Source organism: Bemisia tabaci, chromosome 8 (assembly GCF_918797505.1).
Source record: "Bemisia tabaci chromosome 8, PGI_BMITA_v3".
Taxonomy (NCBI): Eukaryota; Metazoa; Arthropoda; class Insecta; order Hemiptera; family Aleyrodidae; genus Bemisia; species Bemisia tabaci.
Window position 1 is genome coordinate 29,670,542 of NC_092800.1, and position 271,484 is coordinate 29,942,025.

General features: G+C 39.2%; 9 protein-coding genes, 2 long non-coding RNA genes and 2 other non-coding genes across 19 annotated transcripts; 8 read left to right on the forward strand and 5 right to left on the reverse strand.

Annotated features, from left to right (window-relative positions):
• Positions 1–1,605: 1,605 nt before the first annotated feature.
• LOC109033933 (facilitated trehalose transporter Tret1-2 homolog) lies at positions 1,606–96,874 on the forward strand. Of its 5 annotated transcripts, none has more exons than XM_019046791.2 (8): positions 1,606–1,662; positions 78,747–78,882; positions 80,761–81,017; positions 82,419–82,595; positions 87,232–87,432; positions 88,953–89,096; positions 93,633–93,948; positions 95,729–96,874. In XM_019046791.2, exons 1-8 carry the CDS (start codon positions 1,621–1,623, stop codon positions 96,001–96,003), a joined length of 1,548 nt encoding a protein of 515 aa, XP_018902336.2. In that variant the 5' UTR covers positions 1,606–1,620; the 3' UTR covers positions 96,004–96,874. The 5 variants fall into 5 exon arrangements, with proteins under 5 accessions (XP_018902336.2, XP_018902339.2, XP_018902340.2 ...); XM_019046794.2 differs by lacking the exon at positions 1,606–1,662 and adding an exon at positions 8,883–9,273; XM_019046795.2 differs by lacking the exon at positions 1,606–1,662 and adding an exon at positions 51,762–51,917.
• Positions 81,014–92,522, reverse strand: LOC109033934 (uncharacterized). 3 transcript variants are annotated; one of them, XR_011900427.1, is made up of 3 exons: positions 90,279–92,521; positions 88,752–89,167; positions 81,014–81,822 (listed from the first exon to the last, which is right to left on the reverse strand). It is a non-coding gene; the product is annotated as an uncharacterized lncRNA (long non-coding RNA). The 3 variants fall into 3 exon arrangements; XR_011900426.1 differs by lacking the exon at positions 81,014–81,822 and adding an exon at positions 86,218–86,709 and having other exon boundaries at positions 90,279–92,522; XR_011900425.1 differs by lacking the exon at positions 81,014–81,822 and adding an exon at positions 86,218–86,567 and having other exon boundaries at positions 90,279–92,519.
• A 9,686-nt stretch (positions 96,875–106,560) lies between the features above and the next one.
• On the forward strand, positions 106,561–124,695 carry Vps16A (vacuolar protein sorting 16). The gene is made up of 17 exons (XM_019046838.2): positions 106,561–106,816; positions 108,201–108,390; positions 109,150–109,278; positions 110,941–111,097; positions 112,048–112,178; positions 112,966–113,150; positions 114,132–114,384; positions 114,664–114,789; positions 115,140–115,267; positions 116,112–116,259; positions 117,433–117,567; positions 118,469–118,633; positions 119,593–119,742; positions 120,574–120,821; positions 121,584–121,680; positions 122,831–122,934; positions 123,752–124,695. The coding sequence occupies exons 1-17, from the start codon at positions 106,761–106,763 to the stop codon at positions 123,885–123,887; spliced, it is 2,538 nt and encodes an 845-aa protein (XP_018902383.2). The 5' UTR covers positions 106,561–106,760; the 3' UTR covers positions 123,888–124,695.
• A 13,297-nt stretch (positions 124,696–137,992) lies between these two features.
• On the forward strand, positions 137,993–141,921 carry LOC140225296 (uncharacterized). Its single transcript, XM_072303691.1, has 2 exons — positions 137,993–138,235; positions 140,594–141,921. Exons 1-2 carry the CDS (start codon positions 138,123–138,125, stop codon positions 141,510–141,512), a joined length of 1,032 nt encoding a protein of 343 aa, XP_072159792.1. The 5' UTR covers positions 137,993–138,122; the 3' UTR covers positions 141,513–141,921.
• Positions 141,922–166,820: 24,899 nt separating this feature from the next.
• Positions 166,821–183,597, reverse strand: LOC109033944 (protein sel-1 homolog 1). Its single transcript, XM_019046807.2, has 13 exons — positions 183,313–183,597; positions 181,249–182,498; positions 179,514–179,734; positions 178,302–178,497; positions 176,453–176,607; positions 175,115–175,240; positions 173,140–173,371; positions 171,795–171,943; positions 171,163–171,328; positions 170,209–170,459; positions 169,555–169,677; positions 168,029–168,166; positions 166,821–167,061 (listed from the first exon to the last, which is right to left on the reverse strand). The coding sequence occupies exons 2-12, from the start codon at positions 181,496–181,498 to the stop codon at positions 168,032–168,034; spliced, it is 2,004 nt and encodes a 667-aa protein (XP_018902352.2). The 5' UTR covers positions 181,499–182,498; positions 183,313–183,597; the 3' UTR covers positions 166,821–167,061; positions 168,029–168,031.
• Positions 182,056–192,852, reverse strand: LOC109033410 (uncharacterized). Its single transcript, XM_072303581.1, has 6 exons — positions 192,435–192,852; positions 191,677–191,799; positions 191,250–191,396; positions 190,383–190,658; positions 187,289–189,626; positions 182,056–182,498 (listed from the first exon to the last, which is right to left on the reverse strand). Exons 1-6 carry the CDS (start codon positions 192,585–192,587, stop codon positions 182,056–182,058), a joined length of 3,480 nt encoding a protein of 1,159 aa, XP_072159682.1. The 5' UTR covers positions 192,588–192,852.
• Positions 192,853–195,784: 2,932 nt separating this feature from the next.
• Positions 195,785–201,236, forward strand: boca (LDLR chaperone boca). Its single transcript, XM_019046809.2, has 5 exons — positions 195,785–196,059; positions 197,462–197,536; positions 199,009–199,169; positions 199,761–199,905; positions 200,884–201,236. The coding sequence occupies exons 1-5, from the start codon at positions 195,904–195,906 to the stop codon at positions 200,914–200,916; spliced, it is 570 nt and encodes a 189-aa protein (XP_018902354.2). The 5' UTR covers positions 195,785–195,903; the 3' UTR covers positions 200,917–201,236.
• Positions 201,237–201,327: 91 nt separating this feature from the next.
• Positions 201,328–202,586, forward strand: LOC109033945 (major facilitator superfamily domain-containing protein 9). Its single transcript, XM_019046808.2, is given in 4 exon segments — positions 201,328–201,790; positions 201,793–201,926; positions 201,928–202,383; positions 202,385–202,586. Coding segments are annotated over 4 exon segments (1,224 nt in total). The 3' UTR covers positions 202,556–202,586.
• Positions 202,587–207,070: 4,484 nt separating this feature from the next.
• On the forward strand, positions 207,071–227,412 carry LOC109033967 (plasma membrane calcium-transporting ATPase 2). Its single transcript, XM_019046854.2, has 9 exons — positions 207,071–207,347; positions 209,387–209,700; positions 214,254–214,552; positions 216,260–216,510; positions 217,675–218,042; positions 219,443–219,771; positions 220,296–220,695; positions 221,568–221,930; positions 225,322–227,412. The coding sequence occupies exons 2-9, from the start codon at positions 209,398–209,400 to the stop codon at positions 226,360–226,362; spliced, it is 3,354 nt and encodes a 1,117-aa protein (XP_018902399.2). The 5' UTR covers positions 207,071–207,347; positions 209,387–209,397; the 3' UTR covers positions 226,363–227,412.
• Positions 222,808–223,949, reverse strand: LOC140225258 (uncharacterized). The gene has a single exon (XM_072303516.1). It carries the CDS (start codon positions 223,882–223,884, stop codon positions 222,808–222,810), a length of 1,077 nt encoding a protein of 358 aa, XP_072159617.1. The 5' UTR covers positions 223,885–223,949.
• A 3,552-nt stretch (positions 227,413–230,964) lies between the features above and the next one.
• Positions 230,965–258,991, forward strand: LOC109033921 (uncharacterized). Its single transcript, XR_011900415.1, has 4 exons — positions 230,965–232,630; positions 233,680–233,876; positions 234,429–234,592; positions 258,194–258,991. It is a non-coding gene; the product is annotated as an uncharacterized lncRNA (long non-coding RNA).
• Positions 258,992–264,600: 5,609 nt separating this feature from the next.
• Positions 264,601–264,673, forward strand: TRNAK-UUU (transfer RNA lysine (anticodon UUU)). Its single transcript has one exon. It is a non-coding gene; the product is annotated as a tRNA-Lys (tRNA).
• Positions 264,674–265,027: 354 nt separating this feature from the next.
• On the reverse strand, positions 265,028–265,100 carry TRNAK-UUU (transfer RNA lysine (anticodon UUU)). The gene has a single exon. It is a non-coding gene; the product is annotated as a tRNA-Lys (tRNA).
• Positions 265,101–271,484: the final 6,384 nt, after the last annotated feature.

Genomic DNA, 271,484 nt, shown 5'->3' on the forward strand with positions numbered 1-271,484 from the left:
CTGATTGATAGCGATGAGTTGCTCTTGCCTCACGCCTCGCGCCGAGAAAAACGACGCGTTTCAGAGAATCGGACATCAATTATTCAAAGACCCGGCGCGTCGATTCCTAATAGCTCATTAGCTTTAGTTTTAAAGTTTAAACGGAGGTTTTGATTGATTTTATCCCGGGCTCCCTTCCGGCAGCAAACGGAGTGAGACAAGTTGAGAGAACGAGCGGGATCGTGGGTGAGGTAGACGTAATTGAACGGATTTAAATCAAAAGGAACTATGTGCGATCTGACGTGAGTCCTAAGACTCGTAGAAATATATGCATTGTAAGGCTCATGTCATGATGGATATAGTTTCTTCTGGTTGAAATGCGTGCGATTTGTGCTTGTGTCGGTCGCCTTGGCTGTGAGCTTTTCCGAGAAAAGACAATATTGATGGCCAAAGTGCAAAACCACGTAACTTTATTGCACTGTTTCAAAATTTCTGTTCCTGTTGTATTTTCTAGAAGAACAACAAGCTATCTTTAAAGCTTGACTTATACTTAAAATATTCTCCTTACAGAGGAGACAATTCAATGAAGTTTTTAACCAAGCCTCTTAATTTGAGCGGATTTCCTTTTGATTTAAGCTTAAATCTGATTGAATCAGTGGTCCTTTTTCTTGTCAATGTTTCCAAGAGTCTGGACTCTAGATCCAATGTTTTTTTTTTTTTTTTTTTTTTTTTTTTTTTTTTTTTTTTTAGTAAGCACATCAAAGGTGCCTTTGCGTGCAGCGGTCTCTTATCACCAATAGACTTCACGAACCCTGGCCATGAAAAAAAGACAAGAGAAAACCAGATGGCGCGCGGTGGTCCAGCGATCTCTGCCAGACGGGTAGTAATAACAAGAAGAAGGAAGGTCCACCGCGACTGCAGCCTAAGCGACTCACTTGCAGGGGGCAATAATCCGCCGGTCGGCTTTTACGACACAAGCTCTATCTAGCGGCCAAAAACCGCAACTGCATTTCGAGTTGGTCCTTGTCGTGTATATAACCCAAGGCTGATCGGGGCTCACGCAGGGATGCAGTTGCGCGATTCCGCAGCTAGACGCGGATTCGGGTCTATAAACCGAAGACGTCTAGCCGGCAAAACCGCGTATCCTTGGACGAGGTTTTATATCGAGCTTTCGCTGGTCCTCAACACCAAACAGACCTGAACGTCTCTAGGCGCCAGATCCTGCTCTTGCCGCGGCTCCATCCGCTTGCCTTTACGCGCGTGAATTTGCGAGCTTTTTTGCAACTTTTGCAAAACTTTTTTCAATGCAAGTGCGAAACCTCAGCGTGTCTTTTCTCCTCTCTGAATCCTCGAATATCTACGAGTTTTTTTTTGTTTTTAAGAATATATTTTCACAGACTCTATGTTTGTTCGGCCTTTCTGCGGCGTTTGCGACTTTATTTCTGGACCCATGCGATTCACGCGGAGTTGTTCGATCATTCTTTTCACCCACGTAATTCCTTGAATGTAATTATACAACGTTAATGACTCTCTCGATTCTTTGGTAAATCAGTTTTTCTTGATTTAGTTGTGTTTTCGATCGAATTTGTATCGGTTTTTCCGTGTGTGTCGTTTGGGAGTTTCCTGTTGTTTTGAGACTTCATGGAATTGGACCCGAAAGCCTCTAAATCCTCTAAACCTAAGGTAGGTGCTCTTGATTTCACTTTGCTACCATAGGATTTTTCTGCAGAAAGAAGGAATATGTCGGGCAATTGTAGATTTATTTTGTCTCTGAATTATATAATTCCATCAAAAGTTTTTAATTTGGACATTTATCAAGCGATAATCGTATCAGTTATCGTCTTAAAGACGGTATTTCCCAAAAGGGGGCTCATAAGCCACATAAAAAAACTCAAAATTGAATAATTGATACCAAAGCATAGAAAGTCGCTTTGCGTACATATTCACACAAATTCATCAATAAATCTCAAACCGCACCTTAGATATGACAGTTTAAAGTTTGAGTTTGCAGCATAAAATAAACGGGAAAGCTGTAATACGCTCGTAATAGAGAACCGATTAACTATTTTCTACGTAGACGTGTTTTTAAGTTCCTCGAAGAAGATGAGCACCCTTGAGAGGAAAGAACTCGCTTATGCAATTTCAAGTATCAACTTTGAGAAGACTACACAACCACTAAAAAAAACTTATGGAAAAACGGTCATCGTGTCATCCTTCTTACTATTACATCAGAAAGCATTAAATAAAAGTATCAAAGATGATCCATGCTAAATATGTGAGACTCTTCTTTACTATCTTGTTGAGGTGGTGCGTCATTCAAACATATTGCCACTAGTATACTAGAATTCTAGAGGCAGATTGAAATCAAAAAGCGTTCCCTATTGGCTGAGAACTTAGAAAATAGTTTCGGGAAGAAGCTACTCTGAATTCTCATCCTCCATATTCAAGGCACTTGATCGCAAGAGTAAGATTCAATTTTACACCTCTCGTTGGCAAAAAATTGAACTAGCTTAATCGCATCTTATATCGCAGTATAGTAAGAAATTTTTCCAGTTGAAATTTCAAAATCCGATTTCTCGACTCAACTCGACAAAAATCGCTGAAAATTTACCCTCCTCAAACTAAAATCTCTTTTTCAGTGGCCGGTCACGTGAGCCATTATGAAAAAGTAAATTTAAAAACATCGAACATTGAATGATTTTAGTGATGCAAAGGTAAATTTACAGATCCTTATATTAAAATTAACCATTAGCGTCTCTTCCAAACCATCAAAAATGTAGTTATGCCTTTTCCTCTGAAGAATGACGATCGTAACAACATCCTCTTGCTTTGAAAGGTACAGCCAAATACTAAGTTTTTGGATTTTTAAGTTAATTACTGTCCTTATCTGACTGGAGAAGGCTTAATTTTGCAGCTGACACATTATGTTGGTATTTATATGTAAATTAGCCTTGCCTCCAGCTGTTCAAATTGTTATCAATCCTCTATATGGCATATTGTTATGAATTCGTAAGAACATATTTTCGGGGGTTTTTAAAAATTGAATCGTACCTCAGTGCCATGATTTTGAAAAATTTCATTATAGTTTTTCCTTTCACTGAAAAATGTATTCCCTTGACTTTAAAATTTTGAAAATAATGTGGTACTCTATTTTTTTTAATGCAAGCTATAAAATAGATTAGTGTCACCTAGAATCTGAGATCCAAAATTAATTTATGCCATAGAGGGTTAATGTAGAATGACGAAGTCTCCCCCGCTGCATCTATCACTCTCCTTCGCAGCACCAAGCACTAAGCTCAACTTTCCTCCAGAAAGCAGCGATGTGCAGTAAGAATCATGTAAGATTTGCCGGGGAGATAAGGATGTCACGCGGTTAATACCCATTGATTTGTGGGAAAAAACGATAGGGGACCCCACTCGATGCAGCAGGGTATTTATGATCAAACGCTAACCTACGCGCGCAGCGCCATTAGCGCTGGATGTCGTTGGCGACGTTTTACAAAATACCGATACCCGGGTGGAATTCCTCCACCGTCGCGGCTTGCTTAATGTCGCCGAGATGCACCGCCTCACAGTGGAGCGAGTCGATAGGAGAGCTTGGACAAAATTCGGAAACTTCAAACGCTTATAACTCCGTTTATTCAAAACTTTGCACTGGTAAAAGAAAAACCTCTTGGTTCAAGAGTGCGGTTTCTTGTCGCCGGATTTAAAAGTCTGGACTCTTGTTTCAATGCAAAATCCGCTTGAATCAATGCAAAATCCGCTTGAAACAAGAGTTCAAGACTCTTAAATCCGGCGACAAGAAACTGCACTCTTAAGTCAATGCACCGCGGCTTTGGTCCAAGAGGTTTTTTTTACCAGTGTGAGGTTCTAAAAGTGGTTTTATTGGTTTCCTCGTGAAATTTTCCTCTACAATCACCCCTTGAAGTTTAAAATGTGACGAAATAAACATCATAATTTGCAGTTTTAGTCAAAAATTGCGTGTCCGCCCTCTCCCCTAGACTCGATCCACTGTGCGCCTCTTGATTTTTTATGCGCAAAAATCAGGATAGCTCAGAGATGAGGTGCAATTATGCGGCACAGCCTTACGAATACGTTTCATATTATGTTGTAACCAGTGCCGCTTCGTAAATGTTTATTTTCTTCATCGAAAAACTATGAAGTTTAATATTCCACTCCGGGTTTTCCCTAGGGGTTGTCGCCGTTATATTTTCCCTTTCGTGAAGCTTGTGCTAGTACAGTTTGCTTTGAGGGCTGCAGTTAATAACTTACTCAAATAAGTTCTTAAGAATTGTACTAAAAATTAACGTCTATCGTTTATATACATAATAGTTTCTTGTCTTTGTACCAGAAGGATCACTAACTGTATTCTCTAAGGTTCGACAATTTTTATTTTTCCTTTTCTGAATTCATTTTCAGATGTGTCCTGTGATTTTGAGGTCCTATTTTGAGGTTTAAGACGTTCATAGTCCCTTTATACTGAGAGTAAAAACAATGCGAGTCCATTTCTGATTGGTTCTCTATTTTAGGCCTTCACAGAGTCACAGACTGGAAAGAAGATTTTATTTTCAAAAATTTTTTAGATTATAAACTGGAATTGACCGGTGAATTGGGGGTACGGCGAGGAACAAATGCAATGAGAGAAGGGACGAGGACAGGAATTCGGTAATGGGTTGATCAAATATTACAAAATATATAATATATAATATATATAATCTTCATTCCCGTTTGTGATATTCATGAGCCGCGTTGTCTCAAATCTCTAAGGGACTCTAAGGCATTGTCTCCACGGGACGTTTCATGGGATTTGTCCCAGGGAAGAATCTCACTTACGAAATTGGGGAAAATAGTGTCAATACTAATCACAGTGCCAAGTAAGAGTCCTTGCAGAGTCCCCGGAACGACTTAAAAAGAAGAAGAATAAATTTTGGTGTGTAGTTTAACGGGGAAAAAGCCTGGAAGTTTCATTCCTGCAATTTGAACTTGGGAAAAATCCCATGAAACGTCCCGTGGAGACAAGCTGTCTCAACATTCAGGGTGAAACGGGTGCTCTATTTCCAGTTTATCATTTAGACTACATTTTGCAATTAGGAACTACAATTTCTGGCTCGTTCGCAAAAACACTTAGGTGCGTGGGGGAAGTAATAGTACATACATTGTTTGTAAACTGCGCCCAAAATTGCAGGTCCTTGTCGCAAAATACAGTCCATTAGCCCCAAACCAAACTCGAAGACAATCGACTGGATCATGCATACAAACGACATCCTCCGCGTGGATTTGTATGCGAATCAACTCTTATCCTTATTCGGGAATCTCAAATTAGCTCCGCAGAAATACTCGAAGCACGAATACTAGCCTCAAACTCAGAAGTACAACTTCATTATGAGCTAAGTGTTGAGTTTCCGCTAAGCCTTTCGGTGAGTAATTCACGATGTCAAATGCAATTGGTGAATCAACTAATCCGTTCGGTCAGACTTACTTGGCAAGTCATACGCATTGCGTTCCTGGTAAGGAAGAACGCCGTAAGAACATTCGAGAGTTGCCAAATTTCCTTTCTAGAACATTTATTTTGGACCAAATTTATACATATTTTTCCTTGAAACTTTCAGATATTTTCGATTCAATTGCGTGCAAAATTGTGTGAAAATTTTGGGAAGAAATATTCACAATTTTCCCAGTAAATTCTGTTTTTATCGAAAGAAATTTGGCAGCGTCTGAAGGCCCATACGGCGTTCTTCCTTAGCACGGCAGCACAGCAAGCACGCGGTCGGTAAGATGAATGTTAGGTTGTCACTCTTTAGCCGCTCATAACTCAATCTTTGCGGTGTGTTTATGCTGACTCTCCTTAGCGTGTTTATCACAGCAACGTGGAGTATGTTTGCATCGAAAACTCTGTTGAGGCCCAGGGTTTAATGCAAAAAAATCTCAGGGGCAATGAATCTTAGAAGCATCTGACACATGTAGTAAACTCCTCCTAAAAAGCTGTACTTTCAAACGGACTGGGATATCCTTATTGTCAACTTTTGCACATAATTATGACACCTTTCCGGTGAGAAATAATTTTATATTCCAATGTCATCCAATTGTGAACGTTGCATGTTTAAAAGACAAGAATTCCGAAAAAGTAAAGCGCGGAATTCAAAAATACCAATTTGGTATTATGCGTAACAACGATGTATAGAGGTCATTGAAATAATTGTTCATAAAGGCATAAAAATGCGAGTATTACATTTTGCAAGGAAATCATATGTGACAATTCTAATCAGCTTTTCTCCGACTTTAGTCAAAATTTCAAATATGACTGTACCACTGTGCCTAGGTCGGAATTTTTTAAAGGCTAACTTCAATGTGGTATTTTCGTCTTCTTTTTTGAGATAACTTCCAATTATTATCCTCCGTTTAAAAAAATGTTACCAGTTCTGAAAATATTCCAAATATACCTATCGATATGAGCACTCTTTAGCTCCATGTTACAATTATGAAAAAAAAAAAAAGATTATGAAGAATATAGCTTCCTTAGCGCTAATGATATTATGGGGCGCTGTGGATAAGCGGTTTTAATCATAGAGGAAAAAGTCAAGAAGTTTAGATATTTATGACGGAATTATCACAAAACAACCTAAACACCACTACATCGACCTTAATTTATAATAGCAAATGTGAAGGGTACTCTTGTATTTTAATTATCATTTAATTTGATGCAGGAAACTCCACAATCTTTGAACAAAGGCTCACAGAATATAGATCTTTACGGCATACCGTTATCACTAGACAACTTATGCTTCAAGCTGCCATGCTCACAGGAAATTATGTTATTTTTAACATGAAGATCAGTATGAAGTAAGCGGATTTCGCATTGAAAATGGCAACGATTATTCACCGTAAAATGACCGAAAAGTGAAGGGGATCTTTTACATTTTATTCGTCGTTAACTCGCGGAAGAAAACAGAGCTCTCATTTTAATATTTTCAGAGAGGAAAAAAAGAGGGAAAAATAGAAGAGCAGAGGTAAGTTTGAACCATTATACATCAATAAAAACAATGTAATTGCAACTTGAGAGGTTGCCGCTTCTCTCGTATTTACCTTTACGCGGCATGTTCATGAGATTCAAAAACATGTGGCCACCTCGCTTTCCGCGGGGAAAAAGGTAAGCTCCTCAAGCCTTGGTACTCAAACAGTAAACTCCGTAATTCGATCTCTGTGTGGACAAAACCTTCCATTTATAAGATATAAACGAAAAAAATTTGAAAGAATAAGCATGAATGTGGTTTAATAATTTTAATTTCCGCCACCGCGCAAACCGCACTGTGTTTGGCGCAATACGTGAAGTATCCCTACAGTCTTGTAGGCGCTATGCGTTTCACGCCGACCGCCGCTGACCGCACTGTTTTTGACGCAATGCCTGAAGTATTCATGCAGTCTTGTAGGCACTATGAGTTTCTTGCCAACCGCTGTGCTGCTGACCGCACTACGTTTGACGCAATGCGTGAAGTATTCATGCAGTCTTGTAGGCGCTAATATGTGTTACATGCCGAGCGCCGGCCGCCGAGGGTTTCTGCTTTTCATCTCAAGTCCTCGTCACCATTGCTCTCTGCGCCGCGCCGCTCCAGGTCAAATTGCGTGTTTGGTTTCTCTCTCAACCAGACTAATGAAAGGTGCTGTCTTTCGGTATCACCGAAAGACGAACAAATTAGAAATTACTATACTTTAACTCTCAGGAAATGAGAGATTTTTTTGCCTTTTTTCTCGTTTGTAATTTTATTTTTCTGAATCAGATTGTTTTCTTGATACCTACATTTGAAAAATTACAACATTTGCCATCCCCTAAATTTGCCGCCATGGGCCGCGGTCCATGTGGCCACCCCCTAAATCCGGCCCTGCGAAGATTAATGGTTACACCATTCGAACTCGCGGGTGCGCTAGCTGACACCGTGCATTCAAGAAGAAGGAAAAAACGTATTTTGGCATTCAAAGCATAATAATCGCTACTTTCCATTACTTTTTTTTCAATCTCGAATTTTTTAATTTGTTTATTTGGACGTGTTTCTGTCGAACGGAACTATGTGCATTATGACTTGAGCCCTATTAAGCGTATATTTTTACGGGTCTCAGGGCTCATGTCTTAATGCACATAGTTCCGTTTGACAGAAATATGTCCATTCAACACAAATGGATCACAACTTGTCGACGATTGCTAATTACCTGGGACATATGAAACGAAAGGAATTCTCGTTGCGTCAATCGGAAAAATACATCTGTTTGAAGTAAAGGGAATACTGCCTGAAACGAGATTTCCTGTTGTTTCACCGAAAAATCCATGTCGCGGTTAATTTAACAGGGATCTTGTGAATCCTGCAGGAATTTTTTCTGAGTGCAGCACCCACACCGAAAAGAAAAACTAAGGCCATGAAAGCCGTACTTACAGGCTATATAGACATGCCGTCCGCGTTCCGGGCTCATAGGCCGAAAGCTCTGGACGCAGCACCCAGAGCAATCGAAGCTACGGCTCCAGCACCCAGAACTTTTGGTCTCTGAACCCGGAACGGAAACTATGTCTACATAGCCCATATCCTTTTTTCAGTGCATGATTTACCCTCGCGTTGCAACGCTGCCATGGCGGAAACCGGCCAATAAGTGGTAAGCAGTAGGAAGAAAAGACCATTAATATTCAAGCCGTCACGGATGGCATTAAAAACCGACTCAATAATCGAGGAATGGATTAGACTCCGGGGCGCTCACCCTCCCCCAAGACTCCCCCCCCCCCCTCACCATTCACCGGTGCGTTCAACGTCCGCGATTTCGCGAGCCTCACGACGAGCGAATCGCGGACTAAATAATGACCCTGTAGAGAGTTTGGTAGTGGGAGATAAGGTGCCGGTGCCGGTGGAGCCAGGTGAGGTAGACCAAGAGCTGGCAATTGTTATTACTCGGCCGTCTTTGGCAGACTCAGGATTTTACGACTCCGTCTAGTTTTTCACGCGCGTGGAAATTTTGCGGTTTTCGGTAGGATTTTCCGAGTTTTTTTTCGCCAAGATTTTTCTCGATGGTTTCGGGGTCAGTTCGCGCCGCGAATCGTAGCCAAATGTCGAGATAGATCGGGGTCTTCGAGATTTTAGTTTCACATGAGATTGATTTTTCTCAGTATCGAGTCTTCGAGGTAGCACACGAGAAGCTGTCAGCCATGATGAAATAAAAAGTTGGTGTTTCGGTTTTTTGGTGTTCCTGAAGAAGTCGAGGAGAATATAATCTGCGGAAGGAGATTTTGAGAGGATCTGATCAGGTCGAAAATATCAGGTTAGTTCCATTTTTTGTATATACAGTCTGATCTTTTCATCAGGAACGGGTTGTATTCAATGCCCCGTTGTGTCGTCGTTTTTCAGACGAAAGGACGTAACTGCATTCCAATGATGCAAAATTTCCACTCACAAATTGTGAAATTATCAGGGAATTATCAGGCATTTTTACCTGAAATTTTCACATATTTTCCTCCTGCTTATACATAAAAATCAGCAAATGTTCAAACAGCAATCGAGTCGTCTATTCTTGTAAAAATCTAAGTTGTTTACGTCAATTTTACAACATTGGAATTGAGTTACGTTCTTTTGTCTTAATAGCGGCGAAAAGAGCCTCTACTAAACAAATTTGACCAAGTAACAGGTAGGAATGAAGTCGCATCAAGATCTAAATTAGAAGCCGGAGTTAATTCCTCTGCAAGAATCAATGTTAAAGATATTGGTGGTTTTTCCGAAATATGACTGGGTGTCTTTTTTTTAACCCTGGTTAAACTACAGGTGATATGTTAGATTCGTGGTGATTTCCCGTGATACAATTTGCAGAAAAAGTATTGTAAGATACCGAGTAAGAATCGAACTTTTAGTTTAGGTATTCGCCTAAAAGAGATTTTGGCAGTTGGCAGCAGCTTGCTTTTTTTAAAGACCTCGAGTTTACCGTGTTAAAAAGTTTCGAAAAAACCTGATGTTTATATAATAAAAATATCGAAATTTCAAGGTAAGCGCACTGAAAGTTTATAGTGAAGAGGGATAGAGAGGGATTTAAGGTTACTTTTTTTTTTGAGGAACATAGTGACTCCCCCGCTAAACTGCTAATTCCGCGCTCCATGCACTCAAAGGGTTGAGAAATCGGATCAAATCACTACACATAACATACATGGTTTGATCCATGTACCATTTTTGCCCCTAAGGTCTCATCTCGCAAAAATTATCACATATATTTGCCGGACGATGCAAATAAAATAAGTTCGGGTTACTATTCCGATTTAGAAATAGTTTGTTGGTTATTTGGACTGCATTTTGCAATTTGGAACTATACATTTTAGCTCTTCTGGAAAAACACTTATGTGCATGGGAAACTAATGGCACATACATTGTTTTTAAGCCGGGCTAGAATTTCTACTTCCAAATTGCAAAATGTAGTCCATTTGGCCATGATTGATCCCTGAATTAACCCTTTTATGAATGTGATTCAGGGACTGAGCATGGTCAGACCTCACCTTATTTCACTTGAGAAAACGTCAGTGTATTCTGAAAGTTTGAACTCTCCATCAGATGAATCAGGAAGATGCGCTTCGCATACAAATCAAGGAATGAGTCCATGCAGGAAACGAAATAATTGGAGGCCGTGAACCTATTGTCATACAAAAGGCTCTCACCTGAATCTTCAAACATTCAAGGGCAACTTATGCAAATCGTTGGGATTTTGGATCATTACAGCTGCTCAAACCAAAGGAAACCATGTCTGTCTAGCACTCACTTTTCCTCGGATATTTTGACTGGAAACAAATATTTAACCTGAACTTTATCCAGAATGCAACAGTGAAAAAAACTCCGGCTTTAGAAGCCGCACTTACGGGCCATATAGACATACCGTCAACGTTCTGGGCTCAGAGGACGAAAGTTCCGGACGTAGCACCTGGAGTAATGGAAGTTACGGCTCCAGCACCCGGAACTTTCGGCTGAGCCCGGAACGGACAGCATATCTATGTAGCCCGTAAGTTTCGTTTTTTAGCGAAGGAAATGACTTCATGATAGTATAACCGAAGCCATATTTTAAATTTAAATTTGGCAATGCATTTAAAGACATAAGCATCACTGTTCATGAGGATATTTCGAAAATCTTTGGTCAATACGGCTCTGTAATTACTTGGATCTAGTTTTTCTGGAGTCTTTGACGTTTATAAATGATAAATCAAACTACCCTCATCTACCCATGAGAATAGGATGTTCAAACACTTTTCAACTTGACATGAACAGATCGATAAATCGAAGAGGCATACGTCATTGCCAAAATGTATTAGAGTCACGGTTATCTCAGGTTAACAAACGTGCAAGCAGCAATACCTATCAACGCACACTTTCGAACATTTGTTAAAATAGTTTCGGTCAGTTTTCTGTCTTCATGTGTTAAACTTATGAGTCAACATGCTGTTCATCGCCCGTTTTTATGAGCAAAATCAAATATTGATCCCCGAAATTATTATACAAAGAGAGCTTTTATTCGCGAGGTCTCCAACACACTATGTCTTTCAATCCTAATTGAGATTCTTCAGCATGCGTTTATCAAGATTTGGTGCAGGAAATTGTATACGAATGTGTGCCAAAACCAAACATAGACAGGTAGGCATGGACATAGACATAGACATATACATAGACATAGGCATAGACATAGACATAAACATAGACATAGGGGGAATCCTCCTCTAGCCTTTTGTCAACAGTTTAATAACATCACCAACCCCCTAAAATTATCATTTCGTTGGCTATTATGTGGCATTTTGAGATTAGCTCAAAACACATGTTCATTTATGGTAAATTTATTATACGTATTGCACAATGTGTATATCATTGTCCAACAAGAGAGTACAATGTGCGATGCTCTTCAGAGGATAGAGAATGTTAAATCCTTGTAAGCAAAAATGACCAATTATTCTATGATAACAACTTGGAGGGTCTCTGTGTGTCCTTGGAAAAAATTCTAAAATTATACGATGACGTTAAATTGGGGAAATATAAAAGAGTGCAAATTCATTTTTCCGTGTTTCAATTGAAACAGGAGCGGGCAAAGAGAGGTATGAAACCAAGCAAGAAACAGAGATAAGATTTGTGACGACCAGTTTTGGAATACGAAGAAGAAGGGGTTACAGAGATGAAGAGGAACATTGGTCCTCAAATAACTGTTAACTCACAGACTCCATCATTTCGCCGTGACACACCTGCAAAGCAGCGCTAACAGTGTTGCTAATTACATACTCAAGTAATGCTCAGAATGAATAGAGCTATTAATAGCCCGATTTTCAAAAGCTCTGCGAATCGGTGCGAAAGTATTTTTGCCAGTCCCTCGGTTTCAAGCTAATCTCGTGTCTGCAGCAAATGCGCAAAGAAGAGATTATGCATAACCGAGACACAGGAGCAGGTTTTTCTTTTTTCCGATTTCCTTATATTGCCAATCGACTAAGAAATACGTTCCTCGATTAGTGCGACGGTTCTGAATTCCCCTAATAGTCTATTTATAAATGAAAAATCTTATTAAAAAGAGATCAGATTAACAGTGAAATTCACACTCTAATATTCCTCAGTAATGTTAGCACCTTGGAAACTAGCTCACTCCTTAAGTATCCAAGGAAATCGAGGAGAGCCCCGGAAATTTTTCGTCACATTACATTCACGCTAAAATCATGTCAAATTCTCAGGATTTTCTAAGAGTTATACGAGAAAACTAGCTCTGTCCCAGCTATGGCAGCTTTTTATATGAGGTATATGGGATCCAAAGAGCGCAAAACCCATGTTCAGGTTGCAAGTCACACCGTAGTCCGGACGTTTTGTATACTCATCATGGCAGATCGGAATTTTACGAAATTTTAATCTCGCAACTGTCACGGGAAGAAAGAGTTATTTTGAGATTAAGTCCCAATTTATGAATTTCCAATTAATTGTGCTAGTACCCCAATAAATTAGGTTACTAACCCAAATGTTGCGATACTACCCCAACCTGAATTGCGGTGCCACCAAAATTAAATGGAAATGTCCATATTATCCAACAAATTGGGGTAGTATCGTAATTTTAGGGGATAACCCCCAACACATTCTTTCCCCGTGACTTTTTTTTTACAATTGCCAACATTAAATCTTCTTCAATCCAGTGCAGTTCATTCTTTTTGGGCGATTTCCATCCCCAAGTTAGTGTCTTTCGAGCATTCCTCGATGGCTCGGTATAAGTAACTCGATTGGACGTACTTATGCTAAAAGGAACTATGTGCATAGACTTTGCGTGTAACATAGTTCCTTTTAGCATAAATACGTTCAATTATGAGTTTTCAATGTATTTACACCCCTTTTTCCGTGAACGGCAACAAATAGGATTTTTTTTTCTTCTTTGTTTTTAATCAGCGTATGCGCCAATAACAAAAATTATAATTATCTTGCGCATAAAACAATTCGAAAGTCGAAAGCTTTTATCAAATCGTCACGGTTCCTACCTCGAGCGTCAAGCATGACAACTTCGACCGTGAGCTTTTGTAACGAACCAAAACAAAAATCCATCAGTAACGCAAGCTGCTTGTTCGTCGCTCGACTCCAGTCGCGTACAATCAAAACCACGTATCTGCACGAGTCATCTACTTCAGTTACGCGATTTTAACGCAGTGGAGCAGGCCTCTCTATCGCTCGAGTCTCGCCTTTTGAGCTCAAATTTACTCGGCGATAAAAATTCGAGCGTCTGCCAAGCCGAGGCGTCTACCGTATTATCAGTATCTTCTTAAAACACGGGGCCTAGATAACGCGGATCAATAAAGAGCCCATACACGCGCGCCTTGTCATGCTTCAAACATATCCTCAATTTTAAAGATCAATTTTTTGAAGAGCTTGTGATGGAAGTTCGTAAAAATTGGCAAAGATGGAATCATCACTCGAGAAAATCATCTAGCACCCGATTCGGCGAATCGGCCGAATCTTCAGCACGGAAGGAGACAAAACTAGTATTTCGCGAGCGCTAATGGAAAAATTACCGTTGTCGTGAAGAGATAAAACAATGCTAAATAAAGATGTAACGCTATCCCTCGAGTCTAAGTCACAGCTAAAAATGGATCGGACTCAATCAAGCCAACCCAAATTTTAAAAATATCGATTGTGAGTCAATAAACGATTCGTGAAGTCCTAAATCCCGCACCTCTGACTGAACTCAAAACGACGCTAATAGACTCGCAGTACATACATATTACAAGATAAGGGTCGAAAAAACGAAAAATAATGTTCTAAGTAATGAAATATACTAGTTTAAAGCTTTTTGACAGAAATTCTCAAAATTTTGAATCTTCGAGAAAAAGTTATTTCGATTTTCACTTCTTTTAGTAGTTTCGTTTTTAGGGTTTTCTACCGGGAGCAAGTCCACTGATTCCATATACTCCAATTCCAAACTCATGTTGATCGTCTATACTTTTCAAGGCCTCCGATGTATGGAGTGTACTTTACGAATGTATATAACAACCGTCCGGGATAATAATGCTACAACATCTATAAAGCTCTCTCCTACCGTGCGAAGGAAAAACGCTGTGTGAGCCCTCAGCCGTTGCCAAATTTCTTTTAACAAAACACACATCACCGGGAAAATTCGTATACATTTTTCTTCAAATTTGTCATAGAATTATGTTCGCAATATGATCTAAATGATCTGAAAATTTGAAGGAAAAATAATTATAACTCTTTTCGAAAATAAACATTTTCCGAGAGGAAATTTTGCAACATTCGAATGCTCATACAGCGTTTTTCCATAGCACGGCAATATTCAAAAGTACCTTTTTGTTGCCATTAGTTCTTCCTCGCCTTACTCTTCTCTTTCTTTATTTACGTCGTATTTCCTTAAAATACGTAAAAGAAAAAACTGACACCGTTTCCTTTCGCTCAATGTGAATAGAAACCGAGATGATGAACTTTATTTTCATCAGTGAAGAACATTAGCGGAAAAACTACATCATCAATGAGGTCGAGGCTCATAATTTCGACTCTCATTTTGGAGTGCGGAAAAACGGCGTGGGACCTCCAGCTCCGACAGCCTACAAAGCAGCAACTTTGAAAACTGTTAAAAGCATGATGTAGATTCCAATTCTCTGTTGGATATCCTCCGGAAAAGATTTTCCTCGCAATAAAGTTGTAATATCATTGAAATGGAAGTTTCTTGGTTTTCGCTGTAGCCTCGCCAAGTTCCCATAGCCGAAACTTTCTGATGTTTTCTGCTTTATCCTGCACCCATTTTTCACTTATCCTCCACTCTTTATCTCCTCGTCGGGGAACAGCCGTTTTGATGAAAGTTTCAATTTAAACCAAAGGGTGAGCGAGAATCAAGACAGGTTGGGAAAAGAGATTCGCCCTCTGTCTCTGACATATAACTCAGCAACTCTGCAGAGTAAGTACTAACTTGTAAGCAGGCTGTATCCACCACTTTGGCGTTCATTCCCAAATACTATCATTAAATTTGTAATACATTTTACAGCCCCAAGATCTTGCTATTTTTATACAAAATTCAACGTTGTAATTCCTCATCTTTGATTGAAAATAGGTTGGAACTTTTTGAGACATTATATCTTTAGCTACGAACTTCTCAGAGCATTTTGACTTAATTTTGTAGCTTTTGCCATAAAAAGATCCCAACGATTTGAAAATTTGACCCCGTGGTAATAAATCAACTTTTAAGTTTTAAGGTAGTAAAACGATTTTACGTATTTCAAATTTTTGTGGCTTTTCTTATTTTTCCGCATTTTAAGTTAAAAGCAGAAAAAAGATTTAGATCAAAGAGCGGAAACTTGACATGTCCGATTTTGATAACATGTATCCGAAATTTATGGATCTATATGTAGTGGAACTCTGCAGATCACATATCGACGGTGAAAGTCGGCAATCGCATAACTCGTTTGCGGTGTCTGAAAATCTCCGCCTCTACGTCATTTTTTTAAAGGAGAGCAAATTGACATTATTTCTTTAAGTTTTTGCAGAATTTTCTTCGCATTGAGAAGAAAAATCATGACAGTTTTAAAGAATTGCCGTTGAGTAGTTTTCCATTTAAAAAATAAAGTATGACAGGAAGTCTGCGACGTCGCAAATCGAGTTATGTGATTGCCGACTTGCACCGTCGATATGTCATCCCATTAATAAAAATGACAATATTTACTTAAAAAAAAAAAATGAAAATTATACCCAACAGCATTAAGAATCATGAAATATCAGTGATATGGCAAGCATAATTTTTTTGCTGGTGAGATAGGAACTGCAGTATGGTCCAGGAAATCCGGGAGTCAATTTATGACATGGAACTCTGGTCTTGCTTCACTGACGCTCATAATAGATTAACATGCTTACCTACAAGTGCAAATTGTTGGGACATTAAACCGAAAATTCGGTGATTTTCCACGATGACATTGAAATCGTTGTACTAGTTGAAGAATAAACACCATTATGACATTTTATGATTAAATTAAGGAAAGGATAATGAATTTCCTTTCATTTTGAGCGCTTTTTTTCCAGGAAGTCTGCAACTTCGCGAAAAGAGATCCACTTAGTTTCGCATAGGCCCTTGAAGTTCATCGTATTAGGGTGAAAATAAGGAAACTTGAAATCAGAAGCGGACTCATAAGATGAATTAATGAAATTCATGGGACAGAAATTTGAGAGCCCTGGAGTTTCTTAGTTGTTGAATATTTGTTCTTGTCCATCCGAAGTCCGAACCCAACTTGAGCACGGGTTACTTCGTGGCGACTGGACATTGGATGAGGTCCCTTGAGAAGGGCCTCCGAAAATAGCATCGTCGTCGGTCTGTAGGAAAAACAGTATAACTCCGATTTTACATGAGCTTATGAGACATTCAGGCACTTACAATGGGGCTTATCTAAATATTTACGTCCGTTTACTCGCCGTAGGTGAAGCTCATCCCTGAACATGCAAACTCGATTCTTCGATGACGGACTTATGAGGCACCCCCAGACAAATTTTATGGATAGTTCAAAAGAGCTTACTCAGTAATTTTTAATTCTTGTTTCAACGAGCGATATGACAGCGTTGCCGCGGTCGGTAGGCCGCATAACCGAGACAAACAGCATCCAATCATCTCGAGTAATTTCGACAACGAATGCGTTCCTGTGAAGATGTCTCACGAGCAACCGCAAAAATTAGTCGGAAAAATTCGAGAAGGTGTCTGTTTCTGTCACTACACAGCAGTAGACTATACTACCGTGCTAAGAAAAACGCCGTATGAGCCTTTAGGCGTTGCTAAATTTCCTCTGGTAAAATACTGATTTTCAGGGTAATTTGTGAATATTTTCCTTCCGATTTCTCTGGGGATTTTATTCGCAATTTACTGTAAAGTGTCTGACCATGAGAATTTCAAGGGAAATTTACGACTTTCCTTACAAGTTCTAGTTTTATTGGGAAAGACTAGACAACATGTAAATGTTCATACGATGTTTTTCCTGAGAACGGTCGACTGGAAGGATGGCTAACGTGGGAGAAGCAGAATGGAGCCGCCTATCGGGTGTCACTTGTTAATGACTTAATTGCTTCGACATCGTGGAAAATAACCAAACTTGAGTGGAATGCTGCAGCTTAAAATGAAGATCCGAACTCTCGGATAGACTTACTCTTACATGACAGGAGCTTAACGAGATACATTGTATCCTACTGTGAAGAGTGGAAGAAAAATTTCGGAAATATCTCCGCTTTAAATGTCTGGCAAACCGGTATATCCTAGTGTTGAAATTATCAGGAAAAGCTCATTTACGCCAGAGTACTCAAGGCCAAAAATTGAATAGGTCACTCTTAAAATAAGGACCTCAGCGCCAGAAACGCGAGCACGAGAAAACAGTAGAAACTGTAGTAATCGACTTTTTTACTACATGATGTTAAATCGTAAATTATATGATAGTGTAATTAAATAATTAATCGCTTTAAAATTAAAGAGCTCTGAATTTTAGAACGGGTCGATTGAAATGTTTTTTAAACTGTTTTTCTCGTTTTATAATTTCTAGGGCTTAAGTTTTTTGTTTACAAAATGACCGATTTAAATCAGTTAAATATCTCCAACTACGAATACTACTTTGATTGTGAGTTAGTTGAGGCGCTTTGATGCAACTATTCGTGTCCCACGGATGTGTGTGTTGCGTGCTCAAAATTGAAGGCACTTCCGCTTTTCTCACCTCCTCAGGAATGCATGGAGTTGTTTTAGTTGTAGCATCCGAGGAACAGAATGCTTTTATAGAGAGATCTGGATATTGCACCTCAATCATTTTACTCCAAAAAAATTATTCTCTTGTAATTTCAAGACAGATTGCTGCTCAGTAATTTTTCAGGAAAATAAAACATAAGAAGACCCGATGCAGGTATATACGCTAAGCGTTAAGTGAGTTAAGCTCTTCGAAGTTAAGTTCATCCATATTTTCGTCCTCGTTAGAAATTAAACGATCACATTATGCCACTTAAAAAACCACTATATAGAGATATCTATTCTGCCGTGCCAAGAAAAAACGCAGTATGAAAATTCCAGAGTTGCCAAATTCCCTAGAATAAAACATGCATTTGTGAGGAGAGTTTTGCATATAGTTTTCTTTGAAATTTTCAGATTTTTAGATTAAATCACAAACATAATTTCCTAAAAAAAAAAAAAAAATATTCACAATTTTCCCGGTTAGTTTGACTTATATTGAGGGAAATATGGCAATATCTTAAGCCTCATACGGCGTTTTTCTCAGCACAGCAGTATTGAAATTACTAAACCGTACAACAGTATGTACATTTTTATTCTTCGAGTGGTGAATCAGCGTACATTTTTACCGTTGCAGCAGCCCAGATTGTATTGAATGCAAGCGCTGAAATCTCGAGACAGGGCTTTTAGTCATCCCTCTTCGCGGGGTTCCATGCAATTTCATTCAAAGCGGTGGACGAGCTCCATTTTTGCAACTTCATTTTGAATGACTGAATGGCGGAAAGCTTTGCATGCTTACCTGCTTACATCCATCTTATTGGTCAAAGGAGAGAAAAGATAAGCACGAGTTTTGCTTTTCTTTTTTTTTCGTGGCTCTATTTATCTTGCTCAAAGGTTGACATCTCCCGTCTGCGGTCGGAGGAAGAAAATTCTTTTCATTCAAGAAGGAGGAAGTTAAAACTTCGGAAAGAGAAAGAGTTCGCAACTTTCCGAGTCATCGATTATCTAGTCATGTCGTCGGGGAAGAGGCGGATTCAAATCGTACTTTCGTTGGCCCGGAGCTCTGTCACCAATAGTGATAACGACTTGTCCTCTGCAACTTAACCCGCTTTCGATGTTTGAATCAGGCTCAGAGGTGAAAATACTACGTTGAAATAATAACCCCCACAATTATTTAACTCATGAAGTTATCAGATCTCATCCAACCAATGGAAAAATGGACGTATTTCTGCCGAACGGAACTATGTGCATTAAGACATGAGCCCTGAGACCCATACGAATATATGCATGACAGGGTTCACGTCATGATGCACATGGCTCCGTATGGCAGAACTACCACTTGTTTATTTTTAATCCTCGTATATAAACCACCCATTTGCTAAATACAATTCTAGCTGGAGCGCATTTTAGCTATGCATTCACGACTACTAAAATGTCAAAGGAAATCGACAAGGCCAGCGTGTATGAAGGCTATTAATTGTAATCTTCCGTAGCATCTCTAAGGCGCAATGATACAACTATCTTGAACTCTCCGGAATGCGTGAGGTATCACGCCGCATTTGAAGGTTTTTTCAAAACAGCCAAGTTCCCATACCCGGATTATCGTTTTGCATAGTTCATATTCTTTTGTTTTCTTTTTTACCACTTGTTTATTCATAATCCTCCTATAAAAATTACCCATTTGCTATATACAATTCTAGCTGAAGCGCACTTCAGCTATGCATTCACCACTGCAAAAATGTCAAAGGAAATCGACAAGCCATACGTGCATGGAGGCTTTTTCCATTTTAATCTTCCGCGGCATTCTTACGGCGCAATGATACAACTATTTGAACTCTCCGGAATGCGTGAGGTATCACGCCGCATTTGAAGGCGTTTTCAAAACAGCCAAGTTCCGATATCCGCAGAAGTACGTCCAAATGATAGATCTAATCTCAATATTTGCGTATTTTGGAGAAATTCTGAGGCTGATGTTGCAAATTAGACCATCATTCTATTAATCACTTTATAATTTTATACGTTTAGAACATGAATAGTTAAAGTAAAAATTAAATACTTTTCCAATTGTGATATTGCAAATTGCCGCATTTTTTTTTTAAACAGATGCAATCAACAATTTTTCGAGACTTCTTTCATAGATATTCTTCCCTAATTTAACTATATTTCCAGAACATACCAGAGAGATATTTTGATTAGTTTTCTCAAAAAAGAAATAAATAAACCTGAAAAAAAAAACATGAAAAGAGGTTGTTAAGTTTGAGATGGGAATACTCATTCGGCACATGCGCAGAACGGTGTTACCTCGGTCATTTTACGCCCCAAAACTATATGCACCTCAGTTTACGTTTCAGCCCTTAACCGGTAGCTGTATAAGGAGCAGAAAAGGTTAGGTAACTTTTTTTTTTTAACTCTACAAGTATTGTGCCTCCGACGTGAAATTTTTCCCATGGATGGAGCAAACAGAGAACCCGAATAATTTATTCTTAAGCCCTGCTACTAAAGATTTCATCGCGAAAATAAAAATAAAATGCACCGAGATAACATTTCATCATGAAGCGATGGAAATATTGATAGTACTTTCTGCGAAATCCATCTCAGCCGGATGCCGGGGCTAAATCTGTTTTTTCAAAGATATTAAGTACTTAATCAAAAGAAGAAAAACATGAATAGCAGAAAATATTAATCGGAATGAAATGATGAAACCTCAACGGATTTTCGTGAAGAGTTGAAATTAAAACCGGCGGAAAACAGTCAGGAAGCAGGAAGCGCTCCAGACCGCAGAAAATGCGCGTTTTGAATTATTTTGTTATTCATGAGCATCGAAGAATTGATTTTAGCGTCGTCTCCAAGAATCGGCGCCGTTAGTTTGTTGTCATTCACACTTTATTACTCCTAGTTGTGTGCATTTCAAAGTGGGTCAGTCCTGCTTTGTGTGCAGGAGCACCCGTGGTTACGTTCAGCTAATCCGCGACCGAATAAAGTAATTCCGGTAACTCTAATTATGTTTTCCCTTTAATTGCGGTGCATTTCGTTGCTCCTCTAACGCAAAAACGCATCTCTGTTTGCGCGTGAGCTCTGGTGTCCATATAATTCATGAGTTCTAGGGCTCATGCAAAAATGGAGATACGCGCTTTACCTCATAGGAGTGACGATTTTTCCAACTCGAAACAAACACCGACTGATGACTTAATTACGTGTACTTCTTGTTGTCTGTGCTATTCATGCTTCTCGATTCTCTATTCCTATGTTTTGAACGTGGATTGGGTTCTGTAACGCTCGATGCTCACCACAAGTATGGGCTTTTTTTGTTTTTTTTTTGCGTCGCTAAGTCATTCAAAAGTATCACGTATTTACAAGTACCATGCGATGAAAAGGATCGTCTATACTTAGAAAAGGATCAGTCTCCAATTAGAAATTTCATCATGATGCATCCCGTAAAATAGGTATAGACCTTCAACGAGCAAAGCTTGCTCTGTGATCGGGACAGTCCGGGTTCGATTCCCGGCCAGGTGACCCGAGTTTAATGGTCTCAAACAACGGTTATGAAATTTAAGGACGGTAAAGCGCAAGATTAATCCCTCGTGATATATTTGAAGTAAAAAAAAAAAAAAAAAAAAAAAAAAAAAAAAAAATAAAAAAAAAAAAAGTCGAGTCGAGGAAACATAGTGTGGGCCCAAAGACGGCCCTTATAGACACCCCATTTCGCTCTTCATTCAATGAAAGTCGAATCGAGTGAGGCGCCCACTTTTCTGCACCCTCCCTAGTCTATATTTTTAGCGTATCCGATCCAGAAACCCTAGTATAGGCCCACTTTATTTACACCAGTATCACAGGGGCCTCCGTCGGAGATAGCGGCAGTACGATGATGGCGCTGCGCACAGTGGAACGAATCTTTGGAAGAAGTCGGGCACTAAAATTTTATCAAAAATTTTAAAATTTGACCTCTATCTCGTCACAATTTTAATTTTAATGGGTGCTTTTCGTAGACTATTTAACGAAAAAACCAATGAAACTACTTTCAAAACATCAACTTTTCTTATTAATAAAGATATACGCTCTTAAAGTTTTTAAACCATGTCCGACCTCTTCCATTGACTCGATCCAATGTGCGGCTCGGCGGAGCGCAAAATATTTACTTCGGATAAGTGATTTTCCCGGTCGGAGATTCCCGCGGATCGCGCTGCGTCAAAACAAACAAGCAAATTACACACGGGATCCCCTCTTTTTTCTTCCCCCCGCCCCGCAACCCCCCCCCCCCCCCCTGGCCGCGGCACGGAACCATAGAGCAATTTTAACGTCCGTAGAGGCGCCGCGTCGCGTATCCGGCATTTTCGCGCGCGGAATACAAATTGGCACCGCATCGTTGCCAAACTTAAGGGCCCTCACTCGAGTCCGGCAAAAACCATCGATTTACATAGAGTCCCTCTTTAAGATAAGCGGTTTTCGTTCGCAGGGTGGAGATGCGTACGACTTAACTACAAATCGACGCTTGTGTTCTCGCCGGTAAAGAGATAAGCTCGTTAAACTGAAGTTTAGGCGGGTCTTTAAACGGATGCCCATTTTTACAGTCGGTGCGGCGGCGTGGCGCACAGTAAAACAAGGTATTGCAACAAGTCGGCAGGAAATTTTGTACTTAAACTGCTAGTTTTGATGTTCAATTTGTCTTAGCATGAAATTCAAGGAAATCTTTTTGAAGGAAATTTTAAGAGGAATCCAATAAAACCACTATCAAACTTCACTGTCTCGTACTATCGAAAATTCAAGCTTTTGGAGTTTCCATATCAAATCCAACTTCTCGAATGGATTCAATTCACTGTGCGGTGGTTTGTTTCGGAGGTTTCTTTCCGGGCTCGGTTTCGACTCCTTTTCTTAAAAAAGACGGATATGCAATGTATTTTGAGTAGGCTGTTCGTCGTTTTTACACGTAAGCTTTCGAGCCATCATTTGCACTCCATTTCAAAGAGCGGCGTGAGGCGTGAATAAACAGCCCTAGGTTAGGGAGTGAATGTTTACGGTAGTGCATATCATTTTTACAACTTCGGAATTCGCCTGCAGTACATGATGCAGCCGTTATTTTATTTTTATCTGTTTGTGTGAAGTCGTGTATTAATTAAATTTCCTTCTTTTTCGTCCTATTTCACTCACTCCACGCGGATTTCGACTATTTTTGTTTCTCTTTCTATCTGAGAGTTGACTGTATTTATGAAGGTCACGTTTTTGGTCTCCAGCCCCTGCCTTTAAAGAGGTCGTTTCTATTTTTATCCTCTAGTTTATGCGTTTGATATACAAATCCACACAAAAAATAAATAAATAAATTATTCGCAACTCTTTTGGTGTTATTTACTGGCTGGTAAATAAATTGAAATTTAATTGTAACTGGCTTACCATTGACTTTCTTATTCACATATAAGGTAATGATTTTTTGGAGAAAGAATGTTACCTTGACATTTTAACTTCACGTGCTAAGGTGCGTTACAAAATTCATAAATGTCTGTAGCTACAAATAGATAAAATTCATGTTCGCTCGATAGCACAAAATTCTGAAATTCACCTTTATTCTACGAGCCTTAATCATAGTTGCTCGTCGCTCCATCGACAGCTAGTCTTTCTTTGGTGGCTCCACATGATTTACATCGTGATTAAGGAAGCTTTAATGAGGCCATTGAAATAGTATCATAAAAAGAACACGCTTAACAAATCTTGAGTAAAATGCTGCAGAATAATTTCGGAAATAGATCCACGCGCAATGAATAGGAATAATTTTCCTCTGGGGAAAAAAATGGGAGGAAAAATTATGCGATTTTGACAAACTTATGAAGGGCGCACCGAAAAATTTTCACAACGGCAATTTTTTTTTTTCTAAATTAGTGATTGTAAGTTGTAGCAGATCATTATAATACCTTGCAAGAATCTATTTCCGAAGTTTAATTGTTGAATTTTACCTGAGATCCCCCAACACGTTCCTTAAATGATGCTAGATTTGTTATGGACCTCCTTACACTTTCCTTAATCACAATGTAAATTATACAGGGTGTTCCAGGGTTACACGACCAGACTGCACCCCCAAACCCCCTCTTAAAATTGAGATTACGATTTTTTTTAGATTATATATGAATTCAAGGCGCAAAAGTACAGTGACACATGAGATTTGGTTCATAACCGTTGCCAAAATTCAGGGAAAACGAAATCATTTCCGAATTTTTTTTTTCAGGGGTGAGCCCCGACTGGGGGCACTTAAAAAACTTTATACAACAAAAAAGTCTTATCTTGACCCATGAACCCGCTCCTGCAGTCTGGCTGTTTAACCGTGGATCACTCTGTATATAGACTCTCCTGAGGAAAGGAGCTGTTTGAGGGACAGTCATGGATGCGGCCTTAAACCTTTGTTGCATGAGCTAATCGCTGATTTTGGAGAGGAAATCTACATTGTACAGTATTTTTCGACAATAGAGTCAGTTGGAATCGATTTTTGTAGTTTTGTTTTAAGTCAGGAGATCAGACTTATAATGCTCCCAAAAAATCATTTCTTGCTTTGATTTAATTTAATACTCCAGCATAGAAATAAAGCTGAAAACCATTTATTGCTTCATGCAATACTATGCAATAAAGGGTTAAAACATGTTGCGTCTCTAGATATCTAGTCAGAATAAGCCGTACGAACAAAGGGACAAAACGTAGAGCCCTGCCTGAATAAGATAACCCGCAGTCAAATCGTAAAAATGGCAACATTACGCTCGGGGAAAATTTATCCTACACTCTGGAGCCCTTACGGGAAGGTCCTGAAAATACATGCCCAATGTGTATCAAGAGCACTAAGATCATCAATTCCGTCTCCCGCGCATATGTTCTTACGTGCACCTCGGCCGCGTCGCGTCGCGCCCACGAGCTGAGGCTGAGGGCGCCTTGATACCGTAAATACTGGTATTAGTGGGCGCCCTGACCCTACCTGCAGACAGAGTCGTGTTAGCAGCCTTTAAAATACTGACAGTAAATTGCAGCACCACACAGACACTGCCGTGTTGCCAAAAGTCGTCGGTTTCCAATCGTCCGCTGTCTAGGTGAATTGAAAAAAAAAAAAAAAAAAAACGCGTTAATCTTGGCGATGCGAATATTAGCACGGAGAACAATCCGAGAGTGAAAATGACAAACGACACACAATGGATCGAGTCAATAGGAGAGGTCGGACAAAACTTGGAAACTTTAAAAGCTTATAACTCCGTTTACACAAACTTTGAGGTTCTAAAAGTGGTTTCATTGCTTTTCTTGTGAAAATTTCCTCTAAAAGCACCCTTTAAAATTTAAAATGTGACAAAATAACCATCAAAATTGGCGTCAAGATTTCATGTCCAACTTATCTGATTCATTCGATCCAATGTGCGACGTATCTCGGTTTGCGAAGTTGAAAACCTTTAGTTTCATGTAACATGCTCAAAGTGAGTCTGATGCGTCGTTTTTGCACGCAAGTCCGTTTAAATTTTTTGCTGTTCCAACAATATCTTCTGAAAACCCGGCAATAGCACCAGCAAACTTTATTCTTCTTTCTTGCTTTTTTTTCAAATTGGCAATGTATCGTCCTTTAAATTTGAAAGTATCTTGTGGGGTTATCTTGTGGAATTTCCGAACGTTCTTTAAGCCAAACAATTCAGAAATAGTTCTTCTAATCATGGATTCAGCTATCTCATGCATTTTTCCCACCCGACGAATCCTTTGACCTGGCTTCATCAACTGGGTCAAGTTCAACAGGAAGGAACCAAGTTTTTCTTAACAAACAAGAGATCTGCTCGTTGTAGAATTCCATCTCATTTCTCGTGAGAAAAAGCTTCCGTTTCAAAATTATAATCTCGATGAATTGTACAGCTTTTGTTTGTTCATTTTAGCCAAGATTGTAAAATCTACTGTCAAAGTAATTGTGCATTATGAGCCAAATTAATTCAATGAGAGTAACAAATTGCACAGCTGGTTCCCTTGCAGACGTCAATTCTAAAAATCAAATCAGAAAAATGCGCCAACTGCACTGTGCTGCAAATGGAGGTGCAAATGGAACAACTAACGACCAGACTTCATGGTTTGCCAAAAAAAAATTGGTTTCTCTCTGCTCATGTCGTTTCATACAGGGACGCCTCGTCTCGTAAATCCCATGTTGTTTCGCTAAACTTGTCGTTTACGAGTGCTGATTTGGCAATACTTGACGATGATGCAGCAGCTCCCACTGGAATAAATGAGTGTGATCATCACCTCTTGATGCCCAGGCCGAGGAGCTCAGCTTCATATTCCGTTTCGCGGAATTTTCATCATGCTCTGCTTCGCCCACGAACTAATGACTTTGCGTTAGCTACCCCATTACAAGTCCAACCAATTTGAAACACTTGGTTTGATCTTACGTGTACCTACCGAGCAAAAGCTCGATCCTAAATAGAGGTGCCAATTTATTTACATGGTATTTAGCGATGGGTCTGAATCATTGTGGGTGGACGGGACACAAACGAGATAGGTTTTGAAAAACATTACGGGCTTGCTTGATATTTTAACGAATTTCTGATGACAGGCACAGCAAAAGCTACTACTGTAAAAAAAAAGTTACGGACCGTCCGTTCCGGGCCCAGAGGCCGAAAGTTACAGGTGCAGGAGCCGTAGCTTCGATTGCTCCGGGTGCTACGTCCGGCACTTCTGGCCTATGAGCCCGGAACGCAGACAGTATGTCTATATAGCCCGTAAATACGGATTGCAGAGTTGGAGTTTTTTTTTCAGTGTATATCGACGGTGAAACTACCAAACCACGTATCTCGGTTTGCGACGTCGCAGACTTCCTGTCATACTTTATTTTTTAAATGGAAAGCTACGTAACGTCCAGTCTTGAAAATTTCCGTGATTTTTTCCTCTTCGTGCGGAGAAAATTCTGTGAAAATTTCAAGGAATGATATTGATTTGGTCTACTTCAAAAAGATAAAATGTGAGCGGAGATTTTTAAACACCGCAAACGAGATACGTGGTTTGGTAGTTTCACCGTCGATATCCATTTCCAGATGAGTTACCATGCGCTTTCGGCCTCAAATACTTCTGTGTTCATGTGAAAACGCCAATGTTCTGATGTTCACATCCACGATGAAACTCCAAAACCGCGTATCTTGTTTGCGTCGTTTTAAAATCTCCGCTCCTGCTTTATTTTTTTTTTCAGAGGCACAAACCAATACTATGCCTTGAAATCTTCTTAGAACTTTCCTCTGACAGTGGAGAAAAACATGGAAGTTGTTGAGCTTTGACTTTGAGCCATTTTCCATTTTAAAATCGAAGTATGGCAGGAAGTCTGCAAAGTCGCAAACCAAGTTACGTGATTCTGGAGTTTTACCGTCGATATGCACACACTGGTCCAAATAGCGTTCGGACTTTCGCTCTCAGACACTGTTGTGCTAGGTAAGAACGTGGAATAATCCTTAAAATATTGAAAATATGCCCTTCAATAAAATACAAATTTTTAGGGATACTCTTGTAAATGTTTTCTTTTTCCTTCTAATTTTTCTAAACATTTTCATTTAAAATTTATCCTAAATCAGTAAAAACTTTCTAGTAAAATTCTTTACATATTTTCTCGGTAATAGATATATTTAATCGAAGGTTTAGGGACATCCGAATGTTTATAGGGCATTTTCTCATAGCGCTTAGTACATAATGTATGTAAAATAAAAACAATGAGAAAAACATTATACAGTTTTTTGGTTAATCAGTTTATGCTAAATATGCCCTAACACATAAGAAACCACTAACGCCTTGATAATTTTGATAGATCGATACAATTACCAAGGTGGGGAAAACAGGAGAGGGGGTGAGAGAAAAAGAGAACGAGAGAACGAGAGATAGAAAGGGATAGGGAGAGTTGGGGAGAGACAGAGAGACAGCTGTGGAGCACTTACAAGCGATAAAATGAGGGGAAATTAACTATAGAGATTAGTTTGTTCAAAAAAAAAGAAGACATTTTGTAGGCTTGGATATGATGATACTGAGAACAGAAAGTGATAGGAAATATGTAGAACACAATCACTCTCACACGATCACTGGATTCACTTGTTTTGGTTCAAGATGTGCCTTCTAAGGCTTCGCGCTTTTCAGTGAGCCTCAGCTGCGCGTTTCGCAACATCGCGGGAAGGGTTCAGTGAACGGCATTTTCCCGGGCATCCGAGCGCCTTCGTACGTCGTTTCTTTTAATGTGCATGTGCAGATCACCTACCTGTGGCTGTGATTACACCCTTCGTTGCAAGAGCGCACCAGAGTTGAGAAACAAACCTGACCCAGTCGCACACTACCGAGTGCAAGCTGGCAAACAAGCCGTATCCTTAATCCTTGCGCATCTTGTAGGCTGCCAAGTCCGCCGCTCAAATCGCTAACTTGCACGGGAATCCGGGAACAGGTTTTCTGCAGCATTTCCACGGATTCCCTCAAAACGAAGCGCTGATAGGGCTCGTGATATTTCCATGCTCTACGCGTTCGTTTTTTCATTTGCAATTTGCGATCATCCTCTGAGGAAGATTCCTGCGTTTAAATTTTAAAAGCACACGCTGCGTCATTATTCATCTTTCATATTTTTTACATGAATTTTAACTCTTTACTTCTTTGTCATGCCAATAAAGTATGTAAAAAACGAAAAGCTAAAGGCACCTCTTGAGTAGCTATGTCGTCAAGTCCTGGTTAAATTCAGCCGTTATTGGCGCAAAAAAGAGGACGAAAGATAAAGCAGACCAATCACATAACTCGATTCTTTGTAATCTTGCCTTATCCGGGAGACAAACGAAACAGTTTCAACAATTTATCTTTTAGCTTAAAAGAAATTATTGAAGAGTATACTCGAGTATACTCCATTTTTTTCCTAGCAAGGCAGTCCGTCCAAAGTTGAGAGTCGTCTCTAAGCTACCTCGTAGTCAACTCCTTTCCTGGTAGGTAAATATACTTCGGTGCCTCAGTCGAATAGCGCCTTACAGCGCTACGTTAACTTTGGATGCAACTATTCGTGTTCATCGGATGCACGTGTTGCTTGCATCCAAAATTGAAGGCGCTCTAGCTTTTCCCCACGCAATGTGACTCTTCGCTCTCCGCTTGAACTCGCTGGAGGATGTGCAATACTTAATGAGCAAGTAGCGATGGTCATAGAATCATGGTAGGAAAAAATCAAATAAAATTCGCCTAATAATGACTATTGAATGTCGGAGTGAGCATTTTGCCTAGCGCATTGTCGCTAATTAGGGATATACATCAAATGCTCTTCTGTTTGATTATCAGTCACCATTAGGCGAATCTGGACGTTGACTGCCGAGAATGATTTTAACACTATGGGAAATATGTCAGTGCGTTGTCTCTGAAATGGACGCATTTCTGCCAAACGGAACTATGTGCAGTTAGTTAGTTAATTTATTTAGAGACATTCAGCATCTTAGGCTATTAACGTCTTTACAAAAAAATATGAAAGATGGATGCATGTACAAAAATTCAGATTTTTAAATCAAGGGAGCCAAAAAGTTTCAGTATTTTGGTTGTGACATGAACTCCAAGAACCATTGGAGAATGTATATGCACATCATAATGCACATATTTCCGTTTGGCAGAAATACGTCCAAATACGCTGTCTCGTCTGATTGAATACATTACCATCCCTATCTGTTGGGGAAGTTATGCTATGCCTGAGAATGGTTTCATTCTTTTGTTAACTATATCGGAACAGGAGTTGGACGACTACTATCAACACAGTTTTTCGCGGCGACACTAGATGTCACCTCTTCACTAAAATGACAAAATCCATAAACAGTCGGATTATACGCGAAGGCCAATGTCACGAAATTGTTGATTAGACGAATACTTTGACGAGCAATCGTGAGCATTTACGAGCTCGGTAATAGCTTGAGGTGAGAAATTCCAGGTGAAAACGAGCGGTCGTAAAGAGCGCGGTTAGTTAGACAAGTGCATTCGTGCGACAGCTGATTGTTTCACACGCGCGTGGAGTCTATTAATCAGATGCCGAATTATCAATATGGATGGCTTTTTTACGATCGATTCGACATGCAATGGGAAATTTAATCGCATCATACGTTTAGAATCTCCGACAACTGATAGGTAATCAATTCGCAGATCATTAAATTTGTTTTAAATACGCTTCTTTCTCACTTCCTCAATGAACCTCCTCTCTTCTCTCATTTCTCCCCCTCTCTCCTCCCCTAGTCCCCTGTATGCTGTATAGAGTAAAATCTATCGAATTCATCCGAATTCCCAAAAAAAAGGGTAAAGAGGGTACGAATTACCCTCGACAAAATTTTTATGAGTGAAAAAGTAAAAATATTTGAATTCAATTTTTTATTTTCAAGGCGTGTTGTTACAGTTTAAACAAAAGTGACTTTAATTCCAATTTGTTCTGCATCTAATACAATTATTTATTTTTGTCCTACTTATTCACTTACATTAATTATTTCATCTAATGAAAGCAGGGACAAAATGAGATTTCCAGTTAAAAATACCCAACAGAATCGATTTACCTGTTGAAAATGTTTCAGGAATGCTGTTGTGCTAATGGAAAACGCCGTATGAGCCATCAGGCGTCGCCAAATTTCCGTCGAAAAATGACACATTTTCAGGAGAATCTGTGAATATTTCTTTTCCGATTTTTCAGATAATTTTGTTCGTAATTGGATCTAAAATGTCTGAAAATTTTGAGAGAAAATTCATAACATTTTCAAAAAATTAATATTATCTGAGAGGAAATCTGGCAACTCTTGAATGTCTATGTTACGCACAGATCGTGTAATTGCCCAGTTCATGAATTGGGCAGATTTTTGCTCATTTCATGAAATGGGCAATGTTGTTGCCCAAATTGTGAAATGGCACCAAAATTGCCCATTTCATGAATTGGGGCGGGAAAAAATCGCCCAATTCACGCATTGGGCAAATAATGAAAAAAACACTCACACTCAATTTGTGTAATTGCCCAATTCGTGAACTGGAACATGAAAATATTGAAAGTAAGTATTGAAAAAAGTATGAAAGTAGGAAATGATATCAGCTATACTCTGTCTCACGAACGACGATCCCTGGAAAATATAAGGCAAGTAGTCAAAAACCCCGTAAATGACAACACTGGAGACCGTTCGAGGAGAGAGGCAGCCAGTACAATGCGCAGGTACCGCGCGGCCGGGCTTTGGGTTTACGAGACTAAGTCAGTCAAAATTTGTTTTTCTTCAATTTTATAAAAAAATCATGTTTTAAGTGCGTCAACTGTTGAAATGCCTCGTACAGGTCATTAGCGGTGTTGCCGTCGACTGCAAAAATGACCGTCGGGCCAGGGATCGTCGTTCGTGAGACAGAGTATAATGTAACTCACCTAATTGTTATTGGCGCAGGTCCTTTGCGGGTGGCAAGCGGAATTGCACTGCACTTTATTCTTGAAGCAACGGCACTGTAAGGTGCGACACATAGATTTTTTGCAGGAGCACCGCTGGTACCCCTGTCCACTTCCGACGGACATTTTCCGCACCAATTCCCGAACACTGAAACAATCTTGCGGCACATCCTCCACCTTCAGACCTTTATATTTCACAACTTCAAAAGCATTTCGCGCTAATCGTGTAAAAATAATTCCACATTTACTACCGATCTGGAACAAGCCATTCTCCTCCTTCATCACGATCCCAATAATATTGGCTGGATCGCCGCGACCTCGGTCAAATGTCGGCGTGCGACATTCAACCCAGTGACAGAACAACAGCAGAGTCTCAGCCTAACATTCCAACGACCTCAGAGGCATCAAAGGCTCATCCTGCAGTAACGCTTCGTCAAAAAGCGAGCGAAAGTTTAAAAACGCAGGCACAGAAAATGCTGACACGTGCGGAAAAGAAGTTAGCCAGAGTCAAAGTTGGGGATTGCGTTACCGTCCCCGTCTCCGAATTTGACCGAGGTCGCGGCGATCCAGCCAATATTATTGGGATCGTGATGAAGGAGGAGAATGGCTTGTTCCAGATCGGTAGTAAATGTGGAATTATTTCTACACGATTAGCGCGAAATGCTTTTGAAGTTGTGAAATATAAAGGTCTGAAGGTGGAGGATGTGCCGCAAGATTGTTTCAGTGTTCGGGAATTGGTGCGGAAAATGTCCGTCGGAAGTGGACAGGGGTACCAGCGGTGCTCCTGCAAAAAATCTATGTGTCGCACCTTACAGTGCCGTTGCTTCAAGAATAAAGTGCAGTGCAATTCCGCTTGCCACCCGCAAAGGACCTGCGCCAATAACAATTAGGTGAGTTACATTAGCATGATATCATTTCCTACTTTCTACTTTTTTCAATACTTACTTTCAATATTTTCATGTCCCAGTTCACGAATTGGGCAATTACACAAATTGAGTGTGAGCGTTTTTTTCATTATTTGCCCAATGCGTGAATTGGGCGATTTTTTCCCGCCCCAATTCATGAAATGGGCAATTTTGGTGCCATTTCACAATTTGGGCAACAACATTGCCCATTTCATGAAATGAGCAAAAATCTGCCCAATTCATGAACTGGGCAATTACACGATCTGTGCGAACTCTATACGGCGTTTTTCCTTAGCACGGCAGAATGTCATTCGGGTGCAGGTTAAGCCAAAGGTGTAAAACGCGCTCTTTTGAAGGTTGAGATCAGTGGCGTGGCGTGAATTGCGATATATCGATTGTTATGCCATTAAACCTATGGTAAAGAATCGATCATTAAGGTGTTCGCTGCGAACACCCTATTTATCGATCTTTTTCCATAGGTTTAAATGGCATAACAATCGATATATCGCAATTCACGCCACGCCACTGGTTGAGATGAAACCCGCGGGCAAAATCCTTGACGCGACTAGAATAGGAGAGCATCCTCCCTGCGGCCCTTCATTTTTGCAACCCCCAATTTTTGCATTCCTGATTCTCGTCTCATTTATCAAGCTTCTTTCTGCTCGGGTGCAGGGAACGTGTGCGGGGATGAAATATGCTCGGCGATAAAGTATTGACCGTCCGGAACTATTAATTTTCCGATGAGGGGGTGGAGGGTCGAAAACGGGACGTCAACCTTCGGGCGGAAAATAAATAAAAGCGTCCAGGTGTACCGACGCTGATAAAACTGCAACACGAATTCGCATTCATGCATTCCGGGTTGCACCGATTAATTCGCAATCTCAAATCTGCGGACTCATCCCTCGAACTTTATCGAGCTTGCTCGGTGAAACCCTTATTTTGCTATGTAATTTTTCGATCGGAGCCAATCAAATGGACTGCATTCTGCAAGTGGATGTATTTCCGCCAAACTGGACTAAGCGCCATAATGCCGTGCTAAGGAAAAACGCCTCCAGAACCTTCAGGCGTTGCCAAATTTTCTTTGATAAAACACGAATTTCCTGGTGAATTTATGAATATTTTCCTTCCAATTTTCCAGATGATTTTGTTTGAAATTTCAACCAGAGTCCCTGAAATTTTCAAGGAAAAATATTCATAACTTTCCGCCAAAATAAACATTTTATCGAAGGAAATGTGGCAGCTCTCGAATGTTCATACGGCGTTCTTTAGCACGGCGGCATAGAAGGGAAGAAGGGAGCGGGGGAACTGGATTGGCGGGTGCAGGTGACAGACGAGCTTCGATGCTTTTCCATGGCGCTTAGTTCCATTTGACAAAACGCGCTATCCGGCACTCTAAAATCATTAAAAGACACATATTGGCACTTAGTTCCGTTCAGCGGAAATACGGTATACGTCTACAATTTGTGACTCATGCGTAAAAAGACTTATGTGCAAAGAAAACTAATGATACGCACGTTGCTTCTAAACTGAGCCAGAAATAATGTAGATTCCAATTTCAAAATCTAACCTAAATATAGACAGATTTAACTCGAATCAGCCCTACCATATAAAATTCTACATAAAAACCTGGATGCAACCATTCAAGCCCAACGGATGTGCGTGTAGCATTTTTTGAAATTGAAGGCATTCTGACTATAACGAGACGGCTTCAACCGGAATCAGCCTAAATACATCAGATATTGCCTAATTTTCTCTGATGTTTGATTTTTTCGACGGAAGACCAGGCAACATTGAAACTTGAAATTCCGGAAAAAGGGCACATAGCAAAAAATGGCGTTTGAGAAAAATGCATTTGAAGTTTCCATAATTTTTCTATGACCACTGACTGTGACTTACGTTCAAAATCGGGAGTCCAAGCTGCGATATAAGTTATCATCAGTGACCGGCAAGTAATGATGGAAACTTAAGATGCATTTTTCTCTTACATTTTTTGCTATGTGCCCTTCTTCCGGAAAGCTCCTCAATTGTGTGAGTGCATTCTTCATAGTTTGATCTTGGAATGAAGTTACACTCTTCCGTCTGGGGAACAAAAAACCCTCTCGAGTACAGCAGTATGGAACTGAATTTTTGACTTAAATAAGAAACAACGTATCTTCTCCCAATTTCCTTACACTTGTAGGTGCTTTTACGAATGTTTCCCTACGCGCGGTTTCGAATTGATAAACTCCCTCGCCTGTCACTCGCACTTGTGGAAAAGTTGGCGATGAGGGCGCGGGGTGCAACAGTGAAGTCTCCTCAGCGACTGAGGTCAGGGGTCAATACCTCTGCGTCCGTCAACTTTCGCGAGGAACCGAAATGACAAACGAGCTGTGAAGATGTTCCGCTCGGGCGATGAGCAGCTTGTCGGGAAAGCTCGTCACACCGTCACAGTCAAGGATAAAACGTTGCCAGAATATGAGGAAAATTAGGCGGTTATATTATAGGGCCGAATGGAGATGTTGCATGTGTGAGGAATTTGCGATTTGACTGTTGATTTTTATGCAAAAGTTCGCGAGAAACACGATGGTGCCACTGGTATTCTCTGAAATCATCTCCCAAGCTCAAAAAAAGCTCTCAAAGTGAGGCCAAAATGGAGGGGATATCCCACCCTACCCTGAGAGTCCACCTCTACATCAAAACAAACTCTCCATGAAAAGATAGGGAGCAAATACATTCGCAAGGTTGTCGTGTTTTCAGTCTTGGAGTCTCTAAATAAAGTGGCAACCCTGCTAATGTATTTGCTCCCTATCTTTGCATGGAGAGTTTGTTTTGATGTAGAGGTGGACTCTCAGGGTAGGGTGGGATATCCCCTCCATTTTGGCCTCACTTTGAGAGCTTTTTTTGAGCTTAGGAGATGATTTCAGAGAAAACCAGTGGCACCATCGTGTTTCTCGCGAACTTTTGCATAAAAATCAACAGTCAAATCGCAAATTCCTCACACATGCAACATCTCCATTAGGGGTGGTGCATCAGGTGCGAACACGCGAGGTGTCATCTGATCAAGGGCGTTGGTCTGAGAAAAAAGAAAGGAGATGAAGAAGAAGAGGGGAGAGGAAATGAGGAGTAACGATAAGCCAGAGAGCAGATATAATGGATATCTATTGGAAAAACACACATCAATTTTGCGCCGTAAACTATGCTAAACCAATAGAACGTGTGTGAATTTATTGACAGATATCGTTCCCTTGAGTTTTGGCTTCGACTATACCACATGAGCAATTGAAGCATGGGCATAGGTAACCCAGAAAAGAGGATGTTACGTGGGTGACATAACAGAGAAAACGTATCAAATCAACCTGTTAAAAATATGTTTTGAAACAGTTTTGAGATACCAAGTCCAAAATTATTTACACCACAAAAAACTGAATTTAAAAATAAAGTGACAAAAGACACGGAATATACTTTTTACTTTCTCGCTCCCCTAGGGTACAGAAAGTATTGTCATCCTGCAAGGGGGGGGGGGGAGTTGAAATTTCATAATTTTATTTTAATACATGTATGGGTACTAATATTTGGAGATCGATTTTCAAAAATTCTCCGCCCCTCAGAGTGCCGCATCCTTAGAATATAACCGATGTAGTTCAGGGTCCGTCCCTAAATTACGTACCGCTCTTGGGGGGGGGGGGGGGGAGGGGCCCACGTCACAGAATCGTTATAAGGGGTGAGGGGGGTCAAAAATGCTGGAAAAAGTGCGTTACTTAACTTAAGGACGACCCCTTGATGGCAAGTCTGGCCCCGAGCACAACTTGGCTAATCCCCATCTCAAAGACTATGACAATAAGATAGTATAGAACAGAGTATCCAGCCAATCAAGTCGAGAGTCTCGAGACAGAGATCCTAGACGAGGTGCTACCTTCTATTTCACAAAGCACTGGACGCGCGACAACTGTGCGTATGACAGATAAAGGGAGGTTAGCTCGCGGTGACACCGAAGACGTGATTTGTCTCGCGATCATCAATCGTGAGACATCGCCACCGGCGTTAACGGCCACTATTAGGAACCGGACGCCCCCGCCCCTAACGGCTCCTTCAATTCAGACGTCCGCAACCCGCACGCCTCGATTCGCATTCTCCAAACCGCCAGCCATTCTGCCGTGCTAAGGAAAAACGCCGTGAGAACATTCTAATATTACCAAATTTTTCTTAGAAAATATTTATTTTTGAAGAAAGTTACGAATATTTTTCCTTCACATTTTCAGAAAATTTAGATAAAATCACAACCAAAATTCCTTGAAAAATGAGAATGGAACTGGTAACAAATTTCCCTAAAAATTCGTGTTTTGTCAGAGAAAATTTTGCAGCCTCTAGAGGCACATACGGCGTTTTTCCTTAGCACGGCAGCATAACTGCCATGTTACAGGGGAGAGCAGTAATTCTATGAGCCGCGATTAGCACATGTTCTTATGTGTCTCAAAGCTCATTCTAGAATACACTTAGGGCTCTTCTACCAAATGGAGCGGATTAGAAACGACCCGCGACGGTCCCTGCCCTCCGACAACCTTTGTCGAGCCGAAGTTGAGGTCAAGAACTTGCGTCGCGGATTTGGGGCATATTTCCAATCCGCCTTGAACACTCTTCCGTCTCTCTGGGCTCAGCTGGAGAAAATCAATTCTCACCCCTATTCTCCCTCGCCGCTTGCCCGAAAAACACCGTTTGAATTTTTGAACGTTGCCATATGGACTTATATAAAATACGATTTTTTTCCGGAAAATTTTAGCTTACTTTTTCCTCTAATTTTCTTGAAAATTTTATTCGCAATTTAATCTTCAGTATCTAAAAATGTTTTTGAAAAAAAAAAAATCTTCAACATTTTCATCAAACATAATTATTCTATTGGGGATTTTGGCAACATTTGGTCGTTTGCACGGCGTTTTTCTTTAACACGACAATGAATACGCTCAAGTGCGTCTAGTAGACCCAAACTCTCGATCGATTCGGCGTGCTAGGGATGGAACGTCGTATAAGCATTCGAATTTTGTTGATTAGCTTCGTAGTAAATGTTTATTTTTAAGAAAAATATGTAATATTTTTCGTAAACAAATTCAGATTATCTAGACCAAAATGGGAATGAATTTATTCTAAAATTTCCAAGATTAAATTATTCACAAATTTGAGAAAATTTGCACTTGATCAGAAAAAAATAAATTTGCAACGTCTAAATGCTTATGCGGTGTTTTTATAGTAAGGCAGTAACATTTGAGGCTTAAATTTGATTAAAACTCAACTAAGAGGAACTCTCTCTCTTTTCAAATTCGTGCAGAAATATTTGAGATAGAAGTTAGTATGTTCCGTATAAAAGATGCTTAATTGCATACAGCTCTTTACCGATCTTTTTGAAACCCCATTTAGACTCTTAGCAAAGTTAGACTCTTTTTTAAGCTTTCAGAGTATTATGTATAGATTTCAATTTATTTATGGGAATTTTATCCTTCAATTCCGTGCTGGAAATGCAAATTCATTTAATTGTTCATTGCGAAAACGTGTGATATTGATTTCTTTCCTTAATTCGGATGAATTTTTGTTTGCTTTCAGGTAATGATAACGTCTGCTTGAACATTCTCTTGAGCCACCCCACTTCGTCAGCATGGCTACAATACCAGTGGCTGATAGGCATCAAACTCTTAAAAGTATCTCATACAGTATCTTATTTTCTATCTATGTCTTTTTTAATTATCAAGTTCCATTTGAAAATACATTTTTATCGTGAGTGTAGAAAGAATCAATATAAGAGGAAATGTACTACATTTTGTAATAAGGATCTACTAATTCCGGTACATTTATACACGCGCCTACTGCATAGGAAAATTAATGGCACATACCTGGTCTTTGGAATGAGCCTATAATAGTAGTTGCTTATTGCAAAATGTATTCTAATTGATACAGGCACTGTTCGATGTCAAGTATGAACTTTCGTCAGTTTAAAGAGAAAGCAAATGTCAAGTTTCATGACCTTCAGCCGTCGAAAAGGTTGAGATCCACTTTTCTCTGAGAGAATATCTACGATGCATCTGTCATGCGTTTCACTCTCAGAGAATTTTACTTTTCCCCGTTAGATATTGTGGTATTTATGCATCCCGAGATCACAGGAAAAATGCACAGAAAAAAAAACTAAAAATGCCAAGGTAAAAGAACCGGAGGTATGTAGGCACTATAGAAAGATATATAGCTTTTTCTATCTTTCTTTTTTTAACTCGAGAAAAATCCAGTAACATGGGCAGCTTATTTACAAACAAGCGACGCTCATGTCATGTTATTCCTATGGTGATACCTCATCAAACCCATCCTAACTTTTATTAAATATGTCTACAGCCCGTGAATACCTCAATATTTATTAGACCAACCAGAAGTACTTTCCTAGTCTTTATTCAACCGATGAAACAGCTTGGTACGAAAACAAGTAAGAAAACAACTTTTGAGTGAATTAGTGCGTAGTGAATTGAATAGCAAATCCTAGCTTATCTAGTGGGTCTGTACCGTGAGTATTGCAAACAAATTTGAAATGATAAAACCTCTTGAGGGAAATGTTAAACCATATCATTAATCAAGTCCACTTGATCGTGACCAAAAATACATTGGCGCTGTAAAGACTACAAAAATACGCATCTCAATATTGTATGTTGCACAATTTTCATGCATATGAGATAAAGTGTATTGGTAGACCCTGGTCATATGATGGTTTTTGGGAAGAATCTGGCAACGATCGCCAAATAAACAACCGAACTCACGAAGCTCACTTTATAAATGACGTCATCCATTAAGCCGGTGCGCGCAATATTTATCTCCGGGCACTCGTAAATTGGCCACTGTTTACGTTTGGCTTGCAGGCGTTCTCTTTTGGGTTTTTTCACGCCGTGTTCTCGGTTTCCCGTTCATGCAAGCGTTTTTTTAAGCCTACAGCTTTGCGCTGCTAATTTACTAGACTAATTCATGCAGGAGGGTTGCAACATCGCATGAAAATTACCACACCGCGGAATGTATTTACTTGGAAGAGTTTCAGAGAGAGAGCTAACATATCAGATTTCAGGCTCTTCCTGAAAAATAATTTGTTTAGTATTTCGCGAGTAACAAGATAAAAAGGTATTTTGAAAAGAAAAATAAGTGTACATGCATGAAAACGGCGTCAGAGTAAACTCAAGTTAACAAAGCGCAAAAAAATAGAACGTTCTATTCAATAAGTCCTCCATTTCTCGCGGAATCTTAAAAAATGATTCAAAGAGTGATTTCCAACTGGTTCACAAACTGATTTGACTTCTAAAAAGTTAAATGATTACTCAATGTCAAAACAAACTTCCGGCCTCAATAGTAGACTGTTGTGGCTCCTGATCGCCGCTATCGCTCAAAAATCCTTCAATTCATTGGGTATGCAATTTGATCTCCGGAGAGTTAAAATAGTTGCTTGAGGTCAGCCACACCAAATCGTTTGTGATCTATGCTAATGGAAAGGCGCAACGTTGATAAGTATCAAACAATTCTCACTAGAGAAATTATTATCCAGTTGCGTTTAATAGTTTAATTTTGAGATTTCGACGGAAAATAGTTCTTATAATTAGATGAAGTTTTGTGTCGCTGAGAATAACTTGCAATTAATTGGTTCATCTGTAATAAAAATTGTACTATGATTTGGAAATTTTTCATTTTTGATACTGCAGATTTACAGCATTTTCTTAAAAACTGCATACTCGGAATTGGTAACTTCATACCACATCAAGCTCCATTGGCTTAAAATCGTTAAGCGATTTTCATCCCGAAATGTTCAAGAACAACACCCTTTATTCTGGTCTCAATAAATACATTTTTTCTTTTTGGTGACTAAAGTCCCTTCTCTCGAGGACGGAAATAAATTACATCCGGGAAAAAAACATGGGTTCTCATGGAACACTAAAACTTTCGGTGCAGATAACCACAGATTGAGGTCATAGATGCCGAACTTTAGTTCAGGTATAACCAACTTATTTTAGCCAAACAAAGACTTGTATCTATTACCAAAAACCTCGGTTGGCTGAACCGAGCTTTGGTTTCTGTGACCGAAAACATTAGTGTTCCACAATGAACTGAAGTTGAGTTCGAAGTACCGAACTTTCACGTTTCATGTACACACAAAGTGACCGATTCAAACCAGGGGTAGTGTACATCTCAGAGGCCTTGCACAGCTATATTCCCTTAAGGTTCAGTTACACGATCAAATTGAGCCATCAAACTGAAGCTCTGACTGGTGGAAAAAGACCTGAGGTGAGGATGCGACCAATGAGAGGCCCAATTTGATGGCTCAATTTGATCGTGTAACTGGACCTTAAATTGCAAACATTTCTTCGGAGGCCAACGCTCAAATTCGCCTCATGACCAAAGATTTGAGCGACCCTAACCTAATTTTCAATGAGAACTCGGCAAGAAAACTGCTTACACCGGCATTTTTCAGTCACAGTTAGGCGAATTATATTTGACTTTTTGCCGAAAAAGTTGCTCATGAATCATCAAAAAGCGAAAAATAGTGTTGACCTCCGACTTTAATTTTTGCCTCACCCGATTCCGTTGCTTGGACTGTAAGTGCGGGGTCTGTAATATAAATTTCCTAAGGTTGAAACCGTAAAACCGAGCGAAAAGAGCGCTGCGCCACCCCAGAAGTTCCATTAACGGTGAATCGGTGCAAAATCTGGCCACCCCGACCGTGCTATGTGCGGTCTCCCCCCCCCCCCCCCCCTCAGCGGCGTCGCGAAAATATCGCACATACCGTTGCACCTCTGATGTAAAGGCGTAATCGAACTTTGACATGAGCCCCGGCGACCATGTAATTCCACGCTCCCCGGAGCCCACGTCGAAATGGATTTACATCTTTTCGTGTGGGAGGAGCGGCGATACTTGTCCTGTGTCCACCGTTTACCGGGCGCTGATCATAATGAATGCTCGGCACGTTGTTTGTTGATCTAATGAAAGCGATCCCTCTTCGTTAACCCCGCTTCGCCTAATTCCCCGTGCGGTGTCCCCGAAGGGATCTGTTTCAATTTGATTTCAACCGCGACTCGTTTAAGTGGCTTTTAGTGGCCGATTAAAAATTGCGCCCAATTTGAGCGGGATGCAGAGGGTGCCCCGCTGTCCCTTCCCTGCAAACCTCTCGCCTTTTAGTTGACGGTTTTTATCGGGGGCGTTGCGAGGGTGGATCGTTGCCCACGCCAATGGAGATGTTGCATGTGTGAGGGATTTGCGATTTGACTGTTGATTCTTATGTAAGAGCTCACGAGAAACACGATGGTGCCACTGGTTTTCTCTGAAATCAACTCCCAAGCTCAAAAAAAGCTCTCAAGTTGAGGCCAAAATGGAGGGGATATCCCATCCTACCCTGAGAGTCCACCTCTACATCAAAACAAACTCTTCATGCAAAGATAGGGAGCAAATACATTGACAGGGCTGCCACTATATTTGGGGATTCCAAAACTGAAAACACGGCAACCCTGCTAATGTATTTGCTCTCAATCTTTGCATGGAGAGCTTGTCTTGATGTAGAAGTGGACTCTCAGGGTACGGTGGGATATCCCCTCCATTTTGGACTCAACTTGAGAGCTTTTTTTGAGCTTGGGAGTTGATTTCAGAGAAAACCAGTGGCACCATCGTGTTTCTCGCGAGCTCTTACATAAGAATCAACAGTCAAATCACAAATCCCTCACACATGCAACATCTTCATTACAAATTTGGCGCCTATTTTCCACGCACTAGGGGCATTGAAAGGAGGATAAGAAACAAGAGGAGGAATGAGAAGACAAGGTGGAGGGATTCGAATACGGGAGAGAATAAGATAAAGAAGAAGAAAAATGAGGGGAAGATAAGGAAGGCAAAGAGTGAGGGAAAGAATATGGAGGAAGAGAAAAATAAGAAAACAGGAAAAACAGGAGGGGAGAAGAAGGAATAGAAATAGTAGAAATAAAGGAAGAAGGGAAAGAAGGAGGAGGAAAGTTAAAGGGGGCACGGTGCGTTTTAAACAATTTTAATGCGGTCAACATACCACCCGCGATTTTTTTGCGGAAATGTCAACTAGAAGGCCTACTGATTGAGGAACAACAAACCGCGAAATCTGTGATGGGGCCGTTTTTGAGAAAATGCGATTTTTCGCTTTTTTGGCGGGAATTTCGGGTCAAGGCGCTGAAAAAGTCAAGTTAGGCTGTTTTTGTAGTTCGTAAATGCATATCCTATACATTTTGAGTCAATCAAGTGCCAGTAGATAGCTATTCGTGCATATTGCCCAAAATTCATATCCTTAAATCCACGACTTTTGGGTTTTTGGGGGGTTAGTCAAGGAGAAATCCGAAAAAAAGAGGGTTAACCCGGAACAAATTGCTTAACAAACTTTTCCTACGTAAACTTCTTCAGTAGGTCCTATTGAACAACATACCAAAAGTTTACCACGGTTCGCTCCCGGAACACCCCCCCAAATTGCCTAAATTTCAAAATGGCGGCCATAATAAGGCCTCTGGGAGTTCGATTTTTTTAAAAATACGCATACAGTGTCATGTGAGGTGTCAATTCCTATGTAATTTTGGTCGTAGATTTCAAATATGAAGTAAAAAAAGTCCCTTGATCAAAAGGGGGTACCCCAAATCCAAGATGGCAGCCAATTTTGAAAGTCAAGAGGGTGGATTTTTAAAAAGTTCGCGTGATAAGGCAAGTGAGGTATCATTTCTTATGTAATTTTGGTCGTAGATTTCATTTATGAAGTCATAAAAGCCCTCAAGTCAAAGGGATTGCTCCAAATGCAAAGATGGCGGCCAGCTTTGAAAGGCAGGAGGGTGAATTTTTGAAATGTTTACGTGACATCCCTAGTAAAATAGAATCAACCTGACGTCAGGGTATGTTTCATAAACTACCCTGAGTCAGATTGATATCAGCCTGAATTAGTCTGACTCAGGGTAGTTTATGAAACGTCAGGTTGATTCTATTTTACTAGGGATGTCACGTAAACATTTCAAAAATTCACCCTCCTGCCTTTCAAAGCTGGCCGCCATCTTTGCATTTGGAGCAATCCCTTTGACTTGAGGGCTTTTATGACTTCATAAATGAAATCTACGACCAAAATTACATAAGAAATGATACCTCACTTGCCTTATCACGCGAACTTTTTAAAAATCCACCCTCTTGACTTTCAAAATTGGCTGCCATCTTGGATTTGGGGTACCCCCTTTTGATCAAGGGACTTTTTTTACTTCATATTTGAAATCTACGACCAAAATTACATAGGAATTGACACCTCACATGACACTGTATGCGTATTTTTAAAAAAATCGAACTCCCAGAGGCCTTATTATGGCCGCCATTTTGAAATTTAGGCAATTTGGGGGGGTGTTCCGGGAGCGAACCGTGGTAAACTTTTGGTATGTTGTTCAATAGGACCTACTGAAGAAGTTTACGTAGGAAAAGTTTGTTAAGCAATTTGTTCCGGGTTAACCCTCTTTTTTTCGGATTTCTCCTTGACTAACCCCCCAAAAACCCAAAAGTCGTGGATTTAAGGATATGAATTTTGGGCAATATGCACGAATAGCTATCTACTGGCACTTGATTGACTCAAAATGTATAGGATATGCATTTACGAACTACAAAAACAGCCTAACTTGACTTTTTCAGCGCCTTGACCCGAAATTCCCGCCAAAAAAAGCGAAAAATCGCATTTTCTCAAAAACGGCCCCATCACAGATTTCGCGGTTTGTTGTTCCTCAATCAGTAGGCCTTCTAGTTGACATTTCCGCAAAAAAATCGCGGGTGGTATGTTGACCGCATTAAAATTGTTTAAAACGCACCGTGGGGGAAAAGAAGGTGAATCAAATAGGAGGAACCAGATTAAGAGGATGGAGGACTCATTGAAGAGGGATAAGAAGACAGAATAGAAGTTGTGAAAGTTGAAGTGGGTTATAGGAGACTCTGATTTTGAAAATCAGGGTTCCCGCCACAATTTTGAATATTTGTCGTAGAAATCAGAAAATATAGAGACTTTCAAACGAAATAGACATCGAAAAGCACAAAATGGTCCATCCCAGGACCAGATTTAGGGAGTGGCCCCATGGGCCGCGGCCCATGCCGGCAAATTTAGGGGGCGGCAAATGTTGTAACTTTTTCAAATGTAGGTATCAAGAAAAAGATCTGATTCAGAAAAAAAAACTACAAACGAGAAAAAGCGAAACAATCTCTCATTTCCTGAGAGTTAAAGTATAGTAATTTCTAATTTGTTCGTCTTTCGGTGATACAAGAGACAGCGCCTTTCATTAGTCTAGTTGAGAGAGAAACCAAACACACAATTTTGCCTGGAACGGCGCGGCGCAGAGAGCAATGATGACGAGGACTTGAGATGGAAATTAGAAGCCCTCGGCGCGCCGGTCAGCATGAAACACATATTAGCGCCTACAAGACTGCATAAATACTTCACGCATTGCGTTAAACGTTGTGCGGTCAGCAGCGATTCGCGTGAGACTCATAGTGCCTACAAGACTGCATGAATACTTCACGTATCGCATCAAACACAGTGCGGTCATCAGCGGTCGGCGTGAAGCGCATAGCGCCTACAAGATTGAATGAATACTTCACGCATTGCGCCAAACACAGCACGTTCAACGTGGTGCGGTGGCGGACGTTAAACTTATAGAACCACATTTATTTTTATTCTTTCATAATTTTTTCGTTCTTTTCTCATAAATGAAAGGCCTCGTCCACACAGAGATAGGTTTACGGAACTTAATTTTCGCGCAAAGTTCCGTGAACTTTTGCTGGTGTTGACAGGACTTTCACAAAAAATGTGCCCAACACGAGTAAACGTGTCTTATGGACCCCTCTCCCTCCGGCACGTTCACTTAATGGTTTGTATCGATGTTTCAAAACGAATAAGAAGGGGGCGGTAAAATACAGGCGGCCCATGGGCGGCGAGTAGGTAAATCCGGCCGTTGTCCATCTCAGTCCTAAATACTTACTTCTGAAGCTGGGGGACAAAACTCCCTTCAATAAAATGTCAGGCCACTTAATTATCGTATAGGCTTACAAGAAAGGTGTTTTTATAGGTAATCGACGCCGAAAAATCCGGATATGACGGTCTTAAAGTCCCCTGGGAACATGCATGTATGGCGAGGTGTGTTCTAAAATAGTATATTAAGTTGTGCGTCATGTTGTTTAAACGGGCAACAGCTACATGTCAAAATGTTTCGGCAGATTTTTTTTCTTATTTCAGACTTTAAAACACGATTTTATGACATGCCCAATTGACCCAGTCTAGTGCTGCGACAAATCCTAGAATCGGCCTCCAAGAGGATTAGGAGGTTTCTTCGGAAGAAGCAGGAAGTGCGGATGGAAAATAAAAGCACTTCGGCTCCGATCTGGACTAGGTTGAAATAGCGAGAGGTCTATCTTGCGTTGACATATTTTCAGTTGTCGTTTTATGATGAGCTTTGTTGATCGTTGCACATTGAAAATGATGACCTCCGTGTTATATCACAGCATTTATGAGCGGTCTCTTAAATCACTTTTTAATCCTCCATCATGTCGCATGCATGCCCGCATTTTAATCGAGCATTTTGTTGGATTAAGTTTTTATTGGCTCCGTATCCCCCTCGGAGTGTATCGACGTAAGGTAGTTCATCCTTGCTAGACCTCCTCGTCTGATGCGTGATCCTCCACTTTAAAATTGCATCTGATATAAGTGTAAAGCACCTGAGAAGTCTTAAGGCGTATTATCGTCGTTAAGACCAAGACAATTTAAAAGACGGATTTATAAATAAGTAGGAGCTGTTCTTGTTAAATAGAGACTTCAGCACACAGCAAATCCTCTACTTCATCTTCCACTTTAAAATTGCGATGGATCTAAGTTTATAGTGTGGAAATTAGAGTGCATTGCTGCTTTTAAAACCAAGAAATTGTAAAAGACGAAAGTATAAATATCTATGAGAGTTTTTTTATGGCTTTAGGCGAAAGAAAATGGACTAAATGCATCAGAACTTGATTAGATAAAATACAGGTAAAGATTTTAAAATGAATTCTCCTCCATAAAACTCATTGTGGACAATGAATTACATGGCCGTATGCTTGGGTTACTAAATGATGTTTGTACGCGTTTTGTTAGAAGTTTGAGATATGAGGGCAAAACTGCTCTTACCTTAATTTCCTGAGATAATTCATTTAAATTCGCTGGTTTCAGTCCAAATAATTCTACCATGGAATGTATGAAAGATTCCCTTTTTGCCTGCAATATCTGTGCAAAAAAGTTTGTCGTCAAAGAACCCTGGTAAAAATTGGCAGTAGAATCTGTGTTCCAAAATACTATAGACCTACAGCCGGCTGTAAGATTTCCAATAGCTTCTATAGCCGGCTACACATTTTCTTATAGCCTTTTATAGCCGATGGCGATTAAGCAACAGCCAGGCGATGAAGTGTATACTAAACGTTACTAATTACGGATGCTAGCACTCAGTGAGTTTTTGGAATACTGCTCTCTTTTTGGGCTGTAGTATCTTGATTTATTTTGCGAGAAAAGCTCCGTACTTTTGATGGATTCCTGCCATTACTAATACATTAGAGCGCCTTCAGTTTCGTATGATACTGTGCAATACCTCTGGTGTGAAATAGTTGCTTCAAGCGGCGCGGCGGGCGGGCGGCCTGCGCGAGGCGCGCATTGGCGCCTACAAACCTAACAGGGATACTTCACGCGTTGCGCAATGCGTGAAGTATCCCTATTAGGTTTGTAGGCGCCAGTGCGTCGCCGCTCCGCTTTGTGTTAGGCTCTAATATTTAATCTGGCGGAGTCAGCGTTATTCAACTCATGATTTTGAAATGTTTCCACATCCTGCATGGATTTTTCTCATTTTAATTTATGAAAAAAAATATGTATTAAAGGAAAATATAATGTGTGTTTTGTAAATATTAAGGTGGTTCCGTATCAAACTTAATGATTTCCAAAGCACACGAATTTCTACACAATTTCTTATAGCCTTTTATAATCGATGGCGAAAAAGCAACAGCCAGGCGATAAAATGTAAAGCCCGGCGATAGGAACTATAGCCCGGCTGCATAATTTTTTATCGCTTCGTATAGCCCGGCCGTATGATTTTCTCCGCATTCTACAGCCAGCTATATGATTTTCTGTAGCCTTCTTTAGCCGGCCATAAGAATTCCTATGGTATTTTGAAACGCAGCTCTCATCGCCAATTTTTACCAGGGAAAAATCCCTTTTATGGGGTAAAAAAACGACTTACTGAATTTGAGTACCCTTTTGAAAAGATATTTCTGTAAAAAGAATGCGATGACTGGAAGGTAATATCAAGAACTCATGTTGCAGCATTAGCTCGACTTTATTTCGACAGTTTGAAAGTTGGTAAAAAGAAATTTAACAACCATTTCACTTCGCTTGTAACAGTGGCGGTTTGGAATGTTACCAACACTGTAATCTCACCACTTAAATCAATTAAAAATATCGATTTTAGGTGAAACAAGCTGCCTCAACAATAATCAATTGTTTTACATAAGTTTAAATGGAAGAGGAACAGTGTTGCCGACTTGCAATAATCGTCACTCGCTCACATAACTCTCACTCTAATTCTCGCTAACGGGTTGCGGAGTCAAGCTCGACATAACTTTGCTCACAATTCAGTGTAGCGTTTATCTTTCCGTTGTCCATTCATTATTCGTAACGCAGCGTTTAGCAACACTCAACGTCAAGGAACTGAATTATTTCAATGTCCCGTACGATCAAGGCTACCGGCTTTCATTTAAATGAACCTTTTTACCGGGTATTGTTGTGGCAATGAGAGGCGTATACAGCTGAAATACTCAGAAATGTGAGGATGTACAGGAAGGATTGCAGTATTATCTCATAACTCATACTACGAAATCATTACATATTCTACGCGGCTGAAGCGTGCAGTGCAAAGCGTGCCGCACAGTGGAACGAGTCGATGGGAGAAGTCAGATAAAATTTGGAAACTTAAAAAGCTTTTAACTCTGATTATACAAAATTGTGAAGTTCTAAAAGTGGTTCCATCGGTTTCCTCGTGAGATTTTCTTCATATATAGCACCCCTTGAAGTTTAAAATGTGACGAAATAAACATCCAAATTTGCAATTTTAGTTAAATATTTCATGTCCAACTTCTCTAATTGACTCGATGTACTGTGTGGCGACGCACGCGGCGATTCACTGTATTGGCGATTTTGCGCTCACCCATTTCCCGATTCCAAATAGCTCGGACTCGCATCACACGTTTTTGCCATCTTGTTGTATCTCGTGGTTCTGTTCAACATTTCATTGTCTCCTCTTCCTCTTTTTCCCCCAATTTCCCCTTCATCCTATTTCCTCCACCTTCCTATTCTTTCTCTCCAGTGCTCCTGAATCCTGATTCCTCCCTCTTACTCTTACTCGTTCTCTTTAAACTCTTCTCTCTTCTCTCTAGTTTAGTCATCTCCTACCAGTCGTCATATTCCAGAAAAACAAAATAAATTAGAGTCCCCTTGTTGGCGGTTTCTCATTAACAATCATTCGATGCAATCGGTTGAATCCTTGAGCTTTCAACAAATTTTTCATTCGGTCAGCATTATATCAAGTTGAAAGTAGTCCTGGTCCAGTTACTGCTCATTCAAAGGCACGCGCATTCATGCCTCATCAGTAAATAGTTATTTTGGCTGCGAAAAAAACGAACTTGTAATAAAGGACATATGTGCTACCTCAGTGAATGAGTGTATGCCATTTGTCTGCTGAAACTTTTGCACCCAACAGGTTAATCTAAAGCCTTTTTTATTTTCCTCTTTCATACGATTCCTCTCTAGCAGTATCAGTTAAAAAGAAAATAAACAAGTGTCACTGATGAAACATTTGAAAAGGTCTGACCTACGATTCTATGAATGGTGCAATCAATCCACTGATATTCATTTTTCTGAACTATATGTGACGCAAAGCAAAAACCTTATTTTTCCTTTTTTTATCCAGACAGTAGTGACTAAATAAAGTCCTCTTCCTTTAATCATTACAATACGCTCTCTGACCCCATAAATTTTCATTTTTTGCCACATTTCATATTATCGTCTTACTGAGCCAATCTCCACAATTTTTTTGGCTATCAGACGGATCAACAGGTGATAGGTAGTCCTTAGATGAGGCCGCTTTATTAAGAGTTTGGAAATATGACCCAGACTTTTGTTGGCGAGATAAAGTTGTAAGTTTCCCCATTTAACATTTAAAGTCTATTTTTCGTCATAGTTCGTCTGAAAGATCTACCGGGCCAATTTTCATGACTTTTTGGCTATCGATGGGGAAGAATCCCTGAAAAATAATTTTGCTCCTTTAGATTAATTCATTTAGAGCCCTCGAAGCGCCCTCTGGGTATGGGCTGCGTAGAGGCTGAGGAGAATACCTCCCAGTGAACTATAATACTCTTAGCAAAAATGAAAAATTAGCAAATGAATAACATAATTAAATCTATTTTAGCCCTTTCAATCAGAGGGGAGAGCATGGGCCCCAAAAGCTCGTACACATTCTCGTCCCCAGCACCTCACCTCACCAGGCATGAAAGTCAAGTAACCGGTCATCAACCAACACCACGCCCACCCTCACAAAATCGTGATCCCTCTCCTGAGCATCACCATAAAAGCCACGGCGGAATCGGCATATTTCCGCACGATCTGTCAACCGCGCACTCGCGCGAGCAGCGTCTGCGTCTGCGAATGCGAATGCGAGCTGCATCGCAATTTTCGCAGTCTCGCGGGACCTTGACATTCGCTGCCGCGACGCGACGCGCGCGCTCAAAAACCAAATATTTACAGTCGTCCGGCCGCTCAGCAGCCCACGAGACATACCCCCCCTGTGGGGGGAAGGGGGGGCGCTCGGCCGGGTGGGGGGGGGTGTGCGCGGGCTCTCACGCGTGTCCGAACTTACAGACGTCAGAGTAAATTTTATTTAATCGGACAAGCAGCAACCGGCGAGGAGCCCATTAAAATTCTGCATTCCTAGCGAGCGTATTATCATTCCTCTCCGGGCACTACGTAGTATCTCCGTAGGCGGTGGCCAGTGGTCATCCGAAAGCCCGACGGTCGACCGGATGGAGGGGGGGGGGAGGGGGGGGCTCGGTCTGGGAAGAGTTGCCGCGAGGTTGGAAATAGTAGCAGCCTCTAGCACAGGGTGGTAAGAGGACACAAAGACAGATGGATGATACCACGAGGACGTATTATTAATGCCAAAAGGAACTTTGCGCAATTGTGATAAATCAAAAAGAATTATAAGGCGCAAAAATCCTATGTATGTAACTCCTTTTGATTTAATTCATTTGTTTATAGTTCATGTCAGCTTTGATGTGTAAATGGGTGGTAAGATTTCCAAGACTATGAAAAAAAGCACGTTTTGACGTTCGAGAGTTATGAGGAAACTTATAACCTTTATAATATGAGAGACTTGGAGGATGAAGCGCATAAGTGCTGTTTTTGCTGTATATATTTCGAGAAATACGTGCTTTAAGTTTCGAAATTACATGGATCTTATTGGCGGAGAGAAAGTTAAAACTAAACACCTGAGAGCTCATATGGCGTTCCTATGCGCAGCTCAATCGCATATGCAGTTTATGACTTTAACTTGGGAGTTCTCATGATCAAATCCCTATGACCGAATGAGGTTCAGCGCCAATCACGCAGTTTCGACTTTTATGAGTCACGGATGAAGGCACCCGCACTCCTCAAAGCAACAAACGACAAAAGAGTGCATCGGATCGGCCGAACACTCCTCACGTTACGAGCACATTTTTGTGCGGATTACACACCAAGGGCAGAATGCTGCCGTGCTAAGGAAGAACGCCGTATGAGCCTTCAGACGTTGCCAAGTTTCCTCCGATAAAAACCGAATTTACTGGGAAAATTATGAATATTAATTTCCAAAATTTTCAGACAATTTTGCACGCAATTTAATCTAAAATATCAGAAACTTTCAGGGAAAAATGTGCATGAATGTTGTCAAAAATACATGTTTTATCGAGGGCAATTTGACAACTCTCGAATGTTCATACGGCGTTCTTCCTCAGCATGGCAGCATGGCAGCATGGCACGTTCATCAGAGGATGCTGCATCCAAAACTGTACAGAGACAAAATAGTCGCAGTCTCATGATTGTTCTTCGTGTTTTGAAGTGCTCGTTGTTCTCTCTGTCACGGTATGTTAGTCCGCTTTTTATCGCGGATCAATGAATTAACGGAGTTTCCGGCAATTTTTATTGTGAAATTTGACGCAATATATTGAGGGCGATGGATCAAATATCAATGCTTCCTTTATCGCGGTATTGCAGGGGTGTACCGTTTCAGAAAAGCAAAAACAAATTAAATTCTCCAAAATTCAGTTCGCAATTTTAGTGTCTGTTTGCTTGAACGTAATGCAATTATAACTGTGGAGGGTTAGAAGGTGGGATACATACCAGAATATGCTGTGAGCTTGTTCATGTAAGTCATATTTTTCCCTAGCTTTACTTCCAGCATGCTGTTACTTACGTATTATTTTGATGATCATCAATAATTTTCTTTTTCCGCACATAAAATTGAGGAGTATAGGGTATTTTGTTTGTATTCTCTATTCCTTTTTTAAGATTCACACGTTGGAGACTAAATGTTGATAAAAGCAAGTGTAATACAGCATGCCGGTACATTTGTACAAACCTCATATCAATGCATAAGATAAAATTTTTTCCCAGGTATTTAGTCCCTTTTATCCCTAATTTTAACCCTAATTTCTTCTAAAATGAGTTGAGAATCAGAGTAATGTAGTTGAACACTTTGATGGCAAGACTCCATCAGAGATATCAAGAATTTGTAAAGAACTGGATCGAATTCAAATGAGAAGAACCTACCCACAGTTACTTACTTCTCGGAATTTTCCACGAATCTTTGAACAAGTTTGCAAATTATACGAAATCTTGTTGCACAAACATTTCCTCAACGAAAATGGCAGCTAAGATTCATCCTCAAAAACACATACAATTTAATTTTCAGAATAATCAAACTCCAATATTCGGGGGAAAAATCCCTGTCGCATATTTTGGGTAACCAAGATTTCCTCCGTCCCATCTCATCTTATCATTTCCTCTACTTTTCCTTATTTTTTGGAGGGATTCCAAGGAAAACGGCCCCTTCCAGACCCCCTTTCTTATCGCCACTTTAATCCAGACCGAGAATACCCATAGACCTCTACAACTATTCCTTCATCCCAAAATTGAATAACATAGTCGCTAAGCGAATCAGTAGGTAACCGCCAATCGACAACAAGACTATCGAGAGTCGAAAATAAATGTGCACCCTGCGAACTTTCTTACACACACTTGTCATGTGCGCGGACCAATATTAAAGTAGTCGACCTTTGGTTTTTTCGCCATAAATTCGTCGGGAAATAAACCACTGAGCGAGAGTTTTGACTTTTTTATTAATTTTTAAAATCAGCTATCTGAAAATGCCTAAAATACACAACTAAACGGTCAAACAATGAATTCAAACGAGGAGCTTGGAAGACAAGTGGGATAAGTACAGCGATTGAAAAATTGAGATATTAATGGTTTCGACTAAAACTAGCCTTAAAGTATATAAGAAAAAGTCACCGCGAGAAATACGTTTTTAAGCATCAGAATGTGCCTTTAAACTTTTTTCTTGCCGTAGGGCTCCATGTAATTTTGAAATTTGAAACACGGTTATCTTAAAATAGCAAAGACTGCACTTATACCACTTTTCCTTCAAGCTCCTCAGATAATATGGAACAATCTCTATCATACTATCCTAACATAGTGGACGATCCGCGGAAAATTCAAATGCCAATTTTAGGGGAAAACTCTCAATTCCTGAGCCTTATTTGTGTAGCTAAAGGTTTCTTCTTGTTTCCTCTTAACGTTTCTCCTATTTTTCCTTATTTTTTGGAGGGGTTCCGAAAAGGATCTCCCTTTCCCTTGATGTCATCTTCACTGTAATCCAGACCAGAAATATGGACCATAAACATTCACCACCATCCTCTCATTCCCAAAATTGAATCACATTGTTGCTAATCGAACGCTAATCGAGGATATTGCTGCCTAGCTAAGGGAGAACGCCGTGTGAACATTCGGGAGTTGCCTAATTCATCCGGATAAAACATGCATTTTTGAGGAAAGCTTTATGCACAATTTTCCTTGAAATTTTCAGATGTTTTAGATAAAATTGCGAAAAAACTTGTCTGAAAAATTTGGAGAGAAATATTCTCAATTTCTCTGGTAACTTCGCTTTTTATTGAGGTAAATATGGCAACGTATAAATGCTTTTACGTCGTTTTTCCTTAGCACGACAGATCGAGAGTCTGAATGTTATACCCTGCCGACTTTTTTACACCCACCTGAATGTTGTACTGCCGTGCGTTGCTAAGTCAGAACGCATTATTACCTTTTAGACGTTGCCAAATTTCCTTCAATAAAAATCGAATTACTGAGAAAATAGAGAATATTTTTTTCAAAAATTTTGAGACAGTTTCTTACGCAATTCAGTCTACAATATCTAAAGATTTAAATGAAAAACATGCATAAAGTTCGTAAAAAATGCGTGTTATATGAAGGGGGATGTGGAAACTTTCGGATGTTTATACGGCGTTTTTCCTTAGCACGGCATAGTACTACCGTGCTAAGAAGGAACGCCATATGAACATTCAAGAGTTGCCAAATTTTCCTAAATTTAACATGTATTTTTGAGGAAAGTCACGCTTAATTTTCCTTGAAATTTTCAGATATTTTAGATTAAATCGTGAACAAAATTGACTAAAACATTTGAAGAAAAATCTTCACAATTTATTCAGTAAATTCCATTTTTCTTGAAGGAAATATGGCAACGTCTGAAGGCTCATACGGCGTTCTTCCTTAGCATGACAGAAGTACTCTGCCGACTTTTTTATACCCACCTGTCGTCCGCCGGGATCAATATTAGGTCAGCCGGCCTTTGGTTCATCCTTACGAGTGTCATCTCCCGCACGGGCGAATGATTTACGCCTGAATATATTCTTTCTCTCGGAAAGGGTCCGACATTAAGTAGGCGTTGACCGATCTCGCGATCGGTTGTCGCCCTGTAAAAACTTAATCAAAGTTATAGAATGCGCTTTGTGCCGAGCTCATAAATTACTTAGCCGCCCCCTGCGGAGGCTCAAGATTTCGGGGGATGTACGTGGTGTTGATTCGCGGTTTCGTGAGGGAAACTGGGGTTTCGTCCCGAAAGACAACTCTGGCCTTGTGACCCGTTCTTTCTGCCCCGAGTTCTTCTACTCCTCTTACATAGGTGCCAACTCTATAAACCATAGGGGAAAGTACTAAAAATGAGCCCAAAAGGCTGCAGAGAAATGCTGGGTTCACAGTTTTTCTGATCTCTTCTCCTGAGGCTGGCTCTCTCCTCCTGAGGATGATTGAAGATTTTATATATGTTTTTATTGATTTATCGAGCCCTTTATTTTTAGTGATTTTCAGATTTTTAATATTCATGTAATATATTGTGTTCGATACTGGATGGCCTGAAAAACGGGACTGTGCCTTAGTCGTTCGTAGAAGAAGGTGAAGAGAAAGAAGGCACTTCTCTGAGCGGATGTATGGGGCTTACAGAACAAGGCGCATTAATGCAGTTTTTGAGAAAATTTAGATATTCATGGACTCAACTAGAGCTAGTTTGGAAGTATAGTCTCTGAAAAAGTCACAGTTATAAAATCCAACTTTAAAACATCAAAAATTTAGTTTACACTTCCTTTTCACCACGCGGCTCTATTTAATTTTAAAACTTTAAACGCGTATTTCTTGAAATAGCAGAAACTGCATTTGGACGGAGTTAAACAGAAAGGAACCAAGCCACATCGGGATCGAACCGAGAAAAAGAGGTTTAAAGTTTGGCTCCTACATAAGACTCAATGTAAAAGATAAACTTCAAGTTCAATTTCTACAAAATTTGCTCCAACAAAAACTTTGAATTTTTGGTGATAGATAGTAGAGCAGTGGTTGAGTTCAAAACCACTCATAACTCAATTTTTTCCAAAATGTGGGTTGGTTCCTTTCTGCTTAACTCAGTCCATTTATGCGCCTTGCCCACCAAGCCCCTCATATCAAATCGAGAAATATTGATTATTAGAATATTAGAGTTTTAATATGAACCCTGAAGAGTCAATGCAATGCTGGTGCAGTGGAAAATGCTCTTCTTGGGTTTTCTCAGGGTAGTATTAATAGTTATGCTTTTCGTGAGTCAACGTATATATAATTGAATGTATTTAAATCATACTTTTGGCTTAATAAGAGGAGCCAAAAAGGTTTAGACATTTCACATTTAACTAGAACTCTTATTAGGGCCGGATTTAGGGGGTGGCCACATGGGCCGCGGCCCATGGCGGCAAATTTAGGGGGCAGCAAATGTTGTAATTTTTTCAATTGTATGTATCAAGAAAAAAATTACAAACGAAAAAAGGCGAAATTATCTCTCATTTCCTGAGATTTAAAGTATAGTAATTTATAATCTGTTCGTCTATCAGTGATACAAGAGACAGTGCCTTTCATTAGTCTAGTTGAGAGAGAAACCAAACACGCGCAATTTTTGCCTAGAGCGGTGTAGCGCAGAGAGCAATGATGACGAGGGCTTGAGATGAAAAAGAGAATCCCTGGGCGTGTTGCGGCGCGCCAGTCAGCATGAGGCACATATTAGCGCCTACAAGACTCCATGGATACTTCACGCATTGCGTCAAACGTAGTGCGGTCAGTAGCGATTCGCGTGAAACTCATAGTGCCTACAAGACTGCATGAATACTTCACGCATTGCGTCAAACGTAGTGCGGTTATTAGCGGTTGGCGCCGTAAAACTCATGGTGCCTACAAGACTGCATGAATACTTCACGCATTGCGTCAAAAACAATGCGGTAAGGAGCGGTCGGCGTGAAACGCACAGCGCCTACAAGACTGTAGGGATACTTCACGCATTGCGCCAAACACAGTGCGGTTGGCGCGGTGGCGGATATTAAAATCATTCAACCAAATTCATGTTTATTCTTTCATAATTTTTTCGTTCTTTTCTCATAAATGAAAGGCCTCGTCCAAACAGAGATATGTTTACGGAACTTAATTTTCGCGTTAACTTCCTGTGAATTTTTGCAAGTGTTGACAGGGTTTTCATAAAAAATGTGCCCAATACGAGTAAACGCGTTTATGCACCCGTTCTCCTCCGGCACGTTCACCTGATGGTTTTCTATGGATGTTTCAGAACGAATGAGAGGGGGCGGCAAAATACAGGCGGCCCATGGGCGGCAAGTAGGTAAATCCGTCCCTGACTCTTATTCATTCTTTAAGTCTTTCGATGAACATTTTTCAATAGAAATATAAAAACCTTTAATTTTCAATTTTTGGACAAACTTCACGATGAGATCCCTACTTTTGCGGTTAAAAAGCGACCCCAAAGTTAAAATCCTTTAAGTCTCGCTTGTTGAAGAACACTTTGAACTTTGCACTAGAAGCTTTCAGTTTGAGATTTGACCAGGTTCAATATACCTCGATCTGTCTCAGTCGAACCGACGGCTAAAATACCTAACACATTTGACAACTGCGTAAGGATGATACGCTCCTCCTTTCGCGAGTACAGCCTAACTCAGCACCGCAGACCACCTCGCCCCTTTTTCACTCACCCCTCGGACCGTAATAATTTTTCGCGACTTTCCTCCCCACAAACTGGAGTCTTCGCGGTTCGGGCTCCGCTCCTTGGCATCAATAAGATAAAATAAAATTAGGACGACGCACAGTGGATCCAGTTATAGGGAGTAATTGGACATGGTGTCAAAGGCGGATCCAGCAATTTGGCAAACCCGGATTTTCTCCATTTAAACCTATGCCAAATAATTGATTCTTGTCAAAGCATGTAGCCTCTCCAAATATCGATACATTTTCATAGGTTTAAATGGAAGAAAGACAATGTTGCCAATTTGCTGGATCCGCCAATGCATGGTGTGGTAACATTAAAAGCTCATACCCTTATAAATACAAAAAGTAAAGGTTTGAAATCGGTTTCCGCGCGCGTGAAATTTATTTTGCAGAGCATCCTTTAAAATGTATAATATGACGAAATAAACATCAAATTTGAATGATATAGCCTAAACAGCCGTGCTATAAGAGAGAACGCCGTATGAGCTTTCAGACGTTGCTAAGTTTCCTCCGACAAAAACCGAATTTATTGGGAAAATTGCGAATATTATTTTCCAATATTTTCAGACCTTCAAGCGTTGCCAAGTCTCCTTCGATAAAAACCGGATTTACTGGGAAAATTGTAAATATTTTTCCTCACAATTTTCAGACAATTTTGTACGCAATTTAATCTAAAACACCTGAAAACTTCAAGGAAAAATATGCATGAATGTGGTCAAAAATATATGTTTTATCAAGGGAAATTTGGCAACTTTCGAATGTTCACACGGCGTACTTTCCCAGCACGACAGTAAAATATCACGTCCGAAATCTTCAAAAGCTCGTCCCACCGTGCGACACGGCGGACGAATTCATTTTACCTTTGAAGCGCCGACGGAACTCCCCTTTCAGTTTGCCAATACGGAAAAACTCGCCGCCGAGAGACTCTGACGACAAAACCGCCTAACTCAATTTTCGTTTGAGCTCTGGAAAGCATTGGGTTATTTGCGCATGATAGGCTTATTTCAAAGTATAGTTACGTCTTTTTGTGAGCTGAGCCAGATTCTGGGGTGTGCAACAAGCAAGAAGGAAGATTTACGAGCAGTGACGATTGCTACCGTTTCGGGCGCCAGAATCGATAGCCCGGGAAGGACACGAAATGAATAGGAACCACTCGGCTTTCAACGTGGATTAAAAACGCATTTTTTTGCACGATTTTTCAATAATGTCGCTCGATTCCTCGCCAACTTTTCGCATTTAATCTTGGCCTTTGCTTGGCCCCGCGTTTAACTTTCTATCCAAGTTTTAACTGAATTTCAATCTTCTTCCATTTACGAAGCCCGTTTTTGATTCCGCCGAAGGAAGTCTCGACAATGGATTTATGATATGATCTGTAATCAAAGTTCGGGAGCAGATAACTTGGAGATGAGCACGGGATAGATCGATGGGTCAATGAACTTTTCACCATGGTGGATAATAGAATGTCGAAACGGATTGGAGCTTCTCAAGCTCCAAGTTAGCTTCTACGTCTAATCTTAACGAGATGTCAATCTTTGAGAAAGGTTGAGGATGACGTCATCAACTATATTGATGTATATCAATGGCCAAAGTTGGAAAGTGCGTAACTTTTTTGCAACGCACAGTGGATCGAGTCGACAGGAGAGGTCGGACAAAATTTAGAAACTTAACATAACCTAACCTAACGTAGCCTAACCTAACAAAATAATAAACATTTACGAAGCGGCACTGGTTACAACATACATGCAAACGCATTCGTAAGGCTGCGCGATTGCAGTGTAACGACGCATAATTGCAACTCATTTCTGAGCTATCCTGATTTTTGCGCATAAAAAATCAAGAGGCGCAATGAGGGATCGAGTCATTAAGAGAGGTCGGACAAAATTAGGAGACTTTAAACGCTTACAACTCCGTTTCGTACAAAACTTAGAGGTTCTAAAAGTGGCTTCATTGGTTTCCTCGTGAAATTTTCTTCATTAAGGCACCCCTTAAAATTTAAAATGTGACAAAGTAAACATCAAAATTTGCAGTTTTAGTCAAAAATTTCATGTCCGACTTCCCTAATTGACTCGATCAACTGTGCGACGTTCCAAAATCTCCGATTACGTTCCATTATTAGAGGAACAAATAATTATACTATATATTTTTGAGAAATAACTTTTTAAAACAGGGGAATGGGGCAAAGTAGGGAAGATAGGTCTTCCGATAGTATACTGCCGTGCTACGGCAAAATGCCGTATGAGCCTTCAGACGTGGCCAAATCTACTTAGATAAACCACGGATTTTCTGGGTATCCTGTACATATTTTCCTGCCAATTTCTTGTATATTTTATTCGCAACTGTATCTAAAATGTCTGAAAATTTCAAGAGAATACAATCATAGCTACTCTCAAAATTAAACAATCAATTGTGAGAGACTTCCGAATGTTCGCACGGCATTTTTCCTTAGCACGGCAGTATACCGCACGGTGTTTGAGCATTTTGCATCCCTCATTAAAGCTATAGAGTCTCTTTATAGAGAAAGTTGAGACAACGAAGCTAATAGATGTCACAAACGGGAATACAGATTACAGAAATCGGACATTTTTCGTAATCTTTGATCAAACCATTCCCGAATTCCTATTTCCGTTCCGACTCTCATTCCATTTGTTCTTTGCCGTACCCCCTATTCCCAGGTTCATTCCACTTTATAATTTTTGCAGTTAGTGAAACTGTAATCTTTATTCCCGTTTGTGATATTGTGAAGGCCTAAAATACGGGAACCAATCAGAAATGGATTCGCTTTGTCTTCACTCTCAGGATGAAGGGACTCTAGTAAAATGGACGCAATACGTCGTGAATAAAAGGACTTTATCACCACTCAAACAAACCTACCATTAGAGTACCTATATTGAGAGAGTATGGCCACTGGTGTTACCACTTCTGATTGGCTCAGCCATCTTAGGCTGAATGGAGCCCTTAGGACCCAAAAATGGCGGACGCCATAAGTTAATGTAATTCAAAATGACTCAAAATGTAGTTTTCTTTGCTTATCGTAACGAGAAATTTACCCAAATGCACTATTGCGACTTCTTTACATATTTTTAATGCTAATCATGTGCAATTTTAGAGAAAAATTATCTTAGATGTAGTAAGGTTGGCAGCAAGTGCGGTTGGTGATAACCGTCAAAAGTTGGCAATGACCCCCCCTCCCATCCACAAAAACCAAAACAAAGCACCGCCATTTTTGGGTCCTGAGCCTCTCCATGGGGCCCAGTGGTCATATGCTCTCAATACAGGTACACTACCTACCATCATAAACTCATAAACGCGAGAATAAAATCACAAGTCCCGATAGACATCGACAATCCTGGATCCGTCGCCGAGCAAGCGAACTCCTCGACTGATTTCCCGACTCCTGTTCATTGAATTTCCGGTTCGGCGCCGGCGCAGGGTCCCGGTGCGTGATTTACCCCGAAACGCGCCAAATCCACGCGGAACGCCGTGTTAAAACGACACCGCGTCCATCCACTCGGCAACTCTTTCGCGGCGACTGCATAACTCGTGGAAAATCATGCCCGTGTCTGTGGGTGAGCAGCGGTGCCAGTCAACCAGAAATCGTTAGTGTGACAATCCGACCGTCGACGGGAACCAATGATCTATGCAATGTTGTTTGTTACAAAAAGCGTGGGAGGAGCTATACATTCGGACGTTTTTTTGCAGAAAGGAGCTATGTAAAATTGAATTGAATCAAAAGGAACTATTTGGAATAGAATTCAATCAGAAAGAACCATAGGTTTGTACCTACCCCGGCATACTGCCGTTCTAAGGAAGAACGCGCCTACAAGACTGCATGAATACTTCACGCATTGCGTGAAACACAGTGCGGTCAGTAGCGGCCGGCGTGAAGTGCATAGTGCCTACAAGATTGCATGAATACTTCACGCATTGCGCCAAACTTAGCACGGTCAACGTGGCGCAGTGGCGGAAAATAAAATCATTAAACCACATTCATGTCAATTCTTTCATAATTTTTTTGTTCTTTTCTTATGAATGAAAGGCCTCGTCCACACAGAGATAGGTTTACGGAACTTAATTTTCGCGCAAAGTTCCGTGAACTTTTGCTGGTGTTGACAGGGCTTTCACAAAAAATGTGCCCAACACGAGTAAACGTGTCTTATGGACCCCTCTCCCTCCGGCACGTTCACTTAATGGTTTGTATCCATGTTTCAAAACGAATGAGAAGGGGCGGCAAAATACAGGCGGCCCATGGGCGGCAAGTAGGTAAATCTGGTCCTGATTATGTCCCCCACATTTTACTGCTTTTTATTAAACACGAGATATTTGCAATTTTGAAGATTGAATGAGGAGCTCGTAAATATTAGTAAAATGAATTAAAGCTTGTGGGTGAATAGATTTTTACGCTTAAAATATAAAAAAATCTTTACTGATTTAATGTCAAATCCATAAAAAGCTGTAGTTATGCCCATGCAACACTCTTGATCCAGGTTTTGAGTTAGATTCGCTTTAAAGTTCTGTTTTTTCATGGTCTTTAAAAATTTACGTCGGTATCAATGGCATGGCTGATACCACACCTGTCTGAAGGAAACAATATTTGTTAGTCTGAGTATCCGTTCCGGGCAGACCTGATATGCAAAAACATAGCAGTCTCGTCAGACGTCACAGGTGTCAATGATAGTTCTCAGTTGCGAAGAAGCTGCATTGCTCATCGTTGTTTTCGTGTGACCCGTTTACCCAAGGTCGAAGTTATTTTCCCACCTGTAGATCTCTCTTCGCGCCGTGGCGTGCGGCATGGCTGGTTGTTGCAGTTCACAACCAGTGAGACCCGCTCGACATTCATGCAATTGGATGCGACAGTCATTGAACCGTGGAAAGGTCAGAAATGAAACGGGAAGTGAAATCATTTCGAGCTCACCCGAGATCTCTCGATTTTTGTAGATCAAAGGACACAACTCATTGATTTGTTTTGGGAGACCACTTTCTTGTCGCAAAAAAAATGAAAATAATAAATAAATCACGACTGTCGATTCGCCATTTTCAGACAAATGAACGTAACGCCATTTCAACAAACTTTTGCATTCGAAAACGTCAATTGTGAATAGGTAGATATTAAGTGCTCCTACCTAGAGAACTAACAATTTTTTTTGTTACTCTCAAAAGTCAGCAAAACTTTTGAAACAAATCCACAGATATCTTGAAAAAATATGAATTGTTTGAATGAATATTGCAACCTTGTAATGTAGTTAAGTTTCATCGTCTAGGAAGATGCGACTCTTTTATGTTTTGGAAAAAAAGGAAAAAAGAATCAAACTTACAACTTTGTAATTAGAACTTTCAAAAAATATTATAAAATATAACCAGAAAATGGTGATTTAAAGAAAAAAAATAAGAAAAAATACCTTTCAGTTTTATTCAAGTTATCCAAACCTTGAGTATCAAAGAAATGAATGGGCGTACGTAATTTTGAAATTTGATATCTTTACATAAAACCATACTTAGACAAAATTATGGTTTTCAGAAACTTTACTTATAGGGTGCAACCGCACTAACAGAATTTCTCAATGTCGTGATTCATGGTGGTTGATATGTAATATCACAACAAAATCGCCCTAATAATTTTTGCTAATATCTGGATCAGAGACCTAATTGACAATTGGACACTCTCCCACTGTCCGAACTGAAAACCTTGTAGTGAATTTTTTCCCATAATTACTGTTACTCTCAACGCTATCTGCGTTCATCCTTCCAATCTTTTCTTATCCTCTATTCACTGTTTTTGATTTTTGGGCACGACTGGTTTTGAAAGGCAGAATACAAAGCTCAGAGGTCGGGCTCATTTGGACGTATTTCTGCCAAAAGGAACTATGTGCATTGAGATGTGAGCCCTGAGACCCATAAGAAAATATGCATAACAGAGCTCACGTCATAATGCACGTGGTTCCGTTCGGCAGAAATACGTCCATTCAGCTCCTTACCAGAACAAAAATTTGAGCAAAATTTAAATAATTTCCATATCTCATAATCACGCAGCGAGGCAATTAGCATTTAAATGCGCGTTGGTTCATGACCAATTTACTCCCGAGCTATACTGCGTATGTATCCCGGTAGTTACCAGTAAATACGTATCATACGTGCGTCCTTACGTCAAGCGTCGACGTGAAAGGGTAACAAATTCATAGCCACATATTTTACCGAGAAGAATGAAATCTTTACGGGTCATTGCCCGTCCGCATCTGGAAAACATGCGTCGGTATTTTCAACAGGAATTCACTACTTTGAACAACGATAAGTTGGAATTTGGCTTAAATGCACTTGGAGACAAAGTCTAAAATTTAATTTTAGACACAGCCCACATTTCAGGAGGGAAAGAGCACAACAAAATATAATTTACACTAATACCTCTACCAGACTTCACAATGCTAGTTTTGCCATTGCACCTAGGAAATCAAATTATGTGTATCTAGTTTTGTGATGTGACAGCTTTTCTGTTGCATTTCATTTTGTCAAAAAACCAATGGTCATAATTTTTGTTCTAGTACGTGCGATCCATTAGGTTTGTTCCTGGAATATTTAGTATTCGAACATTAAAAATTTAAAAAAAAAAAAAAGAAACTACATAAAGGACAGCTCATTAAAGTAAGTTTAGGGCAACTCAACATTCCATGCTCAAATACCTAATTTATTACGTAACTTTGAGGGTAAGCAACAATGTTTTACTTTTTAATAAGGCCGATCTCGAATAATTGGCAATTTAGCGATGAATGTCAGAAGTAGGTTTACTTCATCGGCACGATAGGCAACGCTGCAATTGAGTTAAGTTGCAAGAAAAACATTCAAAGCTTCAGTTGGTGTCGCATGCAACGAATACCACGAGTGACAGAAAATCATCATAACGCCTGGATGCAACTATTCGAGCTCCATGGATGTCCGTGTTGCATACGCACGGGAGTGAAGGCGTTTTGATATCGGACACTAATCGCCTCACCTGTAGCGCTCCGTGGAGCGAGTAAGTGAGAGGAGTCTTACAAAATAGGGAAACATTTGAAGGTCATATCGATGTTAATACGGAACGCAGAGGTTTCAGAAGTTGTGTCGTGGAATTTTTTTTCTTGTAATGTCCTTCAAAAAGCGCCTCATGCAATTTATGATAAGGAGAAATGAACATGAGAATTTGCGGTTTTGGTCGAACATTTTTCAACCTTTTGAAAAACGGCTCGGGTCATTATGCAGCGGGCTTTACTGTGAGAATTTTAAATAACAGAGTGCTTTCAATTCTGCATTTTTACTTTGTAGACATTTCTCAAGTATGAATAGTTGCTCTCTAAATCAAGCTAAGCGCATAGCGATGTGAAAACTAAAGCACAAAAGATACTCACATCCTACGCCTGCGACTGTATGCACCTATTGGTGCGTAAGACTCCTTGGATACACGTTTGTAGTAAAAACGAAGAATTAAAAGTGCTGTGTTATTTTGGAGCTCTGCAGTAAAGGCCACTGTTGGCTTCGCACTGTGGATCGAGTCAATAGGAGAGGTCGGGACAAAATCTGGAAACTTTAAACGCGTGAGACTCCGTTTATACAAAACTTAGAGGCTCTAAAAGTAATTCTATTGGTTTCCTCGTGAAATTCTTCTCTTGAAACATCCTTTGAAGTTTAAATGTGACGAAATAAACATCAAAATTTGCAAATTCAGTCAAAAATTTCATGTCCGACCTCTCTAATTGACTCGATCCACTGTGCGCCGCGGCGAAGAATAAGTGGTGAGTGCCTGGACAGTCAAAACGCCTTCAATTGAGTTCGTATGCAACACGGACATCCATAGAGCTCGAATAGTTGCATCCAGGAGTTAAAATGAAATTTCTACCGTGTTCGTCATATTCGCACTAACTAAGGGCGCATTCCTTGTTTCTCTCACACGTAACTTAAGTCCAGCGTTGCTTAATGTACCGACGAAGTAAAATTAATACTGATTTTTATCGCTACATTCTTTGAATAACGCTTTGATTGTTTCAATACATAACAACGTTGCCATCAAAAATGTGGGCTGCTTGCTGCTTCCCTGCCTTCTCTAATCTAGGAATGACGGACTGCAGCAAAGTCATTGCATTTCATGGTCACTGTAGGAAAAATTTGAACGCACATCTCAATATATTTGTATTTATTTTCTTTTCCCCGCTGAAGGAATTAGAAAAAAGTCCAGAGATTTAAATCAACCTACGGTTCATTTAAAGCCCAGTGCGGCAAGACGCGAAGTTTTGTAGAAAATATGTCTATCATGACAGATTGCTTCAGGATCATCGAATAGGAGCACCAGTGGACTGGGCTCATAAAAAAAACGAATCAATAATGAAGTATTGAAAGGAAGCCGGCCTAAAGTTCTTTCATATCATTTAAGGTCTCACATTTTTCTTGCAAATTAAAGGAAACTGTATACAGCATTGAGAGACATTGCAATGTTAGCAGATCCGTATTCCAAAAATAAATCCAATTTCAGAACATTATTTGAGTATTTAGACGTTTTGGGAAGAAGAGTTTTCAAATTCAAACCCTTTTAATAACTGGATCGTCTATTAGATCGTCGTCATTTGCATCAGATCTGATTTATTACTTGTCAAAATAGAAGGCATTTTCATTTACTTTGTTACTGCTGAGAAAACAATGTCATCCGGTGTTTTCCAGAAGCAATCCCGAACAATGTAACTTGAAATCTTGAGAAGGCATAGGGCATTATTATGCGCCCCTCCCACCCCCACTCCCCCCTCTCTCTCTCTCTGCCTAAAATTGCTTCGGAAAAACTGCGCAAAATGATTCACTGGACAGTTTTCAGCGGAGGAGAAGATAGGTGTTAGAGTTCCGGCGCGCACGGTTGGTCTGAGGTATGATGACAGCAACGAGTGTTGTCATTCTGGGCTAAAACCGCGTAAATCCAATGATATTCGGTTGAGTAACGAGGTTTCTCACAGGCACGACAGAATAGAAATGTTCAGTGTTGCAACATGTCAACTGAGATTCACATTTTACCACACAACTTAATGCAAGAACGGTAGACTTCGCGCGAAACCCGGCAATGTTGGAAATTCTGGCGGGTAATTTGAGTCATTTTCATGTGTAGTCCTGGCGGCAAGCAATGGGACCCGACTCCCATAATTACACTGGAGCGAATTACGCTGACCAGAGTGACGTTTTACGACTATTATTCAGGGCATTTCCTCTCGTGTGAAGGTCATTGCCAATGACGCCGACTGCCTCCTGCGCCCTGGCCACGCGAGGCAAGTTCCATTATTGCCGCGAAATCCGCGCCGCCGTTCAGGAAAAGATGCCGAAATATGATAAATCAAAATTTAATAGATGAAGCCTCGTTTGGATTGAGTTCTGTGGCGCCGAGTCAAGAAGAAACGTCATATAAACATCAAGACGTTGCCAAGTTTCCTTTAATGAAATGCGAGTCCTCGGTGAATATTTTGAAACATTTTACTTCCGATTTTTCAAAATGGACGTATTTATGCTGAAAGGAACTATGTGCATAGGGTTTGCGTGGAACATAGTTCCTTGTAGCATAAAGTCGTCCGAATAATTTATTCGCATCTTTATTTAATGTGTAAAAGTCATATTCATTTTTAAGAAAAACATGATTTTTTCTTGATTAGATCTTTAATCGATTGGGGTTTGGCTCAAAGATACCAAAATATGATACATCATTTCATTGATGAAGTCATGTCCAGATTGACTGCTACACCACCACGCTAAAGAAGAGCGCCGCATGGTGAAACGAGCTAATAGAGGAGGTCGGACATGAAATTTTCGGTTACAATTTCAAATTTGATGTTTGTTACATCACAAATTCAATTGAAAGGGGTGTTTCTGCAAGGAAATATCATGAGAAAAGCAATGGAGCCACTTCTTTCTTAACTTAACTTTCTTGCTTCATATTTCCGATAATATAAGCTTTCAAAGTTGCCAGATTTTATGCAACTTGTATTGACTCAATCCACTGTGCGCTGTATGAACCTTCAAATATCGCCAAAGTCTCTCCCTACTAACTGAAAATCTTCAGGAACGTGTGAATATTTTTTCTTCTAATTTTTCACAATTTCATCTAGAAAATCCGATAATTTTAAAGACAAATATTCATAACTTTCCTTAAAAATAAATATTTTATCCAGGGCAAATTGGCAAAGTTCCAATGTTTTCATGGTGTTTTTCCTTTAGACGGCATCGGAATGTCCAAACCTAGGGGAAACGTTATATTTATTGCGAGCGCATTCCAAAATCGGACGTTTGTATGCCAAATGGAACTATGTGCAAATTCATTAAATCTAAAGGAACTATGTGCACAGGATTTGCAGGCTCCATACTTCCTTTTAATTTACTTCATTTGCACCCAGTTCTTTCTAGCACGAATAGTCCAATTAATATTCATTCATGCACGTATCAAATGATACTTTTTATTCATAGCGTAATAAAGTCGGCGAGTAACTCGGAGCTATTAATCTAGAGTCATTATTCAAATCATCATTTGGCATGTCAAAGCCACACAAACATATTTTTTGCGATCGTAGCGAAGCTAGGTGGACGTTCAGTTTAATTAATAACGGGTGTATACATGCACTGAACAGTGCGGGTTATTTTTTGAGCATGTCATGTGAAAAGGATGGACGTCAATTTTTTTTTTCAGAGCAGATTTTTGCTCTATCCGACCATGACGCTAAATACAAATCGCTGCGGAGATTCGAGATAAACTGAATCCGCATACGTATTCCAACTAAAATAACCCGAAATGCTGAAATTCACTGGAAAAAAAAACACATTGGATCTAGAGTCCAGACTCTTAAAAACATCGTCAAGAAAAAAATGATCTCGATTCAATCAGATTTAAGCTTAAATCAAGAATAAAGCCTCTTAATTTGAGGGGATTTCCTTTTGATTTAAGCTTAAATCTGATTGAATCAAGAGTCCTTTTTCTTGTCAATGTTTTCAAGAGTCTGGACTCTAAATCCAAGTTTTTTTCCAGTGTTTTATTCGCTTAGATGTGCGTTTTGCAGAAAATATTACTTGTAGTGTAAAAGCTCATTGACGGCCGTTGCAGGTGTGCTTTGAATCCTTGAACTCTCCTCACGTTGATAGATGTACTATCTTCACCGGGCAAGTCAATATTGCAAATAATTTGTTTTCTTTAAAATATTTTTAGATACAGTCAAGTAATCGATTTGAATATTGTGAAGTCCGATAGAGAAGCCCTAGACGATGAAAACTCAAAACGCCAATCAAAGAGAATAATCCTCTTTAGGATCAAAAATTTCAATTTTTCAAGTTTCTACGCGCTTTCTAAAACCCATAATCATGTATAAAGTTTAACACGAATCGTTTCTAAAGCTGAAAACAGCGCTGGCAAACTTCATTTTTTCTCAGAGTAGCGTTTCATCTTTCCCTACCTTTGAAGTCATCTTAAAGTGTGATTTTCAAAATTTTGGGACGTATTTTGTGCCACACGATAAAGAATTATCCCCAATTTAGCTGTCGCACAGAGCACAGTTACCTTATTTTCAATTTTTTTTCACCTTTAGGGCGGTTTTTTAGCCATATCTTATTTTAAAAAAAAACCGATGACACGTATTTTTAAAGGAGTTTGAATATTTTTAAATAAAAAAAAAAATAGAGAAGAATATCAGATAATAAGGAAGGCGAGGCGTGAATGATCGATTATCGATATTTCCCCATTTGAGGCTGCGGTAAAGAATCGATTATTAGGTGTTCGCTGCGAACATCCTGTTTATCGATCCATTTGCATAGGTTTAAATGGGAGATCAGTCCATTTATCGCAAAGCTCGCCACGCTGCTGGGTATTAAGCACTGGAAAAAAAAACACATTGGATCTAGAGTCCAGACTCTTAAGAACATCGACAAGAAAAAATACTATTGATTCAATCAGAATCCAGCTTAAATCAAGAACCAAGCTTCTCAATTTAAGCGGATTTCGTTTTGATTCAAGCAAAAATCCGATCGAATCAAGAGTATTTTTTCTTGTCAATGTTTTCAAGAATCTGGACTCTAGATCCAATGTGTTTGTTTTTTTTTTTTCCAGTGAGACGCATCAGAGCTTACGGACTCGTGCTGAAACGATCAGAAATGCCTGCAAACTTTGAAGATACCCCATCGCTGAAAGTTAAAAATGAAAGAAAAACAACAGAGACTTGAAATGTCAAAAAGACAAAGGAGATATAAGGGGACGCCATTAAGAGATGACTAATTCCGGACGGGATGCACTCGGAAAACGACAACAGGCCATTAGCGAAAGATTTTGTCAAATGAGGAGATCTATTATTGTGTTCCGGCCAAAGACATAAACTGGCAAAGTTTCAGGAGTAATGATCATCAGCGACAGTCCTGCGTCGAGTGGTCCCCGCCCCCGCCCCAGTAGCGCGAGTGGCCTTTCTCTTGAAAAGTTACGGGTTCGTAAAAGGCGATTATTCAGTATTGTCTTTCGCGCAGTACGCTTGATTTCAATTAATCTCACAGACGGTGGCGAGGCGAGAATGATCGATTATCGATATTTTCCCATTCGAAGCTATGGTGAAGAATCGACTATTAAGGTGTTCGCTGCGAACGCCCTATTAATCGATCCTTCCCATAGGTTTAAATGGGAGATCAATCGATATATCGCAGAGCCGCTGCTCACAGAGCTCGGAGGCGAAGCCAAATCGCACGCAGTTCCCCGAACATCGGTGGTTGAAGTTCCAAAGCGCGTATCATGATTGCGGTGTTTCAAAATGCGCGATTTAATCTAAAATTAATTTTTTTCCAAGAAAAAGGTTTTACAAAAAAGGATGCTGATGTATTTAACATTCTGGATGTAAAAAAGTGCGCGACAACTCACAAAACGCTGAAATTAACCGCCACAGCAGTTTGTTTTACATCTTGGCATTGCTGAAGTAACTGCTGTGTCGGTTAATGCGGTTAAAGTAGCGTTTTGTGAGTTTTCGCACACTTTTCTACATCCAGAATGTTGAATCAGCATCCTTTTTTTCGATGTAGAGAGAAGACAAAGTGATATTTTAAAGTGTGTCAGTTTAAAATCCATTTTTCCATTTAAAAATGGGGTTAAGCTCCATGCATCCTCGAAAAAATTAAGCGCGTCATATTAAAAGTAGGATACGTAAATCTAAGACAGTTATTTTTTAAGTTTCCACTGCTAAATAGAAATAAATAATCCAGATAGAATTCGAAAAGAGTTCGTTCCTGCTTATCAGCATATTCGATGAGAGAAAATGGTTTTTTCTGAAACGCGTCGATCAGAAATAGAGAAGATGCGCAAAATTAAGGCACGTTTTTGGCACAAAGTTGTGTTTGCATAATTAAAGTTTGCTACTTCGTTGAGAAAAAATGTGACCAAATAATCGACGGAATTTAAATAGGGATGAAAAACAGATTTTCGGGGAAAGCTTCGTTTATTTACTCTCGTCTGAAAGTTTCGATACTATCGCGTTGGATCCAAACAAAACCCGGCTTAATTTAGCTTGTTATACTTTTAGCTTTTCTCCACAAAAAAAAGCGGCAAAAACAAATGAGCCAATTGGGTGCTTTATTTTAATCCAAATTGATGCGTTGGACCGTGACGTGATGGAGGCCTGAAACTGTCTTTAAACTTTTTAGGAAGTTGTATAGGAAGTTCGTGCAACGTGACAACGCCTATTTTCTTTTGCTTCGGAACTTTTAGACTTTAAGAGCCAAGATGATTCGACTTGATGCCTAACTTATTTCTCTAAGGAGGAGAGGGTCAGGACAGTGAAAAATGTCCTTCTTTGACGCGATCGCGCCTAAATTTTCTCAATGCAGCAAACTCTGAAGTTGGGTATAAAATACGTCCGGGACGATTTCCCTTGAGCTGAGTCGTAAATGACCGAAGCTGTCGCCTTCAACTCGCCGCGCGGCCACAACGTATACGCACAAGTCAAAAGATCTTCTTTGGAATTCCATTCTGGAAAATCCCCCTCCCCTCCCACCATCTACAGTGGTACACGTGTTCACACGCCGAGAAGAAAAGACCCTTGGCGTGTATGGTCATGAATATCGTCCTCTTAGCCCTCTTTGAATGAATTTAAGGAATTATATTTTAAGATACACACGTCCACATGTACTTATTGGATCTAAATTTTAAGAAAAAACCTATTTTTTGGATCACCATGCAGACCGACTTAAATTTTTCAAGTTTGTTTTTCCCACTACAGGCGCTTTAAAACGCTTTTTTCCTTTTTTTTAAGGATGGCCAATGGCAATATTATCTGTACCCACAAGAATTGTGAGAGAGATAAATTAAAAAACCCTTTAAAAACGCGCGGTTAAGACTTTTGTAGCGTTATTTTATCAAACTAAATTATTTTTACATTTTTGGCTCAAGGTCAAACTCATAATATTAGCCCAGGAACAACGAGGAAAATCCAGGGAAATGAACATTATCGAACGAAAAGGCTACTTCAACTGCAAATCTAGAAACATTATGAAATTAAAGAAAAAAAAAAAAAAAAAAAAAAAAAAAAAAAAAAAAAAAAAAAAAAAAAAATCTGTACAGAAAAATGAATTGCAGCGCATATATCACGACAATATACCACCACCCTGTATTAATTTTGCGATAATTTTGAACAACATGTCAGGCTTGTTATAACACTATCACAACCATGAATGTATAGGGTTAAATAGATGTACAAGTACATGCACTAAGGAAAATTAACCTCAAATCGAGGAGTTAATATTGAGTAAATCGGTCTTCTTGTGGGAGTGGTGGGATGTAGAGTGCAGGGTACCGATAATTTTAAAAGGTTTCTTTGATGTACGTGATCCAACTTTTGGTCGATTAGCATTCTCATTGGCACTGAGGGAATATGCGTAAAGGCTTTAAACGGAGTTTCTCTGTAATTAGCGCTCACATCAGAGAGAGGACTCAGCACGATTATTGGTAAGAATCTCTAATAATAAAGTGCCTTTACCTTACGACTTTGCTCGATCCAGATAGTTAAATACCGCGTGATCCTTTAAACCGCAATTGCTAAATTGGCCATAACACATGACATTTAAATCACCAGCATATGATTACTTTTGATTTCTGAGGTGAAAATAAGATTCTGCACGTCACCTCCATATTATCCGATAGTTAGCCAAATGATTCAGTTACAGCTATCAAAAGTACCAGCTTTTGGAACTAGAGCTCGTTTTAGTTGCATTACACCAATCAGGTATTTAGATATTTAGCCAGAAATCACGGGGCTACGTCCATATTCAAACATTTCTCACGTCAACAAAGAGGAAAAATCTAACTAAAAATAATATTAGAACTGCCAGGAAATAGATTTTTTGGGGAGTGGGTGAGAGCTTTTTTTCGTCTCAGGTCTTAGAGCCAGAGATTGTAGATCTTGGAGCCTACCTCAGCTGAAACTGTACTCATAGATCAACCAGGAGAAACATTTCACCAAGTATAGGAGCTTATAGCAATGCAGCTCATTTGAGTGAATTTTCTTTTCTCATGATTCGTAAACCAATGCAGCTATTTATCGACTCTTTCAAATAGCTCCGATGAAATAATAGGGGGAATACTACACGCTGGCATTAATACAATCCTTATTTCACGTAAACAAACTGCAGGGTCATAAACCGATCGTAATCCTCAAGTGAAGTGCTGTGATTGGAAGAATCATCAGATTGAAACATGAATTCAGGAAAGAGGTCGTCAAAATATTTAGTAACTAAACCATGAGACCTTAGCAGATTTCAAATGGCCTCGTTTAACTAACCCACATTTGCGGAAATTTTCTCGAGTGTTTAGATCGACTTGAGTCTTGGCCTCCGATAACCCTGGCAAATTTCGGATTCATTTCAGGACAGGAGCGACAAAAGTTTCCTGGGCAGTTTCTCGTTTCTCTTGCACGGGCTCAAGGAAGCTACTACAAAATGAAATGAAGTACAAATTGGTATTTCTGGCTCATTTTAGAAACAACATATATGCCATTGGTTTCCCTATGCAGAAAGGTGCTTTTACAGAAGAGCTAGAAATAGTGGTCCCTTATTGCAAAATGTAATCCATTTCGCCTTCTATATGCCCTGTTCATACTATTTACATGCAAAAGTGCATAATTATATAATTTGAATGTTATTCGATAAATCTATACTGAGAAACATCATGGTGATGAACCATATCAAACACTGAGCTGTCCTACGTCAAGCACCTCTGTTTCAATGGTGCTTGACGGCTTGCATTTCCTTGCAAGCAAACATAAGCTGTTTGTAAACATTAATATACTGAGTGGGCGATATAATATAACTACGTCATGTTATGCCTAGTCGCGAATTGATAAGTGTTGTGTAATATTCATACAAATATCTTGGAGATTTTTTCGAAGAAATAGACGTTTATTCAAAGTCCATAACAGCTACTCACACATATCAACCGTCAAAAGACGTAATTCGCACAAGGGCACGGTATAAAGACAGTCCTTTGGGGTCCAGTACCCCCTTGATCCAATTTCTCCTCAGAGCGAAAACTTTCTGAAAATTAAGGGACGATTCCGATCTTTGATGGGATTCGTCATTCAGAATGTTGTTCTGATTCAATATTTCGCAATAAAACATGGTAATGTAAATTATTTTGTGTACGATAAAATCCTTCCTCACAAAAGGTTGTGCAATTCGAGGGCGTGGTGGTGAAACATTGCGTTAATATTGGAGAGCGCCCCCCCCCCCTCCTCTGAATTTAGTTTGATTCCTCGTGCAAAATCGGGCTGAAGACTCAATGTAAGAGAAGACTTAGAGCGTCAAAGAGGTGACTCCTAATTCACAGTTATTTACAGTCACAGTCACAGTTAGATTTTGAAGTTGGGCCCAAAGGCGACAGTTGATCATATTCAGGTATGTTACGTGTCTAGGTGTCCCAGGCACCATATTCGAAGAACATCACCCGTCGCCTTTGGGCCCAGGTCGAAGTCTGAAGTAGAACCGCGAGAAATATGGATTTTCAGCTATTTCGAGCTAAAAAGTTGAAAAGTTCGATTTTGAAGTTGGGCCTAAAGGCGACGGTTGATCACATGCGAGTATGTTACGTGTCTAGCTGTCCCAGACACCATTTTTGAAGCTCATCACCCGTCGCCTTTGGGCCCAGGTCGAAATCTGAGGTAGAACCACGAAAAACGCGAAATTTCAGCTATTTTCGGCTCCGAAGCCATGTTTAGGCCCCAGTTTCGCAGCCAAAAAACGTGAGTATAGGCGAAACTCGATTATTTCCGTTAAATATGCACCGTCAACTTCCAAATATCCAAAAATTTCTCAATTCCGTGGAGGGGCCGATTTCGGCCCAAATCGCAACCCCTCCTTTCCTCTGCCATAATATTTTTTGGGGAAAAAGTAGGATGTATCTTTTTCTCGGAGAATTTTCGACATTATGAATAAAACTCTGTTACAAATCAGGGAAACGTTTCGAAAAATGTTCGAAAAAATTACGTTTAGTCGGTAAAAATTTGGCAAAGCCCGAATGAACATGCGGCGTTTTTCCTTCGCACGGCAGAGTAGGCAACCCCACATGACAGGCCTGACTCACTCTCATTCATTTCTGCGATCAGTCTCGGCGCTCGAGAAATTGTGGGAATCGCGAATAATCCTGCTCCTGTTAATAATAATTAATCACAAATTATAACTTGAAATTCACTCGTGTACCGCGACATCGCCGGAAGTGAACATGGTATTTGCCGAGCGCGACGTTGCCATCGGCCAGTACACGACCCGTTCACGAGCGTTTCGCATTCTGGTGTTTACACGGAAAATCGCCGGAATTCCTGACGGTCTAGCGACCTGCAGCCGACGGACGCATATAATTAAAGCTTCTGGAAAACCCGCACGTCAACCGCAATGCAGCGGAGCGTCTAGTTTACCATCATACTTCAGTGCGCAATGTTACTTGATTTTTTTTCCTATCCGCTTTGTGTTTACCGATGACGATTCACGTGGTGCTCTCCTTCCGGGCTTTGTGTTAAGGTGTGCGGATCTTGCACAACAAACTAATTATTAAATAAAAGCGTAAATACAGATGTTGAAATTTTTCAAAAGCCCTAGCGACAAAAATTTGAATGTCAAACATATGCTTATCCAATTATTTTGTGTTGACATGAAGAACAGCACATGTGCGGATGTAATGGTGTAGTGGTTAAGCGATATAGATGTGCGGATTTTGCATTGAAAAACTGATAATTCAGTAAAAGCGTAAATTAATGTTGTGAAATCGGCACGCGTCACTCGCGCGAAAATTTGAATATCAAACACTCTTGTCCGATTATTTTGTATTGACACAAAGAACAGCGCAGGATGTAGTGAGTGATGTAGTGGAGAGTAATATAGATATGCGGATCTTGCAATAAAAAAACTGATTATTTAGTAAAAGCGGAAATTAATGTTGTGAAGTCGTCGCTCATTCAAAAGCTCATACCACCTACCCCTCTAAAAATCTAAATTTGAAGCAAACTCGTTAGACTATTTTGCGACTAGGCATCGATAAACACTTGAGATGATTTTCAACGTCAGAAAAGTTTTGGTGCATGTTCTGGTCAATGAGTACCTTGTATTTTTTAAGAGTAAATTTCAGTAGTTCACAATACTTAAGTGTTCAATACGTAAGTTCAAATACTTAAGTGTGATTAAGAAAAAAGACGAACCCACCGGAGGATCAGGTCGGACCCTACCATGGATCTAAAATACGTAGGACGAGCCCTTGATAAATTTGAACGGTTATTCTTTTTCCCATGAATGACTCTATTTTCAAAAAAGGTGATTTAGTTTTTAGTTTTTAAAACAATTCTGAGCTACTAATTTTGGATGCTTTAAGAACGAGGAAAATCGTGTGTAATCTTTACAATGCTTACAGAGCTATAACCCGAATTTCTTTGCGAAAGTTACAACATGCTTGTTTTTGACTGATCATTCATTTATCTACAAAGTACACTTTTACTGAATGGAATTTTCGGAATTATACTGTTGGAGTCCCAATTTTTTTATCAAGAACCGCAATAAAGCGAAAACTATGCATGTAGATTTTCTGTGGGCAGTTGTTCCGATTCTTCATTTAAAATGACTTTTTAAAATGGAATTCATACGGGGAAATTCTTGGTTACTCTTATTGAAAAGGGAATGATACATCTACCTGAAACATGAGCTCACAATGAAATTCATAATTATGGACAATCATGGATATGCAGTCCAAGGATTATCGAGGAGAGCGCGTTTATAAGAATTAAAAAATGTCCAAATGACTAAAAATATAGTTTACAAGAGGGAAATTGTGTGCACAGTAATAGACTGCACAGTCATTAATCAGCCAGACATATCATTTTCATAGCAGGATTTTTGATGCTCGGCATTTTACAATAAAACCTATCAGGTTTAATTTCATGTTAAGTTTAAAAGAGTTGCAAAAACGGTTGAGTCTCGAAAATTGATTTTTACGCCTGGACATTCTTTTAATCTCCAGCAACAATTCATCAAAATTCAAATTTTTGCGGCTAACTCTAACCCTTTTTTTGGATAAATTTTAAACTTGATATCATAATATGTTGTACCTTGTAGCTGGATTGATAATTTACAGATGAGGAGTAGAGCTCACCCATCTGAATTCTAAGGGCCTCTCGCCTCTCAGCAGCTCTTAAATTTCAAAAAAATAACAATTGTCAATGCTCTGTTTATCTCTTTCAATTTTTCACGAGCAAAGCTGCAAACACGAAACCGTTGTTTCGTGAAGTGTTTTGGCTCAAGTTACCTGCATCTGACAAGTGTACTGAGCTAAGCCAACTGAATTTTATTATGCTCCTCTGGGACACAGCCTATATCTACGGATTAGAACTATCAATGTTGGTGATAAATAATACGCCATGCAATCATGCAATCTCAAGTCGTGTGATAAAACTGAACTTTACTTCCTGGTTTCTTACCTACCACAATAATGTTACGAAAATATTCGCACAAAACCTGGAGCAATACTCTTAAAGTTAATGATATGATTAAAGTTTACCAAAATTAGTAATATTTTATTGCTACCCTCTCAAGTAGTATAGATAAATATCATGAGTAATAACTCAAAATATGGAAGTGATTTGAGGATACGTCAGGATCTATGTTCATCTTTGGTCGCTGAATATTACCAATAACTTAGAACGACAGAAGTCAAGGCAAAGTCGTCAGCCTTTTGGATCATGTATCAGGATAATAAATAAAGCACTTAAGATATCGCTATATTCGTTCGTTGAATGGGTTGTTTATTCCAGAGAGTCACTTGACTCAGTAAAGTGCAAAAATCGTACTTGACGGACCCGTGAAGTTTCTCCTCTCCTCCTTTATTTTTTTTCCATTCCTATTCTGCAGAACAATTCACTTTATGTTTGTTTTCTCTTATCTTCCGCTCAGCTTATCTTTTCAAATATTAAATCTCAATTTGTGCGATTTCCTCTCAAATGTTCATTCGAAATGTGAACACCGCGGTCTTGCGATATACGATCTGATTACTTTTCTAGATTCCTCTTTCAGTTTTTATTATAATTAGTTAGAGTTTTTATGTTTTCTTTATCTGGTTTCTTCTTAGTTCAAAATTTGCGTGAATTCGTTGATATGTAGTGTTAAAACAACCTAAGTGGTTCCTGAAAAGTTTTTTCAGTGTTTACTTTCATGTGTGAAAAGCCTTGTTTAAGTTATAACTCGTAGATCATTTCGTTCCTTAAAAATGTCGAAATAAGAAGGAGACAAAGTTTTTTCCCCCCGAATTCAATTTAGCAAATTTCATTAGTTTATTGAAGGAAAAGGAAATTATCTCAACTTGTGAGTATCCAAAAAATAATTATTACATTCCTATCTACGTGCGGCCTTTCCTAAATTAAGGTGTACGAATTTAAAAACACGTGCAATTTTCCAATTCTGATACAGCATAAATTAAATGGCCCATTTTAAGCACGAGTTACCCACGCACATACATTTTCCTTTTAATCAAAAATATCACTTTTATTAATAAAAGTGATCATTTCAAAATTTCGCGTTAGGCATCAAATTGGAAGAAAAAAGATAAAATCGGGTGTCAACACAGTCGAAAATGGGGGAGACATAATTGAGCCTCGATATTTGACTTTTTTTCCGGGATCTGAATGACACATCATTGGCAGCGTAGAGCGGAGCATTGCGAAATGCGCCACGCCTCGCGCCAAAGCGCCTTCCATTCTCCAGATACTTCACGAACATCCATCGAGTACGAATAGTTGTATGTCTGCGCCGTTATCAAAGCGTGTCCTTTCCCTTGCTCTGTTTTCAGTTGTGTTGCTTCCGTTCGTTTTGAGACTTGCGGGTCGATTTTCTTCATTTACTTTTGTGGATATTCTTAAGTGTTTGTACCTAAATGAACCTATTTTCCTCTGATTTCCGACATCTTTCTCCCTACCAATTTTGTTTTATCTTGGGGAAAATTGTCAATATTCTCAATTTGAACTATTTGTCTATCGTTTTTTTTTAAAAAAATTGATTTCAAGATGTAAGTTTAGAAGGTTTAACAATTTTATGCTTGAAAATATCTGATTCTCTAGACTGATATAGTATCATTTATGTTTGATTTCAGGCACGTCGCGAAAATTTAGAGCCATTGTTGGACCACAAAGACATGGATAAAAAGACAGCGTTCAGCATCGAAGTTTTGGAGCCTGTTGTGCGCAAGGAATCCAAAAAGACCACGCAATATGTTGCTGCTCTTACCGGTAAGTGTTTTTTACACTGAAAAGTATCATGTATATACTTGTAAATAAAATGTTAAAAGGCATACACATACATGAATAATAGAATATACAACAGGGATGCTGAATTCCAATTTGATTACCCAATGCCAATGCGTCTTTGTACCTGCAGGTAGTCATTGTGTCAACTCAAATGCCTGGGTTTATACGTGAAATGATGATGAGCTTTAGAATGCTGTTATACTTATGATTCTGAAAAGCAGGGCCCACAAGTCATACCTAGACCTTACTTACTTTCTAGCTGCAGGAAAAGATACAACTCTGATGAATAAGCCATAACGCAACGAGAAGTTTGGAAATCAACTCTCAGGCGAGTTATTGATATACGTTTGTGCACTTGAGACTGATCAAGTAGAACACAACGTATATAAATGACATCATTTGTATTTTAGACATTTAACTGGTGTAAATTATTATTACTTATGCCCTCTCTTGTAGTGGATTTTCAAACTTCTCGTTGTGTGAATCTCATTTAAAGGGATTGGCGGACAAAAGTGATGAGAGCAGTTTTCCTATTAAAAGAAATACCTACGTGTTTAAAGTTTTGATATATTACATATGGAGCCTTATAAATGACAGAGAGAAAGTTCAAACTCACTTTTTAATGCTTAAAAATTGAATTTTAGTGGTGCGTTTTTCTCAGAGCATATTTTGGGATTCGTTCAGGTTGAAATTATTAATACCTTATTTTTTTTTGCAGAAACTGAACTTATTCCTCTTGTCTTCCAAGTCCCTCATTTGACGTAAGATTTTCAAGAGAAAATATGTAACAGAAGGCTTTAGCTCGTACCGTGACTGGTGCCTCAGTTTAGTCTCTTTCAGTGGCGAGGCGTAAATGATCGATTATCGATATTTCCCCATTTGAAGCTATGATAAAGAATCGATTATTAAGGAGTTTGTTGCAAACACCCTAACTATCGATATTTTTCCATACGTAAAAGATCAATCGATATATCACAAAGCATGCCGCGCCACCGCACAGTGGATCAAGTCAATTAGGGAAGTCGGACATGGAATTTTTTACTAAAATTGCAATTTTGATGTTTATTTCGTTACATTTAAAACTTTAAGAGGTGCTTTCAGAAGAAAATTTCATGAGGAAATCAATGGAATCACTTTTTGAAACTCAAATTTTTGTATTAATGGAGTTTTAAGTGTTTAAAATTTCCTCATTTTGTCCAAGTTTCCCCATTGACTCAATCCACCGTGCACCGGTCTCTTTGGCTCTTCATCCCCTCATAAATGGACGTATTTCTTTTAAACGGAACTAAGCGCCAAATTGAGTTCCTTCTGAGAATTTTAGAATCTCGGATAGCGCGTTCTGTCGAACGGAACTATAAGCGCCATGGAAAAACATTGCGGGTATACTGCCGTGCTAAGGATAAACGCCGTATGGACCTTCAGGAGTTGCCAAATTTCCTTTGATAAAACTTTAATTTTCTGGTATAATGAATGAATATTTTCGCTCCAATTTTTCAGATAATTTAGTTCTAAATTGTATCCAAATAGTCTGAAATTTTTGAGGGTAAATATTCATAACTTTCTTCTAAAATAAACATTTTATTGAGGGAAATTCGGCAACTCTCGAATGTTCATACGGCGTTCTTCCTTAGCACGGCAGTATAGGACGAAACGAGCATCGCGTTCCGCAACACCCGCCAATCCAAGCCCCCCTCTCCCTTCCTCTCCCGATGGCCCTCAGTTCCGTTTGATAGAAATACGTCCAAATAATCGATTAAAAATAAGTAAAAAAATATGTTAATCATTTTAAAGATTTTAACATTAATTCTATTTTTTTTTTTTTTTTTTTTTTTTTTTTTTTTTTCATTTTTCATTTTTCAGCGACAATCGGTGGTTTCATCGCCGGGAACATCCTTGCATGGTCCTCGCCGGCCGGGCCGAAGCTGATGGACGGTGAATACGGATTCCCGGTGACGGAAGATGACATGTCTTGGGTGGGCGGCATCATGGCCATCGGTGCCATCATCGGGTGCATCATCACTGGTCTCACTGTCGACGTCTTCGGCCGAAAGAATCTCATGTTGTTTTTGGTCGCGCCTACCACTATTGGATGGTGCGCCATAATCTGGGCTGAGTCCGTGAGTATCAATTCCATACCACTTTTACTATATTCTGCGACAATCGGCTTGGCATCAAGATGCTATTCCTTTTCTTCTCTGACCTTTTTCTTTCTCTGACCTTCTCTCTTTATCTATCTGCCCTTTCCCCCCCTCCCCCATATAACTAGATATCAGACCTCTCTACTTTTGGGGGAGGCGTTGCTCTTTAGTCTTACTTCTCTTTTCTCTTTTTCACTCTCAGACCTTTTATTTTTATTTCTGCCCTATTTTCTTTATCTGCCCTTTTTATCTATCAGTTTTATACTATTCAGACCTTCATTTCTAACTTTCAGACCTTTACTTTAATATTCTATGAAATGAATTACCTAAACTCTGCCCTTTCTTTTTATCTGTCAGCTCATCTTTTATCTTTTTATACTATTCAGACCTTTTTCACCTATCAGCCCTTTCTTTAATTTAATATGTAAATTTCAATTCTGCCCTTTTCTCAATGTATGCCCAGTTTTACCCCCGTTTATTACGTCTCTTACAGACAAAAGGTGTATATGTCTCAAGACGACCACCTTCTTTATTAGAATGTATTATAGGCCTTCGGGCCGGGGCTCTGTCTTCTCCGGTTCTCCAAGTTGTCCTTTTCTAATAAACTTCCCTCTTTTTTCTTTAAGGATTAAAAAAAAAAAAAAAAAATCAAGATGCTATGAAAAAGAGCAAGGCTAAACTCATAGAAAGTACCCTCCGCCCAATCAAGCTAAGATTATGCTCAGCCTACAGAACTGTTTCAAATAGTTGTCTTGATGTAATCTCTGGCTTCTCGCCAGTGCACCTGCAAATCGAAGAAAGAATGAGGAGATTTGGAAGATTGGAAAACTTTACATATAGGTCCGACATTATTCACCAATGGAGTGAATCATGGGTAGCAGCCCCTACCAGAGATGAGGGGTTCAAACACTTGATTTCAGACATATAAGAATGGCTCTTTCGCAATCGGAAATTAGAGACTGATTTCTTCATGACTCAGCTACTTACCGGCCATGGAAACTTTAAATTCTATCTCCACAGGTTCAAGCTCGCACCAAGTCCAAATTGTATATTCTGTAGTAGAGAAACCATAGATGATGCGCAACATACTTTCTTCGAATACGATCGCTTTATAAGACATAGACTCGAGATGTATTAATTAAAGGAGTAATTCATTAATTTAAATTAAAGGAGAATTACCTAACATACCACGATTTCTAGCGGGTGCTTTCAGCTTGAGAAGTTTGATTATAACGAATCGTTCTACACAATAATTTTGCACTTGTTGCTGATTTGGATAATGCCGAGAAACCCTTCATCTCTCAGAAAGTCAAGTAATTTTTAACGTTCCCTGAAGTTTGCGCAGTCAAAAATTCTGATTTGGTTCTGATCTGTTCTCAGGTGTTCATACTCTGCTGCGGTAGGTTTTTGCTCGGAGCAGCCTGCGGAAGTTTCTCGATTGTCTGTCCTATGTACACTGGTGAAATCGGAGAAAATTCGATTCGAGGTACATTAGGTACTTACTTCCAACTCCAAATTGTCATCGGAATCCTCTTCGTCTACCTTATTGGAAGTATTGTAAGTTGATATAATCATTTATCATTTTTATTGTGCCACTCTGATTACAGCTGACTCATTTTCTACTGGTGAATGCTCTGCAATTCCCAGCTAAATAAAGAAGGAGAGAATTAAATCATTGGTAAACAAGGCTAAAACATTAAAAACACTAAAAGGCAGGACGTTTCGAGCTGTTACCAGCTCATTTTCAGCTGCAAAAAATCACACACACCAAAAAAAACGAATCAAAAATGGAGTGGCGACCTGACCCCAGCCGTTATCACGTAACCACCAGCATTCAGTGTTAGTGTTCAGTGTCTTTTAGTGTTTTTAATGTTTTAACCTTGTTCTCCCATGTTTTAATTCCCTCCTTCTTTACTCGTATATTCGGGCTGTGTTTTTGTCCTTTATCGTTCTTAGCTAAAGTGAAGTAACATTTTATACCTTAATTTTCAAGCCATTTTAAAGGAAAGCTGCTTATAATGGGCGGAAACTATGCATGAGAAAAGAACCTGACTGTTAATCAAAGAGCCGTATGCAAAAACGACATTTTTCGCCCCCCCACTAAAACTTATTCAAACTTCGTCTATCAGTTACTAATACTGGAGCGCTTCTTTCCCCAAATTTTCAGACCCCCAAAAAATTTTGGGGGGGCGCTAGGGGGGGTGGAAGTCAAAACCTGGGACCCTCGATATCTTTCGAACGAAACAAGATATTGAGGCCCGGTTTGGACGAAAAATCGTCTAAAATTGCATACTTTAAGATTCTAAAGGTCAAAATCCCAAAATTAAATTTTTAACTTAACTTATGTGCTTTTTTTCAGTTTTTGAGGAAAAACAATTTCTTTTAAACGGATTAAACTGAAATTTCACATTTTTTGATTTGAACCAAAACCAGTTTTTTAAATTGTTCGTCTTTTTCCGCATCCAACGAGTGGTCGTATAAGCTGGGGAACCGAACGGTTCCGGAGTTACGATCGATTGAAGTTTCCGCTCAACGCGCGCCGACCGATTTTTGCGCGCAAAAAAGTCGGATTTGACTGTTATTAAATCAGATTTAATGTTCAAACTGAGCAAAATGCATTATTAGGGACTCTTGAGGGTCGCTGAGTCCAGAAATTACAGATACTTCCAAAAAATTCACGTTTTTAAAATTACAGCTCCGTACAGGACCACTGAGCGGCCGGTCGGCGCTCAGTGGGCCTCTAAAATAGCGCTACGGAGCTGTAATTTTAAAAACGTGAATTTTTTGGAAGTATCTGTAATTTCTGGACTCAGCGACCCTCAAGAGTCCCTAATAATGCATTTTGCTCAGTTTGAACATTAAATCTGATTTAATAACAGTCAAATCCGACTTTTTTGCGCGCAAAAATCGGTCGGCGCGCGTTGAGCGGAAACTTCAATCGATCATAACTCCGGAACCGTTCGGTTCCCCAGCTTATACGACCACTCGTTGGATGCGGAAAAAGACGAACAATTTAAAAAACTGGTTTTGGTTCAAATCAAAAAATGTGAAATTTCAGTTTAATCCGTTTAAAAGAAATTGTTTTTCCTCAAAAACTGAAAAAAAGCACATAAGTTAAGTTAAAAATTTAATTTTGGGATTTTGACCTTTAGAATCTTAAAGTATGCAATTTTAGACGATTTTTCGTCCAAACCGGGCCTCAATATCTTGTTTCGTTCGAAAGATATCGAGGGTCCCAGGTTTTGACTTCCACCCCCCCTAGCGCCCCCCCAAAATTTTTTGGGGGTCTGAAAATTTGGGGAAAGAAGCGCTCCAGTATTAGTAACTGATAGACGAAGTTTGAATAAGTTTTAGTGGGGGGGCGAAAAATGTCGTTTTTGCATACGGCTCTTTTGGAAAACAAATAATAATGATTGATTCCGAAATTGTTCGGAATATACGCTACTAAAATAAGTTCTGCTGTTATTATATTTACTACATTGGTACAAAAAGCAAGAAGCCAAGAAAACGCCTGGAGCGAACACTCTCTTGGGACAAAAGTGCACTCAACAAAGGCACCTACGTCAAAAGGTGTTTGAGAGAGAAAACAGTGCACTGACTTTACGCCCTAGTGATCTTCGAAACAAAATCGCACTTCAAGTGGCGCTCATACTGTGACGCAGCTATTTGCTCCAGGAGTTTTTTTGGAACGTTTCAATATCAAATGCTAAAGTGAGTGCTTCGAACGATGTACGCCTCCGATGAAGAGGTGCTCTTTGAACTGCGTCAATCTTGTTTGATAATCAACATGTTTTCGTTTATGCTTCCGCTCCTGGTCCGCTCGTATTCGAGAGAGAAAAAAACAATATCAATAGTCCATTTTTAAGAGAACCAAGTAACAAGTTAGAACATTAAACTATTTATGATTTCATAATGACTACCAAATGTTTGACCGAATTCCAGCGGATAGGAGAAATCAAAAATTTTTATTTCATAAATTATCATGAGTTACATTGGGTCATATTTGAATTCGTACATGTCAGAATTGAGTGGATCTTTTAGATCCTAAATCCGTAACTCGGACGAAAATCACATAAAGCGGATTTTGCGAGACTCCGGAAAACTAGGTAACTTCTGCCATTGCGAAATTATAATTACCTGTTCAATACCTCTCGCGTAATAAATACTATGAGAGTTTCTAAAGATAAAGTTAAGGCATGAGCAATTTTGTGAAATAATGATTTTTATGAATCATGTTCAAGCGACTGAAACTCAATTGTGTGTTTTCGAACTTAACCAGCAACATCCTTTCATTTTCTACTTTTGTTCAAAGGTTAAAGATAAATGTTCAATAAAATTTGATACTCCTTTTGCTGAAAAAATCGAAAAGAGCCCATGTTGACACCAGCATTTTACAACATATTAACCGTGTTTCAGAGCTCATCATCGCAAGGACATTATTATAACTTGTGTAGACTGATCATTTTGTTGACATACTAAAATTACCTTGAAACGTAATCAATATATTGTTAAAACATGTTTATAAATATTTTGGTGTCAGAAATCAACATGATCAGCTTGGAACTTTAAACTTAGAGTGCTGATTTTATCTCAAGTAATTTACACCTATAAAATAAAATTAACACAATGCAGATAATGAGAGATCCTTGCGGCATTATTTTTGTCATTCGTATATACTTTAACTATAGTGATCGCGGCGGTTCAACACTTACTTTCAACAAGTGCTTTTCGCATTTTAGTCACAGAGACACCTTGAACTTTAATCTCGTGCGATTGAGCACATTTTCCTGAAAGCTCTGCTCTCCTTGACCCAAATCATCGCTGAAATTTTGCGAATTTCCTCGATGAGTGAAGCATGTTTTACTTTCCGGGTTAATTCACTCTGTTCGACTTGCTCTAATTTTAGTGATTGGCCTCTTTTAAAAAGTTACAAAACAATGCGTCTCGTAGATAACATGAATACTCCAAACTTATGGCGTCTGAGCCGCTCCTTACTCAACACCGAAGAGTATAATTATAGGATAGTATTTTTTAGCTAATTTACTTAATTTTTTTAAACAAGCTCATCTGAAATAAACTCGCGCGCCTCAAAATCATACACCTATAGGGAGTCAAAAGTATATGCCTACTAATATGAGCGGAAAAGGTATAATAAGGGAAGGAAAACCAAGTTATGAAATAGGATATCAAACTTCGTGTTATATCTTTCTACGCGTGTATTTTTGTTTCACATGCTCATAAAATTCACCGAGTTCGTTATTTTTTCTTCTAGGAGCAAACCACTCCGATATCTGATTTTGAAATCCAGCCGCGTTTTACAAGAGTTACGAACTTACGACTGCGTTTCCGTTTCAAATCTGTCTATATAACATTTTGGACATCACAGCATAATAAAAACATAGTTCGTAGTTTTACAAAATATATTTTAGGCAATTCAATCTTTATACTCAGTCCTAGCTACACACATCCAAACGAGACTTCTTTTTGTCGTCCGTATCCGTATCCGAGCCAACGTACTTACAAACAATCCTGGAGCAACATAAAAGTGCCTTCAATTGTTAAAGATGCAATTTACTGTACGCAATACAGTGTGTTGCATTCGTGCGTAATCACTTTCAAGTTGAAGAAGCATTTCCCCAATGCGAACACTTTAGAGCAAAGTGACAATGCCCTAACAACAAATTGAACGCTGATTGTGAGATTCACCCATTGACTCTTACTAAGCTTTTATCCAGAATGTGAAGGAAACTGAAAACTTAGTCACTCCTACATAAAGGAAGTACTGACTGTCGATAGGACTGTGCTCAAGAAAAAGTCCATCCAGTGTTCTGCCTTTCCCATAACATTTTGGGAGCCAACTTGACCGAAAAACCCAATTTTTAGGAGTCATATACTAATTTTTAGGAGCCAAATTAAATTTTTGCATACGGGCCATGGCGATGCCGCGAACGGTGCGTATAGAGAGCGCTTCATCGCAACCGCTGCTTCCCGATTGCGAGTTCAATCTTTTAAAATTTTTAGGCGCCACAATGGCCCGGCCCCTCCCCCAATTTTTAGGCGCCAAGGCCCGGTTTTTAGGCGCATTTGGCGCATGGCGCCCGAAGAGGGCAGAACAATGACTTCGTCCAGAAATTAAATTAATATTTTAGGCGATGGAAGTAAAAACCTATACAATTAACAATTGTGATTTCAGCTGAATACTTTCTGGATGTCCATCACCTGCGCCGTTATTCCTCTAGTGTACGCCGGTCTCATGGGACTCATGCCAGAATCTCCCACTTTCCACTTTAAAAAAGGTGAGGTGGAAAACGCTAAAATGTCCCTACAGTGGTTCCGTGGTCCAGAGTACGATATTAACGGTGAAATCAAGGAGATGTTGGACATCATCGACAGGGTAAGAAAAACTCTTTTAACGGTTGTAGTAACTTTGACCAAGTTAAGACTTTGCAGGTTTATGAACTTTGATTAATTTATTTCATAAATGGGAGCTGCTAAGTTAACTGCGCACGATAAAATCGCGAGTTCCTAAATTGAACAATCATTAAGGAATTACGACAGAACTTATTAACATGCTGTCACAGTTTGTGCGTTAAATACATAGCGACGGTGTAAGTCGGCAATCACATAACTCGGTTTGCGACGTCGCAGACCTCCTGTCATACTTCATTTTTTTAACAGAAAACCACTCAACGGCAATTCTTTAAAACTACCGTGATTTTTCTTGTGTAACCGAGAAAAATTCTGCAAAACTTCAAGGAATGATATCAGTTTGTTCTCCTTTAAAAAAATCATAGAGGCGGAGATTTTCAGACACCACAAACGAGTTATGTGATTGCCGACTTACATCGTCGATATATTAAGGTGGGAAACACCATGTTACACTGGCACAGCTTAATAAAAGAGTCTAATAAAAAAAGAAAAATGGTCACAAGTGGTTGGCGCTAAGGCTTTATCTCGTGAGCGGTCACGAAGTGGACACAATTAAACGTCAAGGATATCTTTTTGCTTAGCTCGCGCCAAAATTTCAGTTTTGAATGAAATCTTACAACATAGGGACAACTGCAAGCTGTTCAAAGCCTTGAATTCTGATCGTTTTTACATCCGTGGACACATAAGTTCCCTCATCTGTATATAAGAAATATGACCTTTGGCCAAAGTATCACAAGTGCCATGCGACGTTTCAAAATTTCGGCCGCCATTCTATTTTCTACCGAGAAATTTTTGGTTGCATCGTTGTGAAAATTTCACTGAATTTTATCGGCAGAGCAGTGACAATTCAGTGAAATTTTCGGTCAGATTCGTTGAAAAAATTTTCTGTAAAAAAATAAAATGCCGGTGGAAATTTTGAAACGTCGCATGGCGCTTGTGATACTTTGGCCGGAAGTTGACGATATTACGTTACATTTAATTGGATTGCATTTTGCAAAAAGGAACCACTAGCATTGCAATGTTGCTAAGATTGTGCAACTTCTTTTGTCTTGGAGGAAAAACCCGATTATCCATTAATAGTTTCTATTTTACTCGCTAAAAACTGTAAATTTAAGACAAAAATTACCATCCAAATTTCATAGTTTTTCACGATTTCCGCAATTTTATTGCAAAAGATGAAGTTGCACAATCTTAGCATCATTGCAATGCTAGTGGTTCCTTTTTGCAAAATGCAATCCAATTAGACGCAATGTTGTGAGAAAAAAATAGACAGAGAAGACTAACCATCATCCTTTCTCCATCGCGCAATGTGCGCTGAATCTCAGAGTGTATGCGATCTTTCTCACGTCGTATACATTGACTGAGGACCTCTCCTCCTTGTAACCCTTGAAAAACGCTCTAATATCAAGGAGATCCAATCCGAAAACCACTCATTTTTTCGCGGCTAGACATCAGCAATTCATCGCTTTTGACTTTTCTGCGCAGGATGAAAGAGAAAAGGTCCCACTCGCAATCGCCATCAGATCAAAAGCTGCCAAGAAAGGGTTCGTGATTGGACTGGGTATCATGTTCTTCCAACAGTTCTCCGGAATCAACGCTGTCATCTTCTACACGACACAAATATTCCAAGTAAGTCCTTTTTTGATCAAACGGGACGCAGGAAGTGCAAGGATTCGGATTGTCAACTCGAGCGGAAATTCCTGAAAAGACATAGACGTGGTCGTCCTTAGTAACATTTTAGTCGCAGAGGTTGGCAACTGAGGTTGAAGGCTACGTATCCGTCACGATTCTGAGCCGGAAACAATGGAAATCGCTACCGTTTCGTGTCAACCCCGTCATAAATTCCACTTCCCTCTCGTGCCAATGATGACGTCTTGGTTTGATGATTGTCCCTCATGTTGCCAGTGCTTTTTATGTCCCTTTGATTCATCTATTCGGAACTTTTAAAGTCAGTCAAGATTTACCCCGGGCCGAGATGAACCAATGTATTCATAAGAGGAGTATATCTATCGTCTGATGAGCTCAGAGATATATGGACTACATTTTGCAATTTGGAACTATACATTCTAGCCCGGTTTAAAAACGACGTATGTGCCATTAGTTTCCCTATGCACATAAGTGTTTTTTCAGATGAGTTAGAATTTATAGCTCCAAATTGCAAAATGCAGTCCATATAAATTACATTTGAGGGGCTGGGAGGACAAGGCTGCCGTGCTACAGAAGAACGCCGTAGGAGCCTTCAGACGGTGTCAAGTTTCCTCCAATAAAAATCAAAATTACTGGGGAAATAGTGAATATTATTTTCTCAAATTTTCAGAGATTTTTATAAACAATTTAATCTAAAATATCTAAAAATTTCGAGGAAAAATATGCATACATTTTCTGAAAAATATTGGTTCAATCAAGAGAAATTTGGCAACTCTCGAGTGTTCGTACGGCGTTTTTCCTTAGCACGGCAGAAGGCGCGTAAGTGCAGTTTTTGCTATTCCGAGAAAACCATGTTTGAAATTTCGAAATTAGATGGATCCCAACGGCAGAACGAAAGTTCAAACTGCCGTCTGATGCTTAAAAATTAGAATTTCACACTTCTTTTTGGCGCATTATGCAGTTAACACTCGATATTCACATTTAAAATTGTAGATTTTTTGCCAAGACTTGGAATCTGGGCCATGAAAAGGGGATGAAAATGAGAGTTTTGAACTATTTTCATTTTCTGTCTCTGGATCACTCTGCTGCAAACACATCCTTTTCCATTCCAATAAGATTCAATTATCATTGTACTCAATTCTTTAAACTACAAACTTGACTCACCCTTTTCTCCTGTAGACGCTCATGATTTACTCTTTATTTCCTTTCTCAATTAAGTAAATTATACCACACCACAATAAAATAATACCGCACCACTCGTATACATATGATATAAAATATGGATAGAGATCTCTCAAGGGTGAGACACTTGACTCGGAAACTGGGGGTTGCAGATGGGAGATGACCAAGAGACGGATAAGATCCAACCTTTTATCCAAAATATGACGTCACTAAGGAGTGTGGTGGGTGAACACGCATGAAAGGAAATATCAGGCGGTAATGATTTATCTTTACTGATATGTGATGAAGAAGCGAGATAACTTCCGAAAATGAACAAGAAACTGAATTTTGTCTAGGTTTTGAATGAAACGAGAGATGTAAATAGGATGTGAATCAGTGAATGAATGCATTTTGTATTTAATCAAAGATTTTCTGGTAACCAAGACTGAGATTTGGAGCAATTAACTTTGCCAATGATTTTTGGCGCACCGCCAACTACAATACACAGTAAAACTAAAAATATTAATAAGATAATATCAAAATAGCGTCTACAATTCGACGACAATATTTTGAGGTTGATCTGATGCTAAATTCCAGATTATTAACAACAATTTTTAAGATCCCTCAAAAATTCATTTAAACGTTGTCGACAATATTTTAATTATAGTTCTGTTCCGGGTCCATCAGTTTCTTTACCGGACTAACAGGCTCAAATATTGTTGACCTCTTGTTTACTTTCCCCCCATATTTGTACATCCCGCCCATTAATTCGCTAAGAACGCCTCAACACATAAAACAATAAAAGAGCCATGGCAACTGAGCATCTGGCGAAAGCATACCTTTGCGTAGCAATAGGGACAAAAAATAAAATGGAGAAGGTAATAAGGTACTAATATCCATCGGAAAGAGGAAAAACTGGGCTCAGTTGAACTTATTTAAATCAAAAGAACCTAACTCCGTCGTAATAAGGGCCCTGTCTTGCATACATTCTCATGGACCTTAGGGCCTAATTTGCGATGAAGACAGTTCCTTCTTATTTTAAATAGGTCCAATTAAAGGCGAAGGAGCTGGAGATGATTCTTGATTCTTGAAGTTAATCGCACGGCGTTTTAATTACCTCACAATGATTTTAAACACTGGAGGAGACGAGATAAAAGAGGTAAACAGGGGCTGAGGGTGAAAAACAGGAGCGAGGGGGAATGGAGTCCCTCTTTTTCAACGAGGGTCGGTGACAAAATTAGTATTCACGCCCCCCGGCTTTAAATTCATCTCGAGCACGCCCTCGATTTTGTCTCCTTTTCCTGTAAACTTACACTAACCTCGAAACTTCACGAAGTCACCGACCTCTGCTCTAATTACCGGCGGGGCGTGTGAAACGTATATATTAATTCATCGACAACCTCTCATTGCGCGAAAACCGATTCAGATTCCAAAGATTACCGATGCGGCTCTATTTAAAATTTTTGACGTCTATTTTCAACATTGAGTGACGAAAAATTTTGGCTGTTCAATCTTCCAAGCCGAGCTATGCTTGCGGCTCAGCCCATTTTTAGTCAGATTTATTGACACATTCAGAAATAAGACTATGACTCTAAACGTTTGGTTCTCCTCCTCTCTGTTTTGTAATTTTCCGACAACACTAATCAGGGAAAAACTTTTTAATACTTTCGGCCCTAAATGGTAATTTATGAGACCTCATGTGGATGTCGAACACCCTCACTTTTTTTCTCAGCCCCTGATCTGCCGCTCTGATCATCACGTGTGTTCAATGAGTCCTTCTTTGTCTCGTGTAAGGAACTCGGCAGTTGATTCGCCTGCATTTGACAGTATAGGCAAAATGATTACCCAGGAGTCAAAATAGTGGTATCTGTAAGAGTTCTTGTAACTTGGGTATTTGCAAATTATGCTTTATAATTTAATCAACTGCGGGCTGATTATTGAAATTGATAGACAAAACTATAGACAAAGAAGATACAGAGGGTATAGAGCGATCCTTTTGGCTGATATGGGTGGTTGTTATAGACCAAGGGGGAAACTGATGGACTAATTATAAGGTCTCTTGTGGGTTGCCGTTAGTTATTCTATTCGCTGCCTCCTTTGTCCATTGGATCCACCCGCTTCCACCGATAGGATCGTTCCATACTTCTTATGTCTTCTTTGTCTATAGCTTTGTCTATCAATTTCAATGATCAGCCCGAAGAGGTCCATCTATTTTTGCTAAACGCTGTCCATAAATCTAAACTCGTTTCATACATACACACATATGAGTCGCTTTTATAGCGCTCTCTGGCGCTCTGCGATGTCTAATCGCCACAAAACTCGGTCCTCCCACAATCCATTAGGGAGTTGACACTCCCTCATCTCATTCAAAACCCCGTGTCGCCACACTCTCACTGAGCGCCACCTTCGTCTCCTCCCAGGAGGAACCAAATCAAGCATCTTTTTCGACAGCCTCTCTTCCGTCATCCTATTAACATGACCGTACCAGAGTACCTATACAGGGAGAGTATGGACATGTCGAAAATTCTGAGGTTGTAGGTGATGGAGCTCTTAGACCGCAAAAGGGTAGGCAATCTATGAATTCAAATTATCCAGAGTGATTTATAATCACAATTGTTGGGAACTGTCGTTGGTAAAGCACGCATTTAACTTGGTTTTTGCATGAACTTACTCATTTTTGCGGAAGAATGCTTACTTATGAATTTTCTTGTCAATTTTCGTTTGATATTGGAGTCTAAAGATTGACAGAGACATTTTTCGTTTTCAAAGGTTACCTACCCTTTTGGGCCCTAAGAGCTACATATTTCGAGCTGTCCATACTCTCCCTATGTAGGTATTCTATACCAGACTAGCTGTTTGGTCATGACGTCGAACACGTAGAGTACCTATATTGAGAGAGTATGGCCACTGGTGTTACCACCTCTGATTAGCTCAGCCATCTTAGGCTGAATGGAGCCCTTAGGACCCAAAAATGGCGGACGCTATAAATTAATGTAATGCAAAATGACTCAAAATGTAGTTTTCTTTGCTTATCGTAACGAGAAATTTACCCAAATGCACTATTGCGACTTATTTACACATTTTTAAGGCTAATGGTGTGCAATTTTTGAGAAAAATTATCTTGGATGTAGTAAAGTTGGCAGCAAGTGCGGTTGGTGATAACCGTCAATAGTTGGCAATGACCCCCCTCCCATCCACAAAAACCAAAACAAAGCACCGCCATTTTTGGGTCCTAAGCCTCTCCATGGGGCCCAGTGGCCACACTCTCTCAATATAGGTACTCTACGAACACGATGTCATCTTCGACTTCCCAACACGTTTCAACAAAGTCTTAATGTGTACTTTTTTGGTTTGCAGAGTGCCGGCAGCACGATCCCGCCAGACCTATGCACGATCATGACTGGTGTGGTCTCGGTGATCTCCTGCTACATCGCGACGGTGATCGTGGACAAGCTCGGGCGGCGCCTGCTCCTCCTCACGTCGGGCACGGTGATGGCCCTCTGCTGCGGCGTTCTCGGCGGCTACTTCTACATGCTCAAGCACAACATGGACGTCTCCAACATCGGCTGGCTCCCCATCGCCTGCGTCTGCGGCTTCAACATCGCCTTCTCGCTCGGCTTCGGGCCCATCCCGTGGATGTTGGTCGGCGAGATCTTCTCGTCTCAAATCAAGGGTGAGTGTCGCGTACCGGGGTTGTGGAATATATACGGACCGCGTTAAACAGAAAGGAACCAAGGCACATCAGCCATTGCCGAATTTAATTGGGCAATTTAATTTTTTACATGAAAACGGTTGCGCAGATTTTCGTGCAAATTTCAGTGAAAATTCTCCATGGTACGAAGCAAATTTCTTAAAATTTTCAAAGAAATCCGAACAAACGTTCTCTCGTAAAAAATTTAATTGCCCGGTTAAACTTGGCAATAGCTGATGTAGCTTGGTTCCTTTCTGTTAAACTCGGTCCAAATAAGGGTAACGCGGATGACTGTGACTCTATCGAACTACTAAAAACACGGTTGACGGGGGAACAATATTTTATTCCGAAAAAGACACGCAAGTACGCAAGTCCTGACTAACAGGTGCCATATAAATAGAGGAAGAATCCAACGTGGCGTTTGTACAGGATAGACAACAGAATTGACAAATTACTCTAAACATCATATACTACAGTAAGTAGCTTATGGACGTGAGAATTTTACGATTTTAGGTATCTTTGAGAACAGTGATCATGCGAGAACGAAAAATATCTTCAATCTTTGATAGGGACAGGATATATAAAATATTTTAAAAACTCTCAAACTCTGAGCCCTCGTAATTACGAGACATTCTTGCTGCCCGGTCCTGGTTCAAAGGTTAGCGAGGGCAAAAGAGCAAAGGCTCCTAGATACTCAGAACTGGCCTCTGATCCCGAAATGAAAGAAGCTCCCATAAAGCTTGTATTTAGACTTTCAGAGCTGTAGCGTTTTAGTAATTTTTTGCGTCCTTCCATGATGTCAGACCTGAGCCATGTTTTTCAGTGGAAAAATAATTTTACAGAACACAGTTGGTGCCCGAAATGGGCCTTTAAAATGACGCTGAATTCCGATAATGCGTGCGTACCTCCAATCGTGAAGTTGCCACAATGACCAATCATTACATGCTAATATCTCAATTTTGTGTATTCACCCCCCTATGGCATGAATTAATTTTGGATCTCACATTCTGAGGGACACTATTCTATTTTTTAGTTTGCTCAGGTAGCATAAGGTACCGATTTTTTTTTTCAAAATTTAAAATTTTTTGGAGTCTGTCATTCAGGAGAAGGAAAAAAAATAATGACAATTTGCAAAATCATGCAACAGAGAAAAGATTCAATTTTAAAAACCATAAAAACATTGTTACGAATTCGTAACGCTTTGTCATAGAGATAGGGATAGGTACTCTGCCGTGCTAAGGAAGAACGCTGTATGAACCTTCAGGCGTTGTCAAATTTGTTTTGGTAAATCACGAATTTTTTAGAAAATCGGTGCATATTTTTCTTCCAATTATTCAGAGAATTTAGTTCTTTTGATCTAAATATTCTGAAGTTCTCGAGGCTAAATATTCATAACTTCCTTCAAAAATAAACATTTTATCGATGGAAATTTGGCAACTCTCGAATGTTCATACGGCGTTCTTCCTTAGCACGGCAGAGTACTAAAGGTCATTTTCCCCCAAGAAAGTCATTTTACGACTTTTGATGGTCAAAAGAATCGCGGCTCCGAGACAGTGGCGTGGCGTGCTTTGCGATATATCGAATGATCTGCCGTTTAAACCAATGAAAAAGGATCGATAAACAGGGTGTTCGCAGCGAACACCTTAATAATCGATTCTTTACCATAAGTTTAAATTACATATCAATCGATATATCGCAATTCACGCCACGCCACTGCTCGGAGAATTTCCAAAAGTTAACTATTTCCTTTATCTTTTTCCAGGCACTGCCTCATCGATCGCATGTCTGTTCAACTGGGCGTGCGTGTTCATGGTGACGAAGTTCTTCTCGGTGATAGCCGAGATGTTCGGCTCCTACTCCACCTTCTGGTTCTTCACGGCCATGCTGGTGACGGCCATCGCCTTCACCTTCTTCGTCGTGCCGGAGACGAAGGGCAAGTCCTTCGAGCAGATCCAAAGCGAGCTGTCCGGCGAGAACGAGAGCCAGAGCGAGGCCTCCACCGTCAGCGCCTACCCCTCCAAGGACCTCAAATACTAGCGCCGCTCTCTCCTCGTTCTTTGAATTTTTTATGGAAAATAATAATGATAATTTTGTTGCCATCGCCTGTGAAGAACAAGTTCCCGGTCGCCTTTGAATGCTCCAGTTGCCTTAGTCGTAGAATCGTGTTTTAATGGCAGAATCCACTGAAAAAAAAAACTCGGTGTATTTACCAAGAAAAGGGTCAAATTACCAAGAATTCAGGGTTCCATTGGATCCCAGTTTTTTCTTGGTAAAATTACCGTTTATGGAATTGGTAATTTTACCGAGAAATCTTGGTAAAATTATCGACTTTCTCGGTAATTTTACTGGACCCCGGTAAAAACACCAATATTTTCTATCGACTGTGGTAGAATTACCGAGATAAAATGGCAAAGTTATCGGGAATTGATTACCAATAAAAGTGATATTCTTACCTGAAAAAAAAACCAGTAAAAATACCGGTTTTTAGGTAAGCTTACCGGTCTGTCATGGTAAAATTACCAATAATTGGTAAAAAAAAGTGAGATGGTAAAGGTACCAACGGACCTTGGTAAAAACGCCGAGAATTTTTTTTCAGTGTACTAATGGAAAAAAGTGTTGGAGGTTATCTCCGAAAATTGTGTTGCTACCCCAGTTCGTTGGGTGATATGGACATTTCTGATTAATGCTGGTAGTATCACAACTGAAGTTGGGGTGGTATCGAAACATTTGGGTTCGTAACCTAATTGATTGGGGTATGCTACCACGATTCTGCCGTGCTAAGGAAGAACGTCGTATGAGCCGCCAGACGTTGCTAAGTTTCCTCCTATAAAAACCGAATTTCCTGGAAAAATTGCGAATGTTATTTTCCGAAATTTTCAGACAATTTTCTACGTGATTTAATCCAAAATATCTGAAAATTTCAAAGAAAAATACTTCTGAATGTTGTCAAAATCCAAATTACATGTTTTATCAAGGGAAATTTGGCAACTGTCGGAAGTTCTTACGGCGTTCTTCCTTAGCACGGCAGAATTGATTAGGGCACTACAACAATTGATTAGGGTACTGTCACAATTGATTAGGGTACTACCACAATTGATTGGAAATGTCCAGTTGGGACCTAACCCCTGTCTTTCTTTTTCCGTACTATACGCACACTGAAGCCTACTTGACAGCGTGCTCTGTTATTACGACTAACCATCACCGTCCCTTATACTTCCAATGCCCCTCAGGGAGTTGGCACCCCCTTATTTCTTGCAAAACCACCAGTCGTGTCGTCCCTTCATGTGTGCGAGGTGAAACTTCAGATGAGCTTCCTTTGTGCTGTCTTTGTGCTTGATGATTTTCCTCTCCAATTTCGAGATTGCTGCTACCCGCTGGACTATCCTGGGAGAGATTTTCTTTGACAGCGCGAAAACAGAAACTTGGTGTTCGGGACAGATCATGCCTCGAATTCAAGTTTCAGTATTCAAAATGCAATTCGATGACTAGCGCAACTGACTTATCGGAGACATTTATAGTTTCAAAAGTGGACGCATCTCCCACGGAGAATAGATAAATAAATAAATAATATAAAAAAGGGTCACACCCGAGATTTTATATCTTCTTGCAAATGTCATACGGAATTTGCTTAATTAAATCGGTAAACCCACTTTTGAAACTATTTACCTGTCAGTTAATGGTTTGATATCAAGCACACTATGTTATGCATAAGGTCCATACGTTGAGACAACGTTCTGGTGATAAAATAACAGAAAATTCTAATTTCAATCGTGCATTCTGGTAGTATTAAGTTGTATTTTTGTATCAAATTATTCCTTGGGTGAACCCATTTTTGCCAAAATCCTGACCTTATGAAACCTCAAAATTCAAGTCCTGAGCTAAATCCGTCAATGAGTTTTTATTAACGAAATTTATTATTTTCATTGATTAATGCTTTAAATAATCACATTTTTATGCGGACGGTTTAGTAGGAAAATATGATTTTTTTACGGATTTTTGATTAAAAAAAGTTGAGGTTCTGTAATGTACCTAAAAATAAGAAATTTTATTAAAACTTAAAATATGGTGAATTTATATTTGCCTACTGGCGTTCGACTGTGATTATTCAAACCGATTATTACGCATATACCCTCTGTGGCAAGTAATCCCGTGCTATGGCATTGTTTATTTCAAAATGATTTTTTACTTATTAATGTTAATTTAATTTATATTTAAATTAAATTTTTTAACCCCGTGTGATAACTGGTTCCGATCATCGAATCGTTAAATTATTGATTTTAAGATAATCAACATTAAAATTTGACTGTATGATATGACGAAAAAGTAATTGAGACCTCATTGTTCAACATTTCGTCATTTGTTACGGACAAAATTTTATAGCCAAGGCGTCATTAAGATGTCAGCATAATCTTCATACTTTCATCATTCCATATTTTTCTTACTTAGTAAAAAAAAAAAAAAATCAATAAATAAACGAAAGAAAGGCTCATTGCGTACCTAAGCAATTGTCATCCAAAAAACATGAATGTGTTATATTTGATAGTATGGGTTAAAAATGTTAGATGATAAAGCGTGGAAGAAAACAAAGAAGTTTAGCTATCTGAATTTTCCCCGAAAAACCCCTCGATAATATTCTACGTTCTGCGCTTAACCAATTTTATCCGCAGGTAAGTTATCTCCATTTTTACCCTTTTCTCTCTCGATACTCTGTCACACTGAGTGAGCAACTATTGGAACAGTGATAAACTTCGCAGATAGCTGTCAATTTATCGAGCCTATGCTCCTATAACTGCTTGTTCTCGTTCAAGTTGACACTTGAGAAACATTTCAATGCCTGGGCACCAATAAGAAAATAAGAGAGAATCTGCCTCAAAATGGAAGAATACGAACAGAACGACTTATTCGAGCACCACTTCAAAGATAATCAACAACGATTATAGGTGCCATTCAAACCCGTATTCAAATACGTGTTTTCCTAATCCATTTATTAATATTGACGTAGAGATAGACACACAGATCGCAATTTTCCACACAGATCAGCTAAGCATGCACGAGTTCAGACCTCTCAAAAGATGAGATAATAGCGATGCACTAAATAAAATGCATCTAGGTTCTCGACATTTTTTTAAAATAAAGATAATGATTGTGGGAAGAATCGTATGAAACAGAGATCCGCATTTGGAATCATGTCTGAGGGTAAAAATCTCGAGGAAAGAATTGGGTGACATTGCAGAATTGACTACTTTCCCTTCAATCATACTTCACTTTCTACACAACCCCCCCCCCCCCCTCCATACCCCCTCCCTCCCCAGTTCTCGAGTACGAGTCGTATATTATTTCTCAAAGACAATGATAGAAACGTCTTTCGTTTAGACGCTGATTGCATTTTTTTCTCGGTGTTCCAAAGTTTTTTTTTTTTTTTTTTTTTTTTTTTTTTTTTTTTTTTTTTTTTTTTTTTTTTTTACCACGAGCGTTGTCAGTTTCTGTCGTTTCATCGTTCATCGTTTGATGAAAAAAATATATTTTTGTGCTCCTCTGAGCTAGAGCGATGTTGTATTTGTATGTGAATAAAGTGCATTTATTTTCTTAAATTTTCCCATTTGAGGCAGTAATCAAGAAAATATATTTTTCCGGCCTTCCAATGAAAATAGACCAGCGATTAAAAGCCATCCAACTCTTACTGTTATTTTCAATTTTGTATTTTTTACCATTTATATTGCCTGCAGTTGAATTACACAAAAGTCCGTGTGTTTTTAACCAAGCACCTTCCAGAGTCTAATTTTTACCTCGCATCCATTATTGGATTCGTACTCTCAAATGGGTTAGTTTCTAAGTATAGTTTTGTAAATGATTCTTTAAAAAAGAATGTAAATAGATAATTATTTTTTACTTAATTAAATTTATTTATTTATTCTGTGACATTAAGTTTAATATACAAATAAAGGAGCTATTTTCAGATTTTGTCTTGCGATGATCTGAAGTGGTTTTTATTTTTTATTTGAAGTGCTTACCAATTTGGTGCTAAATTCATTTACTTTATAAGGTTTCTCTTCTGTTCACGTACGTGGAATGTCAACAACTAATGGGAAAAAATAAAGCATTTCTATTTCTCATTTTTACTGAGCCTTTAAATTTTGAGTTTTTTAGTATCATTTCATTCATAACCAGCGTATGGTAAAACAGCCAAAAACTTGTGGCGATTTTTGGAAATTGTTAAGAATTTACAGCTCATAGTGACGTTTCGTTAAAATATTTCATAGAGAATGAAATATTTTTACTCTTTGACAGCCACTCAAAAGTTCAATTGTTTTCCGAGATTTTTGGTGAGGGTTCCTTTTAAAGACAGATACCTACCAATTTTCGATAGTTTCGAAGGTGCCAAGATAGCACGAACTGATAATAATCAGTTCAATAGCGGCACATATTCAAATAATGTATTTTGTCTTATCTCGGAAAAACCACGACAGATTTTAAAGTGTTCATATTTGTTTACTCATTCAAAATAGGCAGTGAAAAAGTTTGCAACGTCGCAAATTGAGGTATGGACGTTTTTTATCTCACTTTTGGTGATGAGAAAATGTGTAACTGCGCACGCGTTAGGGTGTAATCTCAACGGCAATCGTGATCTTCCGCCATCAAGTCGAGGCAATACTCTTGAAGGCACTCTGAGCAACTATACCACCTCGGAAGTATTGCACAGTATCAGACGGAATTGAAGGCGCACTAACGTAAGTAAATTCACTGGCATCCGTAGAGTCCTATAGATCGTGCGATATGCGACTCCTGTTGGAAATGGAATAAAAAATAAATACATGAATAATTTGAAAAAAAAACAAACAAACAAACAAAACAAACAGATTTTTTTCATAACCGTTGAAGAGCGAGGCGACATCGAGGTTTAAGTTAGCTGAGAGTTCATCGATTTGAAACTGAACTTTAAAAAGATAGATACCTCGTTTGCAAAGTCGAATAATTTCGAAGGCACGAAGATAGCATTCTCAGCCACATCCGCCATCTCCGACTTTTGAATTTTAAAATTTTGAATGGAAATTCGACCTCATGTGAAAAACATCCATTGCCACCAAGTCTCACAAAAATGAACCAAACAGGTGCGAGGTAGCATTTTAGATCACATCCACCATCTTGAATTTTTGTATAATGAAAATTTGAGTTGAAAGTCAGGTTTTCCGTCAAAAAATGCCACCTGGCACCGAGTTTTAAAGAAATCGAACGAACAGGAGTCGCAGATCGTACGATAAACGCTACCGATCAATTTGCCTACGTTAGTGCGCCTTCAATTTCGTCTGATACTGTGCAATACTTCCGAGGTGGAATAGTTGCTCAGAGCGCCTTCAAGCGTATCGCCTCGACTTGATGGCAGAAGATCACGACTGCCGCCGTCAATACACTCCAGGACCTTTCTTGAAACTCGGTACCAGGTGGCATCTTTTGACGGAAAACTTGAACTCCAACTCAAATTTTCATCATTCGAAAATCCAGGATAGTGGATGCGGCCTAAAATGCTGTCTCGGAGCCTGCTTGATTCATTTTTGTGAGACTTGGTGGCTGTGGATGTCTTTCACGTAGAGGTCGAATTTTCAGTCAAAGTTTTGAATTTCAAAACTCCAAGATGGCGGAAGTGGCTCATAGTGCTATCTTGGCACCTTCGAAACTATCGAAAATTGGTAGGTATCTGTCTTTAAAAGGAACCCTCACCAAAAATCTCGGAAAACAATTGAACTTTTGAGTGGCTGTCAAAGAGTAAAAATATTTCATTCTCTGTGGAATATTTTAACGAAACGTCACTATGAGCTGTAAATTCTTAACAATTTCCAAAAATCGCCACAAGTTTTTGGCTTAAAGTCATCAATTTTAGTCTGAAGTAATCATCGCAATTTTGAAATTGTCGCTTACATTCTTACTCCCGGCGTTTAAGTCTCCAGAGATGTACATAATGACACTAATTCTGCTACTCGCATAGGTGGACATACTTGAACCTATGCGAGTAACAAAGCTACCTGGACAAGTTTAATTGGTAATATAGATGAGTAACTTCGCAGGTCAGCGGGCTGATTATTGAAATCGATAGACAAAGCGATAGACAAAGAATACATAGAGAAAATTGAGCGATCCAATTGGTTGAAATGGGTGATTGTTGTAGACCAAGGGAGAAAATGATGAACTGACTATACGATCCCTCGTGAATTGCCGTTGATTAGTCTATTACTCACTTCATTTCTCCATTATAACCACCCGCTTCCACTCATATAAACGACTCATTTTCCTGTTGTCTTCTTTGTTTATAGCTTTGTTTATCAATTTCAATAATCAGCCCGCTTCAGTTTGTCTTTATTACCAAAAACTCGGAATTTGCGGCTTTCATACCTGAAACGTAAGAATAAATCGGATAGCTCTACCTACAGACTGATTATTGAAATTTGTAGACAAAGCGATAGACAACGAGACATAGGAAAAATGAAGCAATCCCATTGAATGAAACGGATGATTGTTATAGACTAAGAAGGAAAATGATGGACTAACTATAAGTTTCCACGTAGGTTCCCGTTCGTTACTTGTCTCTTTTGTCCATCGCAACCACCTGCGCGCTTCCACCAACAGGATTGCTTCATTTTCCCATTGTCCTCTAAATCTATCTACGTCGCAAATGGAGAGACGTCGTCTCTCATTTTGCCCGAAAATATGTATGTATACAATTGAAGGCATTATGACTGGCCGCTCCCAACTTGTATTCGTCTGTAACGATAAACAATGGGACGCGCTTGCCACGGCGCCTTGATACAACTATACAACCTCGACGGATGTCCGTATTGCGTTCAAAAAATTGAAGGCGTTTTGACTTCCTACGCATAATACCTGTATTTGATTCGATCGACAAACGCGTTGGTCGGCGGTGACGGGGACTTGATGCGACTATTTAAGCTTGTTGGATGGTTAAATTTTGAAAATTCAGAAATCCAAGATGGCGGACATGGCCTAAAATGCTATCTCGGCTCCTGTCCAGCCGATCTTGGTGAAACTTGGCATCAGGGGGTATTTTCGGACGGGAAACTCGAATTTTGGGTCAAATTTTAAAAATTCATAAATTCAAGATGGCGGATGTGGCCTAAAATGTTATCTCCTATTTAAACGCGCATCGCCGAAAAATCCCAGATGTCGTCTGGTAGATCCCCTGAGTGACGGTCACATATCGACCGTGCGTTCCCTCTGGCTCGATCGATGTCAGTGTGCACTGACATGGATAACGGGCTTTTAACGAGCGAACAAATTAACAAACCCATCGGAATCACTTAATTTTCATTGAAATCACTGTTAGGTACTTTATTGGAATCGGAACAGTATTTAGAAATTCATGAGTATTAAGAGCGCGCTGGAAGGATTACGTGGTCAAAAGCGTGACCGTCACCTAGGGGTTCGTCAGGCTCCATTTTGACTTCCTCGGAGACGCGAGTTTAAATGGGAGCTCAGAATCGCAACTTCTAACTTGTTTTCCGTGGGTTTATAATGTTTCAAAAAATCGGAGAAAATTCCAGCGAACTGTGCGTACTGAATCCTCCAAAAAAATGCAAAAGTTAAAAATTACTGAATAACCTCATTGTTAAAATTTTAAAATCCAATATGGCGGATGTGGCCTTCAACAATAGCTCAATGCCTGAATCGTTTGTGTGAAGTTCGGTATTAGGGGCTAAAAATGACAACAGAAACTGTTTTTATTTAGATACGAAAATTTTAACATAGGTAATCAGCACATGAAGGGAATTCACGATCCGACGCTGCTAGGTAAACCACGCACCTCGACGAGGCGGTGTATTGTGAACGTAGAGTGCCATATATTTAAAGTTTACAAACGTGGAAATTTTCACATCTAATCCACATTCGCAAGATGCAGCGGGAATGCAGATTGAGGTTAGGTAGGTATATTTGGGCTCCCACCCCCTCCGGCCTACACAACCCGGTCCGTGCGCGTTACGCAGGTTTATTGGCGGCCATTCTAGACGTGCAGTGCGTTTGTTTAAAAAGGATATAGCATTTTCAGCCACATCCGCCATCTTGGATTTCTGAATTTTAAAAATTTGACCCGGAATTCGAGTTTCCCGTCCAAAAATACCCCCCGATACCAAGTTTCACCAAGTTTACACCAAGCTCTGCCGCGCGCGCGTCGATCGAGTGGAGATAGCTCCTTTTGATTTAATTCGGAATCCGGGTTAGCGCATTAAATCAAATGGACTTACGTGCAAAATCCCCTATATCTCGCTTAATATGCATTTTTTCGTAATTTTGGCAACGTGTGTAAATGAAGGAACTCTTCAGCTTTCAAACAAGCTAAAGTAAACCAAAATCGGTCCATTAGTACGGAAACGCCAATGGTTTTAGTCAAACTTGCTTTACTGAAAAGTTTGGAAATGGCGTTTTAGCGCCTTTTCGCATAAATACGTCCTGCTGAAGTGCGCTCTAGCTAGAATTGTATTTAGCAAATGGGTGGTTATTATACGAGGATTAAAAAGAAACAAGTGGTACGGAATAAAACAAAAGAATATGAACTATTCAAAACGATTATCCGGGAATCGGAACTTGGCTGATTTGAAAACGCCTTCAAATGCGGCGTGATACCGCACGCATTCCGGAGAGTTCAAATAGTTGTATCATTGCGCCTTAGGAATCTGACGGAAGATTACAATTGAAATAGCCTTCATGCACGCTGGGCTTGTCGATTTCCTGTGACATTTTTGCAGTCATGAATGCATAGCTTAAGTGTGCTCCAGCTAGAATTGTATTTAGCAAATGGGTGGTTTTTACACGAGGATTAAAAATAAACAAGTGGTACGGAATAAGACAATAGAATATGAACTATTCAAAACGATAATCCGGGTATCGGAACTTGGCTGATTTGAAAACGCCTTCAAATGCGGCGTGATACCTCACGCATTCCGGAGAGTTCAAATAGTTGTATCATTGCGCCTTAGAAATGTGACGGAAGATTACAATTGAGGACACCGCACCAAGAACAGCCTATAGGCGTATAGGTCGTTATTACGCCCATCCGCTTTTCGGATTCTACGTACCCTGGACTATGCTGGGGTAGCGATAGAATATAGATAGGTAACGGCTCGAGGTCGAAAAACCTTTTTTTTTTTCGAGTTAAGTCAGGCCTCTGGATCGATGGGTGCAAGAACGACCTATACGCGCGGCCTTATCATTCTCGGTTCGAGGGCGTCGGGCGCGGCGTGGCGCGGCGATAGTGATTGCTCGATTTTTTTATCTCATTTTTATAGATTTGTTTTTATTTCAGAAAAACGAGCTATTGAAATAATTTATTCTCCTCTCAAACTATCCATTCCTCCAAAAATGTATACTTCGCATATTGCCACCAAAATGACTGTTGGGCGTAATCAAGGCCTTTACACTTAAGGGCCTATAAGGTGCTAGTTACCCCGTTCTTTACTCACTATCGATATTCTTTCATTTTGCGTTAATCATGCGTGATTAAGATTATTTATACTTCATATCGCCACCAAAATGACTGTTGGGCGTAATAATGGCCTATAAACCGCTTTTTAAAATTAAATGTATTAGAGTGTATACCCGAAATGTATCGCAAAATCTACCCGGCATCCTTCAATAGAAGGATTCGGTCATCCAAAAACACCAAAACAGTGTACCTGCATAGAAAAGTCTGGGCAGTATATAAAAAACAAAACTTTAAATGCGTTTTTCTCAAAACGCGGTTCCCAGTTATATAGGCATTCCGGAGAGTTCAAATAGTTGTATCATGGCGCCTAAGAAATGTGACGGAATATTACTATTGAACTAGCCTGCATGCACGCTGGCCTTTTCGATTTCCTTTAACACCTTTGCAGTCATGAATGCATAGCTTAAGTGCGCTTCAGCTAGAATTGTATTTAGCAAATGGGTAATTTTTATAGGAGGAATAAAAAGAAACAAGTGGTACGGAATAAAACAAAAGAATATGAACTATGCAAAACGATAATCCGGGTATCGGAACTTGGCAGATTTGAAAACGCCTTCAAATGCGGCGTGATACCTCACGCATTCCGGAGAGTTCAAATAGTTGTATCATTGCGCCTTAGGAATCTGACGGAAGATTACAATATTACTGGGTGAGTGGGTCAGCTGATTACGGAGAATGAGAATGTTTCTCAGAATTCAACCCGTCCTATGCCGCCGTCTTCTCGGAATTCGCTCAGCGCCGGCGTCTAGAGTGGCGCCTACTATAGAATCGGCGAGCTTATGTTTTTTAGCCCCTCTCTTACATACTCTGCTAACGTAAGAAACATGAAACAGCAGCGATTTTTAACGAGGAATCTGAATCTGATCTCAGATTTTGGATATCATGCGTTTCAAGTATTTATATATACGATTGTTGAATTCCAAGGCTTTTTTGAACTATGTTTTTCTTACGCTCTGTTAAAACTGACATTTGCCAAAGCAAATCGGTAGGAACAAAAGTTTCGCGTCGAAAAGTCCCGCCGTTCATTTTAAAAATATTCAAAAAATCTGATAGACCCGCGCGCGCGTAATAGGCTGGTTTCCGTTTCCGGTGTTGGGAAACTAACCTAACCTCCTTTTGTTACCTCCCCAATTCCCACCCAAATGATTCAGATCATCAATCAATCGTACTTTCTACTATCTTATCAACTTTTTATCTAATTATTAATCGTTTCTTTCAATTATGCACGTTGATCGTGGATCATTCGGCTGCCCTCACAATTAATATTCTTTAATTTTGTGCGTGAATGTTGTGGTAATTCTCTACAATGACCGCCCTCCTGACTGCTGACTGGTGTCAGTACGGGAAGGATTCCTACATGAGGTACAGTATTAGTTCAAGTAAAAGACTGTTTTTCACGGATATTTTTAAGCTCTTGAGTCTCAAGAACTCTTGGTTGATAAGCATCGTTGGGCTACTTATCCTGCTACAGCAGAATCTAAGGGAGTCTCAATGCCGCTGGAAGGTGGTTGGCCTGCACTCGCCCTTTTACTCATGATGAATGCCCATTTTTTCAAATTGTAGATGGCACTGTTATTAATATTTAATTTGCTAACACCTGCCCTTTATTTTAGTGAGTTTGTATTGAATAGGGTTCCTGCTTCTACAGTCTATTCTACAGTGGCCTATGCGTGCACACACAAGACAGGCTGCATTGAGCAGAAGAGACCTAAGTTAGGTCCATTAATGCGAATATATCAACAAGATCAGATTCAAGGTTCTATGTAACTAGAAACAGCTATCACATATACCTTGAAAAGTATTGCTTACATACTGAAGCATAGATTGGAGTCTTTATCATCATGTCGACGGTGTAAGTCGGCAATCACATAACTCGGTTTATGATGTCGCAGATCTCCTGTCATACTTTATTTTTTCAAAGGAAAACTACTCAACGGCATTTCTTTGAAACTGCCGTGATTTTTCTTCTCTGTGCAAAGAAAATTCTGCAAAAACTTCAAGGAATGATGTCACTTTGTTCTTCTGAAAAAAGTAACATAGAGGCGGAGATTTTCAGACACCGCTAACAAAGTATGTGATTGCCGACTCACTCCGTCGATGTGTTCGCCTTTAATTAAGGTCCAAAAACATGGAGATGGAGCACTTGTATCCGAATGCTTAGGCGAGAAGTGATGCAGCGCCGATGCTCTGCGCTTGTGTAGGTGTGTAAATGATCGCAAGAATTTATGCAAGGCTTGAGAAAGTATCAAATATTGTTTTTTGAGTCGCATTAATCCACCATGACCCAAAAAAAGCCTGCTCTCAAGAAGTCTTGACTTGCACTGCTTTAAAGAAGTCTTGTACTAGTATGAAATCTTACTTCGACTTAAATTCAATCGTAAAATCACTGAAGGTATATTTGAAGTTCATTAAGTCAGTGAACGAGTGGGTTGTATAAAAAGTTGTTACTCTATGAAATATTTGTTTCAGCCAACAAAACGTTGCCAGTTAATTGTCATAATTGTACAGTTTCGGATAGGACAATGAAATTTAGAAAGTCGGTGATTCCAAGAATTTAGATCTAAAACGGGCGGAAACTTTACAATATTCTAGCATCATTTTAGCTTCAAAGTGGCCCTGTTCTTTTGACTTTCACCAATTTTTAGCATGACTTTATTTTCAGCTGTTTGCGCTCTTTCCTATTTCTTTGTGAGGTTCTAAAATTTTGCACCCAAAAGGTAATAAATAAACCAATTTCTTTTCCCAGAAAAACGGAAGTATACTCCATGGACTGGTTGAATGAAGTGGATTTAGATACTTCCATTCTCACCCCTGCACCATTTGGTGGTCCTATCGCAGTCAGGCGTGATAGATCGAAATTGGCAGAGGTTAAGTTTAGTGGCAAGCCAATTGTGACAGTCTACACTGCGTCTGGAAGGAAACTTGAAACGTTTCTAGTAAGTACCTAAGCATTTCTTTTTAGAATGAACCTTTCTAAACTTCCCTGCCACAAATGAAAACTGCTAATTTTAATATTTTCAAAGCTTCTGCCCTTACTGGCTAACACTTTCGACCTCCGAAAAAATTGAAACTGTCGCTGTCTTTAGTGTGCAAACATGGAATTAGATGAATGTTTCAATTTTTTTCATTTCCCAGATTCCGAAGGAGGCTTACATCTGGTCAAAAAAATAAAAACCAAATTTTTTAAGTATAGAAATCAGTAAGCTCACATCGTACTGTAAAACCTGTACTCCTAAAAGAATCAACTAAATATAAAACTGTAATAACAGGTATCTCATTTTTTTAAATCCAATCTCCGCCTCAAGTTTTTTTTTTTCCAAACAAAGGAGTACCAACTATCAATACCTAGATACTTGTTGCTTAAAATGTTTTCAAAATGTTCTTCACACAGTGTGGAAAATCAAGGAAATTTTCAAGAAATGACGAGGGTTTTTTGATGGAAAAAATAAACTGAGACAGAAAGTTTGCAGTGTTGCAAACTGAGATTTGCGTTTTTGCAGTTTTACTGCTGGATTATTCTCTCTCTCATTCAAGTTTTCATCTTTTTTTGCAGGCACTTCACGATCTAAACTTTGCACCAGTGTTTGAGAAGTTACATTATTCTAATTTTTTTTTGTACTTAAATATCACAACTGTGGATTTGAAGCTAGATTACCCTAATTTGACCATTAATCTCTGCCGTTTCGTTTTTTCAGTGGAACAATGGTAATATCGTTGAGACGGGCTGGTCATGCTCTGATGAACTTCTCTTCATCCAAGAAGACGGCTGTGTTTTGACTTATGATATGTTTGGAAATTATCAGCATACGTTTAGCATGGGGCAGGTGAGTTTTCATCATGGGTACAAATAGTTAGTGAGGGACCGCGCAACCAGCTGTTGGAGACCAAATTGTAGGCTTGTCCTCAAAATTTTGGACCCTGTCAGATTGGGTTTTTTTTTTGCGGGGGGGGGGCGACTTTTGTCTACTCCTGCAAACAACCTGATTTGACAATTTGTACAAATCAGGGATTTAGAGCTGAGGTTTGAGGGAGCATCATAAACGGAGCCGCATCGGCGCGCTAGGCGGCGGCCCGGCGCGGACTTTCATGCCGCTTCGATCAGTGCGCCGGGGGAGCGCATATGCCGTTGAGGCGGCTTCACCTGGTGAAGCCGACTCCCGGCTCCTTTTCTGATGCTGCATCAGTTTTGATGCTGAGTCCAGCATCAAAATTAGCGGCTTCAATTAGCAGACGCATCGGACGCCAGCGCCCCGGCGTGGGCCACCGCGCCAATGGGAAACGTAAACAAAGGGGTGTTCCGCGAATTCATCGCCGAGTCCGAGGGTCGCGGTCTTCTGGGACAGCCCCGTCGGTAATTAATCTGGGTGGCGGGTCCGAAAATTGAGGCCGTATCGGGCCGCAAGCCAACGGTCCAGCCTCAGAGGCTGAGGCCCATGTTGGTCCCTGAGCCAGCATCAAACCTCAGCATCAGCGCTTGAGGCTGGCTCGGTCGGCTCTCCAGCATCGGGCTTCAATGCCCGAAGCCGGCGGCCGGCAGGTTGAGCGCATCAGGCTCGGAGCCGTATGCCCGAACGGCCGCTACCTGGGCATACGGCATTGATGCTGAAGCTACGAGTCGATGCTGTACAGCATAACCTCATGAGGCGCCTCAAATGCCTGGTACAAATATCTAAATTAAAATTGCCAATCAACTGAAAATTTTGACACTTGATCGTTCGTGAAAAACCTAACACATTCCAGAAAATTGTGGAGGAATTTTCAAAAATTCTGTATGCCAGGAACTATTTCCATCCCAGGGTTTCATCGATACTAAATATTTTATTTTACAGCTTCCTTTATACTTTTAAACCGAATATTTTCAATTAGAGTGTCTATTTAACCTGGAAAAGTATGTACTCATTTATCAAGGTGATCCCAGAAGTATCTTTAAAGTAAGTAGAAGCAATTGGTGAAACTTCGCTCAAAGTCTGGAATTGACTAGAAATGGTAGCTCAAAGGCACTTGCTGAAGAAAAAACTTTTTTTTGGAGAACAAGTACTTAATTTGTGTCATTAGCAAAAGAAAGCACTGGAGAAGCACCACTTATATTTGGACCGCATTTTGAAATTCGGAACTATAGATTCCGGCTCATCTGAAAAAACATTTATGTGCATAGGGAAACTAATGGCACATACATTGTTTTTAAACCAGGCCGGAATTTATAGTCCCTAATTGCAAAATGCAGTCCATTTATAATTGACTTTTTTGAATTTAATATCAGTAGAAATTCTGGGCAAGGAACAAATGCTTGAGTATTAAATAGAAACGACAACTTGAAACATGTGAAAATATTTTAAAGCAGCTTGCTTTCACACTAAAACTATAGGATTTAACTGCAAATGCAAATTTGCAAGTTGTCGCTGATGATGATACCTATTTTATGTGTACTTCCTTCAATTTCCATCCCATGCCATAGTACAACTTTTCTCTTTTTCCATTTGCACTAGGAGGCTCAAGAACTCAGTGTCATCGAAGGTAAAATTTTCTCAACATTTTACGGAAGTGACTCAATTACTGGCGTGGCCGTACTCACCAAAGCGTATCGAATCTTCATAGTCAGTAACGTAAAGGAACCAAAAGTTAGGCGGCTACCTGTGATACCTGGTAAGTTTCTATATCAAGGCAATTTGTCAGAGCCTCTATTTTAACATCTCTTGTACATACTTTTTTTTATGTCCTTGCAATTTAGATTTCATCAAGCCAGTGAATTAGTTGCACTATTTTTGGAAAGCCCTAGTTGTGCCACTTCGAGTTAATTTTTAAGTTGAATCTACCTTAGAACCAATCAAACATCGAAGCATTGAACAAATTTTGCCAAATTACTGATTTTACTTTGAATTTTTGACCAAAAAATAAATGAGAAAGATTAGTTACGCCTTTAAACACAATTCAGCTGTTTCTCTCCAAAAAAATCTAGCTTGTAAACCCTAAAACAAAAATAAAAGTACGATAGGTAAAGCAGAATATTGTAGAGAGGTCAGTTATAGCGATTACATACTTTCAACTTTATTTTAGGGTTTACGTCATAGAATCTTTGAAACAAAACAGCTAGATTATGCCACTTGGCGCAATCAATCTGTTTTAGGTCAAGCAAAACCAGTATTTTCGCAAAATGTTTTCAGTATCTTAATGTTTGCTTACTTCAGCAATAGATTTACTTTGATGGTTGTTCCTGTCTAAGAGGAACATGTTAAAAATTAATTTTAGTAACCAATATCAAAATAAGTTCAAATTTTTTACGTGAATTTAAAAAAAAAATATAACTCCTGTCCTCTTACTCTCCCCTTTTTTTTAAATTGTTGCTATACATTTATTCAAAATCAACCCTCAATTTTCGTTGTCCAAAAGAAGGAGAAGTCAAGAGAGGAACGGATAGAAGGAAAAATTATTTTGCTCTTTCGTTTTGTTTCCTTTTTTTCTTCTGATGCATTTACTTTCAAAAGAAATATGGAGTTGCTTTTTTTTATCTTCCTCCTTTTCTTTTTTTAAACGAAGGAATGTGAAAGAATTTACTCTATAGTCATGCTTCTTCTTAATATTATGTTTTTCTTTAGGGCCTAATGTTAGACCTAATGCGTGGGCTGTCATTTGTAAGGACCGGCAAATTCTTGTTTTAGTCGCAAGAGGTCAAGAATTATATTTACTCAATCCTTCAGAGCCACAAGCAATTCAGCAGAAATATTTGGTAATTTTTCTATTGATTCGACTTTTCATAAGCTCATAACCTCTTTGATCATCAAGGTCCTCTTTGTAAGTTCTGTTTTCTAATTTTTCAGTCCATAAAAAGATAACTGAAAATTCAAGCAGAATGGAGTCAGACGCTTTTTAAATGAAGGGAATGATTATGTTCTGGGTACTGTTTCTGGTGAGTTGAGCTTTGTGCAAAAAAGCTTCACTCTAATAAACTGAATGAGATATGAAGGGAACCAAATAATGGCTCATCGTAGGACAGCAGTGAGCTTGAATCAGCAAGATTAATGTAATTCTCACTGCTTTTCAGTAGTTGGTGGTCAAAATCTTGACTGAATTTTATGACTAAAGAAAGAATCTTGTTCTAATTTATAATTCATAAAACATACAACCTTACAATAGGAGTCTTGTTTTAATTTTAAATCTTCTGAGGAAGAAGAATAGCTGTGCCTTTAATGAAAATTATATCAATCGAATCAAACAAACTATTTGAAGGAAAGTGTAAAACCTAATTCACACTATCAAACTTTCCATTTAACTCTTGAATGCAACTTGTAATGAAAAGTTGGATAGTATGATACTGACGCGAGAAAACGATAATATGACGAAAAATTGAACGGGAACTTTCGGATGAAAAATTTGATAGTGTGAATGGAGCTTAAAAACTACAAGATACATTTGAAAATCGTACAGGTATTTGAAGAAGCCCTTCAATCAATATATTCCTGGCCATGAATTGGATTCAAAATTTATTCAATTTGTATGATTTTAAAATTTTTCAGAATATTGATTCAATGAATATTGGAACAATGAGAATTAGCGTTTTAAACATAGCTGTCTCGCAAGATTATTCCTGTGTTGCCATGCAAACGGATATGGGTCAGATATGGATAGGATCATCCGATCTCGACAAGAATTACAGGATATATGACACCAGAGCAAGCCATCCTTCGAAACAGCTTGTTTGGTAAGCAGTTAACCCTGTGCAGCTATTTGTCAATCTCTGGAAAGATTTCGTAGATCAGAAAGGTCTAATAGTTTCACAGCTATGCAAAACTGCTTTTTTGACTGTTGCATTACATGTAAAATAAACAGGGTTGCTAGTCCGAGAATTTCAAAAATTCAGAGAAAATGATAAAAATGTCAGGGAAAAATCATTAGGTCACCTTTATTTTTCATCTAGAATGAGTTCTACGTTTCCAACAACAAATTTTGCCTAATAACTATTTCTAATTATGTCTTTTTAACTATCTGGCATTTCTTCAATTGTCAGAGAATTTGATCAAAATATGTCAAAGAAATCGGAGAAATGTCAGCAAAATTAATTTTCTAACTTCTGTGGCAACCTTGGATAAAATGTGATGATGCAAAGCTTGTTGCAATAATCGAAAACTTGGATGTAAAATTTGCTTTTCTTTGTTAGCGTTTCAAAATAACCACCATTAAGTAATCTCAGTTTGTTTTAGGAAACTACCTACTCATTAAGCTTGAAATTTGTGCTCAAGTTATCCTAAAATCATGAAGAGTATTCAGTTTTTGGCAAGCTCTGATGATGTAGCCTGGTTCGAGTGAGGCTGTTTGCTGATTGATTGATCTCAGCATTAAGCAATGTCTCGCGACATCAACTCGATTGTTGGTTTTGATTGGCTGGATTTTGATTTGCTTTCTCTCCAGTTAGAAATATTTTGTTGAACTTATTTATAAACTTCTTGACTTTTTCATGAAATTGTATGCTAGAGAAGCTAGACTACAACCGGACTACAACCCTGCAAAAACCCCTTGCCACTGCCCCCTCAGAGGTAGTACTCATCAAAAAATTCAAAATTTATTACATAATATATCAGTTTTTTTAGTCTATCTATTTACTCATCGTATTTTAAATTTGCTCTCTACCAAGATTGTTACTACTTAATTCAATATAGAATATGTATTCCACATTTTTCAACAGGTGTGGAACATTTGCTGTTTTGGGCGTATGGGATTCGAAAGTAACTGTGATTGGTAAATTGGATCATTCTTTAAATCTGAATTTCCCGTACGATTGGCCGGTGCACCTAGTCCAAGAAGTTGACTGCGTGCGTGTCGTTTCAACCTTTAGCACCGATATCATCCAACAAGTTCCTCTCGTAGTACAAGAAATTTTCAGAGTCGATTCTACCTCACCCGGCTCAAACTTGTTTGAAGCTTCAAAACAGTTTCAGGTATTTATTTCTCTCTTAATCTTGATTGTTCTCTTTTGAAGCTCAAGGTAGTCATAATTAGACCAGTAACCCAAGACTTAACTAACATACCTCTTTTTTTTTAAAATTAGAGTAAGCTTTCAGACATTTCTTTTTTTAAGGCTTGTATAGCCACTTATAGAACAAATTATAAGCTAAAACTTTTTCAATCAAAAGCAAGCCTAGAAAGCTACAGTCTTCATGAAATTTTAAAAATTTAATGAAACTAATCGCTATTATTTTTTTTTTTTTTTTTTTCAGAAACAAAGTCATCGAGCGGATGACTACATCCAGCAAGTCAAACCAGATTTACAATTAGCAATAACTCAGTGTATTCAAGCAGCTGGACATGAGTTCAACCCTGTGCATCAGAAGATGCTTATCACAGTGAGTTCCGTTTGTCTACAAAGCACCTTAAATAGAGGTCCGCCGTAATTTCAGGATTTGTGTTGATGAAATACCTCTTTTCAGTAACTCAATTAGTACTTGGCCATTAAAATCTTAAATACAAAAAACAAAAATTTAAATTAACATCTTTGTCTTTGCAAAATAACAATTTAAAATTGAAGAATTAAATGCTGGAACAAACCATGTCGAGTTACGATGACTAGATAATGGCAGAAGGTTTGAAAATTAACCTCAGTGGTAGGCATTTTTTTTTTTCAATTGCATCTGGCGGAAACTATGGAAGAAAATAGCTCTTTAAAAATGATTTGTTTTTTTTTCTCGTTTCACAGGCTGCCTCCTTTGGGAAAGTTTTCTCAGCTGATTACAATCCAGAAAAGTATGTTGAAATGTGTCGAATATTGCGGGTGCTCAATGCTGTCAGAGATCCTAAAATCGGAATCCCCCTGACATACACGCAGTATCCTTTTTTGCAATTTTATCATTTTTTTTCTTGTCACTTTTGATGCTGTATTATTGTATAGTTTCTCTGTCAGAATCCGGGAAAAGCCTGAAACATTCAGAAATGCAGGAATTTTTTGTATTGGCAGAAGTCATCACTTTTTCAGAGAATTGGGGAAGGGAGGGGGACAAGTAAAATTTAGCGACCCATTTTAATTCGTTTTTAATTTTGTGATCAGAGAATAGTTTCCCTCCCAATAGTTTGTTAAATAGAATGTAGAATGTAAAATATCTCTCCTATGTGAAATTAGAGAATATTAAAAGATGGCAGGAGAAAATCTTGGGAAATTCTTGTTCTCTTGCAAACCACATGAGACGTCATTTAACCCCAAAGACAGTTTGGATTTTCGTACTCTCCAGTAGGTATTTCTTTCGTTGTAGGTTTGTCCGACAATACCCTCCTAGATAGGACTGAGAGAAACACTTAGCGTGTCTTGATAAAATTCTATGATTATATGAGAGCAATATTGTCTCATGTACAAATTTTTTTCATCTATATTTTTTACTTGAAGAAATTTATGTAATTTAATTCTCTTTTACGTTTTTTTGTAATAAGTCTTGCACTATTAAAGATTGACTCATTAAATAATACCATCAGTCTCCTCTTCAACAGCCATTATTGGGTCTATGATTTTTGCAGATCGAATTGGAGTTTGCTGTTTTCGTTTTTTATGAATTTCTGTATATCGCCCGATATATAGTGTGTGTGGTGGTTTAATTCTGTCTGCACAATAAGTTCACAGACTTTTCTTCAGTTAACTTATTTTCCAATTTTTGCAAATTTTTCCTTAATAGTTTATCAGATTAAAAGAATACCTAACGGTGCCTACTCTCCTGGACAAATTAATTGCAAGAAGACAGTATTATTTAGCAATTCAAGCAGCCAAGTATCTACGGCTGTCTGGAAAAGAAGATGGTAGCCACATCCTTGCTCATTGGGCGTTTTACAAGGTGAAAAGTTTACTTGTCTCGGCTTTCTCTCAAATTGCACGGAAGTTCCATCAAATGAATTTCCTTCATAATGGAACTAGGGGAACCATTTGACTTAAATGCCAGTGAAACAAGATTCATGTAAAGCATTGATTTTTTCCGGATTACATCACTCAATGCACAGCAAGAGTTTAGAAAATGCTTAATTTTGTGGTGTGGACATTGCTGTAAGCAAGTAAAAAACCAATTAAAAAAAAAAAAAAAATAGACGTGGATTTCCTGCATTGCAACTTGTCAAAATTTTCAAAGATGTCTTTCGTGTAGATAGGAAACTCAGCAAATGTCTCGGAAATAATAAAACTGGAGAATTCCTCACAGAAAAGTTGGAATTTCTGGGTCCCCCCAGGTAGGCGACGGAGAGGGCGTCCAGCCAAACGGTGGGTAGAGGGCATCCTTGAAGAGATGGAGAGATGCCAGCTTCCGGAGGATCTCTACCATGACAGATTCCTGTGGAGAATAGGCGTCGCAGAGCGCCCTAGTGCGCCGTAAAAGCGGCTCATACATACATAAAAGTTGGAATTTCTAGGCACATCATAATATGTAGCTCAACATATGAAGCCTATTCTGGCAGACAGTGAGGACAAAATGCCAAACTGCTTGAAACAGTTTTGTGTTGGGAATTTCTGCTCCCATGATTTTCATCCAAGCCTGAGAAGTTAAAGAAAGTCTAAAATTTCTGATGAATTTTTTTTTTATTAATATTCTTAAATTAATTCATGATTACCTACTTAATATTTTTTTCATCCAATCGAGAAATAGTGCGAAAGCTGACTATTAAACCTCTGAACAAGGTATTAATTGAGGCACGGGTATCTCAGTTTGCGATATCCAGACATCTTGTCATAATTTATTTTCTAAATGGAAAAATACTCAACGTTACTCCCTGAAAACTTCCCCCATTTCTTCTCTCTGTGTGAGAAATCTCTGGAAATTACAAGCCATTTTGTAGCTTTGTTTTTCTTCAAAAAATATCAAGGGGAAGTGAAAATTTTGAGGCTTTGTAAATAAGATACAAATCACCGCAGATTCACCATTAAAAGGAATTTGCATTTTTTGTCAAATGTTGGTGGGTGGCCTCATATATGATCCTTCCGAGACAAAATCATTAAATGAATTCGTGTTTTTAACTATCAGGTGAAGCAGACGTCAGTCGATAGAGATACTATAGCTGAGGAAATAGCTAGTAAGCTGGGAAACAATCCAGGTGTCTCGTATACTGAAATCGCAAAGAAAGCTGCGGATTATGGCCGAACACAACTAGCAATCAAGGTAAAAATGAAAGATTCTGAATAAATGAAAAGTCGAGCAGCTTTAATCGAAATGTGTCATCAAATAAAAAATTTGACAGCTCATTTCAAAGCTTTCCCAACCAATCAGTTTGATGCTTCATAAAAATTGGGATTTTCAGGTGACGCAATGTAGTGCCCATTTTGTCATAAATAAAAAGCAGAAATGCATGAGCTGATAAGAGATTCTATTTTAAATCTCAGTTCAAAGAAACAACTTCAGTTTGATGAAAAGTTTCTGTGTTTTCTTTGGCTCCCATTAAATTTATAATTCAGAAGAGCCTAGTTCAACTTTGCCATATTGTTCTATAGTTAGTGGTCTTGCCAGTATCTTAGTTTTTGTCTCAGTTAAGGTTTTCGGCCAAAGTGATAAGAATTTTAAATTCCCTGGTCTATGACCAGAGGAAATATCTATTTGAAAGTACATTAAGGTATTCATCAAAATTGGACTTCATTTTGCAATTAGGAACTACAATTTAACTCATTTACAAAAGCTTTTGTCTGCATATGGAAACTTATAGCACATACGTTGTTTCTAAAGTGAGTTAAAAATTGTTGTTCCTTGTTGCAAAGTTTAGTCCAATCGTACTGATTGTATTGCAAAGGTAGGTAGTAGGTTTAAACTCTGTAGATTTTTCAATACATGTCACTTGGTCTCCAGTGTGATATTTGTGTTCCCCGACTGCTGAACTTGTGTCAATTGAAGCATTCTTCTATGAATCGAAACATTTTTAACAAGAAAATTTCCTGTTACATTGCCTGTTGCATCCTCCTCCCCATTTGATTGATTCCCACCAAAGTATTGTATTTTGGATTTCAACCTGTCATATATTTTTGTGTTCTATTCGCTGAAACCAAAATTTACCTGAATATCTTGTTACTAGCTTTTAGATTATGAGCCGAGAGCATCGCTTCAGGTTCCTCTCCTCTTACGCCTAGGACAAGACCGAACTGCCCTTCAAAAAGCTATCTCCAGTGGAAATACAGATCTAGTCTACACTGTTTTGCTGCATCTTCGTGATAATATGAGTTCTCTTAGAGAATTGCAGGTATGTTTACAAGCCCAAGCATGTTGTCTATCTCATTAGAGCCTAAAAATATTATTGTGTATGGCATACCTTGTATGAAGTACAAGTTTTGGGATGTTTATGTTAACTTGTGATTCCGGCTCCAAAAGGATTTGTGGCAAGCCTAGGCTCAGAATCTTTAGTTTTTCCATGTATAAATTCACAAATTTGATTTTAAGTAGATCCAGAGATTAAGGATCTTTTATAGGCAAAACCTGGGCGAGGAGGGGGGGGGGATTAACGAGACAGAGCATCTGAGTTCCTTGTCAGAGTAAAAAATATTGAATTTCGGCTCACCTTGAAGACCACCAAACTTTTTTGTGTGTAATTTTCCCTCATAGATGGCAGTATAAGCCCCTATAGTCAAGTATCTCAGTCTACAATATAATTTTATTGTTTTTCTTTTTTTTTCTTTTTCAAACTCGTTTTGCGTTTTTTTTTATCGCTGGTTTTTGTTCCAGAGTTTGAAAAACACCAGAAATCAAAATTTCAATCAGAAATTCAATTCTTGAGTTCTTCCAATTTTATTGATGTCAAATAGTCGGTTCTGGTCTATAGCTTAAAATCTCCTGAATTATCCTCTGCAGTCTTTATTACTATATATCAGCTTAATATGAAGCTTTTGCAGTCTTGAAAATTCTTGCCACGGACCATCTCTAAGAATAATCAGAAGAATATAAATTTCAAAATAAAGGATCACATTTTCTCCATTACAATAACCATTTGCAGTGGAAGGATCTACCGCATATTCCTTTTCTTTCTAACAGTTCATTTACCTAATCAATAAAATCTTAGGGTCCTCGTAATGACCGAGTTCTGTACGAATTGATTTTGTCTAGTCAAAAGCAAAGGGTTTGATTTTTCAGAAGTTGACCAGCATTGAGTGACATGTGATGTATGAATTGTGTTTTATTCAAATAGCCGGCTTTTTTTGTTTGCAGATGGAGATTCGAAAATTTCCTCTCGCGCAAGCACTGTATCTGAAGTATTGTAAGGAGCACAACAAGGATGCCTTGAGAGATATTTATTTACAAGAGGACGATCATCTGGAACAAGCTGCATGTTACATACGAGATGTTTATAATCCAAAGGTTAGCTATTTTTCTCCTTTTTAAGCTGACTTCAACCCATCCATGTAATTGTATTTTCCAAATTACTCGACTTCAATTAGTCCATGTATTTTCTAAATTACGCGACTTCAATCAGTCCATGTATTTTTTGAATTACTCGACTTCAAGTAGTCCATGTAGGTATTTTCTAAGCAGTGTTCGAAACTCACCTTTGAGTTTCAGGAGCCATGTGGCCCATCAAGGTCAATTTTTAGGGGCCATTAAAGATTTTTTAGGGACCAAATTGACTTCTTGCCTATATATCATGGCGCATTGAGTGGAAAGTTAGAATCCGGTGCTGTGCATTTCAAAAAAATAACCAAACAGAAAAATTAGGATTTTTTTTGAGAGAAGGGGGAAGGCAATTTTTAGGGGCCATGTTAGTGCAGAGCCCTCAGTTTCTAGGCGCCATGACCGGTTTCTTAGGCGCATTTTGTACAATGGCGCCTGTGAGTTTCTGACACTGTTTCTAAGTCACTCAAGGAATATTAATTTCATACCAATATGTTGATTTTTTTCTTTATTGGCATCTTCTGAAATAATGGACTAAATCATCTAATCCTATCAGTTTTTCACTAATCCATGCTTGCTATCCATCCATGCATAAATCCCTCCTTTCTTGTTTTTCGCATTGTATTATTCTTCATTCTTCTTCTATTGCATTATTTCTCATAACATGGCCAAAGCATTTGCAAAGTATGGTTGCTAAAAAATAATATTTCAAGTTATCAAATAGAATTCAAGGGAATTACTTTAAAGCAAAGTAACATTACAACATTTCTAATCTTTTTTTCCTCCCTCTTCTTTCTATAGAATGATCTTGCAAAGCAGGTTGTGCTAGTATCTGCTCAAGAAGCGTATAAGCGCGGTAAAAATGATCTGAACGCAGCTCTTTGTGATGAGCAGCTGCGACTTCTGAACCACCAGAAAAGTCTCGAAGAGAATTTTAAGAGAGGTTTTGTCAATTTATCATTACACGATACGATCAAGACTCTTCTAGAAATAGGAGAAGTCAAGCTGGCTGATAAACTTAGGAGTGAATATAAAGTTCCTGACAAAAGGTTAGTGGCCATTATTTCTTTTTCTTCTCTGCAAAATACATTAATTATTTCTCGGTCATGAAGCAAATCAGTTAATTAACTACAGGCAAACCTTACTAAGTCAGAACCCGCTTAAGTCGGAAACCCCGCTAACTCGGTGTCAACGGCTGTGTCTTGTTTTTTCGTCTTGCCAATATGAAGTCCATTTAACTTGGAAACCTTGTCAAGTCGGAATGAACCCTTGGTCCTGATGTCCTCCGTTTTAGTAAGGCTTGACTGTAAACTAGAATCATTGTTTCAACTGAAGCGCTGGGCGCAGGAAGGGCATTTCTTGGTTGCAGTGTCTCAGAATCTCCTCTAATGTTTCATCAATGATAACTAAAGCAAATAAATAGAATTCGTTGAAACTTTTACTATATTTCTTTCATGATTTTACAATGCTGGAAAGGAAAAGTTTCCGAAAATTTACTGAATATTTTCCTCTCAAATATAATATCTGTGCATAAAATGAATGTGCTTGACTTGATTTTTTATTCTGGAGGTTGCTTGAACCAAAGTATCACTAATACTCATCTTTAATGAAGAAGAGAATGTATTTCTGTTTAATAGTAGCCTATTCTTGTGGACACATCTGTCTAGGAAAGAAAAAAGTATAAGGAGTAATCTTCGACGAAGGAGCATCAGTGGAGGTTTATAAGCTCTTTATGAACCTAGATCCCCTGAATTAATTTTTTTCCCCTAGAATGAATAAGATTAATTTTGACTTTGAAATAATTATTACAGGTATTGGTGGCTGCGAATAATGACCCTGGCAGCCAATGATCAGTGGAGAGACTTAGAAAATTTTTCGAAGTCCAAAAAACCACCCATTGGTTTTGAGGTTTGTAATCCCTTCTTCCTCCTCTACCACCTTTCTTTGCTTGTCTTTTCTTTAGACATTTCCGTCTAAAGAATTGATCCCTTAAGTTTTCACCAATTGATTTGGGAAACCTTGTAGATTAATTTCAGTTTATGGAATGTCTTGAAAAAAGATGTAAAAGTTTTATATGTTTTCATAGTCAGTTTACAAGTTTGTTCATTATTTTTATGATTCAAGATGCTATGTGTGCAGAAATTTGTATTCCCTGTTTTTCTGTTATCCTTTACATCAACAAAAAGATATTGGCTGTACCAGACTATTTTCTTGTAGATTTTTTTTTTTAAAGCGCTGAGGTAGCTATCATTTTACAACTGCCAACATCATACTAAGGAAGACTAATATGTATGTGAGCATCCTATTCTTGTCCAAGTTGAAAAAAATCGCTATTTTTAAATGTGTAGTAAGCATTCGTTTCCTGAAATTGTCCCCTACACTGCACACTACATGCAATTTTAAGGGAATATTCCTTAGTTTTCCAGAAATTGGGTGTCTACTTCGCAGAAAAAGTCCAGACACATTGAATAAGCACAGTTTTTGAGAAGTTTGAACAGGAGTATAGAAAATGTAAGGATGTGCTGTGTAAGTGCCCGTAGTTCAATGCTTTGTGTTTTGGGTCATTTTTGCTCAAATTTCTATCACCTCCATTTTCCATTCTCTGAATCCGAATTTCTCAGAATTTTGTGTTTGCTGCTTAAAGCTATAGCTAACCATGCTTTTCTTAATTTTTAAAGAAAACCTCAGATCTGTATGTTTCCCCCATCGCTAAATATTGAAGATTAACAGTAGTATTTGTTGAATGTTGAAGAAAATCTGCTATTTGAGTGTCTCTGAAAATAATTCTATCCTTTATACAGTTAAAGAAGCGTTTCATTTGAAGAAAAATCAAGAATAAAGTATAGGAGAAGCAAAGATTTTCAGAAATTCCCTTAATAGAAATTTTTGCAAAAGTAAGGAGAAGCAAAGAATTTTAATGATCTGATATCTGTAGACACCCTGAACAAACTCATACTTTTTTTTAAAAAAATAGGCACTGTATAAAAATTCATTTAGCAGTATTCCTTATTGCCCAAGTACCTTCCCTCTCAACTGATCACTGATTTTCTTCTTTCAGCCTTTTGTCGATGTCTGTCTGGAACGTGGAAAACCTGAAGAAGCCCAAAAGTATTTTAGTCGAATTAAAGAGGAGAATAAAGTGAAATATTATATCAAGCTAGGGTAAGAATCATCAAAACGTTTTTGCTCAACTTACTCTCACAAAAGCCTTTTGGGTTTACATCACTCATTCATAGTTTGATGTAAGACCTCCAAGTGGAAGGAACTTGGTTCAGTAGAAAATAGCAATGCCTATCTTTCTTAAACTGTATTAGCCAATATAAATTACACAAATTTGGCAAGCCAGCCAATTCCAGGAAAGATTGGCTTACAAAAATTTGTTTTTGATAGTTTTTGACAAAAAGAAAACAATGAGTTTGTTTAATTCTTTAAAAAAATTTCCACTGCGGAGAAGTAACACTTACTTTTGTGGTGCATGTCAAAAATTTGTTCAAACGAAGCTGGAACACCTCCAGCCAAATATTTCACCATGTAGTGCACAATCGGCTGCAAAACACCATATCACTTTGTCTAGATAAAAATTTCTCTCCCCCCCCCCCCCCCCCCACTCCCCTGAAAATCCATTTCCTCAGCTCCAAAATCCGTTTCCACCTTGAGAGAAATTCCACATCAATGACCAAAATGCAAAACCACGTATCTCTCTTTTGATGTCTCAAAATTTTTGCTCTTATTTTTTTTTTTTCAAAGAGAAACAAGCCAACTGTTAGCCTGATATTCACGCAGTATATTCTGCTGACAAAAGAAAAATCAAGGAAATATTCAAGGAGTTCCATCGATCAGCTTCCCAAAGAAGAAAATAAAGTATGACAGGAAGTCTGCATTGTCACAGGAGATTGGCTATTGACATACTCTTTGGTGTCATTTTCTATTGTTATGAACTGTCTTTAAAACATGCTTAATTAAATTTTTTCTTGTTCAGGATGCATGAGGAAGCAGCAAAACTGGCTTTTGCTCAGCGTGATCGAGAATCATTGCGGTTCATTCAAGCCAAAGCAGATAAATCTGTTGCAGTGAAAATCGCACCATTACTAGCTGCTCTTGAAGAAAAAAAATGATTAATTGTAAGACGTACCATACTCAGGTAATGTTACCCACATTAGAAGACGGGACAAGATTATTTTTTTAGGTTTGGGAAGGTATTTCCTCAATGTGGAGGTTCAAATACTGGACATTTTGGTAACACACCAAAACTTTCTGAATTTAGTATTTCTAATCAAATGGTCACATTTAACAAATTATTTTTATACTGAGGTGTAAGAAGTTCCAAAACAACAACTTTTTCGTGTGATCTGGCGTTTTTGCCTCACAGCTCTTTTTCGAATTTTCATTATTAGAGAAAGAAGAAAAATGTCAATGTCTGTAGGTAGTTCATGGCACTTATGAAGGCGATCAGAGGCATCCCTCATTTTGATAGAGACGTTTCCAATATCTTTCCATAGGTGTTTTTTGATGAACTTAACTGTGGTAGCAGGGATCAATGGATCGTTCACCTTGACTAGTATTGTTTCATGGGTTGTGGTCGCCACTTCTGGGCAAAGTCAAAACACAGCATCAATGGGGGAAAAAAAATCGGAATAATCATTATAAATGACCTTATCCTTAGGTACCTCCTGTATTGCAGCAATGCCGAAAGTGGAAAAAGCCTCTGCCATCATGGGCTCATTATTGACTGTCCAAAGTAGCAGAAGTTGACAATGCCTTTGGCTTCCGAGAGGGGAGCGGTTTACTCCCTTCATGATGGATTGTACCGTCTTTAGAAGTATAATCTGACTTCTTACCTTTGATATCTTCACCCTCTCTAATAGCCTTTAGCACCAAGGTAGATTCGATCTTCTCCCCCAAGAAAACTCGTTTAGTCGCATCAGCACTCTTCAAAGCAAGAAAGCAGGCAACAAAACTCAACATGCACGCCAAACACATGATTGGAGTATGATTCCAAATGAACAGTCGAGTTGTCAGATAGTTAGCCGTCTCCAACCATGCAGCGTTAATGGAGGCATACCCACCTTCCGGTACACATCTGGTTGTGCCAAGAATTGTCCTGTCTTGACTAGTTTCGTTGAATATGTGGGTTTTAAAGACATAGAACTTCCCTAGAGCATTATCCCATTTCATTGAACCATGTACACGAATGGTCGCCTTATGACCAATGACGTCGCAGAGATGGTGACCAGCCATCCAATTAGCCATCTGGTCAGTGTCGGAGAAAACAGCAATAACTAGCCAGGCGAAGACAAACCAGAGGAGATGTTTTCTCAACTCTGACCACATCTTCACCTGGCGATTGGCTCCATTCAAACGTCTTTCAGCGTTATCAAGCTTCATTTCATATTTAATTTTTAATCTATAACTATTACCTTTGATCGTCTTTGCGCTTACGGAAACGTCATTACTCGAAGTCGCTAGCGCGGAGACAGTTGTCGGTTTATGGTTAGGATTGTTCAAAGGATGGTAAGGATTAGAGGAGTGTTGCACCAAAGGCATGTCATTATTCAGATTTGGCACGTCTGGGTAAAAGCGAGCCATTTTTCGGAACGACTTGCATTCTTCTTGACAAGAGGAATGATACACCTAGCGAGTGCTGGTTAGTCTAGAGAGACTAATTAGACTAGTTATTATTATTAATTGGCAAAGTATGCGCCCGAAGGTTCAGTAACACTCTTAGCAGTTGCGTATGATCTCTCGTAGCTCCGTAGTTTCTTCGTTCAGCGCAAGATCAGCTTTGTGTAGCTCTTTGCACTTGTGAAACACAATAAACAGAATTACCACAAGTATAAGCACACCAATCAACGTGTAGCATGTAATATCGTGCGCATTCATTTCGTTTGTCACGGTGACCTCCTTGTCGCTGAACCAGTCAAATATGTCCATCTCGAACTTTTTTTTTTGTTTTTTTTTGCTTGTGTAAAAAAATTGTTTAATTATTCGAAAAATGCGCACTTCAAAATGCTGTCCTATAATCTGTTAAAACTACTTGATTTTTGGTAAAATCAACCAAGACGGAATTGGAAATGTATTTCTTGATTTATTATTCATCACAAGTTGATCACTATGAGAGAATGCGTACATGACTAAACTCCGACGGAAAGTGAGAAAATAGGCGACGCCATAAGTGTGGCATCAGCATTTCTTGGGTTGGCGCACTAGACACATTGATGCCAAGTGTTGGTCTAAAGTGACCTATTTTTAACAATCTGCGCCACGCTCATTGCTTCGGCCTCCCAACACGGGCTAGAAAAAAACTTAAAATAAATAAAAACAATCCTAACACTAATCAACCAAGTTTTAAGAGATTTTTTGCATACTACCGCCTTTTTCGTTCGAATCGTTTTAGAATTTTTATCATATCGTTTTGATGTAATCGGACTTGGTTTGTTCCTATTTTAAGCAGGAACCTTGATTTTTTTTGTTTTGTGTTCTGGAGGTATCTTATCTCTGGTAGCCTCTGCTATTCGTCTGTCCACGCGCGAGTTTTGGTTTGTATTTATACGGATTGCTTTTTAAAAAAATTCATTTGTTGCACGTATAGAAATAGAAAGTATAAATACTAAACTCGAAGCTAAAATATGTGAATATATGATTAACACCGGGGACAATTTATCTGTCGATCTGCAATAGAAAACGAGTTAATTTACTTTAGATTCCTCTGATTAATCTAGTATTTTGAATATGATTTTCATCGTTGGTGATATAAAAATCTTTGACGAGTTTTTCACAAATTTTTACAAAATGGGGCAGAAGTTGAGGATCTCGATTTAAAACAGAAATGGCTTTAATATCGCTTCCTGCTAAATGATAGCATAGGTCTGATTTTTTTCTTTTTTCAACATCATCTTGTTGCGAGACAAGAATTTGCTGAAAGTGCTCAAGATTAATTACGGGGGCCTCTTTTTTTTAGTCTTTCAATTTCCACTTGTTGAGCGAGGAGGATTTGTTGCATGCTAGAAATTTCTACTTTGAGTTGTTCACTCATATTGTCAGAGGTATTGGGGAATTTTGGGAAATTTACTTGGTTTAATAAATGACATGCGATTCTTCAATCGATTCGTTATCATTATAAAATGCTAACACTTTGAAGAGGAAAGTTTTGATCAAATTCCTTGTCAATTGTGGATCTCCTATAGATAAGAAGTAATCACGGAGAAGGGTTGTGTTAGTATCTTCCGGGTATCGTTCAAGAATACTGATCAGGTGGATGTTTGAAAAATAAGGTATACTTACATTTTCGTTAGAATCCTGACCTAGGTCCAGAAAGGCCCCAGCTGTACCACGGATAAGGAAGAACACAACACACTGGTTCATTGGGTTGCGTTGCCAGATAGCTGAATGAAATGACTGGGAGTCTTGGTCAAATCGACTGGTGATATTCTGCATCTACATATGAAATACCCTTCGTCATCGTCGTGCTATTTTTATCAGGCAGCTGCGGAGTTCAAAGGGTTCCAGACATAGAACGCTAGCCTCTACAGTCAAAAAATACTCCTCGGGGCTTATACAATTGTAAATCAATTTGTTTAAGGGAATATTACTTACATTTTCGTTAGAATCCTGACCTAGGTCCAGAAAGGCCCCAGCTATCACGGATAAGGAAGAACACAACACACTGGTTCATTGCGTTGCGTTGCCAGATAGCTGAATGAAATGACTGGCAATCTTGGTCAAATCGACTGGTGATATTCTGCATCTACATACAGGGTTATTCAAAAGTTACGCACCACTGGCTATAATTTTAGTTCGATATCGATTTGCGGTTTGTGGCGTCCTTCGCGTGAACTAAAGTTATGGCCAGTGGTGCGTAACTTTTGAATAACCCTGTATATCGATACAACTCTTTACTCGATTGACACTATATTATATGTAATAAAAATTTAAGAAAAAGAAATCGAAATACTGGAAAAAAAGAAAATTTATATACTATTTCCTATTAGCATAGTGAATAGGGAGGTTTCCTTGTAAAATTGTGAATATCACACTTCACTCTGACATCATCTTCACCCTTCTATTTTTTATTGGTTGAAGGAGTATATGTATTGCTTCAACTTTCCGGTCGTCGGGGAGAATACCGACATTAACAAGCATTTCTTCGATCGATACCTTATCGGATTTCATGGTATATTTTACGTTATGCGCGGCGGCATCGCTAAAATCTCCGTACAGTTCGTGGATAACATGGATAAGTAAATCTTTGTCTGTGATAGAGTCCCGGAAATCCTGCAACTCCGGCTGCCTCTTTAGCCTGTCATCATTAATGTTCTCTGTTAAAATCGTTGTCCATTTGGATACTCGCGACAAACCCCGGGGTTTTTTTACCAGGAACTTGTGTTCAAGCTCTTCGATTCTGCTTCGTATTCTCAAGATAAGCACGTATTTTTCGGCGTCCACCTGAAATCCAACAGAAAACACTATTACAATCATCAGATAGACAGGCTGTGTAAACATCACTCATCGAAAACGGAAAGATGAAACATCCCCGGGCGGAGAAAGGTCCAAGTACGTAGAAGGAGCTTGAAAAGCTGCGGAAAAGCGCTCAAGGAGCGGCGGTAAAGCAGGCTAAGCCTGGCGGAGCCACGGGTAGTCTACAAGATCTACAAGATCTCGTAGACCGCGTCAGGGGTCACGATTGCGCTGAACTTGTCCCAGTCGGTGAACAGTCGCTGACGGCGGTATAGGAGACGTGCTTGGAACACTGGAACTGTAACGTCGGCTTCCAAGCCGTCCATGACGGAGGCGATGGGCTCGGCGAAGCGCACGGACTTAGGCCGGCGCCTTTCGGGAGCGGATGGACCCGGGCTCGACTGTCTGGTCAACAGGGCCGTGGCCGGCGAGCGAGAGTCTGCCGTGGGGAAGGCATGGTGGAGGATCGAGAGATGCCGTTCTCCGCAAAAGCGGCACTTCTTGGAACACTGGCAGCGGCTTGCCCGATGAGTCCCCAGGCAGTTGGGGCACCTGTCATGCGACTCCACAAGCTGAAGTCGATCCGCCGGGGCCAAGGCCAGGAGCTCTGGGCACGACAAGGAAATATGCTCGCGGTAGCACCAAACGCCCCGCAGGGTGCGTGACCTGACGAGGTGGGGTTGCCTCGAGCGGGAGGTGTCTTGCCGGCGTTCTTCGACGAGATTAGAGCGGTGGCGACGCCGTTCGCTTTCGCGTTCTTCTCGTTGGTGATGTCGTCGGTGAGCGGCGGTGGTGGCGGCGCGGTCTTGTCGACGCCGTTCTTCCAAGGCGAGGGCGGCCGCACGTTCGAGATGACATCGTCGGCGATCTTGCCAAGCGTCGAACTGCTCCCGGAACAGTTCAGGGTCGTTGGTGTCTAGCAAGGGTTCGCAAAACTTGTAATAATCGGCGGCCCTGACGATTTATTTTTTTTTTTTTTAGCATTTAGACCTTTATTAAAAAGAATACAGAAGTACAAGGTAGAGACATATAAAAGACCAGTTCATAACACGATATAAAAGTATAAAAAAGGGAGCAAGAGAATTTTAACAAAGAGAGTAGATAATTAATAGGAGAGAATCATGTGGCTCCAGAAGCCAATGTCGCGCCGGAATTACCCTGTGGTATACCATCGGCAAACATTCGGGTTTGTCGAGATGGTGTCTCTCGACGTACCCTATTTTCCGTTTATTAATAAAACAAATATACAAATGTTCAAAACAGATATAAAGGGGTTAGTTACAATCAGTTATAATACATTAGGCTCTAACATTATAAATTGATCTAAGTGAAGGGATTCCAAAGATGTCATCTCCAGTGTATTTCATTCCAATGTCGATTCCCTCTTCGATACCGGTGTTCTGCCTTTGAGCAAGAGCACAATATACAGCATCAGCGGGTGTGAACTCTTTTAAACAAGATAGGATTTTCACGTCCTCTTCATCTCCATCAGCAACTGTGGAGGGGTCGTCAATCTTCCCGGCGGATAGCATCCACCAAGCAGTTCCTAACGTTACAGAGCTTAATAATCCACTCTGAATCAAGTTCCTGTAAGTGCAGGCCTCTATTAACAGGGAGAAATTCTCCAAGTTTTCGTAGGTCACTAGGGTTCCAAGTCTTTGAGCAGCTTCTTGTGGGTTGGGCTCCGGTTTTGGGCACAGCTTTAAGCAGCCTCCTTGTGCGGTGATGAATCCTACACCATTGATTAAGTCGGACAGCGCCTTTGGCATGTAAACTTCTTTTGGCATAACGATTCTTCCATCTACTCTTCGTCCTGAAACGTTCGAATATACATGGTCGATACGTGATTTCAACAAATAACGACACACAAGCACAAATTGGGCTTCTGTTATCATGGCGTTCGGAAGGCGTCTGGTATTAGGGTAGAGGATATTCACCAGGGAGAGGTACAGGGATGTAAAGAAGGAGAAAGATCAGCGGTCAATACAGTAATGTACTTATTTCTGAACCAAACTGTTGGTCCAAGCGAATTCTGACTCAAAATGTTTATAAATCCTGAGCTTGTTTCTAACCTTTTAGGTGGTTCTTCCTTTGCAACCGTCTGTTTAGGAGGTGATCCGCTGTGGCGGGAACACGCACCATTCATTTGAATGTGTGTTCAAGTTTCTCGATTTTACGTCTGTTGCTGCTGCTTCCTTTTTGGCTCAGCCACTTTCATAAACATCACATCCTTTTTGGGGCAAAAACTGAGATTCTCCCTGGTGTTGACGATTTTCCTCATTTTCCTTAGGTAATTCGACACCACTCGCAGTATCCATGTTACCCTCGGAAATTACACCTGGTGGAGCCCGACTACGCGAACTCACGTGCTGACTACGTAGCATTGCTAACTTTTCTTTTGATGATTTTGTTTTGTGGCGACTCAAGGTGAATTTCTTAAAACCAGATGATTTTTATTTGCTGATAATTTCCTATCGCTTGACTGCTCAGATGAGAAACTGACAGCCATGTTATCGTCATGAGGTGTGGATCCGCATACGAAAGAACGAAGGTAGTTCGGTAATTACACCTCCTTAATTACACCACCTTCGCCGGCACGACACGCACTCTCCAAATATTGCCCGAATTGCTGCAATCGACTCCGACGGTAAAAAAGATTCAACTCCCTGCCGTGATAATGAAAACTATAGCATTCCGGGATCACACCCACAAGCGATTGACGAAGAAGATCTTTTACGTCAAGATTCTACTCACACTGGGATTATCAAAATGTGTTCCTTTCCGTTCGATTTTTTGGACTCTCTGCGCGTCTTTCATATTTGCACTTTTGAGAGTATTCCTTGACATGCTGGAACCGTGCTCCTTCCCACTACTTGAGACCTCAAAAGAGGAGCTACTCTGATGGCTGGAATGCTCCTCTGACTTGGGTACCAGGTCCCTGGGCCACTCTCACACTGGGATTATCAAAATGTGTTCCTTTCCGTTCGATGATTTGGACTTTCTGCGCGTATTTCATATTTGTACTTTTGAGAGTATTCCTTGACATGCTAGAACCGTGCTCCTTCCTACTGATTGAGACATCAAAGGAGGAGTTACTCTGATGGCTGGAATGCTCCCATGACGGGGCGGCTTTGACACGAGTCTTTCGATTCATTTCAGGAGCTGTTTCCTTTTCACAATCATTCTGAGCCCGTTTTATGGAAAGCGAGAAGTCAGATCTTTTGTTGGAGTCCTTATTCTGGTTTATGATTGGGAGAATCTTGAATCGTTCTCATCCGTGTTTAGACAGAGAATTTATTTTTTCACCATTACCAGTCAAATTTTTTTTTCCTTACACTGGGTCTCGGTTTTTCCCTTTTTTGCCTGTTTCGCGGGCCTTCCCAATCCTGCGGATATGGCATCCCTACGTTCACAACTTCCTACCATTTTATTATTATCCTCTGAATCAATTCTGTTTTCGCGTTCAGTCAGATAGATTGCGGAAATCGCGAAATCAAATTTCTTCTCCGTAGCTTACGCATTCGATGACCTGTCTTCCTTTGAAAAGAAGTCATTTTAATTAAGACATCGATAGACTATGAAATCCTCATTTTTGGATATGACGTGTGTGAGGAACGATCCTGCTTATTAGTTTTAATGCTTATAATTCTCTTATTAGTTTATCTTCTCCTTTTTCCCCTCGTATTTTCCAATAAGAGAAATTAATAGTTGACAGAATTATTGATTAGGGAAACTTCCTGTTGTTATTAATTTATTTTTTGAATGAGGGTTCGGGAAATAAAGTAAACACAACAGAAATGAATACTATAAAGTTTATTAATACAAAACAACGATAAAAAGCTAGTAAAATTTTTTTAAAAAGATGTTTCATTTGGTGAATATAAAATATAATAATTAATGGTATATAATATATCAGATTCCAATAACCATGTTAATAATCTCTGTATAATGTAATTTTTCACATATCCAGCACATTTTTGAAAAGTTCTTTGCTATTTAAATACCAAACGGTTTTTTGAAAACTTAAATATAAATTAATATCTGGAAAAAATCTTTGATTTTTACTTACTAAAACTTACTGAATTAGTATACCTCTAATTCCTAGCATATAACAGTTTAAAAAATTAAGGGAATATTTTTTTTGAATAAACAACTTAAGCATAAATAAATAAAATCAAAAATCAAAAAAACCTATTTTGTTCTCTAACGGAGACAAGAAAATTTGAAACTTTTGAAAACAATCCTCATTACAACGATGATTTTCAAGATTATGGAGCAAACAATAAAGAGAAGTAGGTTGACTAAACATGAGGGAAGTATGATGTTCACTATGTAGGAAAAATTGAAACGCTTTTTCTGCATGGAATCTAAGAAGAACTAACTTTACGCTTGGTGAAAAATTACATGTTAAAAGTAAATAATTAATGTTTTCATAATCTAAAATGGAAATTGCAATTGAACATAGAGATCTCGGTGTTCGAACCATCACTCTGAAAAAATAAAGTATAGTAATAATTATAATAGTAAAGTATAGTATAAAAAAATTGATGGATAAAAATTAATCAGATTCGCTCTCGTCGGATTCTATCAGTTTTGGAAGTAACTTTTTCTGTTTTTTATTTTCTTTTTTAGGGATCTCTTCTTCCTCATCCTCCTCTTCCTCATCATCATCATCATCATCCTCACACTCAGAATCTTTAACTTTTTTCACAGATTTTGGTTTTTTTTCTGAACAGGTTTCTTAGTATTTTTTTTCCTTTTCTTTTCCTTTTCATCATCTTCATCCAACTCCTCTTTCTTACTAACCTTCTTTTTCTTTTTCGGTTTTTCTTCCTCTTCATCCGATTCTACTTTCTTCTGAGATGTTTTCTTTGTCTTTGGTTTGGTAGTCAGTACATATTTGTGAGATTTTCCCTCCGGCCCCAAATATTTGAGGTTGTAAGCCTCATCGTTGATCTTTTCTATAGCCTCATCTGATAAGTCGGACGTGTAAACTTTTGGAAGAAATACTTTTCTAACCACATTTTTAATTAATATTGATGCTATAGTAGCATCTCCATATTTTGAGTCCGTTCTTTCTAATTTCAAAAGAGGATACGTCTTGTTTTTATTGTGTTCCGTCGGTGAGATAGTGTCATTGTTGACAAGCTTATGGATTGAATTGAATTCTTCCATATTTCTGGCGGCGTGAGTCGCTATGCGCCCTTGCCCTGAAGGGTGCCATCTGCTCGTGTACCCTCCATCTGGTGGCTAGAGTGAGGCCTTCAGCCGCGGCGGCTGCAATAGCCCTCTCATCATCTAGGAAGGCCTGCATATTTTGCCCTCTGGCCGTTCCATATAATACTCCGGAGCTCTGCGTTCCGGTGAGGTAGCTACCGCTACCGTTGTTAGCCGCCACCATAGTCGAGTTGGCGAAATTTGGACAACCACCTATCCCTGTAATGAAATTCGCCGAGTTCAATGATGCGGTGTCACTCCCGGCGTTCACACTATGATACATCGTCGCATTATTACCGTTGGCTGCTCCGGAGTCGCAGCTTCTGTATGTTGTCTCGTCTGCAGGGGGAGGAGGGGGTGGGTGGGCATGCGGGGGTTGGGGGGGTTGAGGGTTGCCCCCCCTGCTTCCTCTCATGGCTTAGACCCGCACTCTACACTCACTTTCTGCCACGCTTTTCGCTTCGGAGAATTCTAAGTCCAAATTCGCGGGTGAAATTTGAATTTCGGAAATTCGAATTTCCCGCCGAAAAAGTTCGAAAAATTAAAAAACCTATTCTTATCACTTTTTGTCTGATTGATCGGAAATTTGGCACAGGTGTGCCCCTGTGTAAGATCAGGAAGAATCAGTCCCCTCCGGTGGGCTCCTGACAGAATTGCACCCTGTAGGGGCCTTTAAAGTTTTGGCGGGAAATTTGAAAATTTCAAATTTTACCGCTTAACAGCTCGCACCGTTGACCCGGTCCCGCCTTGCATACACGCACTATGCACTTTATCTACCGTGTGCGTCACTCGGGTACAGTCACACGGAAGAGCCTACGCGGCTACGTGGAGATGTCACCATATGGTGCTTCACCGTTAATTAATGTCACAAACTTTTTTCATTAAAAAATAAGCGAATATGAGAAAAGAAAGTGATGTAAAATACTTAAAATGAAAACACTATAAATCTACTACACGAAATTAGACACAAATAAAGCAGTTCCTCACCAATTCGTCCAACGCGAAATATTGTGAGACGGCCAAAGACACACACCGTGATAAAATGAAATAAAACGTCGCACGAAAACGAAAATAGCAATCCGTACCTATTAAAGGCCAGTATTTTGCTTTGGGAATCGATTGAGTCCTAGGAACAATTTCTTCAAGCAGCTTTTTTCACCACACTCCAGTGACTATCCAAACGGCTCTCGAAAAATAACCGAAACATAACCGAACATAAGGTCATTCGATAATTAGACATATCTCGAGGGGTATATTGATGATTGTGATCCCTGACTTTTTTTGCTATCTTAAAATCTATTCGAGTTGGATTATGATAAAATTTGAAACATTTTTTACACAAATAAATTTTTCTTTTACAACTAGTTAGCTGACTCCTAATAAGAGATGAGAGACTAGTAATCCAACAATAATGAGATAATCCCTCCCCATTTGTAAAATAAAGTAGATCACGATGATCTATCCTGTTCAGGATCAGTAACTTTTAGAGGAGAGAATATCACGTTACCAAAATTTTGCTTTTGACTAATATTTTTTTATATTTATCACCCTCTTGAACTGAACGAAACGTAAAAACAGAAATAGAAATGTTATTTGCCTTTTCAAATTTTGAAATTTGATCTAATCCAACGGGAAAATCTAACATGGAGAAATCATAAACTTTTGGTAAAGATTTATAAACGGATGGTGAATTTTTGTTTTTAATGTCTTTACGGAGAAATTTACCCATAACCGCATAATAGAAACACCTTTCGTCTTCAATTTTTACATTTATCACAAAGTTAGAGTTAAATGGTAAAGGAAAATAATTAGATCCCCTCGAAAGATTATAAAGTCTATTTACACGTAATTCAGAACCTAATATTTTTTCCAAAACCCAACCAGATCCTGTCATATAAAAATCTTCATTCTCTTGCAAAATTTCATTAAATAGACCCTTAAAAATTTGTTTTAAATCAATTGTCATGTACACAGTTTTATTTTTTGTTTTAAAAGTAATTCTTTGGTTTATTCCATCTTCCTCCGGTTTGACAAATTGTAAGTGTGTGAGAAGATTAATTTTTATCGGGTGAAATTCTTCAAGTATCTCACGAGTAGGTTTGTAAAAAAGGTTCATTACTTCTTAAGTATTTTGTTAAATCTAACTGTTTTAAATCAAAATTTTTCAAGAAGTATGTACGTAAGCGATTTTTCAGAGCAGATTCAATTAGAGTAATGGATTCGTTTAATAAGAAACATTTGTCAATATGATTTGAGGATTGGTAATGGTTAGAACCCTCTTCAAACCATTCTTTACACGTTGCACAAAAAATGATTTTCACAATCGGTATTTGTGCTTGTGTCTTTTAGTTTGAAGAAGGTAAACCTTTACCTTTGTAATTTTGAAAATTTTTATGTCTAAGTTTTTCCGTATGTCCATCCCCATTTACATACCATCGACGACATGATTGACATCGGAATACCTCAAATGGAGGAAATGAAGATGAAACAGACTTAATTTTATGTTTTTGAAAAGAAATATGTTTTTGACTATGAAGATGATCACGATCATCAATAATACCACTGATCGCATAATGAACAATGTAATAAATCGATAAAAATATCATCTTGAATGTCTAAAAGATTTGGACTCAGTAGGTTCTTTTATGTCTAAGACTTTGGAGATGAGAACCATTTTTTAAAAACCAAAATTTGCAGATAAAACAAAATACAAAGAAATCCCCATTTTTGGATATCTTTGACGCATCCGGATGTGAGAAGGTATGGGGCAAGGTTGTGTCATGTAAACTTCAGATCAGATAAACTTCTTGAAAAAAAAAATATCCTTTGTAAAAGGGAAAAAAGGAACTAAAAAATATCACAGCTGTGTCTTAAATCTAGCTTAACTTAAAACTGAACTACAGATGATCTGGCCGCGACGCGGGATTGGAGCTCCGCAGTTCGCTCACTCGCTCTAGACAGGGAGCGTTCAATGTCCCGAATTATCCTTCGTTGTACCCACGGGGCTGACGGGGCAACGTTGGTCCCTGAAACAAAGCGCGGTGGCATCTTTAAAGTTGATACCGAATAAACCAAGATCGGCTTCCTCGTTTTGATAGGGAAATCCAAGGAGTAATCATGTCGATTGTTAGTCAGTCTTGTGCTATACCTGTTAGCAAACTTGGGATTGTTGATTGCGCCAGCAACAAGGGAGAGAACAGGATCTGAGAGATACCCTATCAGAGTACCCAATGCTGGTATACTCTTCTCCAGTCAAACCAGCCTTTTAGATAGCCACTTGCAGCAAGGCTACGTAAGTGCGCTTCGTTATCAGGCCTCTGTTTCAAAGAGGACGCACACATGGATACTCGCCAATCATCCCTGTGCTTGGCACAATCTGTAATCTTGCCGTCATAAGGGGGAACTGGGGCATGGGGTTTGGGCATTTCTTTGTCATCATCGTCCTTTGCTCCATAAACGCTTTCTTCCTCCTCATCATCTTCATCCAAAGGTGTGAGTAACGGTTTCGGCTTGTCTTTGCATGTGGTGTCATCCTCGTTTTTCAAACAAAAATTTACAACATCCTTGATGATCTCGCCTACCACTGTTCCTGTTAGGACACACAAAGCAATAAAAAATTGCATTTTGTGGTTCATTTCCTATATTTTAGCACTTGGCCCGGCCCGTCGCACGGGCTGGGCTGGTAGGTGACGGGACGGTCAATCCGCGCACACAGAAGTCAGCCCTGTCACCAGTGACGGGCCGTCTTTAAATCAAGTCACGCCACACAGTTACGTATAGGAGTCATTCAAGTATTATTAAACATTAGTACATTAAAAAATTGAAAAGAAGCGTTTATTACCTGAACAGCTTAGAATGTCTCCTACTTCTTCCCATGCATTCTTGGTCAAGCGCTGGTCATGATGGCGTTTGTCCGTGGGATCATAAATAAAACTGTACTTTCGTACTTCTTCGATCAGCGCTCCGTCGTTCATAATAATTATAATATTATTATTAGTAATAATAAAAAACAGTTCGCACTGACCAAAACACACCTTAATTCCAGGGAAAACGCATTAACACTGGCGGGTGACGGGTCCGTCTCCGTCAAATTTTGCTCAAGAAGCAACCTGGCCGTCACGAGATGGCCGTCGAGCCGACCCGCAGCCTGTCTGCGCGGCCCCGTTTGATCTCATAGACAGTAAACCTCCCCTCCCGTCGCGACGGACCCTCAAGACCGACCGTTGCGGGCCGGATTCTGTCTGCTCACTGCTTAAAGCAGTGAGCAGACAGAATCCGGCCCGCACCGGTCCGGCCCGTCGTACGGGCTCGGCTGGTAGGTGACGGGACGGTCAATTCGCGCACACAGAAGTCAGCCCTGTCACCAGTGACGGGCCGTCTTTAAAAAGTGATGAATTCTCGCGGCATTTGTATTATCACATGAACTTTTCGCGCTTTTCTTATTAGGGGAGCGATCAGCAGGTTGCAGTGGGCATGCACTAGTGTCTGATGGAGATTTCATCGAGTGACGAGGACATCGTGCTCGCTTTGTTACTGGCTGATGAAGAAGAAGAGCTGCAGCAAAATCGGCGACAAATTTGGACACATCCAATAAATTGAGGAGACCTGAACTTGGCGAGTTCAATACTTTGTTCCCAGATTTACTTAATGACGAACAGCGATTCTTTAAATTCTTTAGAATGAGTGCTAATAAATTCTTTGAGTTAGTGAACACGCTTCCGGGACTACAAAAACAGGAAACCAATTACAGGAAATCAATTTCGCCGATGGAGAGACTCGCAGTGACATTAAAGTGAGTATCCGTTCCAGCCAATTTTTTATTAAACTATTATTTTCACTTTTTTCACTTTTTTAACTTTCTTGCCCTCGTAGAGGTTTTTGAATTTTTTTCAAGTAAAAATATTGAGAGAAAATGATAAATTTTCGGACATACGCAATCAGACGTGAATATTTGAAGAGAAAAAATCTGTTGAGCTACTTATTGAAATAAACGAGTTTTTTTTCGTAAAATAGAACAGGTTATTCTTTGTTTTCATTTGCAAATAGGAGGTATTACGCATCAAAAATTAGAAAAAAGTTTTCAAACAAAATCAAGTTCATCGACAGCTGTAAAATACTTTCTCACGTAAAATATAATTCGCATTCAGTCTTAAGAGACAACAAGCAAATTTTACAAGGTAGGAGGAATAATAGGGGTTTTCCACACTCTCGCAAAATTTACCAGGTCTAATATTTTTGACATTCGCCTGAAATGTTATGTTATAGGTTTTTTTTCTTTTTTTTTTAAAAAAAATCGCAATGCCACAATGGAGTCAGGCCCCTTGACTTCAAAGCGCCTCAAATGAACGAGTATAATTTAAAAATCGTTGACATTATTATTGGCAAATGAAGAAAGCTTTCTAAAGAAAATGAGGAGGAATGACGACAGTTGCCGCAGAAAATAAAGTGATTTAGTGATGACTTAAATTCTTCCAATATCGATGTATCGATTCGGATTTTGGAAGAAAACAAAATAATTACTTCAAAACATGAACCGCTGAAAATGATTCCATGGTTGTTTACCCAATGTTTTTGATTCAAAAATAAAATGATAAATGCCAGTCTCTCTGTGTTTTCATATTAAACAAATAAGTAAACACTATTAATGTGGTCTTAGTATGTGATTTTGAGTTGGTTTTAATTTTGAGGTTATTGTTTTGCTTTCCTTCAAAATCCTAATCGATATATGCGACATCGGGTCGATGACGTAGTCACTAAATCAGTCTATAGTGACTTATGAGGAGAAATTTTGGAGCGGTTCAATGGAGATAAAAGTCTTAGCACCGTAAACATCCATGAGTCGTAGAGATGCGTCGAGGTCAGGCAAAATTATGAAGAAAGTATTATGCTCATGAAAAATTTTATTGCCTGAAAATTTGACAGTTATAAGATAATGGAAACAAATAAACGTACAGAAAATTTTACATTAAATTCTGAAAATCAATTAGGTGAGAATTATCTGGACTTAGGAGTTTTCTCATTTCAAATTAATGGAAGAGAGCAATTAATATTATGAATTCAAAACAAAGAATTATGAAAAGTAGGCAAGGTCTTAGAGACGTAAAAAAGAATGCCCCGTTTCCTGGCTCTCCGATAAAAAGTCACCCTCCAGGGTGCTTTGGGACCGTTCCCTTGAAGAGAATTGAAATACCTGCCCTGAGTCTGGGGTTATTATTTGACCCTGAGTAATAGAGAAATCCACAGGTCTAACGGGAGAGATGTTACGGGCGATATCAGATAATGAGTTCACCGAGGAGCAAGAATTAACTGAAATGACAGAGGAAGAGGGAGTGATGGAGGGTGACGGAGGGACAGGAGGATATTGTGCGAAAAAATTGGAACGGGTGGTTGTGTGGGTAGAAGGAACAGCATGATTTGAAGCCTCCTCACTTAAAAGTGATTGCATCTCAAAATCTGCAATTATTGAACTCACCTGTGCCTTTACTTTAATCTGAAAAATGGGCTTCATTTTCCTTACTGTCGCTTCCATAGCCGCAAAAAACTTGGACAAATGATCATCCTCGGGCTTCTTCTTCGAAGCTAAGTACGCTTGCAGGACTTGACTGCTTGCCGTTTGTTTGATAGGCGGGTTTTAGTTTTTTCCTTCTTCTGCGAGGTAGGGGCGAGAGAGTCGTTTTTTCCAGCTGCAGAGGCGGATGTTGAAGGGGTAGTTGAGACAGTTGCTACAGGAGGAGGTGCTGACGAAGTCGTAGGTACTATTGGTGGCACTGGACCATCATTTGACTCAAAATTTTCAGGAAACTCAGTTTCTTCAGAGTCGGAAAATTGTGTTTCGTCATTTTCGATGCCGATGACGTCTGAAGTATCCTCTTCCGCCAAATTGGACTTCTGGCCTCTTTCTCGCATGGACCCCTTCAAAAATGACATTACATCCTCATACCTCCATTTTGCCTTTTTCTTAGCCGGGTCGCCACTTCTACTTCTATTGACAACATGTCTACGGTACTGGTCTCTGAGACTGCTCCATCGTTTCTTACAATCTGAAACTGATTAAAAAGCAAGAAATGGCTCAGATTTTCTCCTAGCTGCTAAAAATTTAAAATTTTGGGGAGTTTAAATATTACAACGTGCTTGAATTTCTTTTTTTCAGAGTTCTCGGGCATGGAGACTCAATCTACACCACCGCATGCAGCTACAGAATGGGAGAGTCCACCGTTCGAGGCATAGTTTTCGAAACGAGCAAGCTAATTTGGGAAACGCTGAAAGACACCTGGATGCCGAAACCAACTGAAGAAACTTGGCTGCGAAATGCAGAAAGATTTTGGACTCTGTGGAATTACCCTAATTGCATTGGGGCGATTGATGGAAAGCATGTAGTTTTTGAAAAGCCAAGAAAATCGGGTTCACTATTCTTCAATTACAAAAAAGAATTCAGCATTGTTCTACTAGCCCTTGTAGATGCAGATTACAGATTCATCACCGTCGATGTCGGCTCATACGGCCGAAATAGCGATGGTGGCATTTTCAGATCCTCAAGTCTGGGAAAATCCCTGGCTAATGGCACTCTCAATATTCCTCCGCCAAAAGCGTTGCCTTACTCAGAGGTTACTGTGCCGATGGTGATCGTTGGAGATGAGGCGTTCCCGCTCTTGACTAATTCTATGAGACCCTTTCCTGGTGCTTATCTCGGAGATGACGTTCCAAAAAAGATATACAATTACCGTCATTCCAGAGCGCGAAGAGTCAGCGAAAATGCATTTGGCATTCTCGCTAAAAAATTCAGAATTTATGGCAAAAAATTCAGCTTTCAGCCCGAGACCATGGATTATATTATACTCGCGACTACGATCCTACACAATTTCCTGAGAGACGATAAATGTTGCTGGCAACCAGGCGAATTTGAAATGGATGCTGTCACTGAAGGCCTGGGAGAAATCCCAGGGATAGGAGGTAACAACCCACGAGATGCTTTCGAAATCCGTGATATTTACATGGCTTACTTTATGTCAGAAGCTGGATCGGTCCCATGGCAATGGCAAGCAACATTATCAGCTCAAAGAGACACCTAATTATTAAGAATAGAAAAAGTCCTTCCTCTGAAGAAACTTAAAACTCAATATAGTTTTTTCACTCTCGCTCGGTTTTAGATTTTAATAGAAATACTTATTCGTGTTTTCCAAAGTATCGGACTGATCCTTCAATGTCATCCACTCTTTTTCCGGCGTGTGCCATACCAGAAATGTCATTTTGAACTCGAATAAATCATTGTTTAATGGTAAAAAAAAAACAAAAAACAACAGAACCTACTTTTCATTCTTTACCTACCTACCTTTTCTTTCAAGTGAGAAAACTAGCTCTGGACACCTCCCCCCGGTGCCAAGCGCAGGAAAAAAATTGAAAATTCGACGCGAAGCGCTGACTTTACAATAACATGGGGCCGAAAATCGGCGCGATGGGCCTAAATGTTGTGGTAAAGAGGGGGGGGGGGGGGGGGGTTCCAAAAGCCCGAATTTCGGCGTGGCGTAATTTATGAACGGCCCCTTGTGTAACGGCAGATTCTGCAAAAAGAAACTTTCCTATTAAAAAGAGGGACCGTCCTTAAATTAAGTCACGCCACATTGCCACATAGTTACTTATAGGAGTCATTCAAGTATTATTAAACACTAGTACCTACATTAAAAAATTAAAAAATCTTTTATTACCTGAACAGCTTAGAGTGTTTGCAATTTCCTCCCACGCATTTTTAGTCAAGCGTTGGTCGTGGTGGCGCTTGTCCTTCGGATCATAAAGAAAATTGTACTTGCGTACCTCCTCAATAAGCGCCTCGTCGTTCATAATGATAATTATACTATTATGATTTTAATAATAATAAAAATAGTTCGCACTGGCCACAACAACACAACTGGAATCGAAGGAAAACACAACAATACTGGCGGGTTGACGAGTCCGTCTCCGTCAAATTTTGCTCAAAAAGCAACCTGGCCGTCACGAGACGGCCGTCGATCCGCGCCGAGCCGAGCCGAGCCTAGCCGAGCCGGAGCCTGTCTGCGCGGCCCCATTTGATCCCATAAAAAGCAAACCTTCCGTCGCGACGGACCGTCAAGACGGGCCGGTGCGGGCCGGTGCGGGCCGGATTCTGTCTGCTCACTGCTTCCGTGGTTTGTTGAGGACGAAACGATGAACGCCTTTTCTAAATCCTCCGGGTAGAACGACACATTGTGGTAAAAAACAACAACAACCGGTGCATGATCGAAAGTTATTATACACCGGGCACCGAAAGTGGACCGCACGGTACGGGAGATTTGTTCTAACGTAAATGTTGACAACGCGAGGCGAACCAAGGATCGATCAAATGCAAAAGTGTTCTCCATGGTCGAGATTAGGTTAGAACGGGAAAAAATATGAGAAGAGGTGAGGCTAGCCCAATAGTCCATTACCTCGGTTGCTGAAGAATATCAGTCTGATGTCTCGTATCATGCAAATACAACTTACAGAACATATAAATTAATCACTATTGAAGGTAAGTGTTTAGATTTCTCATGCAAATCTTACTAAGGCTAGGGCGATGGAGATTATTGCGAATTGCATCCTGGACTGCTGCGGGATGGTCCTGGAGATTTCCTTTTGATTCTGCGAGTGGCGTTGCAGGATGGCCGAGGGGATGCCTTATTGAAGCTCTCCAAGTTCAGTGTCGGTCTGGCTCCAAAATTCTTGGGGTGCTGTTTGACTGTGCACATTCTATTGGGAGTATTCTTTTTGGATTGTACATTCAGATGTCGCAGATTTTTGGAGCAACTGCTGCAAGCACTTAGATCGAGGTGAGGCAGATGAAGCTTGAGAATGGCATATTAACAACCCAGATCTTAGCAAGCAATCTTCCTTCTTTGTTTCGACCGCGAATGACACATTTTTCCAATGAATTTGATAGAAACTGTCTGATGTCTCGTATTTTACCCGATGATCTCCTTTTAGCCAGCCCATGTTTATAAGATCTTGGAGTCACGATGAGAAAGTATAGTGCTTTGTTCTTTTCGTTAACGTGAGTAAGAAATGCGGTTGATGCGCTGTAGAACAATCCGTGGTCTTCTCGGTAGATAGAATCAGATAGAGATGATTGATTGAGCAGGCTCGAGTTAAAAAGCTCTCTGTTTGAAGTGCTTATGTAGCATGGAGCTTCTAATCAAAATGTAAATGTAGGCTGGTAACCTACAAAAATAATAGAATTTATGGATAAATATATCTCCAAAAGAATGAAAACAATATATAGGAATACAAAATAATATTTTTGGAATAATAAACGTATTTGCCAAAAGTAACTTTTCAAAATCACATAATGAAAAAGAAATGCTGCACCTACATTCAGTCATATAATGAAAATTTTAGTGAAAAACATAACATTTATCTAGGAAAAATGGAGACGCAGGTGATTGAAGCCTGCTTTCATGAGAGATAGCTTATTTGGTCTACTAAAATTTCATTATAAGCTTCTACGGTCCTGAATATTTAGCGTCGATGTGCGCGTTTGCACCAAGGTTTTCCTTTAAGGGAATTTAGTTCGTTCCTTACTCAATCCTTCAAATTGCGCCATGTGCGCTGGAGTTCAGGGTGTTTTTCCAAGCATTTTTCACATGGCTCATTCCGGGTAATTTTCCTTCAGTCAAGAATTTCTCAAACGTAGTTTCCATGATCGAAATTTCTTGAGATGACCAGGCTTTTCGGGTGTGTTTCACTCTCTTGCTGCTACCTGACTTCTGTTGTAAGTCAAAGGAAGAGCTGGACACAAAGCTGCAGCTAGGTTTATTACCTACTCAAAATGTTTGAAGTGTCGAAATTTTGTGCTGCGGAGTTTCTCTGGCTCGGATGCCCCGCAAACGTGAGATATTTTTCGGATACATTCTGCCCCACAAACTGGGGTTAAACATTTTGGATTAGCAAAAATATATTTATTTTCAGGAGGCACCCCTGCTGCTTCTCGGAGTCCAATTAGTTTATTAAGCAATAAAACCATATCAGGTAACAGAATGATATCTACATTTCTTCTCCTCTTTCCAAGAATCTCTCCAAGTCCAAGGCTATAATGCTTTGCTGGCCGAAAAATCCGCGGACAACTCGCGATATTCTGTCGACGGCTATGTTAGCCGTCGACAGGGTCATGCGCACTAGCGATCGCTCGAACTCCATTGCGAATAAAGGAAAATTTTGGGTGCGAAGGGATATGAACCCAACGAGAGCACAGCAAGAACTAAGTCGGAGGAGGGTGTGGAAGTTACGAGAGCTGTAGAGTCTGTCCTGCAAAATTTAGACTGTGCCCAAGAACAAGCGCGCGCACTTGCAAAATTAAAATTCAAGCACACGTAACAGCTCGCGGGTGGACATCTGCGAATGTTTGTTCATAACGGTCGCGCAGTAAACAAACGGATCAGTAAGTGTTTGACCCCCGCAGAAGCCGCACGTCGTTTCGTTCCAGAATTTGAGGTTAGGAACCGAATCCTCCCCAAGTTAGTTTGGGGATCCTGACTCATGTGGGACTCACGAGATTCTGATTCAGGGATTCTAAGTCATGTGGGATTGTGAGTCAAGGGATACTGGGGATGTCAAAATTAAAATTCAAGCGCACGTTCGCATGAACGCGTGTAACGGTTGTGAACGGGTGTAACGGCCTCGCAGTGAACAAACGGGTCAGTAAGTGTTTGAGCTCGGAGGATGCGGGACGTCGTTCCAGAATTTGAGGTTAGGATCCTCACATCGGTAACACAGGCATGTAACAATTGTACTAGGGGTTCTAACTCTGGGGATTCTGACTCTGGGGATTCTGACTCAGGGGATTTTGACTCTGTGGGATTCTAACTCTGGGGATTCTGACTTCTGGGGATTCTGATTCAGGGGATTCTGATTCCGGGGATTTTGACTCAAGGGGATTCTGACTCGGGGGATTCTGACTCTGTAGGCTCTGCCTGACCGATCCCGGTTGGGTGGGGCCGCTCGGGCGGGGCCGAGTCCCCCAGAGTCAGAATCCCCTGAATCAGAATCCCCTGAATCAGAATCCCCTGAATCAGAATCCCACTGATCAGAATCCCCTGAATCAGAATCCCACATGAGTCAGAATCCCACATGAGTCAAAATCCCACATGAGCCAAAATCCCCTGGATGCTATATCCCCCTGATGCGGTATCCCCGCAACCCCTCATTTTACACCCTTCTACTCTTCTTCTCTCTCGCAATGTGCTGCTTGCAATTCGAGAAGATATCTTTTCTTGATTCAGGAAGAACAGAATCCAACTTGATTACTATGGTTGTATGGAAGACATCATCATGGTGCAAGATTATTCCTTCAGGCTCTATAAGTATACCTGGTTCTTGGAGATAGACGGACTTAGTATCTAGAGGAGAGCAAGAGGACAGTGACAGGATTGTCATGTAGCTCAGTAGATAGATCAAAGTCATTATTCAATCACTTCTAAAACAGGAAAACAAAAGAATTAATTATCTTCTTTGGTTCCATAGGACACTTCTGTCTATATTTGCAAGCTTGCAGAGAGAACGAAAGATGCCGTCTGGAAATTCTTCTATTTCCAGTTCGTTGATTTCTCCGTACCTCACAGGGCTAAGCCATGAAATGTCTGCCAGCAAATCTTGTTCGATACGAATCTCTCATTTAAACTCACTATGAGAAAACCTTTCCTAAAACATATATTTTACAGGATCTCGAAGGTAACAAAATCAAAGGCTCTTTTTATTCTTTTGAGTTGCAACCTACGAAACATCCCAATGAATACCTTGTTGCCAAAATTTTAAAACGACAAGGAGACCGAGTCCGTGTTCTTTGGTTAGGTTTCAAAGATCCGACTTGGATAAAAAAAAACCGACCTGTGTTTGGGCCGCTATAAAATCGAAAGGTATAATCGATAGTTGGGGGCCTGAATTCCGATAAATTGAGTGGACTGTATCTTTGGGGCCTAAGAGATTGAACTTAGATAAACCTGAAAGGGGGCGGGGGTGTGAGAACACATAGTACAAGCGGGATCGTTATTCCTCGCGAAAATTAGTTTTCCGTAACCCGCCGTACACGACTCAGTTGACCACAGGAGATTACCCGGGCCCGAAGTCATGTTAGCAGAGCCGGATTTAGGTTTTTGCCGCCCGGTGCCCAAAAAATTTTGCCGCCCCCCCCCCTCCCGGACTGGGTAATATCGTATAGAAACACGCGATGCGCACGAAATGTAAGTTTCGAAAACACGGCAAAAGCGGAATCCGATTGTCCGATTGTCAGAAGAATGCGCATCTATGCAGGAAAGTGTTGTAAACAAATATTTTAGGTGGAGGTAATGCTTTTTCAAGGTTTGAGGCTAGTTTGAGGATTTGAGACACGAAAATGAAACATAGTAAAAAATTAAATTAAATGTTGATGCTAAAGTGCGAAACCTCGTATTTCCGTCGCGATGTTTCAGATTTTCCGCTTCTATTTTATTTTTTCAAAGAGAAAGAAGCAAATTTCATAACCTGAGATTCGTAATCAATCAAATATCTAGAATATTCTGCTTAAGAAATTATGGGCATTAGAAATTACGTTGACCACTTTTTCATAGAATGAATAAAGTATAACAGGAAATCTGAAGCGTCGCAAACGGAGATTCGAGGTTTCGCACATCGGTCTTCAATGTACCTACTCAAGTTTTCGAAAAACTTACGGATTAATATAGTTGAGAAGAAGAGAGAGAAAATTTGAAGGGCAGAGATTTTCACCGAGGCATTGAAAGCTCTAGAAATTTTTCTTCCTCGCCTTAGCACGCGCGAACTTCTCTATTATGTCCTCGAAATCCAATTGCATGGTGATGTCGGATTCCATTGACATGATTGCGACATTTACGAGTCTCTCCTGCTGCTGAGATGTCCGTAGATAATTGTGGACTCGCCCCATAGCGGAGAAAGATCGTTCCGCCGAGCAATTAGTCACTGGTACAGTGAGGTATATATGTAATGCAATTGAAACATTTGGGTATACGTCCTGCAAATTTTTTTCGATCAAAAATTGATAAAGTTTTGACAAGGACAGGTCTGTAAGGCCGAGAGCTTCAGAATTTGAAGTAGTTGAGGCAGCTAACTGATTTAAGTAACTCTTCAAATGAAGGCACTCTTCGAAAAGAGAGCTTTCAAGGTCTTCTTTATAAGCCTGTATTAACTGGGCTGTTGCTTCTGAAATCTGTGCACTCTCAAGGGAAGGAAGTTCGGTGAGAAAACTAAATTTAAGAGCAAACTCCCTATAGGCTGCAGCCCTTTCCCTTACGTCATCAATCAAAGTCTGCAAAATGATATTGAAGCTCTGATTAGCTAGTTCTCCGTTGATTTCTTCGTCCGCCTGGACTTCCTGCTCTTCCTCATCTTCAGAGTCGTCAAAAAATCTCTTTCTTCTCCTGTGCCGTTTTGGCCGTTCATCGGCCTCCCCGCTTTCATCTCCGGTGTCATCATTTTTGAAAGAACGAAGCTCGCGGTGTTTTTCTTTGGCCGTTTCGAAATAAGTCGGAAATGATGTCTTTAATTCTTCCAAAAAACCGACTAGGGAGTCGTACAGAGAGAGAGCTCTTGATACATGCATCTGTTTACTTTGAATATCATGTAAAATTTTTCCAAATCGAAGGAAAATCGCCTTCCAAACGATGGACATAAAAATGATATCGAAACTTCTCAGCTGCCGCAAAAAAGCTCTTGCTTTGATGCGATCGACCTCTTTTAAAGATTCATCATCGGCCAAACATTGAAGAGTTTTGGCCAGAGATTTAGCACTCGAATTCAGAGCTTCACAAGCTTTTTCGCGAGCATTAAATCTTGTGCTGCTCAAAGTTTTCAGTGTGCGACTGTCTTTCTCCTCTTCGCAAAAAGATAAAAAAATAGCCCACCGGTGAGTGGAGCTAGAGATAAAATTGTATACACTTTGCAAAAAATCAAAATAAACTACCGTCATTTTACAACTTTCGGCTGCTGAAGAGCCGCTTAGATTCATAGAATGGAGAGCACACGGAACGTACGTTATTACAGAGTTGGCAGCTTTCAAGCGCGCTTGTAACCCTTTAAATTTCCCACTCATGTTAGCAGCGTTGTCGTAAGATTGACCCCGACAATCTTCAATCGATAAATCAACAAAAGCTAAGTATTTAAGCACACTCTCTGCCATTTCTTCTCCCGTGTGACCGCAATTTTCTATGAAAGTTAAAAATCGTTCTTCGGGTATGCCAGTAGTGTTAACGTAGCGAACAAGTAGGGTGAGCTGATCTTTTTTATTTAAATCACGAGTGGAGTCAACAATGACCGCGTAATATTTTGCAATTTTCACTAATTTAACCACGTGTTCTAGGACAGATTTTCCCATAAGTTCAATCAGTTCCTCGTAAATAGTCGAAGAGAGGTAAGAAACGTTGCCTCTACCGGTTGAACCGTGCCGAGCTATATGATCGGCTAGAAATGGATCATATTCACTGATCAGTTCTAAACACATCATGAAATTTCCATTTGATACCGAGCCGAATGTCTCATCAGTGCCGCGGAATGCAAGCCCTCGAGAGGCTAACTTTTTAATCACTGACACTACTCTTCTGAGAACATTTTTCCAATATTCTTGTTCTTTAGTAATTTGGACACGGAGCTCATGGTCTATGCGTCCAATTTCATTTTTGCAATCCCTGAATTTAATGAGGCAATCTCTGTGAGAAGAAGAATTTTCATGATCCGCGATTCTATCTCTAGCGTGAGCCCAATCACTAAACCCTGTTTCGGATGAAAATTTCGTTGCACCTCTATTGAAAAGCATACATGGAGCACAGTAAATGGATCCCTGGCTAGGCGAATACACAAGATTTGCACGGGAAATGGATATGCCGTTTTGTAACTTTCTCTTGAAAAATTCCAAATTACAATATCTTTTCCTGACCCGGTCACCGTCCGTGTAAGTACGTGCTGATTTTAAAAAATCTCCATCAATATTCTGATTAAAGTCATTTTTCAAAAAAAAATTCACAGTTTCTTCATTAACTTTCCAAAAAAAGGGGTCATCACTGGGCCTTTCGCACTGCGTAAATGAAGCAGAACTGCTGTCAGCAATTCTGTATGGAGCGGGAGCCGACATGACTGCAGCAACGTCGCCGCCCTCTGAAATCGATAAGCTTGGCACCACCTCTGGACACTGGGCCTCTTGGGGTCTATCAGCTGCTGAATCTGTGCAGACGAAGCTATCACCTATGCCATCATTGCCATCACCTATGCCATCATTGCCATCACCTATGCCACCACCACAACAACCACCACCACTACCATTATCATCAGCTTCATCATCACAGTCACCCGAAATGACATAATTTTCATTGTGACGGCTACTAATGGCTTCACTATCATCAGCTTTAGCACGCTTGTTGGAAGAAAAAAATAAGTCTAGCTTACGCGTTTTCTGGAGCACATCTTGTTCTCTTCGTTCCTTTTCAACCGCCTTTCTTTTACTTTCGGCTCCACTGGGTCTTTTTCTGAATCCACTAGCTTTACCAGTCATTTCAAAACAAAACTGATGACGTCGGAACAAACATCAATCACGACTTAAGATATTCTGATTGAGATATAATGTCAATGCCGAACACTCTCGCACACACAAAACGCCGAAAATTCAATTATTACGCCGAGGATCGAGGATGCAATAAGTAATTAACACCCGGTTGATCGCGCACGTGCCACGAACAGCATCAGACTACTGGACGAGGAGTAGAAGGATGGGGGGGGGGGGGAGGGAAGTTGAGCTGTCTGCCTGGGGACTGTCTGGTGCCGGCCGCTGGCGCCGCTGGCGGCGATCGCGATCTCCGATGAAGGCGCGATTCCGCTGGGCGTTCGCTAGCCGAATTTCGGCGTCGAATTGGACGCAACACCGCTCTCGGAGCAATGCTGCATCACGGAGTCATTTTTTCGATTTTCGTGAAGGAAAGTTTTCGCGGTGGCAAATTCGTACCACGAAAAAAAAAATAAAAGAAACGAAAGAAAAGATCGAGTCTTACGAGCACGAGGCAATAAAGTCGCTGCAAAAGGTGGCTCTCCCCTCATAGTTCATAGAGCATAAATACAAATAAAATTCTGTGTAATTTTGCAGAGAGAGTCAAAAAATGGTTTCTTACTTACTAGGCGGCAAAATTTCCGCCTTGAAGTGGCGCATGATTTTCAGAGTGAGTGGATTGAGATGACTATCACCCGAAGATGGAACCAATTCGAAATGGAAGTCCGTGCCCCACTGCCCCGCCGCTTCCCAGTAGTTTTTCCCTAATTTTTTTCTCTCTCCTTTCTTTTTCTATGAAAAAAAAAAAAAATCCGAAATTTGCCGCCCCCAAAAATTTGCCGCCCGGTGCCATGGCACCTTGGGCCCCCCCCCTTAATCCGGCCCTGCATGTTAGTGAAGAAAGCCTTTCCTCTCATTGATATCGCACCTTCTCCGACCGTATCTCTCACATCTTCGTTTCCCCTCATTGCAGCATGCATCAAATTGCGATTATCCGGAATATACGATCACGTGCCTTATCTGATCGAATCCGTCGCCCACTTTTACTGATACGGAAGACAAGACTTGTCTCACTGGGTCAACAGTCGGTTAGTTTAATTTCATTTCGAAGAGGACAGAAGACCCATTGCTCTAGGCGCCCTGGCCCTGCTGATATCTAGGCGCCAGTGTAAGGCGCCATGCAAGCAAGGGGGGGGGGGGGGGAGGACAGTCGTTTGTGGATGAAATATTTTGCTCTTAAAGAAGCTTTCGTGAATAGTACTAAATTATGCTAATGAAGATTTTTATTAAATTTAAAATAATCGTATTTACTGTCTCAAGCAATGAGTTTCTTCCAATAATGTGGCCAATTCAAAGAATAAATCAATCAGGAGAAAACTCCTAAAGAGGGATGTAAGTTTTGTATCTTTGAAATTAAAATAATTTATATCATCAGTAGAGGAGTAGAAATGAAACAGAATTTAGTAAAAAACCCATAAGTCAACAGAAATGTAAAAACAAAGTATAACAAAAATACATCAATATATATACCAACAAAATAAAAAAGTTGAATCCAAAAGCCTTTCGAAGATACAACCTAGCTCCATATGAGATTTCTATATTTCATTTGACCTAATTGTAGAAAAATTGAATAAAAATTAATAAAATCTTCTACGCTATATTTTACACGCCTGTCCTTGAAGATTTATTGAAGAAATCTAAATCCTCAATATTAGTTAAATTTGGTCGAAAGTATCTCGCCCATTGTTAGGAACCAGGAGGAAATAATGAGAAAAATAGAAAAAATTATTTTTTTCAGGGTGGACGGTGGGCCAAACGTTATTCATAGCATATCTCGGGCAAACTTAACGTTAATTTATTTCGAAATTCAAAAGAAAGAGACATCTAAAGTGTAAACGCGATACAACTATTCTCGCAAGATGGATTGCATATGAAAAATGTGAGACGCGATGGCGTGAGTCGTGAACTCGCAATGCCCCGCTCTAGTTTAAAGCAACATTACGAATAAGACAAACGGAAACAAACTTAACATGGAAATAGAGGGAGGGAAAGGATTCGCGTTAACGACGGCGGAGAGATACAACTATTCGTACTTGATGGACGTCCGTGCTGCATCTGAAAAATTGAAGGCGCGATGACGCGAAGCGTGAGTTCTCAATGCTCTGCTATATGCTGTCAATGAGGTGTCGCTCAGATTCGGGAGAAAAGTTAAAAAAGAGGCCCGAATACGTATTTCCTGTTTTCGGCTGTGTTGATACTCGTTCTTTCTTCTTTTTTTCAGCTTCTTGCCTGATTCTTTTTCAGGATGGATTTTTAGACCCACGTCTTAAGCTCGTGTAAACCGCAGCACTGACGCGGTTCTCATGGAAATAATGGTGCTTGGATATGTCTAGTGGCTTTAATTTTTTATGTTTTCTTAAATTTTAGAAGTCTGTCGGTCACTTCAATACTTTCAATTTTACAATTTTTACTCAGTACGATTAATAAACTTTGAACCTGAAAATAGCGTAAACTTGTGCTGCTTTGCCAAAATTTTCTGAACCCCTCTCCACGGAGGGGATGCCCCATCAGAAAATATCACATTACGCCCCTTTAACCAGCCAAGGGCCTACGCCCTCAGATGCGAGCCAGTCCGACCCTGCACGATTGTGAATTGAAGTTGAGCATTGGGAGCTCTTCTCGCAGCAAATCGGTGGCTTCTTTTGCTGGTAACGAGGAGTTCTTTTCCGTAAGGGTGGTCTCCTTAAGCAAAACTTAGTCTGTAATTTTAATGCATCTCTTTCGTAGGAAACTCAAATCGTGATAATTGTTAACAAGTTTTGTCAGTCAAGCAGGAGTGAATTTCAGGCTTTGGCAGTAAGCCCAGTGTTAGTTTTGATCAAAATATGTAACGAATCCATGTAGTAGAAGACCCCAGCCAAATTTTTCAGGTTTTTTCAATAAAAGTTCAGCATAGAATACTAGGGTATGAAGTTAGTCATATTGAAATTATGAGCATAAAGGCATGGGCTATTATTATTTCTACTTAGGAGGTCTAATTTCACCATTCCAATTTTTCTCTAAAGTTTTCGGTAATTTAAGAAGAATAATACAATTTCTCTTTCTTTGCTTGTTTTCAGAAATACTCATCAAAAAACACTTAAATGATAATGATCTGCTTGAGAATTTCACCAAAAGTTTGAATAGAAAAGGAAACCACAGTATTATCCAGAATAAATTTTGGTGGCCTTCTCTTGCCCCAAGGGTGCCTTCTGGATGATGCAAAGCAGGGACAATAGTTAACATTATCATTGTTAATAGTCCCTATTTATCGATTTAAATTAAGCTAGAGTTTAACAACTCGCCCATTCAAATTTTTAGTTGTGTAAATAGTTAATATAAAAAACACATATTAATTTGTAGTTATGTTCATCATACAAAGTTAAAAAAAGTACTTTAGGGTGATCTGGTCAAGAAAAGGTATCGCTGGTGATACTACGGAATCATATACCTCAGATTGCTTTGTTGGAAATTTTCAGGAACATGTCTTTTAATTTTTTCAAGGATGACTGAATATCGGTATTCCACGTAAGGATTAATCATTAATGGAGATGTTGCATGTGTAAGAAATTTGCGATTTGACTATTGATTCTTACGTAAAAGTTTGCGAAAAACACGATAGTGCCACAGCTTTCCCTGAAATCAACTCTAAAGCTCAAAAAAAGTTCTCAAAGTTGAGGGCGTAATGAAGGGGATATCCCACGCCATCCTGAGAGTCCACCTCTACGTAAAGACAAACTCTCCATGCAAAGATAGAGAGCAAATACATTGACAGGGTTGTCACTTTACTTAGGGACTCTAAAACTGTAAGCACGACAACCCTGAGGGTTGCCGTGCTTTCAGTTACCCTGCTAATGTATTTGCTCCCTATCTTTGCATGGAGAGTTTGTCTTTACGTAGACGTGGACTCTCAGGATCATTACAGCCTCAACTTTGAGAGCGTTTTTGGAGCTTGGAAGTTGATTTCAGAGAAAATCAGTGGGACTATCGTGTTTCTCGCGAACTTTTACATAGGAATCAATAGTCAAATCGCAAATTCCTCACACATGCAACATCTCCATTAATCCATCTCCATGTTAGGCGTTAACATTTAGCGTCAAATCTTTGTCACTAACTAAACCATCAAAAAAAGACGGTCAAAATGCCAAAAATGGTCTCCAAAAATAAAAAAAAAATCTGAACACGGCGGACTTTATGGTACTAGACTAGATAGTTGACTAGCTTCTATGTAATTTGTATTGCTGAGTTCAAAATTGACCTTGGTTTTTTTGCGATGACCCATTATCTTCCCACAAAATTAGGTTTCTCAAAAAAAAAGTGGAATTTTTCGTGGGGATATTCAATTTTGATTCAATTTTTTTGGGAAAACGGTGCATAATATTTCTGCCGCCAACCCTTTACGGGACGTCCCCGTCGCCTCTTCCCAGGTGGTATCCAATCCAAAACTTGTTTGGGCAACCTCTCCTCCGACATTCTTTGCACATGTCCATACCAGCATAACTGCCTGGACACGAAATATTTATTTAAAAAATAAAATAATAGCGAAAATTTTGAGTTACAGCTAAAAAAAAATCTAGTTATATGCTATTAATATTTGATAGCTTGCCCTTGGCTGTAGATGACCTACTGCAGGCGCTTAAGCATGAACCTAACTTTTATTTTCAAGATCCATTTCTCATTCAATCTGTCCACGTTGTGGCTCACACCTCTCAACACTATTACGGTCAGTGGCGTGGCATGCTTTGTGATATATCGATTGATCTCCCATATAAACCTATGGAAAAGGATCGATAGACAGGGTATTTACACCTTAATAATCGATTCTTTACCATGGCTTCAAATGGAGAAATATCGATAATCGATTAATCACGCCTCGCCACCGATTGCGGTGTGGTGAAGAATTGGAAACAGATATGGAACCGGAGGGAAGCCTCAAAGACAGCTATCACCGACTGGCCCGACCGAGGAGACAACGATGAAAGTAGGGGAAAGAGGAAAAAAGCAAGAAAATAAACGTGGGATTCCCAATCGCTGATAACTGATAAGTCGTGAATGTAGAGTCGCTACGAGAGATATTATTCTGTGGCCACTATAGCGGTGCACTAAAGTGTATGGCGGGTTACGGAAAACTATTTTTCGCAGGAATAACGATCCCGCTTGTACAAGTGGTGGGTTCTACGACCGCTTCTGGTCCCGCAACCACCCCCGAATTGCTGACACACCAGCGCATTAACCTGTACGAAGAGGACAGTTTTTTTTTTTTCAATACACCTCTCGATTGTTATTTCTGACGCGTCTTCTCTTCCGTTTAATTCCTATTCCTTCCGTAATTTTCAACTTAATTTGGAACTGAAGGAAGCACGTTGTGTGGTATCAGTTTTTTTTTTTTTTTTTTTTTTTTTTTTTTTTTTTTTTTTTTTTTTTTTTTTTTTTTATTAATTGCAACAAATTTTTCGATTTACTTCCATTTGATCCATGGAGGGCTAAGGTCTCATCTATGACTTCATGAGCGAATCTTGTCACCCAGGAATAATGGTTCGATGGTCTCTGCACACTAATACTCAGTGGTAAGCTGATTCATGTTTCACTCAGACACACCTCTTATGACTTTTATGATGATCTATGTACAAGCGGGATCGTTATTCCTGCGAAAAATAGTTTTCCGTAACCCGCCATACACTTTAGTGCACCGCTATAGTGGCCACAGAATAATATCTCTCGTAGCGACTCTACATTCACGACTTATCAGTTATCAGCGATTGGGAATCCCACGTTTATTTTCTTGCTTTTTTCCTCTTTCCCCTACTTTCATCGTTGTCTCCTCGGTCGGGCCAGTCGGTGATAGCTGTCTTTGAGGCTTCCCTCCGGTTCCATATCTGTTTCCAATTCTTCACCACACCGCAATCGGTGGCGAGGCGTGATTAATCGATTATCGATATTTCTCCATTTGAAGCCATGGTAAAGAATCGATTATTAAGGTGTAAATACCCTGTCTATCGATCCTTTTCCATAGGTTTATATGGGAGATCAATCGATATATCACAAAGCATGCCACGCCACTGACCGTAATAGTGTTGAGAGGTGTGAGCCACAACGTGGACAGATTGAATGAGAAATGGATCTTGAAAATAAAAGTTAGGTTCATGCTTAAGCGCCTGCAGTAGGTCATCTACAGCCAAGGGCAAGCTATCAAATATTAATAGCATATAACTAGATTTTTTTTTTAGCTGTAACTCAAAATTTTCGCTATTATTTTATTTTTTAAATAAATATTTCGTGTCCAGGCAGTTATGCTGGTATGGACATGTGCAAAGAATGTCGGAGGAGAGGTTGCCCAAACAAGTTTTGGATTGGATACCACCTGGGAAGAGGCGACGGGGACGTCCCGTAAAGGGTTGGCGGCAGAAATATTATGCACCGTTTTCCCAAAAAAATTGAATCAAAATTGAATATCCCCACGAAAAATTCCACTTTTTTTTTGAGAAACCTAATTTTGTGGGAAGATAATGGGTCATCGCAAAAAAACCAAGGTCAATTTTGAACTCAGCAATACAAATTACATAGAAGCTAGTCAACTATCTAGTCTATCCATAAAGTCCGCCGTGTTCAGATTTTTTTTTTATTTTTGGAGACCATTTTTGGCATTTTGACCGTCTTTTTTTGATGGTTTAGTTAGTGACAAAGATTTGACGCTAAATGTTAACGCCTAACATGGAGATGGATTAATGGAGATGTTGCATGTGTGAGGAATTTGCGATTTGACTATTGATTCCTATGTAAAAGTTCGCGAGAAACACGATAGTCCCACTGATTTTCTCTGAAATCAACTTCCAAGCTCCAAAAACGCTCTCAAAGTTGAGGCTGTAATGATCCTGAGAGTCCACGTCTACGTAAAGACAAACTCTCCATGCAAAGATAGGGAGCAAATACATTAGCAGGGTAACTGAAAGCACGGCAACCCTCAGGGTTGTCGTGCTTACAGTTTTAGAGTCCCTAAGTAAAGTGACAACCCTGTCAATGTATTTGCTCTCTATCTTTGCATGGAGAGTTTGTCTTTACGTAGAGGTGGACTCTCAGGATGGCGTGGGATATCCCCTTCATTACGCCCTCAACTTTGAGAACTTTTTTTGAGCTTTAGAGTTGATTTCAGGGAAAGCTGTGGCACTATCGTGTTTTTCGCAAACTTTTACGTAAGAATCAATAGTCAAATCGCAAATTTCTTACACATGCAACATCTCCATTAATGATTAATCCTTACGTGGAATACCGATATTCAGTCATCCTTGAAAAAATTAAAGACATGTTCCTGAAAATTTCCAACAAAGCAATCTGAGGTATATGATTCCGTAGTATCACCAGCGATACCTTTTCTTGACCAGATCACCCTAAAGTACTTTTTTTAACTTTGTATGATGAACATAACTACAAATTAATATGTGTTTTTATATTAACTATTTACACAACTAAAAATTTGAATGGGCGAGTTGTTAAACTCTAGCTTAATTTAAATCGATAAATAGGGACTATTAACAATGATAATGTTAACTATTGTCCCTGCTTTGCATCATCCAGAAGGCACCCTTGGGGCAAGAGAAGGCCACCAAAATTTATTCTGGATAATACTGTGGTTTCCTTTTCTATTCAAACTTTTGGTGAAATTCTCAAGCAGATCATTATCATTTAAGTGTTTTTTGATGAGTATTTCTGAAAACAAGCAAAGAAAGAGAAATTGTATTATTCTTCTTAAATTACCGAAAACTTTAGAGAAAAATTGGAATGGTGAAATTAGACCTCTAAGTAGAAATAATAATAGCCCATGCCTTTATGCTCATAATTTCAATATGACTAACTTCATACCCTAGTATTCTATGCTGAACTTTTATTGAAAAAACCTGAAAAATTTGGCTGGGGTCTTCTACTACATGAATTCGTTACATATTTTGATCAAAACTAACACTGGGCTTACTGCCAAAGCCTGAAATTCACTCCTGCTTGACTGACAAAACTTGTTAACAATTATCACGATTTGAGTTTCCTACGAAAGAGATGCATTAAAATTACAGACTAAGTTTTGCTTAAGGAGACCACCCTTACGGAAAAGAACTCCTCGTTACCAGCAAAAGAAGCCACCGATTTGCTGCGAGAAGAGCTCCCAATGCTCAACTTCAATTCACAATCGTGCAGGGTCGGACTGGCTCGCATCTGAGGGCGTAGGCCCTTGGCTGGTTAAAGGGGCGTAATTGTGATATTTTCTGATGGGGCATCCCCTCCGTGGAGAGGGGTTCAGAAAATTTTGGCAAAGCAGCACAAGTTTACGCTATTTTCAGGTTCAAAGTTTATTAATCGTACTGAGTAAAAATTGTAAAATTGAAAGTATTGAAGTGACCGACAGACTTCTAAAATTTAAGAAAACATAAAAAATTAAAGCCACTAGACATATCCAAGCACCATTATTTCCATGAGAACCGCGTCAGTGCTGCGGTTTACACGAGCTTAAGACGTGGGTTCTAAAAATCCATCCTGAAAAAGAATCAGGCAAGAAGCTGAAAAAAAGAAGAAAGAACGAGTATCAACACAGCCGAAAACAGGAAATACGTATTCGGGCCTCTTTTTTAACTTTTCTCCCGAATCTGAGCGACACCTCATTGACAGCAATATAGCCGAGCATTGAGAACTCACGCTTCGCGTCATCGCGCCTTCAATTTTTCAGATGCAGCACGGACGTCCATCAAGTACGAATAGTTGTATCTCTCCGCCGTCGTTAACGCGAATCCTTTCCCTCCCTCTATTTCCATGTTAAGTTTGTTTCCGTTGTCTTATTCGTAATGTTGCTTTAAACTAGAGCGGGCATTGCGAGTTCACGACCTCACGCCATCGCGTCTCACATTTTTCATATGCAATCCATCTTGCGAGAATAGTTGTATCGCGTTTACACTTTAGATGTCTCTTTCTATTTGAATTTCGAAATAAATTAACGTAATTTGCCCGAGATATGCTATGAATAACGTTTGGCCCACCGTCCACCCTGAAAAAAATAAATTTTTCTATTTTTCTCATTATTTCCTCCTGGTTCCTAACAATGGCGAGATACTTTCGACCAAATTTAACTAATATTGAGGATTTAGATTGCTTCAATACAGCTTCAAGGACAGGCGTGTTTAAGGGCGTGATTAGCGTAGAAGATTTCTTTTAATTTTTATTCAATTTTTCTACAATTTAGGTCAAATGAAATATAGCGAAATCTCATATGGAGCTAGGTTGTATCTTCGAAAGCTTTTGGATTCAACTTTTTTATTTTTGTCGGTATATATATTGAATGTATTATTTTTGTTATACTTTGTTTTTACAATTTCTGTTGACTTATGGGTTTTTTACTAAAAAACTAGGGGCTTATGGGGCTGCTTCGCAGCCCCTTATTTTTCCTGTACACTTTTCACTTTCACATTTTTTTTTTTATTATTTATTTATTTTCATTTAATGTTATGTTTTGTCTTTGAATCGGGTCTAATTATTTCTTTGAGAGAATAAATATAACAAATGTTTTCAAAATTTGTAATTTTATTTAGTAAATTTTAAACTAAAATTTTGTTTTAATCTTCATACAAAATTATTTTTTAGGTTTTACATTTGTTTTCAAACTAATTTTAAAGAAGATCTTTTTTTATTTTTTAAATACTTTGCTTTTTTTCGATTAAATTGTTGATTCTTCTTTTGCCATTTCTGTCCTGCTTTTCTTCCTATATTTCCTACAACTTTGCTCTTCTTCTTTCCTCCTTTTGTCTTTTCTTTTTTTGCTTCTTCTTTTTCTTCTTCAGTAGCTGTTCCTTCTGGTTCTTCTTCTTTTTCTGCTGGTGTTTTAACTTCATCTAATTTTTCCGCTTTTTCTTCTTCGTTTTTTCCATGTTCAATCTGCTTTCTGGTTTCCGTATTTGCTGGTATGTTATCTTTTTCTTGTTTCGTTATCTTACTATTCCACATATAAGTCAGTTGTTTATTACCCATGTATGTTCCTAGCTTAACTTGTTTGATAAAAATGGTTTTTCCCAAGTCTTAATGTTCAATTTCATTGGTAGCTTCGTTCCACAGGATTATGTCAATCTGGAAAATGTTAAAATATGATTTAATAATGTTTTTTTTTTTGTCATGTAACATTTTTATCAGTATTCCAAGCTTTCATATCCAATCGTTTAAACTTATTTAGTTTCATTTAATTTTTTCTTTTAATAGAAAATCCTCTCTCTGCTGCTTTTGAAATGTAATTTTCCGGAATGCAGCTGCATTCCGGATGCGTTAAGGGGTGGGAAGGAGGGAGGGACGGACTGAGAAACTGAAAAAAGTACGTTACGTAACGGTAAATATTAAATAAACTTACCTATATATGGATCCTTGAACTTTAAAGCAATAAGGTCCATCACCCGGAATATCAATTCGATTTGCAGAGAAAGAGGCAAAAGCAACAGCACTATTATAATTTCTGATATGCTTTATGAAATTTGGAGAATATAAAAATAATGATTTCAAATCGGTATTTGTCCGAATACTCGGTAAAGAAATTAAGCCATTTTGGCAGCAGTTATTAAAATGACCATTGGACATTTCACCCTGAAAATGGCGAGCATCACAATGATGACAAATTATATTCATTGAACCGACTGAAAATTTGGTAACAAAATTTTCATCATAGTTCTGATCATCAATTTTATACTTCCGAAATGAAGAAATGAAACTTTGATTTTCTATACTAATAACAGAGTTAAGTTCTTGCTTCACTAAACGAACATGCGAAGAATTCAGGAAAACGCGACCACGTTTTGGAGGACGACCGCCTCGGTCATTGAAAATTTCACTCATAACAACTGTTAAATTTAAAATTAAAATTAGTAAAAATTATTATTATTTTAACAAAATCATAACTGAAAAGTTCAATTTTTAAATTAAAAAAAATAAATCAGAAGAAAAAGGATGAAATGAAAATGGAAATTAATAATAAACATATTTATACACATTGAAAAGAAACAGCGTGAAAAGTTCTGATCGGAAATGAGAAAAAAAACTTGGAGGTTATTGACTTAATGAGGAAAAATTGGCAATAGGAAAAAGATGGAACCAATCATGAAAAACCGTAAAAAAAAAAAAAACGCGGGAAAAGAAAAATGTAAGTTGATGGCAGTTGAGTGTTGGAAGTAACCTCACTTAATGATGATTGTTGAATGAAAACAGCTGATAAAAAGACAGCAAACAGTAAAGTAAGATGCGTAGCAACAAAACTTTTCCGAAAAACAAAAAACAAAAAACCCCCACTTCCCCTCATCCAATTTATGAGTTTTTAGGGATTTAAAAATCGGGGACGAACCCCAGAAAATAATTTATAGTTTTCCCGAAGCATTGAGAACTACACCTTTTCAAATGAAACCAACGCCCCTCGCAATTAGTTACAGTGGGTTGGATTCACTATTTCCATTCTATTTTTCAAAATTAAATATTAAGATTCTGTTTCATTTTCTAACTCCCTCTACTGATGATTATATATTAGTTTAATTTCATATGGAGGGTGACAAAACTTATCATATCCCTCTTTAGGGAGTTTTCTCCTGATCTGATTTATTCTTTGAATTGGCCACATTATTGGAAGAAACTCATTGCTTGAGACAGTAAATACGATTATTTTAAATTTAATAAAAATCTTCATTAGCATAATTTAGTACTATTCACGAAAGCTTCTTTAAGAGCAAAATATTTCATCCACAAACGACTGTCCTCCCCCCCCCCCCCTTGCTTGCATGGCGCCTTACACTGGCGCCTAGATATCAGCAGGGCCAGGCGCCTAGAGCAATGGGTCTTCTGTCCTCTTCGAAATGAAATTAAACTAACCGACTGTTGACCCAGTGAGAACAAGTCTTGTCTTCCGTATCAGTAAAAGTGGGCGACGGATTCGATCAGATAAGGCACGTGATCGTATATTCCGGATAATCGCAATTTGATGCATGCTGCAATGAGGGGAAACGAAGATGTGAGAGATACGGTCGGAGAAAGGTGCGATATCAATGAGAGGAAAGGCTTTCTTCACTAACATGACTTCGGGCCCGGGTAATCTCCTGTGGTCAACTGAGTCGTTACGGCGGGGTTACGGAAAACTAATTTTCGCAGGAATAACGATCCCGCTTGTACCTATCACTTGTTCAGGTAACGGGGGAAACTGTGGATACAGGTGGGACTTCGTCACAGTCTCAATATTACCGAGGAGAACGGCAGTGCAGGAACAATGGTTCTGGTAGGTTAAAACTAACGAACTGGCACTGTCTGGATTAAGGTCATGCTCAGCGGGCGTTATTTGTTGACCATTCTTGAGCTTTAGGTGTATTACTCGTAACCATAGCATGCTCGTAGAATAATAATCATAGTACTCGGGTAAGAGCACCTTTCCAAGTTGTGCATTATCTGTCAAGATTTCTGCATACGAGTCGCGGGCTATTTCAATGGCCGGGGCTAAAGAAGGTGTGAAAGTCGTGTGACTTGAGACTTCCCTGACGGATAGGCCGTTGTTGAATAGAGTCTCATCGGCAGGATTCGACGTCTTCATCGGTGATGGCTTTTCTGATAAAGCAGATGGTCCGGGTAGTGTCTTAGGCAAGTCTGGCTTTGGTTTGGGTGCCTTCTTATTCTTTGCGGGGGGTTGTACCGCTATTGCCTTTGGGTCTTTCTGATTGGAGGGTTTGCCGTAGTAAGGCTTTTTGTTCTGTACTACTGGGTTGGCTTCCATTTCTAAAAGACGGTGTGTGTTATTGAATAGATATTCAATGATGTTTGGGATCAAAACACTTTAGACGGATTTCTCCGGGGGTTTCTAATATGTGTTTTCAAAATTGTTGGTGGCGAGAACCTCTCTCCAGCAATTAAAAATTGGGAAAAAAGATAAAAGATCTGAACAAAATAATTTTCAGTACGGTAAAAGGACTTTCCTTAGCGAGTCTCCATCAGCATTTGATGTTGATTGCGGGTTGATAGCAGCATCCCCAACAGTGAGCGGCCTTGTAGGTCCTGACGTGGAGGGCTTGTGCAGGCGAAAAACACAATCAAATTATGATATGTTGGCGGGCTCTCGCGGTTCGGCGCGGTACCGATTTCGATGTGAAACCGACTTTGCGCCCAGGGCGGAAACAAGCTAGGTTGCCAGCGCATATCCTCGTCAGTGGTAATGTACAAATAATTGGCTGGAAACGCCGCACTGAATGAATGTGCCAAATCTCCATAGCCAAAGGCAATATCGTGATAAAACACAACAACTAAGGGTGCCAAGTCCAAGGCTATAATGCATTGCTGGCCGAAAAATCCGCGGACAACTCGCGATATTCTGTCTAACATAGCCGTCGACAGGGTGAGAATCAGTTGAGTTACGTTTAATTTAATTAGGACCCACACGATGATAAATGTTGTAGTACAACCGTGGTTACGAACTCGTGGAAGGGGGACACAATGGAACACAACAATGAAAAACTTAATCCTCGAGGTTTTGATACCTAATTCATGCACCCGCTGATAGCAAAGGCTTTCGAGGGAAGGCTCCCTCGAAAAGGAGTCGCACCGGATCCGAAAGCAGAGCTGATACGTCCGAATCGGTCAGTTTGTATCGGGAAGGGATGAGTAAGTCCCACAGTTCTCCGTCCCAGCACATCAGTGTGAACACTAGTTTTGGCCCGAACCGGTTGGTGGTGATGTTTTTTATGTCCACGACTGGTGACCACCTCTTCAGTGACTTTCACACACGTGGGGTGTCCGGTCAGGAGGGACGAAATATTAAGGAAAATAACAATAAAATCTTACCTTCTCGCATTCTCTTCTCTGCCAACTTGGGAGTTCTACTTTCAGTTGAATCACGTTTAATTTGATGAGGACCCACACAATGAAAAATGTTAAAGCACAACCGTGGTTACAACTCGTGGAAGGGGCGACCGGCAAAATAAGCGGAAAAATGGCGGAATATCAATCCAGCAAACTCGGCACCAGGCCTCAGAAGCCAGAAAGCTCGCTGAGCTGTTCAGCAGTTTGCTGAGCGGCCATCTTGGAAAACGGGTAATTCCACCAGAATTTTCCAACGCTTTCGTTGAGCTCATAGCTCAGCGGGTATTTTTCGTTGGGCAGTTGTTGGCTTTAATACGCAGGTACAACGCTTTCTTTCGACGGTATTGTTCATGATTGAAGCTTGCTTTTAGATTTTTGGTGTAAATGCAGATTGTGAGGTTGGCTTCACGTGAGAAAATGAAAGTGCAGGGGCCAATCAAAGTGAAATCTAGAAGTGGGACAAAGTTATACCCATTGGTACTTTAGCTGATTTGACAGTATTTGCATCTGGTTAGAGATTGTACATTCCACCAGATCTGGAAGTTGTAATCATTTCGAACTTCAGAACGATCATTTACCTACACGTCAGCAAATAGTTTGTCGAGTATACTTCACTAGCCACCTAAAATAAATTTAGTAATCCTGTCCTTGTTTTCCATGTGAGCCATATTTGATCCATCCATGTATTGAACTTGCCTGAGTACCACCCGACTTTTTTTCTTCTTTTTTTCTTCTTCTTTTAAAATGAAAAATCAAGTGTAGCCCCAAACCATGTGATCCCAAATTGTGATATTTAGTTATTAAGCAGATTCCAAGATATAAAATACGATCAGTTGTGTACGTGTCATAGCCAGCCTTGATGGTGTAGTGCTCAAGGCAATTCGCTGCCAAACACTGAGGTCTTGGGTTCAATCACCGGTGGTAACGAACTTTTAAGGACTTAAGGACTTTCAAGGATTCTTAAAAATCAGCCATCGAGGCTGCTTGTTGCTTCTCTGTGGAAGGAAAATAATGCTTAAAGAGTCACTGCATTTTTTCAAGTAAAATATGTTTTTAAAATTTATCTGTTACAATGATGTGTGTAGTATTGCAGAAAATGACTTTGTTAAGAAGAGGCATCTTTTCAGTCTTAAGGTACGAAGGATCTTTTCTTGAACCCCCTCCCTACACGAAGTTTACTATTGCTAAGAACTGAAATGTTCTAAATTGTCATATAGGCATTTATTGCAAAAATGTATTTATTTGTCTTCTTACCCAAATCCTTTATGCCGAGTTTCTTATCTCTTTCCTTACAAAACTAATGGTCTCAATTATTTTCGTTTGGAATTCAACTGAAGGATGTAGAACTATTTTTTTTTTTTTTTTCATACCAAGCTGTAAAAGCATTTCGTTTCCTCTCTCTCATGTATCAATCACTTAAAAAAATGCATCTCTTAAAGTCTCCTGAATTATGTCTGCATGCTATTTTAATTTTATTCGATTGGACTACATTTTGCAATTTGGAACTATAAATTCCGGCCCAGTTCATAAACAACGTATGTGCCATTAGTTTCCCTATATGCACATAAGTGTTTTTTCAGATGAGCCAGAATTTATAGGTCCAAATTGCAAAAATGCAGTCTGTTTAAAAGACCCTTGGTTTTTTATTTTTTAATTTGTTTTCTTTGAAAACTTGAAGCTGTATCTTTTCCACCCATATCTTGAATGTGTATGAAATGTTAGGGAAGATTACCAAAGAGCAATGCCCTCGCATACATTTTTTGATCTGTAAATCAAGTGTATTCATTTTTAATCTGTTGTCTTTAAGAACCTGAAGCTGTATTTTTTCCACCTATATATTGAATTTGTATGAAATGTTAGGTAAGATTACCAAAGAGCAACGCCTTTGTATAAATTTTTTGATCTGTACATCAAGTGTATTCCACATTCTTGTATGAAACAATTCATTATTCAATTAGTATGTATTACCTGCCATTGTTAGGAAATAAATAAACTGTTATATTTTTATATTACCAAAAACCAATTTATTCTTATTGAACAAACCTCTAGAAATGGGTTCCTTAATCTCTGAAAGTATGAGCCGAATATAATTTTAGTTTCCACTGAAAGGTAATTTTCACGTAAAGCAATGTTTTAAACATAACGGTTAGAAAAAAAATTGTCGTCAAGAAAACGCTGGAATGCAAAATTGCAAGGCAAAACAGGACAGTCAAGAAGAGGATTTTCAGTCAATTTCAAAGTTTCATTTTATACTTTTTTAAAGTCCTAAACATCATTTTTGCACAAATTTACAAGAGAGAGGTCAACTCATCTGGTCGTTTCTTTTATGTGCTGGGGATTCTCATTGAAGCAGAGCAACATTCTCTCACCCCTCTGATACTAATCGATCCATTTATTGCCTTTTCATCCTCTCATTCAATAACATAAATAGATAACATAACATAGATACTGAAGAAAATGACATTGAATAGCTTAATGCATTTTCAGCGCAGAGTAGCTCATGACATTTAAGCAAATTAATGAGTAACCTAAGAACACATGAATTGAGTCTAGCAGAAACGCACCAAGTTTAAACTGAGAATAAAAGGTTTGAAGTTTTATCCCTTCATAAAACTCGATGTTAAGGACAGAATGTAGTGCCTATTTTCATGTTCAAAATAGTTTTTTTTTCCTTCAATTTTTGACAGGGAAAAATTAGCGACTTAGTGAATTCAAAACTAATCCCAATTCCTCCTCTCTGAAATCCGACTTGCATGTTGCGTTACCGTTCAAATTGTCAACATGTATGTGCGTTTACAAGATTACAATGCATTAAAGTGTTAATATGTATAAGGTCACACTGTTCAGCTCTTTGGGTTCAATTTTTATTTTTATCTATCGACCTTGAAAATCTATGCTTGGGACAAAATTTTGATAAAAAGTCAATAAATTCTTATACCAACATCCAAATGGCAGGTAGAAAAAATAAAACAAACCATTAAAAAAGAACAATTTTTTATTTACAAAACTAGACAGGATTTTTACAATATGAGACAATAAAATTTTAAAAATTAAAGAGAACAAATTTACGTCATTAGTATTTACAAAAACATAAACATGAAAGTGATCACAGAAAACAAGAGAGAAATCGCTGAGACAAAAATGAAAAACGTTATTTTAGCTGTTTGCAAGATGACTCATTTTTCTTCGAGCAAATTAGCAGAAGCAGTGCGCTTTAACTGAAAAAGACAAGAAAGAAAAAAAACATAAGACGTTCACCTCTTTCACTTCTAAATCTGGTAGGTATATATTTAGGTTGAAAAAGGCATAATTTCTTCCAATGGGTAAAAATCCAAGGTTTGGAGAAAAATTAAGTATTAGATTTGACTTCACATTTAGTTTTCCAGACAGTAATGAGGATATGCATTTTGAAAATAAAAAAGAAGAAAAATGGTGGATGGCATAATCCAAGACTTGCAAGTTCTATGGTTCCTTCCACTTAGGTCTCAGCAATGGTACAATTTAGCAAGGAGTCAAAATTTTATTCACCATTGATTGGCGGCAGCAAAGTGACTAAGACTAAAGTAGGCATTGCGGAGATTGGTTCACAAAGGCTTTGAAGGAAAATAAGTTTTTTCAGTAAAAACACCATCCTGATTGTTAAAATTATTTGTTTGTGGACTGGACAAGACAAGACTATAAAGAGGAATGGAGTTTGTGATTGGTCGCCTTCATCAATCATCCTCTGTGTCCTGCTCATGTCCGGTATGATCTTCGAGAAACTAAAATTATCTCCAAGTTGCCTTTACTTAGCTGTTAAATACACCCAACAAACGAACGAAGGAACGACGAAGTGTCTGACAAAACTGATCAGTCACATAACTCCATTCTTCTTTAGTCTTGTTTTATTCGGTCACAAAACACAAGATTTCTGTTATTAAACTGCTGTTGTGAAAAGTTAGTATTCGTTTTAATCTTGATACTTATTGCTCATCTTCTGAACCTCTTCATACTGTCAGTGAATCCCAGTTTGTAAAGAATTCAACTCATAAAATTTTAAGTAGAGTTGTTTTGTTTTCTATTTAAAACGTAAAACAGTAGAAAAAAGTACGCAACATTTGATGTGGTTACACTAATTCTGTTTAGACCGTCCATTTTATACATCATTGCCTTTTTAGGGAACATTTAGAGTCAAGAGAAACTTACCACTCAGTGAGGTAGAAAACGCCTGTAATAAAATATGATTCCTAACAGTCCTATTAAAAATGTGCCAACGTAGAGATCCCAATATGGTCCTAGAATATGATGTAAGTCAAAGAAAAACAGCCAATTGAACCATTTGACCTGCAATCAGAAGGATAATAAGGAAGTTTCAGAACAAATTTTGAAAGAGAGGAGGAATCTGGAATCTGGCCCATAAAAAAAGCCACATTCTTTGACAGCCTACATACGGTTGTGTAGTTCACAAAATGATCCAGCTGGAGATGGTTCAAAAGGGTTTCAATGTCAGCTATATTTGAGGTCCTGGCCCGAGATGAAAGAAGAAAAACACTCTAGAAACAAGTTTTTTCTGTATTGATGGTTGTTGCATTAATTCAGGGGGTTAAGGAGAGATTAATTTTGTGATCAGCAGTGCTGAATGGCAAGTAGTGACATCTATATTACTGTACTTCGAAATCTCACCTTGGACTTTTATTTATACAAGGTAACCAATCAACATCCCTTCTTGCAAATTGATGGAATTTATCTTGTCTGCCTGAGGGTTATTTCCACAAAACGAGCGAACGTGTTGGTTAGTTTCCTTTAAATAAATTAAAATAGCTCAATTTTTCCAAAAAAATTTCAATAGGTATTCTTTAAACATATAAATTTTTTGAGCTCAAAAGATTGACAGCAGGCCAAATTCAAAAGTTCTTCTGAAAAGTATCTAGCGCTTGGGCTCTCATGAAAAATATCATGTGAATTTCAAAACTGCACATTACAAGTGAAGTGAAATAGTAAAGAGCCGAAGACAGTGAATTTCAAGTGAGACAAGTCAACAACGAAACCCAAGTGGACGATTGAAATATGGACAAAATTTTAATCGGAGGGCATGTTGCTCTTATGGAAGTCACTCAGATGAACAATAAATGGACAAATTTAACAAAAATCAGCTCGACTGTATTTCATGTATTCTTTTCATAATTTCATTTTTTAATGAATAACTAAATGAAGTCACAATTGAGGCACTGGATGCGAAAAGGGCACTTCTCGGTTGCAGTGTTTCAGTCTCCTCTAATATTTAATTCATTGTAAGGAAAGCGAATGAATCCATTTTACTAAAAATTTTACTGAATATTCCTTCCGATTCTACAATTGTCTATGGAAGGAATTCTGGAAAAATCGTCCATTAAATTCTTCTCCATGGTATTAATTAGCAACAGAGATTCTGAGACACCGTAATCAATGAGTGCCCTTTTCGCATCCAGTGCCTCAATTGGAGATGAATAAAATCTTATAGAAATGTTTAGTAATGCAATACTTCACTATCAATATTTCCTTCAAATTGCACACAAATCTTGAAATTTTTAAAAATGAAAATCCCTCTTCAATATTGTTGGTGCATGATAAGTATTGATCACCTCCCATTCCATTTAATTCATATTTTGACCACCGGTCCAGGTGCAGAGACTCATCAATAAAAGATAGATGGAGAGAGATTCTCATTAATGAAACATTAAATATGTACTTACCTCTTCAAAATATTTAAGACTAAATAGAATTGATAACTTTGCTAAGGCAAGAGCCACAGGAATTTTGGCATCAGCGCTTGTTTCTGCCGCCATATCATAGCAGCGTTTTGCTAAGTAGATATCCTGCAAGAAAAAACAAAATAATGAGGTAAAAATCCACAAAGGATGAATAATTGTTCGTCTTGAAGCACTTGAATGGAATTTTTAATGGGCAGTAAGTATTCAATACCTTACCTTTTACTTCAATGAGAGTATTCTGCTGATGCTACGACAGATTACATTTACCAAATACATGAGTAGTATTATTGCTTTTGAGCGATTGTCAGATGCTATCCATTCAATTGTTAGTATGTTAGTTAATTTAATCAGACGATCAGCAACTATGGCTAGTTATGTCTGAGTCCGGGGGAATACATTAAATTCTGAGATAGGACACGTATCATTGAAAGCATGATATTTATCATACAAAATAAGTTTTAGGTTAGTCCGTGTTACTGATATAAACTTTGGCTGGAACGAGATCTATGTTAAAATCATTCAAATATTGGGAACATCAATGCCAGGTTAATTGACAGCTCAGAGCTGTCTTTTAAGGTTGATGGGTGAAAAGATGACAAACGACAATATTATTGATACATTTGAGCGTAAACTCACCTTTGTCATTCCTAATCCCTGCTCGTGCATGTACCCTAAATTGAACATAGCTTGCGCATTGTGCTGCTGATCCGATGCCAGCCTGTAGTGCATTGCTGCTACTTCATAGTCGACAGGTGTGCCGAGACCGTAGTAATGATAGTCACCTAATTTGACAATGGCTGCAGAATAACCTTGACCAGCAGCTCGTCCCCAATACATAAGGGCTCGCACGTAGATGTTCTTCTCATCTTCCCACAGGGTCACTTCCTCTGGAAATGTTTAAACAAATTCCACTTCCAATAAAAAATTTGATCAGACGGCCAAGGTCAATAGTTGGAGTGATTATCCTTCGGCTCTGAAGGGTAGCTTAGGATTCAACATGAGTATCTTTAACATTAATTGTTACGGGTTAAAATAAGAAACAAATATTATCTTCAAAGTTTACATACGTTACATAGTTTGACAATTTTAGTGAGTAATTAAGAATTGCTACATCATTGATAGGGCAGATGAAACGAAATACGATATTTTCCCTCATTTTCAAACGCTATGCTTATTTTTAACCTCTAAAGAGGACAATTCTACTTTTCACCTCCTTCAGGAATATCTTAGGACTGAACAAACCTTGAATTTTTGATCTACGCCAATTGCAAAACAAACCTTGAACCTCAAACCTAACCTATTGGTCACCAGTGATTTAAACTTTTCTTCCATTCTAATTTGGTGTTGCAACTTCACTGAGCGTAATGTATCAAAGTATCTCTAAAAATGAGGCTCTGGCGCCTAAAAACTCCGAGTATTAGTCAAAATTTGAGATAATCATGAATACACATAGAGAGGTGATGATATCTCACGACATATAAGCCATTCATTTCCCTAGACAGATAGGTGATTTTGTGAATGAGCCACAAAGAGTGGCCTTTTTGTATTTGCAAATCAAGAGGATTGAAGGTATGAAATAAGAATACTTACGTTTATCTAATAAAAATGCTGCATTACTTTGCGCAACTTCATAGCCTAACTCTGCCATGTAGGCATACATTACATATGCTTCATTAATGTAGCCTTTACGATACAGATTGTGCGCTATCATAAGTTTCTCACCCCACTTTCCTCTTTCTGCAACATTCTTGTACAGCTGGGGAAAAAATAGAAAACAAAAATAAATTAGAGAAAGTATGATCAAATTTTTTCATAATAATAAAAATTGAAAGTTACGTATTATTGAACGACATTAAGACTCTCTCTGGTCTTATTAAAAATGAAAGTGGATCACTGGAAGGTACCAAACAAACAGTATTAATTGAAAGGGTTAATTTTCTTTCAAAAGAATAAAACGTGGACAGAGACAGAGACAAAATTAGAATCTGAGATACATATTTTTCAACTTTGGCCATCAATCGCCTTGCCGTGACAAACAGAGAGTGCTGCATGAATTTTCAGAGGATGGTACGATTTCATCAATTGCCCACTTCGAATAGAAATTAAATACTCAAAGCTTTATCAATTTTTCTAATCTCTTCTAAAGGCATTTTGAGGAAAGCAGTTTTTCCTGTGGCTGGACAGGAATCTCTGTTTAAAGAGGAAACAATAAAAAGACTAACCTCAACAGCTGTGGAACAAGATCGCATGACACCAGTCCCAGTTGCGTGCATTTGAGCCAAGTTGTAGAACGCCAGAACATGGCCTGACTGAGATGCATGACTAAAATATTTATTTGCTAATTTGTAATCTCGCCGTGTTCCTAGACCATCTGAAAATCAAAAGAAAATTTCCATTCTTTAATAAACGACTTCAAGCGAAGAAAAGATTAAAATATTCAATAATTTTGACAAAAATTTACGGACTGCTCGCAAATCTTTTGGGCCAAAATGACGAAAAATTTCTCATTCTGTTGATTGAAAGTGAGCTAAGATGAGTAAAAAGTACAAAAAAGGGGCAATCTTGTTATTCACTTTAGGTTTGACTCAGAAAATCTAATTTTTTCAAAAAGCGAACCAAACATCTCCAATAATTTAAAATTAATTAAAATGTCATTTCACAGAATAGGACAACATGTTGTCAGCACCATCTTTGTTTAACACAGGTTGACAGTTAAGCGCAACTTGTAAAGGGATTTTTTTTTTACCAGGAATGGAGAACTGAGCGCACGAGGTTGAAATCTAATTTAAACTGGAAAGGACCCCACACACCTCTCATGGAAGCTGCACCATGACGGATTGCCTTCTGACTTAAGTCATTCGATTCTCCTCAAGATGCTGATCAAAAGTTATATGTGCGCCTTATAACTTTCTACGATGCACCGTTTTTGCAAAAATCGCAAGAGAAGATTCAATTATTCGGCGACTATGAATAAAAAAGAACAAAGCATTTGAGGACAGGCTCGATGTAAATAAGGAAAAAGCGTAGCGCCTGTCCGTCTTCTTATCTGTACCGGCCGACTCAGGTGCTATCTCCCTCCCGCACTCGCCCGGTAGACGTTCAGACTTTCCTGTTCTTATGCTCCTCAAGAATCTGATTTGGATGGTCGAGCAAAACGGCGAGCGGAATCCGAGATAAGACTGCCGCTCAGTGCGGGAGTTCCCCTGATTTGTTCACTCGAGTACTGAAATGAGGAATCTTTCTGGCTTTTCATCGCCGAATAATTGAATCTTCTCTTAGGTTTTTTGCGAAATCGGTGCATCGTAGAAAGTTGGCGCACATATGACTTTTGATCAGCATCTTGAGGAGAATCGAATGACATAAGTCAGAAGGCAATCCGTCATGGTGCAGCTTTCCATAAGAGGTGTGCGGGGTCCTTTGTATTGTATTACCTGAATTTTTCGGTTTCATTGCTTTTCACCCACTCAAACAAAAACGAAAACCAAAATTTGAATGAAATAATTTTTTGTCAAAATTAAGAGTATGCCAAAAGAAAACGAATGAAAAATAATTCATGAGAGTACTTACTAAAGTACATAACACCCAACTGAAGTTGCCCATCAACCCAGCCTTGATCAGCAGCTTGAGAAAAATAACGATGAGCTATTTTGTAGTCTTTCTCAACTCCGCGACCCTCCAGATACATCAGTCCTAGCCCCGCTTGTCCAACTGGATTGTTCAAATCTGCTGCCTTTTTAAAATATTTAAAGGCAGTTTGATTATCCTGCTTGATTGCATTCCCATGGCCTTCTAAATAGATCTGGAAAAAAAAATTATCAACATGAAAAATTTATCAACAAGCTTTTCAAAACATTATTTTCGGAAAAAGAAAGACAATCCCTCTGTGCCTCTTTTTCTTTCCAAAAATTCCGCACTTTGATGAGAATGGTCTAATGGGAATTCAACCCATCAATTTCATTTCAATGAAAGTTCATGGAAATATCAACGTCCACCTATTAACTTAAGAAGATCACAAAATAAAATTTTCCTGAAGAAAAAAGACACCTTCCCCAAAATGCCAACAGCCATGGACAAGATAATTAAACTGTTACAGCAAGAAAATATTCCATGACTGTACAGTGAGATTGATACTAAAGTGATACTCGCAAGTGATACTCTCTTAAGTTTTATGCAGGTTTCTTAGAATTTTATGGGGTGACCTGAAGATTACAGTTTATTCTTCAGAAGGATCGACAATAGGTGGTATGTTAATGAAATTCAAACAAAATTAAATCGACAATTCAAACCAGGATTTGACAAATTTTATCCTTTGTCAGATCACCTCAAATGGGAATAATCAAATTGATGACCATGACCAGCCACAGTGACATTATGTTGTCACATTGTGCAGAGTACTCTCAGATTAGAGGAAAGAAACTTTCTGAGTTAAGTTTTCTGTTGACAAGATTTTGTTTCCTGTTCAGTGCAAGATTAGTTACATCAAATTACAAAGACAACTGAGGACATGATCACGTCTTGTCATCATTGTTTGGACCCATAAATAGATTAAAGTAGCTTCTCAGGGTGTCTGATATTTTCCTGATATTTTATAAAAAATTCCTGATCTTTTAATTTTGAAAATTCCTAATATTTTCCTGGTTTTTGATGAAGCCTATACTATACGACACAAGCACTACGGGTGAGGAATTATCGGAAACAAAGACAGCACGACGACTCCTGGCATGGTAGATAAAAAGCAGTAAGATTTCTTCGCTGAGGAGATTCGCGTAAGAAAAATTCCTGATAAAACGTCCGATTTTTCCGATTTTCCTGATTTTTTCCTGATTGACCAAAATTCCTGATACTTTCCAGTTTTTCTCGGTTTTTCCTGGTGCTAGACACCCGGTTCATGTCTTTCTGCTTCCAGCCTTGAAGAGGTCATGAAAAACTTGCCTAGCAAAACAATCATGAGGCGTAACTAGACCTAAAATATGACCACAGTTGCCTCCCTGATTAATTGTTCGTATTGTGACTCCAAATAGTGAACTATATCTCTCCGAGGGCAAATCAGTGTCTCTACATATAATGTCTTCATTTTTCAATTCCTTAACTTTCCCTGACCACTTCTGCTTTTTCCTGGCTCCAAAATTTCCAAATCCTCTGACTTTCCCTGTTCTTTGATCAAAATCTCCACTACATTCTAGATTCGAATTGAGGAGAAAGGCACTTAGAAAAATTGCTCTTATATGTACAATCACAAATGGCATCGGCTGAAGTTGCCGAGCCAACGCTCTACTTGCTAATTCTCTGACTTTTCTAGATTTTTTAGTTGACAGCAAACCCTCCACGTAGTGCAAATTCAACTTTAGAAAATACTCCTTCTAATATGAAAGTCCTCCATAACTAAAACACCTGACGTCATCATGCCTGGTCTCTGGTCATCAAAATGCCATGAAAAATGGTCAAAAAAAAAGAGAAAAACTTCTTACGAATACACCGAAATGTGCTATGTAAATTGAATGACACGCAGAAATAAACTGATCAAGAGGGAACTGAAACATACTTTGCCTAGAAAAGCCATGGCAATTGGATTTCCTGCTTCTGCTGCTGGAATGAAATACTGTAATGCTTTTTGAACATCTAATGGAACGCCTCGTCCACCTTGATAGTGTAACTGACCCAATCCAACCTGTAAAAAAAAAAAAAAAAAGTTTTAAAAAATATGGAAGTTTTAACAAAAAAAGAGGTTTTTCTACTAAAATTCAAGAGATACTTAAAACAATCTATCTGTTATGTTTGCAAAAGCTTGAAAGTATTCTCATTTACTCTTTGAAACTTCAAGAATTGAGTTGAGACGGCAGAAGAGGCTTGCATACCCTACAATAAAATCTCTGACTTTCTTGTCAAACATGCCTTATTACAGGTGATTCAGGATGCCACCCTTAATATGAATGGGCCAGGCTTGCATACCCTACAATAAAATCTCTGACTTTCTTGTCAAACATGCCTTATTACAGGTGATTCAGGATGCCACCCTTAATATGAATGGGCCTGTTGCGCTGGTCACAAAATCGAGTTTTGATGCTTCATTCAAGTAGATCAACTAAAAATAATAAGATCTGTCGAAACAGCAACTTTCTAAGATCAATATGAGCCGAGATATCATCCTTGGAAAAGTCAGGTTTTTGACATCATCAAACGCGGTAGTGCCTAACATGGTATGTACTACCGCGGTAGATGACGTCATAAATTGAATTTTTCAAGGCGCAATATCTCAGTTAATATTCAACCTGGAAAGTTGCTGGGTGGACAGACCTTATCATTTTTAGTTGATCTGAAAGAATAAAGCATCAAACATGATTTTGTGACCAGCGTAACTTACCCATTAAACATTAGCATGTCAACTTGTTCATTTCTCATCTTTAAAAACTCCAAATAAACAGGACTAAAATTTAATGACTCATGGATGTATGAAGAGAAATTCATACTTCAATAACTGGACAGAATTTAACAGAAACCCACTACGTCACATCAAGTTTAAACCTAGAAAAATGAGTTTATGAAATTATATTCCTCCTTAGGACTCGATGTTAAAAACAAACTTCCATCATTGTTTTCACATTTGAAATATTTTTTCTCAAATTAGAATTTTTGACAAGAAAAAATTTACGATTTCTCAAATTCAAAATTAGTCTTGACGTCACTTTCTTCAAAATGCGAGTTGATGCCTTTCTGTTAAACTCGGCCCAATTGTGGTAAAATGAATTTTTGCTTCGGCCTTTCCTCCTGAGCCAAATTGCTCTACTCTGTATAGGGGACACAGATTAAAATGTTATGTAGGACTGAAGAGAATGTAGAATTATTAGAAACTTAGGTACAGAACGAAGATGGAAAAGCTTACTTGAGCCTTGACATCCCCTTTTTCGGCTAGCAGCTGGTAGTACTCCACCAGGTCATTTTCTAGAATTCCCGTGTTGTATCCACTATTTTCAGCTTCTTCCAGGAGTCGTATTCTTTGTACCATGGGACCGCCAGACAGAGAAACATCCTTGGCGACTAAAGTAAATAAGTACAAATGTATGAATAAAAGGAAGGGACTTCACTAATTTATTTGGCTGGACATGCAATCCATCCTAATGAGCTGCATAATTGCTAACCCTTTTCAGCAAGAATCAAGTCAAGTAGATCTGGGACGCTGAAGGTTTCGATATTTAAATTAATTTTCAGATAGTTCTTTGAAAACTTGATCAGGTAATGAACTTTTACCCTCTCATTTTCCCTCTTTTGAGACCAAGGGAGACCAAAAGGAAAATTTACAACGTCATCGTGAAGGGTATCGTAACTTACGAGAGTTAGGTCTGGCAACTCAAGAAAAGAACTGAAGACATGCTTAGGGCAACTGAGATGGACTTTTGGCGAAGGTCTGCTGGGATATCAAGAAGAGAACGTGTCCGCAATGAAAGGGTACGCGAGATAATGGGTGTGGAGAAGGACATCGTGCACGATATCAGGTCCAAGCAGTTGGTCTGGTATGGACATGTGCGAAGGATGGCAGATGATCGGTTGCCCAAGCAGGTCTTCGATTGGGTTCCTCCCGGAAGGCGACGGCGTGGACGTCCTGTGAAAGGTTGGCGACAAGGGGTGGAGGAGGAGATCAGGAGGTGCCAATTGCCTGATGATCTCTGGGAGGATAGGGGGCAATGGCGATTGGGCGTCGCAGAGCGCAAGGCGGCGCTATAAAAGCGACTTTATGTATGTATTTTCCCTCTTTGCTGACAGAAAACGCTTTGGGGACGCATTTAAAATACCTTACTTATTCTTATTTTTTTTTCATTCATTAATGCAAATAAATCTAGGTGCTACATATCTCGAAAATTAATATTAAACCAAGTTTTCTAAAGTGTGAGACCTGGAGCAGAGCTACTGTTTGTCGATCAATTTACCAGACTGGAAAAATGGTGACCCCATAAAGTTAAGTAGCAGCTGTTCACTTTAGCATTTAGTGGGAGTGCAGAAAGTTCCAAGCCTTTCCTTATTTTCATCGGGTATTTTGATAAATTTTCCCTGAAGACTTTTAAAAAAAAAACCTCTCCCTGAGTAAGTGACATTCCTGCCTCAAAAGAGGTCAAACATTACGTAAAAACTAAAATGTCCAAAAAATACAATAAAAACCACAACATAACAGAACGACTTGAACAAATTTTAGGTGTCTTGAATGAAAGATGCTAGATTTTCTGAATAAACTGCACAACAGTAAAAAAAATAACTAAAAAATGTATCTTGCCTAATTGGACTACATTTTGCAAAAAGGAACTAAGAGCATTCAATGTTGCTCAGATTGTACAACTTAAATCCTTTCAAAAAAATTACAGAAATCACGAAGAAAATTGCATTTACGGAGGTAATTTTCGTCGTAAATTTCTAGTTTACAGGGAGTAAAGATAAAACTTGTTTAACTGATCAGCTTCTAGTTGCAAGGTGAAAAAAGTTACACAATCTTAGCGAAATTGGAATGCTTGTGGTCCCTTTTTGCAAAATGCAATCCAACTCTCAGTCTATAAAAAATTCAGCCTACCCCGTTTTTGTTTGGTTCTTCTAGGGTTCTACTGTTTACCACAACTGGCACACAAAAGTGCTGCTTGCTCCTTTGGGAAATTGTTGAACTCCTGGTTTTTTCCTCGCTGCTTTGGGGTCAACGAGAAATGCGGCTTAAGGATTTTACTCAAGGGTTTTGTTCTGACTATACATACCATCATTTGCGACGAGACGATAAAAGTCAAGGGCTCTCTCACAGCTATTTTGGACAGTGGCACCGGCAAAGTATCGGTAACCAAGGGCCATCCGGGCTCCAGTGCTTCCGCTGATTGCTGCAAATGTGTAGTAAACCAATGCTTTGGCTTGATCCGCTTTCACACCGATCCCCGATGCATGCAAGAATCCTAGCGCCTGAAATGAAATAGAGAAAAATTTAAAGAAATGTAAGTATTTAAATCTGATAAACTGAGAATTCATTCATTACATGTTAGCCTTCTATAATGAAATGAATACTCTGCATTTGTTAATTTTATAAAGCTTTTTTTGTTAGGATACTGAATGAGGAGCAATATGTCTATCACGAATAATTCAGTGGAAAATTAGAGCAGTGCAAATCATGTTTTCCAGTGCAAAAATCAAGCAAGCACAATAATAAACAAAATGAAGATAAGCATGAATTTTTGCACTTCAGGACTTTCTTGGTTGAGATTGATTATTGCCCAGTCAAAAATAATACGTTTTACAATTTCAAAACACACTGATTTCTAGATAAGTTGTTTCAAGTTGAATGGAAAAAATGACGTTCATCAAAATATTACCATGGTGTTCTAAGGTATCGCAAGTGCCAAATTTTACATTAACAAGATGTTTTGTCTTTGATTAGAGATAAAATAGACGCATCTAAACGTAAATTCTGATTGTTATTAAAATTTTGAATTGAATTACAATGGCAAAGGCAAAGTCCGGAGAAAGGGAAGATCTCCAAGCTGTTCAGGATTTTTCCTCTGGAGGGGACTGGAAAATTTTCTCCAAAAAAAGTCATTTTTCAAGAGTATCTGGAATTTTTTACGTTTAGCTCCGTGCCTCTTCATGAGATTCTGGCTACGCTACTTATTGTACAATGGTAATGATTCACTTTGTCTTTTTTGTAATGTGCTCTCGCCAAAATCTATTTTTACTCAACACCTGATTGATGAATGATAAGAGTAAATTAACGTGAATCTTAGAACAGTACTTTACGACGCATTGTGCACAATATGAAACTTTGAATGAAGCATAAAAAAGAAGAGCGGTGTTTTACTTATGATAGTAATACTAATTGTGTTACAAATTCTTCTCTTATTTTTGGATGGATGAGAAATGCTGTTATTGCAGGAAAAATTTTGGCATCAAAAGAAAACGTTAGGAGTAAACGGTCAGCAACTTACTAATTGAGCTTCTGGATTATTTTGAGCCGCCAATTCTGAGAATATCTGGACCGCCTTTGGTATGTTTTGTTCTAGTGTGCCAAAGAGTTTTGACCAAGCTATGTGTAGCTTAGCATTCACATTTCCCAGAGCACTCGAGACTTCCAATAAAGAATATGCTGCGACGTAGTCAGGTTTTCGCTCAGCCAGAATAGCTTCTGCTTTCTCAAAGTTTTCTTTCCCTGCAAGTAAATAAAATTGTTAAAACTTTTTGTCAAAAGAAATGATATTTTGAACCGCAGCAAAGATTCAATCTAAGTAAAAAAAATTCTTACCACGTCACAAAATCTGAAGAATTTAGTCGACTATTAGATGATAACCATTTTCATAAAAATATTGGTTCTTATGCATTGGAAAATAGGTGACAGGATGTGAACAGTTAAAATGAGTGCCAGTCCAGTTTCGGATCTCAGCTAAAAATATAGTGGAATCTAGTACCATTAAAATGAAATCAAATCAGAAAATTGTTTGAAGGAGGGAGGGGGACTCTCTTTCAGGAGTAAAGAAAGTGCTCAGTCGAACCTAATCAATCGCAGTAGAAATGTAAAGACACCTGAGAAGGAGAAAAAAATAAGGATGCAGAGGGCATTCAGAATTTTTTTCCCATTAAAAATCAGTAATATTTTCTCCTATGGATGTGCTACTTTGTATGATAGAAACTATTAAATGGGTTATTTTTTGAGAGGGAAACTACGGTGCCCGATATTTTTCGCGAAGAAAACTGTGTAACGTGTTCTTTCATACAAAGAAAATAGCAAAGCGCTCAGTTCTGCGTAAGCAGCAATGTGAAAGCAAAGACCTTGTGGAAGAGAACTTAATCTGGCCTCTCGTACTTTCTTATAAAATACTCTTTGAACATTTTTGGCAGGATTTACTCCAATAGACACCTCTTCTCATCCAACTCCCCAGGTGTAATATGCTTTACTTCTTCGGTCCATCGAATTTCCTCAAATTAGATAGATATACATTAAATACCTTACTGATAATTAGTGATCATTTTTACTACATTTGAAATGACCATCCATGCGAAATTTTCCACAAAAACAGCTAACCAATCGACATCCAAACAATTGAATCTGTCATTTCCAAAAGACTTAAGCATAAGTACCAGAAATGATATTACAAGAATAACAATAGAAACTGTATTGTTTGACCAATTTCAGGTTAGATTATTGAGTAAAATGCTTTGATATTTTAGAGCTTCGAGATTTAGACCCAATACACCTATATAAATAGTTTTTTACTGTTATTCTCATATTTTTTATTCTGGTCTTTTAATCTTTTTGAGAATGACCGATTTAATAGCATTCTTTATGACTAAGAGGAAACAAGTCTTATAGGTAACACCTACTGTAAAAATAAAAGATAGAGATTTGGATTGCAAATTGCAAAGAATCTTTCAAAGTCTCTTCTGATTTTTTTTTTTTTTTTTTTTTTTTTTTTTTTTTTTTTTTTACTACTTCAAATAGCCCACAAGGGCTAGTCCTGCACTTTGATCCCGTCCTTCCTCCAGTCCCAGGCAACCATTGTCTGAGACCATCAAACTTGGGTCGCCTGGCCGGGAATCAAACCCAGGGCCTCCCGATCATAGAGCTAGCGCTACAACCACTACAACATAGGAGGCCGCCAAAATGCGAGATGAGAAATTCTTTTTGTTCCTGGGAATATTATGGAACATAAGCGAATGTAACCTTACCCAATTTTTCTTCTTCACTTAACACATGTGTAGTCACAGGCTCTTCAGCAGCATCATCATTGACTGCTTTGAAATTGTCCATTTTCGTATCAATTCCAAGGGCTTCGAGGGCTTCATTGACCTCCTCGTCTGGTTTCGGAATCCTGTCTTCTCGAGACGCAACATGCTCATTCCAGTACTTTCGATCCAGTCGCTCCAACAATTTCTTCCTTGGCTCCTCGTCTTTTTTGAAGCATATTGCCGTAGACATCCGGATTGGAAAATCCACTAGAAAGAGCCTCGGTCATGCTTTCTTTCTTGAGAATTCTCCCCTCTATCTCTTTCAATTCTTTCATCGTTAGGATCATTTTCTTCAACTGCTCGATGACAGGACGAACATGATTGTTACTGCCTGAGCCGAGTGGTCCTTTTTCAAGTTCCTCCAGGAGGTTAAGCTTTTTTTGAATAAGTTCAATTTGCTGAAACGTATCCTCTTTCTCTGACTGTTTCTGTTCACCAAGCTTCCCATAAAAGTCCACCTGTTTATTTGAAACATCTCGGAGCCATTCGTTTACACTTATTGGCTGATTTTGAATGGAGATGATTTCTCCTTCTCTTCCTTTTCGAAAAATTCTCTCTCTTCTGCAGGCAATTCCTTTAAAATTCGGTCATACAGAGCCCGAGCAGCGACCACCCAGGACTTCTCACCAAACTTGTCGGCATCTTCCATTTCATTTTTATTACTGACATCGGCAAATTTCTGAAATGAGCTCTCTAGGATTTTATCATTCCTTTCTTTTAATTTTTTGGCGGCTAGGATGATTTCTTTCAGCTGGTTGATAACATTGCTTGTACTGGGCCCTCTTCTCTAGGAGCATTATCAAAATTTTTGAGCAGATCAAGTTTCTTTTTCAAAATCTCGACTTGGCTGCCAATATCATGAGCTTCTTTATGTTTCCTTTTAACTTCTTCGTAAAGATCCTTTACTGACTGAGAGCTCACATCTTCAGAAACCTTTTCTTCCTCATTTTCATCCGACACCTCGGAGAAAACTTCGACTCTTGGTTCTGTTCTAAGTGAGTTTTGGTCTTCATTTCTGTTAGCTTCAGCTGCCTGTGCTTCAATGAAGTCCAGGGACTCCTGTCTCTTGCTTTTGCTATTATCATTGCTGTTTCCAATATTACTGCTATCTTCAGACGCTGATAAAATGATTGAGCAGGAACTTAAAAGAAAGAGGAAGATCAGTCTGTGCATTCTCTTCATTTTGTGCTCTGAAACAAATAGTACAAAAAGACAGAAATTAAACTCTGAGGAAATAAAAAACTCAGAAAAATACGTATCAACTTCTAACATGTCCAATAGATGAGCTTGTTGTAGACAAGTCAGTTTTCAAAGTTCTGTTTCTAAATACATATACTATTCCACAAAAGTCACTGCCTTTAACAAGGATGTATGGAACCCTCGGCAAGGAGACTCCGGGATATGTTCACCAAAATCGTGAAAAAAAACTTCTGGGGGCGAGTAGAAATATTTTCTTGTGGCAAAATTACAATATTCTGAACTAATACCAAAATACCACATTTACATATAATTTTTGGTACAAAACGGTTCTATTGGAGTCTCTTTCGAGAGGTGCACTCCTTGCACCCAGCGCCACAATAGTTGTGAGACAATCTTCCGTCTGCGCACACTACATGCGATAGCAACTCTCACACAGCCTACTGCTCCATAAACTGCTAGTGCTGCTACAGAGTTACTTCTCAAATAGTTCTCTGCGCTATAAGATGAAGAGGTTACTTGGAGTCCCTCGCCTGATGCTACATAGCTGAAAATTTGATGGTCTTCAGATGAGTTAACGCAATTCAAATTTTTGCCTCTACCTTTAGAAGTGAAGAAGTTCTTCCAATTCTGTTGGTGATTGGTCTAGTCATAAAATTATGAGGTGATAAAACCCTTCATTGTGTTGAACATACGAGGGCATTTCCACTGGTTGTTGGAGAGTATGCAGGAAAAAATTATTGCTGAGGCTTGGAATTTAAAGACTAGTAAATTTAAAGAATTGAAGCATTAGAAGACTTTACTTACTAGAACATTACAATCAGTAGAACAGCAACAATAGTTTCAAAAAAAGAGAAAAGGCAGCACCAGAGTCTTGATACACATCATTACGTACCGAAGAAAGTACTACATGGAATGTGCTAATGAAATTAATGGTACAAAAACATTGTGCTGAACTTCACTTAATAAATGCTAGGTTCTCAGTATCCACTATATAATAAAATAAAAGGCAAATAAATGAGACATTTGGGATTGGATTTCAGGGTATTCGCGTTCTATTACTTCTATTATTTTGTTGTGACATCACTACCAAAACATCAGCGGGTTCTATGGAGATAAAAGCATCTAGTGGTAACACTCCTGACGCCGATCATCGATTTTGCAGGTATTATAGTAGGGTAACCTCGAGCTCTAGTGCTTATTGCCTCGCTGATCGCTCCTAGAGCGGGTACTCCAGACGAGAATTTTGGGTTACCTCGGCGCGGCGGGACGTTTGAATTGCCGTGTATTTTAATGGGCGGTTACCACTTTTTCCATCAAGTATCTTAATATCTTATGACACAAAGTTTTGAACGCCGTCTAGTTTGCTCTAATAAAGACAGGTTAAATTCCGATTTTGTGGAGCGGTTTTGAGCTCACGCAAGTGTTTCTAAACGAAATTGTCCCTTAAAGTCACCTCTGCCGAAGCGCTGTTTTTAGCGCGAATTTTGAATATCACGCTCTCGTATGAAGCTAGCCTCATGGAGGATGCTCCTATTTAAATGAGATGAAATCGAACTGCTTTAAATATTTTAATTTTGTAATTCTTTTTACTTTCACCAATATGTTGTATTAAAGTGATTTTTATTACATAATCTTCATAATTTTAAAGGGGATTTAAGAAAAAATTATTATCTCACCGAAACGTTCGTAAGTTTCTTGATTATTTTAATGTTGCGAGTGAATTTCTTGGGAGTTGGGCTTCATGCCTTACATTAATATTAATGAATATGATTTTGCTGTTTTTGTGAGGTTTATTGAAAGACACCATAACTGCAATGCTATGTAGGCAGAATAGTCTGTGTGTTGGTACACGTCTCAACATTTGGAAACTTGAGAAATATGAGTTTTCTTTTAACCTTTTCTGAGTAACTTTGTCCAAGGGAACATACTTACTTATTGGGAAGCAATTTACCCTCCTCCCATCCTCTATGGTAAAACCTGGTTAATGAAGCTTAACATGTGAATCTTTTCTTCATTACGAACTGTCACAACTGCCAACACTTACCCACGACTGGCTATTTTACTGGACTGATAGAAAATTAATTTGAAATCATGAATTGATAGTTGGTTCGATTTTTCCTTTTTTATTTTTTTTAAAGAACCCTGCATGCAAAATTTTTCAGCCACTTCTTGCACAATCACCCTAACAGGCTAATGCCATCAAGGTAAATGTTTCGAAAGAATCAATCAAAATTCGAAAAAGAAATGAATGATGATAACTGAAAAAAATCCAAATCGTTGCCATTCATACATTTGATTTATTTTTCACTTAACATACAGATAAGGCAATGTTGGTTTAAGAGAAGTACTTGACATGAGACAGATTAGAAAATATGAGTATTCAAGATTTGAAACATAGATACATTTAATTTCGACAAATTGCCATTAGGTACAACACAAAGCAAAACAAATATTCCCAATTCACTGGGTCGCCTTTGCACAAGTTTCATTGCTAAGAAAAGTATATGGCAAGGATTATAGGGACAGAGGACTGACAAACAACTCAACTACGTACCAAGGTTCTCATTTATATTAACTTAATTTACTGTAAAACATTGCGTTGGTTCCAAAAAACTGAATAGTTTTGGATTTGAGGTAAGTAACATGAGCCTCACAATAAAGCAGAGGAACTTTCGCAACTGAAATGAAGGTACTTAAACACTATTTCCAACAAACTGAATAGTTTTGGATGTGAGGTAAGTAGCATGAGACTCACAATGAAGCAGAGGAACTTTCGCAACTGAAATGTGGGAACTTTAACACCATTTTACCAACCTCAGCCTTAATAACAATAAAACAGAACTTTTAAACGACTCAAGACTAACAATCGAGCAGAGGTACTTTGACATATGAAACATATCTACTTAAAAACTATTTCAACGTATTTACATAACGGCGAAAAAACCCATCAGTCTTAATAACAGTGAAAGAGGACTTTCAAACATCTCAAGACTAACAATAGAGCGGAGGTGTTTTGAAAAAAAAAATAATTATTTAAAAACTATTTTAACGTATTTACATGACAGCGCACCAATAAAAGGTAGGAATCACTCTTGATTACAGTGAAAGAGGACTTTTAAACGTCTCAAGACTAATAAAACAACAGAGGTACTTCGACATATGAAACAAACTTAGAAGCTATTTTAACGTATTTACATGACAGCGCACCAATGAAAGGAAGGAATCACTCTTGATCACAGTAAAAGAGGACTTTTAAACGATTCAAGACTAATAAAACAACAGAGGTACTTTGACAAATGAAACAAACTTAGAAATTATTTTAACGTATTTACATGACAGCGCACCAATGAAAGGAAGGAATCACTCTTGATCACAGTAAAAGAGGACTTTTAAACGATTCAAGACTAATAAAACAACAGAGGTACTTTGACAAATGAAACAAACTTAGAAACTATTTTAACGTATTTACATGACAGCGCACCAATGGAAGGAAGGAATCACTCTTGATCACAGTAAAAGAGGACTTTTAAACGATTCAAGACTAATGAAACAACAGAGGTACTTTGACAAATTAAACATACTTAAAAACTATTTCAACGTAATTACATGACAGCGCACCGAAAGGAAAAAAAAAATCAGTCTTACTAACAGTAAAAGAGAACTTTTAAACGACTCAAGACTAACAATTGAGCGGAGGTACTTTGACAAATGAAATTTAGGTAAATAATTAAAAATTATTTCAACGTATTTACATGACAGCGCACCAAAAAAAAAGGCAGTCTTATTAACAGTAAAAGAGGACTTTTAAATGACTAAAGACTAACAATTGGGCGGAGGTACTTTGACAAATGAAACGTAGGTAATTATTTCAACGTATTTACATGACAGCGCACCAAAAAAAGAAAGAATCAGTCTTAATAACAGTAAAAGGGGACTTTTAAATGACTTAAGATTAATAGTGGCGCAGAGGTACTTTGACATATGAAACATACTGAAGAACTATTTCAACGTATTTACATGACAATAAAAACAAAGGAGAAGTCATCAGTCTTAATAATCAGTAATGCAGGAATTTTAAACAACTCAAGACTAGTAATAGATCAGACTTTGACAAATAATTAGTATATAAAAAATATTTCAACTTATTTACAAAGCAGTGCACCCAAAAAAGGAGGAATAAGTCTTAATCAAAGTAAAATAGGACTTTTACACGATTTAAGACTAATAATACTGGAGTGCTTGAAAACTATTTTACTACATTTACATGGCAAAGCACCGAAAAAACAGAAAAAAAAACGATCCGTCTTCATTTGCCGAGAACTTTGATTGTGGTTGTAAAAAAATTTATATAGGAAGAATGAGAGTTTTGACTCAAGTTTATAAGATCTAGGTTTAACTCTGAGAGAGAACTTTCAAACAATCAAGGTAGATTAAATTCCTTGTGTCAAGAATAATTGTGAAATATTATTGAACAATGCACCAAAAATACCTATCTCGATTCGATGAAGAATTTTTATGAACATGTGCAAGACTGGTAATTTATGAACTGGGACAAGGTTAGCAATAGCTGTGGTAACAAATGAACTTAGATTGTAGCATCAAGAAAATGCTAGTGGCAAAAAGTCATGAGATTCAAAGTGCCTGATATGAGGACAGCAACATTAGTCTTTCGGGAGAATATAGTTATTATTCAGTATTTTACACATTTTCAGGGTTTGAGAGGCAGTAGCACGACTGCGTCCCCCTTTACGTTTCTTCCTTACTTCTGTATTTATTTTACGGTTGGTTATTCGTAGCAGGAAGTTAAACCTAGATCTTATAAACTTGTGACAAAACTCTCTGAAGAAACGACAATCGCACAACGGCTCTCCGCAACTGCTTATGCACTCCTGAATAATGTGGTCCATGATGTTCAATGAAAATTTTGTTAGGGTTTTCATTTCCCTGCGGCAAATTATTTCTAGTTTTTGGCCGACGACAAAAAGAGGCATTGGAGTATAATGAAGGCCACCCTTGTCACGACAAGCTGTGTAAATGCTCTCATGCAGAGGCAGGTCTCCCCTGAAGTATGGACAGTTGCTGCAGGCAAACTTCTTCAAGCGTGAAATCATGTGTCCAACAGCATCAGATAGAGCCTGTTCCTCCAAGGGCTCCAAAGTTTCTGATGGTGGGTGAACAGGAAAATTCAACTCTTTTGACAGCTCCTTGTAAATTACTTCTTCTTCATTTGTGGTTTCCTTGTTACTGTCACTGGCAATATTCACTGTTCCTTGAAACTGCAGTTGTTTCTTGCTCTTCTTTTCTTCATCTCCAGATTTTACTTCTCCCGGAACTTTAGCTCGCTTAGCTTTCAAATCATCATCTAATAATGATCGTCTCTTCAGGGCCTGTTTATTTCGTTTAATAGGTGACTTTAAAATGTCCAGATGGTGTTTGTCTCCATCATTTGCATAATTTGACTTTTTAACATCTTTTGTGAATTGCGAAAAGCACAAAAGTCTAACTGCCCTGAGAGCTTGTAAGGCAGATGGACATATAGAACCTTTACACCGAATAACAGAGAAAATATTCTCAACTCCATCTTGCAAGGTCCTTGAGCCTAAGAAGCAATCTATTTGTCTTGTAAAGAGTAATTTCTCGCTTAAAGAGAGGAAACTGAAGTTGGTTAAAATTATGCCAGCTTGAAACGGTTTCCATTTATTATCGGAAGTTCTCAGGCCTCGAAAAATGTCACTGACATGGCTGATTATTCGCTTCTTATGGGGAAAGTTCTTCCTGTTGATGGAATCTTGGAACCTCCTTGATGACATGATGCCATACCATTCACTGATTTTTTTAATGAACCAGATGGTTGTCCTTGCCTCTTCAGAGATGAGGTTGCGGATGACAGCGGTTTCTAGGGCAGCAGCTACTTCAAGCGAGAAAATTGAGGTGGCTAAGCCTACCCTCATTTTTTCATAATGTGAAGGCGATAATAAGTCGGTTGTCAGGTAAGGGGCTAATTGAAACACTGACTCTTCCTCACTCCGGACATCAATAAATTCATAAAGCCACTTGTGGGAGACAGGGGCATTTGGTAAATTGAATTTCCTCAGTAACTCAGGAGGTAGGTTAAAATCATGTTTCAAGAAGCCTGTTTTTAAATTCTTCAACAAGTGTGCAGCATCCGCAAAAAAATAGAACTCATCATTAGGCCTTGTTGGGTGCGGGATAGAAAATTTCTCTGAGACATACTTTCCATTTTTTTGGTTTTCCGGTTTTCTGGTTTGGTTTTCTTGGTTATTTGACTGCTGTTGTTGTTCAGATCCTTTGCTGCTTGTCTCCTGGTTAGCTTTGTCTCTTTTCTTTTTTTTCCCGATTTTCTTCTCCTTCCTCCTGCCTGCAGTTATTATTCCCGCCTCTTTCCAAACAGCACGATTTGAAGAGCCCATATCATTAACTTGACCATGCGCATAGTAGTCTGCTCCCTCGATGGATTTAATTCCTTCCAAGACAAAATTCCAAACCTCAGAGGGGGGCGGAGCAGCTGCAGTTGTAAGATGCCAGCCAATAACTTGCTTCCACTTCGTTGTGATCCCACGCGCTACAAGAAGCAACAATTTGCAGGCAACTTTACTTTTGTCTCCAAGGGTTGCGTAGCCTATATTTTCCTTCTGCCCTTGGTCGTAATCTATCCTCTCTGTTATTTCCATTTCATCTATGGAAAGAAAGCATTGCCTTTCAGATTTCTTCATTGTAGCTGCTTTTTGCTTCAGCAAAAAAATTATTTTGCTTGAGATTCCACATTTTAAAGGGAGCTTTTGAACCCGCTCACACAGAGTTGAGTAGGCCATTAATGGATAACCTTGGCTCCTTAAAAATTCATAGCCAGTCTTACCACATGCAAAACGGACCTGCAAGCATTTTTTCACCGTCTCCTTTGACCACTTTGAGACCTTTTTCCCTGCTAACCGTTGAATTTCATCCTGATTAAAGTTGCTGGTTGTCGCCTTTAATCTAGTTATTTCTGTCTTCAGCCGGTAATTTTCTCTGGTGACCGTACTTTTTTCCCTCTCAAGTTGCTCAATTCTTTCACTCAGTTGGTCTACGGTAAGCCCATTTAAATGATCCGCCGATGCCTGTCAAGAAACCAAAAACACACTAAGTATTATTCTGGAGCAACAACATAATGTTAAAATTTACTGACTTAAGATGACTTGAAATTTTCGCCATATTACATCACTTACGATAAGCTTCTCGGACGTTCCAATACACTTGGTCACTATAGAACAAAAGAGAGACATGACATTCAAAGATGCAAGGTCCTAATTTTCTCATCAATCGAGCTTGTCAGATTAAATTTTTCCTAGTTTCGCTAAGTTCTTCGACCCAAATGACAGGGATTTACTCTGAAACACACCCCCCCCCCCCCCCCCACAGGTGAAATCTTGTTAAAGTAAGTGGAACTTTCAGCTCCATGTAGGGGTAACTTGAATGGCAAATTTGAAAGAGAACACATATCCATCTGGCATTGCTCAAATTGTGCACTTTTCTGTCTGTTTCTCTACCTTATTCTTTTTTACCCTCTTTTTCTGCCTAGAGTTTACTTCTTTTGTTTATGGTAATGTCGGTGAAATTTGTGAAAAATTAAAAGAATTTTCAGTGGTGTAAAGGATTCGACAAATTGCACAATCTTTGTGGTAAGAGACATGGACAAGACCGTGGTCAAGTTTTCGGTCAAGATGGACATGTGTGTTTTTTCAAATTAGCCATTCAATTTTCATAAAGTTTCAAAAATGAGCTTTGCATTTTGGTACATCAGACGTTCATTAATTTTACTGCAATAAAGAAACTATTAGGTATTGTAGGATTTTACCAAATAAGGAAATACTTACACAGACATTCATGTGTTCAGGACCAACAGAAACACGAATTGCCCCGTCAGGACTGGAGGTTTCTTCAGTAGCATTATCAACAATTATCTGTTCAGTTCCATTATCAACAATTATCTCTTCAGCACCATCATCAACAATTATCTCTTCAGCACCATTATCAACAATCATCTCTTCAGTTTCATCATCAAAAATCGTATCTTCAGTACCATAATTAAAAATCACCTCTTCATTTACATCATCCAAAACCATACCTGCTTCGGCTTCAAAACATTCTTCCTGCAACAAAGAGGGAAAAATGATTGACAGATATAGTTTCGTCACACATACGGCTCTATGTACCCACAATATATATTTACTAGGGGGCTCTGCTCCTCGCTGCTATGCGGCCCAACCTCCGAGGGTGCTTCGCGCTGGACACTCATGGGTGAAAAGCATAAACTGAAGAACAGCGGGCTCAGCTACAGTCAATATCTGTTGATAGCAACAAGAATCATGAAAATAGACAAACTAAAGGCCCAGTAGATACAAGAACGAACTGGGACAAGAAATAAAGATTTGAGGGGTCAGACAGCTAATAGTAATGATAATTGATGCAACAACTCCTCTTTGAGTCTGCACGGCTACTCATGTTACGTAGCATAAATTTCGACAACCACAAGAATACTGATGAGGCAGATAAATTTAACTTGTACATACACTGGTAGTGCAGTTCTATCAATATTCAATCATTGTTTGGCACAGGCTTACTTAATCAGTTACGGGGCATCGTCATGTGAAGAAATTTTTTCTCACACGGACCACCACAATTTCTTGACTTGGGCTCATTTGACTCGATTTACTTTAAAATTATTATGATGGTAGACTTACGATGGAATTAATATCAAGAACTAGCGCTTGTTGTTCGCCACCACTCACTTGTACTTCTTCATTGATTGCCGTCAATATAGAACATAGCTCTGCTTCACCGATTTCCTCATGCTGCACTTCCCTTGTCTCTTTGACTAGATACTTATCCTGCAAAGCAATAGAAGAAACATAACAATTTTCATTTTTCATGAATTTCTGATACAGAACCCCTGACGTTGTCTACTAGAGAGGTATGAGGTTCTTTTCTTTACAGCTAGTAGCAACAGCTCACTCAATCACTTTAACTTATCGCAAATTTACCTATTCCTTCAACATAAAATTGGACCTGGATCATTAATAAGTAATAAGTTAGACGGGGGGAAAATCATGGAAAAATGCTTATCTGTGAAGAAATGGTCAATTAAACCATGAGATTAAAAATACTCACCAAGGTTGGCTCATCCAAAGATTCACATTGATTTATCGTGTGAGTGGGGAACACAAGAGGAACAGCATCTGGCCGCAACCGACTTTCATTGATATCATCATACTGGCTTTTAGGGAAGTGGCACTGTGAAAGAGTAAGAAAGGAAAAATGTCACTCATAGAAATAAACAAAGCAAACATTTACCCCAAATGCAGGGACAGTCTAAGAACATCTTGCGACAGCTAAATGCCCCCAGGAGAGATATACAATGTATAGCGAACAGGGAGAGCGTCAATAGACAGCCAAATTTTTTATACATGGAGAGGAGCAAATTAGATATTCTAATCTTAACTTCTTTCAGACAAATTGAATTCAAAAATGGAAGGACTTTACTAGACATTCATTGAAATGAAGAGTTCCTGACTGGAAATGAGAAGTAACCATGTAAGAAATCTTTTCTTTATAATGTAGCAAAGGATTGGCCAAAAGCTGGCAACACTAGAGATTCTTGCTCGCATTGCGTAAATATAACATTACATGAAGTGATCGGCTGTGCATGAAGTACAGCAACAAATTCATAGACTCTCCTCAATGGAAAGCACATTTGATAAACTTACAATAGTATGCATCAGACGCAAAATTACAATCATGTACTGATAATCTGATTCCGAATCAAGTTCACGAATGCTTGTGATGGCTCAGAGATAAAACCAGTTGCAGTTCGATTATCTGGATTAAACAGAGGCAGAGTATGAAAAGGAAATATTAAGCATACTTACGGCACAAATGCGATGGAAACTTTTCCGCGTGAAATTTTTCCTCCGAAGCATTTGTTCCCACACTTTCGCTCTCACCTCATTTACAGGAAATCTTTTTAATTTGCAATTCTTGGCATTGTGCGAGCATTGCACTGCGCAGCACGTAGCAGGCATGGTACTTATAGATTAAAAAAATAATTCAGAAACAGTTATTACATGACTAGATTTAACAATAAAATTTAAACGAACACTTCAACAAAACTTCAACACATGGCACATGAATATGATAACAAGGAAACATAACCTCAAACCTTCAGTCGTATGACAAGATGGCGTCGCATTGGGTTACCTGCCATAAGAAGTGAGGATCTGGAGTACCCACTCTAGGAGCGAGAAGCAAAGCAATAAGCACTGGAGTTCGAGGTTACCCTAGTATTTTGCACAGCCATCTTTTTTTCACTTATTTTTAGAAGAAGACAAAGATAAAGCTCATTTGGGCTCATTCTTGATTTTTACGAAGAAATAATTTTTTTATTTATAAATTCATTTAACCCAATAGAATAAATCTCAAAATGGACGGAGTAAAAGAAAGATACGAAATCAACAACAAGAGCTAGACGAGAACATGATATTAGTCTTTGACCATCGGGCCCGTCCTTGATGACTCCACTACAGATTTTTACATTCTATGGTTGTAACCTCTAAATTAAGATTGAGCGTTTTTGCAGGCAAAGACCCCCTACGATGTGCAGGCGATCACAGAGCGGGAGTAGCTGTGGAGCGTGCGTGCAGCTCGCTCGGACTCCTGATTTCTGCTCTGTTGCTCTCTCCTCTCCCCTACTCTTTTGTTTGCTCCTAATGGCGCCAAGCACAAATTTCACTCGCGGAGAAAAATTAAACTGCTCAGCTCAGGAATAGGCATTTTTGATTGAGATTAAATTTCTAAACGAGTCCAATCCAAGTCAACCAGGGTAATTCTCAAAATACTTGGCAAGATACCTATTTTTCTGATATAATTTAAGGATATAATATAATTATTGACATAATTATTATGATATAATTTATTTAAGGATTGAGGATGGAGAATCTTTAGAATTTATTGAGAAATCACAAGCTTGTGTGGGGGCCCCAGCGTTCTGAGGCATTGAAATTAATCTTAAACGTACCTATTTACATTTTGAATTTTTGTGAAAATACTGGGGGGAGGGGGGCTTTAATTTATATCTGAGCCATGTATGTTTGATTAGAGGTTTTACTTATTGCTAAATAGCAGAGGATGCCAGATGATAAGGGATGAGTTTGAGGATTGTATGCGCACAAGGTATAAATGTTTTCAGGATAAAGCTATGGCAGCTAAAAACTAAGATAGCATCCTTCCTTCCTTATTGGAATCAGGCGTAGATCTCAGGAAAAAATTTAAAAAAATAAAAGGAGGCTATCTACGTGTGGGAGAAACACACAAGTTACTTAGAGTACTTAGAGTTAAATTTTAGGTAAAAAAGATGTGTAGTTGGTCGGTAAAGACGCAGAGTTGTACTTACGTATTTGCCAGGCTGTGTTGGCTGTGTACATGCATGCAGCACCCACTGCAGCCTCCTCCGGAGAATACTATCGGTGCTTAATATTATCTCAAACATGCTTCAGATGTCAAATTTTGAAATCATCCATGTTGTGAATACCTATCTATTAATTATACCTGTATCTTTCCCTCTGCTTTATGCTGCTTATTAGTACCTACATTCTGTGCGCATTGGGGGAACTAGTTGAGAGGAGGAGGGGGGGGGGGATAAATCTTACCCTCACATCTGACTTAATTCCTAAGAAATATCGACGGTGAAACTACCAAACCACGTATCTCGTTTGCGGTGTTTAAAAATCTACGCTCACATTTTATTTTTTTGAAGTAGACCAAATCAATGACATTCCTTGAAATTTTCACGAAATTTTCTTCGCACAAAGAGGAAAAATCACAGAAATTTTCAAGACTGGATGTTAAGTAGTTTTTCATTTAAAAAATAAAGTATGACAGGAAGTCTGCGACGTCGCAAACCGAGATACGTGGTTTGGTAGTTTCACCGTCGATATGAGGGATTTTGCTAAGTTAGCTGTGTTGCCAGACTTTCATTGTGGAAATTATAATTGTACCAAAAATATTTCCATGTAAAGATGAACCATCAAGCTAAAACTTTAACTAAACATTCGCACAAATTTATCAATTTCTTTTTGTGGCACAATGGTACAACTTCTGGAAACTTCCTGTTAATAGGTAAATACGAGGCACTTACAATTAGCACATTTCTTGAAAAATTTGCTAAAACAATGTCTGTGCACATTTCTACTTTTGATACCTTCAAAAGTACATAACAATCCAAAAAGTGGTAAAATTTACCAATCAGGCATCAAGAGGTGAAATGTGGGAGTGTAAATAAATAACATCACCTACAAAGATAACACTTACATTGGAAATATGATAGTATCAATAAATTAATATGTATATTTTCAATTTTTAATTCTAAGAAATGGATGGGAGAGCTGGGCTGGGTGGGGTAGGGAGGCGGCGGACGATAGGATGGGTTAGAGTAGGTATTGGGAAGAGAGTGCTCGAAGCTCGAACTGCCTAGAGTACCTGTAATAGAGATGTAGCGACAGATCTGAAGGCCTTTATAGACGATCAATTCCGAACCAATTCCGATCAAAGTAGACATGCTGATGACTGGTGGTCACCATCTACCATCAAATTTTGACGGGCCGCACTTTTTTGATCAAAGTGAGATCAGACAGGAGTGCCATCATTCATCATTTCCTGCCACAGGAAACGTTTCTGTCAAGTTTTCATTTTAAAATTAAGCAAATTTATGAATTTCAGACTGATGACTCCCGACACTTTGATGCTACTTTGATCGGAATTGGTTCGGGAATTTGATCGTCTATAGAGGCCTTAAAACTCCGAAAGTCCATCAGGCCCTCACCGATGCCTCCGCGAATAAAGTTAGGGCCCAAAAGGGCAGCCAACCTATGAATTTCGAATGTCCAGAGCGATTTACAAATACAATTGTTACGAACCGTCGTTTAGAAAGCATGTATTTGGTTTACTTTTTGCATAAATTTACTTATTTTTGCGAAAGAACGCTCTTTTATGTACATTTTTAGCCATCTTGGTTAGAATTGAAATCTGTAGGCTGGCAGTGAAATTTTGTGTGTTAGAAGTTGCTCAGAAGGGTGGCTGCACTTTTGGGCCCTAAGCCCTCCATGAACCGATCTGTCGCTACTCTCCCTATACAGGTACTCTAGAACTGCCCTGAGTTCCCGTCGCGCGACGCAGCCATCTTGCCTGCACATCGTAGGGGGTCTTTGCCTGCAAAAAGTAAACATCCTAAATTAATGCCGAGGAAAGAAAATACCGTAAACAAAAGTGAAGTGCCCTTATCAGTAATGAATTGTATGTAAATTCTTAAAACACTGGCGACTCAAAACTCTTTCAGTAAGTAAAATGTTGCTCAGGATGAAGCTTGTCCTAGTTTTATCGATTTTGCTCATTGCGTGTCAGTGTAAAAAAGCCAATGATGGACAAAAACCCGACTGGGCAAAGAAGGATATCAGGGACTTTTCAGACGCTGACATGGAAAGATTGTTAGATCAATGGGAGGTAAATAATTCCTACTTGTCATATCCAATGATTTAAAATTATCTTATCTTTTTCATAAGAATTGTCAAGGTGGGATCTTTTACTTGTTCGTCTCGTTTCTTGCATGCCACTTATGTCTTGCCGCATGACTTCTCTGTCTTCCTTCTCTGCCCTCCTCAAATGTTTTTCAAGTATCACTAATTTTAGATATTGACTCCTCACTTTCCATTTGTGTCATTCTCTGTGACCTATCTTGTATATACAGTACTTCTGTCCAAATGATCTTATGCAACTTGCATTTTAACAATTCAGAAAAGTAGCAACAATTGACGATTTAATGTTGATTGCTCTCCATTCTTCACATCTCAATTTTACTGGGTATGAACTTTTATATCCATCATGAGTTTAAGCGTAGCTCATAATTGTATTGACTGTAAGTGTCTATACTCTTTTTTGTTATCTATTAGTTGAAGAAATATTTAAGAGAACTGCAAGAAGCAAGAGGTAAGTAAGTAGCTAGACAAGTAAATTTTAAGAGAAGAAACTAAGAGTATCTATCAGCTATGTCAAATTTGACAACTAGTAGAAAATAAAGTAAATAAATGAAATTTTTACATAAATTATCAAAGATCAAAACAATTTTATTAAAATTAATCAGTATAGGTAATACATTGATTTTTGATGAATAAAAAAAAAAAAAAAAAAAAAAATCTGACTGGAAAAGAGTTGCCATCAAATTTACCTTTTTACGTGTCACAAACAACCTTTAGGTATTCATTCTTAATTCAGGCTTTACCTTGTCAATCGTGAGATTTAATTATTTTTTTTATTTTTATTTTTTTTGGGTGTACAGCCGCATATGCCTCCAAGCAGGTACCGTAAAAGCACACTGAAGCACTAAGTAGTTTTTTCAGATTAGGTACATGTTTTTTTTTTCTTTTTTTTTTTTTTTCTTAATGTCAGTTCACACTTCAATTTATTTACCCATGCTTATTTATTTTCTCCCCCTCTCTGGTCTGTTGACTAATTCCCTGTGTAATTCACTTAATTTACGCTGATGTACATAACTTACTTGAAAGACTACAGTCCTTCATTACCATCACCATGTAATGTTGTGCTGGTTTCTTTTTATTTAAATTTCTTTTTTATTTTTGTCCTTTTTTAGCGGTTGATAATGGTGTCGTGAGACAACGAAACAATCTGTATACTTACCTTTTGTTCCTCCCTTCCTCTGCCCCAGCTTACAGTACTTCAAAAGTCATTCTAACACTGCTATCAATCTAGACAGTTTTGTTAAGTTTTACATCGTTAACATTTTGAAATATTGCATTGTTTCTGTCTTTGTAACTTCAAAAGGGAATATCCATAAGCAGCATGTCTCCTTATGATCTAATTGCTTTCATTTTCATTTTTTCTTGTGAAGGAAGACGAGGAGCCACTGGAACCGGACGAACTTCCTGAATACCTCAGACCGCAGCCTGCCCTAGATTTTAGTAAAGTAAGTAAAGTGCTTTTACTTATTTACAAAAAATTTCAAAGTAAGTAAAGAAGTAATCACCCTGCCTATTAAAGAGGAATGTATTTGTGTAAGGAGACCCACAAGGCGAGAGACCACCAAGCTCACCTCAAATGCAGGGTGGCAACCCTCTGCCCGCCCTGCCTTCATTTGAGATTGAATATTTTTTTGGGGTACCTATCTTTTCTAACTAGAGGCCATTTTTCGAAAGTATTTTGAAGTTTTGCCTTCTCCCTCTTCTAAGCAAATTTCATCTATTCACGAAGCCACCGCCCCCCCCCCCCCCCCCCCCCCTCCCCCGGGCTCATGTTTTGAATGGGAAGGAGATGCCAGTAGTTAGGTAACAGGCGAATCCAGCCCCTAACCCATGCTAATTTTTTCCGTGTTTATCATCAAAATACTTCGTTTTGTCTTACTTACTTGGTTTTTTTTTTTTTTACTTTAAATGGGCTGCATTTTCCTTGAATTGTTATGTATCCCACACCTGATAAGACAACAACTTGAACCATTTTCACTCCTAGATAAAGTTGCTCATCTTTATGCATTTTCCGTAAGGTCTCAAATAAATCTTAAACGCGTTAATTGTAGAAAACTGTCACCTAACTCTATTTAAGGAACCTTTTTTTCTTCTAACTTTGCCCCCAAACTGACTTAAGTAAGCCAAGTAGGCACTTATGATTTTCTAAGCAAGAAGAAATTTTTTTTTTAAAACAAAACATGAAAAGAAATAACTTCCCTCCTTCCACTGCCCTCACTTCAATTTTTGGTAGTTTATTTAAAGTCATAAAATATTTGTGTTCACGCAACATTCATCATTTTTTGATATTTCCCAGCCAGCTAGAAATGAAAATGGGTAAAACACCCAACGATGAATATTTCTCACCTCCCTTGGCTTGTCAAAGAGAAAAATATGTGAGGTATCCATATATGCTCAGTAATCTTTTTACCTAAGTAAAAATTATTTTCGGCCCTAATTTAATCCAAAAGTCTTTTGTTTTAATTCATCTCCATCATGAATCATGTGACCATCCAAAGAACATAGACATTGATTAAAGTTCATCCAAAACATTGATTTTTTTAGTAAAAAAATCATGGAAACCAACTAACCAGGACAGCTGTGCAGCTTGTGTTTGCGATTTTGTCTGATTTTTTTTAATTAGGTAGTAAAAAAAAAAATCACCAAAAATTTCTATAGAAAGAGTGTCCTAATTTCTCTTAAGAGATTAACACATGAGTGTAAATTTACAGCGTTGCAATCTGAGATATGCAATTCTTTACTTTAGCCATGGACATACGTTGTCCCCTGATTTGTACATATGATTTTTAGGAAACGCCTAACAATTCTTCATGTGTGTCAATGTTGCTCGATTTTTTTGTTTGAGTCGCCATGAATTATTTTATTTTGAAAATATGCGAATACCATTCTTATTGTTGCTTTCTTTTTTTTCCTTCAGATCAAAGGTAATGACCCAGAAAGCATACTAAAGCTGTCTAAAAAAGGGAGGACTTTGATGGTTTTCGTTACCGTCACTGGAAACCCTACTCCAGAAGAGACAGAAAAAATAACGAAGCTCTGGCAGACTAGTCTGTGGAACAACCACATTCAGACAGAAAGGTAATTTATAGTATTCATCCGGCTACATAGTGTTTTTAAATTAGGGTTGGAGCCTCAGTATGGCTGTGCAACTAAGCTTGGCATTTTTTGTCTCCATGACTGGATTGTCAGCCTTTACAATATGCAAGGGGAGGGAAGTGAACACACAGATTTTTTAAGTTAATAAAAATGTCTTGAAAAATATAGTCACTTACACGCGTTGAAAGTTTGTTAATGCACCTGTTCGTGCACCTTTTCACCACTTCAACTTTTAGTACTCACTAGTAATTTTTGAAAAAAATTCTTGTAATTTTTTTTTTAAAAAAGGTATTCTAGTAACTAGGAGTATCAACCCTCCTTTGTGATGAAAATGAAAATGTATATTTTCTTTTTGTTTCATTGTCTATTTTTTTTTTACTTGATTTAACTTGAGGGAAGAATTTTTCAAAATTTAATGTGAATCTTTCCTCAGTACCTTTATGTTCCCTCACAGGTAGGTATAGTTAAGTCACTACCTACTTTCCCCGTTTCAGTTTTCTTCAAAGACCATATTTTCCTGAATTATTCTTCGTCTAACGTCCAATCGTCTTACATTATATTTCTGCCTAACAGGTATCCAGTCGCAGACAATAGGGTTATTCTCATGTTCAAAGATGGCTCCTTGGCATGGGATGCTAAAGACTTTCTAATAGAACAAGAAAGATGTCTAGAAGTAACTATAGAAAATAAGAGTTACCCAGGAAAATATTCCGCTGTTGTAAGTACAATTCACTCTTAATTTTTTTGTACACAGTCTACGCATTTTAAACTTTATTTCTTTGAGCTGAGGTAAAACGTAAGTCTCACATGAAGTTTACTTGACCGTCAATATTTTGAATCAATTTTAACAGTTGAATATAAAGTGGACTACTCTCCTCCTGTTTTATTAAAATTTAACTGCAGAAAGAATTGGACTGCATTTTGCAATTTGGAACTATAAATTCTGGCTCTTCTGGAAAAACACTTTTGTGCATAGGGAAACTAATGGCACATACGTAGTTTTTAAACCGGGCTAGAATTTTATAGTTCCAAATCGCAAGATGTAGTCCAATTTACCTACATCTTCAAAATCTGTCTGCGCTTGTGTATGGTTCACACAACAGCTACTGACAGAGTTGGAAGTCACTGTCACATCATTTTTCAAAGGATAAAACCTAAACTAGGAAAATGTATGCAGGGGTGCAAAAACTCCTGAACCTCACAACCGGGTTGCGATTAGTGACATGCAACCTTGGAAAAGTCCTGATTGCAGGTTTAAAAAAATAGGAAGGTCAAGAACTATCTGCATCCCTAGGTATATTTTTTTTGCCACTTGAAGGGCACTCTAATCAAACTGTATATGTTACCACAGTAAAAGCAACTATATCCTAAACCAAAAACTTTTTGGCAAGACATGTAAATACAGACAACTTGTGTAAATATAATTTCATTTTATTCTTGTTAATTATTAAAGAGGGCTAACAGTTTGTAAGACTGCCTTCAATAATTTATCCATTGATGAGGAAAATTATTATCTGCTGGTATTCGAACTGATCCTCTGTGCTCCTTAGAACAGTTCCTTTTTTTAAAAATTTTTCGTTGGCACTTTTATTTTGTTTCTCTTTCTTCTCAGTTTTTGCACATGTAATCTGCTGGTGGGAAGATACTTATAAAAATCTTCAAATATTAATCATCAGGTTTTCTCATCTTTTTTCAGGAACCAGAAGATTCCGTAAAATCGGAACTGTAAGCTGTGAGATGGCAACAATGCTCTAGAACTTTAATTTAAGAAGTGGTTCTCTCTCTTAGAGACATCCCGGCTAATTTTCAAATTCTACTTGGATGTTAATTCTTGTACCAAGTTTTTTTATTGTGTTTTTTTTTTGTGTGAACTGTGTCAACGTGTTGTCACTTCCCAATTATGATCTGAAAGTCTTATCATGTGTGTGACTTTTTCGACTGCGGTAAAATTAACCTTAATTGTAAAAATTAAAGTAGGTTAAGTATCTAGTCTGTGATCTACAAAAACTTTTGTTTTTTCAATAACCATTGATTATGAGTGCCACTGTTTTGAATTTTTCAGATCATTTTTTTATTTGATCCATCTGGATTTTAGAATTTATCTTCTTACCGCACATAATTTTTCTGCACACTCTTCAAAATGAGTGAGAGTTCAGAGAGTAGGAAAAGACAGCTGTATCTAGTTTATTTGATTTCACTTATAGATTTGTTCAGTGTAAGTTTAGTGATACCTATTCTGTCTACACATTTGCTATCTTTAGGCATCTCACACGTACAAATAGGACTTCTAGGGTCTGTGTATTCTTTTATGCAGTTGCTTTCAGGTCCATTTGTTTTGCGTGGATGTATCGGGAGTTGGAGTGATGTGAGTGGTCGCAAAAATGTTTTGGTTCTCTCTCTATTCGTTTGTTCAGCATGTTACCTACTTCTAGGCTACTCTACGGCATTTATCTTTATTCTGCTCTCCAGGTTTATTCTTGGTATTATCAAAAGCACACAGATTTTATGCAAAACAATCATAGCTGACATTACCCCGCCAAGTCAGCAGCTTGAAGCGTATGGACTTTTCACATCTATTACATCTCTAGGATTTGTCATTGGTCCCTCGTTTGGGGACACATTGCTGAGTTAGAAAATGGATTCATGTATGTTTGCTCAATTACCAGTTTTTTATTCATTGTCAATTCCCTTATAGTTATTTTTTTTGTGAAAGAATTCCAAGGAAAACTTGAAAGTGCAAAATTCTAATGCCTCTGTCATTGAGCAAATCAAGTTGACGTGTATGAAATTAATTTCCATTAAATGGGAGAAACATTATCCGGTCTTTCTAGTCAGGTTCCTCATTGGAGTATCAGTATTCATGTTTTTCTCCAACTACACATCATACATGAAAGAGACCTTCGAAATGTCACCGTCAACAATTGGTTACACTGTCTCATTCCAAGGATTCATAAGCGCAGCTGCTGGTTTCGCTTTTAAGTACGTTCATATCGCAGAGTCAAGCATAGTGCGGTGTTATTATTTATTAATTTTACTGAGCATCAGTTTTTTCTTTTTGACGTTTGTTCACTCATTTTCCTTGTTTATGTTTTTCTTAGTTCCATTGTTTGTTAGCCATTCTTTATTGAGAGTTGTTACAATCGAGATGGTGTTTGAGAACAGTGATTCCTCTGAGAGAGGATCACTCAACGGTGCATATCAATGGTGTCATGTCAGTTGCCAAACTAATAACACCTCTCATCTCGGGTTTTGTCATTGATAGCTATGGTTACAAGGCAGTATTGTTCATTTCTTTCCTCTTGTGTGGATTAGCAGCCATTTTTTGTAAATCCGTTTGTAAGAACAAAATACAGAGTAAGATTGAATAATACTTTTCAATAAAAAGTTTATTTTGCATAATTTAGTCCGTAATTTCCTCCCAACCCAATAGCCAACATCTTAAGAGATACTATATCAAGTGGATGAAGAATTTGCATGCAAATTTTTTATTGCTTCATCTGAAAGTGCTGAAAGAGCTGATTTTACAGTATTTTTTATAATTTTTTTCTGATATGGGATATAGTGTAAAAGTAGATTTAAAAGTGATAAAATGCACTGCCTAGTGACGTCAACTGGCGACATTTCCCATTTAAACACACGTATTTTAGCAGATTAGATCATTTTGTCATGTCTTCTCCAATAATTGTTCAATTCATGAACCAAGGGTATCCTCGTGTTCAGTTCACTCAGTAGTTTCCACTTCAACACAAAATTCATCAAATTTCAGACATCTGCAAATTCTCTGTTGTGTTAGGTTTGTACGTATCTTAAAAAAAAATAACTAAAAAAAAAAAACCCCGAGATACTTTATTTAATGTTGTAGGTAATAAGCATTCACATATCTTTTGGTTTTATTTTCGGACTGGCTCAGCAGCCTTTTAAAATTCAACCTTAGTCACCAGTGGTGTGGTGTGCTTTGCGCTGTATCAATTGATATGCTATCCAAACCTATTGAAAGGATTGATAAACAGGGTGTTCGCAAAACACCTTCCTAATCTATTCTTTCCCATCACAGCTTCAGACAGGAAAACATCAATACTCGATACTTCTTGCCTTGCCACTGTTAGTCACCTTCCCACCCTGAAAGCAATATTTTTTAAATATTGTCTCAATACCCTAAAATCCAAGAAAATATTGAAGCAGCCATTGCATCAATATAGAAACATTACTCATGAAATGGAAAAGTAACATTGCGATATAACATTGCATCAATTCTTCGTGAAGGTCGAGAAACTTGCAAAAACAGGCTGATGCTACTTTTTTGCCAAGATGTGTTGTTTTCACTGTTCTTCAGCAATCTCTACGGCCGTCTTTTCCTTGTCAATATTGCAGATCAGATTTTTGTGGAAATACTGCATGAAAATGTTCGCAACTATTCAGGTGACTGCAGGTGATTTAATGATGTACTAAAAGAAATTTTGCAACAACATAACGTCCACTTCGGGACGCGCCTTCAATTCGCCGCATAGACAACAAACAAACCGCAGAGGGCGAATATCTATGGCATCATTTCCGTAACCCTGAGAAATAAAATTATATTTACGGAAAGAAAAGAAAATAGGTGTTAAGAAATTATTTTTCACCTATAAAAATGCTGAATTTCTTTTTCTCTGGAGAAATATTTTCCTTCTCAGAAAAAAAAAAAAAAAAAAAAAAAAAAAAAAAAAAAAACACATTTCGCCGTAGAAATTCGTAGAAATATTTTCACCGCTCCTGGAAACAGGATCGGATTTAGGGGGTGGCCATATGGGCCGCGGCCCATGGCGGCAAAGTTTGCAATTTTCTTAAATGTAGCTGTGAAGAAAAATCGGATTCAGAAAGTAAATTACAAACGAGAAAAGGTGACAACATATCTCATTTCCTGAGCGTATACCTCTAGTTTTATCGTATTTCTGTGATACAATAGACAAGCAACTTTAATTAGTCAAGTTAAGACGAAGAGAGAAACCGAACACGGAATTTGGCAGAGAGCAACTTGAGATGAAAAGGAGAAACCCGCGGCGCGGCGGTCGGCATGTAACACATATTAGCGCCTACACGACTGCATGAATACTTCACGCATTGCGTCAAAGACTCTGGCGGTCGCTGCGGTCAGCAGCGAGCGGCGTGAAACGCATAGCGCCTACAAGACTGCATGAATGCTTCATGCATTGTGTAAAACACAGTGCGGGCAGGGCGGCGCCGGCGGCGCGGCGGTGAGATTTAAAATTTATTAAACCACATTTATGTTTGTTCTTTCATAATTTGTTCGTTCATTTCATATGAAAAAGGCCTCGTCCCCACAGAGATAGGTTTACGGAACTTAGGTACATTTCGCGCCAAGTTCCGTGAACTTTTGCCAGTAGTGCTGACAGGGCTTTCGCAAGAAATGTGTCCAACACGAGTAAACGCGTCTTATGCACCCCTCCCCCTCCGGCACGTTCACTTGATGGTTTTTATTGATGTTTCAAAGCGAATGAGAAGGGGCGGCAAAATACAGGCGGCCCATGAGCGGCAAGTAAGTAAATCCGGCCCTGCCTGGAAACTTACTTTTTTAACTGATCAAAAAAAATTAAGAAATAATCTATTAAGAAAAAAATAAATGGTATCTCGCTCCGTAACCTTTGATAGAAACCAATGGACTAAACAATGCATAAACTTAAAATTAAAGGACGTCTTCTTGTGATTCGCCTTCAATTTCACCGCACAGCGATGGCCAAAGTGCGAAACCACGTATTTCCGTTTGCGACGTTGCAGACTTCCTGTCATACTCCAGTATTTCTTCGAAAACGCGTCCATGCAATTTCTTAAAAACTCAATCCTTAATTTTTCTTTTCACCCGACAGAATATCCTGCAGGAATTTCAAGCCACCAAGCTGGCTTGTTTCTCTTTGAAGAAACAGTAATAGGAGCGGAAATTTTGAAACATTGCAAGATGGATGCGTAGCTATGTACTTTGACCATCGATGGGTGTGATTGCGAGTTGTTTGCAGCCCCTTGATGCAACTATTCGTGTTCCACGGGTGTGCGTGTTGCATGTTCAAAATTGAAGGCACTTTCGCGCTTTTCTCATTTTATTGAAGATGCACGGGACTCCTCAGTTGCAGACACGATAATAACAGAGTGCCTATTCCCTATATATAGGGAGAGTAATACCATGACGTGTTTGTATGAATTTTCTTCACGCAGTCAAAGATTTTGAAAATTTCAAAGTTTATTTTTTTTTGTTTTTTCCCCGTGTAATTAAAGCTTTTTGAACATTGCAACGCAATTTTTTGACTTAAGCCATCATCGAGTGCTTCGGCCTTCAACTTGTAGTGCCTTCGGTGAGGTAGGGATTTTTTTTTTATAAAATGATAAGACGAGAAACTGAGGATTTGCATGACATACCAGGAAAAATAGCGCTGGTACATCATCAAAATGGGCACTTCTGAGATGTGCTGAATTTCCAAAATTTTTCGATGGAGGACACCGCCCCCCCCCCACCGTGTCATCATTGGGAAGAGAGGGGGATAATACCAGTACCCTGAGTAACAGGCACTGTTGATTGGAGTACACGAGTGCCAAAAAATATAGTTCAAGAGCGGGCCCGCTTTTGTAAGGACAACGCCTGATGAAGGACTACAACATTATCAAAACTTTGATCGGTTTTTTAACACGCTTAATTTTGGCTCGTGAGCTGCACTTTTTCGCAGTAGCGATTGGCATCTTAATTGATTTTTTGGAAAAGAGGAAGTGTTGATTAGAATGCGTTCTATGACTTCATTCATATAATTAAGTATATTATGGTTACGAATCAATTCATTTAAACTCATTGACGGGACCCGTCATTTTGTTATTTCTCAGTATTAAAAACCAACATAACTATATTTCAGCGTTGCGAACTTTCTACTAGCAATAATGAACTTTTGGATCAAGTAGTGGCATCTGACGAGACGTGCCAAAAATTCTCTTAGGAATCCAATGAGATGCTTGGCATGTGATGCCGCCGCCCCTCCCTTCGAACTACAATTTCTGGCTCAATTTTGAAACAACGTACGTACCACTAGTTTCCCAATGCACGTAAGTGGTTATACAGATGAGCAAGACATTAGATTTCCTGGTTGTAAAATGTAGTTCAATTTATCAGAAATTTATTTTTGTGATTAAAAGAAAGCTATTGACACCTGCGAAAAGAGAATCCGGAAAGAGGATTTGTTAAGGTCATTTGGACGTATTTCTGCCATAACGGAACTATGTGCATTACGACGCGAGCCAGGGCTCATTGAGCCCTGTTATCAGTGGCGTGGCGCGCTTCAATATATATCGATATTTTCCCATTTAAAACTATGGTAAAGAATCGATTATTAGGCGTTCGTTGCGAACACCCTGATAATCGATCCTTTTCTATAGCTTTAAATGATAGATCAATCGATACATCCGAGCTCATGCGTCTTAATGCACATAGTTCCGTTTGGCAGAAATACTTCCATTTCTAGTAATGGCCTATAAGGGATTTTTATTGCTGAGAATCACTGAAACAGCTCGAAAAATTTTGATCAAAATTTCGGTTTTGAGCTACAATGAAAATTCTCGACTTTTTAAAAAGAATTGGACGGGGGCTGATTGCGGTTAAGTTTGTATTATCAGTAGGGTGTAAAATCTAAAGTAACCTTTACGTTTAGTGGGGGGAGGGGAGACGAGAATTTTGAGACATTTTTCTCCCCAAAAAATGAAAATTTCGAATTTTCAAAAATGACGTGGAATTCTCTAATGTTTTTTCTTCGCCCGGTGCTTATAAAAATTATAAGAATAGAAAATAAAAACAATTTTTTACAGGATTCCCGTCCCAGGATGGTACCTCTGATACATCCTATGCCGCCTTATATTTTTTACGCAAAAATTATACGGACCGAACAGCTGATAATCCTCATTTTTGAGCATCGAGCGGCGCGCGACAGACGTGAATCGGGAACGTCTTGAGGCGGGATGTTTCCACTAATGTCTTTAAATAATCTATCCGCTATCAGATTTGAGGTTAACACGCCCAAAATTTACGACCGAGATAGCGAAAACCAGGAACTCAAGCGGAATAGTTTAAGTTCATGTTCAAATTTAGTGACACTTGTATTTTGTAATGTGCGCGATCCCGACGCTACACCAGTAAGTACACTGAATTCGTTTACACTTTCGCAATCACCTACCTCATAAAATCTAATATTAAGCTCCAGCATGCTATTTACGTGCAATTCAGACTCCTTAAATTGTCATTGGCGCAATTGGGCATGAACAGTGATTTTTTTATCTAACGCGAAATTGATAAAGGCGGGGCGGGGGGGGGGGGTCTGGAGGACATCCAAAGGCCCCAGAGGGATCCATCAGGCGAGAGACCACGTAAAAATGTTCAAACTTGAGAGGCTCTAATTCGTGGACTATACATCTAAACTCTAAAAATAAAGGGCAAAATAAAGTAAAGAGATTTCACAAGTTTTCTCTTTTTTGCCGGAAGCTATTCTTTTTGCACTTCAAAGAAATCATTGGAGTGTCTACAGATTAAATATCACACTATTATCCTAATATAATATCCATTGTAGTACTTGCTACCCGTTTAAAACGATTGAACCAACTAGTTCATTCGATAGATTGACCCTAGAAAAAATAAAACATGCGAGCATTTTAATTAGCCATTTTAGCAACGCGCTATAGTCCCCATTATCATATATCAAATTAGAAGCATATGAACCGTTACCTTTTTGAGCTCAGCACAAAATGTATAGTGGAAAACTGTAAAAACATGTACCTATTTTCGCCAATTTTTGCCATCAGACCCATAGTACCTCCATTTGAAGGCTAAGAAATGCAAGCATTGTTAGAACCCAATTATTTTTTTACGTCCATTTCGTCAACAGCAAAATATTGAGACAAATCGGAATTCTGTGCGGTTGGGCCGATTTTGGATCTCATTGATATTCCTGGCATTTTTTTCACTTCCGGAGAATCTCCGGAGAAAACAGTAGAACAAGGCATTGGGAGAGGTCAGACGTGAAATTTTTAACTAAAATTGGAAATTTTGATGTTTATTTCGTCACATATTAAGATTGGAGGGGTGTTTCTTGCAGTAAATTATAATTTTACGAGAAAATGAATAAAACCTCTTTCAAGATTTCTGAACTTGATTTTAAGAATATATAAGCTTTAAGTATTTTCACCTGATGTGAAACTTTTTAAAGACCCATTCTACTGTGCGGCCCCCTCTAGTAACCGATCGAATTATGAGGCAACTGAGGAGCGCATAGAGGACAGGAGGACGCACAATTGCAGTTTTCGCTTCTCCAAGAAATACCTACGTATTAAAAGCCTCAAAATTATGTGGAGCTTTTGGAAATGGAAATTATGTAAAGGAAATTCAAACTCTTTTTCCCATGCTTTATAATTGGGTTTTAAAAGTAAAATTTTCACAGAATATATTTTGAGACTAGTTTTAGTTGCAATACTTAATATCTCATTTTTATAAAAAAAAAAAAAAAAAAAAAAAAGTATCCTTCCGCCTTGCAGTGTCCTTCAAGCCCTCAAAATCGTAAAGTCATATGTTTGAGGGGCTTGGAGGACAAGGCGTATGAGTGCAGTTTTTGATATTCCAGGAAATACGTGTTTAAAGTTTCAAAATTACATGCGATCCCTTGCAGCGGACAGGAAGTTTAAACTCACTTTTTGATGCTTTAAAGTTGGATTCTGATTCTGAATTTTCATAGAATATGCTTTCAAACTAGTTTTAGTTGAGCTCATGAATATCTCAATTTTTTTAAAAACTGCACTTATGCGCCTCCCTCTAACCCGCTCATTTGAGATTAAAATTTTAATCAAGTTTCTGTACTTTTGCATCTTCTTAAATTAAAATTTATTAATTTCGTTAAGTTATAATTTTTTAGTTTAATTTCCCTTGTTCTCAATACTTATCCTCTAAACAATTTGGCCAAAAAATTCCAACATATTGGATTTTAGTTGTGAATTTTTCACAGAATATACAATCAAACTAGTTTTAGTTGAGTTCATGAATATCTCAATTTTTTTCAAAAACTGCACAGATGCGCCTCCTTCCAAGCTCCTCATTTAAGGTTAACATTTTAATCTAATTTCATTTAATTACAATTATTTCCTTTAATTTCTCTTGTTCTCAATACTTATCTCTAAAAAATCCTCAGGTTAAAGCCGCATGGACGCATCAAAAGATGACAAGGAAGCGAAGGCTGCGGTACCCGGAGCACCACCTCCGCTGGCGGTGCCCCCTGGCGGACAAGTGGGGCACCAGTCGGAGCGACGATCCGCCAAACGAATCAGCGTCCTCTCGGCGCCGGACAAGCTCCTCGAGCCGGGCAAGTCCTTCGGGATCACCCTGTACGAGCTCAAGGTCCTCATGGGGAACTACGGGCGGCGCAGCGTCAAGGCCCTCTACGAACTCGGAGGGATCGAGGTTCTTTGCGCCCGCCTCCGCACTGACTCCGCTGAGGGACTTAAGGTAAGCAAGACATTAAAAGTGGACGTGTTTATGCTAAAAGAACTAAGTACACTGAAAAATATTCTCGGCGTTTTAACCAAGGTCCGTTGGTACCTTTACCATCTCACTTTTTTACCAATTATTGGTAATTTTACCAAGACAGACTGGTAAACTTACCTAAAACCGGTATTTTTACTGTTTTTTTCAGGTGAGAATACCACTTTTTATTGGTAATCAATTCCCGGTAACTTTGCCATTTTATCTCGGTAATTCTACCACAGTCGATAAAAAATATTGGCGTTTTTACCAAGGTCCAGTAAAATTACCGAGAAAGTTCAATAATTTTACCGAGATTTCTCGGTAAAATTACCAATTCCATGAATGGTAATTTTATCAAGAAAAAACTGGGATCAAATAGAACCCTGAATTCTTGGTAATTTTACACTTTTCTTAGTAAATACACCGAGAGTTCTCTTTCAGTGTATGTGCATAGGGTTTGCGTGTGACATTGTTCCTTTTATCATTAATGAATCAGTGAGTTCGAAAACACACCAACTCGGAAAAAAAATGTTCAGGAGACACCTAAAACTGCGCAGCGGGCGAAGAAGCGGAATAAGACAATAGAATATGTACTATTCAAACGATAATCCGGGTAACGGAACTTGGCTGATTTGAAAACGCCTTCAAATGCGGCGTGATACCTCACGCATTCCGGAGAGCTCAAATAGTTGTATCATTGCGCCTTAGAAATGCGACGGAAGATTACAATTGAAATAGCATTCATGCACGCTGGCTTTTTCGTTTCCGGTAACATTTTTGCAGTCATGAAAGCATAGCTTAAGTGCGCTCTAGCTAGAATTGTATTTAGCAAATGGGTGGTTTTTATACGAGGATTAAAAATAAACAAGTGGCACGGAATAAGACAATAGAATATGAACTATGCAAAACGATAATCCGGGTATCGGAACTTGGCTGATTTGAAAACGCCTTCAAATGCGGCGTAATACCTCACGCATTCCGGAGAGTTCAAATAGTTGTATCATCGCGCCGTATGAAGGTGACGGAAGATTTAAATGGAAATAGCCTCTATGTACGCTGGGCTTGTAGATTTCTTCTCAAATTTTAGCAGTGATAAATGCATAGTGAAGTGCGCTTTAGCTAGAATTGTATTTTCAAATGGGTGGTTTTTTACGATGATTAAAAATAAACAAGTGGCACGGAATATAAAAAAAGAATATAAACTATGCAAAACGATTATTCCGATAACGGAACTTCGCTGTTTTGACAACCCCTTCGAATGCGGCATGATACCTCTTGCATTCTGGAGAGTTCAAATAGTTGTATCATTGCGCCGTAAGAATGTGACGGAAGATTGAAATGGAAAAAGCCTCCATGCACGCTAGGCGTGTCGATTTTTGTGACACTTTTGCAGGAGTGAATGCATAGCTGAAGTTCGCTTTATCTAGAATTGTATTTACAAAGGGTGGTTTTTCAACGAGGATCAAAATAAAAAAGTGGCACGGAATATAACAAAAGAATATGAACTATGCAAAACGATAATCCGGGTATCGGAACTTGGCTGATTTGAAAACGCCTTCAAATGCGGCGTGATACCTCACGCATTCCGGAGAGCTCAAATAGTTGTATCATTGCGCCGTATGAAGGTGACGGAAGATTTAAATGGAAATAGCCTTCATCAGCGGCAAAATACAGGTGGCCCATCGGCGGCAAGTAAGTAAATCCGGCCCTGTTCGTAACTAACATTATAAAAAACGCCTATAAAGTACAGCGTGTTTGACGCTTATGTGCCGATTATTGGAATTGATTAACGAAGCTATAGCCACTGAGTAGGTACATACAACTCACTCCCGGCTTCATTTCCTACATTTCCTCTTACATTCCATTTGATCCCTGGCATGCCCCTTTCTGCCCAGGCCGGTCCATACCAGTTTGTAAACTTGGCAACCGGTGATCGTGATTTCTCTCTATCCGTTTGTGACGTACCCACTTTAAGCTTAAAAACGGAAGCCACTCAGAAAGGAGAAGCTTGGAGGACGAAGCTAATGAGTGTAGTTTTTGCTATTTCGAGAAATACGTGATTAAAGTTTCGAAATTACATGGAGCCTTATGGCGGAAAGGAAGTTCAAACGGACTTTTCGATGCTTAAAAATTGAAAGGGGGCGAATTATTCACAAAAATGTATAAAGTCTAATTTTTACTCAAAATCATAAATATCTCAATTTTTTCGAAAACTGCAGTTATGCGCCTTGCCCTCCAAGCCCCTTAATTGAATGTGATAACCCTTTCATGACTCTACGTACTGAGATAACAACTGGACTACATTTTGCGACTGGGAACCACAATTTTTGTCTTAATTGTAAAAACACTCAAATGCATAGGAAAAACAATGGCACACGAGTTATCTCTGATCTAAAGCAGAAATTGAAGTCTCCAATTGAAAATTGTAGCCCAAACTTGAAGTGTTGGGTGCAAAAAGGGCATTTCCTAGTTACAGTGTCTCAAAATCTCCGCTTAACGTTTCACCCATTATAATTGAAGCAAATGTTTGTAATTTGTCGTAACTTTTACTGAATATTCTTTTTATATTTACAGTGCTGAAAATATGAAATGTAAGAAAATTTACTCAATGGTTTCCTCTCTAAAATTAAAATTAGCACTGGAGATTAACCGTGACTAAAAAATGCCTTTTTTGCACCCAATGCCTCAATTTAGTCCAATTAAATGGACGTACCCTAGTAGCAGAGTTATATAAAAAATTTGTTTTTAAAAGTATAAACCGTAAATAACCACAAGCTAAAGAATATTCATTGTTTATGTAATGGATGTAAAGTTTTTTAGTTAAAAGTTTACTAAAAAACTTATTTTATTATGTAACCCTTAGTATAAAAGTTATATAACCAAATTCAAAGAGTGTATAAAATGAATTTTCATTATTCTTCCTGGCTGGTAGCGCACTCTAGTTATGAAGTGTGCAAGTTTTCATATGCGTTACTACCAGGTGGTGGATCATCGTAGAGTTGTGACTTACCTTAAATCCGCGCCGTCCTAGTCGGGATTAGAACCCACGCTTCGGGATGGAGTTGCAATCCGAAGTCCAGTACTTTACCACCAGACCAGCCAGGCTTGATATGAATGGGCCCCTAAATTCAATCTCTTAACTATCGCAGGCCTCTGAGTCCGTAATATTTTGTTTATTGACGGATTCTTATGATATTTTACCAGACTTTATTATTTATTATTTATTTATTTATTGTTTTTTATTTCATGATGTAATTTTTTCATTTTCATTTTTTTTAACTCTCTCTCATTTTTTTAGCTCTCTCTTTTTTTTAACTATCATGATTTTTAACTATCATTTTTTCTAACTCTCTCTATTTTTTTTAACTCTCATTTTTTTAACTCTCTCTCTCTCTCTATTTTTTAACTTTATAATTGCGTCTTTTTCCAGTTTTAATTATTTGGGCCTTTTTCTAGTTTGAATTTATGTCGATGTATTTATGTTATTTATTTATTATTATTATCATTTCCTTTTTTCTTTTAAATTTTTATAATATTAATTTAAACATTTTAAAAAAAATCAAAATTTTTAAAATAATATTTAATAATATTTTTAAAATATTAACAAAAATAATTATGATATACTTTAAAAATATTATAAAATATTATTTTAAAAATTTTAATTTTTTATATTTTTAATATATTTTTAAAATGTTTTAAAACTATTCATTGATTGTATTTCAAAAGTACTTTTGAAAATATTTTAAAAATACATGAAAAACATTTTAAAAATATATTAAATTTCAATATTTTTAAAATATTGCTGTCTAACTGGGCAGGGTTATGAGCCAGACACGCTACCAACTGAGGTAACAGGGCTCCTCGGATTGTGTGCCGAGATATCCCCTTTTAACTCGTCTCGGAGCCATTAGTACCTCTAATAATACCTATCCCACGCAGTCTGAGAGTCGAGGGTGTTCATTGAAATGAGATCATCATCATCATTCATGAAAATGAGATAGGTTTACGTTAAAGTCATTCAGGTCATTTATATAACAGTTATAATAAGCAAATTAAGCAAAAGGATACTATGCGTATAAAGAAAATTTATAAAAACCCTTCCTCAATTATATAAATTTTATATAAACGTTATCTTCTGAAAATATGAATAATTATTTTCATGGGCATTTTATATAAAACTTATATACACGATATATAAACTTTAGTTAAAATGGTGATTATATAACCGGTATTAATTCCTTATACGTTTGTTAGGAAGGGGAAAGTGAATCATGCTACTAGGGTATTTCTTTGAAAACGGAACTAAGCGCCATCGGAGGAGGAAGGTAGTGGGGGACTTGGATTGGCGGCGAAATCGGGCGTCGGGCTCATTCCGTCCTATACTCGCAATGCTTTTCCATAGCGCTTAGTTTCCGTTTGACAGAACGCGCTATCCGGCATTCTAAATTCCTCAAAAGGAACTCAGATTGGCGCTTAGTTCCGTTTGATAGAAATACGTCCAAATATGTTCAATGAGACCCTCTGCCCACCCTCAGGACACAGAGCAGCTGCTAAAGTTACGGAAGGAGTTCTTCGGATCGAACCAACTCCCCACGGAGGAGCCGATCCCGTTCAGGGTGTTCCTGCTGGAGGCCATGAAGGACTACGTGCTCTACATGCTCACGTTTGTGGCGGCCTTGTCCATGGTCACGTTCATAATCAAGAGCTCCATGGGTCACGCTGGACACGAGTGGGTCGACGGCCTCGCCATCTTCTTCTGCGTCGTCGCAACCTCCCTCACCAACGCCGTCAACGACTACTCCAGGCACCGCAAGTTCCGATCTTTGAAAACCAGGTGAGGCTCCCTGCGGGCCGATTTGTGAAATGGAGGTGTTGCGTGTGTGAGGGATTTGCGATTTGACCGTTGGTTCTTACGTAAAAGTTCGCGAAAAACACGATGGTACCGCACTAGTTTTCTCTGAAATCATCTCCCAAGCTCAAAAAAAAACTCTCAAAGTGAGATCCAAATGGAGGGGATATCCCACCTTACCTTGAGAGTCCACCTCTACATCAAAACAAACTCTCCATGCAAAGATAGGGAGCAAATACATTGGCAAGGTTGTCGTGTTTTCAGTCTTGGAGTCCCCAAATAAAGTGGCAACCCTGCTAATGTGTTTGCTCCCTATCTTTGCATGGAGAGTTTGTCTTAATGGAGAGGTGGACTCTCAGGGTATAAGGGTGGGATATCCCCTCCATTTGAGCCTCACTTTGAGAGCTTTTTTTGAGCTTGGGAGATGATTTCAGAGAAAACCAGTGGCACCATCGTGTTTTTCGCGAACTTTTACTTAAGAACCAATCGTCAAATCGCAAATCCCTCACACATGCAACATCTCCATTGATAGACAAAGCTATAGACAAAGAAGACAAAATGGATATGGAAGGATCCTATTGGATGAAAGCGGGTGGTTTCAATGGACAAAGGATATAGGTAATAGACTAACTAACGGCAATCCAGGAGAGACCCTACAGTCAGTCCATAATTTTCTCCCCCAAACCACAGGAGCCACAAATTTCAACCGATAGGATCGCTCCATACTCCCTATGTCTCCTTTGTCTATGGCTTTGTCTATTAATTTCAATAATCTGTCCGCTTGTCCACGAGAAGTACTAAAGACGAAAATATTGAAATAATCGTGCATCTTAATGCAATAATACTGCATTTTTTTTTTACTTAACTTTGCTAAGAAATGCCGATTTTTTACGATCGATGAAATGAGTTCCCTGTGTGAGGAAGGACTAAGGGTTTGAAGTGGAGCCCCTTCAATTAGTGAATAGATAACTTGCACAACACCCAAAAACATTAGCAATTATACATTTTACGATGTACTTGCAATTTACTGCAACCTGTGTTAGATACTTGGGTCTTCCTAGGTTTGTTATATTAATTGATTGTTTGTCTCTTGACTGAAAAAAACTCAATGGCCTTTCATCAACAGATAAGAGATGGGATGAAGTTAATGCAATTTTCTGCTGTTGGTTTGAAAAAGAGAGTTTGACGGTGAAACTGTGGAGACACTTTTCTCGGTTTGCAATGCTGCAGATTTCATTGAGTGGATGGGAACAGAGGCGGATTCTGCAATTTGGCAACACCGGATTTCTTCCATTAAAACCTAAATAATCGATTCTTATCGGAACACCTGGCCCCTCCAAGAATCGATATATTTCCATGTGTTTAAATGAAGAAAAGACAATGCTGCCAATTTGCTGGATCCACCAGTGGGAACCAATGATGATTCTATCACTAAATGGAAAAAAAAAATGTCAACGACATTAAATTTACTAACAACTTACATCGTTAAGGACGCAAATTACGACTCGAAAATTCAACTCAAAAATGTTTTCAAGAGAAACCGTATAGCAAAGAAAACTTGAGATTCAATTTAGTCGTGATTTCCGCGAAGAAACATTCGGATACCTATGCTGCCAGAATTCCAGGGATCATTGCATACCTATTCCCACAATTTCAGCCTCAAAATTCTAATTCGCTGTTGTTTCTTGGCAGGCTAGTTCACGATAAAGAGTTCTCTGTCGTGCGAAACGACTCGGCGCAGCAGATCCCTGTCGAGGAGATCCTGGTGGGCGACGTGTGTTTGCTGAAGGCCGGAGATCGGATCCCGGCGGACGGGGTTCTCATCCAAGGGACCCACCTCACCATCGACGAGTCGGCCATGACAGGGATCTCCGACTCCGTCAAGAAGGACGAGAGAAGGGACGTCTTCCTCCTTTCTGGCACTCACGTCATGAACGGCATAGGTACTCCTATATGGTGCATATAAACTGTTCTCTCAGGGCAAGAAAAAATAAACTCGGCTGTTTTATAGACGTCTTGAGAGTAAGAGGAGTATACTCTGTACTGCCGTGCTAAAGAAAAACGCCATATGAACATTCGAGAGTTGTCAAATTTCCTCCGATACAATATTTATTTTTAAAAAAAGTTATGAATATTTTTCTATGAAATTTTCAGATGACGTCTATTAAAGTGAGAACAAAATTATCTGAAAAGTTGGAAGAAAAATATTCATAAGTTCACCAGGAAAATTGTGTTCTATCCAAGGATATTTGGCAGCGCCTGAAGGTTCATACGGCGTTCTTCCTTAGCACGGCAGTGTAAAGGAACGAATTTTCTGGCAAGAAGGTTGTCTATCTGCCATTGAATCTGGACCCAGAATGAAATATCCTCATCTTTTCAGGGTTTTTCAGGTCTTTTAAAGGCATGGTCTAAGTCACTCAAATCTGGTCGAAAATTCTTTCAAATTCCCCTCACATGGAGGGGGCGGGGGGTCAAACGAAAAACAGGGTTTCGCTTGTAACTTTTGAACGGTTTAAGATGTCGATTTGAACTTTTTTAAATGAAAGGTCGTTGAAAGAGCTTTCTTTTAGTATATAATGTTCAATAGTTAGAGATAATTTCAAATAGTTGGAAAGTACGATTCTATGGCTATCACAACTGACCCATTCTCGGTCTCTGAGCCAAGGACGGTTGGTCGGTACATGTCTATACAGCTCATCGAGAAAAAAAGGAGATGTGCATTTGAGCATCTTGGACTTTTTTTGACGACGTAGGTCGGTACGGCGACTTTAATCATCGATTATCTTGGAAATGGTGTAGTTCATGGAAAACGAGAAAGTAAAAATGTATGAAACATAGTGTTTGAAATTATATCATGAGCTGATTTAAGCAATAAAATCGGACGTTATGGTCCGTTTTTGATACTTTGAATTCCAGATTTTGCTGACCAGGTTGTACCGACCCACGTCACAGGGTACACAATCTTCAAGGTGCAAACACCTCCTTTTTTTCTCTATGCGTAGCCCGTAAGTACAGATTCCGCGGCCGGAGTTTTTTTTTTTTTTTTTTTTTTTTTTTTGTTTTTTGAGTGCCATGGCGCTTGATGACTGATCCCTCCTTTCCCTCAGGCAGAATGGTGGTGACAGGCGTGGGCGTGAACTCCCAGGCGGGGATCCACCTGCTGGCCGAGTGGCACGAGGAGAACATATTCCGTCGGCACGTGGACGCGACGTCGCTGGCCCACCAGTCGTCCACGGTCTCGGACCACATGTTCCCGGCGGAGCGGCCGATGAACGAGAACCTGGACCACGACTCCTACCTCCAGAAGAAGCTCTCCCTGGTCGCCGTCAAGATCAGCTACGTCGCCACCGCCCTCGCCGTAGTCGTCACCCTCATCCTAATCCTCCGCTTCACGGCCACGCAGTACTCCTTCAACGACGACCGGTTCGAGGTCGTCTCCTTCCTCGGATACACCATGCACTTCATTTTCATCGGGGTGAGTTTCGTTCTTGTTCTTCCTCTACTCAGAAGTAGGGATGCGGATGAGAACCGGAGATCAGAGGTGGATCCAGCTATTCGGCAACACCTGATTTTCTCCATTTAAACCTATGTTAAAAAATCGATTCTTGTCGGAGCACCTAGCCCCTCTAAGAATCGATACATTTCCATAGGTTTAAATGGAGGAAAGACAATGTTGCCAATTTTCTGGATCCGCCAATGCCGGAGATGCATTTTGGAATTGTTTCTGACTCATGGGCGGAACGAGAAATTTATTGTGGGGATACTTACAGCGGAGCACACAATGAGTCAGTTGTGCTGGTCACAAAATCGTGTTTTGACGCTTGATTCTTGTAGATCAGCTAAAAGTAATAGGATCTGTCCAAACAGCAACTTTCTACGTCCAGTATTAACCGAGATATGGCCCTTTTGACGTTTTTGACGTCATTCACCGCAGTAGTGACATCCGCGTGGTTCCTTCCACCTTGCTTTCATCAGTTCGTCATATACGTCATAATGTATGTACATAGTTCCGTTTGACAGAAATACGTCCAATTTTATGCTGTTCATATTCAATGCAATTTCACACACGCGCAACCGGCACACTTGTGCGGTTTCGATAAATTATGTTTCCTTTCAATCTTACAATAAGTGTTTTTGATGCAAGCCTGAAATCTCTTTTCAGAGGGGAAAGATAGAACGAAAATTACCTGGCATAAACGCAATTTCCGATTTCTATGATGCTTTTCGAACTCCATGAAAATTCAGCAACTAAGATTCTTCCGATCACAAAAGCATAAAATTCAGTGAGATGTTTATGCAGGGGCGAAAAATTCACAATATTTGGAAAGGAAGGGGATTTTGAAACACCACACGATCATTTTCAGCCAAAAAATCGATTAAATTAGTAAAAAATTGAGTTGCATGCTTGATATAATTCTTATGAGGTCATCGTTAAATTTTTAGTATACTTTTTGTTTTGATGTTGAAACTGAGTACCTAAGATGGCTCCAAACGTCGTGCTTTGTAATGATTTTAAATTCTAAACCTCGTTAGTTTATATTTTTAGAGAAACGTTGAATTTGCCAGTATTATAATAATGATAATGCAATTACTCACGAGCATCCTGGCTTCGTTTGTGAAAATTCATGGCAGGCAATCGATCAACAATAGTTTCGCGAGGGCAATCGATGGATTTTTTAGTGTTTTTAATATTTTAGCGGTAATTTCGGCACTAAAGAAGCTCCATATGGGGGGGAGGGGGACGCGCGTCTACCATGAATTTTCAGAAAGAAAGCCAGTAGGCTCGTGAGTAATTGCATTATATTTTTAAATTTTGCTCTTTCGGAACCTTGTTCTTGGACCAAGCACGTCATTTATGCATCTCTGTTCCTGTAGGTCTCAATACTCCTAGTGGCCATTCCAGAGGGCCTACCGATGTCGATAGCCATCGGCCTGACGTACACGGTGAAGCAGATGCTGAAAGACAACTGCTTGGTGCGGCACATCAACGCCTGCGAGAAGATGGGCAACGCCACCTCGATCTGCTGCGACAAGACGGGCGTCCTCACCACGAATCGCATGGCCGTCGTCCAAGCCTTCATCAGCCAGGTCCCGTGGCGGACCATCCCCCAGTTCCAGCTGCTCCCCAAAACCGTCGGCGAGCTCATCGTCGAGTCTATCGCTTATAATTGCTCCTACATCTCCAATGTAATTCCCAGTGACAGGTAAGCGTTTTTCGGACAGACAAAAACAAGGACATCTTAAGGTGATCAGCTTGGAGAATCAAGCAGTGAGGGACCGATCGTAAATTAAATAACGCCCCACCGTACACCGTATCGCACCATACGCTTTCGCCGTACTACCTCAGGGTAGTCCGGCGAGGGGGGTTGAGGGGAGTGTTACGCCATTTTGTTTTTATGTGTATAAGGTTAGGGACCTACATCACAAAAGCGTTAAAAGGGGGAGAGAGTTCAAAAATACTACTTGTTAATGAGTGTACCTTTGCGATTTTTTTTTTTTTTTTTTTTTTTTTTTATTTTTTATTTTTTTGCATTAGGTCGGAAGAAAAATCAGTGAAATTTTCAATGAGGAATGCCCGCAAGATTCCTTTGATAAAAATCCGATATGCGAGGGGAAATTTGGCAACCTTGAAATGTAGTTTAAGCCCCCGTGAGGGTAACGACGATATGACGCAATTCCTATTTTCTAAGTCTCTCATTTCATTTAATGTTCACTATTGTATCCTCAGGATCGGAGCGTTGCCCAGCTACGTCGGGAACCGCACGGAGTGCGCCTTGCTGAGGTTCTCGCTGAACCTGGGGCAGGACTACCACTCCTTGCGGAAGAAGATCCCGGAGGAAGACCTCGTCCACGTGTACCCGTTCGACTCGGAGCGGAAGATGATGAGCACAGTGATCCAGACGGAGCGGGGCTACCGGGTCTTCACGAAGGGGGCAACAGAGGTGATCCTGGCCAAGTGCAGCCGCTTCCACGCCGAGGACAGCGCCGTCAAGCCCATGACCGAGAAGGACCTCAAGTCCTTTCTCTACAAAGTCAACAACCCCATGGCCAACGACGGGCTGAGGACCATCGCAATCGCTTATCGGGATTTTCGGGATAAGTACGAGTGCTGGGAGGATGAGAAAGAGGTAAGGAACATGCTGGGCATGCAAGCATGCTGCATAGTGTCTGGATCCACCTATATTTATAATTAGGGACTACAAATTTTAGCTCATTTCAGCAACAACAAATTCGTCATTAGTTTCCCTACTCAGACTGGTAATTTTATGTTTGAGATAGAAATTTTAATCAGTTTTTTCCTGCAAAATGTAGTCCAACTGTTCGATTCATTGACGATTTCTGGACTTAGGACAATTTTTCAGACTTTCAAGCATCACATCACGCTGTGGTACGTCAGGAAACAAAATCAAAAGTAGATACACTTATTTAAGCCGTTGAATTAAAAATTGTTTAATTCTATCAAGTTTAACCAAGAACAAGACAATTTTAGTAGCTAATTTTTGTGCGCAAAAGTTGACCAATATACAGTTTGAAATAAATCAATCGTGTTATGGTTAGGTTATGGTTAGGTCATCAAGTTATATGGCAACTCGAACCCTTTTTTTGCCCATCCCGGTATGTTCCATAAGTTTCCCTTTGCAGACACATTAGCCAGATATAGTGGTTCCTAATTGCATTGTGTAGTCCATAGGTTAGGAGTCCTAACACTCAGGCTAGGGTCAAAAACATGAAGGAAAAAAAAATCGATTGCTGATTTAACAATTCGATTGTTAAAAAAATATGTCCGACATGTTTCAAATGTACATTTTACAACAGTGGAAAGCTTATTTAACCGCGGGGGTGGTTCAATTGTCAAGTTTTATCGTAATATCTACATTGAAACATGTCGGACACTTTTTAACTACAAAATTGTTAAATCAGCAACTTCAATTTTTCCTTGATTCTTACTCCACACTTCACTTTTTCCTTGATTCTTACTCCACCCATTTCTTTCCCTCAGGTGGTGAAAGACATGATCCTGCTCTGCATCCTGGGTATCGAGGACCCGATCCGTCCGGAGGCCCCTCTGGCGATCCGGCAGTGCCAGGAGGCGGGGGTGACGGTGCGGATGCTGACCGGGGACAACATCCACACGGCCCACGCCATCGCGGTCAAGTGCGGGATCCTGGAGAAGGACGACAACCACCTCGTCCTCGACAGCAAGACCTTCAACAAGCGGATCCGCGGCGAGCAGGGGGTCATCGACCAGCGGCTCATGGACAAGATCTGGCCCAATCTCCGCGTCCTCGCCCGCTGCTCCTCCAAGGACAAGTACACCCTCGTCAAGGGCATCCTCGAGAGCAACTTCAACAACAAGAGCGAGGTATGGAAGCATAAATCTGTGTTATATTCCTTTTGCGGGTTGATTGTCGAAATTGGTAGACACAGCTATAAACATATATACGTAACAATTTAATCAGCCCAAATTATGTATGTTACCGGCAAACCCCGTTTTTCAGGCAGACCTAGGTCTGCCTAGGCAAACCTAGGTCTGCCTAGGTAGACCTAGGTCTGCCAAGCACCTCGTTTGGCAAACCTAGGATTGCCTGAAAATTTTAGGCAGACCTAGGTTTGCCAAAAGTGATTTTAGGCAAACTAGGTTTGCCAAACGATTTTTTTGGCAAACCCCGTTTCTGATTTCTACCGCTAAAGTGACTTTACCGGAAAACTTTTTCTACCGCTAAAGTGACTTTACCGGAAAACTTTTCTACCGCTAAAGTGGCCTTACCGGAAAACTTTTTCTACCGCTAAAGTGACTTTACCGGAAAACTTTTTCTACCGCTAAAGTGACTTTACCGGAAAACTTTTTCTACCGCTAAAGTGACAGTACGAATTCAATGAGAAACAACTATTTATCCCCACGCAGACCGGGGCGAGCGGTGGTTTATTATAAAAGAATCACAGGTGAGGCTGAATAACAGTGTAACATAATATCACAAGTGCTTAAAACAGGGCACGAGAAATCTGAGTAGCAAAAAAAATTGGAAAAAAAATGCAAAATTTACAATTACAATTTGAAAAAAGATACAATTTGAAATCGTTACAGATTCCTTGTCACTTTTTTAACATAATATCATAATATCACAAGTGCTTAAAAAAGGGCATGAGGGAAAACGTTACACAATTGATGCAATTCGAAATCATTATAGATTTTTTGTCACTTTTTTATTTTTTAGAGGAAAAGTACATTCAAAGGAAATTTATTTATTGTTGCAGCTGAGGCTGGAGTGACATTTGGAGTTGCACAGTTTGCCATTTTTGCGGCACTTACACTGGTTTGAGGTGCAACCTTTTTTGCAGTTGCACCTTTCGAACCCCTGCGCAGAACCCCCAGCAACACTGGCTGCGGCCGCACGTACCGTAACCTTTTTTTCGGCTGGCACCTCACTGACCGATATGAAGGCCGTGGCGCACACGTCGAATTCCGACCGACAGTACCTTTTAGGGAGGATGCCGTCTTTGGTCCCTATTTTGTATAACTCGTGTTCGTTTTTGTCGAGAATTACGCCGATTATGTTTCTTAAACAAGCACGAGGCTTGTCCACGTCTGGTATAGGTATTGTTACGTTGTCGCCGACCTTCGCTGGCGGATGCGTTTTGTCCGAGTGCAGACGCATCTTCTTAGCTTGCTGTTCCAAACCAGCAGCTGCCTGACTCCGAGCTTTTCGGATGTTCTTCCTCGTCGCGCAGTTGCCGCACAAGACTTCATGTTCGCCTTCCGGTTTTTCTTCTGTTGTGTCCAAGTCAGCACCGCACGATTGGCAAACGTTTCCGGCGGAAGTTGTGACTGGACTAAGTTGAGGTGGTTGAGTCTGGGTAGTGTTTCCGGCGGAAGTTGCGACGGGACTAAGTTGAGGTGGTTGAGTCTGGGTAGTGTTTCCGGCGGAAGTTGCGACGGGACTAAGTTGAGGTGGTTGAGTCTGGGTAGTGTTTCCGGCGGAAGTTGTGACTGGACTAAGTTGAGGTGGTTGAGTCTGGGTAGTGTTTCCGGCGGAAGTTGTCACCGGTTCATTCTCGTCGTTTTCTTCGTCATTTTCTTCATTGACCTGTGAGGAAGCCAATAACTCCTCCAGCTGCTCCTCCGTCTCAACATTCGCCAACATATCCGGCGTCAAACTGCTTGTAGTGAGACCAACTCTTGGCTTCATTCCGAATAATGCTTCGTATGGGCTCATTCTGATACCGGCGTGATAAGCACGATTTTTCATGAACTGGATGAAAGGTAACGCGTCGGGCCACTGGTTCGTCTTTTTGTCAATTAGCCACGCCGCCAACATATTTTCCACGTCCTGGTTGGCGCGCTCAATGGATCCCTGACTTTGACTGTGGCGCGGCTTACCGTTGACCACTGATCACTGTCCTCCGTGGACGCCGCGTTCCGCGAAGCGTGTTTGGTGCGCTACCGTTCGCACCTAATCCACAAGAATTTGTCTTCCCTGTCATCTAATTGGAATGTCCACTGATAACGCCGCCGAATTTTTCTCACGAGTGCTTCCCTTGTTGCCAAGTAAGCGGTGAAAAAGTTTTCCGGTAAAGTCACTTTAGCGGTAGAAAAAGTTTTCCGGTAAAGTCACTTTAGCGGTAGAAAAGTTTTCGGTAAAGTCACTTTAGCGGTAGAAAAAGTTTTCCGGTAAAGTCACTTTAGCGGTAGAAAAAGTTTTCCGGTAAAGTCACTTTAGCGGTAGAAAAAGTTTTCCGGTAAGGCCACTTTAGCGGTAGAAAAGTTTTCCGGTAAAGTCACTTTAGCGGTAGAAAAAGTTTTCCGGTAAAGTCACTTTAGCGGTAGAAATCAGAAACGGGGTTTGCCAAAAAAATCGTTTGGCAAACCTAGTTTGCCTGAAATCACTTTTGGCAAACCTAGGTCTGCCTAAAATTTTCAGGCAATCCTAGGTTTGCCAAACGAGGTGCTTGGCAGACCTAGGTCTACCTAGGCAGACCTAGGTTTGCCTAGGCAGACCTAGGTCTGCCTGAAAAACGGGGTTTGCCGGTAACATGTAAATGAAATGAGAGGGGCATGGGGTACAGGCTGCAAATAAAAGTAATTTGGACGGGACGTTTCGGGTTTCACATTCCCTTTTTCAACCGCCGAAAAAAACAAAAAACAAAAGTTAAAATTTACATATAAATGAGCCGCCGCTTAACAGCAAGGCAAGACTGACAAAGAAGACATAGGGAGTATGGAGCAATCATGTTGGTTGAAATGGGTGGTTCTTATAGACTGAGGGGATAAATGATGGACTAAGGGTTCCTCGATGGTTGCCGTCACTTAGTCTATTACCTACCTTCTATCATAGGAGTCCTACGTCCATGCATATTTCATGAACAATAAAATCTTGAAATTTCATAGGAAATTTTTTATGAAATTTCAGAAATTTACGAAAGATATTGAGAAATACCGGTTCCTTTCCATGTTTCGCAACATGTAAAAATCGTGACTTTTTCTATTTTTGTGCGTTTGAGTGCGGGTTGCACACTCTAGCCCCTGAAAAATGTGAAATATTTCACAGCCTCATGAAAATATGAAATTTTACAGCCTCGTGACATTTCATGAAATATTTCAATGATATTTCTAATCTTTCATTTCTTTCTTACGTTCCATGCCATCCTGAGCTAAGGATCTCCTCGAGAAAAGTCTAAAAATCAAGACGCCTCAGCAGCAAACTTTAAACGTCGAGTTAGTATGCTATCTCACGATTACTATTTTATAATTATAGGTTGTTGCCGTCATCGGCCGAGAAACAAGGGACGCTCTAGTGCTGAAACGATCGGACATAGGCTTCGGCCTCAACATGACCGGCACGGACGTCACCAAAGAATCCTGCGACATAATCCTCCTAGACGACAGTTTCGGCAGCATCCTCAAAGCCCTCCTCTGGGGCAGGAACCTCTACGACAACTTCTGCAAATTCCTCCAGTTCCAAGCCATAATCAGCCTCACCGCGGTCACCCTGACCGTCGCCTGCGCCTTCACCTTCAACAACAGCCCCTTCGCGACCATCCAACTGGTCTACATCAACGTCTCCATGAACCTGATCGCTTCCATGGTCCTCGCCACTGAGAACCCGAACGAAGCGATCATCTACCGGCCGCCGTACGGGCGGAACTACCCGATCATAACCAAGAAGCTACTTGTAAATATCCTTGGTCATAGCATGTATCAAATGTGTATTCTCTTCGTCTTGGTGTATTACGGCGAGAGGATATTTAAAGTACCCAGCGGGAGGCAGGACTCGGCCGGCGATATCATCCCCACGCAACATTTTACGATCGTGTTCAATGTTTTCGCGCTTTTCAACCTGTTTAATTTGTTGAACTGCACGAAGATTAATAATCAGAGGAATATCTTCAAGGGTTTCCTCGACAATCATTTTTTGGTTCTCGTGTGGGTGTCGTTGATAATCGTCCAGTTTTTGATCGTGCAGTATGGGCACGATATTTTTCTCACCAAGCGGCTGAACTCGCAGCAGTGGCAGTGGTGTTTGGCCATCGCTGCGTCCATATTCGTCTGGCACCAGATTTTACTAACAATTCAGTATTACTATAGGGAGCAATTGAGGGAGGAGCTGGATTACAGGGCGCCGGAAGTTGTTCTGGAGCAAGACAGGGGGAACTACCCCCGTGAGGAGAACAGGCCTAGAGAGATGTGGTCCAACGCTATCAATGAGGCTAGAATAAAGATAAGAATTGTAAATATGTGGAAGAAGCTGGTTGATAATAAGGATGAAACGGAAGATACACAAGTATCTAAGGTTTGATACTCGATTATTTTCACAGGAATTATATTGAGTATGGAGTACGATGCGATTTTTAGGTAGAAATATTAAGATCTCTGTCGAAATCTCCTTGAGACGAATGTTTAAGAAAAGTAAAGAAATTTCCACGTGTTGAGGAGCTCTCTGCGAGCTCTCTAGTCACAGAAGTTTCAAGGAGTGTCTTGACATTCTAGCAACTTCTCTCTATTTCAAGGTGATTTTTACAGCCAGCTGTTTAAATTTGATTGGGGCAATATAAAATCTATCACATGGATCTATCCTGCCCCATCTTGAGTTTTTCTAGTTCTTTGTTGAAACCGTAACAACATAAATACACTGATTATAAGGAAAAAGTCTTAACATGATCGTCGTTTTGTGGTAATTTTAACCATATCTTTTGGATGTGCGTTCTTTTTGCCCAATCCTAAATTATATTTCATTGTATCATCAACCCGTAGTCTATTTGACTGCTCTCATTTGGCGATAGGCTTTAAAATCTGCTGGAAAGGCAAATAAGATTTGCAAATTTCTGTATACATTTAATTCGTCGAAAATTAGATAGTCAGATTGGCGGGGTTGAGGTGTACGTAAGAAAAAAAAAAAAATTTTTGAACAAGAAGTTTTTTAAAAAAAACACACAAGAGCTATAAAACGATGTGGTCAAAGTTAAATTTACCACCGGTTGTTACATAATTATGTAAATCGCCAAAAATACAGTCAAAGTCAAAAACGTGTCACTTAACGATGTTACCATTTGAAGTAATCTTACGACAGAACAGCAACTTCTACCTCAATTTATGCTCAAGAGACCTAATCTAGTTTACTTTAAATATGATTCAATCTCTTCGGGTAAAATCCGGAATAAGTTCTAAGTTCAGTATTTAGCCATTCCTTCCATAGAATAAACTTTCAATTTGTACATGTAAATACTTTTATAATGGTGTTATTTAGTCTAAGCCATATAAAGATTTATTTACATATATTTCGTGAAATTAAAATATCAGTCGTCTTATTTGTTTAAATAAATATTTATTGTACATAGTGTTCAAAAAACGTCTTTTAAATTACCTTTTTTTAAATTGCTGAGTGAACCAAAAATCTAATGGAATGTTTTCTGGGATAAATTGAAAGAGCTGAATTGATGCTGAACATAGTATATAGCTTGAAAGATAACTCGTCAGTGAATGTTCATACAACGCTGACACGCCTAGCACCTTAGCGCCCTCAATTTTGCAGATGCAACATGGTCATCCATCAAGCACGAATAGTTGTATCTCGGCGCCGTCATCGACGCGCATCCTTTCCCTCGCTCTATTTTCATGTGGTGATGATTCCGTTCGTCTTAATTATTGTAGTAGTGTTTCAAGGGCACACGTGACCAATACTGCCGAAAGAGACGTGATCGGGCCTCGTCTATATAACTTTTCTCCTGAATCGGAGCGACACCTCATCGGCAGCTTAGACAGGAGTATTTTGAGTTCACGCATCGTGCCATGGTTCCTTCAATTTAGCAGATGCAACATGGACATCCATCAATCATGAATAGTTGTATCTCTGCGCCGCGCAGCCATCAAAGCGTGTTATAAGGTGTCTCTTATTTTTGAAATTTGAGTGAAGTTAAGTTTAAGTCCGATCAAAATATGCTATGATGTTACCAAATCAACAGGTGATCGTTTTGAAAAAAGAAATTAAAAGAAAAAAAATAAATAGCGGTCTCTTTAGCGCCTTTTAGGGCGCACGTCTAAAAATTAGTATTTTAGCGACAGTTGAGTCTCTCAGAGATTTTTTTTCCTTTTTCTTTTTTTAAATGACTACCCCTACAAATCCCAAGGCGGGTCTATTTCTTTTGGGGAGTTACATATTATGGCGGATGAGACATTTTGGAGCCAAGAATCTTAACTTACCGTTCAAAATAAACCGGGCTCAGAGCACCCATCAAATTCTAAGCGGAGATTATATTTGTAACAGTTAGGCGATGGAACCGTGCTTTTTGGTGAGTTTGTGCGATAGAGGGAAGGTTGAAATGAAACACAAAGATCGACTGGGCATTATATTGGAGGTCACACCGGCGTATAATTATTGCAGGTCCGTAATTATAATTAGGATGATTGTTGGCACGACACTCGGCGCTCCTTCCCTTTATAATATCCGTCTCCTAAAATTTTCTTGTGTTTGGGAAAATCAACACACTGCACTGTGAAAAAAAAGATAGGCATAATATCTGGTAATGTTCCCTTCTTTCTTGCTAACGATCGGTGGCGAGGCGTAAATGATCAATTATAGATATTTTCCCCTTGAAGCTATGGTAATAATCGATTATTAAGGTGTTCGTTGCGAACACCCTGTTTATCGATACTTTTCCGTAGGTTCAAATGGCAGATTAATCGATATATCGCAAAGCACGCCATGCCACTGCTGACGATGATACTGAACCTATCAGAGAGAGATGGTCAGCTAATTTCCAGGCAAATAAATGACAAAATCATAGGTACACATTAATTTGAACCCATAATTTCGTTGTCAATATTTGGTTATCTTTTAAGCATCCAAACGGCATTACGTGGTGAAAGAGTAGATCGTTAGCCAAGAAATTTGCCAAAATGTCTGATTTGACAATTATTGGCCTGCACCGTGACAGATTTATTGCAAGGACTTCATGCCTGGTGCAAGAATATTCGTCGCACTCAAAACCATGTCAATGAACGGTACCTGTTTTAAAACGCTGCGCCGCGTCACCGCACCGGCCGTGTCGCGCTTTCTTTCCAAAACATACAGTCTTTACTTGTTGACTTTTTTGTCAAGTTCTAGGTCAATGTGTAAAAACATCACATGAAACCATGAATTCGACGACAAATTTCGTATTCCGCCGAAGAAAAATCGGAACTCTGTCAGCCTTGTTGAACTTTTCGGTTCTTTGAGGATACATTGGTCCAAAGTTTGCCCGTGATGTTGCCAGCTCTCAAGATTAATCATCGTCGGGTAGACAGTGGGTCAGTTGCGCTGGTCACAGAATCGTGTTTCGATGCTTGATTTTTGTAGATCATCTAAAAATAATAGGATCCCTCCAAACAGTGTCTTTCTAGGTTGAATACTAACGCTTTGAGTCATAGCGCTTTGAAAAGTTCGATTTATGACATACCATCCACCGCAGGAGTGACACGCTTGGTTTCTTCCACCTTGCTTTCATCAATCAGGGAAACACACATTTGCACTGGTTACTAACGTGTAAATTGGACGAAAGCACCAAGAATGTCACTACCGCGGTGGATGACGTCAAAAACCGAATTTTTCAAAGCGCTATATCTCGGTTAATATTAAACGTAGAAAAGTTCCTGTTTGGACGGGTCTAAATATTTTCGCGAATCAACAAGAACCAGGCATTAAAATTCAAAATACAATTCTGAGACCAGTAGAACAGACCCATTGAGAAATTCAGCACATCTCACAAAATTAAATTAGCTAGGATGATGCATTAATGACCGATGCAAGCAGATACACTTGGACAAAATGTCTGGCTCATCAATAAAAGCCGCTGTCTGTGTGAGGCAACTATAGTGACTTAGATTGTTTTACAATGAGCCAGAGATCATGGAGGAAAATTTCCCTAATAATAATTTCCTTATTGAATCCCAACTTGATATGACCGGAATTCTCGTTATCCCAATGGGATTACTCGTCGCTTCTCTGAAGTGAGGGCGTACCTACCTCAATATACGCACGAGCTCCAGAAAACATGTAATTATATGCAAAACAGACTCACGTGGAAATTAAGATACGCCCTTTAGCCAGAGGTATGACGAATTGTTACGACAATCAGGGTTCTATCAGAGTAACAGGAATTTCGGTTAATTGTCTCAAATAGAAATCCGACAAGGAAATGTTTGACAGGATATGTACCCATAGGCTCTATGGGAAATTTTACCTCCGTATTTATTGTTGCAAAATGTAGTCCAATTATATAAACTCACTCCCATTATTTTAATGAACGCTTGAAACATCTATTTTTTAAAATGCTTAGAAGTTCATCTTCTCAAAATGTCTGAAGAATGGTGAGATTTTTTTTCAAAATTCTTTGAGCCCTCCATATCCGTTTTGAAGAATAGTTGAACAAGTTCAAAATTTGCGGGAGAAGACTATTCTGTGCCTCATGCATACTCTGGAGGAGGGTGGGGCGGTTTTTTTTTGGGGGGGAAGGGGACTCTTCAAATCACCTCGAGTTCTACCTCTTCCTAAAAACTTATGGTTTTCGCGATGTGCGATTTACCCACAAAAATTCTCCACGCATACCAATTCTTTCAACTTCAAGATTGCCGCTCTATAGTAGGTACCCACGCCCTCCAACAGAACACTGGAAAAAAAACAGATTGGATCTAGAGTCCAGACTCTTAAAAACATCGACAAGAAAAAATACTCTTAATTCAATCAGATTTGAACTTAAATCAAGAACCAAGCCGCTTAATTTGAGCGGATTTCCTTTTGATTTAAGCTTGAATCTGATTGAATCAAGAGTCCTTTTTCTTGTCAATGTTTTCAAGAGTCTGGACTCTAGATCCAATGTGTTTTTTTTCCCAGTGAATGTATAAACTATTTTTTCCGTTGAATATACACCAAGACCAACGCATACCTGCTTTTGTAACAAAATCAGATCAGGCCGGGAAAAAAATCCGGAACCGAAGTCACAGCTGAGAGCAACAATCCGTCACCCTTCTGACATTAAGGCGTAACTGCACTTTGCAGTGAAACCTGTCGTCCATATAACTCAATGCTTTCCTTGGCTCATCTCTCAGTGTAGTTACGCCCTTTTGTCAGCCAGGCGACAAATCGTCTCACCGTACCACCCAGGCTCCAGGTGTCAAACGATAAGCCTAATTAAAACGCTCAAATGGGCGCTGGACCCTCATTTGCACGTGTAATTACTTTCGAGCTAGGCTGTGACGTCCACTTAAACAAGTTGACCTGAAAATAGGAGCATTTTAAAGCACGGCACCAGGGAAGAATTGGTCGTACTCAGTTGTTCACCAATTTCAAACGGAACTATGTACAGATAAATTGAATGAGAAAGAGCTATGCGCGTAGAATCAAAGTGTTATGTAGTTCGTTTTGTCTCCATACCTCTCTAAATAGTTCTTTTCAGCATTTAATAAGTCCAATTTTCCTCCGTTTCTGGCATCGCTGGTGGCTTGCTCGCCGTCGCGTCACCCTGAAATGACCTGTTAATTACACTCATTTTCTCGTCGTTGAGATTCGGCTCCTTATTTCAACTGCAATTATTATATTATCTATAATTGATTTCTTCGGACCATATAAACTCTCCGTCACGGTGGTCCCACTTCATTGTAGTTCCAGTTTGTGCGCTCTTAGAGTCGTGGTTTATTCCCTCTTGATTTGTGTCTCGTGACGTGTAAAGTCTAGTCGTCTGGATCGAGTTTATCAAAAAGGAACCAAGTCATATCAGTGCTTCAGTAACGACGACTGTTAAATTTTTTTTTAAAGAAAAATTCGTAAATTTTGAAGAGACAACCGTTAAAGAAGTGTTAAAGTTTGCGTTTCAGGAAACCCTTTTAGCGTATGTTTAAAGTATGAATTGTAGGCGGTAAAATGTAGGTGAAATTGTTTCATCTCTAAAAAAAAAATACTAGCGTTTTGAAGAATTTTTTCTTAAAGGGGAAAGACGTTAAAACACCTTTAAAAATTCGTAAATTTTGAAAAGGCAACTCTTAAAGAATGGTTAAAATTTGTGTGTTTTGCGTATGTTTAAAATAGAAATCGTAATATTTAGGTGGAAGTGTTATATCGATTTAAAAAAATAATAGCTTTTAAAAGACTTCTTCACATACGTAAATGCTACCTGGCGAAAATTTAATTTAAAATAATATCCAAAGAAAGTTTCCCAAAATATAGAGTAATATTCTTTAAAAAATTGTTTTTTGAAATGAAAGCTTACCAGCGATCATTTTCACCAGGGTATCGAATCGAGAAGAAGGGATTTGAAGTTTTAGGTACCGCTCCATAAAACTCAATGTTTGTGATAAAGTTCAACATCCACCTCCACATTCAAAATATGTTGCCTTGACTTCGAATTTTTAACAGGAGAAACGGTGTGTGTTAAGGGTAAGCTATAAAATACTTCTGACTCATCTACTCCCAAAAATTGGCTTGGTACCTTTTTGTTAAACTCGGTCTGTTTATGGTACTCTTTGTGTCGAAACCGGCAGCAGTTTCAAAACATAAAATTATAGTGAATTTCGTCGCGTCCTCTCAAAATTGAACCGTAAGTAAAACAAATTATTCTAAAGTTCATTGCAGATGAGTTAAGTGACATTTTTGATGATTTTTTAAAAAAAATTGTAAAAAATGGGACATATTAAACGGGAGGGGTGAACCAAATGGATCCAAAATTTTAATGCTAATGCGGAAAAAAATAACTACAGTGTTTACTGATTTCCCTAAGCATATTTCGAGACAGATTTTATGTCGCAACTTTTAAATAACGTCTTTTATGGTTTTACTCACAGTCGTTCGGTAATTCCTTCATCAAATCATTTCCTTAATACAGACCACGTATGATTTAGACGATTAAGGAAGGTTTCATGAGGCAGGACGTAATATAAAACAAAACATTTTTAGGTACTTTTAGAAAAATCCAACATTTTAGCCCTTCTAAATCTACAAAATCAAATTCCGATTATCACTGTAAGACTATTTCGACGGTGTAGGTCGGCCATCATATAACTCGGTTTGCGACGTCGCAGACTTCCTGTCATACTTTATTTTTTGAATGGAAAACTACTCAACGACAATTCTTTAAAACTGTCATGATTTTTCTTCCCAATGCGAAGAAAATTCTGCAAAAATTTCAAGAAATCATGTCAATTTGTTCTCCTTTAAAAAAATGACGTAGAGGTGGAGATTTTCAGACACCGCAAACGAGTTATGTAATTGCCGACTTTCACCGTCGATTTGTATTTTATTTATATTATAAAACAATGGAACGAATAATTTTTGTACCAAATATTTGTATTAAGAATATACGTATCTCGTAACTGATACGGCGAGAGAATTTTTTAAAAAGTCTTAGTTAATATTTATCTAACAGATTAGAGCTCTTACACAATGATACTACGTGGAAGAAATTCGCATCATTCCTCAAGCATTATTCATGTATTTTTGCTTCATCAGTAAATTCTTACTGTCTTGTTCCATTAAACTATCCTAGTTCTCGTTCAAGACATGAAAGACTTCAGGAACTAAAATTAGAATCTATGTTGTAATTTTGAATCATCATGTGACGAATTTGGTGTTTTTTTTTGTTTGTTTCAGGTCAAAATTTACTACACTCTTTGGTTGAGAGGAATTCAACATAAGTTTTACGAAACCCTCTACACATACCCTGTAGATCCGAAATTTGTCTTTAGAAATTCGACAAATTCGGTTCTAGAGAGGTTTGTGTGGTATTTTAGACTGCCATCTCACCTCCAGTTGTATACACTCATGGCTTTGCACAAGTGAATTTTCAGGTAAAATTATTGATACCAGTGGCGTGGCGTGCTTTGCAATACATCGATTGATCTGTCATTTAAACCTATGAAAAAGGATAAATATACAGAGTGTTCGCAACGAACACCTTAAAAATCAATTATTTGCCACATCTTCAAGTGGGGAAATATCAATAATCGATCATTCGCGCCTCGCCACCAATTTATTCTTCTCGGCGAGGTAGCGTTTGATGCAGTTAAGCTAATTTTGGGTAATGATATCTAATTTTAATTATAAAGTTGTGATTTTGAAGCTCACATTCGACCCGCATGTTTTAATGCGAATCTCTTGAAACACTTCCCTTCAATCTTTGAGCAAGTGGGAAACATAAGTTTCGATTAACCAATAGTATTTTTATTTCCTATTATTTTCAAAAAGTTAAGAACACAATTCCTTATCCACAATCGCAGGTAAACAGCAAGAGAGAATTCTCAAGTAAAAAAACATTAGTCGTGGCAATAGTAGTCATGAAACATTGCTAGCTCTTTTCATCGGGAAAAACAAATATATATCATTGTGTAACTTGTCTTTAGATTCAAACGGCGGCACGCTGATCAAGCACTGAGGATACAACTATTTTAACGCCTGGGATATTTTCTTGCCTACTCTTTCAAATGAAGGCAACTTATTTCCTGCACTTACTTAAAACCCCGTTTTATGCTCGGAATTCAGTACTTACGTCTGCCTTTTTATACTGGTGAGTCAAATATAGATACTTCTTTAAAAATCATACTATTTTCAAAGACTGACATATACTTAAGTCTTAAGTCTATTACTATACTACCGTGCAAAGGTAAAATGCCGTATGAACATTTGAATGCTGCCAAATTTTGTCGGATAGAAAAATTATTTTGGAAGAAAGTTATAAATATTTTTACTCAAAATGTTCAGGTATTTCGGATTAAAGTGCAAACAAAATATCTGAAAAATTTGAGGAAAGATGCTCACGACTTTCCCAATAAAGTCGTACTTCATTTTAGAAAAGTTTTGCAACGCCTGAAGGCTCATACGGCATTTCCCTTAGCGCAACCGTAAATTCGAAGATAAATTCGACGACTGTTTCATTTCAAACAATTTGTGAGTCTGTTTTGGGGGGCTGTTTAGAATTTTACGAAAAATGAGGGCTTTGCTGCGAAAGTAAGTAATAGACTAACTAACGGCGAACCACGAAAGACCCTATCTTTAGTCCCGTCATTTCCCCCCTTAGTCTATGACAGCAACCCTTTCCAACCAATAGGATCGCTCTATCTTCCCTTCGCCTTCTTTGTTTATAGTTTTGTTTATTAATTTCAATAATCGGCCCTCAGAACTTTATTTTGCACTTCCTGGTGTTTTTGGTAACACGGCAACGTGCGTCATCGGAACACGTCCAACGTTCCCGGACGCGGGAAGAGCGGTATTCAAAAGCGTTTCGGAGTGCGAACATGACAGAAGCGCATAAAGAGTTATTTTCGATGAGACATGCCCGCACATTAATCAAGAGCCGGAACGGTGCAGCGGCACCGGCACTCTGTCAAACACACGAATCACACGTCCTACCGGTGTTCATCGCTCTGTTTGCCAATGAAACGCCAAATAGGAGCTTCGGATCTGCTCCGGGGCTTTTGTGGTCGGGGAGATGATATGAGGGCTCGGTACCTGTGGGTGTAAATAGAGGGTACGGTTGATTTTGGCCCTTCCGTTTACGTTCACGAGCAATAGGGTTTGTTTCATGTTTCAAACTTTCGCAAGTTTAGTAGATATTTCTAGAGGCCACTCAAATAGCCCCTCGTTATTCGCGAGGACATCATCATTGGAATCAATTAAGGTGATTCGTCAAGCTCAAGTGACGTGGTCGAACTGGCATGCGATACATCGCATCGATTAGGTCAAAAATCTCGGCAGATTTTGAATTTTTGGCAAGAAAAAGGACGATAGCCCCTGCGCATGAGCCTAAAGAATCATTTTAAACCCAAAAGTCAACAAAATTCAAAGAAATGAAAGCAGAATAGTGTTTGGAAAAAAACCTCGCATTCGATACAGAAATCGATGGCTGAGTCGATTGCGAGGTTTTTTTTCCAAACACTATTCTGCTTCATTTCTCGGAATTTTGTTGATTTTTGGGTTTAGGATGATTCTTTAGGCTCATGCGCAGGGGCTATCGTCCTTTTTTTCGTTAAAAATTCAAAATCGTCCGATATTTTTCACCTAATCGATGCGATATATCGCATGCCAGTTCGACCACGTCACTTGAGCTTGACGAATCACCTTAATAATCAATAATCATCATATTGGGAATGACGATCTTGACTCACTATTCGCAAGCTCCGGCCCACATAGGGCCGAGTCAATACTACCGTGATAAGGAAAAAGGTCGTATGAGCTTTTAGACGTTGCTAGATTTCCTTCGCTAAAAACCGAATTTACAGGAAAAATTTTGAATATTTTTCCCTCAATTTTTCAGACACTTTTGTTCGCCATTTGATCCAACATATCGACGGTGTGAGTCAGCAATCACATAACTCGTTTGCGGTGTCTGAAAATCTCCGCCTCTCTGTTATTTTTTTAAAAGAGAACAAATTGACATCATTCCTTGAAGTTTGTGCAGAATTTTCTTCGCACAGAGAAGAAAAATCACACAATTTAAATAAAAATACAAATTAAAACAATTTAAGAAGACTGTGCATACCGTAACATTTTGCGGAACTTTTAAATGCTATACTGTGCTCATCTCTACAGGAAATCATACGTAAAGAAAATTAGACCGAAACCATCTGAGTTCGGCGCACAAGATATAATATGCTCAGGACGTTTTCAAAATGTGTATTCAAGAGAATACACAGCACGTCTTATCATGGATTCATGTTCGGGGTCAGGATTCCGTACCACCGAGCGAAGAGAGCTTCGGGGGGTTCGGCCGCGGAACGGGGGGTGGAGGGGGGTGTCAATCAATGACAAAACACCCTCGACAGCCCTGTGCGGCGCTGGCGTAGGGTCCCTGAAGACTTCTTCCCTGGCAGCTAAGAATAAGAACTGTACAAAAACTTAATGTCTGCTGGAAAAGAGATGCAAGCTCTTCATTAATCAAACGTTGGGACGTATTTCTTAAACCACCTCCCCCTGCGTCATCCGCACGACGGTGGGGGGTGGGGAGCACCCTCAACTCCCCCCCCCCCCGCCACCCCCATCCTCGCCTCGAGCTTGTCTTTAATTTCCTCCCGTGTGGGCCCGGCTACTTTCTTCGGTCGTTTTCCCTTCCATGTCTCCCCAGTTACCTACTTTCTCGCCGGGACTGTCGACGACAAGGTTTTAATTGGACGACGTTTACCAAAAAGGAACAGAATTTTTTGGCTCTTATTGTTGTATTTAAAAACAGACGGATTTTTTTCTTTTCTTTTTTTGCCTTATTTTCATTCTGTCGAAAGGGGTAGTATGGCATAACTTTTCGTTATATAAATCATGCTTCGGCTTCTCTAGGGTTCGCCCTTATGTAGAAGGAAAAATACGTTTAGGTCGTTTAAGTACGTAGAGGAGAGGGAGGAATCAAAAAATCAAATTTTCAGCGTTACAACGTTGCGTCGTAAGCACGGTCTTGTGCTTTACTGATAAACATTTTCTACGTACATATAGTGTTTTTTCGTGCAAAACCAACCTGATTGTCTTATTTCAGAAACGACGTATCTGCTATTTATCCTCCTGTAATTTAATATTAAGGAAGCTAAATAATCGACTTTTGTCGGAGCACTTGGCCCCTCCGAGAATAGACTCATTTTCATAGGTTTAAAGGAAAATAATCAATGTCACCAAGTTCCTGGATTCGCAAATGTCAGCATTTCATTCTCTTCCTGCTATGCACAAGACAAAGCCAAGAAATGGACAGTTACATTGAATATTGGTATTCTCAGCATTATTAAAAAGTAGGCTCAACGAGTTGATGCATTTTTATTTTTAAATTGAGTCATATCAGACGTCACAATCTGAAACGGCGGAGGTGATTAATTGCAGTGCATCTGATATTGGTCATATCGTCGTCTCCCTAACGAAGCAACGCAACTCCATCTCAGGGTTGCCAAATTGACTCGCGCAATTAATAGATTTTTAAAAAATTGTGCCCTTTGCAATTTTCAACAAAATTTTCTCTGATTTTTGCTTAAAATCTGAGACAAAATCAGTGAAATTTGCATTTAGGAATGCCCAAGATTCTCCTAATTAGTAAGCGATTTGCGAGGGGAGATTTGGCAACATTGAAATGAAGATTTGTTTTTCCAAACTGATGGCACAAAAGAGGAAAATCAAGCGAGAGAATATAGTAAATAGTTGGACGTATTCGTCTCAATATAAGAATGAATGACGCTTCGGCTAAGGAACGCCTTCAAACTAAAACGTATGCTTCCTTTTAGGCAAGAATTCTCCTCGTTAGGAAGAGCAATAAGTGGCTTTTGAATGATTAGGAAAAAACTCAGGTTAATTAAAACTATTGGTGAAGAGCGTTTTGCGGTTCAAAAACTGTCGCGTTAGAATTTCTTTGCGATATTAACGTAAATAATAATCTGAAAATAACCTTATAATAATTGAAGTAAACACTTTTTTTTTTCCATGAAATATTTTGATTGTACTGCTTTATCACTGCACTATGCAAGATCAAACGGTTGTGATGTTTAACACAAGACGCAATACAGGACCATAAAATAAAAGTGGACACAATATTGGTCTGTACTGTACCACTCTGAATAATGGTCGATCACTGTCATTTGGGTTGCCTCTCTTGAAATTGAAGGCGATCTGCTTTGCCCATCAATGAATAACAATCAGCTTTTCAGTGGCGTGGCGTGCTTTGCGATCCATCGATATTTTCCCATTTGAAGCTGTGGTAGATAATCGATTATTAAGGTATTCGCTGCGAACACCCTGTTTATCGATACTTTTCCATAGGTTTAAATGGCCGATCAATCGATAGATTGCAAAACACGCCACGCCACTGCATATAGCTTTTTATTCTACGAACGTATTCATAAATGTTCCAGTCCACTCAGGTCCTCCTCACCCATACTGTTCATTCTTAGTCAGAAATGACAGTTTACTTGTATCAATGTTCACATAGAGTCATGGCGAGCTAATGACAAAATAAATCCAATTGAATCAGCCATTCTCAAAAAGACACCCATAAGCGCCAAAAATATTCACGAGTCATCTTTTAGTCGCGCATTATTTCTTTTTTCAAAGTTAGTAGTTTCTACTTTTGATTCTTTAAATGAAACGTTAACTTTTGACAATTTTTAGGTAAAGCGCTGATTATTTCTTTAGAAAATAGGCCACACTCGTATTCCATACTATTTATTCAATTTGGATTTGTACCTATTTTTGATGTTTTTGTAACGAGGTTTTTTTAAAAAAAAAAACTGTTACGTGTAAAAATTTGGCTTTAGAAAACTTTTTTGGGATATTCGGAAATCCATACTGAAAAAAATGTGAAGTTGATTTAAAATTCTGGATGTAAAAAAAGTGTGCAAGAACTTACAAAATGCTGAATTAACTGCTACATCAGTTACTTTAGCAATATAAAGATGTAAAACTAACTGCCATAGCGGGTAATTTAGTATTTTGTGAGTTGTCACACACTTTTTTACATCCAGAATGTTAAATGAACTTCACTTTCTATTCGAAAGTTTTTTTATTCTTAAAATGTTTGAGAATGACGTTCAAAAACTTGGAAAAAGTACTCATTTTTCCTATAAACTCCTCTTAACGTAAATATTATCCAACGTGAAATTCAAAAAGGGTATCCTGAAAGTTAACCTCCGACAGTTTCTAAAAGTTTTTGCAATGTGCTGTTCAAAGGTGATAATACTAGGGAGGCTTTAATTCTATTAAGCAACATTCTTCCTAATCGAGTGTCTAATTGTTTCACCGAGTCAATGGATTTTCAATTCCCCCAGAGCGAATCAATAATAGATTTGTCGAACTTGACACCTTTGAATTCGTTAATCGTCTGCAGCCTTCACTTTGGAGGGGCAAAGAGAAATGGAATGAAACGAAAAGAAAGGGAAAAAAGAAAAAAAAAACCACCCCGGTAATCTCGAAGAAACCTCCAAAAGAAAAACGCAGCTATACTCCTCCGTAAACATGATAAGTAAGGTATTGATTAAGCAGGCATTGTGCCATGGATGATTAATTTAGACGAAGCAGGGATGCCGATTGTTTTCGAATATTTTGCAATGCTGCCATTTTTGTGGGTAATTTTCACATAGGAGAAAAGTTTGATTATACGAGAATGCCCTCGGCCAGAATAAGTGCAGGTTGATCTGATTTTTAAACCAGTAATATTTTTTTGAAGTGTTTACCTTTTAATTTCTTAATTATTTCCAAAAAAATCTATCTATAGTGATGATCAAAGTTAGCACCTTGTCTTCTCCATTCTCACGCATTTGGTCCAAGGAGCCACCGGAACTGTAAATCATGGTATCAATTATCACAACCCGCAAAATTCATCGGAAAACCGAATTCCGCGCAAAATTTCCGCACATTTTTGTAAAAATAATAAATCAGCTCGTAGCTAAATAGGGTATCAGATGTAAATGGTTTGAGTGTGGTCTACTCTCTCGATTTTCAGGGGCTTTTAACGCTGCAGAGTTCAGAGTCACCTGAGAATTTCTGAGCCTCGGCGTCGAGGTCAGCTGTGCCCGAATTTCTAAGCTAGCCCTTGGTGCGAACAAGAAATGTCTAAATTATTTTGTTAAATTGTTTAATTTACTTAATTTTTTTCAATTTTGAATTATTTATAAAATTTTAATTTATTTTCAACTAAACACGCGACTTAGTTAGTTTTGAGTCGAAACGTCTCTGGTTTTTTATTGCTGTATTTTAGCGTTGTTTCCCGTTTTCCCACCTTCACTGGAAAAAAAAGTCGCTTGGATCTAGAATCCAGACTCTTAAAAACATTGACAAGAAAAAAATACTCTTGATTCAATCGGATTTTTGCCCAAATCGAGAACCAAGCCTCTTATTTTAAGCGGATTTCTTTTCGATTCATGCAAAAATCCGATTGAATCAAGAGTATTTTTTCTTGTCAATGTTTTCAAGTGTCTGGACTCCAGATCCAAGCGACTTTTTTTCCAGTGTTGTTTTTATCCTATAACGGCAACACCGATTTCCACTTCCCACCGATCGACGAGTTCGAATTTTCCCTTGATCTGGCACCCCGAGGGAAACGTGTTCGCGGGTAGGATTTTCCCAGGGCTGAAGCGTCATTGTTTTCCTCAACGACGTTTCAGCCGTTTCAGCCGTTGGGCCGCGGGAGGGCGCCTGGCTGCGGGGGCGAGGGGCTCAACACCCCCGGGGTGAATTAGAGGGGGCAGAAAATGAAGAGGAAACTCGACCTGACAGACAGCGAAAAGATGAAGATAAAAAATGAGGGAGCGCCAAAAGAGTGGTTCCCCGTCCCGAAGTTATGCTTCTTCGCTGTTGTCAGCTTTGGAGCTTGGATCCACCCACCGAGATGAATCGAATTTGGGATTTTGGAAACGTGTCTTTTGGAAAAATGGGCCAGTTGCGCTGATCACATAACCGTGTTTTGATGGTTGTAGCCCATTTGCGGGACTATCTGAATCACTAAATACAAAAAGGGGACATGTCCAGAAAACCAAATTGTTCAGGAGACACAAAAAACTGTTTATTTCGTGGTAGATATTTTTTGGAAAGTCGTTATGTTTAAAAAAATATCTACCACGAAATAAACAGGTTTTTGTGTCTCCTGAACAATTTGGTTTTCTGGACATGTGCCCTTTTTGTATTTAGTGATTCATCTGTAAATCAGGTCTATCGTAAAATAGATGCATATTTTTACGAAGCAGCCCGAGACAATGGTAACGGGAGAGAAACAAGGAGGAAAAACGGAGAACAATGCTAAAATACAACAAAATATAATATAAAATATCCGGGACGTTTTGACTCAAAAGTGAGTCATTTTCAGTCGAAAAATAAATTAAAAATAAAAACAATATCGATGAAAAAACCTGAGTCTCATGTGTTGGCCGAAATCCGAGACCGAAGAGATTCGATATTTTCCAACTGAAAATGACTCAGTTTTGAGACGGAACGTCTCGGGTGTTTTATTGTTGTATTTTAGCCATGTTTTCCGTTGTTCCTCCTGGTTTTTCTCCTGTCTGCGGTAAAAAGAGCTCAGTCTACAAAATCTCAAAATTGATAGTGTTCTACAAACTTTTTAGGGCGAAAAAGTCTGCGCTGAAAAAAAAACTCCGGCCGTGGAGGCCGTACTTAGGGCTATATAGACATACCGTCTACGTTCCGGGCTCAGCGGCTGAAAGTTCCGGGCGTCGCACCCGGAGCAATCGAAGCTATGCTCCAGCGCCCGGAACTTTCGGCCTCGGAGCCCGAAAAGCGGACAGTTTATGTCTATATATCCCGTTTCTTCTTTTTTTTTCAGTGTAATTCTGGTTTTGTTTTCCCCTAGGATTTTTCCGCCTTTAATTGTAATATGACGTACATTCTGGCAACGGAGGTTTTCCGTTCCGAGACGGCGCCGTTCCCCGGTTCGGTTCCTCCGTCGGGACGACGCACAATAACCGTTCCGCGATTCTTAAAACAGAACCGAATTAATCACTCCGAAAGCGGAGTGGATGAGGATTGCGGATTAGCGGCGGTTCTTCCGCAATTTGAATGCGGGTTGCATAAATAAGGCGGATGAAGGCGCAACGACCGCCCGTCTAATTGATGAGCGATCGCTCCCAGACGATAAAGGGTTTCCGATTCGGCGCTACCGCTGATAGAAAATTGAAAAAGCTTTCGGCTTCAAGTCAGTTTTCCGCTTTATCTAGGTCTTCCTCCTTCCCCTCGCTGGTAGATCCCGGGTATAACCGGGTTGTTTCATAAAATAAAGGAATAAAATGTTTACCACACCGAAAAAAAAGGTTGCTGATTAAAATTCCGGATGGAAAAAAACGTGTGCCAACTCACAAAACGCTGAGTTATCCGCTGCAGCAGTTACTTTAGCAATGTCAAGATATAAAACTAACTGCTGTGGCGGTTAATTAAGCGTTTTGTGAGTTGTCGCACACTTTTTTACATTTAGAATGTTATAAATCAGTTTTTTTTTTTTCTTTTTTTTTTTTTTTTTTTTGAAGCAGAACACGCATTTTAAAATAAGAAAATTTGACTGTTTTTTGGATGCATTCCGGCAAAATGCCATCTTCAGCAAGGCCTCTTCCCACCTTAAAATGGCATCCAGCCAAAACGCATCCAGGAAAATAAACAGTTAATTTATCCTCTTTTAAAATGCGTATTCTGGTAAACATTTTATTCCTTTATTTTATTTTATGAACAACGCACGAAATGTGATTCTCCGGTTTGTTTAACCTTTTCGAAGTTTAGGTTAATATGATGCTCCTTAAAATTGGAATAAAATTATAGGCCGCTATTTTTCTTTAATCGAGTTAGCAAATTCTACCAATTCTTCTGAGGCCGATGGCTGAATGAAGCTTTAGCCCTGATTCCGGTTGTTTAAAAAGTCTGAGATGTTAAATTTGAAACCGTCACACAAACCAGTCTTATTCACATTCAAGTTTTCAAGTTTTTAACATTTTCCTCCCCGAATCTTCGATTTCAGTGCCAAAGAAGCGAAGATTAAATTTTTTTAAGCGTTCCAAAAAGTTTCCTGTAAACGTATTCTCGAGGTTGCTTCCGTGGCAATATTCTGGGGTTGCACCAGGACCCTCCATACCTGGAACACCCTCAACAACCACAACCATGATCTACCCGACCACCCGCCGACCTCAGGCTCCGGTCGTCCTTATTTTCATTTCATTTATATCCAATCTCAAACTTATGGAAACCCGAAAACCCCCCGTAGCGGCGTCCGACGAGGGCGAACCCCCCCTCCCCCCACCGCCGCCACCACCCCGACGATATTGTTTCGCACAGCGAACAAAGACCTTTTTCGAATTTATTTCCAAGCTCTCTCTCCGATCCGTCGCATAGCAGTTCCATTTTTTACGCTTCGGAATTCGTTCTTTTTAAAATGTGAAAAACATAATCTCACCCTCGGGTGGTGGCGTCGATCCCCGGCCCCGCGCTATGATTGGCTGAGGAGCCGAAGCATCCCCTGTCAATTTGAAGATGATAAGGGTCGTGGATGTGGAAGAAAATAACTTTTTTCCAGCCCCGACCCACCCTTCGTCGGTGTTATTTCTTTCTGTATTTTCATTTTATTCTTTTTTATCCCCTCCCCTTTTCTCGACGGCCCTCCCTTCTCGGTCTCCTCTCCGCGCTTTGTTTCGTAAACCCATTCTTTTCTGATGTAAATATGAAGATGCTGAGGCGCTCCGAGTTTACATTTCTCGGCGCTCGCCGAGTGCACTCAAACCCGATTGATGCGTTTTTAAACGACCTCCTGCACGCTTAAATTCCTCTGAATGGATCTCTTAATTCACGAAAAAACCCTTCCGTTTTTCAATTTCGGTGGGATTACTTCGGGTCTCCGCTGTGATTGTGAATTCGTCGTTAATGCCTTCATACCGAGTTGAAGCCAATGAAAGATGTTTGTTTTTTTATTTATCGCCTAATCCGTCCGGATTAAAGGGTGCAAGAACGTTTTTGAAAGCTGGGTCTTCGTTTGTCAAAAATGAGGAAATAATTAATAACGGTCGCAACGATTCCTTCTGGGTCTTAAAACTTCATCACCGGAGAGTTTGCTATTATCGTCACCGCCTGGCCAAAGTTTCACAAGCGCCATGCAACGTTTCAAAATGTCCGCCGGCACACATTAGACCGGATCAATAGGAGAAGTCGGACAAAATTTGGAAACTTTGAAAGTTTATACTTTCGACACTATGAAAAGCAGAGAGAGTTTAAGAGTCGTTCTATTGGTTTTTTCGTGAAATTTTCTTTCAGAAACACCCTTTGAAACTGAATTTGTGACGAAATAAATATAAAACATTTGAAATTCTAGCCAACAATTTCATGTCCGGCCTCTTCCATTAGTTCGTTCCACTGTGCGGCATTTTGTTTTTTCATAAATTTCCTCTAAAATAAATATTTTATGAACGATAATTTGTTCATCATTCGAATGCTCTCGGCGTTTTTCCTTTAGTGCGTCAGAATCGGACAACTAGAACAATGTGTAGAAACTATGTGAGAGCTTGCCGACAGGATACCCTCGCCGCGATACCCATGGGTAAACCAAAATTGAGCTGTCGTCGTTATATTTCTAAAAAGGCTGACCGTCCGAATTTTGCGGTGATTTCTTTTGAAATATCAAAAATGACGTGACTAGTCCGAGAGAGAGAGCTAGACGCGGGATTCATTCCTCCAGCGCGTGAACCCCACGGGAACCATATGAGAGCGGGCGGGGAGAACTAAAAAGGGCTTTCGGCACTAAACCCCCAAGGAGACCAATCTTGTGTGTCTTCACTCCAGGAAAAAAACAAGGAAAAGAATGAGAAGAAACACGTTTGCCGACATAACTATACAGTTTCGATAATCGAGTTTGTTTTAAAAAAGTTATGTTTTGATGTGTGGGGAGGAAACTTCGGGATGTATAATGAAAGCGTGTTTTTAGCAATTTAAAAAACAACAACAACTTGGGCAGATGTAGTTGAAAGCATTTAACAAACAAGAACCAGCGCGATCACAGCGTTTTCAAAATCGTGCAACTTCTTCTTCTCTTATAAAAACACTTAATTTATGTACAGTATTAAAATCGACACAATTATTTTCTTTTAAAATCAACAATTTTTGGGTGGGAAGCAAAAGTTATAAGCTACTCTGGAAGATTTTTTTTAGATAATTATGAAGAAGCAAAATTTTCACAATACTGGAATCGCGGTGGTTCCTTTTTGCTAAGTGCAATTCAGTTGTGGATGGCAAACTTTCTTAAAATCTTCATTTTCTTTTTTAAAATTAGAGATAAAAATATTATTTTTTTTTTCATCTTAATTTGTTACATACAACTTTCAATCTGCTTTGGAAGAGGGCAGGCACGAAAAGCCTATTATTTACTAAGGCTTATATTCTACCTACATTAAATGGAAAGGACATTTGAGCTTGGTGTACTTCAACTTTTTTAAAATTATTTCTCGAATAGGTGCATATTTTGATATAGCCGTATTTAATGCATCTTATTTGGATGCCAACCGGGACAGACCCCCTTTTAAGCATTACATCGGTCTAGAAACTGTTTTTAAAAAATCAATTTGTAATACAAAATTCCCTGAAACATCGGAGATGTCCCTGAAAAATATTTTTTCTCTCGAGAACATCACTCAACATCAGACAATTCATGGGGTGTTCCTCCGCAGCACGGCCGTGAAGTCGCGTGCACGCGACTTCACAAAATTACATGTAATTTTGGCGCCCGGCTGACAAAAAGGCCTAGCTACAAATTGAGGTGAGTCTGGGAAAGCATTAAATTCTATGAACAACAAGGTTCATTGCAGAGTGTTTAGTAACGCCCTTATGTCATCAGGGTGTCGATTTCAAACAAATCAAAGCTATACCAAGATGCATACTTCATCGCTGGCCCTAAGGGCAATGTATACAACCCACGATCTGTTCAGATTAAACTTTAACTTGAAAACTTTTTGTCGGCAACCGCAACCCCTCCTTGACTTTTAAAGTAGGTCAAAACGGAGGCGCGGCAAAGATTCTGCACTCTTTCACTTAGTTGTGGTAACACGGCAAAGCACCGAAAGTTTGATTACAACCCAGTTTTCCATTTTAATAAAGCAATTCAGAGAAGTTTTCTTTAGGTAACTTTCCGAGGATAAAGTGCGTCCCAACACGTTTGAATGTAACTTGCGTTCACAGGCAAATTCGTTTGAATAATTTTAAAGTAAGTTTCTTGCGGGAAGTTACATTTTGTAAAGGCAGCTACATACTACATGCTACTCCCCCGCATCTCATCTCAGTGGCACTTGGTCGAGAAAGCTTTTCAAATCAAAGTATGCTTTTAAAAATATTGCTGAAAAAATTGTGCCATTGAAAGCGATTGAAACTTGTTGGTTTTCTTGATTTGATCGTATATCGGATTTGATAAATTTCACTATGGTCTGAATTTATGCAAATTGAAGACTTCGATCCCCTGAAAACTTTTTATTGGTCCAATACTGGGAAGCTTTAATTTTGGTTCCTTCGAAAAATCTTATCAAGCACTAGTGAAAACCCAGACACGTCTTCTCAGTCATGATCTTTTTAAATAAAAAAAATATTTTGAGTGAATACAATAATATCATGGTTTTAAATTTTAATGATCGTTTTAGCTCTCACTAGATTCAATTTTTGCTGGAAAAATCAAGTTGAATAATAATTTTCATCTATTTTCTTCTAAATTTTTATTCAGAGACCTCCACTGGACTCTTACTTCGGACAACACTGCCGTGCTAAGGAAAAACGCCATATGAACCTTCAGGCGCTGCCTAATTTCCTTTGATAAAACACTTTTTTCCTGGTAAACTTATAGAATATTATCCTTCCAATTTATCAGATGATTTTGTTCGCAATTTTACCTGAAGCTCCGGAAAATTTCAAGGAAAGATATTCATAGCCTTCCGAAAAAATAAACATTTCATCGAAAGAAATTTGGCAGCTCTCGGATGTTTATACGGCATTCTTCCTTAGCACGGCAATGAGAGTTTACGCTTCAAGCTATCGCGCCTTCAATTTTGCAGATGCAACAGGGACATACATCGAGTACGAATAGTTGTATCTCTGCGCCGTCATGAATGCTGAATGCATGAATGCTTCCACGGCAGAACAGACTCGTGGATGCCTACGAAAACTTGCTTTTCTAGGGCTTGCAGGAAACGGAAGCGTATCAAAATCAAAATCTGAAAGAAAGTAAAGTCCATTTTTACGAGGGGCGGATCCATTTTCTGATCCAGTCACACCGTGGAATATTTATCCCTTCCAGCTTTAGCTCCATACGAATTCAGTTTCGGGGGAACCAGATTTTATCGCATTCGAATTCAAAGCGTGAAGTCCCCAGGGCTTAAAAATATCGCCCGAAGCCCCGGGCTCGGGATTTCGAAACGGATGTCACCCCGAACACAAATATTTATAAACATATCATGATCGAATCGAAAAACCAGACGGAATCGCACCGTGCAGGAAAATACCGTCGTGGGAATTGACGTATTTGAAGAAGGACGTAAGTGCTGATGTATCTGTACCGCGCGTGAGTGTTTTTTCGATGAAGCTGTTCAATTAGTCGGCTCGGGTTGTTTATGGCAACAAGCTTTGTCGCCTTGGTGATCGATCAAACCCGATTGGATAATAATGACGCTCGTCTTTATCGCCGAGTCATTATTCAATTGTGGTAGGTCGTGGTTCTTTCGAGTTCACGCTCCCCGCTACTACACAGAAAAAAATGGATGGTGCTGACGACAGAACCTTTTGTTCATACGGCTCCCACAGTTTCTTTGTTACACTTACAGAACTTTTCTGTTGTGAGAACAGAACTTCTGTCGTGGGAACAGAGTACTCTGTTCCCACGACAGAAAGTTCTGTAAGTGTAACAAAGAAACTGTGGGAGCCGTATGAACAAAAGGTTCTGTCGCCAGCACCATCCATTTTTTTCTGTGTATGCAAAAACACCTGACTACGTCAGGTTTTCATTGAGGTTATGTGCTTTTCACTCAGCGGAACTACGCAGGTCCCTGTTCTCGAAGGTCGCAGGTTTAGAGTCTCTGGAGACGAATCGAAAGTCGTATAAATTGCGATGTGGGCCCACGAATTCTTACTAAGTTTGTAACTGGCTGCGGATAGTATCAGTGGGCTGATACTTGAAATTGATGGACAGAGCAATAGATAAAGAGGACATGGAGAGTATCGAGCGATCCGATTGGTTGAAATAGGTGGCTCCATCAGACTGAGGGAGAAAATGATGGACTAAGTATAGGGTCTCTTGTGGGTTAGTCTATTACCTACCTCCTCTGTCCATTGCAACCACCCACCTCCACCAATAGAATCCCTCCTTATTCCTTTTGTCTTCTTTGTCTACAGCTCTGTCTATTAATTTCAATAATCAGCCCGCTGGCGACCTGTTTACCTCCTCTGCCTATTGCAACCACCCACCTTTACCAATAGAATCCCTCCTTATTCCTTTTGTCTTCTTTGTCTACAGCTCTGTCTATTAATTTCAATAATCAGCCCCCTGGTGACCTGTTTTAAATCATGCGGATCAATCAGGGCATTCGCTGTCTAGAGGCTGCAAGTCGAACTCAATTGGTTGACCTATCAAATAACATAATGTACCTACTTCGTACTCACTTCCATTCTAAATCTGTAACCCTCTATGGTATGCATTAATTTTTGGATCTATCGGATTCTAGGGACACAAATTTACCTCTACTTGGAGGACCTATATCTATCTGTTGATTTCAAAAAAACATTGAGCCCCAAATTTGTTCCTCAAAATTTCAAAATTCTGGTAATTATTCGTCAAAAAAGAAAGCATTGATTGAAATTTGCGACATCAGTGCGGTAGGTAGTTAAAAATTACTCGTATTTAGGTGTGCCTAGAATAATCGGTGAAATTTTCAGGTATTGGGGCATAAATCTCACACTTGGCTAAAAATTGACGACCTCAGGATAATGTCGCTTCTCCTAGTAAGGAACAAAATACCAAAATAAGACCTGAATTCTCCTTCAGGATGACTAGGCAAAAAGGGAAGACAGGCACAGCCGAGAAACAGAGAACCCCGTCGGAGAAGCGTAGCAAAACGGAGGAAAGGGCAGAGTAATGATCATATTCAAATCAAACGGAACCATCTCCACTGGGACTTGAACCCTAGAACCCTTTAGAATACTTTCACAACAGGGCCCACCCCACGATGGAGATAGGTTATTTTGCTTTAAATACGTCCTAATGGTCGAATACCGGGACCGGAGAAAGGTCGGGCAGGGCGCCATTGGTCGGCGCACAGTGGAAAGAGACTTTGAAAGAGGTCGGACATACATTTTCTGACAAAAATTGCAAAATTCGAGGTCGATTTAATTATATTTCAAAATTCAAGGGGTGCTTTTGGAAGGAAGCTTAATGAGAAAATCAATGGAGCTATTTTAAAACCCAAGCGCTTTGTATCAACGGAGTAATGAGTTTTTAAACATTGGAAAAAACTCCGGAAGCCGTACTTACGGGCTATATAGATATACCGTCCGGGCTCAAAGGCCGAAAGTTCCGGGCGTAGCATCCGGAGCCATTGAAGCTACGGCTCCAGTACCCGGAACTTTCGACCGCTGAGCCTGGAACGGACGGTATGTTTACATAGACCGCAACTTTTTTCAGTGAAGTTGCCACACAGTGGAAAGACACTTTGAAAGAGGTCGGACATACATTTTCCGACAAAAATTGCAAAATTTGATGTTTATTTGATCATATTTCAAGATTCAAGAGGTGCTTTTGGAAGGGAACTTAACGAGAAAACCAATGGAGCTATTTTTAAAACCTAGGCGTTTTGTATCAACGGAGTTATGAGCTTTTAAACACTGGAAAAAAACTCCGGCCTTGGAAGCCGTACACGGAGAGAAAAACTTCGTGCGTGGGACCCGAAGTTGAGTCATATGGATCTCTGAAGTTTTCTGATCACGCATCCGAAAACTTGAGGTCCAGCTGCCGAAGTTCGGGTCAGACATTGAGGCTCCTCGGTATGTACCGGAGTACTTCAGATGTGTGACCCGAACCCTTCGGTATGTTTCGAGGTACTTCACATGTCTGACCCGAATTTCGGCAGCTGGACCTCAAGTTTTTAGAAACGTGATCCGAAAACTTCAGAGATCCATACGACCTCAACTTCGGATCCCGCGTACGAAGTTTTTTCCTCCGTGTATACTTACGGGCTATTTAGACATACCGTCCAGGCTCAGAGGCCGAAAGTTCCGCACGGAGAAAAAAACTTCGTGCGTGGGACCCGAAGTTTAGATCATATGGATCTCTGAAGTTTTCGGATTGAGCATCTGAACACTTTAGGTCCAGCTGCTGAGGTTTGGATCACACATCTGAAACTTCAGTTCTTACATCTGAAGTACTTCGGTTTTCACATCCGAACATCTTCGGTTCTCACATCCGAAAAACTTCGGTTCTCACATCTGAAGTACTTTAGATGTAAGAACTAGAGTTTCAGATGTGTGATCCGAACCTTGACAGCTGGACCTAAAGTGTTCAGATGCTCAATCCAAAAACTCCAGAGATCCATATGACCTAAACTTCGGGTCCCGCGCACGAAATTTTTTTCCCTGTGTAGCATCCGGAGCCATCGAAGCTACGGCTCCAGTGCCCGGAAGTTTCGACCACTGAACTTGGAACGGACGGTATGTTACATAGACCGCAAATTTTCTTTTTTTTTTTTTAGTGAAGTTCCCGCTTTTTTGTCGGAATTTTCCCGTAGATTTGACCCATTGTGCGGCGGCGGCCCCCGGTCGCGGCCACCGGTGGAGCTTCTGCAGGAGCCGAGTAAAAGTGGATCGCGGCGCGTCGGATTCGAAACAGTTTCGTTTTCGAAAAGAAAGCGGAAAAAACAACCCGGGGATCATTAATAATGCGAAAAAATTCCCCGCTCCTTACAAATTCACGACGCGGAGTGTCCGATCGCTTTTTTGGCTGAATGAGCGCGGGGGCCGGGTTATGTGTGTGTGGGGGGGAGGGGGGGTGGGGGCAGGAAACGGGGCAGCGGTGCGCGTGGTGATTTATTTTTCGCAGGCTCCGCATCGCGTCATACGGAGTCATCGCGAGCGGTGAACGCGGGCTCCGGTTGCCGAGTCGCGGGGAAAAAACTCCTTTTTGACGTAGATTTTCAACGCCGAATCATACTGTATTATGTGAAATCGTAGGAGTAAGCATAACCCCCCCGTGGAAAGGTGGCATAAAACGTTAGAAAGAAATGAAATATTGAAAATTTCAGTGAAATATTTCATGAAATTTCACGAGGCTGTGAAATATTTCATATCCTTCAGGGGCTAGAGTATGCAGCCCGCACTTCGACACACAATTTGCTAACGTGCATGAATTTTACAACGTGTGACCGTTTCTACTGCCTTAAGGCGACGAATGAGCATACTTTATCCCGGGCAAATACTGCCGTGCTAAGCAAGAACGCCGTAAATCCATCTAAATTTTCCCTATTGTTTTTAGGAACTTAACTCTTTATAAAATAAAAATTGTTTTACCCATGCATCTCTAATTTTCAGGTTAAGTTCTTGATAGTATTTGCGAAGCAATTCGGTAAAAACATTGTTCCAAGGTACACAAGTTTTTCAGCCATGATACATTGTTCCCAAAAAATTCATAATGGTATTTACGGCGTTTTTGGGTTGCACGGCCAAATAGAAGAAAGTCACAATTTTTACATTTTGAAACATGAAAAGGAACCGGTATTTTTCAATGTGTTTCATAGATTTCTGAGATTTCATGAAATATTTGACGTGAAGTTTCAAGATTTTATTTTTCATCAAATTTTGCAGTCCTGCCCCCAGCAGGTTTATAAACTTTTAGAAGTGAGACAAAAATCCTCTATTTTGAATCATAAATGTGTGTCTTTAACCGAAGATTAACCCAGATGCCTATGCCGGGTCAAATTGACCTGAGGTTTACTAAACACATGTGGCCCGCGGGGTGCATGGCGCCGGTACATTCGAGTTCTAGGTGGAGGAGTACAGGTACATCGTAAAAACATAATCAGGCATCAAATTGAGAAAAAAATAAGAAATCGAGTTTCAGAGAATTTCTCTTTGACAAATACTCCTAGAAACCCCAAAGCCGAGTCAAATTGACCCTAGCATCTCCTCTGGGGAGTGAGGTTGCTGGTACATACGAGATGTGGATATATAGGTCTACAAATAAAAGAAGAATAGACGTCAAGTTGAAAAAAGAAGAAAAAATCGAATGTCGACGAAGCCAAAAAAGAAGAGACGTATTCGGGCCTCGTTTCATAACTTTCCTCCCGAATCTGAGTGATACCTCATTGCCAGCAAAGAGCGGAAGCAGACCTTTGAGAGTTTACGCTTCACGCCTTCGCGCCTTCAATTTTGTAGATGCAACACGGACATCCATCGAGTACGAATAGTTGTATCTCTGCGCCGTCATCAACGCGCATCCTTTCCCTCGCTCTATTTCCATATTGTGTTCGTTTCCGTTAACTTTATTTGTAGTGATGCTTCAAGGGGTACGTGAGCAACACTGTTGAAGATAGGAGAGACGTGTGATCGGGCCTCGTTCGCTAACTTTTCTCCTGAATCTGAGTGATACCTTAATGACAGCAAAGCGCAGAGCATTGCGAGTTCACGCTCGCGACATTGCACCTTTAATTTTGCGGATGTAACACAATTATGAATAGTTGTGCCTTGTGTACTTGAAACTTACATAGCATGGACTCCAGACGAGGACAAGATTGTCTAATTAAGATTTTGAGAATGGGATTGCAGTCAAAGAATGTCTCATGAAGGAAGAGGATGGGTCGTCCGAAAGAAATTGGATGTCCAGAAATTCCAAGAAAGTGAACTTTCATCCGCAAAAATTTTTGGTCATCAGGATAGGTTTATTGATCCTCAACATTTCTTGCCTTTCTCTGGCTAACCAGTGAAATATTTTGGTACGGTATAATGAGGACAAATGACGCTTTTCCCCGCAAGAAATGGAAATTTTGGTCGAAGAACCAACCCATCCGGTTGTCAGAACCAAATTTATCGGGAATACCAGATACAGAATGTCAAATTTTACTGTCGTAACGTTACCTACTCTAACAATACGTGGTCCAAACCTCTCCTGCAAACTTATTTTTTTAATATTACTTGTGAGGAAGACAATTTCCTGTTTGTTGACACCGTGATCGTTGACACCATGCTCAGGGCCCATTTTTACGTTTAACTGCCTGAGCACGACGTCAACAATCGTTGACTCTATGATCAGATTTTTGGTTTGTTGACGTCATGATCGTTGACACCATGCAACGTTACCGAATTTTTTTGATATTTCTGAAATTTCGCCTCCTCCTAAGTCATAACTAAGCGTTTTTTCCCAAGGTTCACCTAGCGTAAAACTTCGATTGGTTTCACAAGAAATATCTGAAAATCCCTGTTTTCACTACAAAATCTGGCATCATTGACCGGAGACATTGCACCGCGGGTCCGCGAAGCGAGTGCAGCGGGGAGCAGTGAGCAGGATCATTAGCCGAATGTGGGTCACCCGGTGAAGGACTAGGCAGAGCTCCTAATAAATGATCACTAAAAATTACCCTTTGTTGTTTCTCGGGAGTCGGGCACCGTGTGCGTGTGCGTGCCGCGCTGCTACTTGTTCCACGGAGTGACGGACAATCAGAATCGTTCGGAACATTCGGAATCGGAATCAGTTTCACTCGCACGGATTATCCCGCCATTCCCGTTGCCCTTTCAAGGCCCCGGAACACGGGGTGGTCGACAAAGGTCAGAACAGTCGCTCCAAGTGGAGGTGCGGACTGAGTGCGTACGATCTCTCAGCGCCCTATGGACTGTGCACGGAGAAAAAAACCTCGTGCGTGGGACCCGAAGTTTAGGTCATATGGATCTCTGAAGTTTTCAGATTGAGCATCTGAACACTTTAGATCTAGTTGTCGAGGTTCGTATCACACATCTGAAACTTCAGTTCTTACATCTGAAGTACTTCAGATGTGAGAACAAGTTTTTCGGATGTGAATACCGAAGTACTTTAGACGTAAAGAACTGAAGTTTCAGATGTGTGATCCGAACCTCGACAGGTAGATCTAAAGTGTTCAGATGCTCAATCCGAGAACTTCATAGATCCATATGACCTAAACTTTGGGTCCCACGCACGAAGTTTTTTTCTCCGTATGCTGCTGCGCTAAGGAAGAACGCCGTATGAGCCTTCAGACGTTGCAATATTACCCTCAATAAAGAAAGAAATTACTGGAAAAATTCTGAATAATTTTTTCCAATTTTTCATCCAATTTTGCTCACACTTTAACCTAAAAGTGATGGTGGGAACTGAGTACGTACGACCTCTCAGCGCTCCATGGACGGTGCTGCCGTGCTAAGGAAGAACGCCGTATGAGCCTTCAGACGTTGCAATATTACCCTCAATAAAGAAAGAAATTACTGGAAAAATTCTGAATAATTTTTTCCAATTTTTCATCCAATTTCGCTCACACTTTAACCTAAAGAATCAGGAACTTTCAAGGAAAAATTTGCATATTTTTCCGAAAAAATACAGATTTTATGGGAGGAAATTTGGCAACTCTCGAATGTTCATACGACGTTTTTCCCTAGCACGGCAGTGTATGACTGCCTTCGGGGAGGCAGATGGGAAAGTAATCTGGGTGCGTGGCCCTAGAGAGTTCTTAGAAGAGGGAATGATGTGCCCGTCTGAGTTGAAAAAAGGGAGAGAGGAACCGAGAGAACTTGCGGCTGCCCCCGAGGCCTACCAGAAAATTGGAAATTAGGGGCAAACGTAACTTTTGATGGTATGAAATTTGCTGCACACGAACTACAGTTCTCTAATTTATTTGAACTGTACCTTCAGTTTGTAGAATTGAATCTTCTGTATCCGGTATTCCCAATACATTTGGTTCTGGCAACTGGATAGGTTGGTCCTTCGACCGAAATTTCAGTTTCTTCCAGCAAAAAGCGCCCTCCGTGCTCATTATACCGTACCAAAATATTTTACGGGGTAGCCAGAGAAAGGCAAGACAACTTGAGGGTTAATAAACCTATTCCGACAACCAAAAATGTTTGCATATGAAAGGTCACTTTCTTGGAATTTCTGCACATCCAGTATCTTTCGAATCACCAATTCTCTTCCTTCATGAGACATTCTTGACTGCAATCCCATTCCCGAAACCTTAATCAAAAAATCTCGTCCTCGTCTAGAGTCCATGCTAAATAAGTTTCAAGTACACAAGGCAAAACTATTCATAATTGTGTTACATCTGCAAAATTAAAGGTGCAATGTCGCGAGGTGTGCTCGCTCATCGCGCAATGCTCTGCTCTTTGCTGCCAGTTGTGTCACTCAAATTCAGGAGATAAGTTAGGAAACAAAGCCCGATCACACGTCTCCCCTACCTTCGACAGTGTTGTTTGGGTAGCCCTCGAAGCACCACTACAAATACACTAAACGGAGACGAACACAGAATGGAAATAGAGCAAGGGAAAGGACGCGCGTTGATGACGGCGCAGTGATACAACTATTCGTCCTCGATGGATATCCGTGCTGCATCTGCAAAATTGAAGGCGCGATGGCGTGAAGCGTAAACTCGCTAAGTTCCGCTTCCGCTCTTTGCTGGCAATGAGGTATCGCTCAGGTTCGGAAAGAGAGTTATAAAACGAGGCCCGAATACTTCTCTTCTTTTTTTAGCTGTGTCGACACTCGCTTTTTTCTTTTCTTTTTTTAACTTAACATATGATTATTTTTTTATTTTTAGACCTATCTCTAGATTGTGTATGCACCAGCAACTTCACTCCCCCAGAGGAGATAGTCATGTTGATTTGAGACAATTTGGGTCAAGAAAATTCAAGGACATTTTCAAGAAATTACGTTAATTGGATAAACCCCCCCCCCCTGGAAAAAAATAAATAAATAAAAAAATAAATTATGACAGTAAGCCTGCTACGCCTCAAACGGAAACAGGTGGTTTAAAACTTGGGTCATTGATATCGCTATATTTCCTGCACATTTCAATAGCTCATCATGAATTTGTAAAAAAAGCAGCACAATTTTTTCCAAAAAAAATACACAATGAAAATAAAGGTGACCTGAAAAATGCAATAAGACTTCTGCCGTCCAAAGTAAGAACGCCGTAACAATTTTACAATTTTTTCTGACAAAATGCTGTTTTACAGTAAACCTTACAAACATTCTTCCTTCAATCTTTCAATTAATTCTACAACAACATCAGGAACTGAAAGTGAAAAAATAAAGCCTTGTGGCAATTGAATTTTCTTGTAAAAGAGCAGTCCGTGCTGGAAAAAAAGAAAACATTTTGAGTGGAGTTACGACGTTTTTGCTGTGGACGGCAGCAGTGGCGCGGCGTGGCGTGAATGATCGATTATCGATATTTCCCCATTTGAATCCGTGGTAAAGAATCGATTATTAAGATGTCCGCTGCGAACACCCTGTTAATCGATCCTTTTCCATAGGTTTAAATGACAGATCAATCGATATATCGCAAAGCACACCACGCCACAGTGGGCTGATTATTGAAATTGATAGACAAAGATGTAGACAAAGAAGACATAGGGGGTATGGAGCGATCCTACTGGTCGAAATGTATAATTCTTATAGACTAAGGGAGAAAATGATGGACTAACTGTCGGGTTGCTTGTGGGTAGCCGTTAGTTGGTCTATTGCCTACTGCCTTTGTCCATTGCAACTACCAACTTCCATCCAATAGGTACTTCCTCCATATCCGTTTTGTCATCTTTGGCTATAGCTTTGTCGATCAATTTCAATAATCGGCCCGCTGGACGGCAGACGTTGCCGAGTACAACTTTAAAGGCAAAAGGAGAGGAAGAAAAGGTGCTTTTTAGTTCAGTGGGTCAGAGCAGAACTACACTCACGACACGAGACACCCCGCCGTGCGGAAAATATTTGCATAGTCGTCGATCTATCGCGAATCACCGTTGTTTTACCCTTCCTGACTTTTTCTTTCTTCGTCCGAGAGAAAGGACTCATTGTTTCATCGCAGCTGACCATGGGTGTCTCTTGTTTGTTTGTTTGTATCGGTGCATAAAGGGTTGAAGGAGCACGTACCTGCAAATTAGGGCGGCAAATATTCCCGGAAACGAGGCGACGAGCCTCGCGGAGCCGTTCGCTTAGCGGATTTTTAACGGGGCTATAATTTACGACCTTGCGAATGTGGGGCAGTGAAACGCTAAGTTGTCAGTGCGATTTTAAAGGACGACTTCAACCCAAGTAATACAGATTACATTGTACCACTCGACGAAGTAGGAACTAGGCATTTACGTTTATATTTCTTTATCAATATTGCACGTAGAACAAGATTCCTTTATTTTTATTTTTTTTTATTTTTTTTCGGTTATGCGTCAACCAAGATGGTTTCCAAAATCTTTGCGCAGACACCGCAATTTTCATTATTTTTGCCCTATATGCATGAATTTATTGCACTATAATTGATTTAGGTTGCAATTTTTCATTGCCTTGCATTACCTATCTATCTGACACTTGGAAATAATCTTGTTGTTGCTCACAATTGAAATTCATCGACCAAATGATGTAAAACATACCAATTTCACAGTAAAAAATTGCCATGTTTTTGCATTAAAACGGAATTTTATTTCAGTATTTACACTATGTTCTGCTATTTAGGAAACGGACCATTCATCAGGGTAAGCATTCAAGCACAGAAACATCCGCATTACGTGATTCTTCGAGAAAATTCCACTCAGAATTTATTGAGCATTACGGAAACTACCAAAACAAACTATAATCGATAATACACGATACATTAACGGCCAAAGGACGCATTTTTTGAGTGTTATCTATCTGAACTTCCCGCTTAAAGAAAAAGTTCTTGAATTGGCAACTCTGCTTGGGCAACCCTTTGCCTCGCTTAAGTGTTAGCGGATTCGTTACGCGTATTCAGATTGGCTACTTTTACTTTCATCCCGTTTTGTTGTCCGTCGCCTGGATTTTCCGGTCATTTAACTTCACAGCAGCCCTGCCACGAAACACGGCAGAATAGAAGGCGAGACAGGGAAGACTTCCCACGAACGAAAAGGACCGTCACCGTTCTCCGATTTCTATGCGCTCCAGAAGCCGTTTTCACATTGTTCATCACACAGGTTAACACTTCGCACAGGTTAATGCGCATTGCAGCACTTCATTTGAGCAGCCGCTAATATTTTTGCTTTCAAGTTTTGATACTTTGATTTATAAAAGAATCGGGATTGATGCGAAAAGGGCGAATGTCCAAAACTCAATAGTTCAGGCGTCCGTTGTTAGTAATATACAGCACACTTAAAAAAAGTTACGGGCTATATAGACATACCGTCCGTTCTGGGCTCAGAAGCCGAGAGTTCCGGGTGCCGGAGCCGTAGCTTTTGACTGCTCCGGGTGATACGCCCGGTACTTTCGGCTTCTGAAGCCCGAACGCGGATGGTATGTCTAAACTTAATTCTATTCGTCGGGGCTGATCACACGGGTTTTTGAATGTGGTGGTTTTTTTTTATTTTACCCTTGTTTTTAATTTTGTACATTTTTTTAAGCAGTTGATAATGGCCTGGTCGCCAGCCGAAATGTGCGGTGGTTATTTTTGTAATTTTAGCCTCGTTACCCACTGTTTTATTGTGTTTCTTGTTGTCATGTATCTATCTCTCTATGCTTTTAGATCCAATATGATTTTGTAGGTTCCTGTACATGGTTCTGATCGAAAAACGTTTTACTTTTGACAAATTAGAAGCCAAGATTATCTGAATGTGATATTATAGTATTCAATCGATCGATTTTTGTCTTTAAATTTCTAAAATAAAAAAATAATGATCACTCTCCTTTATCAAGTTTATTGATGGCTGCGAAATGCCAGCAAAACTCGTGCGCCTTAATTCCAAAAAGAATGAAATCTTGTCTTTAAACTACCTGAGATAATAGTATAACTTCACTGATACCTGTTCCGCCGTGGAAGCATTCATGCATTCAGCATTCATGACGGCGCAGAGATACAACTATTCGTACTCGATGTATGTCCGTGTTGCATCTGCAAAATTGAAGGCGCGATAGCTTGAAGCGTAAACTCTCACTGTTGTGCTAAGGATGAACATTCGATAGTTGCCAAATTTCCTTCGCTAAAATGTTTCTTTTTGAGGCCAGTTATGAATATTTTTTCTTGAAGTTTTCAGGAACTTCAGATGAAATTACAAGCAAAATTACCTGAAAAATTGGAAGAAAAATATTCACAAATTTTCTTCAAAATTAGTGATTTTTCAAAGGAAATTTGGCAACGCCTGAAGACTCATACGGCGTTTTTCCTTGGCAGGGCACTATTCTAGACAGTTTAATCGATGCCCGTCAATTAAAGTCTCACCCCTTCCCGATCTAAAATTTAAATCTCCTCTGTTAGTCTACGTAACTGACCTACCTTTCTTAGAGGAAAGAAGATAAATTACCAATCCGGACCCGATTGGACTGGTAGTTATTTAGATGGGAAATTCGTGGCCTGAGATGAATTAAATCCGAGGATTACCTGATCATTCTGAAGTTTAATCCGATAAGCACCAATAGATATTAGCTTGTCAGCAAGAAAGCTTTGGTAGGCAAATAATCCAGAAAAAAAAACACTAAAAATCTTGGTCCAAGCTGAATGTCAGTCTTGTGCTGATACTCAATAGAGCTCAACATTTTTTACTCTAATTGAAATTTTGGAACTTTTTGGCCTTGTTTTCCCCGCAAAAAAGTGAAAATCCAGCACTGCTTTACCACCTTGTTGCAAATAATCAAACCCGGCATTTTGTCAAATGCCGAGGCTAAGTGTTAAACATTCTCACTCAGATTGAAATTCTGGCTCTTTCGCTACTTATAGACAAAACAATTCGTCTTCACAGATAAGAATCATTTTTAAAAATTTTACATCATTCAGTGATTGCTCAAATAATGTCTAGGCCAGAAATAAACCTTCATTTCATACTGCATTCTTTAAAATACAGAGTTTTCACAATTTTGACAGTTTAAAGTACTCGTATGTGAGGAGTATTTTGAAAAGAAAAATACAATGGCACTTCGCAGGTAGATGAATTTTTACTTTCAAAATATTGAATATTGGAGAGCTCTTTGTAAAAATATACGAAACTTTTTGAACTTTCAAAAGTTTACTATCTGCATGCATTTAATTACATACAGACATTTAATAAAACGTCTTTTTGACTATTTGCCCACGACAAAGCCTTAAACATTATTGGCTCGATGGTCTCACTAGTGATCCATCCATCGAAAAAAAAAAAAATACTGAAAATAAAACTAGAGGAAGCAAACAATTTTACGAGGTGAAAATTTACAAAAGTACCGTTCGGCAATGCCCAACTAAGGATGTGAAACTTAGGGGAGCCAGATAGGGTGGATGAGCACGGAGAATTACACCGAGTGGAAAAAGGAGTGATGAAACTGTGGAAACAGAGGGATTTAAACACATCACAACTCAATATGAGTTCCGCACTGTCCCCAACTTCCCATGTCCCCAGATAATGCACTCTGCAAACGCACATGGTTGCCTGACTTGGAGGGAAGCTCAATCCAACCGTGGCTTCGATGCCTAAGTTTTAGTAAGTACAAATGAGCAACACCCCACCGAACTTTAGAAAAATTATTTCGGAGAATTTGGTTCCATCATGATTCATACCTCACTGTTTAGATTTAGGTTAAAATTTCTGAAACAGCAGCCCGTGACAATGCTGATATCATAATTCATAAACATAGGAGAAAAAACGGGAAACAAGACTAAAAAGGCTCAATAGGCTCAGTTTTCGGGCCGAAACGTCTCGGCTTTTTAATGTGTCATTTTTAGCCTTGTTTCCCGTTTTTTCTCCAATGTTTTAGATATTTTTAGATTTATCTAGCTACATTCATCGAGTTTCAGAAAATTAGGAGTCTACTGGAACACTGTAGTCACAGTTCGGTACTTCGTTCGTAAACACCAAGCTTATACAATCTTTAGGCGTTGATTTTGCTCAAAAAACGGACAATGAAAGAGACTAACATTTGTGTCCGTAATGGGCTTGTTTCCAATGTCAGCTTGAGCAAAAATCACTTGCCCCTTAATTGTTGTCCGTTGAACAAAAATCCCACCGAATGTCATTATCCTTTAGCTGCTTGAGCGTTTTAACAATGATCCTACATTTTTGGATAGGGTCATTTTCCGTGACAAAACTTGAGGGTACGGCTACGATCTGGAGACGAAACTCCAATCATCCTCGGGGTTGAAAAAGGTAGTGCAAGACCGAAAAAGGAGAGTGATAACTAACCCACAATGCTTCCGAATTCGGTTTTCTTAAGGACTTTCCTGATAGCTGAAAATATATTTAAGAACGCTACATTCAAAAACTCCAAAAATCCTAATTAGCTTCGTTGGTATGTGGCTTGAAGTAAGGCAACCTCATGGTTGTTCTTGTATGTACACGGTATACGGAGTTTACAGCATTCAATGTTAAATATTTGCTCTATCAGTGATCGCATGATGAAAATCGCAGAACGCACCTGACTTACTCGTATTCAAGGTGTCACAGAATGAACACTGATCAAAATAAACAAAATCTGTGAATCTAGCGTTCTATAGTATGTTACTAGAGTACCTATTTTAAGAGAGAGTATGGCCACTGGAGTTACCATCTCTGATTGGCTCAGCCATCTTAGGCTGAATGGAGCCCTTAGGACCCAAAAATGGCGGACGCCATAAAGTTAATGTAATGCAAAATGATTCAAAATGTAGTTTGCTTTGCTTATCGTAACGAGAACTTTACCCAAATGCACTATTGCGACTTTTTTACATATTTTTAAGGCTAATCGTGTGCAATTTTTGAGAAAAATGATCTTAGATGTAGTAAGGTTGGCAGCAAGTGCGGTCGGTGATAACCGTCAAAAGTTGGCAATGACCCAATGACCCCCCTCCCATCCTCAAAAACCAAAACAAAGCACCGCCATTTTTGGGTCCTAAGCCTCTCCATGGGACCCAGTGGCCATACTCTCTCAATATAGGTACTCTATATGTTACCAGCTATCAGGAACGTTTAAGAAAACCTAATTAGGACGCACAATGGGCTATATCACCAAAATCCGGTTTCTAATTTAGCAAACCTCGTACGGCAAATACCCAACCATGATTAGGAAAGCAGCGTTTTTCATGTTCACCAATTTAAATTTTTCGCTGGTCAAAAGCGCGAGGTCTTATTTTTCCCGCTTCGTCCAGCTTTAAAACCGGACAGCGCGGTGAGGTTGGCTACACCGCTTACGTAAGTCTTTACAATTGGTGAAAATTTAATATTTATTCCCGTTTGTGACACTGTGAAGGCCTAAAATACGGGAACTAATCAGAAATGAATTTTCACTGTTTTTACTCTCAGTATAAAAGGACTCTACTTTTTTCCGCTTCGTCCAGCTTTAAAATCGGACAGCGCGGTGAGGTTGGTTACACCGCTTACGTAAATCTTTACAATTGGTGAAAATTTAATATTTATTCCCGTTTGTGACACTGTGAAGGCCTAAAATACGGGAACCAATCAGGAATGAATTTTCATTGTTTTTACTCTCAGTATAAAGGAACTCTACTTTTTTCCGCTTCGTCCAGCTTGAAAACCGGACAGCGCGGTGAGGTTGGCTACACCGCTTACGTAAGTCTTTACACGGTGTCGACGCGAGGGATAGTAAGTAATTAAAGGGACCAGCCACCCCCCACCACCCTCCGCAAGGGATGAGCCCACACTCCCATACTGCGGCCGGAAAACGAACTCCACTCGACGGAATCACCGGCGCTAATCCCGGACCGGGATGACCCCTCCACCCTCGAGTCCTCCAATCCCTGCCGGGGCGTCCCTGTCCTCGGCCTGTCGCCATGCGAAGATGGGCGAGTCGCTTAATGACAACTGTGGGCGTCGATTCGGGCTCCGAAAATGAGCTAAGTGAATTTTATCCCGTTTCCGCTCGGCTCAACATCGGCCGCCTCCGCCTCTGCCATGTCGCCCCCTCTTTCCACCCCCCCTTCCCCCGGGTCCCTTCGACGCCCCCGCGACCATCTATATCTTCGGGTCCTCCTCTCGAAAAACGTGCGACCGCCTCGTGATGTGGGAATGGACAGCTAGGCAGTGTAAGAAATTAAGTATCGCACACTGAAAAAAAAATCTCTGTGTATTTACTAAGAAAAAGGTAAAATCACCAAGAATTCAGGGTTCTATTTGATCCCAATTTTTTCTTGGTAAAATTACCATTTATGGAATTGGTAATTTTACCGTGAAATCTCGAAAACATTATTGAACTATCTCAGTAATTTTACTGGACCCCGGTAAAAACGCCAATATTTTCTATCGACTGTGGTACAATTACCGAGATAAAATGGCAAAGTTACCGGGAATTGATTACGAATAAAAGTGGTATTCTTACCTGAAAAAAACAGTAAAATTACCGGTTTTTAGGTAAGCTTACTAGTCTGTCTTGGTAAAATTACCAATAATTGGTAAAAAAAAGTGAGATGGTAAAGGTACAAACGGACCTTGGTAAAAACGCCGAGAATTTTTTTTCAGTGCGCTAGGCAATGTGCAGAATTAAGTATCGCAGCGGATATTTTCTAATTAAAATTTCATTTCTGGTACACGGAAAAAATTAAATTGCTGATTTGACAATTCAATTGCTAAAAAAAAGTGACTGCGATGTTTCAATGTAGATTTTACAACAAAAAAATGCTACTTTAGCCACCCCCGTGGTTAAATTAGCTTACAATAGTGGTTGAAGTAGCATTTTTTTTGTTGTGAAATCTTGATGAAAATACGATGAGAATATTGTAGCCACTTTTTTTTTATTTTTTTTTTTTTTTAGCAATTGACTTGTTAAGTCAGCACTTTAATTTTTTCTGTGTATTCATGGCCAAGGAGCAATACTGCCTCTCGCAACTTACGATTTTATAGGAGCAAAATATTTGATAATCATAGATACATATTGTATTATTCGAATGAAATAAAACGCGTTACCTCGATCCCCATGTTTAGTTCAGATCAAAAGTAAAGACTGATCTATTGGCAGCCCGGATAGCTCAGTCGGTAGAGCATTAGGCTTTTAACCTAAGGGTCCTGGGTTCAAGTCCCAGTTCGGGCGGAAGAATTTTGCAGCAAAAAGGACAGTGAGGTAATCTCTCAGGTAGGAAAGAGAAACACCATTCGACCGGAACTCTTGCAAGGCTTGACTAGCTCTCGCCCAATGTGGTAATTTAGAACATATTCTGAAGATGAATTAATCTTTTACCGTTCAATTTACTAATTTTATTCACAATTTAACTTAGGTGTGTGTCAATTTAAAATTAAACTGTGACCCAAGTCTTGGTTGCAAACAAATACTGGTCAAAAATTGTTCATAGTTACAAAATTGTGGGTGCTAACTAATTGAGCCATCTGAGAATTTCAACCAATTCCGCATTAATTAAGATTCATTTCGTGTGCTCCAAAACATTGCCGCCCGAACTGGGACTTGAACCCAGGACCCTTAGGTTAAAAGCCTAATGCTCTACCGACTGAGCTATCCGGGCTGTAATGCGGGATGATTTACTGTCGATGTGAACTATCGAGGGCCAAAGAATTTCCTCATGGTAATAAACTGATTTTACGCACTCAACCATTATTATGCAATATTTGCAATCGATTCGATAATCATCATAATCGCAATCGATTTATTTTCCTCAAAAAATCTCTTCCTAACGAAATCGTAGCCCCTCGCTTTTCAGGAAACTGACGCAGAAAGGGCTACATTAAATTAAAAATTAAAGTATCAAGATGTATACCGCATTATAAAAATTTAAAAACAGCCAAAATTAAAGCCTTGAAAACAGATTATTGACCATGATATAAAAAGTGTAGCGCTTCATATGGCGGAAATTAGCTGACGTCATCCATCCACTCCACATATGCACAATACTACATTTATTTGTTTTCGTAACAAGCAGGACAAATTGTCAGTCCTTTTCATATAAATGTATGTTTTTTCTTGTCTTGATTTTTGTGATGTTGGATTTTTTTCTCCCTTTTGACCCCCTTACACTGTCACCAAAATGAAAAACGCCATTAATTTCATTTCATATTTTCCATTTTCCTCCTTATAATATGTTCTATCACGTGGAAACTCATCAGAATTATGCTTAATTCTCTTAATTTCAGTTCCCATTGGAATGTCTCAGATGTTCTAAAAATATTACGAATTGATTATTTATTTTTCAGTTTTTTGCATGGTAAAGCGTTTTCGAAGAATTTTTTTTTTTATCTTTCACAGAAAAAAATGCGCCAGCTACCGTGCCGTAGTTACGATAACTAATGCATGTAGCTATCGCATTTTTTATCAGCCATTGGTTGTGAAGACTATCCTATTTTTTCCGTGTTGAAGGATGAAGGATTTACCTATGTTTTATTTGATGTGTTTTTTTTTTTATTTTTCCACGACGGTATCTTGTTCAAAGCCTGGAATGAACACAGTAGTACCTATCTCACCTCAGACCCAAAATTAGAAAATACGGATTAGCATGCCTCTGATGCTCTAAAGCCTTAGGCGTCGTTCAAACGTTGAAATGATGGGTGCATGCATATACAGTCAGTCTGTCACTCTGACAGTTTTGAACTCTGCTATTTACAGCCGAATTCCGTTTGAAATTCATTTCAAACATCTTCATGTCAAATAATGCGCTAATTAAGACACCCGGTCTGTATTGGATGATATCCGTGAAGAATGAAGTTAATCTAATCCAGATGTTACCCACGTCATGGGCTAAAATAGTGTAGGCTTTTTCATTTCGGGAATGTGAAAAACATGAGATATTTACAGCTCTATAGGTGTCAATGAGCCTCTAGACAAGGCATGAATTGAAGCTCAATGCTACGTTTACTCTCTTCAAAATTCCGCAAGGAAAACGAATCACACAATGGGAAGTCCGAAAATCGTAGGAGGGGGAGAGGAAAGGAAAGGGATAATCTAAAATGGCCCTGGGCCCTTTTGAGCTTTGCGGCGGGTGCTGAGCTCAGACGTTACGGTTCACCGAGCAAAATGGCCACCCTGTTTAAATTGGAGGGACACAGGGACACACCCCATCGCTGCTCTACGTTCTGTCGTCCCTTGCTCTTCACCAAATCCGTCGTCAAGGCGTGCGTGGGGATAGGGTTTAAGCTTTGGCAGTCTACTCCCTCGGTCGAGATGAAATACTCGATAAAAAAATTCTATATCAAGCAGCGAGAACTCCTTCACAGAAAGATATTCAGTTGTTTCAAGAATAAGGGGGAAAAAGATATAGAGCCATCCAGTTGCTTTCAAATGACAAGTTCATATTTAAGAGGCTGCCTATGTATTGAATCATGGAGTCACAAACGGTCAAAAAGTTAACTACTTCGAAAGTTTTTAACAATCTTTGACGAATCCTCTTACAATCGGCGAAAATGAAATTTTTGCAAAGGTTTGTGACACCATATAGATTTCTAGAACGTGGGAGCCGATCAGTAATATAGATTTCTTCACATATTATGTCCTAACCCTTATTATAAAAAGACTTCATTTCTAGTTCAGCTTTTTTTTTCGAAGAAACAAATATTTAAAAAAAAAAAAAACCGCTCAACAATTCGTCACCTTCCGGCTAAAGTACCACAAGCGTCATGCGATGTTTAAACATTTCTGCCACCATTTTATTATTTTACCGAGAACAATTTTTCAACGAAGCTGCACGAAAATCTCACTGAATTTCTTTTGTGGTAACGATGAAATTCCGTAGAATTGTCAAACAGATTCAACCAACAATTTCTATGTAAAAAATTGAACTCGCGGCGGAAATGTGTAAACGTCGCATGGCGCTTGAGATACTTTGGACGGAAGGTGACAAATTCTCAGGAACAATCGTTTAAAAATCGTTCACACCAACAGCAGGGCAGCCATCAGGCAGCTCGATCGATTCAAACTTTCGAGCCGAAAGCTCTCGAGACGGCGAGGGCCCCACTCGACGAAGGGCGGGGCTCTGCGAAGCTGTCGCAAAAGTTTAAGAGCCCCCCCCCCCCCTCCCCCCGTCAAATAAGAAGCGGCGCATTAAATTTACATTCGGAGACATTAAGCTTTATTGAGCCGTCAGCACCGAACGGGAGTCAATTAGTAAAAACACTCCGAGAAACGAAACAAAGAATAATGATTCATCGTTTCTCGAGGATTTGTCGCGAGCCCCGGGGGGGGGGGGGGGGCTGGGAGTGCTCCAATTCCCTCTCGAAATCCCGATCCCTTCGCCCGTTAGCGAAAGTGTACTGGGGTTGTTTGTCGTCGGCTCCAGGGGGGAGGGGGGGGGGGATCCGGCGAAAACACTCGGAAACACTTTCGAGTTAAATTGGAACACATGTGTGTCGCGTTCGATTAATAACACTTATTGTCGGGAGGCGTGCGGTGTGTATGGTTGCGGATTTCGGGAGCGTTTTTAAATTGGAGACACTCCCTCGACTGGTTTCCCTCGGAGAACGGAGGGTATCTCCGTGCATCCGTGGTGGTGGTGCGTTTTGCGTATGTGACAGTCTGGGTAATGAAGATGATCCGTGAAATGATTATTCGTGATCAGACGCACGGTTGCCGCCCTTCTGATGGACGGTGTCGCGCCGTCACAATGGAGAATTCGCATGGAAACTTTTTATTGCCTCATCTGAAAGTGCTTAAAGAGCTGCAGCGAAAAAAAAAATTAAAGTTGATTTAACATCCTGGATGTAAAACAATTGTGTGGGAACTCATAAAACGCTGAATTATGCGCCACAGCAGTTGAATTTACATCTTGGTATTGCTGAAGTAACTGCTGTAGCGGGTAATTCAGCATTTTACAAGTTCTCGCACACTTATTTTACATTCAGAATGTTTAATCAACTTCACTTTTTTCTCGGTGTGATTTCACAGTATTTTTTATAATTTTTTCTGATATGGGAAATCGTATAAAAATAGATTTAAAAGTGAGAAAATGCAAGGCCTAGTGATGTCATCTGGCGGCATTTCCCATTTAAACGCATGTATTTTGACAGATTAGGTCATTTTGTTACATCTTCTCCAATAATTGTTCAATTCATGAACCAGTGTGTCCAATTCACTTAGTAGTTTCCACTTAAACACAAAATTCATCAAATTTCAGACACCTGCAAATTCTCCATTGGTTGAGGCGAATTCAGACAGTTTAGATTCTCACTCAGCTTTCTTTCCAACTTCATTGGATTACAGTTTGATTTCAATTGGGAAAATGTCCATTCAATGAAGTCGGAGGAAAATTGAACGAACAATTGAACCATGTGAATTCGGCTTTATAAGAGAACTGCGCTACTAGTCCACTAGTAACACTCATGATGTTTTTCAGACGGATTTTCCTTCAATTGACAGTGTAGGCAAAAGGGTCTCCTACAAGTTCGAATAGTGGTATTCATTTTCCATGTATCTAACATTATAGCGCAGTGCCGCGGATCACCAGCCAATGACCAATTTTTTTCTCTGAAGAACTTTTTAGGGTTGTAGGTTAACAATTATTCAGATGTTTGGGCATATGATAAATATTTGATGCCGTAAAATTTTAAAATTTCATGATTTTCCAAAGAAAAAATAAAATATGGCAGAAAGTTTGCGACGCGACATCGTAAACGAAGAAACCTTGTCTCGCAATTCGGCCATCGATATATATGGACATATGTATGCTGAAAGGAACTCTGTTGTACGCAAATCGTACGAACAACGCGAAAAAAAAAACCATTATCGCTGATTTAACAATTGTGTATAGTTAAAAAAAGTGTCCGACACGTTTCAATGTATATTTTACGATACAAAAATGCTATTTTAACCAATTCCGTGTTTAAAATTAGCTTTCTACTATTGTAAAATCTACATTGAGACCTTTTGCCATGGGACTTATGCCATATTTTATTTTTTTCTTCAGAAAATCATGAAATTTTAAAATTTTGCAGCATCAAATATTTATCATGTGCCCAACTATTTGAAACATGTTGGATATATTTTTTTAACAATTTAATTGTTGAATAAGCAATCCATTTTTCTGTGTAGTTCATTTTAACATAAATACGTCCACACAAGAGTACTCACTAGATGTTTTAGTCAAACTTCCATCCCGAAATAAACAGACCGCGCCTCGCAGATTGCATTTCGATTGGGCGATAATAAACCCGTCCCAGCTCCCGCGCGGGACCCTGCCAAAGCTCCCGGGCGTCCCTGGGGGCGGGACCCAAGCTCAGCGCGGGACGCGCGGGAGAAAAATATGGATACCTAAATTTTTAAAAATACCCTGCAATTGTCGTCAAAACGTCGGGATTCGAGCAGCTGAGCCAAAGAGCCCCCCTCCCCCTCCCCTCGCGTCCCCCGTCCGTCCCCCTCACCCCCTCGCCGCTCCCGTCGCTCCCCGATCTCTCCTACGGGAACATAATCAATCACCCGGGGCCCGTGCGACACTTCCTCCGCATCTTTTTACTCCCGGGTTCTTTTCCTTAGTCGCTCGCTCGAGGTTGCCAAGTTTGCCATAAAATGCGAATATTTTACATGTGATCAAATTGGGATTTCAGCACGATCTGACAACGGTGTTCTCGGGTGTTGTCACTTTTTCGATCGATATATATCCGCGGGCGGGGGCTTTCAGGGGGTGGCGGGGAGTGGGGGGAGGGTTGAGGGAGCTGCCCCAGCGACGCTTGGCGCGTTTCATGATAATTGTGAGAAAAAGCTCGCTGATAATTGCGTTCGCAGCCGGGCGCTCGCTCGCCTCCGCTCGGGGGCGGTAGTGGAGTATGCTTTGCGATATATCGATTGATCTGTCAATTAAACCTATAGAAAAGGATCGATTAACAGGGTGTCCGGAATGAGCACCTTAATGATCGATTCTTTTCCATAGTTTCAAATGGGGAAATATCGATAATCGATCATTCGCCCCGCGCTACTGCTAAGGGAGCTTTTCCTGAAGGCTAGTTTGAGAGTGACGTCATTCGGAAGTTTCCATTTAAAAGTTCAGAAGAGTGAATTGGATCTACGTGTTAAGGATTGGAAATAATAAGGCAGTTTTTTTGCGAAAGGGAACCAGATTTCTTTGGAAAGAAGAGACCCGCTCCTCTAAGGCGATTTGTAGATTGTAGAATGCCGTACTTCGTCGTTGCTCACATGGAGATATCGGTGGCGAAGCGTACAGGAATGATCGATTAACGATATTTCCCCCTTAGAAAGTATGGTAAAGAATCGATTGGTGTTCGATGCGAGCATCCTGTTTATCGATCATTTTTTATAAGTTTAAATGCTAGATAAAATCGATACAAAGCACGCCATGCCACTAAATATAGAGAAAATTATCCCATAGCATCTATAGGAACGTCATGTTCACGATTTCCGCATCAGATTTTTATTAGAGACAACCAGCAGACTGATTGTTGATATTGATAGACAAAGCGATAGACAGAGAAGATATGGGGAACATGGGGTGATCTTATTGGTAGACACGGGTTGTGTTTTTAGACTAGGGTGGAAATGATGGACTAACTATAAGGTGTATCCATAGGGCTCTGGAGGGGTTTTTCTTCATGACTTAGGGTTCACTTGACATCCGGAAGTGAACTTAGAAACTTTCAGATGATTTTTTAGCGTGAAATCTATACGAGATAAGATAATTATTGGACTACATTTTGCTATTAAGAACTATAATTTCCAGCTCAGTCGCAAAACAACGTACGAGGGCTGTCCCAAAAGAAACCGGACTTTTGTCATAGAAGGCGAACCGAGCGCTGTAATGAAGTTTTCTTGGGCTTGTTTGAAAGCTGATAAGCTACTGGAGATGCTTGTTTTTACAGATTGCAAAAATTCGTCTTTATAAGGAAACTACACGCTTTGGAATAAAGGAAAGTCAAACTCGAGTTGCGATTTTTGTCTTTATTTCATGAAAAATTTA

What these genes read in the sequence shown, in the direction of transcription:
- LOC140225258 (XM_072303516.1), bottom strand. Translation starts at nt 223,884, where the DNA reads ATGTTGGCGGCGTGGCTAATTGACAAAAAGACGAACCAGTGGCCCGAC.
- Vps16A (XM_019046838.2), top strand. Translation starts at nt 106,761, where the DNA reads ATGACCGCCCTCCTGACTGCTGACTGGTGTCAGTACGGGAAGGATTCC. An exon ending in GTTCTCTTAGAGAATTGCAG is followed by an intron (nt 118,634 to 119,592) that starts GTATGTTTACAA and finishes TTTTGTTTGCAG; the next exon opens with ATGGAGATTCGAAAATTTCC. An exon ending in TATAAAGTTCCTGACAAAAG is followed by an intron (nt 120,822 to 121,583) that starts GTTAGTGGCCAT and finishes TAATTATTACAG; the next exon opens with GTATTGGTGGCTGCGAATAA.
- LOC109033944 (XM_019046807.2), bottom strand. Translation starts at nt 181,498, where the DNA reads ATGTCTACGGCAATATGCTTCAAAAAAGACGAGGAGCCAAGGAAGAAA. An exon ending in ATAATCCAGAAGCTCAATTA is followed by an intron (nt 178,498 to 179,513) that starts GTAAGTTGCTGA and finishes ATTTCATTTCAG; the next exon opens with GCGCTAGGATTCTTGCATGC. An exon ending in AAGGGGATGTCAAGGCTCAA is followed by an intron (nt 175,241 to 176,452) that starts GTAAGCTTTTCC and finishes TTTTTTTTACAG; the next exon opens with GTTGGATTGGGTCAGTTACA.
- LOC140225296 (XM_072303691.1), top strand. Translation starts at nt 138,123, where the DNA reads ATGAGTGCTAATAAATTCTTTGAGTTAGTGAACACGCTTCCGGGACTA. An exon ending in AGACTCGCAGTGACATTAAA is followed by an intron (nt 138,236 to 140,593) that starts GTGAGTATCCGT and finishes TCTTTTTTTCAG; the next exon opens with AGTTCTCGGGCATGGAGACT.
- LOC109033967 (XM_019046854.2), top strand. Translation starts at nt 209,398, where the DNA reads ATGGACGCATCAAAAGATGACAAGGAAGCGAAGGCTGCGGTACCCGGA. An exon ending in TTCCGATCTTTGAAAACCAG is followed by an intron (nt 214,553 to 216,259) that starts GTGAGGCTCCCT and finishes GTTTCTTGGCAG; the next exon opens with GCTAGTTCACGATAAAGAGT. An exon ending in TCACGTCATGAACGGCATAG is followed by an intron (nt 216,511 to 217,674) that starts GTACTCCTATAT and finishes CCTTTCCCTCAG; the next exon opens with GCAGAATGGTGGTGACAGGC.
- LOC109033933 (XM_019046791.2), top strand. Translation starts at nt 1,621, where the DNA reads ATGGAATTGGACCCGAAAGCCTCTAAATCCTCTAAACCTAAG. An exon ending in TGTTGGACATCATCGACAGG is followed by an intron (nt 87,433 to 88,952) that starts GTAAGAAAAACT and finishes TTTTCTGCGCAG; the next exon opens with GATGAAAGAGAAAAGGTCCC. An exon ending in CTTCTCGTCTCAAATCAAGG is followed by an intron (nt 93,949 to 95,728) that starts GTGAGTGTCGCG and finishes ATCTTTTTCCAG; the next exon opens with GCACTGCCTCATCGATCGCA.
- boca (XM_019046809.2), top strand. Translation starts at nt 195,904, where the DNA reads ATGTTGCTCAGGATGAAGCTTGTCCTAGTTTTATCGATTTTGCTCATT. An exon ending in GATTGTTAGATCAATGGGAG is followed by an intron (nt 196,060 to 197,461) that starts GTAAATAATTCC and finishes TTTCTTGTGAAG; the next exon opens with GAAGACGAGGAGCCACTGGA. An exon ending in CAGGAAAATATTCCGCTGTT is followed by an intron (nt 199,906 to 200,883) that starts GTAAGTACAATT and finishes ATCTTTTTTCAG; the next exon opens with GAACCAGAAGATTCCGTAAA.
- LOC109033410 (XM_072303581.1), bottom strand. Translation starts at nt 192,587, where the DNA reads ATGCCTGCTACGTGCTGCGCAGTGCAATGCTCGCACAATGCCAAGAAT. An exon ending in GTTTCCATCGCATTTGTGCC is followed by an intron (nt 191,800 to 192,434) that starts GTAAGTATGCTT and finishes ACTCTTTCACAG; the next exon opens with TGCCACTTCCCTAAAAGCCA. An exon ending in TTCTTGATATTAATTCCATC is followed by an intron (nt 190,659 to 191,249) that starts GTAAGTCTACCA and finishes TCTTTGTTGCAG; the next exon opens with GAAGAATGTTTTGAAGCCGA.